At 48.5% G+C, this 273,525-nt stretch overlaps 12 protein-coding genes across 22 annotated transcripts; 5 read left to right on the top strand and 7 right to left on the bottom strand.

Moving 5' to 3' along the window:
• Positions 1–3,668: 3,668 nt before the first annotated feature.
• DOK2 (docking protein 2) lies at positions 3,669–20,280 on the bottom strand. The gene is made up of 5 exons (XM_060276485.1): positions 20,034–20,280; positions 13,669–14,037; positions 10,399–10,513; positions 7,637–7,815; positions 3,669–6,438 (listed from the first exon to the last, which is right to left on the bottom strand). Exons 1-5 carry the CDS (start codon positions 20,094–20,096, stop codon positions 5,617–5,619), a joined length of 1,548 nt encoding a protein of 515 aa, XP_060132468.1. The 5' UTR covers positions 20,097–20,280; the 3' UTR covers positions 3,669–5,616.
• An 8,483-nt stretch (positions 20,281–28,763) lies between these two features.
• On the top strand, positions 28,764–77,516 carry XPO7 (exportin 7). Of its 2 annotated transcripts, XM_035117782.2 has the most exons (28): positions 28,764–29,001; positions 42,807–42,953; positions 44,106–44,199; positions 48,551–48,717; positions 49,112–49,177; positions 50,048–50,152; positions 51,720–51,885; positions 53,825–53,898; positions 54,165–54,284; positions 56,401–56,547; positions 57,597–57,769; positions 58,687–58,880; positions 59,654–59,759; positions 60,967–61,102; positions 61,802–61,875; positions 62,681–62,761; positions 63,775–63,838; positions 66,007–66,115; positions 66,409–66,515; positions 68,662–68,750; positions 69,643–69,750; positions 70,872–70,954; positions 71,620–71,834; positions 72,741–72,879; positions 73,368–73,528; positions 74,361–74,459; positions 74,602–74,729; positions 76,057–77,516. In XM_035117782.2, the coding sequence occupies exons 1-28, from the start codon at positions 28,984–28,986 to the stop codon at positions 76,148–76,150; spliced, it is 3,264 nt and encodes a 1,087-aa protein (XP_034973673.1). In that variant the 5' UTR covers positions 28,764–28,983; the 3' UTR covers positions 76,151–77,516. The 2 variants fall into 2 exon arrangements, with proteins under 2 accessions (XP_034973673.1, XP_034973674.1); XM_035117783.2 differs by lacking the exons at positions 28,764–29,001; positions 42,807–42,953; positions 44,106–44,199 and having other exon boundaries at positions 48,580–48,707.
• A 1,146-nt stretch (positions 77,517–78,662) lies between these two features.
• PBDC1 (polysaccharide biosynthesis domain containing 1) lies at positions 78,663–81,495 on the bottom strand. Its single transcript, XM_035117784.2, has 6 exons — positions 81,437–81,495; positions 81,265–81,330; positions 81,104–81,163; positions 79,555–79,695; positions 79,359–79,470; positions 78,663–79,030 (listed from the first exon to the last, which is right to left on the bottom strand). Exons 1-6 carry the CDS (start codon positions 81,470–81,472, stop codon positions 78,912–78,914), a joined length of 534 nt encoding a protein of 177 aa, XP_034973675.2. The 5' UTR covers positions 81,473–81,495; the 3' UTR covers positions 78,663–78,911.
• Positions 81,496–85,573: 4,078 nt separating this feature from the next.
• Positions 85,574–147,643, top strand: DMTN (dematin actin binding protein). 5 transcript variants are annotated; one of them, XR_009557824.1, is made up of 16 exons: positions 85,574–85,708; positions 109,170–109,221; positions 111,438–111,494; positions 129,531–129,605; positions 131,455–131,604; positions 132,587–132,631; positions 133,285–133,399; positions 136,110–136,166; positions 136,265–136,420; positions 138,160–138,266; positions 138,377–138,488; positions 139,107–139,171; positions 141,815–141,863; positions 142,587–142,886; positions 143,022–143,102; positions 144,415–144,459. XR_009557824.1 is itself a non-coding variant. In XM_060276388.1 (16 exons), the coding sequence occupies exons 3-16, from the start codon at positions 111,477–111,479 to the stop codon at positions 144,526–144,528; spliced, it is 1,221 nt and encodes a 406-aa protein (XP_060132371.1). In that variant the 5' UTR covers positions 85,578–85,708; positions 109,170–109,221; positions 111,438–111,476; the 3' UTR covers positions 144,529–147,643. The 5 variants fall into 5 exon arrangements, 4 of the variants coding, with proteins under 4 accessions (XP_060132370.1, XP_060132368.1, XP_060132369.1 ...); XM_060276388.1 differs by having other exon boundaries at positions 85,578–85,708; positions 141,815–141,880; positions 142,827–142,886; positions 144,415–147,643; XM_060276387.1 differs by lacking the exons at positions 143,022–143,102; positions 144,415–144,459 and having other exon boundaries at positions 142,587–142,933.
• Positions 147,644–149,241: 1,598 nt separating this feature from the next.
• Positions 149,242–163,872, bottom strand: NDUFA10 (NADH:ubiquinone oxidoreductase subunit A10). The gene is made up of 10 exons (XM_035118029.2): positions 163,710–163,872; positions 161,728–161,896; positions 159,276–159,491; positions 158,190–158,276; positions 156,672–156,793; positions 155,539–155,618; positions 153,986–154,040; positions 152,357–152,442; positions 151,550–151,658; positions 149,242–149,591 (listed from the first exon to the last, which is right to left on the bottom strand). Exons 1-10 carry the CDS (start codon positions 163,770–163,772, stop codon positions 149,523–149,525), a joined length of 1,056 nt encoding a protein of 351 aa, XP_034973920.1. The 5' UTR covers positions 163,773–163,872; the 3' UTR covers positions 149,242–149,522.
• Positions 163,873–163,979: 107 nt separating this feature from the next.
• On the top strand, positions 163,980–180,570 carry FHIP2B (FHF complex subunit HOOK interacting protein 2B). 2 transcript variants are annotated; one of them, XM_035119854.2, is made up of 17 exons: positions 163,980–164,137; positions 165,407–165,485; positions 167,083–167,252; positions 168,356–168,460; positions 169,063–169,185; positions 169,955–170,167; positions 170,281–170,477; positions 172,065–172,173; positions 172,366–172,442; positions 172,574–172,775; positions 173,890–174,059; positions 174,149–174,277; positions 175,261–175,351; positions 175,718–175,861; positions 177,231–177,371; positions 177,560–177,666; positions 179,095–180,570. In XM_035119854.2, exons 1-17 carry the CDS (start codon positions 164,087–164,089, stop codon positions 179,198–179,200), a joined length of 2,214 nt encoding a protein of 737 aa, XP_034975745.2. In that variant the 5' UTR covers positions 163,980–164,086; the 3' UTR covers positions 179,201–180,570. The 2 variants fall into 2 exon arrangements, with proteins under 2 accessions (XP_034975745.2, XP_034975746.2); XM_035119855.2 differs by lacking the exons at positions 163,980–164,137; positions 165,407–165,485 and having other exon boundaries at positions 167,114–167,252; positions 168,259–168,460.
• On the bottom strand, positions 180,562–184,988 carry NUDT18 (nudix hydrolase 18). Its single transcript, XM_060276379.1, has 3 exons — positions 183,542–184,988; positions 183,036–183,249; positions 180,562–181,647 (listed from the first exon to the last, which is right to left on the bottom strand). Exons 1-3 carry the CDS (start codon positions 183,815–183,817, stop codon positions 181,043–181,045), a joined length of 1,095 nt encoding a protein of 364 aa, XP_060132362.1. The 5' UTR covers positions 183,818–184,988; the 3' UTR covers positions 180,562–181,042.
• Positions 184,989–189,115: 4,127 nt separating this feature from the next.
• REEP4 (receptor accessory protein 4) lies at positions 189,116–196,933 on the bottom strand. 2 transcript variants are annotated; one of them, XM_060276381.1, is made up of 8 exons: positions 196,693–196,933; positions 193,927–193,999; positions 192,608–192,684; positions 192,358–192,478; positions 191,969–192,082; positions 190,673–190,805; positions 190,047–190,216; positions 189,116–189,927 (listed from the first exon to the last, which is right to left on the bottom strand). In XM_060276381.1, exons 1-8 carry the CDS (start codon positions 196,722–196,724, stop codon positions 189,868–189,870), a joined length of 780 nt encoding a protein of 259 aa, XP_060132364.1. In that variant the 5' UTR covers positions 196,725–196,933; the 3' UTR covers positions 189,116–189,867. The 2 variants fall into 2 exon arrangements, with proteins under 2 accessions (XP_060132364.1, XP_060132363.1); XM_060276380.1 differs by lacking the exon at positions 196,693–196,933 and having other exon boundaries at positions 193,927–194,981.
• A 3,070-nt stretch (positions 196,934–200,003) lies between these two features.
• LGI3 (leucine rich repeat LGI family member 3) lies at positions 200,004–228,705 on the bottom strand. The gene is made up of 8 exons (XM_035118359.2): positions 228,179–228,705; positions 215,838–215,909; positions 214,605–214,676; positions 213,645–213,716; positions 210,396–210,467; positions 208,911–209,080; positions 207,046–207,210; positions 200,004–204,697 (listed from the first exon to the last, which is right to left on the bottom strand). Exons 1-8 carry the CDS (start codon positions 228,373–228,375, stop codon positions 203,880–203,882), a joined length of 1,638 nt encoding a protein of 545 aa, XP_034974250.2. The 5' UTR covers positions 228,376–228,705; the 3' UTR covers positions 200,004–203,879.
• A 5,443-nt stretch (positions 228,706–234,148) lies between these two features.
• On the top strand, positions 234,149–240,635 carry SFTPC (surfactant protein C). Of its 2 annotated transcripts, none has more exons than XM_035118367.2 (5): positions 234,149–234,306; positions 235,522–235,662; positions 236,877–237,014; positions 238,053–238,163; positions 239,640–240,635. In XM_035118367.2, exons 1-5 carry the CDS (start codon positions 234,253–234,255, stop codon positions 239,772–239,774), a joined length of 579 nt encoding a protein of 192 aa, XP_034974258.2. In that variant the 5' UTR covers positions 234,149–234,252; the 3' UTR covers positions 239,775–240,635. The 2 variants fall into 2 exon arrangements, with proteins under 2 accessions (XP_034974258.2, XP_034974257.2); XM_035118366.2 differs by having other exon boundaries at positions 234,178–234,348.
• Positions 240,636–251,819: 11,184 nt separating this feature from the next.
• On the top strand, positions 251,820–259,395 carry LOC118087526 (pulmonary surfactant-associated protein C-like). 3 transcript variants are annotated; one of them, XM_035120258.2, is made up of 6 exons: positions 251,820–251,976; positions 252,545–252,889; positions 253,623–253,760; positions 255,156–255,257; positions 256,371–256,482; positions 258,098–259,395. In XM_035120258.2, exons 1-5 carry the CDS (start codon positions 251,914–251,916, stop codon positions 256,476–256,478), a joined length of 756 nt encoding a protein of 251 aa, XP_034976149.1. In that variant the 5' UTR covers positions 251,820–251,913; the 3' UTR covers positions 256,479–256,482; positions 258,098–259,395. The 3 variants fall into 3 exon arrangements, with proteins under 3 accessions (XP_034976149.1, XP_034976148.1, XP_034976150.1); XM_035120257.2 differs by having other exon boundaries at positions 258,126–259,395; XM_035120259.2 differs by having other exon boundaries at positions 252,545–252,874; positions 258,126–259,395.
• A 3,485-nt stretch (positions 259,396–262,880) lies between these two features.
• LOC118087269 (keratin, type I cytoskeletal 10-like) lies at positions 262,881–263,678 on the bottom strand. Its single transcript, XM_035119771.2, has one exon. It carries the CDS (start codon positions 263,676–263,678, stop codon positions 263,211–263,213), a length of 468 nt encoding a protein of 155 aa, XP_034975662.2. The 3' UTR covers positions 262,881–263,210.
• Between the last annotated feature and the right edge of the window lie 9,847 nt (positions 263,679–273,525).

A 273,525-nucleotide genomic window follows, 5' to 3' on the forward strand; every position in this document is an offset into this window, starting at 1 on the left:
ACCAGGCAGAGGGCCTTCTCAGTAGTGGCGCCCACCCTGTGGAACGCCCTCCCATCAGATGTCAAGGAAATAAGCAACTACTATCTTACTTTTAAAAGACATCTGAAGGCAGCCCTTCAGTTTTTAATGTTTAATGCTGCATTGTGTTTTTAATATTCGGTTGGGAGCCGCCCAGAGTGGCTGGGGAAACCCAGCCAGATGGGCAAGGTATAAATATATTATTATTATTATTATTATTATTATTATTATTATTATTATTATTATTATACTTGCCTTATCTCTAAACTAAAAAGTCCCAAATGAGGGGACTCACGCCATCCATAACTTCACACCATCACTCCAAAATTTAACCCTCTCAGGCTCCAGGTATTTTGGTTCTGGGTGTTCATTTGAGACCCCTTCACCAAGCATATTTGGCTACCACCGATCGTGTCCGACCAGTTTTCTTTTTGGTCCTGCCACTTTCCCTGGGAAAGCTCAGTTTACTGCCAAATCTGAACAAACAGCCATTGGGTTTTCTGTGGAGTGCTACTGTTTCTGATTCAGTGGTGAGCAGCGGATATTCCCAGGGAAAGTAGCAGGACACACAGAAAAAAGGAGACCTGGAAAGTGTGGGACTGTGCCTGGAAAGAGTGGGGCAAAGGGTCAGTTTAGGTAAGCCCTAGATGAGCCCCAAAAGCTTTCTGCTTCTCCATGAAATGGTCCAATCCCCTTTTAAGGCGCCATCCAAATTGGTGGCCATCACTACTGCCAGTGGGGGGGGGGGGAATCCCAGAGTTTGTGCACTGTGAGATCACAGTTTGAATGGCAACAGAGAAGACACCCAACAACGCAAGAACATAATTTTAATCGCTCTGGTCTGCCACAAAGATTTTCCCTCGAGTCTGCTTAGTTAACGAACCATGATAATTTCCCCAAGAAATATGTCACTGTATGGGGGGGCAGATGCTTATATATGCTTCCTTTAATTTGCACTGAAATTGCCAAGTACAGTACTAGGACTCCTAGATTTTATCCAACCTACCGGTAGTTTTTTAGTTTTGATTTGGCTGCAATTGTAAATTCTCTGCCACCATCAGCGGGTGTGAGACTAGTTCTCTCCAGGTTTGTGGGACATCTTTGATGAACAAGCTCCCAACTGGGTCCCAGGGCTGGATTTAGGGTTGATGAGGCCCGAAGCTACTGAAGTTACAGGTAGGTAGCCGTGTTGGTCTGACGTAGTCGAAACAAAATAAAAAAATTCCTTCCAGCAGCACCTTAAATACCAACTAAGTTTTTATTTTGGTATGAGCTTTCGTGTGCATGCACACTTCTTAAGATACACTGAAATAGAAGTCCCCAGAGGCTTATATGTAGGGAAAGGGTGGGGAGGGGTATCACTCAGAAGGGTGGTAGAAATGGATGATTGACTGACTGATAGCTGTTGACGACTGTAAAGGTAAAGGGACCCCTGACCATTAAGTCCAGTCGTGACCGACTCTGGGGTTGCGCGCTCATCTCGTATTATTGGCCGAGGGAGCCGGCGTATAGCTTCCAGGTCATGTGGCCAGCATGACAAAGCCGCTTCTGGCAAACCAGAGCAGCACATGGAAACGCCGTTTACCTTCCCGCTGTAGCGGTTCCTATTTATCTACTTGCATTTTGACGTGCTTTCGAACTGCTAGGTTGGCAGGAGCTGGGACCAAGCAACGGGAGCTCACCCCGTCACAGGGATTCGAACCGCCGACCTTCTGATCAGCAAGCCCTAGGCTCAGTGGTTTAGCCCACAGCGCCACCTGGGTCCCTACGTTGACGACTGTAAACGGCTGCAAATGGTCTTGCATGAAAAACCAAGGGGTGAGATGGCTGAAGATCGCTTTATCATGTATAATGAGATAAGAATCCAACGTCTCTGTTCAAACAAGGTCTTTCCATGGTTTTAAGCTTGGTGATAAGTTGCAATGCAGCAACTTCTCTTTCCAGTCTGTTTCTGAAATTTTTCTGTAATAAAACAGCTACTTTGAGATCTTGTACAGAGTGTCCTGGGAGATTGAAGTGTTCTCCTACTGGTTTCTCTGTCTTGTAATTCCTGAAGGTAATGGGGCCCTTTATATATCCAGCTGTCCTTTGTCAACAACAAATTGTGGCTGTTTTTTGTGTTGAATATGTATGCTATTCTTGCCGACAAAGGTCCATATCGTTAAAGCTATGGTTTTCCCAGTAGTGATGTATGGAAGTGAGAGCTGGACCATTAAAAAGGCTGATCGCCGAAGAATTGATGCTTTTGAATTATGGTGCTGGAGGAGACTCTTGAGAGTCCCATGGACTGCAAGAAGATCAAACCTATCCATTCTGAAGGAAATCAGCCCTGAGTGCTCACTGGAAGGACAGATCGTGAAGCTGAGGCTCCAATACTTTGGCCACCTCATGAGAAGAGAAGACTCCCTGGAAAAGACCCTGATGTTGGGAAAGATTGAGGGCACTAGGAGAAGGGGACAACAGAGGACGAGAAGGGGTCCCCAAACTAAGGCCCGGGTGCCGGATGCGGCCCAATCGCCTTCTAAATCCGGCCCACTGACGGTCTGGGAGTCAGCATGTTTTTACATGAGTAGATGTGTCCTTTTATTTAAAATGCATCTCTGGGTTATTTGTGGGGCCTGTCTGGTGTTTTTACATGAGTAGAATGGGTCCTTTTATTTAAAATGCATCTCTGGGTTGTTTGTGGGGCATAGGAAATCGTTCATTTTCCCCCCAAAAATATAGTCCGGCCCCCCACAAGGTCTGAGGGACAGTGGACCAGCCCCCTGCTGAAAAAGTTTGCTGACCCCTGGACGAGATGGTTGGACAGTGTTCTTGAAGCTACGAACATGAGTTTGACCAAACTGCAGGAGGCAGGGCAAGACAGGAGTGCCTGGCGTGCTCTGGTCCATGGGGTCACAAAGAGTCGGACACGACAAAACGACTAAACAACAACAATGCATGCTATATGGTAATGTATGGACCTAAAAGGTATCTCAAGCCATTTGCACATAACAAAATATATATTCTATCAGAGTAATTGTTGAACTGAAATTCAATCAAGAAGAAGTATATTAATAGTGAAATTAGGGGCGGGCAGGCAAGAGAGTGGGGCCCTAAGCGTAATATCCGGCACTGCTGGGTCCGGCACTGCTGGGTCCAATGGTGCTGAATATTTAAGTTGCATTTCCACAAATTGCCAACAAAACATGGGGTGCTCAGTGACACCATCAAGGCTGAGCCATAGGCAGCAGGCAAAGATAAGCCAGGCAGCAGAAGTTGCACCAGGTCAACTTGGTACCCTCAAGGTATAGTAGGTGGAGATCGGCTTCTGTTGGTAATGGAATCGGAGGCCAGGGCCAAGGAGCAGGCAAAGGATACAGGGGTACCCCACAGCTCTGCAAGACCTTTGCATTCCTGGAACAGGAAGTCGTCTTTACCCATTCCTGTCCAGCAGGATCCAGTGGTCAACCGGGGTGGGAGGGGGGAGCAGAGTCACTCCAGGGCCTGAGGCTCCTTCACTGCCTCGGACTCCTGCAGACCTGCAGCTCACCACCAGGGGCACACATATCCCAAGGCTATGGGTTCGAGTCCCACTAGCTCCTGACAGCCACCTGGCCATAATCTTGAAAAGTACTTTCCATGGACAGAACTGGGATTGGAGCCCAAATTTAATATGCAATAGCTAAAGTGCGCAAGGATACAAGATGATATCATGATATATACGAAACAATAAATACAACTTTAATTAACACAATGAGAAACAATATTATGTAGAGAAGATCACACATGGGTGAAGGGAAGCAATGGGGTCGGGGGTCGGGAGGCACAGGGCAATACGTGGAAAATTGTTAAGGGTGCATAGGTGATTTAAGAGGCTAAGAACAAGGAGTTAAAAGAAGAAGAGTAACATTAAAGAGTGGAAAAACAGGGAATTTGAGAAGAATTAGGTACAAATGAAAATATGTGAGTCATGTTTTTCGCTTGTATTCTGGTTTATTTTGGATGTAAAGTCTTCTGTTGAGAGGACTGTACATAAAATAATATAAAATAATAATATTGAAAAGTATTTCCTGAATTGTTATGTTTATGGAAGAGGAAGTGGAAGTGGCAAAGATTGTCAGATGTGAGTTCAAGTTTCCAAAGTGGTTGTTACCTAGGTCAGGAGTCACCAGCATAATACAGAGGCTGGGATGTGCATGCAGAGCCCCTCCCTGGTGCCCTTGGGGCATCATCCCCCTCTTGAAATGTAGCTTTGAAGAACTATTCTACTGCAGATGTTGTGAGTTTGAAATATTAATTTTCTCATTAATCATTTAGTATTTATTGATGTTTTAAACTATGTTTTATGGGTGCTTTTTGCTTATTTGTATATCTATGTATATTGCCTTGATTTTGTTTTTTAACCAAAGTGTGAAATGTGAATGCGTAAATAAATAAACAATGACATCAGGGGATTGGGTGCTTTGAAGACCCAAAGTCGGAACTTCAAAGCACCTCGCAGGCCCTGCTAAAACCTTTGTTTTAGCCTTTGTTTTAGCAACTGTTTAAACTTGTTGAGATCAGGAAGGAGTTCACATTGAATCCTCCCAAACTGAGTAGGATTTAACCCCTGGATGGACAATCACTGAGTGCAGCCAACAAATAAATGAGCCTCACTCATCAGCTGATATCCCTGACCCATCAAAGTGACATCAGCTGACTGACAGCTTTCAGAAAATGGCCTCATGTGCCAAATTTGAGTTCCTTGGCCGATGGATCATAAGTTTCCCACCCCTCACTTCATTAGTTGCTCTCCATATTTGAAGGTCACAATATCTTCTTTAAAGCTCCAGGTGGCTTGAACCAACACAGGGGGCTTTTCTTTGAATTCCACTCTTATAGGATGATTGTTGACACGGGACGGAGCCTTTTTGTGGCAGCCCCTGTTTGTGGAATGCCAACGTGGCTGTCCTTTCCGCAGCAAGTGAAGACATACCTGCTTACTTAAAAGACTTTTTGTAGGTGTTTAATGCTTTTTAGCTTTCTCTGCTCTTTTTAGCAGTCTCTTTCAAGAGTTAGGAACCCCACAGAGATCCCCAGAAACACCACTCCAAAGGGGGAGAAAGAGAAAGAGCTACATGCTAAGCCATCAGAGTGGGAGCAGCTCAGAAGACTGAAAGAGAGACCGAGGCCTCTTGGTGGCTCAAGACGTTTCACCTCAGATCAGCTGAGCCACAAGTGGAAGGCAAGTGCAGCCAAGGAAGGGCCTGCAAAATGAAAAGCCTTATGCTTGTTTGCAGAGCAGCTATACTGTATATTATAGTCTTCACCCTTTAACATATTTCATGTAGGAAAGCCGTACTGGCGCATAATAATGCATCACATGGCACACAGCCTTCAAAATTGCACCAAGCCTGCTCTCTCCCGCTCAGTTTGGATCCACTCCCCCTTGCAATGATGATGGCCAGGATACTTCCTCTATAAACATACTTGAGCTCTGAGAGGAGGGCAGGGAGGGAGGTTGCACCCTGGCTCATCTCCCACAACAAATTAAACAAAGCGATCCTCTCATTTCCCATCCACCCCTTCCTTCATTCATTCATTCATTCATTCATTCACTCCATCCATCCTCTCCTTTCACTGTGCATTTTTCTTGTTCCTGAGGCTCAAGATCACCTGATCATATGCACTTTCTCCAAGCCCGTTTTGATCTTGCACAGGGGCATACGCTGCCGCCATCTTAGGCACGGAGTAGTCGTCCAAGCTTGGGTTGTAGGGGTATTCGTGGCCGACAGGGTCCTCAGGAGTGGCCTGCACCTTCCAGGCGTCCCCTGTGAACTCCTGGGGCTCATCGTACACCAGGTGGACCAGACCCTCTGGGTCATCATAGATGTGGTGCAGCCCCAGAGAGGCAGGTGACAGGCCCAACCCTCTGGTCCTGGCATGCAAGCCCGCTGCCCCCGGTGGCTCCTCGGTGCTAGGCAGGGGGAAACAGCTGCCACCTGAGCTTCCCAAGGACTTGGATATGGCATCAAATGGCTCCGCATACTCAGACATTGATTCCTGCTGGGGTTCTCGCCTGGGATGGGCATCAGACCCCTCCATGTAGGGGCAGTTGGTGCTGGAGAGGGGGCAGCTGGCCGTGGGCTTGACTAACCTGCCCTTCGCTGGCCTTCCTTGCCAGGTGGACTCGAAGGAGAGGGATTTGGTTCCCGCAGCACGGAACGACTGCCCTTCCATCACCACTGTGGCTTTCCCCCCCTGGGCACCTTCGTCAGGCTTGGCTGGACTGGCGGCCCCGGCCAGAAGGGCGGCACCTGAAGACGAACTGGTGGAGTTCCTCTGAGCGTTGATGGCGCCTTCAATGACCTGGATGATCTCGCTGCCCTGCTTGGTGGCAAATTCAAAGCTGCCTTCGCCAGAGGCACATCTCCGCCCAGCTTCAAAGGAGAAGATGGCCTAGGAAACACAAGGTATCCTGGGGTCAGTCTGTAAGGAGGGACAAGGGGACCAGCAGCTCGAAATGCTCCTCTCTGCTGGGCAAAGTCAGGTGAGATTTAGGCCCATCAAGGTGAGCAGAGAGTCAATGGGGCCAGGAGGCTGGGAGCTCCCATAACAATTCTCCATCTTCTAAGAACATAGGAAGAGCCTGCTGGATCAGGCCAGTGACCCATCTAGTCCAACATCCCCTTCTCAAGTTGGTCAACCAGATGCCTCTATTGGGAAACCAGCAAGCAGGATTTGAGCCCAGGACCACTCTCCCCACCCTGTCGCTTCTGGCAACTAGTATTCATCAGCATTGCTGCCTCCAATTGTGGAGGCAGAACAGAGCCACCATGGCTGGTAGCCGTCGATAGCCCTCTCCTCCATGAATTTATCCAATTCCTCTTTAAAAGCTATCCAAGTTTGTGGCCCTCACTGCCTCCCGTGGGACTTAGAATGCTCCTCTCTGCTAGGCAAAGCCACGAGAGCCTTAGGACCGCCAAGGTTGGGTGGCAGATATTAGGTAGGACCAGGAAACTGTCAGATAGGAATTCCCATCACAGCCCTCCATCTTCACATCTGGTTCAGCCCCAAGACATCACCCTAGAGAACTCAAACATAGAATTGCAGAGCTGGAAGGGGTCCAACGGGTTATCTAATCCAAACCCCTGCAATGTAAGACTCACTTCCTTCCCAGGGATTTGGGAAGAGAAGGACTCAGGGCATCCTGCAGGGGGCAGAGTGGAGGGGGGCGGGAAAGCCCCACCCAGCTGACACAAAACCTTCCGCCAAAGACAGGAAATGCAAAATCATGATTCCCCCACTACCACCCATTTCTCAGGCTTGGCTCCCATCTCAGCTGCCTCCTCCGCTTCCCCAGGGGCGTAACATCTCCTACTGCTGCCCGAGGCAGGAGCACACTGTCAGTGGAAAAGCAGGTGAGCAGGACAAACCCCCCCCCCAATCAGCCAGGAAGGAGTGGCAAGGAGGCAGGCAGCGGAAACACATCTGGAAAGGAGGCACATCTGGGAGGCATGTTCAGTGGAAAGGAGGCAGTACCAGGCCACGGGCAACTTCCTATCCACACCACCCGGTCTGCTTAGGAACAGCAGCTCTCTGGCACTGCACACGTGAAATGTGTCGTGCCGGAGACAAACACCGTCACAGCCATTACCTTGTCATGACCGAATCTCCGCAGGAACTTGTACGGCCAGCTGTAGATCACTTCCCCCGCTTGCATGTCACGCAGCTCCAAGGCATCCGCGTTGGCGCACAGAAGGAACATGCCCCAGACCTGACAGCGCTCAGAGGCCTCTGTTGCCCTCACAGCCACGGGAAACTGCCTCTCGGCGGCTGGAAGGAAACATAAGAGCCTAAGAAGATCCTGGCTGCAGTATCAGGCCAATGGCCCATCTAGTCCAGCATCCTGTTCTTACAGTGGCCAACCAGATGCCCTAATGGGACACATGCAAGCAGGAGCTGAGGGCAAGAGCCCTCTCCATCCGCCTGCCCCCCCCCCAGTTTCCAGCAACTGGTATTCAGAAGCACTACTGCCTCGGACAAGGGAGGCAGGCATAGCCTTCGTGGCAAGTGGCCCCCCATTCTTTTCCTGTGGCAGCACCCACACTTTGGAACTCCCTGCCTATTGACATGGGGCGGGTGCCTTCTCTGTGCTCCTTTTGGCGCCTGCTAAAAGACATTTTTGTTTAGAGAAGCCTGCTCAGACATGTAGAATTCTGCTGTATGTGTTAGTTAACTGCTGAGTTTATCTTCTGAATGTTTTAAAGAGGGTTTGTTTGTTTGTTTGTTTGTTTGTTTTTGTTTGTTTGTTCCCTTTGCAAACCTGCTTTGTAAAGTTTTCTCTATCTTTTTTACAATCGAGCAGGGCATAAATTTAATGAAATTCCGTGTCATCACAGGCTTCTGTCCAATGTCCTGCCCCCAGCCCACTTTCTCAGGTGCAGGTTCCCCCCCAAGGACACTGAAGTTGTTGTAAACAAAATCTGCCCTTACTCCCTTATGGGGGTCTTTATTAAAGCTGATGCAACAGGGTGCTCCCCCCACACGCAGGAGAGAGGAGGAGGACCCAGAACAAAGGTGTGCCTGCCCTTATATGGACTTTTGGAATTGCCCACCCTCAAACTCCAGACCACCCCCAGAAACATCATGCATACATCACAGAAGGGGGCGGTCTAAAACAGAATCCTGAGTGTGCTGTTTATCTCCTGTTTGGCAGGTTGTTGTTGCTGTTGTTTAGTCATGTCCGACTCTTCATGACCCCATGGACCTCAGTCTTTCCCAACATCAGGGTCTTTTCCAGGGAGTCTTCTCTTCTCATGAGGTGGCCAAAGTATTGGAGCCTCAGCTTCAGGATCTGTCCTTCCAGGGAGCACTCAGGGCTGATTTCCTTCAGAATGGATAGGTTTGATCTTCTTGCAGTCCATGGGACTCTCAAGAGTCTCCTCCAGCACCATAATTCTGGCAGGTTACCTGCTTGCATTATCTAGGTTTTGGCCACTCTTTTGTTATTATAACTACCGTGTTTCCCCGAAAATAAGACACTGTATTGTATTTATTTTTCCTCAAGAAGACACACTATGGCTTATTTTCACGGAATGTCTTAATTTTTTTATTACGCATCCAGCCTCGCCTCTTCCTTGGCGCCCTCCAGAACTGCGCCTATCACTATGTCTTATTTTCGGGAAAAGAGGGTACCTAATTCCTGAATCCAGGACACAGGTCACAGGCTCACCCTATTCACACCTTAAATGTGCCCTTAAGTCAGGATTTGTGAGCACAGAGACAATGGGGAGGTTTTTTCAGTTCTTCCCTCCTTGCAGAGAAACATTTGGTCAGTTTGGGAGAGTCAAAATGGTTTCAGGACTGTCTTCCTGTACTGTTTCAGACATGTGGTTTATGTATTTATGTACATGTTTGCCTTGTACATTTGATTTACAGTGGTACCTCGGTTTATGAACACAATTGGTTCCGGAAGTCTGTTCATAAACTGAAGCGTTAATAAACTGAAGCGAACTTTCCCATTGAAAGTAATGGAAAGTGAATTAATCCATTCCAGATGGCTCCGCGGCGTTCGTAAACCAAAAATTCGTAAACCGAGGTGTTCACAAACTGAGGTTCCACTGTATATATTTGAGACCTTAAATTCTTATAACAAGGACAAGTGGTGGGAGGGAGGAGGGCAGGAAATGGAGAAGGGGAGATAAGTGCCTGGGGAGCAGCAAGAAGCAGTATCGGTGTGAGCCCTGCACAGCCCGCAAAACCACTGTCAGGAAGAGGACAAGCGAGAGCTACGGCAGAGGCAGATTTTCCATGACGACGACGCCTCGGCCAGAGTGAGCACTTTGCATGCCTGTTCTTGGAAGACAGGCTCCACTGTGGGGCATGCTGTATGCATGCCTAGCCCCCACCTTTGAGCACAGAGCCCCAAGGAGAACAGAACATCGCTTTGGTTCAAATGCTGGAGCTGTAAAAGTAGTGTTGGGCAGCTGGAGATGGAGAGCTGGTCCTTTCGGTCTTTCCCCCGACACAGAAGCATAGAATTGTAGAAGTGGAAAGGACACCCCCCCAAGGGGCATGTAAAGGTAAAGGGACCCCTGACCATTAGGTCCAGTCGTGACCGACTCTGGGGTTGCGCGCTCATCTCGCATTATTGACCGAGGGAGCCGGCGTATAGCTTCTGGGTCATGTGGCCAGCATGACAAAGCTGCTTCTGGCAAACCAGAGGGATTCGAACCGCCGACCTTCTGATCAGCAAGCCCTAGGCTCAGTGGGTTAACCACAGCACCACCTGAAAGGGCCATGTAGTCCAACATGCTCTCAGTTTGGCTGCTTGCAAGCATCATCTCTCGATGGTGGCAGGCCCTTCCTCTTTGCTCCCTGCCCAACTCGGGTGTCTCCTGTTCTCTCCTCTCCTACCTTTGCAGGTGGTGCTGTACAGGGAATTCTCTGCCATGGAGAAAGCAGGGGGAGATGTGGCCTTGCCCTTCAGGAACTCCTTCTCCAGCATCACTTTCCAGTCTTCAGTGCTTCTCTAAAACCCAAAGAGAACATATTGTTACCAGAAAACAGCGGGGGTGTGGCTTCTACAGCCCAGCTCCCCATTAAGGGACTCAAGAGTCCCCCAAGTTCCTTATCGGTCAGAGAAGCATCAGCTGAGGCAGGATCCTGTGAAAGCAAGGCAGATCTTTATTTTCCTCTTGCAACAAAAGTCTCCTGCCCACCTCAGGTAGGAGGCGAGGACCCTGAACAAAGGTGTGAAAGAACTTTTAAAGGCATCAGAAATTCCCCAGCCCCTTAGCCAAGGACCACCCAAAAGCGTCATACACAGGTCACAGAAAGAGGCAGTCTACCACAGAAATTTAAGAGACTGGCTTATCTCCTATCTGTCAAGACATCTGATGATGTTTTTTTGCTGATGGCCCAATCTTGATCAGTCTGGACCATCCTTTTGAAATGGTAAATATCCCGAATCCTTTCACAAATTCACACCTATTGATACAAAGGAGATGCTCTAGCTGGCAACTAGTCTGCTCAGCTTAACAGATACTTGCCATGCCAGTTTTGCAGGGGGGCAAGCCCCTTCATTCCAAACCCTTTGTTTATTTACATGATTTACAAGTGAAAATTGAATTATGGTGCTGGAGGAGACTCTTGAGAGTCCCATGGACTGCTAGAAGATCAAACCTATCCATTCTTAAGGAAATCAGCCCTGAGTGCTCCCTGGAAGGACAGATCCTGAAGCTGAGGCTACAATACTTTGGCCACCTCATGAGAAGAGAAGAATCCTTGGAAAAGACCCTGATGTTGGGAAAGATTGAGGGCACTAGGAGAAGGGGACGACAGAGGACAAGATGGTTGGACAGTGTTCTCGAAGCTACGAACATGAGTTTGACCAAACTGTGGGAGGCAGTGCAAGACAGGAGGGCTTGGCATGCTCTGGTCCATGGGGTCACGAAGAGTCGGACACGACTAAACGACTAAACAACAACAACAAGTGAAAAACAACTACCCAGTATCTGGAAAGGCATTTCCCCCAAGATACTTCCTGCAGGGACCCAGGTGGCAGGGACCAGGTGGCACTGTGGGTTAAACCACTGAGCCTAGGGCTTGCTGATCAGAAGGTCGGTGGTTCAAATCCCTGTGACGGGGTGAGCTCCCGTTGCTTGGCCCCAGCTCCTGCCAACCTAGCAGTTCGAAAGCATGTCAAAATGCAAGTAGATAAATAGGAACCGCTACAGCGGGAAGGTAAACGACGTTTCCATGTGCTGCTCTGGTTTTCCAGAAACGGCTTTGTCATGCTGGCCACATGACCTGGAAGCTATACGCCGGCTCCCTCGGCCAATAATGCGAGATGAGCACGGAACCCCAGAGTCGGTCACGACTGGACCTTATTATAAGAATTCTAACGTCTCAAATATAAAACAAATATTCTTAAATGCACACATATCTAAATATATGAACTATGTGTCTGAAATAATATGGGAGAGCAATCCTGAAGCCATTTTGATCCTCCCAATGACCTCAAATATTCCTCTGCGGTAAGGGAGGCAAATGGGGAAAGCCTTCCCATTATCTTTTTGCTTGCAAATCCTGTCTTTAGGGCGTATTTGTGTATGAATAGGGTGAGCCTGTAACCTGGACTCAGGAACTAAAGTATTCACCATCACAAAAGAATGCCCAGGCTGCCCATGTAAAGCAATCAGTGACCATTTTCAGGTATCCTGCCAGACAGGATTTCAGCCGTAGACCGCCTCCTTCTGTGATGTATGTCTGATGTTTGGGGGGGAGTGGTCTTGGGCTTCAGGATGGGCAATTTCAAAAGTCTATGCAGTGGTACCTCGGGTTAAGAACTTAATCCGTTCTGGAGGTCCGTTCTTAACCTGAAACTGTTCTTAACCTGAGGTACCACTTTAGCTAATGGGGCCTCCTGCTGCTGCTGTGCCACCGCCGCACGATTTCAGTTCTCACCCTGAAGCAAAGTTCTTAACCCGAGTCACTATTTCTGGGTTAGCGGAGTCTGTAACCTGAAGCATCTGTAACCTGAGGTACCACTGTATAAGGGCTTGGGCACCATTGTTCAGGGTTCTCCTCCCTCCTGCGTGTGATGAGTGGGGACCCTGTTGCAACAGTTTCATAAAGAACAAGCCGCTTTGCTTCTCAATATACTCTGGTTGGCCTCTGTTATTTTCTCCTACCAATAGGGCTCTATGGATAGGGCTCTTGGATACCCCATAAGGGAAATGGAGCAGTTTTTTTTTTCTTTTAACAATAGCCTCCTCCGTAAATTTGTCTAATCCTCTGTTAAAGCCATATCTGTTTGGGGGTCATCATCCCTGCCTCCTGCGAAGGCGAGTTCCACAGTTTAACTACCGTGTTTCTCCTAAAATAAGACACCGTCTTATATTTATTTTACTCAAGAAAACAAGCCTATGGCTTATTTGGGGGGGGTGTCTTTTTATATTATTATTACCGGTAAGTACTGTATGGTTCTGGGTGCCTGCCTCCTCCTGCCGCGGCCGGCGTTGCTGCTGTTGTGTCCCACTGGCTCGGGGCGTGTGGCGCTGCCGGGCACTGACTCGGCAGGCCTCCTCCTCCTGCCAGCTCCCGGAGGCTCGGGGTGCTCCAGCAGGCATCCTTCTCCTGCTGCGTAGAGCCCCAAGCCAGCGGGACCCAGCTGAAGCACCGACAAAGCGCACAGCAGCGCCGCACAGAGCGCCCCGAGCTGCAGCAGCAGGAGGATTCAAAGTGCTACAGAGCACTGCTGGGTCCTGCTGGCTCGGGGCACTCCGCATGGCGCTGCTGGGCGCTTTGTCGGCGCTTCAGCGGGGTGCACTGCTGGGTCCCGCTGGCTCGGGGCTCCACGCAGCGCGCGCTGCGGCTCTTACTGGGTCCCGCCGGGTCGGGGCGCGGTGCGCACTGCTGGGCGTTTTGGAGGGGCAGCAGCATCCGGTTCCGGGCGCTGACAGGCATCTTCCTCTTCCATGGCACCAACCAGACCTGCTCCCACAACTACGGCTTATTTTGGGGGTATGTCTTATATTTTGTCAACGCATGAAAATCCTGCCATGGCCTATTTTATAGGTACGTCTTATTTTATGAGAAACACGGTATATGTGAAGGATTTTCATTTAATCAGTCTTCTGACAGACCATGGGCCAGTGAAAGGCAGTTTCTAAACTGCTACACACACTGGATGAGGAGGTGCAGCTTTCCACACCTCTCTCTGCATGAGACATGACCACTGTCTGTACTACTGGGTGCCATTTTCCTCACGGTGAAAGCATGCTTGCACAGCTCCAGGATCCAGGCCTCCGCCTCCGCCCTCTCGGCAGCCAGCAGGTAGCATTTCTCGGTGGTCTCCAGGAAGAAAGGCACTGTCTCCTTGGGGCTGCCGGTCTCTCCGCCTGCCTCAGCCACCTGCACACAGTCCTCCAGCTTGATGAGGCGTCTGCTGCTCTCCCCTTTCTTGGCTTTCTCCGCCGACTCCAGGAGCTCAAGGCGGGCTGGGGCACAGGCGCTTTCCCTGTACAGGACAGCCCAGAACTTCCGCCATTTCTGAGGGGGAGAAAAAACACAAGCGAAGGTTTGTTTCTTTAGTCATTAAAAAAAAACAACCTTTGTATACTGCTATATCATAAAAGTGTGTCAGAGCAGTTTGCAGCAATTAAGAGCGTTTGTTTGTTTGTTTGTTTGTTTGAATTGAATTTATATACCGTCCTATACCCAGAGGTCTCAGGGTATAATCTCACAGAATAATCTCAAGGCAGTTCACAGAATAAATATAAAGACCTCAGAATTCAGTGACATGTTTAATAACAACACTTATCATTAATAGTAAAGTTTAAAAAATTCATTTTATAATGTATATCAGGCATGCCCAACATGTCAATCGCAATCGACTGGTCGATCGCTGGTGTGTCTTTGGTCAATCGCGGTATCACCTTTGTCAAACACCACCCCCACCCCCCGTAAAGTCTCCCCTAAAAAAAAGCTCAACAACTCTGGTCAATCCAAATCACAGCTGGTTTTTTTATACTGTGAGTAGATTGCAGTTTATTGGGAGTTGAACGTGCCTCGTGTATATAAAACACAGAAAAACAAGGTGAAAAGCAAAACAGTAAAATAGAATGACTACAATCCACGACTATCAAGCGTATCCAATTGTCAAGCCACGTTTGCCAGGCTTTGACGAGAGTCGTCTTGAAAACGATGGTTCTGCTGTATATGACATAGACAGAAGAATGCCTGAAGCATATACCAGCACTTCTAATTGAGCCTTGAAACAAATATTGTAGATAGCCATTGCCATTAGCACGAGGTCAGGGCCAGCCCAAGCTCTTTTGCTGCCTGAGGCAAAGGACAAGATGGCAGTGCCTCATTTCAGGTAATGGACCTGCCTCTACTGAGAGGGAATGGTCAGGGGACAGGTGCCACCCCCCAGCATCTGCCAGCAGAAGAAGCATCTGCCTCACTTTGCCTAATGGTAGGGCCGGCCCTGCATAAGATCCATGCGATGAGCTGCTCTCACTGTGCACCAGTCACCATCCTGCATTTTCTGAGCCGTCTTCTAAAAGCAGCCCCAGGGGAATGCAATCATCCACCCAGGTAGGCCCTGGGAAGTTGCAGACATGCCTTAATACCCAGTCCGTTTCTTAGTGAAACAAGAATATTGAGGGGTCCCTTCAAGGGGTTCAGCTTCTTAAGGAAGATTGGACCTTCGGAGAGAGTGTACCTTTTAAAGCTCAAACTGGTTGGGAAATGAACAGAGACCAGACCAGGATGTACAAAAGCAAAGCCGCTATAAGCCTGATCTTTATTAACTGTTGCAACAGGATGCTCACTGCCACACGCAGAAGGCAGGAAGGACCCAGGACAAAGGTGTACAAGCCCTGGAGCCCACCCTGGAGCCCAAGACCACCCCTCCATACATCATACATACATCAGAGAAGGGGCAGACTACAACAGAAATCTGAGTGCATTGTTTTTATCCTGTCTGCCAGGTTACCTGATTGGATTACCTGGGCATCCTGGCCACTCTTTTGTTATGATAACTATCCAGGTCACAGGCCACAGGCTCACCCTATTCATATCTTAAGTGTGTCCTTGAGACAGGATTTGTGAGCAAAGAGACAATGGGGAGGCTCCCCATTTCCTTCGACCTTGCAGAGAAATATTTGAGGTCATTTGGGGAGAGAGAAAATGGTTTCAGGACTTTTTTCTGTGGGGCTTCAGACACATGGTTTATACATTTTGTTTTATATACAGTGGTACCTCTACTTACGAATGTTTCTACTTATGAATGGAGCTCCGTCCGCCATCTTGGATGCAGTTTAGATAGGATTTTTTCTACTTACGAATTTTTAGATAGGGTTGCTTCGACTTACGAATTTTTTCTCCCAATGCATTCCTATGGGATTCGACTTACAATTTTTTTCGACTTACAAATGTGTGTTCGGAACACACATCGTAAGTAGAGGTACCACTGTATATATATGACTTTAAATTCTTATAACAATAGCAAGGGTGAAAAAGAGCAAATGTGAAAGTTCATGGGGAGGAGGAAACTGGGGTGTCTCTGTGTGCATGTTTTTCAGCCCTGTGTTCAGCTCCTGCCTATGGAAAAGCTGGGCTCTATCCAGCCTGATCCTTCAAAAACTCAGGGTGCAGGGTGCACATTGAAGAAATTTGCCTGCTTTCTTTCTCTTCATTAAGAGTATTTTTTATCTGCCCTTTATCAAGAAATTCCCTGGGTGAGTTACAAAAATTTATACGTTCGGAGGCAAACTGAGGCCAAATTTCAGAGGGAGCTCAGCAATTTTTAAAGGGTTTTAAAAGGATGGGAGAGGCAAGAGGTCTGGAGCCTGGTAGAAGTGATCCCTGAGCTTCTAGCCCATGGGTAGGCAAACTAAGGCCCAGGGGCCGGATCCAGCCCAATCGCCTTCTAAATCTGGCCCGCGGACGGTCCGGGAATCAGCATGTTTTTACATGAGTAGAATGTGTGCTTTTATTTAAAATGCATCTCTGGGTTATTTGTGGGGCATAGGAATTCGTTCATTCCCCCCCAAAAAAATATATATTCCGGCCCCCCATAAAGTCTGAGGGACAGTGGACCGGCCCCCTGCTGAAAAAGTTTGCTGACCCCTGCCTAAAGCAAAAGGAGGCTCGAGGCTGGAGAAGGACTAGCCAGTCTTTTTTCTTTTTCTTTTTTGCTAAATTATATTAATTTATTAACAACAAGAAGAAGTGCAAGCATAAGAAAAACAAAAAAAGAAATCAGATATGTAAACCATAAAGCGTCACAGCCTGTAAGGACAAAAATACACAGATCCAGCAGAGCACCAAAGGAATAATAAAATATTAACTCATACAAAGGTCCCATTTACAAATCATAAATATGTATAAATATAAAAGCATTCCCCACTTGCGACTTCCATCCTTATTGAGAAGAAAGGTTCTAGTCTTAAATGTCTGAGCCATACATTTGCATAGACTGGTGGCAGTGCCGGAGTTACGTATACTGTACTGGTAAGCTAAAAAAGCTATAGCCCCCTGTCAGGGGGACTCCCTACAGGGAGCGGTAGCAGCGGGTCAGGGGGGGGAGGAATGAGGAGGGAAGCGGAATGGAGGGAAGGCTCAGTGAGGTATCAGAGCCCCTGCACCACCCTAGCCCACAGCTGGAGGAGGGAGCGCCGCCGCTTCCGGTGCCCGAATTGAGACACGCACCTAAACGCAGGGTGAGAGGGCGGCATTTCGGGGTGCCCGAGCTATTATGCTGGCCCCAGAGCAGAGGGGCGCCATTGCCGGATTCTGCGAGTGACTAGGAGGTCATGTTTTCTGCTATCTGCACTGTAAATAATATGCACAATAAAACCTTAAAAGACAGAACGGACTGGAGCGTCTTTACTCGGGAGTAGCCACAACAATCCTCTGACACACACACCCCCAAAAAAGGGGAAAAAACTTGGATGTACATTTCCAAAATATAAGATAAAAAACAAAATAAAACCAATATATAGCAACAGTTAGCGTAGTGTGGCTGCTGACCTTGAGCCAGACATCTTGGAGAGTGAAGTCAAATGGGCCTTAGAAAGCACTGCTAATAACAAGGCCAGTGGAAGTGATGATATTCCAGCTGAACTATTTAAAACTTTAAAAGATGATGCTGTTAAGGTGCTACACCCAATATGCCAGCAAGTATGGAAAACTCAGCAATGGCCAGAGGATTGGAGAAGATCAGTCTACATCCCAATTCCAAAGAAGGGCAGTGCCAAAGAATGCTCCAACTACCGCACAATTGCGCTCATTTCACACGCTAGCAAGGTTATGCTTAAAATTCTACAAGGCAGGCTTAGGCAGTATGTGGACCGAGAACTCCCAGAAGTGCAAGCTGGATTTCGAAAGGGCAGAGGAACCAGAGACCAAATAGCAAACATGCGCTGGATTATGGAGAAAGCTAGAGAGTTCCAGAAAAACGTCTACTTCTGCTTCATTGACTATGCAAAAGCCTTTGACTGTGTCGACCACAGCAAACTATGGCAAGTTCTTAAAGAAATGGGAGTGCCTGATCACCTCATCTGTCTCCTGAGAAATCTCTATGTGGGACAAGAAGCTACAGTTAGAACTGGATATGGAACAACTGATTGGTTCAAAATTGGGAAAGGAGTACGACAAGGTTGTATATTGTCTCCCTGCTTATTTAACTTATATGCAGAATTCATCATGCGAAAGGCTGGACTAGATGAATCCCAAGCCGGAATTAAGATTGCCGGAAGAAATATCAACAACCTCAGATATGCAGATGACACAACCTTGATGGCAGAAAGCGAGGAGGAATTAAAGAACCTTTTAATGAGGGTGAAAGAGGAGAGCGCAAAATATGGTCTGAAGCTCAACATCAAAAAAACCAAGATCATGGCCACTGGTCCCATCACCTCCTGGCAAATGGAAGGGGAAGAAATGGAGGCAGTGAGAGATTTTACTTTCTTGGGCTCCTTGATCACTGCAGATGGTGACAGCAGTCACGAAATTAAAAGACGCCTGCTTCTTGGGAGAAAAGCAATGACAAACCTAGACAGCATCTTAAAAAGCAGAGACATCACCTTGCCGACAAAGGTCTGTATAGTTAAAGCTATGGTTTTCCCAGTAGTGATGTATGGAAGTGAGAGCTGGACCATAAAGAAGGCTGATCGCCGAAGAATTGATGCTTTTGAATTATGGTGCTGGAGGAGACTCTTGAGAGTCTCATGGACTGCAAGAAGATCAAACCTATCCATTCTTAAGGAAATCAGCCCTGAGTGCTCCCTGGAAGGACAGATCGTGAAGCTGAGGCTCCAATACTTTGGCCACCTCATGAGAAGAGAAGAATCCTTGGAAAAGACCCTGATGTTGGGAAAGATTGAGGGCACTAGGAGAAGGGGACGACAGAGGACGAGATGGTTGGACAGTGTTCTCGAAGCTACGAACATGAGTTTGACCAAACTGCGGGAGGCAGTGCAAGACAGGAGTGCCTGGCGTGCTATGGTCCATGGGGTCACGAAGAGTCGGACACGACTAAACGACTAAACAACAACAACATAGCAACAGTGTTTTGTGTTGCGTAGGCTCCTATGATGTAAGTAATGGGCCCTGTCTGCTAGCCTGCTCCCTAAAATATCACTGGTTTGCTCATTTCTATATCAATTACTTTGATAAAATACATATTTTGTTATATGCAAATGGCTTTAGATACCTATTAGGTCCATAAATTACCATATAGCATATATTCAACACACAAAAACGGTGACAATTCGGTGTTGACAAAGGACAGCTGGACATATAAAAGGCCCCATTACCGGCCCTGACTGGTGGCAATGAGTGACCACAACTCTAAGAATTGGCATAAGAAATGAAATAATGCTGTGTGTGTGTGTGTGAAACTCGGAAAATTAGAATACAGTATCGTCGAAAAGTGCATTTATTTCAGTATTGCAACTTTTTATTTTTTATTTTTACAAATGCTTTCTTTTGGAAATTCCACAGTAATAAAACAAATAGTTACACTAATACAAAGATAAACATCGCTATTACATTTCATTCATGACATTCCATTTATAATTGACCCGCCTAACGACAAATAATTGCAATTACAACAAATAAAGGCTTTGCATGTCATACATCTATCTCATATATTGGTTTCACCTTTTAAGTTGCGTTACTGAAATAAATGCACTTTTCAACGCTATTCTAATTTTCCAAGTTTCACCTGTATATTCACACTCTGCCCTTTAGATACTTTTAGTTTAGGACATATCTGTTCAAGAAGGGCAATTTGCCAAACCCTTGAACACCACCAATCCAAATTCTTAAGATGAAAGGCCTTATAGAGTTTGGCAATTCAGCCCTGAGTTAGGAGAGATGAGAAATCAACTCTTTGCTTTTCAAATCCTGTTCGGTTTCCATAGACAGGTGCAAAAGAGCCAGGTGCAAAGATGGAACAATAATTTGCTTGGGTATCAAAGAGATCTTAGCGAACACCTTGTTCTAACATTCAGTGAGGAGTAAGCCAGTGTTACCTTCCCAAAGGTCTGGTGCTGGAGCAGGTAGAGCAAGCCTTTCTTCACCACTGTCTCTTCCATGGTCAAGGAGGAGCAGCGGCGGCAGCAGCAGGTGGGGACACACAACTTCTCTTTGGCCCCACTCCTGGCCTCTCTGTGGGTGCGCTGCACACTCAGCACTGCTCAGCAAGGCTCCGTTTTCCTTCCTCTACCACCCTTTTTCTCTCTCTTTCTCAAAAGCGTTTTCACATGTCAGCTTCCTGTGGTTGCGGTCTCACTAAGAAGGGCAGACGCTGAAGACACAGATCACTGTGCCATATGCACACAGAGAAAAGTATTTCTCCCTCTTGCTCAGCAGTAGAACTCCTGGACATCCAATGAAGCTGAAGGATGGAAAATGGAAGGTAGTACAGTGGTACCTCGGTTTACAAACACAATTGGTTCCGGAAGTCTGTACTTAACCTGAAGCGTACTTAACCTGAAGTGAACTTTCCCATTGAAAGTAATGGAAAGTGGATTAATCCGTTCCAGACAGGTCCGCGGAGTACTTAAACTGAAAATACTCAAACCAAGGCTTACTTAAACCGAGGTATGATTGCACGTCTTCATGCAGTGCATAAACTATGGCGCTTACACCCACAGGAGGCAGTGGTGGCTTCCAACTTGAACAGCTTTGAAAGAGGATGAGGCAGATTCATGGAGGAGAGACCTATGGACTAGCCATGACAACTGTGCTCTGTGTCTACAGTTGGAGGCAACTATGCTTTTGAAGGCCAGTTGCTGCAAACCACAGGAAGGGAGATAGTTCTCGTGCTCGAATCCTGCTTGCTGGTTTTCCACAGGCACCTAGTTGTTCACTGCGAGAACAGGATGCTGGACAAGATGGGCCATTAGCCTGATCCAGCTGGCTCTTCTGATGTCCTTACGGTAGCCCTCTAAGAGACAGGAGGCTAGGTTGGAGGACCCATGGGATCTCCCTTCCAGCTGTACAATTCGACAATTCTATGACACACATACTCACGGCTCCTCCTCTCTCTACAGCGCCAAGGGATTCTGGCCGACTCCACAGCCAACACTGATCTCAGTACCCAGAAAAAATTCACACAGGAGTATTTCAGTTGACACACAAGAGCCCTGCAGCTGCATCAGATCCAAGATTTCCTTTTTCCCACAATGGGAATCCCACCAGTGGGTCCTAAGCACAAGATTCCTCTCTGGCAGTTGCTCCAAAGCGACTGGTATGCAGGGGCAGATTGTCCCAAGCAGGCATCCCCAAACTTCGGCCCTCCAGATGTTTTGGACTACAGTTCCCATCTCCCCTGACCACTGGTCCTGTTAGCTAGGGATCATGGGAGTTGTAGGCCAAAACATCTGGAGGGCCGCAGTTTGGGGATGCCTGATCTAGATGCTATACTCCTATTGATGCAGCCCAGAATTGCATTGGCTTTTTTAGCTGCTACATCACACTGTTGACTCATGTCAAGTTTGTGGTCTACCAAGACTCCTAGATCCTTTTCCTAGATCCATTGATGGCATGCAGACACGTATTTGTTTACCTGTCCAGGTGGACACATTTTGCCCCAGAACTTACTTTTTCAGAGGGCTAGAGACTTTTTAAAAAAATGAAAGCTCTGAGTCTGGAGCTCATGTTCACAGGAAGCAGTAAAAGCCTTGATGGGTGCCATACAATGATGGGAAGCAGTAAAAGCCTTGATGGGGATGCCTGCAATGAAGACATAATGTAGCCATTGTGGCTGGTAGAATTTGTCTCCCTGAATTTGTCTAATTTCATTTTAAAGCCATCCCCACTAATAATAATAATAATAATAATAATAATAATAATAATAATAATATAATAGTAATATACCCCACAACTTAGTGATCAGGAAGGTTGTACACTTTTAAAAAATAATAATAATACCAGTCCCTGCCCCCCAGCTCAGGATCTAAAAGACACAACACAAATAGAAACGGGAGTGGGATGGAAAGCAAGTGAAATCAGCCCCCCCCCCAAGTTAACGAGATGGAGTTCTTCTCCTAACATAAACAAAGGAGGGGGGGAAATGGGATCTGCTGGCCTATACGTAGAGCCCTGCTGCTCTCAAACCTCTCCCTCTGCTGCACAGTCATTACTGTCCCTCACTCTAAATAGTTTTATTTGAATTCATGACGCCTGTCTGACTACTACCGTACACTCAGTGCTGTCAAATTCCCCAAATATTTTTCTGCAGGCTTTTATATATCCGTGGACTGCTGCCTTGCCTTGGTAATGGACTGAATGAGAGCCAACAAACTGAAGCTCAATCCAGATAAGACGGAGGTACTGCTACCGGGCGGTTCCCTAGACTGGGTGGATGGGAGGTTGCCTTGATATGGTTACACTGCCTTTGAAGCCGGAATGGGTACGCAGCTTGTGAGAACTTCTGGATCCTTTGCTGTCACTTTGAGTTCCCGCGGCAAAAAAAGAGTGACCAATAAAAGTTTAATAAATAATAAGAATAATGCATGCACAAGCTATAAGGCAAATTGCAGCAGGCATTGTTCCCTGTGTAGTACAGCTGACAAGGGGGCTCTGCATAATTTCCTGAGCTTCACAAAGAGAATATCTGAATATATATATATTTAGACATAAAATCTTAGCAAACTGCTTCTGATGTTAACTGGGGGAGACGGGAGGCTTAGAGAATGATGTGCATACTTGGTTTTCTTCACCAGCTGAACGGAAAACATGTGAAAGGGGTCATAGAATCGTAGAACTGTAGAGGTGGAAGAGACCCAAAAAATTGTCTAGTCCAGCTCCTGCAATGCAGGAATCGAAGCAGGAATCCAGAAACTACAAAGCTTACCGTGTTTCCCCCTTTTTAATACGTAGTCATTAAGTAAGCCATGGCAGGGTTTTTAAGCATCTGAGAAATATAAGGCATCCCCCGAAAATAAGCCATACTTCCACACCGCGGAAACCAACCCCCACAGGCACCTCCACTCATAGAGTCACTCCTTGCAGCCGGCACTGCAGGAGCGCGCTCAGTTGTGAAGCCAGGCTCCAATCAGCTGTTCTGCTGCGCTCCGACGCAGCGGAGGCGGGAAGCACGGGGAAGAAAATGGCATTTAAAAACGCCATTTAAGAGGACCCTGTTTCTTGTCTCCCTGAGGGCAGCGGGCCCGGCGGCGGGCAGCCCCTCTGCCGAATGAAGACACTGTAAAGTCTCCCTGGAAGAAGCAGTGAGCCCAGCTCCTCGATCCAGCGCCGCTGCATCTCCAGCAGTTTCTGCTGGTTCTCGATAATGTTGTTGAGCTCCAGCAGCTACTCCACAGCCCGGTTGGGGCTCTCCGAGCCGGGCACCCTGGGGCCGCCCCCCGCTCTCCCATCCATGGAGAGCGAGAGTAAGAGGGGTGCGCGGACACTTGGTGCGATGTCCGGCGCTTCCGGCTCCTGATCGCGGCAAAGGACACCACCCCGCACCAGCTACAGACCCGCCCCGCAGCCCGCTGAGGGCTGCTGGGCTATGGCCATTATTCTACCTGCGGGAGCTGGGAAAGAGCGCAAGGAAGAGCCGCTGTTGCCGCTGCCGCCACCGCAGCAGAGGCACTGCGAGCGTGCTGCCCGGCGAGCCCAGGGCGAGCTCCAGCCCCGCGGGAGGGGCCAGGCGCAGAGCGAAGGGGCGACGCCGGAGGGCGGCCTCAACAAGTCTCGGCCTGGCGGGGCCAGCTCCCGGCGGACCCAAGCACAGGTGCCCGGCGAGAGTCCTCAAGGCCGAAGCGCCAAGGAAGGGCTTGCGCTTCCCCTTTTCCCTTCCTACCCCCGGCACGCGCCCGCGCCCCTGGGGAAGGGGAAGGGGTCAGGGGTGCTCAGAAAGGGGGCGGGGGGAAGGTTGCATGGAGTTTGGTTGGGGCGCTCCCTGGGCAACCAAGTTTCCCGAGGCCCCTTCCGCCCCAGCGAACTCCCCACGCTGCGTGCGGTGCCTTCAGCTGGGAGCCAAGCGCAGGGCCTGGATGAGAAAGCAGCTCAGGGATATTGTTATTTGCAACTGTGCTCGTTGCATTATTAGACGATCGGGTGGAGCACCTGAACCAGCGGCCTCGCCTGGCCCAGCCGAGGAGGCCTGCCGCCCCACCACCCGGAACCGGCTGCTGCTGCAGCGCCAAGCACCCAGCAGTGCCCTGAGTCAGCGGTCTGGCCCGGCCGAGGAGGCCGTAAGGGGTAATACCGTAAAAACCATACCGGTAGTAAAAAAATAAGACATCCCACCGAAAGTAAGCCACCTTGTGTTTTTTGAGAAAAAATTGTTGTAAGACGGTGTCTTAAAAAGGGGGAAACACGGTAGAGGTGGCATTGCCATACCAGAACACCCTCGCTGCTCCCTGCCTCCCGCCCCCCCAATCTTTATCCTAGAGGTGGCCAGCATGGTGCAAGTGCCCAATGTTGTTGCACTACAACTCCCAGAATCTGATGGCCAGACTGCCTGGGACGGATGGGAGTTGTAGTCCAAGGGGATCTGGAGAGCACCAGGCTGGCAAAGGCTTTAGGATCTCCTAGAACACACACAAGATGCTGGCATTTCTCTGCCCAGAAACAGCCTCTTATTTATACCCGCAAAGTGGATAGGACAGAAAGTGTTACACGTCTCCCAGGAAGAATATTTAATAGCTGGTTGTTTTCATTCCCTGCTTGCTCATAAAGCAAATGCAGCCCACACTTCGCTGGAAAGGCAAGCCTTTCTCCTCCACCCTTCTTTGCTCTCCCCCCACCCTTCCTGCTCTTGCACCTTCACAACCAAGAGAGGTGCCCTGCCAGGAGGGCCCAGAGGGCCAATCCACTTCTGTCAGGCTCAAGCCTCAAAAGAAGGGTGGGGCATCCCTAAAGGGAGTGGGTGGCAATGTGGTCTAAACCACAGAGCCTCTTGGTCTTGCCAATCGGAAAGTCAGCAGTTCGAATCCACGTGATGGGGTGAGCTCCCACTGCTCTGTCCCAGCTTCTGCCAACCTAGCAGTTTGAAAGCATACCAGTGCGAGTAGTGCATAAATAGATACTGCTGTGGCGGAAAGGTAAACAGTGTTTCCAACACGGTGTCCCATCGCGCCAGAAGCGGTTCAGTCATGCTGGCCACATGAAAGCTGTCTGTGGACAAACACCGGCTCCCTCGGCCTGAAGTGAGATGAGCACCGCACCCCATAGTTGCCTTTGACTGGACTTAACCGTCCAGGGGTCTTTTACCTTTTCTAGAGCATGCCTCCTCTGTCCCATAGCCAATAGGTGCTTTATAGCTATAGTTTGAAGCAGGGGTCGGCAAGGTTTACCTTGCCTGGGCCGGTTCACTCCAGCGGAGATCACTCCATGGGTCGGATTGTGCACATGCGTGAGCGCGTGCACCTGCGATTTCCGGCGTCTGTGTCTGCGTAGACATGATTTCCGGCGCAGACACAGACATGATTTCTGGTGCCGCAGAAGCAATTCCCTGCGCCGTGCTGCACCAGTTTAGCGCATCAGGCAGGGACTTGCTGAGCAGGCAACTCGGTTTGGGGTGGCTCGTGGGCCAGTTAAACGACCCCCGCGGGCCCCTTGTGGCCCATGGGCCTTAGGTTGCCAACCCCTGGTTTGGAAGGTAGTAAACCCCCATATATAATCCAGATTTGTAACATGATAGTCCAGACCAAAATGAGAGGGGGGTGGCCTCTGACACTTATTTTACACTGGGACAAATTTCTGAAATTGTGTCTGGCATGGAGAAAGTGGATAGAGAAAAGTTCCCACCCACCCTCTCTCACAGCAATAGAACTTGTGGGTGTTTAATGAAGCTGGAGGATTCAGGACAGATAAAATTAAGTACAAGAGTAGTGTCTTGTTGTCTGGGCAGCCCAAGACCTTCCTAAACACTGCCCAGGCTTGCGCCCTAGGGGGGTCGCTTTGTTGCTGCTAATGCAGCAGTTGGATTTCACTTCTGGAGGCGCAGTCCATTGTCTTTTGAGACAGATGGATGTCAGCCAGCACATAGTGAAACTTAACTCGCTCTGCAGGAGGCAGTGATGGGCACCAACCTAGATAGCTTTAAAAGGGGATTAGACAAATTCATAGGGAGGGCTCTCAATGGCTACTCATGGTGGCAATGCTCTGCCTCCACAGTTGAAGCCAGCAAAGTTTCCAAAGTTTCCAAAGACCAGTTGCTGGAAAAAACTAGAGGGGAGAGTGTTTGCGTGCTTGAATACTGCTTGCAGGTTTCCCATTGGGGCAGCTGGTTAGCTACTAGAGAAAGCTTGGCCTATCACTCAACGTCCAAAAAACCAAAGTGCTGCACCAACAAGTACAAAATAACCCCTCTGCAGCACCACAAATCCAACTCAGTCGTGTAACGTTGGAAAATGTTGATCACTTATCCTATCTAGGCAGTTACCTTTCCACAAGGGCCAACATTGATGCCGAAATCCAGCGTCGCCTGAGCTCTGCGAGTGCGGCTTTCTCCCGATTGAAGTGCTGAGTGTTTGAGGACCGGGACATTCACAGGGAAACCAAAATGCTTGTTTACAAAGCTATTATACTACCAACCTTACTATATGCTTGTGAAACATGGGTGATGGACCACTTATAAACACCATCTCCAACTCCTTGAAAGATTCCGTCAACTGTGTCTCCAAAAATTTTTACCCATCACTTGGGAAGACAGGCGAACTAATATCAGTGTACTGGAAGAAGCAAAGATCACCAGTGTTGAAGCAATGATTCTTCAACATCAACTTCGTTGGACTGGTCATGTTGTGCGGATGCCTGATGATCGTCTTCCAAAGCAACTACTCTATTCCGAACTTAAAAATGGAAATGCTGGTGGTCAACAAAAGAGGTTTAAAGACTGTCTCAAGGCAAATCTTTAAAAATGTAGTATAAACACTGACAACTGGGAAACACTGGCCTGCGAGCGCTCCAGTCGGAGAACAGCCTTTACCAAAGGTGTCATGGGCTTTGAAGAAACTCGATCTCAGGACGCAAGTGAGAAACATGCTAAGAGGAAGGCACGCTTGGCAAATCCACACTGTGACCAACTCCCGCCTGGAAACCAATGTCCCCACTGTGGAAGGACATGTGGATCCAGAATTGGCCTCCACAGTCACTTACGGACCCATTGTTAAAACTCTTCTTAAGTGAACCTGTTTTCAGTTTATAACTACAGGTTGTGCTACGATTGCTCCTAAATCTTTTTACTGCACTTGGCGGGGGAAAAAATACATGCTAGGGTAGCAATGCCATTTTGTTAGGAGGACCCCTGCTGGTGCAAGCGGGAGAGGAAGGGAGGGGTTGTGAGGTGGGGAGCTGACCCTGGTTGCTCAGTGCTCATTCCTGCCACCTCAACTGCCTCCCGTTCAATCTCCTCCACCCCACAGCCAGTCAAGGCCCACCACATAGAGAATGTAAGACCTAGCCAGGAAGCTTTGATCCTATATACTGTACTACTGTACACATCTCCTGTGCCCATGGACTTACCCACACACTTACCTTTTGCCCTGTTGTTTCCAGGCAGAAGTCCATGATTTTATGCTCCATGTGCAAGCTTTTTTTGTCTTGTTCCAGAGCTTTCCCCACGAGAACTCACTCTTTAAAGCTGAAGCAAATGTCAATTTGGGTTTTCCACACATTTGCTCTGATTGAGCTTTAAAGAGTGGGGTTCTGCAGGAAAAGTTCCAGAGAAGGAAAAAAAGGGTGCTTGGACACAGAGGTTTTAAATTGCAGATCGTGCCTGGGAAGAGTGGAGAAAAGGTACCAGTAAGTGTGGATAAGCCCCATGTCTACAGAGCTTTAGAGAGAAGGAGCAAGAGCCAGTGGGGTGTAGTGGTTAAAGTGTCCCAGACTAGGATCTGGGAGATATCCTGTTTCAAATCCCCATTCAGCCATGAAGCTAATTGTGTGAACTTGGAAGGACAGTCACTACCTCTCAGCCTCAACTACCTCACAAGGGGAACCACATATGCAGGGGCAGATGTTTCAAGTATGGCCCCCCAAATGGATCTTCTCAATTATGGATCTTCTCAATTTTGTACCCCTTCAGTTCAGTGCACCCTGTGCACAGGAACCACCCACACCGCCCTAAATCTGGGGCTGATGTACCCCACTTTGAACTCCTTAGGGTGTGGTATAAATGCAATAAATAAATACGACTTGGGGTTACTGTGGAAAATGCCCTTCCCACAAACAAGAACAAGCCAAGGGTAAAGGGTAAAATGAGAAGTGATGCTTCTGAATTCCGGCTGCGGGCAACCACAGGAGGGGAGAGTTCTCTTGGGATCAGATCCTGCTTGTGGGTTTCCAACAAGAGGCATCTATCTGGTCGGCCCCTGCGAAAAGAGGCTGCCTGGTCTGACCCGCTTATGGACTACAACTCCCATCAACCCCTGCCAGCGCGGCCGCACGACGCTGAGTGTGATGGGAGACGTAGTCCAAAGTTACGGTGAAGGGCGCCCGGTTGGAGAAGGCTCCCTCAGACGCCTCCTTCCTGTCCTCACACTGCCTGCCCCTCAGAGGCCGGCTGTTTCAGACTAGCTTCCCACCCCCCACCCCCGCCCTCCATGGAGGAGCCCTGCCCCGCGCAACGGCGCGCGGCCCCTTTAAGAAGCCATGTAAACAAAGTCCGATTCCACCCCGCACATTCCCCAGCCCCATTCCGTCCCCGCGCGCGCGCGCGCAACAGTTCCCCCCTCCTGCGCGGTGACGTCACTGCGGCGCGACCGGCGGATCCCTCCTCTACGCCGCCGCAGAGCAAGCCGAGCCATTCCGAAAGCCCGCGCGGCGGCCGCAGCGGCAGCGGCGTCCCTGGTTCGTTCGCAGCCCTAGAGGTCCCGCTTTACGCCGAGTGCGTGAGGAGGGCCGGCGCCAGTGCGCAGGCGCGGCAGCCCTGGCTGGGTCGCCTGCGGTGGGAGGGGGCGAGAAGCGGCGGCGGCAGCGGCAGCGAGAGCGGCGGCGGGAGCGGAACATGAATGGAGCAAAATGGCGGATCATGTGCAGGTGAGGGGATGCGCGAGGGAGCGGGGGTCCCGCCTCGCCTGGCCCTGAGCGGGGCTTGGGGGACAGGCCGCGCCGCCGGGCCAGAGACCTGAGGGGCTCTCAGGGCCTAGCTTGGCGGGGGCCTACCGGGAGCCCTGAGAGAGAGAGAGAGCGGGCCGAGCTCGGCGGGCGCCTCCTGGGCCTGCGCCGGAATGGAGGAGGAGGGGCGCCCGGGAGAAGTTCGCGGCCGGCCCTTCAGGTCCCGCTTCTGCTGGCCGGTGGGAGGGTGGCCACGGGGCCGGCTGCGGTTCGAGGCATGTGGCTCCCCGGTCACGGCCAGAACCCTGGGTCCGTGTAGCTCAGGACCGCCTGCACTGGCTGGCAGGCAGCGGCTCTCCAGGGTTTCCAGGAGGGCTTCCCACCTGGAGATGCCGGCGGGGGCTCAGCCTGGGAGCTTTCCACATGCGAGGCAGGTGCCCCGCCGAAGGGCGCTATGGCCCGTGGCCAGGCGGAGGAAGAGGCGCGGGCGGGAGAAGCGGGGTCGGATCCGGCCCGGAGGTACTTCAGCGGGGTTTGATGCTGAGGAGTCGCAAAAGGCTCCGGCTCCCTCTGATCCAGCTTTCTGGGTTTGGGAAGGGGGCCAAAAGAGCTAGGAAGCCCAAAACCCAACAACTAGCCTCGGCCCGCTTCTTAGTCACTTGCCTTGGCTGCACTCGCTTCCATGGAAGGGATAGCAAAAACAACCTTCTGCTCGCTCTCTCTTCTCCCAAGTAGCATGGCGTTATGCCGGGACTTTTATTCCTCTCAGTTGCTCTCTGTTTTGGTCAGTCCAGCCTCCTTGGTGGCCTTTTTGCCAGGACTGTGCTGTGGTTTAGGAAGAATGGAGAACTTGCAGGAGTTGTGCAGAGGGGGGATGTGGGCCTTGGGCTCCTCCAGGGCAGTGGCTGTGGGCATGACATTCCCCCAGCCTGCTCCTTCTTGCTTTGGTACCTCCAAGTGCCACAAGGGTGAGCTGTTCATTTGCTCGTAACTTGGCTGTGCAAGTTCTTGGAGATGAAATGCTTTGGAGTCACTTCCCACATTGCAAAGAAAAATGGCTCCCCGCTCCTCCACCACTCATCATAGGTTGACATTTCCTTTTTGAAAGGCATTTGTGTAACTCCTTATAATTATGCCCCCAGGAACAGCAGCAGTCTGAGCCTCCTCTGGGGAGGTATGTGTGTACCATCTACCCTCAGATTTACAAGTGGGTATGGTTGACACTGAGTGGGAATGCGAGGACCTGTCTGTTGGAATGCATGAAGTGCCCCAAGTGTTTTCCAGATAGATTTCTTTTTCTTTTTTCATTTTCCTTAGTTTTGCCATTAATGAGGATTAGTAATGTTCTGATTAAATGTGAACTTTGGCTGTAGATCATTCTTTCTAGCAGAATAGTTAAGCTATAGAACTCACTCCCACAGGAGACTATGATGGCCACCAACCTGGATGGCTGTAAAAGAAGATAAGATGAGACAGCTATTGATGACCACTGGCTATGAGGTCTATACTGTGCCTTCACAGTTGGCACAACAATGCTTCAGAATACACTACAGGAGGCAAGAGTGCTCCCTGTGCTTGGGTCCTGCTTGCAGGCTTTCGTTTGGAGCATCTGATTGTCCACTGTGAGAACAGGACACAATGGACAATTGGCCTGATCCAGCAGGCTCTCTATATGTTCTTATGTTAATCTTTGGATATATTCACTAGAGTCATCTGTTTTAATATTCCATATGCGCAAATGTAAAATAAGTTTCTCAAGTTTCATAATGGCAAAACATCCGGTTTTCTGTTAAGATTGTTCAGGCTGCCTTTATACCAGGCGAGCTTTCTTGTCCATTGAGCCCAGGATTGTCTACTCTAGCTTGCTGCAGCTCTCCAGTCTTCAGTGAATGTGTTTTCCACCACCTGATTCCCTAACTAGAGATTGGACTTTGCTCTACTACCAAAAATTTCAAGTTACTATTAACTGGGATGATAATTTAAATTCATTCCAATGAATGTATTTATTTATTGCATATATATATCATTTTTTTCAAAGGAGCTCAAGGTGATGTACATGTTTATCCCCTTCCTCATTTAATCCCCAAAACAACCCTGTGAGGTAGGTTAGGCTGAATGGCAGCGACTGGCTCAAGGTCATCTACTGAGCTTTGTGTCCAAGTGGAGATTTGAATCCTGGTCTTCTAGGTTCTAGTCGAGCCCTCTAACCACTACACCACTACATTTCAGGGTGGGAAGGGACCACAATAGTAATCTAGCCCAACCCTCTGCAATGCAGGGATCTTTTGCCCAATGTGGGGCTTGAACCAACAACCCTAAAATTAAGGAGTATCTTGAATGCCCTTCTCTAGTGAAGTCTGGTGTATACCAAATGTGAAAAAGCCCACTGCTTCACTGAGAAACTGCAGGTTCTGGTTGGCTTCCAAGCAGCTTGGATCTAACACATCTTGATCAATTCAGAACTTTATTGCTTGGATCATACTGACTATATGTGGTGATCTTGTGAACAAATGAAGATGAGTTACCAGCTTTTAAAAGAAAAAAATACTAGCCCTGCTTGTATAAAGATATTATTGGTCATTTGTCCTGAAAGAGAAGAGCCAGCTCTTACTATTTTCAAAAGCTTCCATATTCATCAAAACGTTTTTGGCTACATGTGACCTGGCAAGCAGTTATTTACAGGTCTAGTGTATGATCCCCACACCAATGCTTGGGTGGATATATTTCATTGCAGGATGTATGGGGGTACAAATGCAGAAAGTTAATCTGGATTCACTGATAGATTTCTGGATTGTTTGCAGCAAACTGGCAAGGAGTTCTGTCTCCTAGTTTAAGAGTAGCAGCAACAAAATTAGCCTCCTCCCAACACACACACACACACATAACTAACCTAATTTGTGCTTCTAAAAGGAAGAAAGCTTGGGGTAACTAGGAGTGCCTTTTGTGGAAAAATTGTGAGCTCTGGAATGCAAAGCACATAGTTCTTCAGTTTTAAATGTATGGTTTTTGCACCAGCTCTTATTGATAGATCTTGGGGTTCTAGTAAAAATTGTAAGTAAATCCAGCAAGCAATAAGCCTGTCCACACCTCTCCTCAGGTCAACCTTCGGTCAGATAATATGGTAGGAAGTTCCAGTTCAATAGAGAGAGATCTGTGTTTGCCAGTTTGTCAGTTTAATTTTGAAAAAGGCGTGATTATGTACGTGAGAATGGAAGTTACCTAGCAGGTATGATCCTGCTGGATCATTCCAATGGCACATCCAGTCCAGCATCCTGTTCTCACAGTGGCCAACCAGATGCCTATGGGAAACCAGCAAGCACAACCTGAACATAACTATTTTTCACTCCTGCAGTTTCCAGCAACTGGTTGTTGTTGTTGTTTAGTCGTGTCCGACTCTTCGTGACCACATGGACCATAGCACACCAGGCACTCCTGTCTTCCACTGCCTCCCGCAGTTTGGTCAAACTCATGTTCGTAGCTTCAAGAACACTGTCCAACCATCTCGTCCAGGGGTCAGCAAACTTTTTCAGCAGGGGGCCGGTCCACTGTCCCTCAGACCTTGTGGGGGGCCGGACTATATTTTGGGGAAAAAAATTTGAACGATTTCCTATGCCCCACAAACAACCCAGAGATGCATTTTAAATAAAAGGACACATTCTACTCATGTAAAAACACCAGACAGGCCCCACAAATAACCCAGAGATGCATTTTAAATAAAAGGACACATCTACTCATGTAAAAACATGCTGATTCCCAGACCGTCAGTGGGCCGGATTTAGAAGGCGATTGGGCCGCATCCGTCCCCCGGGCCTTAGTTTGGGGACCCTGATCTCGTCCTCTGTCATCCCCTTCTCCTAGTGCCCTCAATCTTTCCCAACATCAGGGTCTTTTCCAAGGAGTCTTCTCTTCTCATGAGGTGGCCAAAGTATTGGAGCCTCAGCTTCACGATCTGTCCTTCCAGTGAGCACTCACAGCTGATTTCCTTCAGAATTGATAGGTTTGATCTTCTTGCAGTCCATGGGACTCTCAAAAGTCTCCTCCAGCACCCAAGATGAACAGGTCATAGTGGAGAGTTTTGACTAAACGTGATCCACCTGGAGAAGGAACTGGCAAGCCACTCCGGTATCCCTGCCAAGAAAACTGGTATTCAGAAGCATTTCTGCCCTCCTGGCAAATAGCCATTGATAGCCCTCTCTTCCACGGATGTGTAATCTTTCATCACATTCTAAAACCCAAGAAGGTATCTGTAAATTGAAAAAATAAATAAAATCCCCTCCCGCTTTTTGTTTTGTTTGGGCAACCCTTCAAAATACTGCCACAGGTGCAGAGAGTTGCAGTTTTCTTCCTGCAGATAGGTTAGCCATTTTCTCTTGTTTTTTAGTCTATAGGCCCATGTTGCTTTCAGTCCAGTTGCCCTCTGAATGTAGCACATAGTAGATGCTTCTGAACTCAGCTGTGTATCAGGAGCAGTAGCTGCTTGAACCACCTTCTCCCTGACTGTTTCTCTCAGCTGTCCTGCTCTTTGTCGTCCTTCCTGGGATTTAATGGTGAAACTGGTTGTGTGGTTTTAGAAATTGTTCTAGGAGAGATTTTTTTTACTGTCACAGCAGGATGTTGTTGGCTGGTGTGGATTGCATTTGAATAGAACTTTTCTGGAAGCAGGCCTTGTTGGGTATCACATTTGGGCTTTTGAAATAATCCTTCCTAGGTAAGATTGGATAGTTACCTTGGATGGTTTTTGCCTCACTCTGTAGCACATGACATGTTGTCTAGAGCTGTTGTTCTGCACTTGACTGACAGCCCTGTACTTGCTCTCAGTATGTGGTACACTGCTGTCATCTGGATTTGGTAGGTAGTCAGATCAGAGTGGAGGTGGTGAATGGCATGAGATTGGACAAGATGCCATGGCTCTTTTAGTTCTGACCTTATGTACAGTGGTTCCTTGACTTACAAATTTAATCTGTTCCGAATCCGTTCCGACATTCATAGGTCGAAAAGTTTGTAAGTCGGAAAAAGCGGTTTCCCATAGGAATGCATTGGAAACGAAAAAATTCGTAAGTCAAGTAAACCGCATCTAAAGTTCGTAAGTCAAGAAAACCCCATCTAAACTGCAACGGTTTTCCTTTCGGATGTCGAAAAAACGTAAGCGTGCGGCCATTTTTTTTATTCGTAACTCGAAATTTCGTAAGTCGAGTACTTCATAAGTCAAGGGACCACTGTAAATGTTCTCTCTCCCCCCACCCCCATGCACTCCTGGGCAACTTGTAAGTCATCGAGGCAAGCACAGTCCAATACAGATTATGGCCTGCTGGGGTCTTGATCAGTCCACTGTTTTGCAATCCCTGGGAATTGGCAAAAAGTGGTCTATTTAGGCCGTGGAGGTCCACAAGTTAGAATCATAGAATTGAAGAGTTGGAAGGGATCCAGAGGGTTGTCTAGTCCAACCCCCTGCAGTGCAGGAATAATTGGTGCAGTTTTATGGAAGCCTTCCCCAGCCTAGTTTCATCTTTCCATATGCTTCAGACTGCAGCTCCTTTCAGCCCCAACCAGCTTGGCCATATGATGCTGAGGCTGAGGGGAGTTGACTCTAAAACATCTGGAGGACACTGGGTTGGGGATGGCTGGGTTGGATGCAGTAGCTATTCTCTAGCCCTGTAACGGCTTGAAAAACAAGGCTGCCACTGTTAATTGAGGGAGAAAGTTGGTGTGTTTTTGCTCATGACTTTTGCTTTGGACTTGAAGGGCTGTTACCGTGCGCATCCATTGCAGAAGATGCTCAGAGTGGCTTGAAGCTGCCATTCTTGGAAATTATGGTAAAGCCATCATCTGCTCCAGTCCCATTTGAAAGTTTCTCCAAACAGCAGGTTCTGCGATAGTCAAAAAAGTACCGCAAAGGTGGGCTTTCCCTCACCCTACTCCTGCCCCACTTGTGCTACTTTTGAGTTTTCTTCTCTTCAGTATTGCTGCCTGTTGAATGTGTATCTGTGTGTTGCTGTTGTGGGACTGCTTGTGATGTCAGCCCCAACACCACACATCATGATGGTTAACATTGGCTACCATAAAACAACTGACTTGGTGTACTGTATATTTCTTTCAGTGAGTCATTTGAGCTTTGGGAAGAGAATCTGCATACTGTAACACAAAGTAGCACTTTTTCAGTCCTTTCTGTAGCATTCCCCCTACCCCTGCCCCCAGAGTATAAAGTGGCTTTAATAATAATAATAATAATAATAATAATAATAATAATAATAATAAACAACTCCATTAAAACAAAAGATGCCTAGATCATCAGTTGTGGCAACCGTTACCGAGGTTTAAGGTGTCATTTGGTGATTAGGTTATACACCTAAGTTTCTAACACTGCTTGTTGATAACTGATTTGTACTCTAGCAGTACTGACATCTGTTATACTCTTCACTACACTGCCTGACATTTTATGAGTACCAATGCCCACTTAACTGTTCAGCATACTACCAGTACCTGCCATCTTTTTAAATCAGTCATCTGACCAATATGGTGTTTCCCATTTGGTTCTGACTTCAACTTCTGGAATGGCTTTAGACTCCACCCTGGCCTCAGTTAAGGTTACTAAGGGACTTTTGGGAACCCTTTGGTCCTCGGGAACTTGCCATCAAAAGTTTCGCTGTCAGCACTCCCATCACTAGCAGGTGGGCTGTTCCTGATGTTTCACATCTCCCAAGAAGTGCAGTGCTCTCTCCAGTCCACTTCCTGACATCCAGTTGCTGCAAGACACCTGAAGCATTTAAGCATCAGCTTTGATTTCACATATGCCCCTGTTCCACTAGCATTTTACATTTGGGTGCCAAACTCCACTGTTCCATTCATACTTGGTGTGTGAGCCCTGTGGGTTGTTGGTTGCCATCAGGCTTCAAAATTAAGCAGGGCACCGGGCACATTTCAAACTTTTCAAACAAAGATTCTCCATTTGCGAGCACCTCAAAAAGCCTGCGTTCCATTTTCTGCGCCTGGCTGATACTTGAGGATTACCGAAATGTATATACCAGGGGTGGCCAACTCCCAAGAGACTGCGATCTACTCACAGAATATAAAACTGGCAGTGATCTACCCCCTTTTGGGGGGTTTAGGTCAAAGTTAGTTGTTGAGCTTTTTTTTAGGAAGGAGGCAGGCCCATTTTGGGGGGGTTCGGGTCAAAGTTGTTGAGTTTTTTCAGGGAGAAGATCAAATGGGGAGCCACAGTTGTTCAGCTTCTTTGGGGGGAGCCAATGATCTACTAGTGATCTACTGCAGACGTCCAGTGATCTACCGGTAGATCACAATCTACCTGTTGGACAGGCCTGGTATATACAGTATTTTGAAGCCTCAAAATATATGTTAAGGATAGACAATATGCTGAGGAATCTAACAAGAAAGAGTAGAGTGTTTTGAAAACTGAACCAATATTTTTATTGTAAACACCAAATTAAATATGTATTAACAATTTCTCTTAAAAATATGATATTAACGGTGTTTCACTTTTGTGAATTGTGTATTAGTTCATGCTTATCAAAATAATAAACAAAAAGTGTTGCCAACCCCTTCCCCCAAATGGCGACTAGACATTCTGTTTTAGCGCCCACAACCCAGGTTCCAGGAGCCATTTGGCTCCTAGCTTTTCTATCCCAGTTTCTAACACTGGTTGCTGTACTGGGTATGCAGTAGAGTTTGTCTCACTTCCCATGGCACCATCAGTTAAACCCTCCATCTCCTCCTTTTAAAAGAGGTGATCAAAGCCCTGCTTTGAAAGGCTGCAGTGGGATCTACCGGCTTCATGGGTTCTGTTCAAAGTCTTTCACCATTGCCAGAAAGATGGAGACTTCTTGCCCATATTAGACAATAAGGATAGGGGTTTAAAAAACCACACATTTATTTAACTTTATGAAGTAATCAAAATACTTTACAACAAAGCAAAGAGTCAGGTGGTGAGTTGCTGTTATAAATCCATAGTGCATGGTTGGATAGGACATTGGGACAAGAAGAGGTTCAATCCAAAGTCAGACTAGAAAATAAGATCATTGTTCTCACAGGAACAGAGAGAGCTAATAGTGGATATCGGTATGTTGTCAGTACCAGATAAAAAATTGATGGGAACCTACCAGGCATGAGATTGTTTCTCAATCATCATCAAAAACATTCACCATGGGGTGGTGTAGTCCATTGGCTTGGTGCCTTGAGAAGCATGCATCAAATGGGTCAACTTTTCTAAAATTACAATATATATATAGGGCCTTCTGAAACCAAAGGTGAGTGAGAGGTGACATGTTAGAAGTTCAGAAAATGGCTCTGCTCTGCCTCCACAGTTGGAGAAAGCAAGGCTCCTGAATACCAGTTGCTGGAAACCATAGAAGTAGAGATTGCTCTGGTGCTCGAATTCTGCTTGCAGGTTTCCCACAGGCATCTAGTTAGCCACTGTGTGAACAGGTCAAGATGCTGGACTAGATGGGCGCCCTTTAGCCTGATCCAGCAGATTCTTTTAGTGTTCTTATGTAAGAGGAGGTGGAGTGCTTGCTACATTTTGTTTTGAGATTTACTTTGGAAAAAACTCTGGCTAGTGTTTCTAAAGTGCTCTCCTGCTCGCTGTCTCATGCTTCCATCCTTATCTAGTGTGCACAGGGCTCCTTCACTGCATCGCTGCTTTGCTCAATACTACTTTATCTAGGTTCAAAGGCCTGATATTGTCCGGCCATAGTAAGGAATAATCCCCACCCTTGGGTTGGCCAAACACATGCCTTCATTGACTGGCAGCTGGGAAATGAGCATTTGGCAAGTCTGAACAGGATGATGTGCAGTCTTCTGTAGCTGGAGGGGCAGGGCACCAAGGGGTTGAAATGTTCTGCACTCTTGTCATTTGGAAGGGAAAATAGCCATCCCTAAGAATCTCCAAAAGCCATCTTAGAGTGTGTTTGAATAAATCAGTCTTTTAAGTGGCCACATACTGAGTTTTTCTGTGGCTCTCAACATTGCAGTTTGTTCTATATGGTTTCATTGGGTTTTTTATAGTGTGATCTGGCCATCTAGTATTAAGTAGTTTACTTTAGAACTTTTTGTGTCGATGTACGTAAGCCGCATTGTGGTGGTTATACCTAAAAGGCAATCTAAGAATTCCTCACTTAATTATAAAAAATAGAGTTCCATATCCTCTTCCCTCATTCTTCAAATAATGAATGCAGGAAGATGGAGAGGGGTTTTGCAACTGAGAGATTTATTCAACTTAGGAAATACAAAATAAATAAAAAAATCCTTCCAGTAGCACCTTAGAGATCATCTAAGTTTGTCATTGGTATGAGCTTTCGTGTGCATGCACACTTCTTCTGAAGCACACGGAAGCTCATACCAATGACAAACTTAGTTGGTCTCTAAGGTGCTACTGGAAGGAATTTTTTATTTTGTTTCGACTACGTCAGACCAACACGGCTACCTACTTGTAGTTAGGAAATACACTACAAGAAGCTAGGCTGCATTAGCACAACCTGTGCTTTACCTACACTGCTGTCAAGCCTTCCAAGTTTGAGATTGCACTTTCCAGAGAGGAAGGTGAAATAGCAGAGGTGTTATTTGTTGCTACTCACTCTATTGTCTGCTGGCTTCCTAGACCAGGATGAGGTTGCATCACTCCCTGTCCTTTTGGCCTCCAGCTCAGTCCATGTTGGCTGCGGCCACTGCACTCAGGCACCAGTTATTCAATCCCCTTTTAAGAGCATACGAAGAGCCCCGCCAAATAAGGCCCACCTAGTCCAGCGCCCTGTTCTCACAGTGTCCAACCAGATGCCCCAATGGCAAATTTGCAAGCAGGACCTGACCACAAGAGCACCCTCTTGCTGTTGCAGTTTCCAGCAGCTGGTGTGCAGAAGTATAGGCGCCTCCAACTATTGTTCTGGATCACAGGCCCCAAGGAATGGTTTGATGCAGGGACACCAAAGAAGGATGTCAAAAACACCAGGATGGCCAGTTCTAGTTCTTTATTAACGAAATTTGTAAACTTACAAGACAGTGTGCAAAGGCTCACAGTGAGAGTTCGTCATGACTTCTTTGCACCCAAACAAACATGTATGCGTACATCTTTTATTCACAAAGCAGCTTACATCAGTTTGCCCTGAACCTCCCATCACACCTGGTCCATGAGGCCATAGGTGGCAGCTATCCAAAGCTTCTACCCTGTCTGGGCCTAGAGCCCAGCATCCCAAGTCCTACAGATAAGTACAGCATCAAAGTAAGCCAATTAGCATATATCAAAGCAAGTGAATATAAACATATACGAGCTCATTCTTGTAACAACTACCAATTAGTTTGGGGTTGTCTTGACTACCAAGATGGCGCTTGCAGGCCTCCTGGAACATTTCACCTTTGGTTCAACACGGCTGTGAAGGCAAAACATAGCCATTATAGACCAGTACCTATGGATAGCTCTCTTCTCCAGTATGAGTCTCTGCCCATTCCTTGTTCCTACACCCCAGTTTGATCCTTCTCTTGCTCTCCATTCTCTTCTTCTGACCTTTAGAAAAGAGGAGAGCCCGCTAGATCAGCCCAATGGCTCATCTTGTCCAGGATTCTGTTCTCATAGTGGCTGGCCAGACGCCCGTGGGAAGCCACAAGCAGGATTCTCACACGAGAGCACTCTCCCCTCCTGTGGTTGCCAGCAACTGGTATTCGGAAGCATTGCTGCCTCCAGCTGTTGAACATCTGGAGGCAGCAATGCTTCTGAATACCAGTGGCATGCCATCTGAAGCCATTTCCTAACTTATTAATTGGCTCCTGGCAGTGTCTGCATGGTCCCTCTCCCACTATTTTCCTTCCATGTCTTGCTCTGCCTCTAGACCTGGCTTCTAGCTGCCTATCTCAGCTCGCAACTGGTGGAATACCAGAGTTCATTTTGCTGCCTGTGTGGATTCCACATTCCAACGCATATGCAGTCTTGAAGGCTTCTCCAGCCTTCCTTCCCAGTATGAGGCATTGACCTTTTTCTGTGCTGTTAATTCCTCAAAATCCTCCTGAGACAACCTCCACTTGTCTCAAAATGTGACAGACCTGCTGAGTCTGCCATGTTTTGGGATGTCAGTGCAAAATAAATAGTGGATAAGGCACAGGGGAGTCTTCTAGCCCTTCTTGTTGATGCCATGGAACAAAAACTGGTTGACATCTGCATAAAACCCCAGCCAATACAAGGCACTTGGTGTTTCATCCCCTGGCTTTCAGAACCAGCATTTCAGAAATAAATGTATGCTTTGCAGCTTCAAGAATTGAGCACTTTTTGAAAAAATGTCTAGGCTTTTAAAGTGTCAGGCTCCTGGGAATTAGCTTTGAGGATTGCTGTTACTAATGAAATGTAAGCACATAATGAGGATGGGTGTTAGAGAGTGAAATAGACCCAAATGCTGGTGCATATATAGAAACAACACACACCCTTTTTCTCTGTAGCAGACAACCCTGTATAATGTACCAATCATTCTTGGCACTCTTGATGTTTAATGTACAGAACCAACGTGTGTTGGAAATTCTCATGTGTTGCTATCAACTGATGTTAGAATTCCTCAGTCATAGTAAATCTTGGTATTTTTGAAGTACTTTTGCATTCCAGGCTGGTGATTTTCAGATATCTTAGATCCGTGGTGTCCAAACTTTTTTCAAAGAGGGCCAGATTTGATGAAGTGAAGGGCCGCGAGGGCTGACCAAAGGGCCAGCTGAAGTTGTTAACCATTTTTTAGGACGGAAGTTGTTGAGCTTTTTTATGATTTTACCCCAGAGTTGTTGAGGTTTTTTTAGGATTTTACCCCAGGAAATAAACTGCCGCAGGGCCCAGATTAAACCAATCGGCAGGCTGGATTAGGCCCCCGAAGCGGACTTTGGACATGCCTGTCTTAGATTATTTATTTCCTCATGGGCAGAAAGCTTATAGATAGTATTGTGCAACATAATGTGAATTAGATTTTGGGAAGTGTACATACAGACTTTCACTAAGGAAAATGTGTTCTACAACACACATGGAGAAGAGAACCACGTTGATTCTATTTCCAATCATTTCCTTAAAGGTAGAAAATTTGTCTCTCTTATACACTCTTTGTTGTTTTCTCCCTTCTCTTCTTTTAAACCTGTTTGGGAGACGGATCAAGGGTTCTTTACATATAACTAGTGTCAGTTCCCCCGTGTGTTGGAGGAGATGTAACAAAAGTAGACCCTGTTCACACATGTGGCAGTCTTACAGGTGTGTGCACAGCTTTTGGGTAGAGGTCATGAAGGGCATTTCTGAAATAATAGGTGTACTGGCGCCTTTCGACCCCAAACTGTATCTTCTATCAATTTCTTATAAATCAAATGTGGAGTTAATATATAAAACACTTTTTTTTGTTCGTAACTGCTTGTTTGACCATATTGCAGGGCTGGAAGGAGTCCTGGTTTTTCTTTAATCATTTGATTCAACAAAGTAATGTTTATTCTCATTTCTGAGTAATGGAGTTATAAATTGAGGGTATCTTGGGGTTCAACTAAGCCTATGGATTTTGCCTCCGTTTTGGTGGCTATTTGTTCCTTATATGACAGGTCAATCATGGTGGTGGCAAGTCTTGATGAAATGTTGGTTTGCTTGGTATTCATACCATTTGTCTTGGACTCTCTGTATCAGGTTGGCTTTTGGTGTAACATCTAAATCAATGTGTACTTGAGAATATACCTTATTTTATGAGGTAATGGCTGTGAACCCTGGATGTATGGGGAGGTTGGTACTCCCCCCCCTTTATTTAATTTCATGTTTTCTACTGGATTGTTACTTCACTATCATGATAAAGGTCCAGTCGTGACCGACTCTGCGGTTGCGCGCTCATCTCGCATTATTGGCCGAGGGAGCCGGCGTATACCTTCCAGGTCATGTGGCTAGCATGACAAAGCCACTTCTGGCGAACCAGAGCAGCACACGGAAACGCCGTTTACCTTCCCGCTGTAGCGGTTCCTATTTATCTACTTGCATTTTGACGTGCTTTCGAACTGCTAGGTTGGCAGGAGCTGGGACCAAGCAACGGGAGCTCACCCCGTCACAGGGATTCGAACCGCTGACCTTCTGATCAGCAAGCCCTAGGCTCAGTGGTTTAACCCACAGCGCCACCTGGGTCCCTTGAAGCCTCACAATTCTCCATTTTTTTAAACAACTTGCACAAATTAAATATTTGACTTGTTCAGGTTCAGATTGTGTGTCCAGGCCTACCAACATGGTTGGCAGAACTACCTAAAGGAGCCCCCTGAACTGGAGGCCTTGGAATTCCTGATCCCAGGACGGAGCTGGTATTTAATGTGGTGGTGGTATTTAGAAGAGCCTCTGGGCTATGTGAGTTTGGAAACAGTGGTACCTCCGGTTGTGGACGGGATCTGTTCCGGAGCTCTGGTTGGATCCTGAGATTTCCACAACTGGAGGGACCGATTCTGCGTATGCGTGTATGGCAGTAGAGTGCTTTTGCTCATGCGTGCGCAGCGAAACCCGGAAAAACACTTCCGGGTTTGCCACAAACGTATCCCGAAGGATACGTAACCGGAGGTGAACGTAAGTAGAGGTACCACTGTACTTTCAAAGGGCTGGAATAGGAGAATGAAAATCTGGTGTTTGCTTCTTATAAGGTTTCTTTTAGTGTAGGAGTGTGGTTTTCACCCCGAAGCAAAATGTCAGGGTTTCAGGATTTGTGTTTAGCTTCCCCATGGCTGCATTTCCTCCAGCAGTTGCCCTTAAAGGAAGTCCCACCAAAAATATAAAATAAAATAATCATGCTCTCCTCTTTGTTTTGTTACAGAGTCTAGCCCAGCTAGAGAACCTGTGCAAGCAGCTGTATGAGACAACCGACACCACAACACGGCTCCAGGCAGAGAAAGCCTTGGTTGAGTTTACCAACAGTCCGGACTGCTTGAACAAGTGCCAGCTTCTCCTTGAAAGAGGGAGTGTACGTAGGCAGAGAAACCCACCACCCTGCTTTCAAACCACCTAAAGTGTTCTCTGGGTATTTGCCTGTGCTCATGGCTTGGCACAGAAAAGCACTGCAGGGGTCCTGCTGGTGTATTCTCTCCTCTGCTCTGCTTGCAGCCATGAACTTGAGAACTGATCACTATTGGGTCTCCTTCTGCTTTCTTTTGGAGTAGTTTACACAGAACATCTTGGCCCTTTCTCAAGGCTTTCTATTTAAAATACTGCTAAAGCACTATAAAGGAAGTTGAGTGGAACTATTTCAGAAATAATGTGGTCCACTCTTGGATCTGCTTGAATAATAGCTGGTAAGATTTATTGCAAACCAGCATGAGAATTCAGACACCTCCAGCAGACTTCCACAGTTCCTAGCCTCGAACACCTCCTGTGATAAATCCTTGTGCTCTTCTTACACACTCTTTCCTCCAGTATACACTACAGTCTTTCCTGTGAATACATCTGAGAATCAGACCCTCCTGTCTGTCATGGATTGGCTGAATGCAGAGGAATGGTGGAAGGCACCTGCTGGGGGTACCAAGGAAAGAGTGGGCTCAGAGACGGGATTGGTGGTGGGATGACATGGAATTGTCAGAGGGAGAAGAGGGAGCAGACTAGGAGGAGGAGGTGTCGCAAGCTGAAGAGGTAACGGTTTAGTGAACAGGAAGAAGCTGTGGCAGAGAGCAGTCCAGAAGCGGAGGCTGGAGAGGAGGGGGACTAAGACGCGCAGATGAGGCAGGGAGTCTTCCACCCTCGTCTCCTAGACCTCACAGAGGTATGAATAGGGTGGAGCAAAGACAGACAAGGCAAGGAAGTCTCAAGTTGCTTGAGAAGGACATGGGGGGATTTAGAGAGTGGTGGGACCTGCAGTCCTCACTCCTGCCTCATCGGGACAAGGCCTACTGGGAAGAGTTGCTGTGTTCACTAGGCCTGAGCTGCTTTCATTTCTTTGAATACAGTGTTTACTTCACTGACATATTGTAAGTTATTGCTGACCAGCTCCCCGTTCATGCCTTAACCCTGCCTCACCAGTGTAAACATACATCCTTTACCTTTGACAATCACTTGGAAAGCTTTGTCCTTTCCTGCTTTTTGCCTACAATTTAACCATTTGCTTTCTGTTTGTGTTTTACAGTCGTCTTACTCCCAGTTATTGGCGGCTACATGCCTTACGAAACTGGTGTCACGCACAAACAACCCTTTGCCCTTGGAACAGCGAATAGATATACGTAAGTAGAAGGAAAGAGCCAGCCTGCCCAAGATCGAAATCAGTTACATGAGGAGTTTACAAGATGCCCATGGTATTAAAAGAGGATGCCAAAATCTACAGTTGGGCAAATATCAAAAAAGTGCAGCAAGCTTTTGAGTTCTCCCGAGCTTTTCATTAAACAAGATGTTACACAGGGAGGAAAGTGAGGAGAAAAAAGGTACAAGCACAAGGCTGATGTAGTATCATTAAGATCAGCTTGTAGGCCCAGGCCCAAGATAGTGGTGACTAGCTGAATAAGTCTCTCCCGGGTGTTGCACACCTAGGATTCTGGGATAAAGAAACAATGGCTGCTCCTCTTCACTGAGAAACTGAAGTGTAATCCAAACCAGTGGTGATAAACCCGTGGCCCTCCAAACGTTCTTGTCGTACAGTTCCCATCGGCTCCATTGATCCCAATGGTCAGGGATGATGGGGTTTGTTGTAGTATAGCAGCATCTGGAAGGCTGCAGTTTCCCCCTCCCAAATCTTAAATGAAGCATGCAGGTTCCTGAGCCGAACATCTAAACTTCAATTTATCTGAGAGAACGGTCAGCCAGGGTTACATCATCCCCAACTCTGAAGTGTGTAACCTGCTAAGTGTAGCACTTGGGAGGGACTTATTCAGCCTTAATTTCTGCCTTAGGGCTGAGAAAGCAAGCTGACATTGGTGTCTCAGCATAATCCTAATAACAGTATTGCCAATCTGGATTTTGGAGTTTTTCTTATAGACCAGTGGCTCCCAACAGGTGGTCTGGGGACCCCCAGGGGTCCGCGAGCTATGCCAGAGGGGTCCGCAAGATGCTATTAGAATAAATATATATATAAAAATATATTAAATATAATTCGTATGATAACAGATTTTTTGTTTTGGCCGCTTCCTGCATGAGCAGAGTCTAGCGCAAAACTAGAATTAGATAGAGGCAGTAGTTCTGCTGTATGCCGTTAGGTGGCGCTTTACAAACACTACTGTTTTGCAAAGAGGCAGCACACACATTCCAAACGCTCACCTCCCCAAGATGCTTTGCGCGCGTCGGCTTCATTTGTGCGCTACTGCGCAGGTACCCTGTCTCCTCCATTCCCCTCCCTCCTCCCTGGCGCGCACTCACTTTTTGATTTAAGGATTAGGAATTAATGGGGGTCCTTGTCACGATAGCGGCTCGATGAGGGGTCCTCAAGAAAATTTTGTTGGGAACCCCTGTTATAGACCAATGCAGCTACCTTTCACTTCTTAAACTTTTGAGAAGGCTCTGTACCTCTGTGCTAGCCTTCAGTAATTGTAACAACTATTCAGTCATTTAGTGGCATGGTGCTTAGTCACCATGTTGCTAGTATGTGACTTTTTTGGCAAAGTTTTTTTTTAATTTCATTTTATAATGTATATTAAACAGAAAGAACAATTAAAACAACAGATAAAAATTAAAAGATGAAATACAAAGCTATAAAATAGGCACACGGGTTAAAATAACAAAGTAAGTAAAGACTATCAGCTTTCTCAAGATTATCAAGTATAGCTCCAGATGTGTTAGGCTTGTGACAAGCATTGTCCTGAAAATGACATTTCCCCTGTATATGTCATAAAAGAATGCCAAATTATGTAATAAGTGCCTGGAGGTTCTAGTCCTTATCAAAATCTCAAAATATGCATAATTTTATCTTACAGCTATATTCCAGAGTGAGTGGTACCAGGTGTTCACTGGAAAAAATTGGGCTGTTTCCCATTGAGTTGCAATTACCATTTGTGCTGCCAATATCATATATAAGGCCAATTCTTTTAAATCTTCCATTCTTCAGGACACATTTTGTCAAAACTACAATCGAATGTGGCATGTTTTTTTTCCAGGGGAGTTATGGGTTGGCCTTGTCTTATTACATAATTATTTTAAACAGGTTTGCCTTTCCTTAAGAAACCCAATGCAACCTGCTAATGTAAACTGAAACAATCGCTTGTCAAACTTATTAAAACGGCTAACTATTACAGTGGTACCTCTGGTCATGAACTTAATTTGTTCTGGAGGTCCGTTCTTAACTAGAGGTGTGCTTTCGCTAATGGGGCTGCTGCACTGCCGCCGCCACACGATTTCTGTTCTCATCCTGAGGTAAAGTTCTTAACCCGAGATACTACTTCCAGGTTAGCGGAGCTTGTAACCTGAGGTACCATTGTATTAAGTCCAATAAGCTGCCCATAAAGTGTTAAAGCAGCCTAGAAACACAAGCAGCCATTCAAAAATAATTTAACCACAACAATTACGGACAGTACAATTGCATCTTACGTGAAGGCTCAATTCCTAGGGATCCACATATACTCAAAAATTGTAAATACCCAAGCCCTTGGAACCCTTGCCCCCACAAGCACAAAGTGACCCAAGTGGACCTGGCACAAAAAATAACTTTTAAACTCTCTTCCTTGCTTGGAGGGCAAGGCCTACTTAGGGCACTAACTCCAGCAGACTAAAGATGCTTGCACAAAATTTCGTAGGAACTCTTGATGTCCCCATGAGATCTCGCAAGAGCATCCCAGAACCAATGTGCCAAGAGGGCCTTACCCACACCCTTGGCCAGCCCCAATCTCTCTCACCCCCAAAAGAACACAAGCGAATAAAGGAGAACCTACACAAACAAATATTAAGCAAAACAGAAACATCGTCACCTAATCCCATCCCCATCTACCATCCCACCCCCTATCTACCTCGTTTTCCCTCTTTCTTCTTAGTGTCTTAACAAACGAAACTGATTTGCAAAAATGACACATGTAAAAATATGAGAGACACTGCACACACCTTTGTAATTCAAGAAATCTTTAATAAAAAATACTTTTTTTAAAAAAGAGGGCCTTACCCCACAAGCAAGGGGGAGAGCGTAAAATCTGTGCTGGGAAACCCCAAGTGGACCCGGCACTAAAAAGTGCTTTAAAGCTCTCTGCCCTTGCTTGCATTTAACTCTCTTAAGTTTCAACCAGGCAACCTTCAACTACGTGAGGTTGAAATCACACAAATTAAATGTGCACAAATACAGTCATATCTTGGTTTTTAAACAGCTTAGTTCTCGAACGTTTTGGCTCCCGAACACTGCAAACCCTGAAGTGACTGTTCCGGTTTGCGAACTATTTTTGGAAGGTGACGGGTCTTCTGAGCTTCCTGCAGCCAATCAGAAGCCGTGCTTTGGTTTCCAAACGTTTTGGAAGTCGAACAGACTTCCAGAATGGATTCTGTTCCGACTTCCAGGGTACAACTGTACTTCAAAAAGAGACCGACCCTTCATAGCCCAAAAGCCTTCCTGAAAAGGAAGATTATGCTCATCCCATGGAAGACCACTAGAGGGGGCAAGATGAGTGTCCCTTGTGGAGGAATTGCAGAGCCACTCATGGAGAAGTAAACAGGAAGAAGCCTCACTCTCCTTGCTCCGAACTAAACATATCTCTGGGGTGGTTGATACTCACACCAGGGCCTCTGACACTCATCAGCAGGTGGGCAGGTCCACACAGGAAAAGGTGATTCTGGTCCCAAATCATAAAAGGCTTTCAAAGTCATCGCCAGCACTTTGAATTAGGCCCAGAAGCAACTTGGGAAGCCAGCTTGGCTGTCTCAGTAGGGCGGCAGCACGCTTTGTCTAGGCAGCCCCTCTTCAGCAGCCTGGCCAAAGCATTGTGGAGCAATTGTAGCCTCTGAGCCCTTTTCAAAGGCAACCGTACGTAGGGAACTCTTTGTAGTAATCTAAACATAAATGCGTGGTATTCAACTAAGTTTTGCTCACATGTATAGATCCACTGAAAATAGTGATTAAGTGAGGTCCATGAATGTCGGTGGGCCGGAGGTTAGTTGAATACTAACCAATGTATTAATGCGTCACCCTGAGCAAGCCTTTCCTCAATAAACTTGCTCTGAGGTTACTGTAGGTAGATAGAGTAACTTCTGGCTAATGACAGAGAAGTGGACGTTCGATCTCAGAAGGGTTCTGATCTTTCCAGAGCCACATGTTTCCCCCATCACCATTTCCTTTCCCAACACATTCCATATGTGGTGTGGGGTCCTAAGCATATAGCATGTGCATGCCTGTGTAGGAATTACAATAAACGTTCCATTTACTCCTGAATTTGATATTGGGTAATCGCAAGGGACACCCAACAGGCACAACTATAGAAGCATAGAATTGCAGAGTGGGGGTGGACATCAAGGGCCATCTAGTCCAAGCCTCTTTGGTGGCTTTTCTGTGTTGCTGCAGCGGGGGGTGGGGGCGTTGTTTCAGAAGTTCAGCTTCAGGAGATGCTTTATTTATCCGTTTTCGGCTCTTGTCTTTGCCATTCTTCTTCATCTGGATGTTTCCTTGTCTTTCAGGGAACTACGTGCTCAACTACCTTGCCACCAGACCCAAGCTGGCAACTTTTGTTACGCAGGCACTAATTCAGCTCTACGCCAGGATCACAAAGCTGGGCTGGTTTGACTGTCAGAAAGATGAATATGTTTTCAGAAACGTCATCACTGATGTCACAAGGTTTTTACAGGTTGGCCGTTTCCTCCACCCCACCCGTCCCACTTGGCATATGTAGTGGTTTCACCAAGAGGCTTCTCGAGATGCCATCAGACAGTCGTCACCAACCTAATACAGTACTCTCTAGCTGTTTTGGACTGTAACTCCCAACCAGCAAGACCATTTGGCGCTGGGGCTGATGGAAAACCCTTCAAGGTGGTTTGCAACAATAAATTAAAATAATGGAACACAGTAATAGAGAGTACCCAAAATATTAAAACCAAAAACCATCAATCCACAGTATAGAATCACTTCTGCCCAAGGGATCTTAATTTTGTGTGTGTGTGTGTGCGCGCGCAGTAACATTTGTCATCTTGCTGCTTGACCTCCTTTGTCATTCAGTCTGACTCTGCCTGTTCCTTCTCCAGGACAGTGTAGAACACTGCATCATAGGAGTGACAATCCTGTCTCAGCTAACAAATGAAATTAATCAAGTAAGTGTCTCAGCCTTTGCCAGTAAACTCAGTGTCAACTCTTTTCCTTTGGATTGCTGCTGTATGTAATGCACCGATTTCATGTCCTTTGGTGGTAAGAAATTGAGCACTCCCTCCAGAGATTAGTCTCTGCCATCTCAGGCTCCGCTTACACCTCTTCCCTATTAAGAGACTCAGAAGGGCACTGCTTTCTATGAAAAGCATTAACTGATGGTGACCCGGAGTTCTTTCTCAGCCAAAAGTCCTCATTTCTTCAGTAAGAATAGGAAAGCCACTCATTGCAAAATTGCAAATAATCACACTCTTCCTCCAGCTTCTCCTTTCCAGGCATTTACTGTAGGTGGCTCAGCCTGTACCTCATGCAAAAGAGAAAGTCAACCTCAGTCGGGAAACTTGGGCATTGCCTGAATGCTGCCAGGCTGTCACAGTTTTGTTCTGCAGAACTGTAAATTATTGAACAGACTTCGAAATTCTTAGCTGGGATTCCTGCATTGCAGGCTGTTAGACTAGATCAGGCATCCCCAAACTTGGCCCTCCAAATGTTTTTGGACTACAATTCCCATCATCCCTGACCACTGGCCCTGTTGGCTAGGGATGATGGGAGTTGTAGTCCCAAAACATCTGGAGGGCCAAGTTAGGGGTGCCTGGACTAGATGGCCTTTGGGTTCCCTTCAAACCCTAGAGTTCTATGAAATTGTGCTCTAGGTGGTTAGCATGCTTTATTTACTGGCAGAGGGCGGTCTATGGGGTGTTCTGCTGTTTCGAGTTTTTCCTTTATTGGGATGGTTACTTTGACTCTGCACTCTTTAACTTGAGTTGTAATGATCTCTCTCTCTTTATCTCTTTTTCCCTGCTCCCCACCCCACTCAGGCAGACACTACACACCCACTGACCAAGCACAGGAAAATAGCCTCTTCATTCCGAGATTCATCTTTGTTTGATATTTTCACTCTCTCGTGCAATTTACTAAAACAGGTGATTTTGAGAACAACTTCTTTTTTTGGGGGGGTGGAACTTTGGACAGTGTTTTCTTCTAGCTGTGGGTTTAGGACCCTGAAATTGCTTCTGTGAAGAATGCTCTTTCAAGCAAACACCTGTGTGGTTTTAAATTAGCTGAGCTGTATTGACAAGAAATTTAGCTGTCCTAAAAAGGGAACTACAGAATGATGATGATGATACCTTTATTGTCAATGTACAACCTGTGCACAGTGAAATTAACCAATCCTCCCTCCCCCTCAAACACTCAACCTCATTGCAGTCTGTGTGCTTGTCGCACAGTTGCACTATATTATTTTCCGTTCAGCAGCCTAACAGCCCATGGATAGAAACTGTTTTTTAGCCTGTTGGTATGACTGATTATACTTCTATATCTCCTGCCCAAGGGTAGAAGATTAAAGAGGGGCTGGCCAGGGTGTGAATCGCCCCTGAGAATTTTTCTCGCTCTCCTATAGCAACGATCCCTAGCGGGCTCAGGGGACAGCCCATGATATCATGGGCTGTGTTCACCACCCTCTGTAAAGACTTTCTGTCCGTGGCTGTCAAACCAACGTACCACACTGTGATACAATATGAGAGGACAAGAAGCAGTGTTGGGTTCGAATCCCCACTTGGTAGGGTTGCCAGACTCAATAGAGGACAGGACATCTGTGCCTTTAATTGCCCTCCTCTCTTTTGAGTCTGGAAACCTTAAAGAGAAACCAGCAGACCCTTTGCTTGGAAATTAAACAAAGGGTCTGCTGGTTTCTCTTTAAGGTTTCCAGACTCAAAAGAGAGCAGGGCAATTAAAGGCACAGAAGTCCTGTCCTCTGTTGACTCTGGCAACCCTACCACTCGGCCATAAAGCTCACTGGGTGACTTGGGTCCAGTCACTCACTCTCAGCCTCACCTACCTCACTGGCTTGTTGTGGGGGTTAAATGAGGAAGGGGAGAATCTTGTACACCACCTTGAGCTCCTTGGAGAAAAATGTGGTGTGTGAATGCAATAAATAACAGAAATAAAGCAGCAGAAAATTGAGGGGAGGGAGACACTGATTAAAAGCCATGTCCTTTTACATGGTTTTGTATGTTTAGTAGTATTTTATGCACTGAGACTTGCCGTTATTTTTATTTATTATAGATTAGTAATTCTTTATTGTAATTGGTAAGTGTAAACCGTCTATTATTTGCTGATGTTTAATTTTACTGTTTACTATTAAATTCTAAAAGTTATTGTGACTTTTTATATTGGATCAGATTGTTATTATTAGTGTTCAATGTTTTATTATGTTTTTATGTGTTGGATATAAAACCCGACCAGATGGGCAGGGTATAAATAAATGAAAACATTATTATTATTTATTAAAACTGAGCTCCACAGGAAAGCAGCTCCACTTTTTCTTTTTCTTTTACTGTAAGATTGGGACATTCCAGTGTTTCTAGTAGGGGAGCCCTGAGATGAAACCATTTTGCCTTCCCACTCCAGGATTCCCTTTGCCTTTAGGCTTGCCTGCTGTCTGTCCATTAACAGATGTGGTTTTCCATTCTATTTTTCTTCTTTTGGTAGGCTTCAGGGAAAAACCTGAACCTGAACGATGAAAGCCAGCACGGCCTCCTCATGCAGCTTCTCAAACTCACACACAACTGCCTAAACTTCGACTTCATTGGTACATCCACAGATGAGTCCTCAGATGACCTCTGCACCGTGCAGATCCCCACCAGCTGGAGATCAGGTAAAGCGCCTTTCTTCCCTCCTCTGGCCCAGCCATGAGAGGCCTTGGGAAGTGAGCTGTGTGAGGGGAACTTGATCAGTAGCAGCTGTGACTTTGCAAGCTGTGCGCAGTCTTCCCATCCTCTCTGAGTGACCAGCGTGCTGACAGATCCCCAATTCGAGTATTCCTGTGCTGGGGTTGTTGAGAGTTGTTGTCCAAAACATCCAGAGGGCACCAGGTTGGCACAAGTGAAGTGCTTTGAATGCTCCACGCTGTAGCTTGTGTGGATAAAGTTGAGTATGAAATTGTAAACTGTTTAGAAAATGGTGCCCGAGTTTTGATTTTTTTTAATACTTACTTTCCTCTTCCCTCCCTGTCCCTTGCATGTGGTGAATGGATGGATGGATGTTTAGTGCAACCTTTACCATCCTGGTGCCTCCTCTAGCTTTTGGACTGAAACTTGCATTGACCGCAACTGGCTAGCAGTGTGGTGGGTGTTAGGATTCTTGCTCCGTGTTTGCAGTTATGGGATTGTCATCTATCACATGATGGTGTATGTTTTCGTTCCACATAGAGGGAAGTGACAGAGACAGGATGTTTTGTGCTACTGTGTTCCAGAATGTAGGACTATTGTCCTTTGTTTCCTTCTCTCTTTGCTGTCTGATGAGAAAGAGGAAGGAGCTAAGGCAGAATGCTCCAAGTGTATTATATGTAAATAAAATAGATTAGCCAAAATGCTGACCTATTGAGTCTGTTACGCGAACCGCCAATACTCTGCAGGTTCCTAAGTGTGCTGATACTTCTTGGTATCAGTCGCTGTGATGTTCGGGCTGAAGAAAGGTTTTGAAGCTCCTAAACAATCGAACAGGAGGGAGAGAACATGCCAGTTGAGCATGTGTCCCTGCCATGGTCCTCCATGCAAGTAGAATGATCCTGGGGGCAGTGTTGGGAGCACAGCCACGCATGCTGGGGTTGATGGGAGTTCTAGTCCAAAACTTACTGAGTGCACCAGGTTGAAGAGGGCTGCTTTAGTAGAAGCTTCGAAAACAAGAAGCATAAGTCGGCACTTTTAAACAATGATATACTTGATAGTTGCTGCTCTGCACCTCCCTCAATGGGAAACCAGCGTGGGGTGGGGTGGGGAATCTTTCAGCAGAAACATTCTGCAAATAGCATTGGTTTTCTTTTTGTTGTTGTCTTAGAAAGAAAACAGTTTGCTTCTGCATGCTAGGTTCATTCAGCAGCAGCTGCTGAATATTAGAGAATTTTCTTAATGTTGTATTGAAGTCTGAAAGCTCTGTGTTTCCAGTCTCAACTCTGTGTGGGTGGTGATGTTTAAAATTTCTATACTGTCTTTATTCGAGGATCACAGGGTGGTCTACAATAGAAAAACACAGTTTAAAAGACCATGGTTTGTTTAATTAGGCAAAGGTCTGGGAGAAGAGGAATGTTTTTGCCTGGCGCCTAAAGATATATAACAATGGTGGAAGGCGAGCTTCCCTAGGGAAAGCATTCCACATGCAGGGAACCACTTTTTATATAAGGATAACTCTGCTTTGCTTCCTTGTGACACATCAGCTTTAAGTCAAAGCCTCATTTCACACTGAATTTAAGCCTAGCTATATCTGACATGAGAAGAACCATTCAGGGATCTCCTGATGTCTTTCAGCATCTTTAAAAGCAGTTGAGAGTGGGGAATAGGGCCGTGGTGCTACAGATCGGCCTCCAGTTTTAGAATCGTAGAGTTGGAAGGGACCATGAGGGCCATCTAGTCCAACGCCCTGTAATGTAGGAATCTTATAATGATCATAATGATTATGAAAGACCCGTCAGTGCCAAGGGCGTTGGTAGGGATGCTGCGCTGAGCAAAGCTGAAGGCCTGAGATAGTCACGAGTGCTGGGTTGAACCACTTTGCCAGAGTTCGGGTATCCACAGTGATGTGTTGTTTGTTTCTTCCAGCCTTTCTAGATTCCTCAACTTTACAGCTGTTTTTTGACCTGTACCATTCCATCCCTCCTACGTTTTCACCTCTGGTGAGTGTGGCATTCCTGACTTAATGGGCAGGGGCATATGTCCCAGGGGCATACATCCCCTTGAGAAGATTCACAGGATGGATTTGATCACCCTGTTGGGAGATCAGGAGGAAGTTTTTCTCTCCCTCCCCCCCCTCCACAAAATGGTTACCTGCTTGTTTGCATTGTCTTTCTACAACCTATATGTCAATGCAAGTGTGTATTTGGTTTATATTTTATTCCGGACAACTTACGGTTCTCCCTTTTTTTCACCCTCCTACCTTTAGGTCTTATCATGTCTAGTGCAAATTGCCTCTGTACGTAGGTCCCTTTTTAACAATGCAGAAAGAGCGAAGTTCCTGTCTCATCTCGTTGATGGTGTCAAGCGAATACTGGAAAACCCTCAGGTGAGTCTGTCAGAACTGTGGATGGGAGTCAACTGTGGGGTGTGCGTGGGTGAGGCCCATGGAACTGAGCAACAGGTGGTAAACTAGCTGGCAACCAGGGCAAAGCTTAAGAGGGTGAATAAACACAAAGCTTCGTCGTACACGTATGTGAATGGTTCATACTGAAACCAGCAACATTATGTGCCAAGAGATATTTTTGGCAAGTCTCTGTGCTGAGCTCTGCAACCTATAGTGTGTGTGTGTGTGTGTGTGTGTGTGTGTGTGTGTGTGTGTGTGTGTGTGTATGTGTATTGCTGTGTGCACTGTTCAGTTTTTTTGGTCACTCCTTCAACATCTACTGACCGTGCTCTGTTCTCATTGGACTGTTATTCCAGCTGTTTTAAAACCACTGGAGAAGAGAATGCTTTTGCACAGGTTTCCGATTGGAACATCTGGTTGGCCATTGTGAAAAGAGGATGCTGGACTGGATGGGCCTTTGGCCCAATCCAGCAGTCTCTTCTTATGTTTCCTCCCCTCCCCTTGTGCCCCCCTTACTTCTGCAAACCTTTCCCCCCAAGTTGCTGATTCCTTCTTGTATGTGGACGGTGCCTTTTGTGGTAGGTAAAGGCAGGAACTTGAAACAAGTTCTCTCTTTGTATATCTGTTTATTCTGCTAGAAAATAAGAAACTACAAAAAGATGCAGGTCACAAGAACCTCAGCCTCCTCCAGGCTTCATAAATTTCACCCGGCCATTACCTGCCATTCTTGGTGCACAACAGGTTTGAGCGACATTGCTGTGCCCCATCTGAAGACAAGGGCAGCTCTTGACTCCACAGAGTGTGCTAGGCTGGCTCACAGTGGTAGGACTCCCACCACCATTGCAGAGCAATTCAGAGGTCTTGGGTGCTCCGTTCTGAAGTGCCTGAACAAATTAGTGTTTTGGAAACTGTACTTGGTGGCAGCCCCAACCACCGTCAGTGTTGGGCTGCGGTCTCCTGGACTTTCAGGTAGACCCATTCATTGCATGCCACAATGATGAGCCTTCACTCCACAGCTGCGAGGGTTATAGTAGCTACACATTGGAAAAGCAGATATGTACTCACCAGGTTTGATTGGATACAAAAACTAACAGAGTATGCGGAGGTAGACTACTTATCAGAAAGAATCAAAGATAAATCCAAACAGGAATTTGTCTCACATCGGAATTGTTTTAAGGAAGACTTGAAGAGTAATTGCTGCAATCTGAAAATGGTAACGGCCTTTGAATAGTTTCTGTAGATAACAAATTTTAAAGGAGAATTGATAGATAAGAAAATATTATAAATACCAGTAAAAAAAGACAGTGGACAAGTATAGGCAGTAAGTTTATTAGTACAAAATGGAAGAGACGGAAGCCTTCATTTATGAGGAATATTATGATTTTAAAATTACATCTTTTTTCTTTTTTGTGTACAGTAATACTTGTCGATCTATGATAATAACAATTACGAACATTCTCTGAAAACAAGAATATGTATAATTGTAAGATGTAAAGTCATGATGTAAAGATATACTTGTAAGTAATAAAGGAAAAACTAAAAGAAAAAAAAGATAAGCCTTCACTAGTCCCCAACCATGGGAGCAGAAGCTTTTTGTGCTGTGCCACACTTTTATGTTGTGAACCGGCCTGTGATCTTCGGATGAAGGCCGGGATAAAGGGTAAAGGGACCCCTGACCGTTAGGTCCAGTCGCGGACGACTCGGGTTGCTGCGCTCATCTCGCTTTATTGGTCGAGGGACCCGGCGTACAGCTTCCGGGTCATGTGGCCAGCATGACTAAGCCGCTTCTGGCGAACCAGAGCAGCGCACGGAAACGCTGTTTACCTTCCCGCCAGAGCAGTACCTATTTATCTACTTGCACTTTTGACGTGCTTTCAAGCTGCTAGGTTGGCAGGAGCTGGGACCGAGCAACAGGAGCTCACCCCGTCACTGGGATTTGAACCACCGACCTTCTGATTGGCAAGCCCTAGACTCTGTGGTTTAGACCACAGCGCCACCCGCATCCCGGAGGGCGGGATACAAATTAAATAAATAACGAATCAATCCAGTTTACTGACTCCGGTGCCATGACCCTTTTCGAAATTTGTTCCTTTCCCAGAGCTTGTCAGACCCAAACAACTACCATGAGTTCTGTCGACTTCTGGCCCGCCTGAAAAGCAATTACCAGCTCGGGGAGCTGGTGAAAGTAGAAAACTACCCTGAGGTCATCCGCCTCATTGCCAACTTCACAGTGACCAGCTTGCAGGTGAGAAGCTGCATGGTTTTGGTTTGGCACCGTGTGCAGGTGTGTGTTGCGGAGGGAGCGTTTTCAGCAGGGGGAGAGCACACAAAAATCACACTGCAACCTTTGACCTCGTTAGGTTGAAACTGAGAGGGAAGTGGCGGGCTTCCCTCTCAGAGTCGCCTGCTCTGGGTGTATAAGGTGCATAAGGTACACAATAGTAATATTGTGTTCTCTGTCACTACATGAATCACGCAGAATTGCCTTGGTTTGTTCCTCGCTGCACAGCATTTTAGCTCATTAAGAGCAGAAAACACTTCCAACCATGCAGACCACAGCAAGGCAAATTGGACTTTCTGTCAGGGCCACCAGTCTTCAAAACATCTCCCCTCCCTACGTGGTATATTTGGGAAACGTACTGATGTTAGGTAGCCTACACGTGCGGGAATTTAGAAAGTGTGTGAAGGGATATTGTTAGGAGAATCTGGTTACTGTATGTTTCTGTAATGTTTGGGGGGGGGATCTCAGCCTTGGGCCAGTTTGATAGAAAGTAGACACTGAATTCTTCTTGCTTAACCAGGCATCCAGCTCTGATAATGCAGGCATGCTTTTCCTCTGAGAATGTGACTTAATTTCTGCGCATGTGTAAAGCTAAGGTGAGGGGAGTGCCTCTGTATAAGCTACTCTTGTTCTGACCAAATAAAAGCTATCGTAAACATTGCAGCTGGAGTGGTGAATTGAAGAAAATCCACTACCTTGGCCAGTGTGGCAGAATCTTGTTTAATTTTATAAATATGGAGGAGCTTCCTTTGTTGTACGTATTCAGGTGCTGAGATGCATGAAACACACACACACACCCAAAATAAGGATGTTCAAGGTCCCAAGTACAGACTTTAAGTTCCCCTTTAGGTGTCCAAACAGATCTGCACTGTGCTGCTTACTCTCCTTACAAAGGTTGACAGCTGTTTGTTTGAATGGCTCCCATGTCCTTAAGTGCAAAGGCTGGGGGTCGGGGTGGAGGGTGCTGGCCAGTCTGCAAGTGGCATTCCATTTCCTTCCCTTTGTTCCTACAGCACTGGGAATTTGCTCCGAACAGCGTTCACTATCTCCTGAGCCTGTGGCAGCGCCTGGCAGCGTCTGTTCCTTACGTCAAAGCCACAGAGCCGCACATGCTGGAGACTTACACGCCTGAAGTCACCAAAGCTTACATCACCTCCAGGCTGGAGTCTGTGCACATCATACTGAGGTAAAGAGGCCAAGAGAAAAGTGGTACTCAAGGAGTGGAGGGAGAACAGCCTGCACAAGCCCTTGTTGGTACCTAAACAGTTCAGGACCCAGTTATCTGAAGGGACTCCTGAACCCATACGAACCTACCCAAACTATAAGCTTAGCCCTGAGGCTGCTGTCCAATGCACTGGTAAAAACTGTTAGGTTGGTGAGTACCAGCAGCAGCATCTTTTCTGTGGTGGCCCCCTAACCCTGCAACATCCTTCCCAGGGAAATACACATGACTCCCCTCCCCCTCTCATAGGCCTTTCTTCATTCTGGTCTGTGTTGGGGTGATTTTAGGGTTACTGTGTTTTAAGAACTTGGTTTTATCTGCTGCATCTGTTTGTTTGTTTTTTAAATGCTTTACAACTTGGGGATTTTAATACTGATCTGTCGTCGTGGGAGTTATCAGCCACACAAAAATATGATGTGGTTATTTATTTACTTATCAGTCTTATTTGTAGCCCCCTCTTATTTGAATGTTCTCAGTCCCAGAGTGGGGAGCAAAGTAAAAAAAATTTTAAAAAAACACCATAGAAAAATGATATAGAAAAGTTACAAAATCATATAAACAGGACCAATAAACATCTAAACAATTATGTCATAAGGTAAACAGGTAAAATTGCATCAGCATAAATGAATGAATGAATGAATGAATATTTCCAGTTTAACAAAATGTGGGTCTCAGGCTCAGCAGAGCTGCCAGGTAGTGATTTACAGGTGGATTTGCTGGCCTCCCCCAGAGAGTTGCCACAAAACAACAGCGTAGTGGGCCTTGCCTTACAGCCTAGAGGTGAGAACTGAGCTGCGTTCTTTGGGAAACAAGCTTGATTCACCTTCTGGGAGCAGCATTTCACTCTCTCTTCCTGCCCTTGCTGCTTGCTCCCCATGCAGAGACGGCTTGGAAGATCCACTGGACGACACGGGCCTTGTGCAGCAGCAGCTAGACCAGCTATCCACTATCGGGCGCTGCGAATATGAGAAGACGTGCGCTCTCCTCGTGCAGCTGTTTGACCAGTCAGCTCAGTCCTACCAGGAGCTGTTGCAGAGTGCGACGGCCATCCCTGTGGATGTGGCTGTGCAGGAAGGTGAGGGCCCAGAGATAAGCTGCATCACTCCTGTCCATCACAGCACAGAGGATTTTGGGGGAAGGGGTTGTATAGGGTGCTGCTGCTCCTTTAGCCAACCCAGTGTACTTTAAGATTGTGACCCTTTGCATATTTTAATTCATTTGTCATGGGTATTTGCTGTGAATTTTTCAGGTTGTAAACGACTTTGAACAGATCTTGGAAAAGGGGGACATAAATTGCTTTCCTCCAGAGATTTTGTCAGCAAAGCAGATATGGCATGCAGCAGGAAGGGACTCTGTTTTGGTTGCTGCCCTATCTTGCATCATTTGCTGCAAATTATAGTATGTGTTGGAGTAATGGAGCAATGGAAATAGCAAAGGACTTTGGACAGTAAGAGAGTAGGTGGCAAGTTTCAGCTTAAGAGAAGAATATCAGAGGAAAGGGGCATTAGAACGTATTAGGTGCTGGTTGTAACTGCTGAGGTTAAAGAAAAATGAATAGCAGTTATTCAAAGGTTACCTGTGGTTAGGATGAAGAAGAAATTAAAGTGCTGACATAATCTGCTATTTAAAGGCACTGCTTCCAACTATAAGAACAGATCAGCAGTGGAACAGATTGTCAGGAAAACAGTAGAAACTCACTCCCCCCTCCTTTTTTTTCCAGAAGGAGAGTGGTTGAGATATTTTTAGTATGGACTGTAGATGCAAGGGAATCCCACCTTCCCCAGTTGTTGGACCTTGATCTTAGGGAAACACTTCTGTGGATCAGGACTCTTGCTCTTCTGGTTTCAGGACGCCTGACATGGCTCGTCTATATCATTGGGGCTGTGATTGGTGGCCGAGTGTCATTTGCCAGCACAGATGAGCAGGACGCAATGGACGGCGAGCTGGTTTGTCGGTAGGAGCCGTTGGATTCCTTAGCAGCCATGGTTTCTTCATGCTGAAAACACTAGAATATGGAACGGGCCATAATGAAGAGCTGTTATCTGGGATTGGTGGCTGGCTGGGTGGGAGAATTAGTGGCACAGCTCTGGGATTGCTCTTACCTTCAGGGTTATCACGAGGGCTGTGTACTGCACAAGTTTGAACTCCGAGGAACGTCCATTTCAGAATTAGTGGAAGCAGAATAGATTATACAAATCTCCAATCTTATTCTGCAGAGACTGCTTGCACATAGAGAGGTTCCTCTTGCCAAATAGAAATTGTGCATTCCGGGGTAAAACATAATTAGGAAAGTGTATAAAACGCTTCTAAAACAGCAGAAAATGTTGGGTGAGAAGCATTTTGAACTTGACTGAATACTTAAAATTCCACACAGGTCAGGGATCCCTGAGAGTCTTTTAAGCCCTTGTAGTGGATTTTCTTCAATTAATCCACACCAGTTGCGGCATCCATCCCTGATCATGCACACATGCTTTTCCTCTGAGATTGTGACTTAGTTTTTCTGCTTGTGTAAAGGAATGCCACTAAATATGCCTGCGTTTACTTACAAGCCTGTGTACGCTGCTTTTGCGAGTTCCCAATGGTTGCTGTTGTTCCGACCAAGTAAAGGCTGTTTTAAACATCACAACTGGAGTGGTCAATCGAAGAAAAACCATTACACCCTCTTTGGCTCAATCCTACCTAAAATTTTGGGCAGTGCATTGAGTATTTTCAGCCTGCAGAGAGCACAGAAGCCTGACTGAATATTCCCTTTGCCCATTGATACAACTCGTTCTTGCATGCTGCTAACTGTTGGTTGGACACCAGTGAACTGGAGCACATCCTGCATCTCAAAGGCACCTTCCAGTGGTGACTATCATGGCCACAGGCTGCCTAACTGCCCGGTGTTTTGCTCTGCTCACCGGTCGGTCTATATGGTGGCTGCATCTTTAGCCTGGTGTCCAGTGATGCAAGTGTCTGCCCTACAGTTAGCCCCCCTCTCCTTGTGTCGAGAGTGTGTGTAGAGTTCTGCAGCTCAAGCTCTTAATGCCTGCGTTCATCTAACATTGGGGTAACAGAGGCACCCTTTCCACATGGCAACTTCAAACTTGCTGGCTAAGTACTGAGTCCCTGTAATGTTGCTTGACCTTCAATTCCCACCCCCTCACTTGTTGCCTCTCTAGGGTTCTTCAGCTCATGAACCTAACCGATTCGCGCCTGGCTCAGGCTGGCAATGAGAAGCTCGAGCTTGCCATGCTGAGCTTCTTTGAGCAGTTCCGGAAGATCTACATCGGAGACCAGGTGCAGAAGTCTTCCAAGGTAATTGCCTCCTCGTGGCTTTTATGTTTTCGGGCCTACATACTCTCATGCCATAACGAAAGGCTCCACCCGTGACTGCTTTTTTGTGAGTTGCTGGCTGTTGGAAGTTGGTCACAGTTAAGGCTAGCGGCCAAAGCAGAAGTCAAATGTTTTCATCTTGCAGCTTCTCCGTACCCAAATCGAGAGGTGCAGGGTGCTTGGAGGAGTTCCAGGTGAATGCAGCTGCCTCCAAATGGGGAATACTGGGGTGGGGTCTGGGCTAGACAGAGGGCAGCATGGCTGTGAAGCCTGAAAGAGCCTCCCCACAAGCCGCAAGAAAGAAAGACTGAGCTCTATATAGCTATTGATGACTGCTGGCCGCAATAACTATGCTCTGCCTCCACGGTTAGGCCAAAACACTTCTGAATACCAGTTGCTGGAAAGCACTGGAGGGGAGTGTAGCTCTTGTGCTCAAATCCTGCATAACCACAGTGAGAACAGGATGCTGGACTAGATGGGCTACTGGCCTGTTGCAGAAGCCTCTTCTTGTATTCTTAAATGATTCTAGGAGGCGGGTGCCATACTAAACAGCCATTGCATGTTGTGTTTTCTTTTTCCTCCCCCACTAGGCTTCTGTTTCCTCCAGGCACCTGTGGTCTTAAAGGGAAAATTACAATTTCTACTGAAGCCTCTAAACTTGACTTTGTTTTCCACTTCTAGCTATATCGGCGGCTCTCGGAGGTCCTTGGGCTGAATGACGAGACCATGGTCCTGAGTGTCTTCATAGGGAAAATGTAAGTGTTCTGACTCCTTGCCAGTTGCGCTTGTCCATCATACATCTCTGGAGCCCTTGGGCCTCTGCTGGGATGCTCAGAGAGTAGAGCAGGAACACCTCCTGGCTACAGCCTGAACCTTGGGCCTGACAGGCTGCTCCAGAGATGCACCTGTCCTCCTCCTCTACACCTTCCCCCACACGAGATTTCTCCTCCCAGCAGCAGTTTTACCTGGAGAGGAGCTCAGCATGCCAGACACCTTCCAAGGCAGGACTGTTCTGCCCCCGCCCACCCACCCCCCAGTAGCATTGCTTAGTTTTAAACGGTTGAAGGTTCCCTTCATGGAAGTGTGGCCTGGGGTGAGCCATTCGAGCTCCTGAGGGGCCAAGGGGGTCAAGCACTTCCCACCCCAGCCCCCAGGCCGAATAAGCCCTTGGCTGCCCACCTTGAGGCCTGTGGCTGCTGGGTGAGACTCTTCACAAGGGCTTCTGGAATTCTGCAGCCGGTGGTGGAAGGGGCAGGTTGCCTCACGGCAGAGGGGCATGTTGTCACTGCCGCAGGATTCTCTTGCCCTTGCTGCAGAAATCGGCCCAACAGTGCCACAGCATTCCACGGGCCCTGAGTTTGGGCCAGTGTAGCTTTGGGATCCAAGTAGTGAAGATTATCTGAAGGATAATTTTCTAGTCAACCAAATGTAAGTACTGTGACTTTACGCTGGTATTTTCTGGCTTGTGTCGTTGTCTGTGGCTTTAGGGGAGGATGGAGATGGGTGAGAGAAAGGAGGGACAGTCTTGAATCTGAGTGCATTTTTCCCCTCCCCTTCTAGCATCACCAACCTGAAGTACTGGGGGCGGTGTGAGCCAATCACCTCCAAGACACTACAGCTTCTCAACGACCTCTCCATTGGATATCCTTTTTAGCAGACCTCTTCCTTGGGTTTGGGCACCAAACGGGCACTCCCACGTTGTCACAGTTGCAGGCAGTTGTCAGGCAAAGCCAGGCTTCCTTGCTTTGATGTTCTTCAGGGCTCACTGTCCCATTTCCAGCCTGGCAATTGATAACTTTGGTCTGCCTCAAAATCATCACGCCGTTTCTCATTTTGCCCAGAAAAAAATGGCCCCTACCCTCTAGCTAAGTACTAGAGTTTTGCACTAGAACAGGTTAAGTTCATTTTCTTAACTCACTTTGTATTTGTAAAGTGCAGATAAATTGGTGAAGAAGCTTAGCCTAATTGGGTAGGTGCAACTAGGATTTTATAAAGCAAACTATTACTCAATAATTATGGGCTTGGAAGAGGACCCAAAAGTTGCCTTTTCAACTCCCAGCCCAATGCAGATTAATCTCTGCAGTCCTGACCATAACTAGGGAGCAGATCTGCCACATGAATGTACTTGCAGAGCAGGTAACTTGCACACAGCAGAAGGAAGGTGAAAATCCCATGGTGGCTATGTTCTGCCCCCACAGTTGGAGGCGGCAGTGTTTCTGAGAATTCATTACTAGAAACCACAGGAGGGGAGAGGGCTCTTGTGCTCAGATCCTGCTTGCCAGTTTCCCACAGGCATCTGGTTGGCCACTGTGAGAGCAGGATGCTGGACTGGATGGACCATTGGCCTGTTCTTAGGGTCACTAGCCAACCTGACCTATGGGTCAGGGACTGAGTGTGTGAATGCATGAGTACACGCAACTGCAGATATTGCAATAGGCATCTTTGACATTAAGGGACTAACTCGAATCAGTCACGCTGGCTGGGGCTGATGGAAGTTGTAGTCAGAATAATCTGGAGAGTACCAGGTGGAGGAACCCATCTTCCCGGGTTTGCATGAAGCTACCTTGTTCGCAGTCCTAGGAATCATCCCTTCATCCTCCCAGGGCTTTCTAACCAGTTTTTGACCGATGCTGTTTCCTTAACATTGCTTCTACCTACAGCAGCGTTAGGAAACTGGTGAAACTCAGCGCTGTGCAGTTCATGCTGAACAATCACACGGTAAGCTTTCAACCATCTCTGGAGCTTCACTAAGGTTGAGCGAATTTGCACGGTGAAAGGTGTCCCTGATTGTTCCTTAGGATAAAGTCTTCCTGGCCCAGGTAGCTTCTGTTCCCAAGGTCTCTGCTGAATACTTGGCAGCTCTCTTGTCTTCTCTCAAGGGTTGTTGCTTGTGCTTTGCTGCCCCCTATGGTGGCTTTTCATGCCATGCTTCTAGATCAGGCATCCCCAAACTCGGCCCTCCAGATGTTTTGGGACTACAACTCCCATCATCCCTAGCTAACAGGGCCCAGGGGTCTGTTCTAAATGGCAAAATTCTCCTACATCCATGCCTGAATCATCATGGGAGGCCTCTGTGCTGACAACCTGGGAGACAGACGGAGATGGAGAGAGGCTGTAACTTGAGGAATCGAGGGCAGCAGCAGTACTAGCAGCATCTGTGCACACAGAGTGGGAGAAGACTTTGATAGGGCCTGGCAGCCCCCTCTGATTCGCATGATACACCCCCAGCATTCTAGGCTCAGTTTTTCAGTAGTCTTTGTAGATATGCCACAAATGAGTTATTCTAGATCAGTGGTTCCCAAATTTTGGAGGGGGGCACCCCTTTGGTTCCATAAGCTCATCTGCAGTGCCCCCACCCTATAAAAACATACAGTAGTTTGCACAGCCCAGTAAGGAAGATAATAGCACAGTAAAATTCAAAAAAGTAACCATTAATTGTACATTTATCCAAAATAAAATAAAAACTATTTAGTTAAATTAATTAAACCAAATTGATGAATTTGATCCAGTGATGCCAGGTTTTCAAATCCTATCACTTATTTACACCTCCAGTGCCCCTCTGCTGCCCTCCTGCCTCGTAGCACCCCCCCCAGGTCATCCCCCACACTCCAGAAGGGGCCGTACCACCCACTTTGGGAACCACAGATCTAGAGGCTGGGCTACGTGTTTGAAACGGCTGCCCTTCAGGATTGCCAGAAGCCTGCTGTTTTGTTCTTGGGCAGAACCCATTGTCCTTCCTACAAAGGTTTGTCCCCAAATCCACATGGCAAGCTCTGGGATGTCTGTTGCGGCTGTTTTGGACCCTCAAATCCCACCAAATTCACTAATGCTGCTGGCCTGCAGACACCTGCCCTTCTGTTAGTCCCTTGTAGGACAATGACAACCAGAAAAAGAGAGAGAACCCTTTCAGTTTGTAAAAGCCTTGTCTTCCTGCTTGCCTGGAAGTGATTATTGCATTCCCAGGTAAACTAGGCAGGCCCCTTAGCCCCTTCCCCATGAGTTTCTAATCTGTCTGTCATCTCCTTTGCACACACCTCCGCAACCCTGAATCTGAGCTATCAAAGCATCCAAAATAGGAGAAGGAAGAGAGAGACCAGTTCCTCTTGCTGTGTAGAGAGTATGCAAAATGTTTTTTTCTGGAGTGTATGAGAGTTGCTTTGAGCCTGGGATTAAAATATTTTAAATAAACACATGCCCCCAGCCCTTGTGAAGAGAAGCTTGTCAGGATCCTTGCCTCTTTCTTTCCTATTAGAGTGGATGGATAATGACCTCTGGAAGGTGCTAAAGAGGTCTGTTTTCTAGGCTTTTCTAGTCCTTTTGGTCAGGGTTTGCATAGCTTTTTGCAGTTGTTAATTTCCAGGATACAAAGTTGCCTCGCCTGTTACCTTTACAATGCTTGGGCATTTGACTTGAGTCATCCACATTTGTCCGCTGTGCCCCACAGTCTCATGGCAGCTCTGCCTTGTATGCACAGGTCCAGGCGTTTCTATGGCTGCCTAGCATTGATGATAGCATTTCAAATGCTAGCTAAAGTGCTACAAATTGCACAAGTAAATACTAAAAAGAGGATGTTTTGCTATGGTTTCCTGTTATTCACACTTTTGTTGACCATTCAAAATGTTAAAGAGAATTTCAAAACCACGCCTAAAACATGACACTTGAATATGAAGATAAGTGAAAAATCCTGTGCATTGTAAGTCATCTAGTGGAGCTGCAGGCACTTGACAACTGGGATTGATTACCAAATTCTAGGCAAGCTGCCTCAACTGCCGAAAGCAGGGTGAGGAAGACAGTGTGCTCATGACTGGCCAGTGTGGACACAAGCCAGGCACAAAGCCTGCCCCTTCCAGCTGCTCCTCAATAACCTAATTTTTGTTCTTCAACAGAGTGAGCACTTTTCGTTCTTGGGTATTAACAATCAGTCCAACCTGAGTGATATGAGATGCCGGACAACTTTCTACACTGCACTTGGGCGCCTCCTCATGGTGGACCTAGGTATTGCACTCTGTTCTTACAGGCCCAGAAACAGGCCGCTAGACTCTTCTAGTCTTAACTAATTTAATGATTGGTGGGGGCAGTTAATAAGTTAACTTCCTGTAAAGCAAACAAAATCTGCTAGGCTGGGGGGTCCTGAATGTTGATCTTAATCTTGTACACATTAGCACCCCAAAGTTCACTAGACGGGCCAATTGAGAGAATTAGTTCTGCTGACACGACCCCAGATTTGTGGTGTGGGTTGCTGTGCACAGGGCTGTAGAAGATGACAGTCCTTCATGCCTCTCTTCCAGGGGAGGACGAGGATCAATATGAACAGTTTATGCTGCCCCTCACAGCTGCCTTTGAGACGGTGGCGCAGATGTTCAGCACCAACACCTTCAATGAGCAGGAGGCAAAGGTAAGGAAGGTCCAGCTCTTGCTCCCCCAAGTCTTCAGCCACCTCCTCGCACAAGCCTTCAAGCCACGGAGAGCTTCTTTTGCCTGCTTGGCAAAACATTCTGGACCTCAGCTTAAATCTATCGGCCAATGGCCCTGCTCACTGGGACTGATGCAAACGGTAGCCCAAAACTTCTAGTGCGCGCCTGGTTGCCAAAATCTGGCTTAGAGGCTCTCTCTCAACTTGTGTGCACAACCTCAAGGGCTCTTCCACATACAGTCTCTAGTGATGCCCAGCCTCCTTCAGAATATGAAGCAGGGATTACCTGTCAATGAAGGATGGTATCCTACTTGGGCTCAAGGCAGGTCTTTTACAAATTTAGCATACTGCATCAGGCCATTAGGAGGAAGCTCTCCCTCAACACACACCCCCCTCAAATTCTTGGTCCTGCCTGCTGTTGAGGCTAGACCAAGAGTCAGCAACCTTTTTCAGCCGTGGGCCGGTCCACCGTCCCTCAGACCATGTGGGGGGGGCAGACTATTGGGGGGGGTGAACGGATTCCTATGCCCCACAAATAACCCAGAGATGCATTTTAAATAAAAGGACACATTCTAGTCATGTAAAAACACGCTGATTCCCAGACCATCCGCGGGCTGGATTGAGAAGGCTGCATCCGGTCCACAGGCCTTAGGTTGCCTACCCCTGCTCCAGAGAAAGCAGGCCGTTCCTCATCTCTAGCCAGCAGAGAGAAGCCTGCCCCACCCCCACGGAATCACCGAGAACCCACCTAGGCTTAACATCCAGGAGAGTTGGAGCTATATTAGTTCCTGGCTGTCTTGCTGCTGCTGGCATAAGCCAGTTGTGGCTCTTAGGGCTTCTATAACTTGGATAATCTCTGCTATTGTATCCCTGAGCTGTTCCTTCTTAGAGGCTGTTGTATCCCTCTCCTTCCTTCCCCAATCTTGAGGGATTTAGTTTAATGCCAGTTATTCAGACTCTCTGGTTGGTCTCAGTGGCGCTGTGCCAAGCTTCTTTCTGATGGATGCTTCAGTTTGCTTGCCATTTTGGCACAAGCCCTGCCTTGAGAGTGAGCGAGAGGGCAAGAAGAATTCCCTCCAGATACCCTCCGTCCATCACAAGGAACATTCATAATAAATCCCACTGTTCTTCTTTGAGTGGTATCAAATGAGACAATGGGCCTGTAGATGTAGGTGTCTGGGGACTCAAGGGTGTTCTTTCCACCAGTGAGATGCACGCAATGTGCTCCCTGTCTTCCCACTAAGGGGGCAGAAGATGAGCACTGAGCTGAACTGTGTTCCGATGCTGTTGCTCAGGGAGTACAGTACAATCTCATTTTACGTGAAATTGACTCACAATTTCAACCTTGCATGGTTGAAAATGGGCTGGTTGAAATTGCACAGTTTAAATGCACACTAGACAGGGAGTTTAAAAGCTCTTTTTGCAGCGAGTATTCCTGGCATGGAAGGAACTTGCTTATATTGGGCATCTCTAACATGCCACAGAGTGCGCGCAGAGTAGACCACATAGATGGAATCACTGAAGAGACGCAAAGAGATCTTTGCAAGGTTTAATAACAAAAACTCTTCAAAACATACATCTTACATAGTGGTTATAATCACCACCCATCCATCCACCAGGGGGCAGAGTAAGGTACATACAGCACTTTATATACCATTCACAATTGCTGACCCAGCTTATTACAGTGACTTATCAGCACCTGCTACACAGCTGCAAAAACTAGGTCAGGATATGCACCCTTAAAGTGGCACACAACCTGTGAAACAACAATGAACCCTACCTTTAAACAAACTATTCAACAGAAAGTCCTGCTCAGCATGTGGGCTCTGGGATGCTCTCATGGGAACTCGGATGACCTCCAGGAGCATCCCAGAGCCCTTGCCTGTTTAAAAGCTTTCCACCTTGCTTTGGGGGCAAGGCCTGTTTACCGCACCGGGTCTGGAAGGCAATGATACTTGTGCAGGGGTGGTTCCAAGGAGTGGTTTTAGTGCACATGGTTTTGCATGTACACACCATCCTCAGAACTTAAGCCAAGCACAAGGTGTGATCATACTGTATCCATTTCTGCAGTTGCTTTTGGGTAGACTCTTGCATCTTTCCCCTAACCCACACCTCTCCCTTCACACAGAGGACATTGGTTGGCCTGGTGAGAGATTTAAGGGGGATTGCCTTTGCCTTCAATGCCAAGACCAGCTTTATGATGCTCTTCGAGTGGATGTATCCTTAATCCTTATGTATGTCCCTTTGCTTCTTCCTGCCACTGCTGAAAACTGCCTTGTGTTGCCTTCCACCTTTCTGATGATACTGCAGCTCAGGTGATGGGCTCTCAGCTGCTTCATTGAGAATTGAGTCCCCTGCCAGACCTTGGGCTTAATCTGTTCTTTTCCATGGAGTAGCAAAACTGCCTGATCTTCCCCGATCAACAGCAGGGCATGTAAGCCATGGAGTGCCACCTGTAGAATTCCTCCTGTCTTGACATCTGGGGAGGCTGCATGACTGGCCAGGGAAGAGAACCCACAAATAAGGTGCAGACATAGTGGTGGCAGTAGGATCTCAGCCGAGGGGATCCATTAAAGTACTCGTCCACTTTTCAGGCTTATTATCTGCACCCTAATCTGGCAACATCGGGTGTCTTGTGAGTGCCCATGCCCTCCTAAAGGTAAAGGGACCCCTGACCATTAGGTTCAGTCGTGACCGACTCGGGGTTGCAGCACTCATCTCGCATTATTGGCCGAGGGAGCCGGCGAACAGCTTCCAGGTCATGTGGCCAGCATGACAAAGCCGCTTCTGGCGAACCAGAGCAGCACACGGAAACACCGTTTACTTTCCCGCTGTAGCGGTCCCTATTTATCTACTTGCACTTTGACATGCTTTCGAACTGCTAGGTTGGCAGGAGCATGGACTGAGCAACAGGAGCTCACCCCATCGTGGGGATTCGAACCGCTGACCTTCTGATCGGCAAGCCCTAGGCTCTGTGGTTTAACCCACAGTGCCACCCGCCTCCACCCGCCCCTCCTGCCTTTAGCCAAATAATGCCCTGAGTTTTAAGAACCTGAATGTTTAAAGTCATCCTGGAAGCAGTGTTGCCTCCTTAACTTCTGCCTCACAGCTACCCATCCTACATGCCAATCCTGCAGCGGGCAGTTGAGCTCTGGTACCACGACCCAGCCTGCACCACACCTGTGCTCAAGTTGATGGCGGAGCTGGTGCACAACAGGTAGGTGAGGGGAGGAGGGTTGGAACTGCCAGGACTGACTTGCCTAGGAATGCAAGGGGGCCATTCTTATATCTGCAGGGGCCTTGATGGAATAAGGGGAAGAGAGGGGTTGAGGAGTGGTTTTAACAATACAATATTGGCAAGAGAGTTAAACGGGTTGTTATTTTTGTGTCAAAGTGCTGTTAAACAATTAATAAACACTGCCGTTCAGTTAATAATTTCCAGGGTACCACCATCAACTTATCTACGAGATCACCTTGCTTCATATACGCCCACTGGGCTGCTTCAGTCGGCGGAACTGGCACTACTGCAGGTGCTACGTAATACCTATTCCACATTTGTAAGGACTCGGTATTTTAGTGTGGTGGCACCTACACTTTGGAAATCCCTGTCTTTTGACACCAGGCAGGAGCCTTCATTATGCTCTTTTTTTGGTCCTGCTAAAAAAAAAAACATTTTTGTTTAGACAAGCCTTCACAGATGTTTAGAAAGCTGATGTGAGTTTTAATCTGTTTTTTGGTTTATTGTTGTTTGAACTTTTTGAAAATCTTAAATTACTGTTGTCATTTTTTCTTACTATTAATAATAATAATATTGTTTTACCTTTTATGTAAACCGCTTGCTCTCTTTTTTTACAAACAGTGTATAAATTTTATGAAATAAATCTGAATAAGCAGCCTTGACAGTAACAAAGAGCAATGCAAGAAACAATCACAGGAGAACATTAAACATTTGTTGATTTTATTTATTTATTTGGATACCACCCTTCACCCAAAGATCACAGGGCAGTTCACAACCTAAAACTCACCAGAAGCTTAAGTGTAACCACAGGAACCAGGTCAGTTCTCCCTGGAAACAGCATAGAAGACCCTCTGCCCTCTGGTTGCCTCTGTTGGCAGGGGCCTCTGAAGATCTGGACAAAGCAGAAGTAATCCTTTGAGCAGTGCATACTTGTGTGTGGAATTCCACAAGAGACCGTAATGGCTTTTTATTTTTGGTGGCTTTTTTAAAAGGATAGTTAAAGTAATGGAGGATGGGCCTATCATTGGCCATTATATGAGCTCCAGCTCTTTTTCTCCCCATACTTCAGCCAACTCACAACTTTTGTTCCTTCCTTCCAGATCCCAGAGGCTGCAGTTTGATGTCTCCTCACCCAATGGCATCCTGCTCTTCCGGGAGACGAGTAAAATGATAACTACCTATGGTGGGTCTCTCGAGGGAACGGGCATCCCTTTTCTCCCCTGATGGGCTGGACTAGGTAGAGTGGATGGCCAAGGGATGCCCCACTCCTTGACTGGCCTTAAACAGGGGGGGGGGGAGGCAGCCTGCAACATTCTCCAGTCACAGACCACCTCTAAAGGAGCATATCTGCTCTCTGAAGTCCTGGAGCAGGAGGAAAAAGAAACCTCCTTGCCAAAGGACAATCAGCCAGGCCATGGCTCTTCCCCCAGAACTTCCTTGCCCTCTAGCACTTTTCCAAGGTCGCTGCTGAGTCTCACTTTTTCTTCTCTAATTACATTCTGTGCTAGGTTGTTCACATGAATTTTTTGATTATTTTAGAGTAGAACCAAAGGTCATTGCGAGCAGCAACAGAGGGCAAACTATGCTGTGTTATAAAATAACATTTAAAAACAGGAGCACATTAAAAAGCACCTTTCTTTTATCAATATAAAGATTGGTATCGGCCTCACCCCCTTGTGAAGGCCACATGTTGAGAGTGAAATAATGGTCTCCTGCACATTCAGGGTGGCTTTTTGACTTCCACTTCTCTGTTGACTTCCTGAGAGTAATATACTTTGGGCTGAGGTTAAAGGGTAAATGTACTGAGCAGAATTGAGATAACTAGCCTTTTTAAAAATGCTTTTGCAGGAAATCGCATCCTAACCTTGGGGGAGGTTCCAAAGGATCAAGTGTATGCCTTGAAGCTCAAAGGGATTTCCATCTGCTTCTCCATGTTAAAAGCTGCACTGAGTGGCAGCTACGTCAATTTCGGTGTCTTCCGTCTGTATGGAGACGATGCACTTGATAACGCCTTGCAAACCTTCATCAAACTCCTGCTCTCCATCCCCCACAGCGACCTTCTGGTGAGCTTGTCCGCCTTACACCAGGCCCTCAAACCTTCCCCCACTTTGGGGCACCTTGGGCAGCATTCCACAAACTCATCCCATAAGCGCAAGGATTATCACTAGCACAACAATACTTCTCCCCGCACAATCCTCAAACCTGCTTGAGTGTTGGAGGAGCACAGATTTGCAGGCATGCAGGGGAAGAAGTTCTGCCGCACTAGTGAAATTCCTTGCACTGATCCTGGCTCAGCGCTGCTTTGCATATAGCCCCTTGTTTTACTGCGCTGCCTGTGCACAAATGTCACAGTTGGTTTGTAGTTACTCTGCGCCGCAGATGGGCAACCTGCTATCAATATTTTCCTTCTTGGAGCTTTTACAGTTAAGATTCCACCTTTTTCATGCCTTTATGTATTTCCCCCTATGTAGTTTTTGACAACCTGTGCTACAAGGCCTGCACTGAATCCTGCATGTTGCTACTAACAGGTGATTTGGGCAGGAAGGCCAATGCCCCTTGCTAGACAAAACCATGGGATGGGAGGCAGCACCCTTAACATGGCGTTGTGGGACGCAAATGGGAAGTTGGTCGGTAGATGCTGAAGAACGAGAAAGTGCGCTGTGGAGAATAAAACCACAAACTCCTCCTCTTACTTGTCACCTCTCTTTGCAAACACACACCTTGAAATTCTGGTGTTGAGGGTTCACAGTACATGGGCTAGTGCCTTCCACAAGCTCAACAATCAAGAAGCTGTATTTCCCCTGTTATGGGAGAGATGCTTTGAAACATACTGCTTCTGACAGCAGGGTTGCAGTGGGGTAGTATAAGCACTGTGCTGTTGCTCCCTGTAGCAGTTTTAGGGGGCGCGTCAGAATATGACTCTTCGCATCTCTCATACCCACATTCTCCCTTCCTTCCTTTGTTTGCAGGACTACCCCAAACTCAGCCAGTCCTATTATTCATTACTGGAAGTACTCACCCAGGACCACATGAATTTTATAGCTAGCCTGGAGCCGCACGTAATCATGTATATTCTTTCTTCCATTTCGGAAGGTCTCACAGCACTAGGTGAGTGTATCCATGTTCTCTGTGTGTCTCCTTGGATGTGTCAGCGATGGGCGGGAGCCTGAGGAGTCGGGGGGGTATATGGGCAGAGGAAGCAGGTGGGGACGAAGATCCAAGGGGCCAGTGACCTGTGGGGTGGGGTGCCTCCCTGTGAGGCAGCTGCCAGTGGTGGTGGAACAGGGGTCAGGAGGAGGAGACTGGGCAATTGAGACACACCACAAGCCTGCAGCCATAGGCACCTAGACAGATGATTCAAGATACAGAATGATGGCGCCGGGCGAGCCTCCTTGGGGAGAGCGTTCCACTAACGGGGAGCTACTGTTGAAAAGGCCCGTTCTCATGTTGCCACCCTCTGGACTTCCTCCGGAGGAGGCACACGAAGAAGGGCCTCAGTTGACGATCACAGTCAGGGTCGGTTCATATGGGGAGAGGTGGGTCCTTGAGGTATTATAGAGTCACCCCACTCTGCCCCTTCTTTCCTGTCTTTGTAGACACCATGGTTTGCACTGGCTGCTGCTCCTGTCTGGACCACATTGTCACCTATCTCTTCAAGCAGCTCTCCCGCAGCACCAAGAAGAGGGCTGCCCCCCTGACGCAGGAGAGCGACCGGTTCCTGCACATCATGCAGCAGCACCCAGAGATGATCCAGCAGGTAAGGGAGGTGCAGGTAGTTGTGCCTCCTTGGCTTATCCTATGACACTCATGGAGCTGAATTGTTGAGGCCCAACATTGATTTATTTAGTGCATTTGTATCCCATTCTTCAGGCAAAATTACTCCCAGAGGGGCTCGCATATAATCCAGACAAGACAGTCCCTACCCACAGGTTTACAATCTTATTTTAAAAAAAAAAAACTTCAGGAGCAGGAGGTGCCTGGTGGAGCTGGGCACCCAGCAAAGCAGATGGAACAAGCCCAGCTCCCTGTGTCTCCCACTGAGGCCATCTGATGGAGAACGGCTGCACCAACAGTTGAGGGGAGAGGAGACCTGATGGGGCTGGCAGCCTGTCACATCAGAGCTGATGATGCGTCTCAGCTCTCCTGAGCGAGGCCAGTCTGGAAGCACCTGCAGCAAGATGCTAATTTGCAGCCTCCCTACTCCTTCCTTTCAGTGCAAGCTTGAGAATTCTTGTGTGGCTTTTCTTGTGTGCACCTGCCAAGGCTCAGTTAAGGCTACTGGATGGGGCAGGAGAGAGCCTGTGCCCCAGCCCAGCAAGGGTAGTTACTTAGCTGATGCCCATCGTTACCTGTCATGCTCATCCAGGTCACACTGAACAGACTGGATGAGTCTTCTGGTGGGCTTAGGGGGGTGCACATTACCATCACCCAGAGTTAAGTTTCCTTGACTGACTGCCTACAAGCAGAGATGCAGCAGACCATTCCCCCTTTAAATGGTTCCATTCAGTCATACGTCTATTTCAATAAAAAATAACCCTGTGATCTCTGAAGAGTGTAACAGCTAGCTTGATTTTGCTCATTCCTTCTAGATGCTATCAACAGTGTTGAATATCATCATCTTTGAGGACTGCAGGAATCAGTGGTCCATGTCCCGGCCTCTGCTTGGTTTGATACTGCTCAATGAAAAGGTAAGGCTCTACTTCTTACTTCTTCTTAGAGAGTTGTTCAAGGCCGGGACTCCTTAAAAGGAGTGCTCAGGAGATGCTGACTCCTGAGAGCACAGTTCCTCGGATAGCTAACCATGATCTCCTCTTTTCTCCCCCCTTCCAGTATTTCTCAGACCTACGGAACAGTATAGTGAACAGCCAGCCTCCAGAGAAGCAGCAAGCTATGCACCTTTGCTTCGAAAATCTCATGGAAGGCATAGAGCGTAATTTGCTCACCAAGAATCGCGATAGGTCAGTATCTCTCCTGTGCTGCAGAGAGCAGACTGCATAACAGCTGGGGATGGAAATCTCCCCTGAGGCTGCCAGCAACTCACGGCCCTCCAGGAGCCACCGCAGGCATCAGGGGAGACTCTTTGCCTCCAGAGCTTCTCTCTGTAACGCTGCTCCACTGGAAAACATATGAGGTCATGAGCTCCTTAAGAGCTGCTTGGAATTTGCTGGGCAACACTAGTGGCTCAGACACAGGGCGGATGCTAGGAATGGGGAATGTTCACAGCAACTCTTACTTGAGGGCAGAAGCAAGTACCCTGTACTTGCAAGTATTTAAAGCAGTCTTCCCCCATATGCCCTTTGCATTAAGTCCTGGCATTTCCCAATTAGCAAAGCCCTGAGCAGGAGAATATAATACTTTGCAAAGCCTGTTCTGCAGGCTAAAAGCGAGGGTACTTAACAGTCCTAAATGGATTTTTTTAGGGAGGTGGGAGTGGGAAGTAGGAAATGTCAACAGCTTTCGGATGTCAGAAGGAAATTGGTGGGGGAACGGTTCTTGACCAAAAGTAAGGGAGCAGACTTGGCTTCGGCCATTCCACCCCAACCGTTAGGAATGTCTACCCAACTTGAAGAGCAGTTCAGGGATAGGACAGCCTATGGCTGTGGAAACCCATTCAAAGAATATTTTGCAGGTACCAATTGGCCCTGCTTCAGGGAATGTGTGCACACAGCTGCTATCAGCCTAAATTCCCAGCTGATTATTACAGAATTATTGTTCAAAACAGATTTTCAGAGAACGGGGATGCTAAAGCACATTTAAGGGAAAGATCAGAGAGGGGTAGAATTTAATGGGAAGAGTCAGGGAAGAGTCCTGCTACAGGAGGGTCTAAAGAACTTCACAAGAAAGCAGGACACAAATTATGACCCCTGCAAGTCTTTACCAAACGCCAACTTGCTGTGCCTCCAGAAAGGGCTATACACTTCACTTTCAGTTGCATTTCTTAAAAGTACCTTAAATGAAGTTACAAATTCACATCCCTGCAGCAAAATCGAGAACTGTCCTTATACTTCACTGAGCAGTGATTCTGAGTTCAGTTGTCAGTACAGATGTTGACCATCTCATGCGGGGTTCCTTTCCCGACCCCCTTGCGTATTGGCAGAGCGTGTTTAAGTGCGCCTCACCCAATTCTGCCTTATTCCAAGCCCAAAAAGGCCCACACGTTGGCAATCGCATGTCAATTGGGCATGCCTAAAATGGTTGTCGCCTGTATTTAATAGGTTGCCTAACATCTTGTGATGGTGGATTTTGCCCGCTTTCTAACCCCGCTTTGCCTTGCCTCCTTGGCAGGTTTACACAGAACCTGTCTGCATTCCGGCGGGAGGTAAATGACTCTATGAAGAACTCCGCCTATGGGGTAAACAGCAACGACATGATGAGCTGACATCTCGCAAGGAACCTCTCTCTGGCCTGGGCCGGGGAGGTTAACTTTTCCGATGGAAAGACAAAAGGGCATTTCTGATCCCTGCTGGTCCCTGGGGCTAGGCTGCAGGAGGAAGGGGTGTTTAAAAAAGAAAGTTCACCAGGGCAGAGAGGGCTCGTTTCCTTGGGGGCGGAGCAAGGGGGAGACCAGCGTATTTCCCTGGCTGAATGTTGGAGAGGAACCCCAGCGTCCTGCCGCAGCCTGCCTTGTATAAACATGTACATTTTTTCATAACATTTTGAACAAGGTTTATATTGACTCAAGTTTAAAAAAAAAAGTGTGACTGAAATTTTTACAGAGTTTAGTGCACCAATGCTGAAGTGAGGGTTGTATGTGAGTGAGGAAGCTGTGTCTCCTGGCCGCCTGCCGTGTTCCTGGGCAAGGGGGTGTGAAAGTGCAGAGTTATATTTAGTAACCAGTGTAGAGAGAGAGAGAGAGAGAGGCACAAGAAGTGTAAAATTCCAAATGTATATTTTTCTTATACATCCCTTTTAACTTGCACCATCCTGCCCCAATCTTCCTTCTCCCCTCCCCACCCCTTCTTGTTAGGAACTCAAAGCCATGCCATGCTCCATGCTGTTCCGTGAGTTTCCATCCCCTCTGCCCCATCAAACTGACACAGCTCTCTTCCTGCCTGGTCCCAGCTGGCCAGCCCAAGGAAGCCTGAGCTGCTCTGTCTATCCCCCCCCCCCAACATTGCACCATGCTTTTTCCCTCCCTACGTGTGTGGACCTTCCTGTTTCTCAGCTGCTGGAAAATGCATAGAGAATCTGCTTCAGGGCCTGAGCTAGTTTCTCTCCTCCCCAAAAGGCAGCCTCTGTGAACTGCCTTGCCTTGTAGAGCCTGGCCATGGGCTTCCTGAGGCCATCTCTGCTGCTTGTCTACACCTGCCTACAGTGGGGACTGTGGGGAGTGGGCACAGGCTTGCTACCAAGGCAGGCCCAGCATGACATGTAACAAATCCCCTTGAGAAAAGTCCATCTCTTCCCCCCCCCAAAAAAAATGCTGCACCAACATCAATGTATTTCAATATTTAAATTTACTTAAGAGGAAATAATGGGGGGGGATAACCTGTTTGCCTTGTACTTCCCCGTTTTTCTTGCTGCTAGTTCTGTGCACCCCCCCCCCCCAGCCCAGCCCTAACCTGCCCTGGTTGCTCTTCCCAGATAGCACCTCCTCGGTTTTTATTCCTTTTTGTTCTTTCTCCTCTGGCGACTGTGTGTTGGGTCCTTTTTGCGTGAGCAGATTGCTGGATGACTTGTAAGGGTGTTTGCTGCATACAGTGTAAGCATTGTGGCTGCAAATAAACTTCAGTGGTTTCTACTGAGCTGTGTGGAACCAGGCCAGAGTGTTACTCTTGTGTGACGTTAAATGACGGTGGGGTGTGATGACCACGAGCCAACAGGCGGGTGTGTCTGGGAACAAGAGTGTAACTTCTTGCCGGCAGTAGGCGACCCTCTTAGCACCTGCTTGCTTCCTCATCCCTGCTGGAAAAATATAGCGGAGGGGAGAGAGTGGGGACGGGAGGAGAGGTGACGGTGCCATAACCATCTCCAAAAGTAGCCAGGTTAAAAGGATCTCACACGCAGCATTTGCAAAGAGAGTATGGTCGCATCTTACATGCATTCAATTTGTGCAATTTCGACGATATGCAGTTGAAGGCAACTGATTGAAATCCTGCAACTTCAGATGCAAGCGAGGCAGAAAGCTTAAAAATTCTTTTTGGCTGTGAAAACCCAGTGGTGTGTGCATCAGTTCTGGAAGCCCTGAGCATGGGTGGCTTTGAAGGGCTTGAGTGTACACATTTCTGCATATACACAGAACCCTTGGAACCAAACCCCCACATAAGATGCAATTGTACGGTACAGGCTTGTTGGGGGGGGGGCAGGACTGGACTGCTTCTCCAAACTCCGTTTTTATGCCACAGATTTCCATACTCTGATGAGCTGCTAGAGGAATATGGTAGTAAACTTGGTTTGCAGCTCTCCCCTGAACCCATCTTTTATCTCCACAGCCAACCCTTCACATTCGGGGCTAGAGCAGACACACAATACGAAAGCTGCTATTCAAGTTTATTTACATGCTGCTTTTAAGCCCCAGCTGTCAATACCCACCCACATTGAGGAAGCAGTTTGCCTCAGGCACGTGCAAGAGAAGGGCGGGTGCCTTAGGTACATGACAGGCACACTCATACTAGACAGAGGCATAGAACTGCATACTAGCACCCTACAAGATTTTTCTGAGATCATTGGTCCAAACTAGCTTTTTTGGAAACATGACAGTATCCTACATAGTGTGGGTGAATATCCCACACTATGTGGGAGTGTGTGACTTGTAACTTGGTAACCATATTTAACATGGTCGTTTGTGTTGATTACCTGTGATCATCCCACAGCTTTTAAGTTTGTTGTATTCTGTGAATCAGTGAGAGGGTACAAAAACCAGGGACTAACTAGGACTCGCCTGCTGCTGATTTTCATTTTAGCTTTTAATGTTGAGTTCATTTCCATAGTATTTGGACTCTTGACATTATCAGTCTGTTGCGTCACCGTTATCCATTATTTAGATCATTTTGGCACCTTAACATTCCAGCAGCAGCTGTGGCTTTTACACCTCTGCCTTGAAACGGGAACAGTCTGCAGCTCAGCTAGAGTTGATGCTGGTGCAAAGCCATGATCCCTGTCCATTCTGAATGTGTTGCCCTTTCTGAGAGCAAAACGTCTCACCCGGAGCTAATCTCTTCTGTGGCTGAGCTGGCTTTCTTGGCATTGTTGTAGACCACACTGTTGTAGCCTTCTCGGTTACGGGCTATTTCAATGGCGAAGAATTGGATCCTGGTTGCTAGGAAGAGAACTTTCTTTAGGATGGGCATGACACTTAGGGATGTCACTCCGCTTTCCAACTAATACACCACACTTCCCCGCAAACACATGCAGAACAAAGGACTGGGAGGGAGGGTGAATGTGCAGTGGGATGGCTTGTTGGAAGGGGCCCTATTTTCCTTCATCAAGGATGCTCTTGGACTGACCAGCAAAGCCATTCTAGGCATCAGCCTTGACCTCATGCAGGGGCTTGGACTAAGATGGTTCATGGGATCCCTTCCAACTCCACAGTGATATATGACCTGGCCAGAGGAAGCACAACTGAAAGCAGAAGAAAGTTGCCTTACCAAATACTGTGTTCTCTTCTGTGTAACCTTTACTGCAATCCAGACGTAGAAGTGTGCCATAATTAAAGTCCTCAACTACTCCATCAAACTGCAAGCAGAATGGACGCCATTTCTGTGGAGGAAAAGCATTCAGTTACTTCCTGCCCAGCAAGAGTCTCAAGAGCAACCAGCCTCAAGCCTCACACCCAGCACAAACCTCTTTAGCAGGTTCGGATTTAAGATCCTCAGAGTCGAGCACATCAATCTTAAGATGGTTAAAGTCCTTCCTGAATTCAGTGTAGATCTGGTCGTCGGCTTTGGTAAGTTTCAGGAATTTGGGATCAACTGAAGAAATGAGCTACACATGGGGAAAGTAGGCAAGGTTAAGTGGGAAGAACAGAAAACAGGATTGCTACCACCACTCTTTCATCCAGGCCAATAAGTGACTGAAGCAAGCCATCTGCACATCAGTTGTGTGATGTAGGGCTCACACTCGGAGCACCTACAAAACATGAGAGGAAAACCTGGTGACAAGACTTCAGACTCGCAAGGGGTTTGACAATTATGTGGCCAATCCGGCCAACTGTATTTGACACCAAAGTCGTCAAATGCTGAAGCTGTGGGGGGGTGGTTGGCAGCTTTATGCCCAAGGTGTCAAGAGCACGAAGGCTAAACCAGAAAAAAATTCCCTTTCCTGTGGAAACGGCCATTCTTGGCCCCACCTACTTGCTCCACATCTTTCTGTGGCCAGAGGAAGCTTATACTGTATAGCAGTTCCTCAGCCATGGGACACTGACATCCTTTGCTGAGCATCCATTAAGCCCTCAGGGAAGAGAGGAGATATTTTGCAATTGGATTCTATCTAACCCAGTGGGAGGGAAACTGGTGATCAGAATTAGTGGCTGGGCTCCCAAGGCCAGCCAAAAACTAGCCCTCAATTTATACAATGAACCAGTCACTGCTGAGGATATTACCTAATGCTAGCTGAAAAACCAGCAGAAACACCTGCTCCTGAACTACTTTGAGAGCACCGCTGTCATACAAACATCAATTACCTGGATGTGGGGATGCCCTCAAGCGTGTACACTACCAAGTGAGCCAAGCAAAGTGCTTTGCCGCAGGACTGGGACCTGGGAGACCAGGGTTCAAATCCCTGCTAGTCATGAAGCTCACTGGGAAAGCTTGGGGGTGGGCCATCACTGCCTCTCAACCTAACCTATGTGGGGCTTAAACAAAAAGGGACGAAAGAACCATGTACACCACCTTGAGTTTCTCGGAGAAAAAAAGGTGGTTATAAACACAGGCACGGTGTAGGCAGAAGCGCAGCTCACACACACCCCCTGTGCCTTAAAAACCTGCTCTAGGCAAGCATGGGACATTTTTGCCACATTCCTGCTCCTTCCATTCCTCCACCTGGGAGCTTCCATGTCATCCTCCAGGGCTTGGAGGGTCCACCTCTTTGCCTTGTCTTTTGACACTCGAGGCTTATGTTTCTTTGGACTCACCTTGTTTTTATACTTGGAAGTTGCTTTTATATTGTGTTGGAACCCACCCTGGGACCTTAGGGCAAAGGGTGGTTAACAAATAAGACGAATTAATACCGAGCCGGGGGCGTCCGGATTTAGGGGAATGCAGTGTCGGGTTCCTTGTCACAAAGGCAGGGGGGGCTCCCCTCCTCCTGTGGCCGAGCAAGGCGACAGAGGGTCCCCCCCAGCGGGGAGCCCACCCCCGTTGTCCCCCTCTCTCTCCCCCACGGCAGGACTCACGTTGAAGTAGACCTCGGCGTGCTGGTGGGCCTTCATGGCCCAGATCATCTCCACGGTGGGCTGCAAAGAGATAGAGAGAGGAGGAGGAGGTGCCAGGCTGCTCCCTGTGTCCCCGTGGGGGTCCGGCCCGCCACCCGCTCCCCACCCGGCCCCTCGCTCACGTCGTTCCCGTAGGCCTCGGCGGGCAGCGAGAGGGCAGCGGCTGCGGCGGCGGCTTCATGGGCGCCCTGCAAGGTGGGATAGAGAGAGAGAAAGATACCCAGTGAGAAGGGGGGGCCGCGACGTCGCCGCCGTGGCAACCCGGCCGCCCCTTCCCCTCTTCCGCACGCTCACCAGCGCGCCCAGGCCGCCTCCTGCGAGCGTCGCCATCTTGGTCGCGGGGCGGGGCTGTGCGCAGGCGCCACCGGAAGGGGCGGGGCCCTGGAGGCGGGGCGGGGCTTTGCCCCTGGCAGCTGCGCGGGGCAGGGAACTGAGAGCGTCCCGAGCAGCCGGCTGGATCGGGCGCGCGGCCCATCTCGGGGGGCGAGGAGAGGGGCAAGCGGGGTTTGCACGCAGCCGCGCCGCCCTCTCCGCTTTCGGGACGCTTGGTCCCTCTTGGCACCCGAGGAATCAATCGCCCGCCCGGCCTCGCCTTTCGTTGCAAGGGCGCCCCCCGCTTCAGGCGGTCCAGGCGCGTCTCTGGATTCGCGGCCGAACATGGGCGCACCCCTCCGTCCCTCGCACGCAGTGGTCAGGCTCGCTTCCAATGGGAGTTCAATGGCTGCTGCTTTTGTCCAGTTTTATTCAGCATCCGCGCTCTGCTCTCTGGGAAGGGTTCCTGCATTTCAGGGGGTGGACTAGATGGCCCTTGGGATTCCTCCTAGCTTGCAATTCTACGATTCTTCGCTCCGTGCAACAGGCAGCGCAACTCCCGGGCAGTCAGAACTTTCTCTGAACGTATCGTGCAAGCAGCGTGCTCCTTATATTGTGTTTTTCCTGTATTACAACCGTTATTCTAAAGTATTCAAACTATAAGAAATAAAATTAAAAGCAAAAATTAAGAAGCACACCGCAGCTTGCACAGTGGTCCTAAGACCCTGCGCAATTTTCAAGCGGTCCATGGGGGTAATTTGGGAACCACTGATTTATTGCAAGTGCAGGCGTGTGAGCTTTGTGGCTGCAGAGCTCGAGCAGAACTAGGGTGGCCTCCTGGCTCCGCGAGTCACTTGAGAGAGACCCGCCCTTGTTGGCTGGGCCTGAAGGGAATTGCGCCCCAGTAACGAGGGTGAGGTACAGAGATGATGCTGCCGCAGCCCCTCTAACCCCAGAGCAAAGGGCCACGGCCACAAGCCTTCTGCTATACAGGGAAGAGCTTCTAGTTGTGGGCTACTACCTCCCTTTTCTTGTTACACGTGTAGGTATAGTTGAGATCAGGGGGCAGTTGAATGCCTCCAGGAAGCCCACCAGCAGGGCAGAAGTCTTCTGCAGCGTCTGTTCTCTAGCAGCTGGTATTCAGTGATACCAAACCCCTTTGATAGCCATCTAAGCCGCTAGCCACCACCCCGTCTTGTGGCAGTGAGTTCCAAAAGTTCAGCTGCACTGGCAAAGAAAAAGCGCATTACATGCGTTGCTTAATGCATTCTAACACTGTGACACCAGATGGCGCTGTGGAGTTTCGTTTTTGCTAACCCGATTTCTCATACAAAGTTTAAAACGCGTTTAACTGAAACATTTATTTGATGTGTCTAGATCCTGAATCTCCCTGATCCTGAACGAGAGGGGAAAACTTGCTTCTCTCTCTACTACCTCTGCACTGCACATGCCTTTATCGTATCTTCTGTCACGAGTTCCTTGGAGAAAACTGTGGCAGTATACAAATACTGTAGTACGGTAATAATAATGCACCTGAAATAAAAGTAATCGGCTGCCCTACCATCCGTAGGCCCCAGAGGGCACCAGAGCACCGCAGTACTGCCCGCTGCGTGCTGATGACGGCTGCTGCTGCTGTGTTATGCCGGTTTGCGCAGCAGGCTCTTTTCAAGGAGGGGGTGCGTGGAGGGGGTGCATCTTGGCCAGGGATGAAAGCGGCCCACCGCTTCTGCCAGAACCTCCCGTCGCGTTATAACGGTACGCTAATGAGCCTCATGAGGCAATGTGGGGGTCAAACCACCCCAAAACATCTAGGCGCTTGAGGCTGAAACTCCGAACTGTACGGAGACAATCGGGCTAATTCAAAGGACGCAAAATTCCCCGGAGAGGCGCTGCCAGCCAGCCTCCTTCGGATGAGCAGGCGCTGGCAGCCCCCCTGCGCTGCCCCCTGACTCTTCCAGGGGGGGTTGCGCCCAGTGGTGGGTGCGATCAGCCTGTCCCCCACGCGCCAGGCCCGTCCATCATGCCATGCAGGGCCGCTCCAGCGGCAGGCAACCAGCTCTGGACGTCCTCGGTGCGGGTGGCTGCGGGTGCGCTGGAACTGCCCCGCCAGATGGGCTGCCCGGGTAGCGAGTCCTGCCTGGGATGCCAAGAAGCCCCTGAGCAAAAGGAGGGAGACGCTTTCACCGCCCCCTTTCCCTCGTCCTCGCTGGAGGGCAGGACAGTCGAGCTCAATGCAATGGCGAGTTAATCCTCCAGCTCACGGAGCGTGCGAACCTGCCCTCCCCGGTCTAAATATCATCCGAAGGGGACATGGAGGAGGACGAGACGGGGCTATGCTTGGCGGGGGCGGGGGTGCAGGTGTGCCTCCAGGCAGTCCGCCCTCTCCCCTCTGTGATATGGCCAGGCGACCTGGGCAGATCGCCATCTCCAATCCTGCCCGGGGTCTGGGCGCCCAGGGCTGCCATCACCCAGCTCCAAGATGCCGGGCGCGCACGCAGGCTCCGGGGCCGGGCTCAAGGGATGGTCTCGCTGGGGAGGCGCCTTTGGTGGAGGCTGGGCGCTGTCCGTCCGGCCCCGCGGCCCCCCAGGACGTCTGCCCGGCGAGAGGAGGGGGGGCCGCTAGCTCGCTCGCCTCTTCCCCCGACTTGCGCAGCAGCGGCTGCTCCTCCTCCCCACGCGGGTTGCTGCGGGAGGCGGCCGGGCGGTCGCGCTGGCAACGCGCAGCGCCAGGCGAGAGATGCGGGAGGCGGCAGCAGCAGCAACAGCAACAGCAACGAGGATGGCGCCGCTGCCGGGAAGGACCAGCGCCCCGCCCGCCGCCGGGCCCGCGGCGCGCCTCTGAAGGTAGGCGAACGGCTCCAAGGGCGGGCAGAGGCCGGCGGGCCAGGCACGGCGCAGGTGGGGTGGCCGGCTGGGCCCAAGCTCTTCCCGGCTCGAGAGGACGCCTATTGCTGCCTTGCAGGGCGAGGCTGCGCCACCGCCCCGGCCAAGGGCATCCAAGCGCCTGACACCGTGGCGAGGCGCTAGGGCGCGCGAGAAGGCACTCTCGGTCGCGGGAGGTATCGCCCTGGCCCCTGGCCCTTAGCTCACGGTACCCGGAGCTCCCTGCAGGAGCAGTTCCACGTCCAAGGAACGCCGAGGCTGCCCGCCGGCCCTGCTGCTGCTTTGCCGAGGGGGTGTATGGGACCCCCCCAGAACGTGGAATCAGTCTATGGAAATGGAATCAATCCGAGCTGGGTCGCCGACTGCTTAGGGGCGCTCGGAAAAGCCCTTCCCGGGAGGGTCCGTCCAGCTTGGACTGAAGTCCCCTCCCCCGCCTTGGCTTGGGCCTTTTAAATGGGGCTCTCCGATGGTCCGTCCCGTCCCCCGTCCCCCAGCTGCCCGCCCTCCACCTGGCCTGGTGGTCCAGCCCTGCTCTCTTTGTGGATGGAGAATCCCCTCGGGCATGGAGAGACCCGGCAGAGGCAACCGCCCGGGACTGAGCCTGAGCGAGGAAGCGATTGCTGCGTTGGATCCCTCGGCCTTCCCAGCGGGGAGGGTTCCGGCGCAGGGTCCGTTGGGGGCGCCCCTGAGCCATTTGGGGAAGGGGCAGAGCGCGAGCAGGGTGTAGCTGCGAAAGCAGTTGAATGGAGTAGGATGCGGGCAGGGTGAGCTTTCTTCAAACTACCTGGGGAGGCTCACAAGTGGCAGGGGAGCGCAGGAGTGCGCAGGCAGGGCTGGCCTCGAAGGCGGGGGCTCCAAATCTCAGCACCTCTTGTAGGGGGGATTGAAGCACCTTTGGGCGCGGGGTCAGGAAGGTGTCACAATGACTGCCAGCTCGTGGGGATGCGGTAAGTCATGGCCTGGAGGGCGTCAACCTCCGAAACAGGTGCAGCGCTGCACCTGTTGGGCGCCCGTCAAAGACTGGGGCGGTATGTGTGGGGCTGAGGCGAGGGTCCAAACCCAGCGCGGGCTGGCAGCTCTAGAGCCTCTCCGGCTAGGCGAGGCAAGTGCAGGGCCTGATCCTCAGGCCCAGAGGCGGCCCGGCCCCTGGCGGCCCCGTCTCTACCCGCAGGCCTCCTCCTCCAGCCGGGGCGCGGCCCGCTCGTGCTTCGTCACGACGCTCCGCTTGCTGGCTGGCTGCTTCCCCGGCGGCGGCGGGCGGAGGCTCCCAGGCACACAACGCGCGCGCCCTCGGAGCGGCAGCATTCGGCGTCGGGTGCTCGGCGCTGCCCGCGCAGTCCCCACAAGCAGCAGCCTCGCTCGCCCGGCCTGGTAAGTGCCAACTTTCTGCGGAGCCAGGAGACAGTTGGGGGTACACCTGTTGGGTTTTTGTCTGTCGTAGACTTCTAAAAGACAGGGCGGGGGGGGGGGAAATAAGCCAGTCCGGCCTGAGCCCCCTTTCCTCCCCAAGCTAGCTGGGAATCGCTCCTTCCTTCCGCTTCGCCTCCTGCGTATTTGGACTAATTTTGGCGGCCGTCGAGCGGGAGGCGGCTTGGGAAGCGTCGGCCGGGCCGAGCTGAGCTTCTCCTTTCCGAGGTGAGTTCCAATAAGGCACCCCCGGCGGACTCTGCCTTGTTGTTCCTCACAGCCAGGGAAGGGCGAGGCCAAGAGCGCCAGTCTACACGTCTAACCAACCAGATTAAGCAGGGTTGCCAACTTTTTTCCGGCGCGGCTCCTGTGCCACATGTCGAGCTCGAAAACTGCGCGCAGGAACACAGATGGCGGGATGGCGGTCTGGAGTCCGGGGGATAGGAAGCGCTGCTTGACGGCGTGAATCGGGCCCCGTCGGGTCTGGCTGTTGTTAAAGGCACGGGACTCCGGCCAAGAAACGTTGGCCGCTGAGTTTCCGAGGGAGGGTCGTCTGCTGGGGTTCTCCAAGGTACAAAGTTGACTGCGACGACCTTTTCCAAGTTCCAGCCCGAGTCTCCTCGAGAGGCGGCGCCAGGACTGGCCTCGCTCTCGTCTTGTCCCCTCCGTGAGGTGTTTCGGGGTTGGGCCTCCTCCCTGCTCCCTGGTAAAGGCTAAGGGGGGGATCGGGAGCAGCCAAGCCAACGGCTGGCAGGCTGACAGGTCGGCCTCTCCCGGACTGGACGTGCCCGGGGGTCCCCCGAGTGTTGACGAGCGCTCCGACGGGCGTGGCAGCCTCCGACGTCTAAAGTTTGAAACGGAGCTTATTGGCGCAGGAGCCGCTGAGCGCGTAATTCGCCTTGCAAAGCCTCCCTCGACGGCTGCGGCGCTTTCGGCCGCCCCTGCCAGCGATGCCCTCCGCGGTTTGCAAGTGGCGATCCCAGGCGGCGATTCCGGAGCGGGGCCACAGCCCCCCCCCCCCAAGCTGCACACACATCCAGCGCAAACCGCGTGACGGCTGCTTCGCTGGACTGGGACGCGGGGCCGTTAATACCGGAGCACGTATGTAAATATCTGTCCCACTCGTCGTTCTTCCTTTATTTTAAGGGGAGAAGCGGTGCCAAAGGCCCCCGTTAGTCCCCAACATGAGATCCCTACCCACCTGCAACCTTGGCGAGCTATTGCTGCCAGTAAGTGTGGGCAATGTGTGTTTAGGTGGGCCATTGGTCTGACTGCCCAAGGCAACTTCCGATGCGCGCCTGTGTCTATAACCCCCCCCCCCCCCAAGCTCAGGAGCTCTTTTGTCAGACCCACAAACAGTGCAAGGAAGAAAACGAGGGACGCCAAGGAGGCGGGAAGGGAGCCCAGAATGTTTTGAAGCCAGGAGGGTGTGGCAGGTGAAGCAAACGGCCTGGGAGGGGGCACCATTGTAGAGCAGCAGCAGAGGTCTCTCGGTCCTTTTTCATGCTCCAGACTGAATATCCCACCTGTTCTTTGGTGCGGGAAATTGTCAAGGGGGACAAAGCGGAGGGGGCTGGACTAAATGACCCATATGGTTCCTTCCAACTCCACAGTTCCATGAATCTATGATTCTATGCCATTGGCTGTTATTAAAAGAGAGGGGGGGCAGGCAAGACCCCACTCACAGTCCCATAAGGGGCATCCTGACGACGCTTGGGAAGCAATTTTATGAGGGGGGGGGAGATTCCTCCTCCTCCATCAAGGGCACTTAGATGGAAGCCTCCCTCAAAAAAACAGATTTCCATGACATGAGATCCCCTTTATCCTCAGAAGTACCGAAGAAGAGTCCTGCCCAGTGGGACAGGAAGGTGTGGGTGTCCATAGCCCCCTCCCCCACACCTACTGGAGGTAGAGCATAGCCATCATGCCTAGTGGTCATCCACAGCCTTCTCCTCCATGAATCTGCCTAAATTCCCTTTAAGGTCAGCCAAGCTGGAAGCCATCATGGCATCACTGGTTGTGGGAGCAAATTCCTTAGTTGGTGCTGAGTGGGAAAAGTCCTGAACCTTGCAACATTCTGCTTCCTTGGGTCCCCCCCCCCCATTTCTAAGCATTTCTTGTGCCGCTGCCAAGTGACTCTGCCCCTTCTCTCTCACAGCCACACAAGACCGCTCCTCTTCTTTCCAACTTTCCCCTTCACCCTCATCACCTAATCGCCCTCATCACCGCACGGCAAGGGGGCTGCAAGTGGGGGAAGTCTCACAGTCTTCATGGGGTGCCAATGGAAGACCTTGGGTGCCATTTTACGCGTCTGTTTTGATGGCCATCCTTATCCACATGCTTACTGATAAGGAGAAACTCCTCTGGGAGGCAAGGAGTATTGGAGGCAGCAGGAGTGCCAGCTTGACCTCGTGTCCATGGGTGCCTGAGGCAGTGGGTGCCCTGGCACAAAAAATTGTGGGTGCCCAGCCGCTTCATGGGAAATTTTGTGGGTGCTCGGGCACCCAGGGCCCCAGGGAGTTGGCACCTAAGGGAGGCAGCAGTGCTGCTGTTTACCAGTTGCTGGAAACCACAGGAGAGGAGAGGGATCTTCTCCCTGGGTCCTGCTGCTTGTGGGCTTCCCAGAAGGGCCATCTCTTTGCCTATTGTGAAAACGGGATGCTGGCCTAGGTGGGCCATTGACCCGATCCAGTAGGTTCTTCTTATGTTCTTGTGTTACATTTGGGGCTTTAGTGAAGTCCTGTGGGAAGGTCCTGTGTGAGTGCCTGGAGGCGGTTGGAGGATGGATGGCGGTTAATGGATTGAGGTTGAACAGTACTGAGGTTGAAGTACTGTTCTTGGGGGACAGGAGGTGGGCAAGTGTGGAGGATTCCCTGGTCCTGAATGGGGTAACTGTGCCCCTGAAGGACCAGGTGCGCAGCCTGGGAGTCATTTTGGACTCACAGCTGTCCATGGAGGCGCAGGTCAACTCTGTATCCAGGGCAGCTGTCTACCAGCTCCATCTGGTACGTAGGCTGAGACCCTACCTGCCTGCAGACTGTCTCGTAGAGTGGTGCATGCTCTAGTTATCTCCCGCTTGGACTACTGCAATGCGCTCTATGTGGTAGCCACCTTTGAAGGTGACCCGGAAACTTCAATTAATCCAGAATGCGGCAGCCAGACTGGGGACGGCCGCCAAGACCATGTAACACCGGTCCTGAAAGACCTACATTGGCTCCCAGTACGTTTCCGAGCACAATTCAAAGTGTTGGTGTTGACCTTTAAAGCCCTAAACGGCCTCGGTCCAGTATGCCTGAAGGAGCGTCTCCACCCCCATCGTTCTGCCCGGACTCAGGTCCAGCGCCGAGGGCCTTCTGGCGGTTCCCTCACTGCAAGAAGCAAAGCTACAGTGATCCAGGTACAGGGCCTTCTCGGTAGTGGCACCCACCCTGTGGAACACCCTCTCATCAGATGTCAAAGAGATAAATAACTACCTGACATTTAGGAAACGTCTGAAGGCGGCCCTGTTTAGGGTAGTTTTTAATGTGTGATATTTTAAATGCATTTTAATCTGTTGGAAGCCACCCAGAGTGGCTGGGGAGAACCAGCTGGATGGGCGGGGTACTAATAATAATAATAATAATAATAATAATAATAATAATAATATGTTGTTGTTGTTGTTGTTGTTGTTGTTGTTGTTGTTGTTGTTGGAAGGTGACTAACATATGATGCAGATAATTCATCCAGCCTCTCTGCAATTTCCTTTTCATCCTTTAGCACACCTCCCCCCCCCATCTAATGGCCCAACTGCCTCCCTAGTCGGTCCCCTGGTCATGGGCGTAGGCAGGGGGGCAGTTGTCCCCCCCTAGAAGCAAAGGGCTGAGGGGCGCAGCGTGGCGGCCCCAGGCTTACGCTCCCCACGCGCCTCCGAAGCTTCGCGCGGGGAGCGAGAGCCTGGGGCTGCCTCCTCAGAACATCTGAAAGGCGCAGGCCATGTAGCCCCACCCACATTCCCACTGTGGCCCCTCCCCTCCCGCCCCTTGGCCCCTCCCCTTGCCCCCCTAATTTTGATCCTGGGTACGCCCCTGCCCCTGGTACTAATGCGCCTGGCAGTTTGTTTTCATGTTGGTCTTGGTGTTTGTTTACTTTGGTGAGAGATGCTTCTCTTTCCAAACGCCTTGAGCTTTCCAGCTCCTTGTTCCTGGAGCCCATGCTCAGTGAGAGCTGGGAGGTTTCCTGTGTTTCTCCTCCTGGCAAAGGAAAGGGATGTTTTACAAGCCACCTGCACTTCGGAGAGCAGCTCCCTCCTGCGGCTCAGGATAAGGTCCAAATGCCCATCTGGCACCGGTGAGAGGGGAAATAATAGAAGGAGATGCTTCATACTGAATTGGACGAAGAGGCTGAGAGGCAGAAGGGAGCAGGGGAATGTCCCCAAATATGTCTGTCCCAGCTGTTGAAGAATCCTAAAAATGTAGAGTTGGAAGGGACCCCAAAGGTCATCATGTCCAACCCCCTGCAATGCAAGAAACAGTATGTGGGATTCACCAAAATAATACATGATGAAACGGTGGGACTTTCGGAGGGGGGATTAAGATGGACATGAGAGTTGCTTGGGGGTCTCCAGGAAAAATGGGCTGGGGTGGGGGGGGGGAGAGGAGGAAGAGAGAATCAGGTAGGAGGCAGAGAGAGCTGAAGGGAATCATGTCCCCCTTTGGGATATCAGCCACGTGGTCATTTTGGTATGCAGTTCACGAGTTGCAAGAACGTTTGCCACACATTTTGAATGAAGCGAAAGCAAATTCCTGTTGACATAGGCAATCCTGTTAACTTAAAATCAGCTTAGCTGTGAGACGAACTGCGAGATCTAGACCTCCAGATTGTTGCAATGGACAGGGGCGCTTTTGTGTGTGTGTTGCCCCTCTGGTGATGAGGCAGCTGTGACCCTTTTCCATGTCTGAACAAGCGGCAGCTGTCCATCTCCATGGTGCAGGTTAGGCTACTGCGGTGCGAGGAGCTGCCCTTGAAGGCTGATCAGAGGCTTCCGCTATTGTGTGTTGTTACAGCCTGTCTCCTGATAGCATTGGGTTGTGGGGTTCTGTTACCCTTGTGCTCCAGTGTCCTGGCTGGCTCACACTTCAGATGTTCAGTGTTAACTGATAAAGAACAACCACTTGGGGACCAAGACTATAAAAACTGGCTCCTGCCCTTCTATCCTATTTCTCCAGTCTGCTGAGAGCCCCCTTCTGTTCATTTTGTCCCATCCACATAGTGAACCCATCAGACGTTCTGGCAATTTTGTAACTCCTCTGTCAAAGCATTTGTAGGATGAAGCAACATAAGACCTGGTGTTTTGATGCCCAGTGTCCGGCTGGAATGGGTCTGATCCTAATTGGAGATTGTATGGATTTGACATTTGTGCTTTATTCTGTTCTTTTAAAAATGAATTTTGTGGCCTAACCCCAATTTTCAGGGTGTCATTTATTTATTTATCTCATGAAATGTGTAGACCAGGCACCCCCAAACAGCGGCCCTCCAGATGTTTTGGCCTACAACTCCCATGATCCCTAGCTAACAGGACCAGTGGTCAGCGATGATGGGAATTGTAGTCCAAAACATCTGGAGGGCCGAAGTTTGGGGATGCCTGGTGTAGACTGCTTGGTTGTAAAAACACCCCCCCCACACACACACACACTTAAGTGTATACAAAAAGATAAAACAATAAATATTTCAATAATAATAATTAACAACAAAATTTTAAAACTTTCAGAAAGTTAAATTAAATATAGACTAAATACAGATTATAGTTAAAGCTTTGGTTTTCCCAGTAGTGATGTATGGAAGTGAGAGCTGGACCATAAAAAAGGCTGATCGCCGAATAATTGATGCTTTTGAATTATGGTGCTGGAGGAGACTCTTGAGAGTCCCATGGACTGCAAGAAGATCAAACCTATCCATTCTGAAGGAAATCAGCCCTAAGTGCTCACTGGAAGGACAGATCCTGAAGCTGAGGCTCCAATACTTTGGCCACCTCATGAGAAGAGAAGACTCCCTGGAAAAGACCCTGATGTTGGGAAAGATGGAGGGCACAAGGAGTAGGGGACGACAGAGGACGAGATGGTTGGACAGTGTTCTCGAAGCTACTAACATGAGTTTAACCAAACTGCGGGAGGCAGTGGAAGACAGGAGTGCCTGGTGTGCTATTGTCCATGGGGTCACGAAGAGTCGTACACGACTAAACGACTAAACAACAACAACCACGGATTAAAACTCGCATCAACTTGCTAAACATCTGGACAGCCTTGTCTAAAGAAAAATGTTTTCAGCAGGTGCCAAAAAGAGGGCAGGGAACGTTCCAGCTTTATGTCAATAGGCAGGGAGTTCTGACGTGTAGGTGCTGCCACACTGAAAGACCAGGTTCTTACAAATGCAGAAAAGGTTTGATGTGGCACGTACGCCAGTTCTGCTTATCAAAGCGTTACATTCAGGATGTCACTGAATGTTGCTCCTCTGCGGAGACCTGTGGAGCATCCACACCATCATAGAGGCAGTCTACCTTCAAGTTCTACTTAGCTGTGACAGGTGGCCATTGGCCTCAAGCCCTGGCTCTGAGTTTCTCAGGTGTATCCAGCTGGCCACTCTTGGCAACACAGATCACTGGACTGAAGGTGCTCTTGTGGACCTTTAGGAGGTGGGTCTAGTCCAGTTTGGTCGATTATGTTCTTATATTTATATCTTCCATCATGGAACCCAAGGAGGCATGCATGAGGGGCTCCCAGGTGGTCCCATCCAGGCACTGGCCAGACCTGCCTACTTTCAGCAAAGTAGTGCCCACATATACCTACAGACCAAACACCTGGGAATTAGGGAGGGCTAGTGAGGTCGGATCCAGCAGGACAATGCTTAGGTTTTGTTCTGAGGACTGGGAAAACCAGTCCCTGCTCAATGTGATTGGAGAGTCTCAGAGAAGTGCCAAGAGGTATCCTTAGCATGTTGGCTTCCCAAATGCTGACTTCATAAACAGATAAACCAACCAACACAGTCCTGCCTACTCTCTGGAAAATGTTTGAATGTTGTGGGTAGCAGGAGAGGATATATTGGTTAGCTATTATCTTTCTTAACTCACGTTCATGAGTTTATTCACACAGCAGAGCACATTCCCCTCTTTACACAGCAGGAAGCTAGTTGCAGATTCGTTAGAATCTCTTAAGTTAAGCAATCCAATCTGGCATGCCCAGGTTGGAGTATATTCCTGATCTGATTCCCTCCTAAAAGAATAAAGACACAACAGTCTTCTTTTAAAAGTAATAAGAAGTTTACTCACATTCAGTTCACAGTTGGATCCCTGAAGGCAGACTTTAGCTTTAGCTTAGTTACAGGAGAGGGTTTTAGTTCATCCCATGTAGGAACTCATCCCACATGCTGCTAGCTGAGAGCCAGCAGTGCAGTCCAAGAGAAGGAAAGGCATTAAAAGAGGAAAGTGGCTGTGTGACTGGACCTTTTGTGGGGTCTGGAAGGGTCACGCCCACCTACCAGGTCATATGCAAAGGAAGGATGCTCCTGACCAGGTGTAACAGGAAGTTCAACTGTCTGGACCGACATTCCTCTGAATGTCCACTCTAGGCAAACAGGAAATGTTGTACAGTGTTACCTTGGTTTGCATAAGTCTTGGTTTGCATACGTTTTGGATTACAAACTCGTCAAACCCGGAAGTGCGTGTCCCGGTTTGCAACCTTTTTTTGGACTACAACCCATTTTGGGGGGATTATGAACAATTTTTTTTGAGGCCCCATTGGTGAAAGCACACCTTGGGTTACAACCTGTTTTGGTTTACAAACGGACCTCTGGAACGGATTATGGTCGTAAACCAACGTACCACTGGATTTGACTGCTTATGTTACATCCCACAGAAAAGCCTCCCCCCCCCATCACCCGATATGCTTCTAGGGGGATATAGGAGCTTGCCTTGTGCCAAGCCTAGCCACTGGTCCACCTAGCTCAGGAACCTGGGTTGTCTACACCAGCAATGGGAAGCCTCTTAACCCTCCACCCCACCCTCAAGATGTTGCTGGATCACGACTCCTTTCACCCCCTGCCCATGGTCCATGTTGCTGGCTGAAGGTGAGGGTTACGGGGAGCCCAGCAGCGCCTGAAGATGCCACCGGTTGAACAAGGCTGTTTTCCAGACGTGGGATGGAACTGGGCACCTTTCTGGGTGCAAAACATTTACTCTTCCAGAGAGCAAAGACCCCTTGCCCCTCCCCCGCCCTGGTATGATGCTCCATCTGGGCACCTGGCCTAGTGGTTCATTGTCTGGCTGGGCTGAGCCAGTGTGGGGGGTGGGGGCAAGAAGGCATTGGGCAAGACTGCAGTGGATCCTGCCTGCAACAGATCCTGCCCTGGTTGGCTCTCAGCTTAGGAACACTTCTCTATCCCGAGTAGAGCGTTGGCGTGGAGGACAGGTGACTCCCTTAGTTAAGCAGACAGTCAGGATGGCACAGTTTTTTGGGGGGGAGTCTCCAGCTGATGGGGAAGGGGTGCCCTTCCAGCTGCCAGATTTATACAAGTGCCCTGATCTCCTCCCCCCTCCCCCCTCCCCCATTGCTTCACCACAAAGGAACTTAGGAAATGTCACTCGGCTGCTCTCTGCTCTTCCGTGTTCCGGACATTCAGATCCAGAGTTTTGGGAGTGCTGCAGCAGTGCCCGGGTTGGGCTGCCAGGAAGCTGCCAGGGAAGGCTGAAAAGGTCTGTCTTTTCCCACCAAGCAGCCCTCCCTCATGCACTTGTGGACATCCAGACACACAGTGGATTCCTGGGCAGGCCTTAGATGGCTGATAAGGTTTGTGCCAGAAAGACTCTTGAGAGAAGGCACTGAGGGGCTGGGGATGGGGAGGAGATTGTCAGCCAGTAAGTTCGAGTTTCTTTTTTTATGTTTGAAGGGACCTGATTGCTGCTTCCGCTGCCTACTATATTGCTCCTCTCATTTCTGAGAAGGGGAGGGTGGTGCCATTTCTGTGCCTTAAAAACTCACCACTTTGTACAGTTCTGGTCGCCTCACCTCTCAAAGGATATTGTAATGCTGGAAAAGGTTAGGAAAAGGGCAGCCAAAATGATCAAAGGGTTGTTGCGACACCCCCCCCAAAAGGTTGCAGAGTTTGGGACTTTTCAATTTAGAACAGAGGTTAAAGGTAAAGGGGCCCCTGACCATCAGGTCCAGTTGTGTCCGGCTCTTGGGCTGTCCCGAGAATCCACTGGATAACATTGGGGGAAGACCATTGCCTCAGGAGAGTGAGGAAAATTCTTAGGGATGATTCACACCCTGGCTGGCACTTTCTTGATCTCCTGCCCTCGGGCAGAAGATATAGAGGCATGATTAGTCGCACCAACAGGGTAAAGAACCAAGCTTCTATCCATGGGCTGTTAGGCTGCTAAATGAAAAGATAACAGGGCAACTGACTTTCAGGTTTGGTAGGTGTGCGTCAGTAAATTAGGGGAATTAAGACTAAGAGAGCTGAGTGGGGTGCTCATGTAACCTCACTGTATACAAGTTGTACAAGTGACAATAAAGTATTTCAATTTCGATTAGAGAAATGTTTTTTTTTGGGGGGGGGAGGCTACTAGCCATAATGGCTGTGCTCTGCCTCCACGGTCAGTCAGAGGCAACAATGCTTCTGAATGTCAGTTTCTGGAAGCCACAGGAGGGGAGAGGGCTCTTGTGCTTGGGGGCTTCAGTTTGGGGCATTTGTTTGTCCTCTGTGAGAACAGGAGGCTGGACTAGATGGGCCATTGGCCTGATCCAGCAGCCTCTTATGTTCTTACAAGGCAAAAATGCTGCTATTTGTTCCTTTGTGATGAGTCCCGACTCTTCCATCTTCCTGCATTTGTCCGCCTCCCCAACCCCCGAGGACATTGAGCTTCTGGGTCTCAGGCAGAGAAAGCTCTTTCCTGCTTCCTGATCCTGTTAACTTGAGATGCTGCTGGGGGATTGAACCTGCAGAGTGTCTGTTCTGCTACAGAGCTTTGCAGGGAATTCCAAAGGAGGCAAATCCCTCCTCAGCCAGTGGAAGTTTCCTTGGGTGAGGAAAGAGCACAGTCCTTTTGCTCACAGTGTGGCCTGCCAGCTCTGGAGACTGACTGGACAAGTTCCAACATGGGGGAAGAGGGGATCTCACCACCCAGATTTGAGAGGAGGCGCTGAATAGGGAAAGTCAGTTTGGCGACATCAGTTGAATGATGGCTCTTTCAGGGCAAATATAAAAATCAATCAAGAAGCAATTGCAAGGGTTTTTATGTATGTGGGCAAGAACTGCCAATCTCCTGGGTGTCCTGTGGGTAGCAGAATAGGCCATTAGGGCAGGCTGTGATGATGTTATTCGTCCATAAGAACATATGTAGAGTCTGCATCCTGTTCTCACAGTGGCCAACCAGATGCCCACAAGCAGGATTTGAGCACAAGAGCATTCTCCCCTCCTGTGGTTTCCAGCAACTGGTATTCAGAAGCATTAACGCCCCCAACTGTAATGGCAGAGCATAGCCAACATGACTAGTAGCCAGTCTTTGTGGTCTTGCCCAAGCGAATAACTCTGGATCCCCATGAAAAGCTTTGCAGAGTCCCTGGCCTCAAAACATCCAGTAACTTTTCTGCTGGGCAAGTTTCCTCTCTCCCCACCAGTCCTGGGTGGGTTTCAGATTCCCTGGAGGTCTTTATTGCCAAACTGCGTGCTGTAAGAGAGCCATTTAGTACTGTAGGTTTGTTGCATTTTATAGAATCATCGAATTGTAGAGCTGGAAGGAACCCCGAGCGTCATCTAATCCAACCCCTCTGCAATGCAGGAATTTATATCCCAGCCTTTCCTCCAAGGAGCCCAAGGTGGCGTAGATGGTTCTTCCCTCTCCTCATTTAATCCCCATAACAACCTTGTGAGGTAGGCGAGGCTAAGAGGCAGCAGCTGGCCCAAATTCACCCAGCGACCTTCATGACTGAATAATGACTCGAACCCTGGCCTCACAGGTCCAACGCTCTCTTGTAGCTGGTGAGGAATAAATAACCTCTGAGCCCCAAAGCACCATCTGCACTGAGGCCAATGGGACCTGGCCTCTTACCCATTCCACAAGCACCCACCTTCAGGGCCGCCTTAAGCATATCCAGCGCTGTGGTGCAAAGCTCCCTCCGGTGCCCCCACCCCATTTCACAGAGTTGACAACCTTTTTTTTAGGGAGGAGGTGGGGGGGGGGCTGGAGGTGGGGGGCAGTGGCTGGAGGGTGGCTCCTCTGGCAGGGAAAAGACTGAGGCTGGACACAGCACCTCCCGGCTCAGCTGGCCGCTTCATGCCACAGTGGCCACAGCAGATGGAGGCTCCTGGCGTGGCGCTGCTTCTGCGCGGCATGGCAGTGGCAGGTGAGGGTGGCGAGCTTGTGGGAATGATAGGGATGTGGATTAGGATATATTATTAGATAGATCCTATCCAAGCTTGTGTTAGCAAGCTTCCAATATCAGCAGAGTGACATTCCCCTTTTGTGCGCAGCAAAGCATATTACACTTCCTGGCAAAGGTCCCCTTTGTCCCTCTTAAAAGAAATACACAACACAGTGTTTATAAAATAAGATAGAGTTTACTTACAGTTTCATCCTGAGTTAACAGCATAATCTCAGAAAGGCAGGCTTGCTTAGATAAGTTACAAGTATATACATGTGGAGACTACTTAGTAAAGTAAGGCTCCATCTGGTCTCACTCTTGGCAGCAGGCCAAGAGGGAGAACCATCCTAACTGGAGATTCTCTGGAGATGTGTTCCCATCGAAGGATAGAAGGCTAAGAGAGAGAGTGGCTGCTGGTTAGAGGTTTTTGTCAGCAGGTCCATCTCATTTGCATGTCTTTATGTACAGGAACTTAATCAGGTGTCCCTCCAGGTAAGTTCCTGTTAGTGGACACTCTAGGAACTGTTGTGACTTGTCTGCCCCAGTGTTCCATCCCACAGAGCTGATGCCGAGAGGCGCTGCGTCCAGCCTCCACCTCTACCCTGGCACCCTCCAGAGCTCGGTGCCCTGGCGCCCCATGCCACTAGCCTCTATGGGTAAGATGCCCCTCCCAATCTTTCTCCAGCCTTCCTCTGCTGAGAACACGTCATTCTGCTCTGAGGTTCCTGTTTGGTTCCCAGCCCTCCCCCTCCTCTGCAGCCCCGAGAGGCAGCCTCTCTCTCTCCCACGTGCACACCAGAACACGATGAGTATAATCGCGGATTATGCATCTCATGAGCCCCTCCCTGTCTATCAGAACAAGGCAGTGCGGCTTCCCCTTCACAAAGGGCCTGAGTTCCAGGGCTGCCCCAATATATTTGGGTGCCTAATGCAAAATCCCCCCCTTCGCTCCCTCCCCATTACACACAGAGAAATGGACATGGGACCCAGTCCATTGGGGATTTCTCTCCATTGCAGTGAGCAAGCATGCTCTTGTTTCATGTCCCCTTGGCTTCAGGGGACCTCACACAGGAAAAGATACAGGTGGCTTGTTATATTATGTTGCTGTTTATTTATATGCCACCTTTCAGGCAGAAAGGCAGCTCCCAAGGATAAACAAGTATAAACAAATACAGTAATGCAAAGGACAAAATATTGCAGTGCAGCAAACATACCAGCATGCCAATACAATACTATACGCGTCTAAATTAAGCGTCTGACGTTGCAAAAGTATTAAAACCCATTCATTTTCCTGCCCAAAAGGCAGCCGACTATTCCCCACAAAAACATTGAGAGAGCAAGTATGTGGAAATGTAAAGAGAAGGGTGGTGAATTTTATCATATGTGGTGGACATGCGAAAAAGTTAAAAGATTTTGGGAAATGATATGCAATGAATTGAAAAAGATTCTTAAATATACTTTTCCCAAAAAACCGGAGGCTTTTTTATTGGGACTTATAGGACAGGAGATTGTAAAAGGAGATCAAGTACTATTTTTGTATGCGACAACCGCGGCTATGACTTTGTTAGCCCAAAAATGGAAAACCCAGGAGTTACCGACGATTGAAGAGTGGCAGACGAAAATGATGGACTATGCGGAACTAGCAAGACTGACTAGCAGGATCCGAAACCAGGGAGAGTCAAAGTTCCAAAAGGACTGGAGTAAATTTGTGGACTATATGGAGAAGAACTGTAGAAGTTTGAAGACACTCGCAGGACTGAAATAAAGCCTACGAATTGACTCTAGATAGAAGGAATAAAGAAACTGCAAACAGGAATCGACAAAAAAACCGACTGGGGGGAGGAAGGGAAGTCAAAGCTCGGCAGAGCAAAGAAAACTGTAATAATTGATAAGATGGTTAGAAGAAAAATTCTGTGTTTGTTATGTTTATGTTATGTTTGTTGTTGTTAGCTTTGTTATTGTTAAATGTGTTTAATTGGAAAATTTAGTAAAATGTCTTTAAAAAGAGAGAGAGAGCAAATATGAGAATTTCAGCAGCAGTTCCTCCTTGTAAGGGTCCCAGGCTGCCTTCTCCTTGCAGGAGTTGAGAGGCAGCTCAGCTCAGTAGCAATTGGCACAAGCACTGGAGAGGTCAAGAAGCAGGTTTGCACAGCAGGAGCTGCCCTGGAATGCTGAGCCCTGTTTGGGGGTGGCTGAGATCCAAGGCAAGGCTGGGATGCAACACGCCCAGCTGTGTAGCTTGCAACAGCAGAGGAAATGTGGACTTCATTTTTCCACCTCGTTCTGTTCAGCAGGAAACATCAGCCCAGCTGCCGACGCTTTGTCCCACCAGCTTGAAACACTCTCGCCTGCATCTGAAGCTTCTAACAAACTAGACAGTCAGTGTCTCGCCTCTGGTTGCTTGCTTGCAGGAAGCAGGTCTGGTCCATTATATAGTGCTGCCTGAGGTGGAGGGCGAAACGGGGAGCATTCATAAGCTGGCTGACTGGAGGCCATAGACTTCTCTTCTAGGGCATCTTCTAGGGCACCTGCTCTGCCTCCTGCACCTGTGGCTCAGATGCCAGCTTTGGAAATGGAAGATTCTGAGTGGGGCTGGGGGGGGGCATACCCTTTCTGGGCAACTGGCCTAGAAGGAAAAATAGCAGCAGTCAGGCCAGTTTTGGGGGTGATGGTGGGAGAAGCCCTTGTGCTCGCTTCTTGCTCTCTTCCTCGCAGAATGCCAATGCCAGGAAGGGGCTGCTGTTGTCTGCCTTGTGAAAAGGGCATATATATCTAGGCCAGGCTGACATCCTGTATAGAAAAAGGGTGTGGGGCTGTGTGTGTGTTTGTGTGTGTTGCTCTTTCCCTAAGCCTGACTGCGCTCAGCTCTCTCCTTATGGCAGTTTCCGTGCCATTAACTTGGTGGCTCCTACATTAAGATTTCATTGTCTCTAATGGACTCTGCTGAAAAGGGAGAGGGAGGAGGGGCACTTCCTTGAGCCCCCACCCCCACCCCGGCTGCCCTCAGAAATCCATGGGAAACTTGTGGCTTTGAGCTGCCAGTCACTTGTGATTCAATGAAGGCTCTTCAGATGGAACGGGAGAAGTGTACACACACCTCCGTTTACTCCAATGCGCTCCCGCTACTGCTTTGAGGAGTGTGGGGTCTGCACATTAGCCGCACTCCATTTCTCTCTCCTGTGAGATGCTCTGCTTGGCGCAGTTTTCCCCAAAACCAGCTTCAGTCTGAATTGATAGAAGGGGAAAGAACAGCCTAACTGCGTTTTAAGGGGGTAGTGTGGTTACAGCCACGGCTACTAGCCAGGATGGGGCTGCTCTGCCTCCCCAGGGGAGGCAGCAATGCTTCTGAGTATCGGTTGTTGGAAACCACAAGAGGAGAGAATTGCTTTAGTGCAGGGGTGGCCAATTCCCAAGAGTCTGCAATCTACTCACAGAGTTTAAAAAAACTGGCAATGATCTACCCCCTTTTTTGGGGTTCGGGTCAAAGTTGTTGGGCTTTTTTTAGGAAGAAGGAAGGTCCATTTGGGGGAGGGTTGGGTCAAAGTTGTTGAGTTTTTCAGGGAGGAGGTAAAATGTTGAGCTTTTTTTTAGGGGAGCCACAGTTGTTCAGCTTCTTTGGGGGGAGCCAATGATCTACTAGTGATCTAATGCAGGCATCCAGTGATCTACCAGTAGATCACTATCTACCTGTTGGACATGCCTGCTTTAGTGCATGGGTAGGCAACCTAAGGCCTGGGGGCCCAATCACCTTCTAAATCCAGCCCGCAGACAGTCCAGGAATCAGTGTGTTTTTACATGAGTAGAATGTGCCCCTTTATTTAAAATGCATCTCTGGGTTATTTGTGGGGCACAGGAATTCCTTCATTCCCCCCCCCAAAAAAATAAGGTCCAGCCCCCCACAAGGTCTGAGGGACAGTGGACCGGCCCCCTGCTGAAAAAGTTTGCTGACCCCTGCTTTAGTGCTTGGGTCCCACTTGCAGGTTTCCCAATACAGTAGAGGCATCTGGCCAGCCACTGTGAGAACAGGATGCTGGACTAGATGGGCCACTGGCCTCATCCAGTAGGCTCTTCTGACGTTCTTGTGTTTCTGTGCTGTTTCTCTTTTCAGGGAATGGCTTTAAACAGTCTTTAAATGTATTGGATTCAAGTTCAGTCACTTTTGCAATTGCTGCAGAAGATCCCGGCCGTCACGGGCGTAACAGTATGTTTCTGAGCACAATTCAAAGTTTGGTGCTGACCTTTAAAGCCCTAAATGGCCTCGGTCCAGTATACCTGAAGGAGTGTCTCCACCTCCATCATTCTGCCCGGACACTGAGGTCCAGCACCGAGGGCCTTCTGGCGGTTCCCTCGTTGCAAGAAGCCAAGTTGCAGGGAACTAGGCAGAGGGCCTTCTCGGTGGTGGCGCCTGCCCTGTGGAACGCCCTCCCAACAGATGTCAAAGAGGAAAACAACTACCAGACTTTTAGAAGACATCTGAAGGCAGCCCTGTTCAGGGAGGCTTTTAATGTTTAATAGATTATTGTGTTTTATTCTTCTGTTGAAAGCCGCCCAGAGTGGCTGGGGAGACCCGGCCAGATGGGCGGGGTATAAATATATTATTATTATTATTATTACTATTATTATTATTATTATTATTAGTGCTCCTGTGTCAAGGTTGTTGTGGCACAACTTCGCATTTCTTCCTCTGCCTTGTTGTGTGAAGTGTTTGGTCCTCTGTGGAACTGCACTTTGGCTCAGAAGAGCATGGTTAGAACACCTCCTGCATTTCTGGCTTTCATAGAATAACAGAATTGCAGAGTTGGAAGGGACTCCCAAGGGTCATCTAGTTCGACCCCCTGCTATGCAGGAATCACAGCTAAAGATGGGAGGAAAGCTACTTTATGTCCCAGCCAGACCCACAAGCCTTTTTGTTCCTGCCCATGCGTGCACCGGAGGCTTCCTGCCAATGCCACTGTAATCCCCATAACAACCTTGTTATGGGGATTACATGAGGTGCGGGGGGGGGGGAGAACCATGTAAATGCCACTTTGATCTCCTTGGAGAAACAGGTAGGATAAAAATACAAAACATTGACCAGGAACAATGAAACATATGTTGCAGATATTTCCCCCCCCCCACACACACATTTATTCTGCTATTTTTTGTGATATACATGAGAAAACTTGGTCTACTTATTTGTAAAACATTCTTGTTTGTAAAACCCAATAAAAAAACAAACAAATCAAGAAGCCTTGGCCAGGTCGTGGGGGTGGGGGGCGTTCCTGGTGCAAGGTGAGGTGAGCTGGGGCTGGGGCAGCCCCGGAGCCTCCCCGATCCCCTGGCCCGACGGGCGCCTCCGCTCCCTCCCTGCTTTGCGGGCCCCTCCGGCTGCTTCTGGAACTTGTGACCCGGCCGAGCGCGCTTCTGGCACCGTCAGCGGCTTTTCCATCGCCGCGGCCTCCTGACCCCGCGAGCTCGTGCAGCCGGGAGAGGAAGGGAGCGAGGCGGGGAAGGCCCGGGCCGCCTGCCTCTCTCTCTCTCTCTCTCTCTCCTCTGCTGTCGGAAGCGCCCTCCCCGCGGCTGCCGGTCCCCGCTCGTGGGAACTCTGGACGCGCTCAGAGGCACCCTTGGGCCTGGCCGGGCGCCCGCGGCTCCTCCTTATCAGCTCGCAGCCGGCGGGCCGGGCGGGGCGCTGCGAGGTTGGAGGGGGCGCAAGCAGGGCGGGCCCCTGCCTGGGCGCGCCAGATAAGCACCACCGACCACCCCGCCGCTTCCCTCGCTGTGCCGCGCGCCGCCGCCGGCGGCCTCATTCAGAGGGCGCTCAGCACCAGCTGAAAGACAGCCAAAGCGCCATTGCGCGCCTCTGCCCCGCCGGGCGCTCCTGGCTCGCTCTGAGTTATTTCCTATGTAGGTCCTCCGGGGCAGAGATCTCGACTGCTGCCCTGGGAGACCTCTGCGCCACGAGGACGTTAACAGAAACACGGCTTGGCTGGAGCAAAACCCGTTCACACGGCGGACCTCCGGCAACCTTCCTCCGCGGGTTTTGGACTACGATTCACATCAGCGCCCCTGGCGCTGCTGGCTGGGGCCGATGCATCCCAAAATATCTGGAAGGGGTCTTTGAGTGTGGCAAAGACCAGCGGGGCCCCCATGCCTTTGTGCCAGGGGGCACTTTGTCCGAGTCACTGCGGGAGATGGTCTGCTTAGCCTTTAGAGGGGAAAACTTCTTGAATGAGGCGTTGCTGCCACTGTGCTGGTCCTTTTAGTCCACCTGGGCAAAGATGCAGAGTGAAGCCAACCTGGTGTCTTCCAGGTGTTTTGGACTACAGCTCCCATCAGCCCCAGTGACATGTGGCTGTGCCTTATACAGGGCTGATGGGAGTAGTAGTCCAGAACACCTGGAAGGCACCAGGCTGGTGCAGAGTCACCCTTTCTAGTTTATTGACAGCTTGGGTCCTATACCAGCCCCTTGTGAAAACCACTAGCTGGGCTGGCGCCTTGTTAAGCTATGGAACTCTCTTTCATAGGAGGCAGTGATGGCCACCAGCTTGGTCAGCTTTAAAAGAGGGCTAGCCTTATATTCCTCTCTGAATTTTTCCACCCATTGCTACCGACCACAATGGCTATGCTCTGCCTCCATCCCCCCCCCAATGGTCAGAGGCAGTGGTGCTTCTGAATACCGATTGCTGGAAACCGCAAGAGGAGAGGCTGTTCTTGTGCTCAGGTCCTGCTTGTGAGCTTCCCGTTATGGGTGTCTGGTTGGCCACTGTGGGAACAGGATGCTGGACTAGATGGGCCATTAGAAGATTCAGGACAGGTAAAATAAACCCCTTCTTCACACAGCAGATGGTTAGCCGGTGGAACTCCCTCCCAGAGGAAGCAGTGACAGCCAGCGACTTGAATGGGTTTAAAAGAGGATTGGACACATTCGTGGAGGAGGAAGAGAGGGCTGTCAATGGCTACCAGTCGTTGGAATGGAAACCTCTGAAGGGGAAAGGGCCCTTGTGTTCAGATCCTGCTTGCTGGTGTTCCCCCAGCATCCAACCGGCCACTGTGGAGAGCAGGATGCTGCACTAGATTAAGGTTACCAGACGTTCCCATTTCCCGGGGACAGTCCCCGGATTTACAAATCAGTCCCCATACAAAACCCATTGAAGTTGAAAAGTGTCCCCAGATTCATTGAAAAAAAAATCTGGTAACCTTACCATTGGCCTGACCCAGCAGGCTCTGCTTCTGTTTTTACGTTTTGTGAGGAAGGGAAGCGGTGCTGGCTGAAGTTGAATGGCTCCCTTTTGCCAGTGACTTCCCAGAAGCCTTACCTGAGGAGCCAACTGGGTGATGCGGCTCAGAGCACCTCAGCAGCTGGCTCATGCAGAAGTCCCGCCCGCCCCACTGAGAGCCGCCTCAGTCATAAGCCCTCTTGAGAACAAAGGGACGTGTCTTCCTCACCCAGTCCTCTTTTCCCTCCTCTTGACTTTCTGAGCTTATGGAAAATGCCTATGGAAAATCTGAGTGGCCGGCCTCTCTGGCACACACAATGTGCCCTTCATGCTCCCTGCCTGCTAACGCTGCCGCCACACACAGACCAGGCTTTCAGGCCAGATGAATGGGACACGCCTGGGCCCAGCATCTTCCACGGGGGATTCCAGGCGGCAGCGGATGCCTCCACGATCCCCTGCCGTCCAGGAAAGAGCTCTTCTGTTTACCGGTAGCTGCAAGGAATGTGAGGAAACTAAGGCACAGAGAGAAGGGCGGCAGGAAGAGACACGCTGGCCTTCCCGATTTCACCCAGCTTTTTCTAGAGCAGGGGTTCCGAACAAAATTTTCTCGAGGACCACTCATCGAGCCGCTATTGTGACAAGGACCCCCATTAATTCCTAATCCTAAAATTAAAAAGTGAGAGCCAAATTAAGAGTCTTTTTATATTTTATATTTATACGTTTTTTACAGTTACAACAGAGTACTCCTTCAGTATACAGTTAGTTTTAATTTTCAGTTCTTAATGAGATGAGTTAAATCTGTCCTTTGAGTCCATTATTTCTGAAATATTAGGTTTGTTTACAAACACTACTGTTTTGCAAAGAGGCAGTGAGCGCCAGGGAGGAGGGAGGGGAATGGAGAAGACCGGGTACCTGCGCAGTAGCGCACAAATGAAGCCGACGCACGCAAAGCATCTTGGGGAGGTGAGCGATAGTAGAATGCGCGCGCTGCCTCTTTGCAAAACAGTAGTGTTTGTAAAGCGCCACCTAGCGGCATACAGCAGAACTACTGCCTCTATCTAATTCTAGTTTTGCGCTAGACTCTGCTCATGCAGGAAGCGGCCAAAACAAAAAATCTGTTATCATACGAAATATATTTAATATATTTTTTATTCTAATAGCATCTTGCGGACCCCTCTGGCATAGCTCGCGGACCCCTGGGGGTCTGCGGACCACCTGTTGGGAACCACTGTTCTAGAGGCTCATTCCTTCTGCAATCATTGCAAGACAAATTCCGGAGGCAACAGCACCTTAAAAACTTGACAGGTTTATTGTGGTTGGGATTGGGTGGCCCTTGTGGTCTCTTCCAACTCTATGATTCTATGACTTCTATCACCACAGTTCAAGAAGGATACTGACAAGCTGGAACGTGTCCAGAAGAGGGCAACCAAAATGGTCAAAGGCCTGGAAATGATGCCTTATGAGGAACGGCTCAGGGAGCTGGGTATTTTTAGCCTGGAGAAGAGAAGGTTAAGGGGTGATATGATAGCCATGTTCAAATATATGAAAGGATGTCATATGGAGGAGGGAGAAAGATTGTTTTCTGCTGCTCCAGGGAAGCGGACACAGAGCAATGGATTCAAACTTCCCTTTGTTTCATCTGTGGCTAATGGCTGCATTCTGTTCCTTTATGTAAATATAAAGGTAAAGGGACCCCTGACCGTTAGTTCCAGTTGCGGACAACTCTGGGGTTGTGGTGCTCATCTCACTTTACTAGACGAGGGAGCCAGCGTACAGCTTCCAGGTCATGTGGCCAGCATGACTAAGCCGCTTCTGGCGAACCAGAGCAGCACACGGAAACACCGTTTACCTTCCCGTTTACCTTCCTATTTATCTACTTGCACTTTGACGTGCTTTTGAACTGCTAGGTTGGCAGGAGCTGGGACCGAAAAACGGGAGCTCACCCCGTCGCGGGGATTCGAACCGCCGACCTTCCGATCAGCAAGCCCTAGGCTCAGTGGTTTAACCCACAGCACCATTATGGATATGTCACTATTGGCTGTTATGAGAGAAGGGGCAAAACCAAATTCCACTTCCTCTGGGCCTGGGACTCTCTGTGGGCTCCGCCCTGTGGATCTGAACCATCATGGAGTTTCCTTTGCACAGGTGCACCTTGAGAAAGGCTCTGTGTCGTTGATTCCTAAATGTTCCTTCTGTTTTTCCTGTGAGATGATCTTCCTCACGGGTCTTTCCAAGTGTCTGCTCTTTGCTCTTCTTCCTCCCTTTCTCTTTGAAGCAAAAAGTTAGGGGCCTAGGAGGCTGCCTTAAAAAGGTAAAGGACCCCTGACAGTTAAGTCCAGTCACAAACAACTCTGCAGTTGTGGCGCTCATCTCGCTTTACAGGCCGAGGGAGCCGGCGTTTTGTCTGCAGACAGTTTTCCCGGGTCATGTGGCCAGCTTGACTAAGCCGCTTCTGGCGAAACCAGAGCAGTGAATGCCTTCCCGCCAGAGCGGTACCTATTTATCTACTTGCACTTTGACGTGCTTTCGAACTGCTAGGTTGGCTGGAGCAGGGACCGAAAAACGGGAGCTCACCCCGTCGCGGGGATTCGAACCGCCGACCTTCCGATCAGCAAGCCCTAGGCTCTGTGGTTTACACCACAGCGCCAAGCAAACCCTTGGCCTAGCTGGCTTGGTATTGGCTCCCCGGAATTCCAAACACGGAATCTTTCCCAGCCCGACATGGAAGTTCCAGCCGGGATGGAACCAGGGAAGGCATGCAAGGCTGATGCTCTGCCCCTGAGCTTTGGCCCTTCCTTCCCCAGGGTTAATGATGCCTGCTAAGGACAAGCAAGCACCAGGGTGAGCAAGAACCATCCTCCCACCTCAGCTCTGCTGCCTCCTCCCTCCTCCTCCCAGAAAGCAGCGGCTGCTCATTAGGGCTGGCTCTGCTTGTCAGCCGAGCGCCTCCGCCCGCATGGCTGTTGCCAGGGCCTTCCTCTGGAGCCTTCCCTGGGGGCCGCTGCTTGCAACAAAAGGGCTCATTACCTCTTCCTTGGCTGGCAAATGCCAGGCGGGCGCGAGAAGCAGGCATGGATCAGTTGCTGGTCACCAGCCCAGAGACAGGCCTCTTTGGCAGACCCAGACCCAGCGGAGCCGGTTCCCCTCCACTGAGCTAAGGGAGAGACCCTCACACGTCCTCAGGCACAGGGCCCCTGCTCAGCAGCCCTTTCTGACATTTTGGGTTGCTGTGATTTTACTGAGTTGCATTCATGGCTCGATAAATTAATGGTTCTGGTTTGCTTTATTTATTGCGTTTGATATTCCAGTGTTTACAGCATTTGTTTTCCCTCCCCTCGTGCTATTGTGATTGTGGTGAGCCGCTTTGAGCTCAGTGTTTGTCGTTGGGGAGGTGGAATAAAAACATTAAAATGGAATAAAAATCAAATGACACCCATGAAAATGGGGGTTGTGGGGAAGAGACTGTTAGTTGAACACAGCTGGGGAGAAGGGACTCAGTTTGTAAATAGTTGTTTGTGGTGCTGCTGGTGCTGCTGGTTTGATCTCAGATGCTGCCCCTGCTTTGGTTTCCTTCTGGAACAGCTAGAATAATAGAATCATAGAGTTAGAAGAGACCACAAGGGCCATCCAGTCCAACCCCCTGCCAAGTAGGCAACACCATCAAAGCATTCCTGACAGATGGCTGTCAAGCCTCTGCTTAAAAACCTCCAAAGAAAGAGACTCCACCACACTCCTTGGTAGCAAATTCCACTGCCAAACAGCTCTTACTGTCAGGAAGTTCTTCCTAATGTTTAGGTGGAATCTTCTTTTTTTGTAGTTTGAATCCATTGCTCCGTGTCCGCTTCTCTGGAGCAGCAGAAAACAACCTTTCTCCCTCCTCTATATGACATCCTTTTATATATTTGAACATGGCTATCATATCACCCCTTAACCTTCTCTTCTCCAGCTCTGGGTCTTCTGATTCGTGCTCAGTTTAGGAAGAACTTTCTGACAGTGAGAGCTATTCAACAGTGGAACGGACTCTCTTGGGAAGTGGTGGACTCTCCTTCCTTGGAGGTTTTTAAATAGAGCTTGGCTGGCCACCTGCCAGGGATTATTTTGCTTTATTCCTGCATTGCAGGGGGGTTGGTCTAGATGACCCTCGGGGGTACCTTCCACCTTTACAATTCTATGATTCTGTCTCCATGGATGGATTTGTGAAGATGGCGTCTGTCAGGGCTGTTAAGACTACTCCTGAGTAACGACCTTCCACATACCTGTCTTTCAAATGTCTTTATTGGTGCACATTATTTACAGTGTAGTGAGCTGTCGGTTTCATGTCTTCTCATTCCGTATCAGAATCCGGCACTGCCCCTTTTCGCGACTTTGACCAACATAAAAGCCTTGGGACAGTGAATCTCCTGCCCTTTCTCCTCCTCCTCAATACCGGTGTGGGGGGGGGAGGGTCTACGGTCTGCCTTCTGCCTGTCCCCCCTTCCCGCCTCTCTCTCTTCCTGCCTGTGGAGCAGGGGCTCTCCCATGCTGCCAGAGCCCTGGCACTCCTTCTCCGTCTCCTGACTCACCCCTTCAGACCCCGCGCTTTCATGACTGCTTGGAGACGGGCTGCTCCTGATGAGAGGGGGGGTTCTCTATAATCCCTCCCCCTTACAGCGTCCCACCAGGCATTCCCTTCTCAGCAGGTGAATGAATCAAGCGCCTGGCCTGCCCCAAATTTCCTCTGCTCTGTGTGCTTCGGGCTCTGAGCCTGAAGGCACTTCTGGGACCTGTCCACCCCCAGCTTACAAGCTGGGCAGCTTGGGGGGGCTGCTCACCAATTGTTATCTCTCATTGCAGAAAGAGGCGCTGATCCAAGTCCCAGCCAGCCAGGAGGGATGGGAACAGCCAGGTGAGCAGGTGGGTGGCCCCACCCACCCATCCATCCCCCCATCTCCAGCAGAGACTGCCTCTTTGGGGCCTCCCTCCATATGAATCTCTTAGCTTCACCTCTGCCATCCTGAGATCATGCTGGCCTGAACCCTCCCCACCCCCAACCCCACCATCCAAGCAGTTCCCCAGCCCCCTGCCACAGAGCCATGAATCTTTCATGTGCCTGTCATCTGCCCCTCATGTTCCATTAGCTTCAGTCCCCCTCCCTCTGCTATCCCGCCCCGCCCCCCTCACCTGCCACCCCCAGTCCACGCTTGGCAACCTCAGCCCCCTAATAGGGTAGGAAGGCAAAGCCCATAGAGACCTGGATATAGCAGAACTGTGGAGGTGGAAAAGTCCTTTGGGGAGTTGCCTTCACCCTTTCTGGTTCCTTCCTTGGCCTTCCTGACTCTTCCCTCATCTGTACGCCTCTTTTCTGTAGTCAAATCATCTTTCACTTTGAACGCTGCCTCCAACTGTGTAGGCAGAGCATAGCCATCCTGGCTAGTAGCCATCGATAATCTTTTCCCCACTGCCTCCAGTGGGAGGGAGTTCCATAGTATAACTCGGTGCTGTCACTGCTGTGTGAAGAAATGCTTCGTTTTTTTATCTGTCCTGAATCTTCCAGCCTTCAGCTTCCTTGGACGTCCACCAGTTCTAGCATTCTGAGAGAGGGAAGAAAGCTCTGCTCTACCCACTTTCTCTGTGCCGTGAATTGTTGCCAATTTGTCAAGGAGTCAAAGGGCCTGGAAAGATGAAGCCCATTTAGGGATGGGGGTAGGGAGGGCGGAGGGAGGGAGGGAGGGAACACGGCAATGAGAAAAGTGGATGCAGCCAGAGTATCCAGCCAGCTTTGCTTTTTGCCTCATTGTCAAATGATCTGGAGCCTTCAGCCAGACAGTGTCCCTTTAAATCCTCATGATGGTCAGTAATACAAAATGTGCTATATGGCGATCCCTTTTTAGGATGCTTTAACAGAGAGAGAGAGAGAGAGAGAGAGAGAGAGAGAGAGAGAGAGAGAGAGAGGAGGTACTGCATGTCATTCATTAGCTTTTGCATCCCCTTAAATCAGGGGTCAGCAGACTTTTTCAGCAGGGGGCCGGTCCACTGTCCCTCAGACCTTGTGGGGGGGCCGGACTATATTTTGAAAAAAAAATGAACAAATTCCTAGGCCCCACAAATAACCCAGATATGCATTTTAAATAAAAGGACACATTCTACTCATGTAAAAACACCAGGCAGGCCCCACAAATAACCTAGAGATGCATTTGAAATAAAAGGACACATTCTACTCATGTAAAAACATGCTGATTCCCGGACCGTCCATGGGCCGGATTGAAAAGGCGATTGGGCCGCATCCGGCCCCCGGGCCTTAGTTTGGGGACCCCTGCCTTAAATCAACATGGATAGGGACCCAGGTGGTGCTGTGGGTTAAACCACTGAGCCTAGGGCTTGCTGATCAGAAGGTCGGCGGTTCGAATCCCTGTGACGGGGTGAGCTCCCGTTGCTCGGTCCCAGCTCCTGCCAACCTAGCAGTTCGAAAGCTATACACTGGCTCCCTTGGCCAATAATGCGAGATGAGCGCCGCAACCCCAGAGTCGGTCACGACTGGACCTAATGGTCAGGGGTCCCTTTACCTTTACCTTTAAATCAACATGGAGCCTTATATTAATTTGTTATTTATTTATTCCATTTCTATCCCGCCTTTTTTGTCCACAAGCTCAAAGTGGTGTACGTGGTTCTCTGTTCATTTTCTCAGTCTAATTCTGAATAACTCGGGAAAGTCACTGCCCTTCCATTTTACAGATGGTAAAATGAGGATGAGAGATTGTAGCTGCTGCCTGCTTGGCTGTGATTTCCCAGGATGTGACCTGTCAGTCGGGGGTGGGGTGGGGTGGGGTGGGGTGGGGTGGGGTGGGGTGGGGTGGAAGCAGACTGCTCCCCTTGGTTGTTTTCCAAAGTGATGACAAGAGGAAACTTATAGGCCAGACTGTTTTGGACTTCAACTCGCAACAGCCCTGCAGGATGCTGTGGGGCTGATAGCATCAAGGCCCTGCTGTCTGGGGCAGATAAGAGTTGGTTCAAAACATCTAGAAGGCACCCAGTTGGGGAAGGGTGTTCCAGGCACTCCTGGAGAAACTGGCCCTGGGGGAATCTGCTCTTTCTAATGTAACCTGCCTCCTTCTCCTTGGACAGGACTTGGTGAATGAGTTGGACCCTCAAGCAGGAGACTAAATGGAGAAACTACAGAAGGTAACAACCGAGATGGTTTGGTCTGTGCCTGCCCTGGGAAACGGGTTCCATGGGTTCTGTGGGGCTCTCGTTATGGGGTGCGGAGGGGATCTCCAGGAAACCAGGTTGTGGGCAGCAGCAGGCAAAACAACTTTGGTGCAGAAATTGTGATGGCTCCCGAGTGCATCGCATGGCAAGTCCTGGCAAACTGGGTCCCACTGCAGAGTTTGTGGGCAGGCACTCTTTGCTTTTCCAAGGGCTCAGGCCAAAAGTTAGATTCAGCAGAATTAAAATGCATTTTCTTGAATTTGCGTGATTTTCACGCAAGTTTCCCTACACCCCGCCCCTCCTTCATATTAATTTACTATATTGATTCATTTTTTAAATAAATAAATGGATTGTTATTTAAATTTCCCTCAGGACAAACAAAAAATACCTAATAACAAACACAAGATGCGTAGCAAAACTTGACTGTGAGCTTAGTCCCGGTGCTGCTTTCTAGACGCATGGGAGGGTGTTGGCGGAATTGAAGTACATAACCAAATGACACAAAAATAGATAATATGTAGAAACGGCACAGGATGTAGGATTGCCAAAAGAGGTAATTCATCCGTTTTTAACCTAAAGGCCCAAAGTGTTTAGGAATAATACCAGTCCACAACAGATGATAAAGATCTGTGGGGGAGGCCTGCCCCCTGTGGTCTCCAAAACAAATTTGACAAACGGAAACTAATAGGGAAGTTTAAGCTTCAGGGCCCGTAATGCCAGAGCAGCCCCAGAAGTGACTCTAGTCCACATTGCTTTAAAATTTTGGGTTTAGTAGACCCAGTTTAAGTGACATGACCCCCAGGGACGTGGCGCGCATTTTGGGGGCGGGACGTGCTGCGCGCAGGGGTGTGGTGCGCGTTTGGGGGGCGGGATGTGCTGTGCGCAGGGGTGTGGTGCGCGTTTGGGGGGCGGGATGTGCTGTGCGCAGGGGTGTGGTGCGCGTTTGGGGGGCGGGATGTGCTGTGCGCAGGGGCGTGGTGCATGTTTTGGGGGTGGGACATGCTGCGTGCAGGGGTGTGGGGCACGTTTTCGGGGCGGGGTGTGCTGTGTGCAGGGGCGTGGTGCGTGTTTTGGGGGCGGGACGTGGTGCGTGTTTTGGGGGCGTTTGGGGGGCGGGATGTGCTGTGCGCAGGGGCGTGGTGCGTGTTTTGGGGGCGGGACGTGCTGTGCGCAGGGGTGTGGCGCGCATTTTGGGGGTGGGATGTGCTGTGTGCAGGGGCGTGGCGCGCATTTTGGGGGTGGGACATGCTGTGCGCAGGGGCGTGGTGCGTGTTTTGGGGGCGGAACGTGCTGTGCGCAGGGGTGTGGCGCGTGTTTTGGGGGTGGGACATGCTGCGTGCAGGGCTGTAGGGCACATTTTGGGGCGGGATGCACAATCTGTGGGGGCAGGGCAGCCACGATAGCGCCCCAGGGATCGCGCTGCCCAGGGTGGCACGCCCTCACCACCCCCACCTTCCTACACTACTGGGTCCACCACTGTCTGGGTGTCAATGTTTTGAGTTTGGCAGGGGGTCCCTAGACCACCGCCTCAGAAGTCTCCTAACAGTGACCTGTTTCATCCAGACACCATGCAAGAACATCACTGTGCCGCTGTGAATAAACAGGAGAGGATGGTCTGTGAAGTGGGGTGATGCAACATTAACATTAATTAAAAAGTAATGCAACATTAACAAGCCTGTGTTTGGATTCTCAAGCAAGCCTAAGACAAGATTCTGCAAGCAATTTTTTATTTAGTTTAAAATCTATGGCTAATCCAAGGAGAGGCCCCTTCACTCTTCTTCTTGACATTAGGATGGCCATGCATTTTGAGGCCTCCAGACAGAGGAAGGACTGTCTTAGCCGATCTGCAAAGGCAGCAACAGCTTTTGCCTTTGTGAGGGAAACATGTGGTCCCAAGGTTGACTGAGGGGAAAGGGGTTACTTGCTCTGTATTAATCTTCTCTTTAACTTCACTGAATGTAATAATCAGTCCAGCCATCAGATTCTTTCAGTACCTGCAAATGAGAAGCTGAGTTACAGCACTACAGGGAGGGCTGTGATGTGACCAGAGATCTAATTACAGTGGTACCTCTACTTACGAATTTAATGTGTTCCGAACACACATTTGTAAGTCGAAAAAATTTGTAAGTTGAATCCCATAGGAATGCATTGGGAGAAAAAATTCGTAAGTCGAAGCAACCCTATCTAAAAATTCGTAAGTAGAAAAAATCCTATCTAAACCGCATCCAAGATGGCGGACGGAACTCCATTTGTATGTAGAAAAATTTGTAAGTAGAGTTATTTGTAAGTAGAGGTACCACTGTAAACGGAGCTATTCTCCTCCGTTTTCCTGCGTTGAGCAAGGTGCTTGAATGGGGTGGCCTTGCAAGGTCCCTTTGGACTCTGTGAAATTTTAAAACCCTGTTGACAGGATTCATGTCCTTCAAAAGGTTGCTGTAGAATTATTTGCAGAGTGATCAGTGGGTTTCTGTTCTGTTCAGCAGAAATATGCAAAATGGGGGAGCAGTTCTAGTAAAACAGATTCCAACACCCATTTGGAAATATTTTTGGAAGAAAAAGCCAACTCCCTCTGTTGACATTTTATTAAGTCGGTGAAGGGGATTTTTTTTTTTAAGTGGCATGTTAGTGACATCCCAGAAGTCTGTGATTCTACTTGGTGAACTGAATTTGATGAATGTTCAGTGGCTCCAATGTCTCTGCTGGGATTACATTCACTCCAGAATCCACACCCAGGGGGGAGATGGCTGAAGCACGGAGCTTCCCAGTCTCCAGCTACCCAACACCCCTTGAGGTTTAGCTCGCTCCATCCTTCCCCAACCTGGTGCCCTCCAGATATTCTAAATGGCAACTCCCATCAGCCCCAGCCAACACAACTGGCAAAGACTGCCGTGTGCTCTCTCGGTTGCTTGGCTAAAAAGATGAAAACGTGATGAAAAGGTCAGAAAAAATACCCCCAGATCAGGTTTCTGTCATCAAGAAGATAGGCTTATTATTGACAAACACAAAAGGCTGTAGAATTGCAGTGAAGTCAGTGAAAAGAGAAAAATAAAGTTCTACCTTGAAATGTTTGCCATGGCTGAGATAATCAGCAAGTAAGTGGCAGAAAACAAAGCGTGGAGTCAGGCTGGCTACAAACTCCAGTTTGGGCTGTATATTCATAGGAAGTGAAATATACTCGGAGTCGAGAGTGAATTTCATGCTCTTTATTCAGCTCATAGTCATCAAGGAGGAGAAGAGAAGACGAATACTCTTTTCCCAAAACCATCTGCTTATATACATTATTTACACAATGGGCCTTGCGTGATTGGCTACTTCAGGGCTACACCTGTGGGCCAATTATATTGTGGATTGACTTCTGCCTGCAGCCTGATTGGCTGCTCCTACAGGCCAATCAGGTAGCAGATTCACTTCTGCCAGCCGCCTGATTGGCTGCTCCAGCAGGCCAATCCGGTTGCGGATTCACTTCCACCTGGAGTTGGATTGGGTAGCTCCCGCTGATTCTGAATCCTATTGTTCTAGGATTCAGCTCAGTACATAACACCCCTCCCCTCTAAGTTCCAGTCCTGCCCGGGAAGTTGCATTCGTAGTCCCCAAGGTCTGCTGGCCGCCTCCGTGTGCGTTGTGGCCTGGGGTGTTCCTTGGTCAGGGGTTCTGGTTCTGGCTCGTGTTCCGAGGCTGCTGGCTGTGCCGGGGCTGTCTGGTCTGGCGCCACTGAACCACTAGGTTGTAGCTCTGGTTCCGGTGTCCTTCCAGCCTCGGGGCGCCCCTCTGTGCCTACTGCTTCTGCTTCCCCTGCCCACCCCTCTCGCTCTACAGGCCTCACTGCCCTGCTGTCCCCTTGGGACCCCTCTGTCCCGCTCTCCTCCCGGGTTCCTCCTGGGAATCGTCGCCGTAGCTGGTCGCAGTGGCGGCGCCAACATTGCCCCCCTTCCGTTAGTACCTCGTACGACACGGGACCGGTCACCTTGGTGACTGTGGCGGGTAACCATGCTGGGCCTGCCCCAAAATTCTTTGCATACACTGGGTCCTGGGCCACAAATGTCCGGGGGTTCCTGCCTTTCCCCACCACTACCTCATCCTGAGCTCTGTCGGGGTGAAGTCGGTCCAGTCTAGTTGCAAGGCGCCGGCCCATTAGTAATTCAGCTGGGCTCCGGCCCGTCGTTGTGCTTGGGGTGCTGTGCTGTGCTAGAAGAAATGCAGCAAGGCGGTATTCCCAGTCCCCTTGTGTCATGCGGCGGAGGCTGTCCTTGGTGGTCCGCACCATGCGCTCCGCTTGGCCATTGGTGGCAGGGTGGAATGGTGCTGAGCGGATGTGGCGGATGGCGTTCTGCGCTGTGAAGGTCTGGAACTCCTCTGACGTGAATGCGGTTCCATTGTCCGAGACGAGGGTGTCAGGGAGCCCGTGGGTCGCAAACAGCTTACGTAGTACCCGGATGGCTGCCGCCGTAGAAGTGGATGGTACCAGTGCGACCTCCAGCCATTTGGTGTAGGAATCCACCACTATGAAGAATGTTTTTCCCTGGAAGGGGCCAGCGAAGTCCAATTGTTGCTTTCGCCCTCGATATTGCACCCTGAAGGTCCCCACCCCCATAGTAGGGACCTTACGTTTCTGGAAGTCCCGGAGGGTGAATGGGGCCGGCCTTAGTTTGGGACCCCCATTAGGGCACAGTTCCCTTAATGTTCGGGCCGAGATTATGGATAGAGTTGAACCCGTGTCCAGCTCCATGCGGCATGGGGCTCCCTCTATCTGTACCTCTATATAAATTTTCTCTGTGCTGGGATGGGGCAACTGGAATACCTGGTAGTCCGTGATCTCCGTTGAGTTGCCTTGGTGCATGGTGCCGTGTGACCTGGGGCTTCTGGGTCGGTCATCTGATGCTTGTCGACGGGTGAGTCGAGCCCGACACACCCGGGCGATGTGTCCCAATTTTCTGCACTGCCTGCACTCTGCGTTGCGGAAACGACAGGTCCTCCTCTCGTGGTTCTCCCCGCAGCTTGCACAGTTCCCTCCTTCTCGTCGAGGCTGCTGTGGTGTGTGTGCTGCTTGAGTGCGCCGCTGTACTCGGTGTACTTCCTCCCTGTCAGATTCGGATTCGTCGGTGAGGTCTTCGTGGTAGACCCTCGGTTGGGATGGCGGGGCCGGTCGTGCCTCTTGCGTTGACCTCTCGGCGGCTTCGGTTGCCAGGGCTTCCTCCAGAGCAATCTGGAACGTGAGGTCTTTTTTGGCGTAGAGGCGTCGTTGCAACATCTCGTCCCTCAGGCCACCGACGAGGCGGTCACGAAGCATGTTCTCCAATTCTGAGAAGTTGCATAACCGGGCGGCTTGGCGGAGGGAGGTCACAAACCCAGTTATGGTTTCCCCCGGGGCTTGCCGCTTTGCGTAGAAGGCATTTCGGCAAGCTACCACTGAGGGCTGTGGTGAGAAGTGCTCCTTCAGCCGTTCCATTATTGTTTTGTAAGAGACGGTAGCGACATCTCTAGGTGCAAGGAGAGCCCGGGCGATTTCAAACGTCTCCTCTCCACAGACGCTGAAGAATGTCGCCCTCTTCATGGCATCGTTGGTGACTTCTTTCGCTTGCAGGAGGAAGTTGAAACGGGCGGCGTACCCTTCCCAGTCTCCTGATGCTGGTTTGAATGGCGAGAAGCTGCTGTTGGTTGCCATTCTGGGTTCCTTGGGTCCTGGAGCTGAAGCCTGGATGCACGGTGCGATGCAGCGGTGCAGCAGGTGGCGGTGCTGCGGTGCAGTGCGTGGTGGCGGTCAGCTCAGCAGGATCCCACCTTCGTCGCCAGTGAAATATACTCGGAGTCGAGAGTGAATTTCATGCTCTTTATTCAGCTCATAGTCATCAAGGAGGAGAAGAGAAGACGAATACTCTTTTCCCAAAACCATCTGCTTATATACATTATTTACACAATGGGCCTTGCGTGATTGGCTACTTCAGGGCTACACCTGTGGGCCAATTATATTGTGGATTGACTTCTGCCTGCAGCCTGATTGGCTGCTCCTACAGGCCAATCAGGTAGCAGATTCACTTCTGCCAGCCGCCTGATTGGCTGCTCCAGCAGGCCAATCCGGTTGCGGATTCACTTCCACCTGGAGTTGGATTGGGTAGCTCCCGCTGATTCTGAATCCTATTGTTCTAGGATTCAGCTCAGTACATAACAGGAAGCTTGGCCAGTGGGGGCAGCGGTTCACAATTTAAAGCAGTACAGAGCCAGCACCGAAACACATTCCATGTTTGGTGTGAAGCAAATGCGACTCTGTCCCCTTAGAAATGGGGGCAGGTTGGTTCATTCAGGCGCAGACCGACAGGATTACAATAGATGTCACTTCATTCCTGCATCGCAGGGGGTTGGACTAGATCACTTTTTGGATCCCTTCCAGTTCCACCTTTTTATGATTCTGTGGACACTGAAAAGCGCAGTCTAGCAGGGACACTTGCCAAGCCTTCTCCCCACTTCTCTGTGACAAACCAGGAAAAAATTCTTCAGAATCTTGGAGATGTCAAAGAGGTTGCTATCACTGCAGATGTATTTTTTATAAATAAGCCAGACGTTGCAACAACAACAAAAAACCCCTCTATACTCCATGATTTTGTAGTGGTCCAGCAGGGGGGTCTGCTACGTTACATTGAGGATGCTGTCAGGAGAAAGTGCACAGATCTCGGAGGAAGTTTGATAACTGCCGCAAGATTAATACTTGCAATGATGATAATAATCACAAACCCCCGGAGTAATAAAGGAACACCTGCTTTAGCGGTGGGAGGTGTGGCTTATATTGTTAGGGAACAGGCTCCAGCATCTGTGGGGACATGCAATTGTGCCACAAGCTCTCTTAGGGGAAGAAAAGGCAATTATCTGTTTGTCATATTGGAATAAAATCTGACTGCAGAATGATGTGAGGCAGCAATACAGGGGCTGTGTTTGAAGGACTGTCAGGTAAAAGATCAGCTAAGGATGACTCAAAAAAGGGAAAGAAGCTGTATGTGTTTGTGGAGGGGGGGCCAGCAGCATGAAGTCCCTCATGCGCAGTAGGCAGCACTTGGACGGTAGATGGAATTATAAAATGACCCAAGGGTCATTTATTCCAACTTTCTGCAATTCAGAAATCACCACCAGGGCCGGATTTAGGTTTGGTGAGGCCGTAAGCTACTGAAGGTAATGGGGCCCTTTAAATGTCCAGCTGTCCTTTGCCTACAACAAATTGTCACAGTTTTTTGTGTTGAATATATTCTTAATGGTAATTTATTGACTTAATAGGTATCTAAAGCCATTTTGAGGAAGCAGGCTAGCAGGGCTAACTATTACAGTGGTACCTCAGTTTATGAACACAATTGGTTCCGGAAGTCTGTTCATAAACTGAAGCGCTCATAAACTGAAGCGAACTTTCCCATTGAAAGTAATGGAAAGTGGATTAATCCATTCCAGACGGGTCCGTGGAGTACTCAATCTGAAGCGTACTTAACCCGAAGCACGGGTGTAATTGGTTCCGGAAGTCTGTTCATAAACTGAAGCGTTCATAAACTGAAGTGAACTTTCCCATTGAAAGTAATGGAAAGTGAATTAATCCGTTCCAGACGGGTCCGCGGCGTTCGTAAACCGAAAATTTGTAAACTGAGGTGTTCATAAACCGAGGTTCCACTGTACTTACATCAAAGGAGCCTACACAACACAAACACTGTTGCTGTATGTAGGTTTTATTTTCTTTGTAATTTATCTTATATTCTGGAGATGTACATCCAGTTGTTGTTTTCCCTTAAATTTTTTGCCCCCCCCCCCAAGAGAGTGGGGCCCTAAGCTATAGCTTGTTTAGCTTATACGTAAATCCGGCACTGACCACCACTAAAAAATCTGTGACGGATGCCCTCCCCTCCCAACCTCTGTTTAAAAACCTCCAACAAAGGAGAGTCCAGCACCTTTCGAGGGAGTCCGTTCCACTGTCAAAGGGCTCTTACAGTCAAAAAGTTATTCCTGATGTTTAGTTATTCCTGATGTCACAGCTTTTTCCACTACAGTGAGGCAATGCCCCTGCAGTTTTCTCTCAGCCATAGTAATTATTTATAGTTTTGCACTTACACGTACAAATTAGCCTACATAAATGGGTGTCCTCTTTTGGGGGGCGATGCATAGAATAGTTGTAGAGTTGGAAGGGACCCCGAGGGACATCCAGCCCAACCCCCTGCCACCGTGGGCAGTGTGCCTTGGCCTTGCTGCCGAAGGAGGGAAATAAACAATCGAAGCCGCATTGAAATGGAAGTCATTGATCAAATGTCAGGTGTGGAGGATTTATTCTGTTTTGTAATTTGACTGCTACGAAGCATCGCCAGATATCTTGGATCCAAAGAAGGCAATCTCTTCCGCAATTCTTTTTGTAGGATTATATTGTAATATATGTGTTATGTATTAGTGTATATAGTTTTCCCTCAGCTCCTCAGGTCCTTGACAGTTGTTTTAGGAGGGAACTTTAGGAGGGAACTTTGAATTATGTTTGATACATTGTTTGAGCCAGCCTCTATAAAAGCAGGCCGGCTCGGCAATGCAGTTCAGTTCTGTTCTGGCTCCCGAATAAAGAGCTTTTTGAAGAACTGCTGTGTTGTCTACCCACTATTTAATACTGGCGACGAGGATGGGATGGAAGGACAGCAGAGCACAGCCAGAATCGGACATGCAATGAGCTGATCACTGAGCGAAATCACTGAGCGAAATCACATTCAGAGCTGACCGTTCTGGCTAGAGCACTGTGTGCCCTCCATCGCCATCCATGTAGGCATCGGAACCATGGCTTCATTCGTGCCTCTACCGCTGTTCGCACCAGCCTCTGAATCATGGGATACGTACCTTGCTCGGTTCGCTTGCTTCCTCCAAGCAAATGCGCTGAAAGCGGTGCCTGATAAGCGGAAGCAGGGTCTCTTCCTCAGTCTGTGTGGCCCCAAGGTATTCAAGACAGCCCGGGCCTTGGTTGCACCCCTAGCTGTCAAGGCAGCGCCATGGGACACGCTCCAAGAGAAGCTCCGTACCCACTACGCGCCCAAGCCGTATAAAATTGCTGCCCGCCACGCCTTCTACCACAGGAACCAGGCCAAAGGGGAGTCCATGAGCAATTACATCGCTGCTCTCAGGAAGGCTGCCCTACATTGTGAGTTCCAGGACCTTGATGACGCCCTGATGGATCGAGTCGTCTGCGGAATCCGGAACATCCGTCTGCAGCGGCGCCTCCTCGCCAAGTCAGACCTCACGCTACAGAAGGCCATGGAGGAGGCCGCAGCCGCAGAAGCTGCTGAACTCTCCGCCCAGGAGATTCGCAAGGCCAGCAGCCCACACTCCACTAAGAAGCCAATTCAGGTGCACCACGAGGAGGTTAGCAGCCACAAGACTTCTTCTTCAGATGAAGACGACTACGTGCACCAAACCAAGCGAGAGCGCAGAAAATTTAAATCAAAGCCCAGAGACCAATCAGCTTGTGCCGGTTGTGGAGGCCGCCAGGACCACGCTAAGTGCCAATTCAGGGACGCCATCTGTCGGCGGTGTTCAAAAAAAGGACACATCGAGAAGGTATGCCGGTCAGCTCCGTCTGACACGCCCCCTTCACCATTTTGCAAGGCCAAGTCTTCACTCCGGTCCACCAACGAAAGCTGTTTCGCACTAACCAACTGCCACTGCGCATCAGGAACCGCGATTGGACAAGCCAACTCGCTGACACAACGCAAGCTACACATCACGGTGCTCATCGAAGGAGCTCCATGTGATATGGAGATCGACACCGGGTCTGCCATGTCCATCGTGTCCTGGAACACACTCAAAAAACTTCTGCCCAGGCTGTCGAAAAGGCAACTTGACCAGCACCGTGTACATCTCAGAGACTACCAGGGAAATGACATTCCCGTAGTAGGCGTCGGCAGGTTCCGGATTGCCTTCAAGGAATTATCGGGCCTGCTCCGACTGGTGGTGGTTGAAGGTCCACGTCCTAGCCTCCTAGGGCTAGAATGGTTTGATGCCCTCGGCATGGAAGTCACCGGCATCAACAGCATCTCCAACGCTGAAACAGAGGCCCTCATCAAAGACTTTGCCGAGGTTTTTGATGGCACCCTGGGCCAATACACGGGCACGCCCATATCTTTCAGCTTGGATCCACAAGTCACCCCCATCAGACTTAAGCCACGTCGGGTTCCGTTCGCCCTCAAAGCTAAGGTGGATGAACAGCTGGACAAGTTGATCGCCCAGGGCGTCTTGGAGCCAGTGGATCATGCCAAGTGGGAGACTCCCATTGTTACACCAGTCAAGCCAGACGGGTCGGTGAGAATATGCGCTGATTACAAGTGCACAATCAACAAGGCGCTTCAGCAGCACGCTTATCCGGTTCCCGTCGTCCAGCACCTGCTGCACTCCCTGGGTGAAGGCAACGTATTTGCAAAACTGGACCTTGCCCAAGCCTATCAGCAACTGCCAGTCGATGACGCCACCGCGGAAACCCAAACGGTCGTCACCCACCGAGGGGCGTTCCGGTGTCGCCGGTTGCAGTTTGGGGTGAGTGTGGCTCCTGGCATCTTCCAAAGCCTTATGGAGCGTCTCCTGCAGGGGCTTCCGGGCGTGGTGCTGTACTTTGATGACGTATTGGTGCCAGCAGAGTCTACCCAACAGCTGTTCGAGCGCCTCCGCACTGTGTTGACCAGATTCCAGGAGGCTGGATTCAAGGTAAAGAGAGAGAAGTGCAAGATTGCTGTTCCGGAGGCGGAGTTCCTGGGCTATCGTGTCAACGCCTCCGGTCTCCACCCGACGGAATCCAAGATCCGGGCCATCCAGCAGGCCCCCACACCAAAGAACAAAACTGAGTTGCAGGCATTCCTGGGACTGCTGAACTTTTATAACATGTTCCTGCCCCACAAAGCGACTGTAGCCGAGCCTCTCCACCGACTCTTCAGCACGAAGACACCTTGGTCCTGGGGTCATCGGGAGACGACGGCCTTCAATGCGGTCAAGGCTCTCCTTTCATCGGACAGTGTGCTGGTACAGTACAGTGAAGCCAGGCCGCTGGTCCTTGCCTGTGATGCCTCACCTTTTGGCATCGGCGCCGTCCTCAGTCACCGTTTTCCAGGACGTTATCTCCAACCGAACGGAATTACAGCCAGCTTGACAAGGAGGCACTGGCACTTGTGGCTGGAGTGAAGAGGTTCCATGAATACCTCTATGGCAGGATTTTCTACCTCATCACCGACCACAAGCCGCTCCTGGGCCTCCTCGCGGGTGATAGACCAACACCACCGGTCCTCTCGCCTCGCCTGTTGCGATGGACTGTCTTTCTGGCAGCTTACCACTACCAACTCATCCACCGCCCGGGAAAGTCGCTGGGCCACGCTGACGCTCTGAGCCGGTGCCCTCTTCCAACGCTGGTGGAAGACCCAGCTCCAGCGTCATCGATCCTCTTGATTGAAGACCTTCCAGCAGCTCCGGTGTCGGCTACTGATGTGGCCTCCGCATCTGCCCAGGACTGGACTATCAGCCGTGTGCTCAACTGGGTGTGGAGGGGATGGCCACAAGGTCCCTTCGCCTCAGATCTCCAGCCGTTTGCAACCAGACAACACGAGCTCTCGGCTCATCGTGGCTGCCTATTGTGGGGGGACCGAGTCGTGATTCCTCAAAAGCTCCGCCAACGCGTCCTCGAGGCTCTGCACGTCGGACACCCGGGAATCGTCAAAATGAAGGCGTTGGCTCGGTGTTACGTCTGGTGGCCGAACATGGACGATGCCATCACTGCATGGGTTGCCGCCTGTCAAAAGTGCCCAGAGTCGAGACCTGCATCACCAGCAGCTAAAGGACACACTTGGGAGACGCCCAAGGCACCCTGGTCAAGGGTACACATTGATCTCACCGGCCCTTTCCACGGACGGACCTTTATGGTGGTGGTCGACGCCTACTCCAAGTGGCTGGAGGTGGCCCTGATGACATCCACCACTTCCGAGGCCATCATCCGGGTGCTGCGAGGCCTGTTTGCAATCCATGGGTGTCCTGATGTTCTCGTCTCCGACAACGGACCACAGTTCACCTCTGGTACATTTGAACGGTACCTCCTGGGACTGGGCATCCGACATGCGCTGACAGCACCATTTCACCCCGCCAGCAATGGGCAGGCAGAAAGAATGGTGAGATCGGCAAGAGGCGCTTGCGCGCCTGAACCAGGGGGACTGGCATGAGCGGGTCACTGAGTACTTGCTCGTGCAGCACATCACCCCTCATGCGGCCACAGGGTGGAGTGTGGCCGAACTGCTGATGGGCCACCGCCTTCGATCTCCACTTGATCGACTACACCCGGACTTTGGTGTGGCCGAACCCCCAGGCTGTGCCAACGCACCACGGTCTTTCATTCCGGGGGATCGGGTTTTTGCCCGGAACTTTGTGGGAGACATTCCTTGGGTGCCGGCCACGGTAGTAGGAGTCACTGGACCCCGCTCATACCAGGTGGCACTTGAAGACGGACGCTTATGGCGCCGACACATTGACCAGCTGAGGCGCAGGGTTGGGAATTTGGACACAGCCACAGTGCCCCCAACTGCACCCCCAGCTCCAGAGCAAGCTCTAACAGAAGGCAAGGCTCAATCTACACCTCCCTCACAAGCTGCGGACGTGGATCCTAGCCAAGACACGTCAGAGGTTCAGCAGGGCCCCCCAGAGACTAGAGCCACTGCTGTGCCTGACCATCCACCGAGTCCGCACATGGCGGTTCCTTCGGCAGTCACAGAGACAGGGAACTTGGACTAACCACCAACATCGGTGGCGCCACAGGCTCAGCAAGAATCGGCCAACCCCCTGAACACTGGTACTGGCCCTCGGCATTCCACCAGGGTCACCAAGCGGCCATCCTACTTACGGGACTATGTCAGTTACTGCACTTGAAACGTTGCATTGTAAATAGAAGCTATGTACCTTGAAACTGTTATGCTCTTGTACCTAATTTAAACCATTACGAATTTAACTAATACCTTTTCTCGGTGGGGAGGGGTGTTATGTATTAGTGTATATAGTTTTCCCTCAGGTCCTCAGGTCCTTGACAGTTGTTTTAGGAGGGAACTTTAGGAGGGAACTTTGAATTATGTTTGATACATTGTTTGAGCCAGCCTCTATAAAAGCAGGCCGGCTCGGCAATGCAGTTCAGTTCTCTTCTGGCTTCCGAATAAAGAGCTTCTTGAAGAACCGCTGTGTTGTCTACCCACTATTTAATAATATGTAGGCTGAAGGAGGTATTCATTTGAAACCTTTAAAAAAGACTGCCCCATTTCGCAGACTGGCTTTCCAGTGTGCCCCTCCCCACCCTGCTTTTTAACAGCCAGGCAGTGAAACTTGGCAGCCAGCTCGCTCCTGGCTTTGTGATGTGTAGCCGGTTCTAAGAAAGGTTTTCTGTTTCTGTCCCTGCCTGGATAGCCAAGAATCTTATCAGTCAGTCTCCAGTCCCCTTTTGGTGGCACATTTGCAAGGGGGCTGGAATTCCACAGCACAACAGTCGGCAGCTCTGCCCAGAAAACAGCACTTTGGGGACACACAGCAACCCATCTGATTGGCAGGAGGGAATACAAATGTATATTTGTGGCAAAGCCAGAGTTTACTGTGCCTGCTGGAAGGAAATCCTTGCTGGAAACGGCTCTTCAATACGCTGCCTACATGGCCAATACAAATTTCTGTTTGGCCCCGTTGAGTGGCACTGACTTTCTTTTTTTAAATAATTTTTATTGAATTTTACCCAGAGAAAAATACAAAAAAGAAGATAATACAACAATCTTATTTCTTCAATATTATATGAAGAACAGCAATAATAATAATAATAATAATAATAATAATAATAATAATAATAGAGAGAAAAAATAGAAAATACAAAAAAGAAAAAGAGAAAATATGAGAAAAAGAGAAACATCAAAAAATATTATCATACTTCTCAACTTCAGTTCTAAACATTTCAGACTTCCTCGTACCCCCTCCTTGAGTTCTCATAAATTCACTAATTATTGCAGTTTCCAATTCTTCACCCTTTCTTTCTTTCCAAATAAAATTCTTTTTAACTATTAACCCTTTATACTTCACATTGCCTTTTTTACCCAATATTCTCTACCCTTTTACCCAGAAATATTTCAACTTAGTCCAATTCTTTTACCCCCTTTTAGTTCCCACTTAGCAAACTAGATCTACCCCCTTTCCTTGGAATCGGTGTCTCCAGAAGTTACAGCCCGCTCCTAATACAATCCAAAGTCAGACCATTTTTTAATCAGTCCATAAAAAATTCATACAATTCTCATTCACCCCACTCCTGCTCTGTCCCAGTCTAACTTTTGCTGAACCCTTCCCCCCCCTGCTGTATTCCCATCACTTTATTTCCATTTACCTTCTCTTTCAGCCCCCTCCCTGTTTCCTTCTCCCCCTCTCTCACCAGGGTAGCCGCCTTTTTGTTTTCCCTTTTGGGGGGGGGCATTATCACCACCCTTCCCTGTGGCACTGACTTTCTTTCCTGCAGCAGCAGCAGCTGCTGTACATGTATGGAAGACGGAAGTGGATTTTTAATATAATAATAATAATAATAATAATAATAATAATAATAATAATAATGCACTCATATGCAAGCCTTTAATCCATTGGTAGCCATGCAGGAAGGTGGAGTTGCAATTGCATTCAATCTTCTGCCATGTAACTTAAGAACATACGAAGAGCCTGCTGGATCAGGCCAAGTTTAGTCCAGCATCCTGTTCTCATACTGGCTGACCAGATCCCCTTGGGAAACCTTGCAAGCAGGATGCAAGCAAAAGAGTGTTGGCTTCTCTTGTAGTTTCAAGCCACTGGTATTCAGAAGCAATGCTGCCTCCAACTGTGGAGGGCAGAGCAGAGCCATCCTGGCTAGTAGCCATCAATAGCACTCCATGAATTTGCCTAATCCTCTTTTAAATAATAATAATAATTTATTATTTGTACCCTGCCCATCTGGCTGGGCTTCCCCAGCCACTCTGGGCAGCTTCCAACAAAGATTTAAAATGCATTAAAGTCATCTAGACTGGTGGCCATCACTACCTCCAGTGGGAGGAAGTTCCACAGTTTAACCATGCCCAGAATGAAGGGCTTCCTTTTGTGTCACTGAACAGAAACGTTTTATCAGAAGTTCCCTTTTAGCCTGACACCCGGCATTTTTTCCATAGAGTTCTGCACATTTGGCATGAATTTATACACACACACACAATTTTTAAAAAAACTTTTCCTCCCCTTGCAAAATTCTCCTTTTGGCCTCTGGTAACAGACACCCCTTCCCTTTTTCCTCCTCTTTCCTCCTCATTATATATACATCACAGGAATTTCCTTTGCTGCCCCCACCCTGGTCTCTGTTGTTGGAAGTTGGAGGGAAGCCGAGCAGATTTCGCTTGGCCTGTTTCTTTGTGTGTTGTGATGTCCCCCTGTGTTGGTGCTTCTGCGGCCGAACTGACCTATTTTTAACACCCCATCAGTGGAATTAGCCCCCCACCCCGCCCCCCACCTTGGAAGTTTCATGGGAGTCCAAAGTGTGGAACGGCAAAGAAAATGATCTCCGTTGAATATTTCAACCCCACAGCCCAATGAAATGAAATGAAATAACAATAAAAATATGCAGGAAAACAATATACAACCATAGATTGATCAGTAGATTAACAGTTCCATCAAAAACGGAACAAAACTCAACAGCAGTGAGGACAAAAATTAGAATTTCCGTGCAGCTTATGGGGAAGTCAATACCTTCTGCCATTGCCCGGGGAGGGAACCTGAATCGCTGCCCACAAGCCTCCACAATAGAAAATTCCCACCCTGCTTTTCCATAAATGCAGGTAGAAAAGAGAAAGAAGGCAACCCCTTCATAGAGCCCCCAAAGTAAAGAGTCCCCTCCCTTTTGGCATTGGGGCAGCAGCAGCCTTTGATCAACAATATCTGGGCTAAATTTAAGGCACCCCATGAGCCACAACTGGGTTTCCCTTATCCTCTTCCTCCTCCCAGGCCTCAAGGTTGGTGATAGGGGCCGCTAGGAAAAAGGCAGGCAGGCAGGTGGATTTTCTAGTAGCCACAATTGCAATGGATTGCAATGGGATTTCAGTGGAGACAAATAATGGCCAAAGGTGTTGTTCTCATGCACTAGCTCTCTCTCTCTCTCTCTCCATAACTGCCAAGTTTTCCCTTTTCTCGCGAGGAAGCCTATTCAGCATAAGGGAAAATCCCTTTAAAAAAGGGATAACTTGGCAGCTATGTCTCTCTCTCTCTCTCTCTCTCTCTCTCTCTCTCTCTCTCTCTCTCTCTCTCTCTCTCTCTCTCTCTCTCTGTGTGTGTGTGTGTGTGTGTGTGGTGACATTAAAGGGGAGGAAGAAGCTTCTCGAATGGCCATAAAGCTCTTGCAAATGCAGCGGTTCTAATTTTTGACCACACGTTCTGGCCTATAGGGAAGCAGCGCCACCTGGTGGCTGTTGACTGGCGGCTGCTGCCCTGGAGAAGGTGACTGCCATCAATCTCCACCTGCCCGCCCGCACCCACTGCCCCTTCCTTAAAATGGCATCATTTTTAGAGCGTTTCGGAGCACCTTGAAAGGTAATTTAGACTGTGCACCAAGGGCTCCACAAAGCAAAGAGGCAGGACGCCTGATCCTTTTTTCCATCCCTCAACATAAAACACTTCCGCCCCCCACCCCACCATCTCCTGCAGGCCATCAGGTTGATAATGCCTGCTTTATTATTACCTCCTTAGTGGAAGAGCCACTTCCCCATCTGAGTCAGTTCCCTGATTTTTTTAAAAAAATATTGATTTGTTAGCCAAGAAAACAACAACCCTACAAACATAACAAAGAGAAATCTTATGAGTTACCGAGAGGTAAATTGGAAGTCAAATCTGATTTTTTTTTCCTTTTTCCTTTTTTTCCCTTTTTCCTCTTATCTTATACTTTTTTCTTCTTTTCCTCCTTTCTTTTTTTCTGCGCCCATCTGATATGAGGTATATGTTTTTGTTTGTTTGTATTCTTTAATTGTGATTGTGTTTTTTCCCCTCTTTGGATTCATTTGAGATAGATATTTGTCATGATTTTTGCTTTTGTAATGTTGTTGTTTACTGTGATCTTTTAAATGGAAACTAATAAAATTTATTTTTAAAAAAAGAGAAAGAAAAAACAAAGAATCAAATGTTTAAACCGTAAAGCATCACAGTCTGGAACAGGAATCCCCAAACTTTGGCCCTCCAGATGTTTTGGACTACAATTCCCATCTTCCCCGACCACTGGTCCTGTTAGCTAGGGATCATGGGAGTTGTAGGCCAAAACATCTGGAGGGCCGCAGTTTGGGGGTGCCTGGTCTGGAAGAACAGCTCCAAAGGGATAATAAAGTATTAACTCATACAAAGGTTCCCTTTAGAAATAACAAAGATTTGTTAAAAATACAAGCTTTCTACACCTGTGAGTTCCACCATTCCTTAGAACAAAGGTCCTTTTTAGTCTTAAGTGAGCCAGACATTTGCATGTACTGATGGCGCTATATAAGAAATAACATCATGTCATATATAGACTGTATATTTTTAAAGGTTATTTGAGCTCGGCACTTTAGGTACGTTTAGTTTAGATCAGGCATGTCCAAAGTTCTCTTCGGGGGCCTAATCCGGCCCCTGTGGCAGTTTATTTCCTGGGGTAAAATCCTCAACAACATCAATCCTAAAAAAAACCAAGACCTTCAACCCTTAAAAAAGCTAAGCAACTTCAATCCTAAAAAAAAAAGGTCAACAACTTTGGTCGGCCCTCACGGCCCTTCACTTCATCAAATCTGGCCTTCTTTGAAAAAAGTTTGGGCACCACTGGTTTAGGGGATATCTTTTCAAGAAGGGTGGTTTGACAAACCCTTGAACACCGGCAATCCAAATTATTAAGTTCAAAGGCCTTTCCAGGGATTTGGCAATACAACCCTGGGCTGCTGCTGTTAAGAGATGAGAAAGGAGTTCTTTGCTTTTCACATCCCATCTGACTTGTGTCTTTTCCCCTCTCTCCAGCACCAGCTGACGTCCCCAGGGAGCCTGTGCTCTTCCCGGGGCTCCAGCGTCCCTGGGTCACCCTCCAGCATTGTGGTGAGTACCATGCAGATGGACTGTTTGCTTTTAAATGATACCTCACCTCCATGCATGGATCTCCCAGTTGATTAGAGTGTGGTGCTGATAATGCCAAGGTTGCAGGTTCGATCCCCGTATGGGACAGCTACATATTCCTGCATTGCAGGGGGCTGGACTAGATGATCCTCAGGGTCCTCCCAACTCTTCTCCAGCAAGCATCTTTCTGGGGCTTCATTCAAAACACACACACAAAAAAAGCTTAGCACCATAGCAGGAATGCAAGACTACAGCAGGAGCAGAACCAGAAAAGATCAAAACCATCTCATTGGCAGCAGATAAGGCAGGTACACCCTACCTGGCCGAAGCTGAGACCCACACTGGGGCTGGAAACTATTGTTTATTAATATCCTTCCTAACTTACGCTAGCAAGTTCCTTCACTTAGCAGAGTTTACATTCCCCTTTTACATGCACAGCAGATAGCTGGTTGCAGGCTTGTGTAAGCCTCTCACTATTATACAATTCAGTCTGTGTTAGATTGAATTGATACGTTCCTGGTAAGTTCCCTTGAATCCCTCTTAAAAGAATAAAGATGCCACAATCTTATTCAAAGTCAATAAAATGAGTTTACTCACATCAGTTCACAGTTGGATCCCTGAAGGCAGACTTAGTTACAAATATGTACATGTGGATCTACCCCATATGGGGGAATGATCCCAGTGCTGCTAACTAGCAGAGCAGTCCTAGCTAAAAGCTGGTCAAATGACAAAGGAAGTGAAAAAGAGAGAGGTTGCTGCATGACTCGTCCTTTTGTTACCTGGACAGGTTAGGTCACGCCCATCTTTAGCCACATGCAAAGGAAGGATGCTCCAGCCAGGAGGAAACAGGAAGTTTCGACTGGCTGGACTAAACATTCCCTCGCATGTCTTCTCTAGTATTACAAGGAATGTTGTACTTGACTGCCTCTCATGGATCACACCTCACAGAAACTTGTGGGGTGGCTGGAGCGGGGAAAGCGGTGTGGCTGCATAAGGAGGTTAAAGATGAGCTGAGATTTAAGAAGGGCATGAATAAGAAATGGGAGAAAGGGGAAATTATGAAGGGAGGAAGAGTATACATGAGTAGCCAACAGCTGCAGGGGGAAAGGTCAGGCGGGCCAAAGCTCAGGATGAACCAGCAAGTATTAGGTCCTCTGCGTGGAGAAGATAGAGATCACCCAATAGCATTTCTCCATCACCCAACAGTGTGATGCAGCAGCAAGCAAAGCTAATGCTATTCAGCCGAAGTCTAGTGTCTCCAGATCAAGGGACGTAATAGTTCTGTTTTATTTTGCTTGGGTCAGACCACACCTGGAATACTGTGTCCAGTTCTGGGTACCACAGTTTAAGAAGGATATTGAGAAGCTGGAAGGTGTGCAGTGGGAGTCCATTTCACTGTCAAACAGCTCTTTAACTGTCAGAAAGTCCTTCCTGATGTTTAGTCGGAATCTCCTTTCTTGTAATTTAAAGCCATTGGTTCGAGTCTTACCCTCCAGAGCAGGAGAAAACAAGCTTGCTCCCATCTTCCGTGTGACAGCCATTGAGATGTTTGAAGATGGCTATCATATCATGATTTCAACCAATTTGTTATAAAAAAGAGATTGTTTGCTTTGGTCTAGCTGTGTTTCTACCCCCATGGTATTTTATGTAGCCCATCTTCTATCAAATCAGGTTCAAAAGTTTGTAGCTTTTAAGTCGGCTCGAATATCCAAATCCATTGACAAATTTATATGTTGTGCAATGTAATATAGCTTTAGGTTTGGTTCTGAAAGTATTTGAATGCCTCCTGAATCAAGACCTGGAACGCAAATGCTTCTGTCTTCCTTCCCAGGCAAAAATGGACAATGAAGTCTACAAAGACTTAGCAGCAATCCCCAAAGACAAGGCGATCCTGGACATAGAGCGGCCCGACTTGATGATCTACGAGCCCCACTTTACCTACTCCCTCCTGGACCACGTGGAGAGGGCAAGGAGCCGAGAGGTGGGCAAGCCCAACCCCCCTTTTGGACCTGGGTGGGGTGGGCCCTTTGCCTTGCCCAGAGCACCATAGCAAAGGCTATTTTGAGGTTATGATTCTGTAGCAGTTGTTAGGAAACAGTAAGGCCAGTTCTGTAATGGCTGGCTGGCGGCTGGCTAATTAATACCGTTAGGTTTTTATGTTGTTCTCTGAACTTCCACAAGCCCCATTGTGGCTTGCAGTATAGACATAGAATCATAGGAAACTAGGGTGTAAGGGACCCTAAGGCTCTTCTAGTCCAACCCCCTGCAATGCTGGAATCTAAACTAGATCATACATGACAGGTGGCCATTCAACCTCCCCAATGGGGGGGAGCCGTAGCCGCCACCTTCCAAGGGAGTCCCTTCCATTGTCGAATGGCTCTTACCCTCTTACCGTCAGAAGTTCTTCCGATGGTTTAGCCGGAATCTCCTTTCCTGGAATTTGAATGAATCTATCAGTTCATGGGACCCAGGTGGCGCTGTGGTTAAACCACTGAACCTAGGGCTTGCTGATCAGAAGGTCGGCGGTTCGAATCCCTGTGACGGGGTGAGCTCCCATTGCTTGGTCCCAGCTCCTGCCAACCTAGCAGTTCGAAAGCACATCAAAATGCAAGTAGATAAATAGGAATCGCTACAGCAGGAAGGTAAACGGCATTTCCATGTGCTGCTCTGGTTCGCCAGAAGCGGCTTTGTCATGCTGGCCACATGACCTGGAAGCCATACGCCGGCTCCCTCGGCCAAAAATGCGAGATGAGCGCGCAACCCCAGAGTCGGTCACGACTGGACCTAATGGTCAGGGGTCCCTTTACCTTTACCTATCAGTTCAGGTCCTCCTCTCCGGAGAGGCAGAAAGCAAGCTTGCCCCATCTTCTGTAAGAAAGCCTTTTAGACATAATAAATGACTCAGATGTGAGCTTTATCAAGCGAAGTTCTCTTTCTCTCTCTCTCTTGACTCTCTTCTGCAGCGCTCCCTCTCGCCCAAATCCCTCTCTCCTCCTCCTTCTCCAGAAGTAAGTGTTTCTCAAGGTTGCCTTGGAGATGGGTTTCCAAGTTGGGTTACCAAGAGCAGAGAAGAGGCCAGTGGGAGGGAGGGAGGGAGTGGGGGAGAGATGTGCAAGGCTGTCAATGCGACAGGGTGGCGGGGGGGGGGGGAGAGAGAGATGTGTGCGTGCATCTGCACGGGCAGCATTTCAGCTCCTCCTCTGCCGGGAGCGCCTCAGGGCCTGTGAGCTCCAGAAGCCCTCTGGCCAAGAGGGAAGCTGGTTTGTAGGACGTCTTGCCAGCACAGCTCCTCGGCTGCTGACCGTCTCTCGTGGGTGGCGGGGTGCAGGCTGGTCTTCTGCAACGGGAGGGAAAGGGCTGTGTGGCAATTCGGGCAGGGGCCGGCCCACCCATTACTGCCGATGAGGCAGCTGCCTCAGGCTGCAGGCTGGAGACAGCTGGGGGGGGAGCTGCAGATCTGGGGACCCCAGGAACCTGCCGTCCGCCACCCCCTGTGCTTGTAGCTTGCAGCTGCCACCAGAGAAGAGCAGAGCCACTGTTTCCACTGCTCCTCTCCAGCCCCTCCTATTTTCTCCCGTTTTGCCTCAAGCAGCAAAATGTGTCGGGCCGGCCCTGAAACCAGACTGCTGGCCTCCTCTGACCTCCTTTGCTCTTCCCACAGGTCACCCGCGACTGGATGGAGGAGAGCAAGTCTCCAGGGAATGCCTCCCAGTCAGGCAGCCGCCGAGCCAGCAGCACCAGCCGCAGCAGCGGAGTCCACCATTTCCACCGCCCTGGTAGGGCCCCCCCTCTTGCCAAAGGCGCCTCGAGGCTTTCCCTGACACCCCAAACCACGCCTTAGACTGCTCCCCCAGACCCTTCCCCCCCTCCATGAGCTGCAGCCTCTCCAGGGGGTCTCTCAGTCATAGAATTGTAGAGAGTTGGAGGGGATCCCCAGGGGTCATCTAGTCCAGCCCCCTGCAATGCAGCAATCACACGCTACGTGGGGCTGCCTTTGAAAAGAAATGACAGCTGGCTCAAAGAGCTTCAGCCAGACTGAATATTGACCCCCTTATTAGAACAGCTCCACTAGCTGCCAATCTGTTCCTGAGCTCAATTGAAAGTGCTGGTCGTGACCTATAAAGCCCTATATGACTTAGGCCCAGGCTCTCTGAAGGACCATATTCCCTTCTAAGAACCTGCCCGGTCCGCCAGTGGCTGGCCTGGTCCCCTCCTTGCGGTCCTTCTGCCAGCAGGAGGAGACCTTCTTATTCCAACAGGCCTTTGGGAACAGACTGTTATTTTTTAAGGAAAGGGCTTTTAATAGTGCTGTTTTATTATTTGTATTTTAAGAGACTTGGGGTTTTCTTTATTTTAAAAAATTGCTTTAATTCTATTAGAGTTTAATTACTTTTTATATGTTTCTTAACTTATTTAATTGGTGGTGTTTTAATTTGTGTAAGCTGCCTTGAGCCTGGGGAAAAGGCAGGATATAAATGATGATGATGATGATGATGATGATACTACAGTGGTACCTTGGTTTAAGAACAGCTTAGTTTATGAACAACTTGAATTAAGAACGCTGCAAACCCAGAAGTAGCTGTTTTGGTTTGTGAACTATGCCTTGGAATAAGAACATGTTCCACTTCCTGTTGAGTGTGTTCCATTTGTAAATTGAGTCCCCTGCTGCTATGGGAAAGCACACCTTGGTTTAAGAATGCTTTGGTTTAAGAACGGACTTCCGGAATGGATTAAGTTCGTAAACCAAGGTACCACGGTAATAATAATAATAAACAACTCTCATCATACCCAGCAAAGGCTGCCCCAACGTAGAAAAGTTATAATACCAAAGAGGGGATTTATAAGAAGCTGCTTTAGAGAAGTCCTGAAGGGCACAGGTTAAATATTCCCTGCCTGGAACCCTGAAGAGCAGCTGCCAGTCACTGTACAGTGAGCCAATGGCCTGACTCAGTACATTTAAATCAGGCATCCCCAAACTTCGGCCCTCCAGATGTTTTGGACTACAATTCCCATCTTCCCTGACCACTGGTCCTGCTAGCTAGGGATCATGGGAGTTGTAGGCCAAAACACCTGGAGGGCCGCAGTTTGGGGATGCCTGATTTAAAGTAATCTTTGAAAGTCTCTGAAAGTCTTTGAATGAAGCATGATGCCAGACTTTATCCAGTGGAAAACAAGCTGTGACGCTTTGTGTAATAGCAAATATGATGTCCAACACTGAACAGTGATTCCGGATAACGACTACTGTTTCGTAGAATTCTTCATCAGCGCAGTAGAAGGATATAGAATTGCTTCGTAAACTGAAAATAAAATTTTTAAACGATGACCTGCACATGCATAACAACTTGCAATAGCAAAAATTATAAACTGTGAATATGAAAAAAGAGTACATACCCCATCATTTTTTTGAATAGATATACAGTGGTGCCTCGCTAGACGAATTTAATTCATTCCACGGGTCTTTTCTTATAACGGAAAATTCGTCTAGCGAATCCCATAGGAATGCATTGATTTTTTTTTTGAATTTCTTTTGCCCATAGGAACGCATTAATTGAATTTCAATGCATTCCTATGGGAAACTGCAATTCGCTAGACGAATTTTTCATAAAACGAATTTGTCTAGCGAGGCAACCTCTGCTCAAAAAATCCTTTCGTTAAGTGGAAATTTCGTTAAGCAGGGCATTCGTTAAGCGAGGCACTGTATATGATAATGTCAATTGCTATGGAACTGTGCTCATGTAATTATGTAGTCACTGCTACTGACAACATTTTTTGAAAGATATATAAAGCCGACTCCAGGTGGTGCTAATAATACTTTTGATGTTTTGAAAAAATTCCATAAAGATTTTCACATTGGTCATTGTGTTGCCTTTGATATTGTTGACGTACTTTTTGCAACACAGGGGTTTGTTTGTTTGGTTAAAAGGTAAAGGGACCCCTGACCATTAGGTCCAGTTGTGACCGACTCTGGGGTTGCGCGCTCATCTCGCATTATTAGCCGAGGGAGCCGGTGTATAGCTTCCAGGTCATGTGGCCAGCATGACAAAGCCACTTCTGGCGAACCAGAGCAGCACATGGAAACGCCGTTTACCTTCCCGCTGTAGCGGTTCCTATTTATCTACTTGCACTTTGACGTGCTTTCGAACTGCTAGGTTGGCAGGAGCTGGGACCAAGCAACGGGAGCTCACCCCGTCACAGGGATTCGAACCGCCGACCTTCTGATCAGCAAGCCCTAGGCTCAGTGGTTTAACCCACAGCGCCACCTGGGTCCCTTGTTTGGTTACTCAGTACATTTAAGGCAGCTTGCTACGCTCCAGTGTTGAAGGGCCTGGCCCAGGGGAGTTCAAGGTAGGGGGGAGCAGGCTAGCAGAGCAGATCTTGGGCCATGTAAGAGGAGAAATACGGGCAGCAGAAGGCTGGAAGACCCCCTGAGAAGTGGCCCCCAACTAGTTGCTGCGTCCCCTAAGCGCCTCCTTGCTCCTTCCCCAGATACCAACACGGCAGAGATGAACATCTACAAGAAGCCCCCCATCTACAAGCAGAAGGGTAGGTGGTGCTCCCCAATGACCTCTGGGGTGGGCGAAGGTGGGGCTACACACAGCAGAGGCTCAGAGTCACCTCCCTCCCCCTTTTGTACCTTGCAGAGCAGTCGATGACGCCAACTCCGCAGAGCAAACACATGATTGAGGACCTGATCATCGAATCCTCCAAGTTCCCGGCTGCCCAGCCGCCCGACCCCAACCAGCCGGCCAAGATTGAGACGGACTACTGGCCCTGCCCACCCTCCTTGGCAGTTGTGGGTAGGTGGTCCTTGTTGTCTTTTTCTGCCAGCCAGTGGGGGTAGTGGATGGGGGAATACATAGCTGTGGGGCTCTTTCCAGAGCTGGAGCAATGATGCCATCGGCCAAGGTGCCAGGCAGATTGGTCTCCTTTTTCTGGCAGACGAATGAGGTGATAACAAGGCTTTCTAGTTTGCTTGTGAGAGATTAGAGAGGGTAGAAGATTTAATGGGTATGAAAGAGAGAATGAATGTAAGAATTCGTTTAAAAAAATATGATTTAATTTAAGATTACGTTTATGTTCTTTATGAATTTATGACTATGATTATGTTTATTATTATTATTATTTCTATTTGTTTTGTAAATGTGTGATTTTGTTTGTCTTTTTGTTTTTGTTCTTTTTAAAAGTTTGGTTATTGGTTGTTATGATTTGGACATTTTCGTTTATTTTTTTGGTGTGATTGTGAATGTATTTTTAATGTGTAATTCAATAAAGTTTAAATTTATTTTAAAAAAGCATAGAGGAAGTTGGACAATGAGGAAAAGAATCGAGCAGAGGCTGGGTACTGCTTTCCTTTTCTGCGATGGCGTTGCTGCTTCGTACTAGCAGTTTTAAATGGTAGCGATTCCTGGCGAGATCCTTTGCATTTCCAAAACAGCTATTTACAACATTCAAAATAAATAAATAAATAAAAGCAGGTTAAAATATGCATCACCATTCTACGTGTCTGGGCAGGCTTGTCTAAACAAGAAAGTTTTCAACAGCCACCCAAAAGAATACCTACACTGAAGGCGCCCACCTGATCTCAGTAGGCAGGGCGTTCCAAAGTGCAGGTACTGCCACACTAAATGACCAGTTTCTTACAAATGAAGAACAGGTATTACCGTATACGGCCCTGTAATAATGCCAGCTACACAGATTGTGGCGGCTGACCAGACGTATATGGGGCGAGGCGATCTCGCAGGCAAATTGGTCCCATGTTGTTAAGTAAGGGTGGTTGATATAAGAATAGCAACCCCTTGAACTTGGCCCAGTAGCAAAGCAGCCACCAGGGCAGATTTATCAGCGCAGGTGTTCTGTGCTGCCAAGGCCTCCCTACTGTCAGCAACCATGTTGCAGCATTCTGCACTCATTGCTGTGGGATGGAACACTGGGGCAGACAAGTCACAACAGTTCCTAGAGTGACCACTAACAGGAACTCCCCTGGGGGAACACCTAAGTTCAGTTCCTGTTCCTCCAGATATGCAGATGAGATGGATTAGCTGGCAGACAAAAGCCCCTAGCCAGCAGCCATTCTCTCTCTTAGCCTTTTCTCCTTCAACGGGAACATATCTCCAGAGAATCTCCAGTTAGGGTGGTTCTCCCTCTTGGCCTGCTGCTCACGCTTTGCTGCGCACAAAAGGGGAATGTCACTCTGCTGATATTGGAAGCTTGTGCTACCACAAGCTTGGATAGGATCTATCTAATAATATATCCTAATCCACATCCCTAACATTCCCACAATTGCAACCTCCAGATCCAGGTGCAAGGCAAGCCCCACAAAAAGTGCATAGCAGTAATCTAGCAGTGAAGTAATTCATGTGAATGCTCAGGTAAACTGGCCCCACATGATAATGGGCTTTATAGAGTCCTAGCTTCACTCCTCTGAAATCGGGGTGGTGTCATTTTTGAAGGTGAGGAGACCCTCCGCCCAAGAAGCTGCCCGTTTCTTTGTGCGGCTGCCGCGTGTGAGACACCCTCCTGCCTTGTCTTTCCGCAGAGACAGAGTGGCGGCGGCGGATGGCCTCCAGAAGAGGCGAGGGCGAGGACGAGGAAACCACGGAGGACGGGAGCCTGCGAGAGCTGCAGAAGCAAGAGCTGAGCAAGGTGGGCAGGGGGCTTGGGGGCAGGCGAAGCCGGAGGGGGGGCTCCTGGGTGTCAGTGGATCCATGTGTGGCTGAGCTCCCCCCCCCCCCGCTGCTCTCTCTCCCCGCCAGGTGGCCTCCAACCTTGGCAAGCTCATCCTCAAGGAGGAGATGGAGATGGAGAAGTCGCTCCCCATCCGGAGGAAAACCCGTTCCCTTCCAGACCGGACACCCTTCCACTCCTGTGAGTAAGCCACCTCTCACCCCACCCCCTGCTAAAACCAGGGGGTGATTTCCCATGCTTCTCATTCTTTTTGTCTTAAAACAGGAAGGCAGTGGGTACATGAATTTGTCTAATCCTCTTTTAAAGCCATTTAGTGGCTCTCATTGCATCCTGTGGCAGAGAGTTCCACAGTTCAACTGTGTGCTGTGTGAAGAAGCAGGCTTGGCCAGGAGACACAGAGGTGGCTGCCCTCCTGCAAGTGTGCCTGAGCATTTGGCCCCATGAGAGCTGTGCCTGGTGCCCTTCGTGGCCTACAACTCCCATCAATCCTTGCCAGCCTGGCCACGCTCCCATCAGCCCCTGCACCCAGGAGCTGTGCTGCCTGGGGCTGATGGGAGCTGTAGTCCAAAACAGCTGGAGGGCACCTGGTTGGGGAAGGCTGGTCTAGAGCAGCAGGTGTGCCCCTTGGCCAGAGCTGCTTGTCATGCGGCCGCCCTGAGCAGCAGCCCACGGCTTGCCCCCTTTCCAAGCTCCCTTCCAGGACTGCCATGTGCCCGTGTTCTTGAACTGCTGCTCAACCCAGATTAAGAGGAGTCCTTTCCTCAGCCATATTAATCGCTGGTCTTCCTCTTTTTCCAGCTCTTCACGGTGGAAGCTTGAAATCTTCCTCCCTTCCTGCCTCCGGGAGAAGCACCCTCGCCAGGGTAAGGTGCCAGTTAGGATCCTCTGCCCTGAACATTCCAACCTTCAGCTTCTATGAGTTCTTTTCTTTTTCTTTGAATATATTTTTTTATTAAGTTTTACATAACAAATTTAAATTCAAACACACCATCCACCTCCTCATTCAGGATTATCTGAATCCCTTGACTTCCCTCCGCCATTCCATGGTTACCATTATCAATCTTTTTTTTTATCTGCTTATTTTCTCTAATTTGTTAAAAGAATAACAACCCATTTTCCCATAGTTTTTCATACATTGCAAGCCTTACTCAAATCCTGCCAAAGTTTTTTAAAATTGTTTGCAGTGTTCTCTTGAGCACATTATAAAATTCTCCCATTCCTTCTTAAAATTCTTCTCTTCCTGCCTTCTGATTTTCCCAGTCAGTTTTGCCATTTCGGCGTAGTCCATAATAGTCCTTCAGCTTCTCTGAGTTCTAGTGTTGTGACAGAGAAAGACTTTTCTCTTTCCCCTTTCTTTTCTTGGGACTCTCCCCAACCCACGACCTTATGCTGCACTCACTGCAAGCACTTTCATGGGGTGGATTGGGCCCATGAAATGCTATACTGTAATGCCCCTTGCCGGCCTGCCTGGAGATGGTGTTTGTGTGTAACTTTTTTGCTGCTGTAATGTATGTAGCCTGCTATGAAATGAGAGCAATGCATTTGCTGCTTTGACCTGTTTTGCCGCTCGCCCTGAGCTCCATTGCATGCAGACCCTAGAAGATTATCCACAACGGGGTGCAGGTCTTGAGTTGAAACACACTGCCCATCTCTGCTCTATCCCTTGGAGGGAAGTAGAAAAAGTGAAGGTGTTTGGAGGGAATGTGCAATATTCCACACATCTCGAAGTCCTCCGGTTTCCTTTAGATGAAAGCAGTATTGCCATTGCTGGTGCAGAGAGGACTCGAGAACAGTCCAATCTGAGGAGGTGGAAATAATCTCAATGATCAGAAGAAGGGCCGCCTTTCCATATTGTGCCTGTCCCTCTGGTGCCTGCTTCCATTCTGAAATCATAGAATGATGTAAAGTGATTTACATGAAAGGGAGAAATGTAAAGTATTACACTTGGGCAAAAAAAAATGAAAGGCACAAATACAGGATGGGTGACACCTGGCTTGAGAGCAGTACATGTGAAAAGGATCTAGGAGTCTTGGTAGACCACAAACTTGACATGAGTCAGCAGTGTGATGCAGCAGCTAAAAAAGCTAATGCAATCCTGGGCTGCATCAATAGGAGTATAGCGTCTAGATCAAGGGAAGTAATAGTACCACTGTATTCTGCTCTGGTCAGACCTCACCTGGAATACTGTGTCCAGTTCTGGGCACCACAGTTCAAGAAGGATACTGACAAGCTGGAACGTGTCCAGAGGAGGGCAACCAAAATGGTCAAAGGCCTGGAAACAATGCCTTATGAGGAATGGCTTAGGGAACTGGGTATCTTTAGCCTGGAGAAGAGAAGGTTAAGGGGTGATATGATAGCCATGTTCAAATATATAAAAGGATGTCATATAGAGGAGGGTGAAAGGTTGTTTCCTGCTGCTCCAGAGAAGCGGACACGGAGCAATGGATTCAAGCTACAAGAAAGAAGATTCCACCTAAACATTAGGAAGAACTTCCTGACAGTAAGAGCTGTTCGACAGTGGAATTTACTGCCAAGGAGTGTGGTGGAGTCTCCTTCTCTGGAGGTCTTTAAGCGGAGGCTTGACAGCCATCTGTCAGGAATGCTTTGATGGTGTTTCCTGCTTGGCAGGGGGTTGGACTGGATGGCCCTTGTGGTCTCTTCCAACTCTATGATTCTATAAAATTGTAGAGTTGGGAAGGAACAGCAGCGAGTTGGGTCATGTAGTCCAACTCCCTGCAATGCAGGGAACCACAGTTGAAGAATTCCTGACAGATGGCCATCCAAGGAAGGAGGGCCCGGCACCGTCTTCTGAGGGAGTCCGTTCCACTGTCAAACTGTTCTTACTGTCAGAAAGTTCTTCCTAATACAGTTGTACCTTGGATCCTGAACACCCTGGAACCTGGACATTTTGGCTCCCGGATGCCGCAAACCCGGAAGTGATTGTTCCAGTTTGCAAACGTTCTTTTGGAAGCTGAACGTCCGGTGGGGCTTCTGGAAATCAGAAGCTGCGATTTGGTTTCCAAACGTTTTGGAAGTCAAACAGACTTCTGGAACGGATTCCCTTCGACTTCCAAGGTACGACTGTATTTAGTTGGAATCTCCTCTCTTGCCATTTGAATCCCTTGCTTTGGGTCCTCCCCTCTGGAGCAGCTAGGAAACAAGCTTGTTCAGTCTACCATGGGGCAACTCTTCAGGTATTTGAAGATGGCTGTCAAATTCTGACCAAACCCATCTTTGACCAAGAATCCCACAGCTGGCATTGGCCCTGCAGAGACCTGCTGGTGGCGCTGAGGTCCCACAAGTAGCCCACATCTCTTGCCATTATTGGGAGGGGGGGGGCGAGAATCCTTCTGCCACAAGCAGAAAACCTGAGTAATAAAGGTCGCCTTTCTCCCACAAAGCTGCAGTTCCCAGGAATCTTTGGGGAAAGCGATGTGTGCTTTAGATGTGTGGTTGAAAGACCGAAGTGCCCCTGACTCTTCTGTTTTGTTTTTCGCCTTCTACAGCTGCAGTCCACAGAGTTCAGTCCTGCCGGCAGCGAAAAAGGGAGCCCAGGTAAGCCAAGCTACGGGGTTGGGGCGGGGCAAAGGCAGGCCTCTCGACGTCAGCCACCTGCCCTAGCTTGGACCCCCCTTCTGCTACTTCTGAGCCACTTCTGACCTCCCTCCTGGTCACGGAATTGTAGAGTGGGAAGGGACCCCAAGGGCAGTGTTAGAAACTGGGATAGAAAAGCTAGGAGCCAAATGGCTCCTGGGACCTGGGTTGCAGGCGCCAAAACAGAATGTCTAGTCGCCATTTGGGGGAAGGGGGCGGCAACGCTTTTTATTATTTTGATAGGCATGAATTAATACGCAATTCACATAAGTGGCACATTGTCAATATCACGTTTTAAGCAGAGATTGCTAATACACGTTTGATTTGGTGTTTGCAATAAAAATATTGGTACCGTACTTCAGTTTTCAAAACACTCTACTTTTTATTAACATCTTGCCTATCCTTAACATATACTTTGATGCTTCGAAGCACATACATTTCAGTAATCCTTGAGTGTCAGCCAGGGGCAAAAATAAAGCACCCAGACTTTTTGAGGTGCTCACAAATGGAGAATCTTTAGGTGCGAAATGCCTGGTGCCCTGCTAATTTCGAACCCTGCCAGAGGGTCATCTACTGCAAACCCCCCCCCCCCAATGCAGGAATCACACTAAGTGGTCTCAACTGAAGAAGATGGCAGGGGACTGTTCTCTTGTCACCTTCAGCCCCTTTCCTTCTGTCTTGCAGGTCTACAGGTGAGCACACGTGCCCAGCCACAGGTGGTCTCCCCGAGAGGTGATGTATCAGGCCACTTCCCCCAAGGATACCTGGGAGAGTGACCCCAGAGGAAGGCTGAGGAGGGTTTGGGGGGGGCAGGAGGGAATAAGGTGGTGCAACTGGCTGGCTCCTGTGGGTCCTGAGCCACGGCAAGCACTATTTCCATGGGGAAAGGTCCTGCAACTGTGTGGGTTTATTTTCCCTCCGCAGAATGGCCAGAGAGGGCGGATGGACAGGGGGAACTCCCTCCCTAGTATGCTGGAGCAAAAGGTGAGAACCACCCTTGGGGCCATGGAGGAATACCCACCGTCCTTTCTCATGTGCAGGGGGGGTGTCCTGATGCACCCACAAAGAAATGCAACCAAGTGGCCCCTTCGTTAACGTTCCTTTTCTTCCTCCCTGAAGATTTACCCTTATGAGATGCTGATGGTGACGAATCGGGGAAGAGTGAAACTGCCTCCAGGAGTAGACAGGACAAGGCTAGAGGTACAAAGGCATAGCACTGGTGCAGATCTACCTTTCTCAGCCCTGGCACCCTGCAAATCACTTCCTTGCTATTATCCTTAATCATTATTATTATTATTATTATTATTACAGTCGTACCTTGGATCCTGAATGCCTTGCGACTTGAACATTTTGGCTCCCAAACGCCACAAACCCGGAAGCGAGTGTTCCGGTTTGCGAATGTTCTTTGGAACCCAAATGTCCGACGTGGCTTCCGCGGCTTCCAATTGCGTGCAGGAAGCTCCTGCAGCCAATCGGAACCCGCGCTTGGGTTGTCGAATGCTTACGGAAGTCGAACGGACTTCTAGAATGGATTCTGTTAGACGACCATGGTATGACCATGGTATGACTGTGTTGTTATTCTTTTAGAAAATGTATAAGGCACTCGATTGTCAGAAAAACTCAAAAGGGCTTACAGAAAAGATAAAGCAATTAAATTGGCAGTAAGAAGAAATAACAAGACATTGGAAAAGTTAAGATAACCAGAGACTAAAAAACATATTAAGACTCGCATCAACTTTCTAAACATCTGGACAGGCTTATTTAAAGAAAAATGTTTTTAGCAGGTGCTGAAAAGAGTGAAGGTGCCTGTCTGGTGTCAATAGGCATGGAGTTCCAAAGTTTGGGTGCTGCTGCACTAAAATATCGAGTTCTTACAAATGTGGAACAGGTATTATGTGGCACTTGTAACTGCGCCTGTCCTGCAGATTGAAGCAGCAGAGGGGCCACATGTGGGGCAAGAAGGTCCAGATTATGCTTGGGCTTCAACTCCGAGCAGCCTTAACAGCCTGCATGGCCAGTGGGCAGGGACGATGGGAGCTGTAGTCCAATTTCTGCAAGGCACCAGTTGGTGTACATATTGAGCTAGACGAACCACTTGGCTCAAGATAAGGCAGCTTCCCATGTTCTTTGAATCTGACATGAGATACAGCCCCTTTCAAGACAAGCACTTTGCCTTATCCCCTACGTGCCCACTCAACCACTTTGATCGGCAGAACCGGCCTTGTTATAGGTTCCACATTTGTAAGAGCTCTCTTAGCTTTCAGCCTGGCAGCACCTACCCTTTGGAACTCCCTGCCGATTGATAGACAAGCAGGCACATTCACTGTACCCTTTTGCAGCGCCTACCCAAATGTTTTAGAAAGTTGGTTCAGGTTTTCATTTGCTTCTAAAAAGTCATTTTAACTTTTCGTGCTCCTTGACCGTGTAAACCATTCAAGTGGTTTCATAAATCGTATGAAATGAATGAACGAACGAGCAAGCCCCCACCTCCTTCCTTCTCTCCCCATTCCAGCGCCACCTGTCAGCCGAGGATTTCCTGCGTGCATTCGAGATGTCGCCAGAAGAATTTGGCAAGCTGGCCCTGTGGAAGCGGAACGAGCTGAAGAAGAAAGCCTTCCTCTTCTGATCCCGGCCCCCGCTCAGAGCTGACATGCCCGGCGTGACGCTCCGTGCGTGTGTGTCGACCCGTCTTTCATCACAGACGCTTTAGGGCTACTCTTGAGCTCGTTCGAAGAGACGTTGCTCCTTTCTCCCCACCACCACCCACCCGCCCTCACTGCAGAGGTGGCTGCCATGCCTTGACTCTTGGGGCAGAGAAAAGTGGGTCAGGAATCTGGTGGGAATGAGTGGTGAGCACCCTGTGCTGGATGTGGGGGGTGCCAAGTCCCTTCCCCACTCCCACCCTGGTGAAAATCAGAGCAGCCATGTGTGGGGTGGGAAGAGGTCAGGGTGGAGATAAGGTGTTCTGTGCTGCCACCCTTAAACTCATTCTGTTGCTGGCTTCACTCCCAGACCATGCATCCTTTGGCACACAGGCCCATCAGGTTTTCTAAACTTGGGCAAGAATGAGCCCCCGACTTGGATCCGAGCATCATGGCACCAGGCAGACTCCCACCCTGCAGCAGGACCAGATTGAAGAGGGTCTCTCTGCCTCAGCATCCTCTTCTCACAGGGGGCAGCATTGCCACACTCTCCCACTGATTTCCGCCCCCTTGTGATTGGTACTCAGTGCCTGCTGGATGTGCCTAGCCTCCGCTGGAGTGAACGTGACCTGGGGCTGCTGCTGCTCTAAATGGCTACCAAGCAGCAGGGTGATGGCTCCCTCCCCAGCAAAAAAGCTTCCTTTGCTAGCTCCTGCCCCTCTGCACAAAGGGAAGTATTTTGTGCCCACTCTCTAACATGTGCTGTCTACAGGAGGAATGCAGCCACTACCACGGTGCCCACAGGCATGGTGAAGGGCATAAAGGTGGGCTTCATTTGGAATCGAGGCATGTGTCCAGGCCTCAGTTCTGCAGAGGGTTGGACTAGATGAGCCTTGGGGTCGCTTCCAACTCTATGGTTCTAGTTTCTTCCCCCGCTGCCAAAAGCTCCCTTTCCAGGCCAGCTTCCTCTACCCCTTTCCTCCCCAGCGTTCCCAACTCTTCCTGCAAGCTGGTCCTGGGCCAGCTACATGTGGCACCTGTTTTCTGCTCTCCCTCTGCCCTGCCATCCCACCATCTAGGCTGTAACATTATTCTGTGCTGCACCTGCTGCCTGCCCCCACCCCACCCCAAATTCTGGGGGCTCCTGCCACCTACCCTGCAAGCTCTATTCAGCGAGACTTTGAGGATGTGTCTGAAGACAGGAATGCATTTACCTGCTGCCTGTGGTTCAGGCCTGCCTCTTCAGCCTATGTGCCTCCCCCTCCACATATCCTGCACTCGTATGTACACAGATCTACCTGCCCTGTCTCCACAGCTTCATGCTAGTCCTGTGGAAAGGACTGCAGAAAAGGTGGCTTGATGCAAAGCCTGGGTATGGCCCTGCTCCTGCACATCCCTAAAAGCCAGAGGAGAGCTCTTTTCTGCTTCAGCCACCGCAAGGCCCACAACTCTCTGCCATAACCCCAGGTCTCTCAGAAGCTACTACAGTCAGTTTAAGACATGCAGGGCAACTGCATTTGCACCAAGGGACAGGACCCTCCTAGCCAGCCCCTTCTGTCTTGCACATAGAGGCCAGGCTCTGCAAAGGATCACCTTGGGAGTGCAGTCACTTCACGGGCAAGATCCAGGCTGCTCTGTCGCTTTCTTTCTTTTTGAGCCAAACAACTGTCACGTCTCAACCCAGACTGAGCGGCGAGAGCCAGGACAGAAGATTAGGCTGTCTCTACACTGCCACACATTTCTGCTCACCAAGAGCTGAGAAGCACCTGCCCAGCCCCCATCTCCTCCTCCTGGAGACCCAAGGCTCCTTTTTGCCCATCACTATCACAGTCCCCCTGCCCCAGGGAGCACACAAGTGGCTGTGTGCAATACACAGGCACCCATGCCTGTTGAAACTACCAGGGCCTATAAGTCAGCACAGTTGGACTAGATGATCCTTTGGGTCCCTTCCAGATTGTATGATTCTAGGAACACAAACCAATGTTGCACAGGCTGCTAGACATCAGCAGGGAGTTGCCAAAATGGGTTGGCTTCTGCTGGGGCAGAAAAGATTCTCTCTCTCTCTCTCTCTCTCTCTCTCTCTCTCTCTCTCTCTCTCACACACACACACACACACACACACACAAACACACACCTAAAGCAGGGTTGGGGGGGCACTGTCCCAATGAGCACCTTCCTCCACAAAATCTACCAGCCCTTAAGTGGTGGCTTCTGACTGGTAAAAGTACTGAAGTCTAGAGGTCCTTTTCATCAGGCTATTTAAAGAGGGGGAAGTTTGCCAAGGAGGTGAGGGGTGCTTCAAGCCACACTCCCAAGGAACATTCCCCAATCCAGACCAGCGTCAGGCCTACCTGTCTCACTTAAGGGGTCCTGCACTGCACCAGCAAAAACCTCCCACCCACAATGCTGTCCTGGCACTTTTCAGTCTAGTAAGGGTGCCGCCATTTGCATAGTGGGAGGGAGAAGAGCAGAGCCTGGAAGGGTTTGCTGCCCTTGGTGGGGTGAATCAAAGCAGCAGCAGCAGCAGTCTAGGCCCAAGTAAGTCTATCTTTTGAGTCAGGAAGATGACAAGGGAGGTGCTTTCCCTCCACCTGGCGCTTTCCAATTGCTTTTGATGGCAGCTCCCACCAACCCCAGCACAATTCCAGCGTGCTGGCTGGAGCTCAAGGGAGCTGCAGCCCCAAACATCTGGAAAGCAGTAGGATAGATAGCACCCTGGCCCTGAAATCCAGCCACCGAGACTGCCCAATGAGCCATTCCCCAGAGCTGTGGGAGAAACTGCCTTTCCTGACTCAGGAGCCCCGTGTTCAGCTCACCCCTTTTCCCTCCACACAGCCCCTGCCATGCTGCCCCCCTTACATTTCCTCCTTCCTGGCCACTCCACTTTGTGCAAATGTAAAGAATGTAATTTATTAGAAGTCACCGGCCTCTACTTGCTTTTCACTGCTATTCTGTGAGCATATCTATAAATGAGGACCTCCTAGTGCGAAGAGCGGCCTACCCCTTTTCCACTACCCACTTCGGCTGTCAGAATCTGTGTGAAAATGATTTCCTCCCTAACCCCCACCCCCTTTTAATTAAATGTGAAGTGGCTTTATTCAAAAAGGTCTTGTCCTTGCTTTGTTATTTGTTTGTCAGGACTGGTGTATGAGCTGCACCACACTGTTAAATCCTTTCTAGCCTCTCCTCTGTTTATTATTTCATAAAATCTATGCACCGTTTGATCATTAAGAAAAAACAAAACCTCAAAGCGGTTTACAAACAGAATGAAACAATAAAATTACCAGTAAAAACCCTAAAGCAAAACAATAAACTGAAAACAGATTAAAACATACAGCAATATTCTACATGTCTGGGTAAAAGGTAAAGGTAAAGGGACCCCTGACCATTAGGTCCAGTCGTGACCGACTCTGGGGTTGCGTGCTCATCTCGCATTATTGGCCGAGGGAGCCGGCGTATAGCTTCCAGGTCATGTGGCCAGCATGACAAAGCCGCTTCTGGCAAACCAGAGCAGCACATGGAAACGCCGTTTACCTTCCCGCTGTAGCGGTTCCTATTTATCTACTTGCATTTTGACGTGCTTTCGAACTGCTAGGTTGGCAGGAGCTGGGACCAAGCAACGGGAGCTCACCCCGTCACAGGGATTCGAACCGCTGACCTTCTGATCAGCAAGCCCTAGGCTCAGTGGTTTAACCCACAGAGCCACCTGGGTCCCATACATGTCTGGGTAGCCTTGTCTAAACAAAAATCATCTGGTCACAGAACCAGAAAGAGTACAGTGGAAGTGGCTGCCTGCTATCAAAAGGCAGGGAATCCCAGAGTGTAGCTGCTGCCACAAGAAAAATCATTTTCTTACAAATACGAAATGAGTATTGTATGGAACCTGTAACAGTGCCAGTTCTGCCAATCGAAGCAATTGAGTGGGTGTCTACCTGGTAAGGTGATCTTGCAAGTACTGCAAATCTCTGAGCAAAGGTGTTCTATGCTGACAAGGCCTCACTCAGTCAGCAGTCATGCTGCAACATTCAATTACAGCTTCCAGATCAAGCACAAGGGAAGCCCCACACAGAGGGCATTGCAGCGTTCCAGTCTTGAAGTAGCCAATGCATGAACTACTGCAGGAGAAAGAGCTCTGGACTTTGCTTTCACGTTTGGATGAGGATACAGGGAACTGGTAATTTTTCAAGCCCTCCCTGGCACCTTCCTCCTTAAAAAAGACACTGCCCAGCCACTTCTAAGACAACAGACCACAGGCACTAGAAGAGAAAACTAGCAACCTACTCTGAGACCGCACATTATTCTTCCTCTAAGCCAGACTGGGCCTTCAGGTAACTGCACATATAACCTACTGAAAGACGACAGAAGAAGCTGCTGGATCGGGCCAAGGACCCATCTAGTCCAGCACCCTGTTCTCACGGTGGCCAACCAGATGCCTCTTCTGGGAAACTTGCAAGCAGGATTCAAACACAATCACATTTTCCCCTCCCGTGGTTTCTACCAGCTGGAATTCAGACGCGTTGCTGCCTCCGACTGTGGAGGCAGAGCATAGCCATTGTGGCTGGCTGCCATCGATAGCCCTCTCCTCCATGAATGTGTCTAATTCTCTTTTAAAGCCTTCCAAGTTGGCAGCCAACACAGCTTCCTGTGGGAGCGAGTTCCATAGTTTATGTGCTGTGTGAAGAAAAATGCCCACTAAGAAAATAGCACGAGTGAAGGGTTTTATTTAATCCAAATCCAGCCAAGCTCCTGGACCAGCCACCATTGTGATGATAAGACCACATTCCCAGGGCCATGCCTACCTGCGATGCCAAGCACTTATCAGTCTTCCTAATGGGATTCAGTTGAGAATTACTTTGCATGGAAGGCGATTTAGACTTTCGTTCTTTTCAAGGTCATTCTATAATGACCTGGTCGTGTCAGTCCAGCTTCAGGCATCACCCACAAAAGGCAGGTGGATAACAGCAGCTCCACCATCCCATTATTTCAGCCAGATCCATTTGTCGCCAACCTCGGCATTGTAGCCTTTGTCATATTTACGTCCAGGAATCTGCAGTAGAAAGCACAGAAGATCCATGAGGATCAGGGCGCAGCTTCATTCTCGTCATCAGTCCCCAAACACCTGAAAATGTAGGAGCAGGCCTGCTGGATCAGGCCAAAGCATCCTGTTCCCACTGTGGCTAGCCTGATGGCTATGGGAAGGCAGACCTGAGTGCCACAGCAGCTTTCTCCCCTACTTTGATTCTCGGCAAGTGGCATTCAGAGGCATACTGACTCCAGTAAAACAGGCAGAAGAATATTGTCGCCGTGGCTCATAGCCATAAACAATTCCCTTTTCAAAGGTGGTAGCTGCCACTACATCTTATGGGAGCCAATTCCACGGCAGCACAGCATGAAAAAGTCCTTCCTTCAGCTTCTCCAACGTTTAGTCTTGCCGCATGACCCCATTAGGTTCTAATATTATATGAGAGGCAGAGAAAGCTTCTCTCATTCCACTTTCTCTACACTATGCATGGTTTTAGACACCTCCTAGCGTGTTGCTATAATAAAACGTTCCTTTCTGCTTGGAAGAAGCCTGACCACGTGGGCATGAGGTGGTAACCATCCTTCATAGGGAGCTGTTCCAGTTTCATGATATTTTGGTTGCCCTTTCTAAGCCCTTTGTGGGATGGCAACCAGAACTGAACACAGTTTTTCAACATGGTTTTTTCAAGCAGGCTGTGGAAAACACTGACCCCGTAAACTTATAATGGACTGATAGCCATTCTTTCTCCTCCCTGGTTCTTTGAAGGTGACCTGGAAACTACAATTAATCCAGAATGCGGCTGCTAGACTGGTGACTGGGAGCGGCCGCCAAGACCACGTAACACCAGTCTTGAAAGACCTACATTGGCTCCGTCCAGTATACCTGAAGGAGTGTCTCCACCCACATCGTTCTGCCCGGACTCTGAGGTCCGGTGCCAAGAGCCTTCTGGTGGTTCCTGCACTGCAGGAAGCAAAGTTACAAGGAACCAGGCAGAGGGCCTTCTCGGTAGTGGCACCTGCCCTATGGAACGCCCTCTCACCAGATGTCAAAGAGAAAAACAACTACCAGACTTTTAGAAGACATCTGAAGGCAGCCCTGTTTAGGGAAGCTTTTAATGTTTAATAGATTGTTGTATTTTAATATTCTGTTGGAAGCTGCCCAGAGTGGCTGGGGAAACCCAGCCAGATGGGTGGGGTATAAATATATATTTATTATTATTAATTATTATTATTATCTCATAAGAACATTAGAAGAGCCTGGATACTGGATCAGGCTAATGGCCCATCTAGTCCAGCTTCCTGTTTTCACAGTGGCCAGCCAGATGCCCCTATGGAAAGCCTGCAAGCAGGATCTGAGAATGAAAGCCCTCTGTCCTCCTGTGGTTTCCAGCAACTGGCATTCAGAAGCATTGTTGTCTCCAACTGTGGAGGCAGAGCATAGCTAGTAAGCCATCAACAGCCCTCTCCTTCATGAAATTCTCCAATCCTCTTTTAAAGATATCTAAGTTGGTGGCCATCACTGCCTCCTGTGGGAGTGAGTTCCATAGTTTAAGTGCTGTATGAAGAACTGCAGCTGCAGATCTCCAGAGAATTCTTTTAAAGAAAACTGCAAATTTCAGAATTCTTTTTTTTGGGGGGGGGGGATTGGGCAGAAGTTATTTTTTTTATAACTGTACATTTTTGTGTGTGCAAAATACCACCTCTCTCAGGCTACAGATCTAAAAGGCGAGCTGTTTTCAGGATCAAATAACCTCATTTTAAAAACTGCTAAATTTAAAAAGATGGGTGGTATGTACGAGGCACCTGATGTATCCGAGCATAAAACCAAAAGAACATTGACAAGACGAAGGTTCACAGCCCATCACCATGAACAAGTACCAGCATGCTTAACCTTAAATATGCAGAATGCCTCTTGGGAGTTCATCTTCTGCTTCCTTCCAAAATTACATTTTACTGTACCACCACTGAATGTTCCCCTCTTACCTCCTTGTATTCGGTATATGCTTTATCAAAATCGAGGCCTCCCACTGTGATTTCAGGTATGTAGAAAGGGAGAGTCGTAGGAAGGATCACACTGTACTTGTCCTGTGCCCTAACATGCAAAAAATAGTAACAGCAACTTGGTTATGCTTGCTGAAAAGGCAGCAGCTTTTGTGATTCATACTGGGGTGGGGGGTGGGGAGGAGAAAAATGACAGGGGTTTTTTTTGGGGGGGGGGGTAAGGAGAGATGCTCCTTTCAATCTATCAACATCAGAATTTACTACCCACCCAAAAGCAGGCCAGAGTTCCACAGAGGGGGATAGACAAGCAGCTTCTCTTTTTCCTCGGCTTGGGCTTGAATTAAGTACCAGCTTCAAAGGGTACTTGCTGCCTCTCTGCATGAGTCACTACTCTGTTTTGCCTCTGCCCAGGGTGGGCATCTCTACCTAGCAAATGAATGGCCCATTAACTCGGGCACAGAGATGTAGCTGCACTATCCATAGGAGCTGCCCACTGCTCCCTCTTGGCTGCTAATCAGAAGGCATTAAAAAAAGAGGGTTAGCATCCCCCATGAGGGGAAGGCAATCCCCACTGTGAAGCACCTCCAACTTCAATCCTAGATAAAAAAAATAAAAGGATATCAAGAGTATGCCTTGATAATCCAATATGTAGGAAACACTGCTGTATGTATTCAATTCTGGAAGAAACATTAAAGCTGTGCCACGCTCCGCAGCAGGAGGAGGCTCTGAAATGCTTCTGTAGCAAGAGATGCAACATGAAAAGAAACTAGTTAGAAAGTCCATCCTTACAGAACCCTCAAGTGATGAAAAGTGACATCATCCTGTTCGACCCAAGGTGCCTTGTTGAACTTCAGGAACTCAATATCTTCTATTACCTGCCAAGAGAAAAGGATTAGCATCAATGCAACCGGCCATCTCTCCACAAGGACATCAGAGCTTCTTTGCTACCACAAGGCTGCAAGGCCAAGATGACCAAGGGGTATGCTGCTGCACCACAGACGTTAAAGTACAGAGTTTAGATGGGTTTTTAAAAATCAGCTTAACCTGGAGAATGAACTGGAGTGAAATGTGGTGGAGAGTCTACAACAGGAATGCCCAAGCTGCAGCCCTCCAGATGTTTTGGCCTACAACTCCCATGATCCCTAGATAACAGGACCAGTAGTCAGGGATGATGGGAATTGTAGTCCAAAACATCTGGAGGGCCGAAGGTTGGAGATGCCTGGTCTAAAATTTGCGACAAGGAACTCCATTAAGTGCAGAGTTCAGACAAGGGGATTAGAAAGGAAATGAGGGACTGAGCGATTCCTGTTCCCAGCAAGCCAATAACCTGTAACCCCACCCCCCCCACACCCCATTTTTTTGGTTTACGGTACAATCAAATCTCTACCTTACTTGGAAGGTAAGGATGGTCTGTATAGGGGGAAATTCCAAGGGAGTGGTTCAGATATACACATTTTTGCATCTATGTGCCCCCACCACAAGACACGATCATACTGTGATTTGCCTACCTTCCCAGTGGGAACACAGAGTGGCTAACAGTTCAGGCTCACATACACAGAAAAATAATAAAGCACAACATTAACAACTTCATAGCATAGACACCACTGCAGTATCACCAAGGAGGCCATCTGAGAACTTCTGCATGCAAAAGCGGTGTTCTTCCATTCAGCCCTGAGCCCTCCCTTCGATCACTTGCAGGGGAAAGGACACTCTCCTCTGATCCCTCTCTGGAAGTTAAAGGGACAAATTCTTGCCACCTCCTTCCTACAGCCCCCCCCCCCCAATACTTCAGGGGAAGAGGTGAAGGTGCATGTGTGATAAAACACACCAAGAATTCAAGGCCTTTTGTAAGCTTAATGCAACTTTTGCCCCGAGGACAGCCACATTTCTTTTCTTAAAATCATAGAACTGTAGAGCTGGAAGGAACCCCAAGGGTCATCTAATCCAACCCCCTGTAATGCAGGAATCACAGATAAAGAATCCCTGACAGATCGATAAAACAAACACATCTCAAAACCAATTCTGATACAGGTGCTGGGAAATTCCCTACTTGAAAGGCTTGGTGCACTAAGACCTGTCAGCTTCCAGCTGATGCAGTTAGTTCACTCCCACTTCCATAGAGGGAGGAAATACAATGGAATAAAGGGAGAAATATCACACACACACACACACACACACACACACACCTGCCCCGGCTAGAACGAGCAGGCAGGGGGTGTTGGAAACGGCTTGTTCTGCTAGTCTAGTTGCTCTTCTCTGAACATGCCCACTTTATTTCATCCTTCCTGAACCTGACTAAGCAAAGCTGGAAAGATGGACAGTAAACACACAAGCAGCCTCCACCACCACTATCAGAGCAATGGAAGGGATTCTGCAAAGGAGGCCACACAAAGAGAGAGACAGCTCATAGCAACTTACTTTTTCCACGTGTTCAGCCTCGCTTGTGGTATACTGCAAGACCTCAGAAGTCTCACTAGAAGGAAACAAGGTAACATTGAATCACTTTATTTGATATGGGGGGAAACTAGAGAGGCAACCCCCAAATCACGTATGTCCTGCATGTATGTCACAGAGTCGCTACAGAATGTGCCACATCCCAGAACTGCAGGAGAGATGAGAATGGATTCTGGAGGAGCAGGACATTTCTGGGGTAACACAACAACCTTTCAACAACAACATGCTTGGGAGAAGGTGGGTGGAGGGCGGCAGCAGCAGAGATACACAGCTGTTATTGCAGATTTTGGTGAGGCTTGTTTGACAACAAGCAGAGCCTTTAGTGTCATTGGCCCAGTCCTGTGGAGCACCCTTCCACTAGAGATTCAGCAAGCACCTTCTGTGCCAACTTCTAAATGCCTGTTGAAAACTTTTCTATTCCGCCAGGCCTGTGCAGGCTATTCAGAAGACATCCCTCCACAATGGTTAACTGACGCCTGTTTGTAACTTGTTTATGACTTTTATCATATGGCTTTATGTTTAACTGCTGTGATAAATTTTTTTATGACGTAGTGGTACATACTGTATATTCCTGCGTATAAGACTACTTTTTAACCCAGGAAAATCTTCTCAAAAGTTGGGGGTCGTCTTATACAGTAAACATTTTTATAAGTAATAAATAAACATGGAAGGGGAAAGCCAAAAAATCATAGAATTGTAGAGTTGGAAGGGACCCAGGGGCATCTAGTCCAACCCCCTGCAATGCAGGAATCAAGAAGAATTAAATATGCATTGAATGTTTTCAATAGCACAGAAAGGCGAGATATACATTGTTTCATTAAATAAATTCCAACTTGCAGAACTATCGCCTAAAAACATACAAGAAACAAAATATTAGTTAAAAGTAAGAAATCCCTTATTGAAATGGATTAAGTTAAGCAAGTACAGGAGTTAAGAACCTGGGAAGGTGGAAGAACCAGAGCAGAAACAGAGAGGTGCAGCAAAACAGAATTTTTAAAAAAGAAATAATTAAGTTAATCTCTTCAAAGGTAATTTATATAAACTGGAAGTTTCTGAAATAATGTGGCAGAAAATAATGAGTTGTTTGGAAAGGAAAATTAACGAAGATGTAGTTTTGGACAGGACAAGAAGGGGGCAAAAACAAATGCAGTGTGAAGATGAAGAACCAACTAGGACAGGCCACACCTGAAGATGTGGGAGTAGAAGTCCAGAAGCAAATGGAAATGGGGCAAAAAGGGTGCAGCCACATGTGAACCTGGAACGGGTAACACAAGGCAGAGAAAAAAGAGCAAAGAGAGTTAAGACAGATCAGCCTATGAATGGAAACACCCAAGAGGGAAGCACAATCCAATTCTTTTCTTTCAGTTCTTTGACAAGAGAGCAAAGCCGAGATTTGCACTGTAATTTCTAAGGCCCATCGTACATTAAACACCAGAATACAAACAGTATGACACAAAGCTGCTGATGTACAAGCAGTTTCACTAAACGGTGCTTGTTTCGTGTTAACGCATACTAACCTTATCTGAGGCAGGAAAGATTTCTTGTAGCCATCTTCAATGCTCTGAAGATACGCAGGTGATACTTTCTTTTCATACGGCTTTAAAATAATAAAATAAAATCACACATTCAAACTCAATGTGACTGAAGTTACTGCTGCTTTATTCATTTGACCAGCTAAAGTCGTTTAACTAACTATCACCTTTATTATAACATCATTCTATAATTTCCAGAGAGGTTTCAGAATTATAAAGTTGAGTATTTGTACCACTGCAGTGCTGGTCAAAGTCAGAAGATGCACTTGTCCAGGCAGGACTTTCCCTCTTGCCCTTTAGTAATACCAGTAGGGGAGGGATGAAAAGTCACACCACAAGATGCTTTTGTAACATTTTTTTAAAAAATTGCTTTCCTACCCCCGTTTCCTCCAAGGCACTCAAGGTGGCATACATAGTTCTCCCCACTCTGCTGGAGCAGAAGGAGATGGAAGTGGAGCCACTCATTCCCTCCACTCAGTTGAGATCAGATCCTCTCCCCCACCCTGAAATGTTCCCATTCCACCTGGCCATTGTAAGAAACCATGCAACTTTAACAACCAGTGTCTGGGTTTGCTTGTTTTCCTCTTCCCTCCTCGTACCCCTTTCCTTTTGCCTTGTATGTTTTAATTATAAGCCCCTGGGGCATGGACTGCCTTTTTTATCGTCTTCTGTAAACCACACTACAAGCCTTTTCAGCTCAAGAGGTTGGCAAAAATGCTTTATATAAATAAGGAAGCAGGCCGACTTGCAGAGTTAAAACATAATATATTCCTATGAGGACATTCTTCCACACCCTAAAGTGATTTGCCAGTAGAAAATAATCCCGGCGCTACAAGTTCTACACTTCTGGAGGAGAAGCACTCTTTAGACGTGGGGGTTACAACCCTGGGATCACACCTAAAGCCAAAATCGCATGTAGTCAAAACACACAGGGTTCAATGGTTCAATGGTTGGTGGGATTGCTAAAGTCTCCCTCTACCCCCGTACACTCTCTTTCTTTCCAACTCCTTTATTTGTTATTTTGACAAGGTGATAAAGCTGAATGTGCACAAGTTACATGTGTGTAAGTTGTGGGCTTATTGAACACAATATTATTCCCCTGCCCAAACCAAGCATACCTTGCCTCTCTCTTCAATCCTTTTCATTACTTCTGAGACAGGTACATCAATATAAATGATCAGGTGAGGGGGCAAGAAATCAGAAAGACTAAGATCCTTCATTCTATCGTAGTGCTCCACACCTAGAAAGAAAGCCAGCAAGAGAATGCTTTCATCAGCTAAAGGCATACCTTGTTCCAGGCAGAGAAGTTTTACAGCAGCTATTCAAACCATTCTGTAGCAGATGCATACTGAAATGTACCAATGTATCACATTGTGCCTGTGAGACCACCTTTAAAAATCACTTGCTGATAGTAATAATAATAATAATAATAATAATAATAATAATAATAATAATAATAATAATTTATTTATACCCAGCCACTCTGGGCGGCTTACAACAGAAAAATGAAATAAAATAATCTATTAAACATTAAAAGCCTTCAGATGTCTTCTAAAAATCTGGTAGCTGTTTTTTTCCTTTGACATCTGATGGGAGGGCGTTCCACAGGGCGGGCGCCACTACCGAGAAGGCCCTCTGCCTGGTTCCCTGCAACTTGGCTTCTCGCAACGAGGGAACAGCCAGAAGGCCCTCGGTACTGGACCTCAGCGTCCGGGCAGAACGATGGGGGTGGAGACGCTCCTTCAGGTATACTGGACCGAGGTCATTTAGGGCTTTAAAGGTCAGCACCAACACTTTGAACTGTGCTCGGAAACGTACTGGGAGCCAATGTAGATATTTCAAGACCGGTGTTGTGTGGTCATGGCGGCCACTCCCAGTCACCAGTCTAGCTGCCGCATTCTGGATTAGTTGTAGTTTCCAGGTCACCTTCAAAGGTAGCCCCACATAGAGCGAATTGCTGTAGTCCAAGCAGGAGATAACCCACTTGCGGGGTCCCCTTCCTCCTGCTACAACTCTCTCTGCTCCCTCATTCTTCTACCCAAGAGCCAGGAAGCTCTGTGGTTAGATCAGCACACACCAAGACACACAGCAACTCTTTGTACAAGGACAAGCCAAGGAGCTCCCTCATTGCCTAGCTCAGAGGTCATAGAGCAGGCATCCCCAAACTTTGGCCCACCAGGTTTTTTGGACTACAATACCCATCTTCCCTGACCACTGGTCCTGTTAGCTAGAGATCATGGGAGTTATAGGCCAAAACATCTGGAGGGCCGAAGTTTGGGGATGCCTTGCAAGTAAAAAGTCCCAGATCAATTCCCTGCATCTCCAGGGAGGATTGGGAGAGACTCCTACCCAACAGTAAATTCCTTCTGCTTACATGATGATGCTATATCACAACCCACCCCCCAAACACACACACAAATACCACAGTGGTCATGGGCAGAGTAGAGAGAGGTAGGTTTTGGGTATGGGGGAGAAGTAGAGAGAGAGACCTTAGAGTTGGGCTCCCCTGTTCCAGTCCTACCTTCTTCCAACAGGATTCGGGCCTTGTTTGTTCACACCCCCTAATCCAAAGCAGTACCGATGATGGCTGGGTTATAAATCTTTTAAATAAATAAAAAATTCAAATGATGACTTACACCTCTTGTGGATGTAGCCCTGCTTATACATCGCCTCCAAGAACACAAAGTCACTGTAGGGGGAGCGCTCCAGAACCACTCCTTGCCCTGAAGTTAAACAGGGACCACAATTTCAATATGAGAAACACCATCACATATTATTCATACAAGTTATGGGGTTTGGGCTTAGAACAAGGCTGTTTTTATTTAGGCAACCTTTATTTAAAGCTTGTGCTCCCCAACGCTGCTTCTTATGATTTTCTCCCAGTTTGCAAAGCAGCATTATGCATGCAATACTGCAATTAATTTCTTGACACCATATCCTAAAGCCCACTTGTTCAAGGTCTGCTAACCACAGGAAGAACCTGCAATTGTATCTTAAAGTTGGCAGGTAGTGCAGTGCTCTGCTTTGGCAAACCACTCAACCCTCCAGATCATATTTGTTCAAAATACCTTTGAAGAAGTACAGTACAATCAGATCTTATACAGCAGGGAATTATGTTCTGGGGGTGGCACATATACACAAAAATGTGCATACTCAAACCACCCTATTTACTCTTCTGGAACCGTGTACCAAACAGGCCTTGCCCACCAAGCAAGGCAGAGAACTTTTAAGCAGGCAAGGCCAGCTCAATGTGTTAGCTCTGGGGTGCTCCTGGAGGGCTATCTGAGCTCTCAAGATATCTCACAGGGCTGTCCCTGGGCTTCTAAAGCCAGCACACTGAGAGAGCCTGGCCCAGCAAGGAAGGTAGATAGTTTAAAAGCTCTTTTTCACCCCTGAAAAAACGTATGCATTTAATTTGCTAAATTTCAACCAGCCTGTCTTCAATCATGCAAGTTGCAATTGCACAAGTACCGCTTCCCAAAACATTCTAGTCTTCATCAACCTGGTATCTGCAATGTCCAGGAAGCCTGCAGCCAATGAGACTTGTAATCCAAAACATCTGGAGGGCACCAGGTTGAAGAAGACTGAAGAACCAACTATGGCTGGCTGCTGCTCTGTGCATTCCCAGTTATGTTTTTATTTTGCCAACATTTTCTCTAAACAGAATCCACATTTCAATAAGTAAGTTTATTTCAGGAACAAAAGGAACTACGGTACATTACCTGTGGTCAGCAGGTGTTCCAGGGCATCAGCATACTGTAGGAGGCGGTTACTGAATAACCAGGTTTGAAGCCGATATGAGTGTCCATCTGGGTGTTTAGGACTGCTGTAAAATTTCTCCAGGCTACAGTTACCGCTTAATTTTGAATCCAATATTGTTCCATCTCCTGTGACCCTGTCCAAATAATGAATATCTGCTTCTGGAAAGTATCGCAAACCTGGAAAGAGCAATCAAAGATTTGAAAGGGAAAGCTAGATATTGATGTTCATCTTAAGCCACTCCAGAATACAAGCTCAGTTGTGTCTCTATACACATGCAAGGACTTTCTTTACATTATCTACACCAGTGTTTCTCAACCAGTGTGCCTCCAGATGTTTTGGGACTACAACTCCCATCATCCCTAGCTAGCAAGACCAGTGGTCAGGAATGATGGGAGTTGTAGTCCCAAAACATCTGGAGGCACACTGGTTGAGAAACACTGATCTACACAGCACTCTTCAACGATGTTCCACTCCAAACCCACTTTTCAGAAGCGAACCAATGCAAGACAACTGGAAGTCTCTGTCTTTAAAATAGCCTTCTCAAATCCCATCTTCTCTGGATGGCCACTGCTGTATATTTATTCATTTATTTTATAAATAAATGAGGGATCAGGATGGATCAAAGTGTAATATAACACTATAACACTGAAAACCTATTATCTAGGCCAGTGTTTCTCAACCAGTGTGCCTCCAGATGTTTTGGGACTACAACTCCCATCATTCCTGACCACTGTTCTTGCTAGCTAGGGATGATGGGAGTTGTAGTCCCAAAACATCTGGAGGCACACTGGTTGAGAAACACTGATCTAGGCTATTAGAAGTTGATTAAAAAGTGTTTCTTATTAACAACAGATTCTTCAAGTTATTAATTATGCTTAAAATAAGCAACCAAAAATCTACAGGGCTGACAGATGCTCTCATACAAGGCATTTCTCCTCCTCCATCACATATTAGGGAACATCTCTTCTGAGACAGCAGTTGCCAAAACATAGACACACATTTATAAACAAAATGGTTTGCTGTTTACAAAGACAGGCAGTGTCACACAATGGTTAGAGTATCAGACTAGGGCCTGGAAGAACAGGAGTCAAATACCTACTTGGCCATGAAGCTCACTAGGTGACCCAGGTCAGGTACTGCCTCACCTACCTCACAGGGTTGTTGTGGGAGTTAAATGAAGAGAGAAAGAACTATGCACCTTAAGCCCCTTGGAGAAAACAATGGAATATAAATACAATGATGCAATAGTTCCATTTCATCTCCAAACGTATGTAGATTTGACTCACAAAATATAACTTGTAACTAGCTTGCTATGCTTTTGTTAATTATGCAATAGGCCTATATGAAATGAACCCTCCAACCAAGGGCCAGCCATCAAAAGTCAACCAGAATGAAGAGGGCTGTCATTGATACACACCGTATTTTTTGCTCCATAAGACGCACCTTTTTCCTCCTAAAATGTAAGAGGAGTTTCTGTGCGTCTTATGGAGCGAATGCATGGTCCCTGGAGCCGGATTGCCCAGGGGCGAAAAGCAGGGCGTGCTTTTCTTTTTTAGGAAGAGCTAAAGGCTAACAAGAGAAAGAGAGAGTTGAAAGGAACCTGCTCAGCAGCTGATTGCAAGAGATTGGGGAGGGAGATAAGGGACGCTAGCTCCCTTCCAGACCCCGCCCCCTTGCCCAGGTCCCCATTGTTGAATGTTCTGCAAAGGAGGCTGCAGGGACATGTGACTGGCTGATTAGATTATCTGTCTGGAAACTGTAGAAATGGCTCCCTTTCCTAAAGAAAATGCAGAACTGTGAGTTGAACCCCATAAAAACAGGATTTTTTTCCCTTTGCAAGGTAACCTCAGCAACTTTGAGCTGATCCTCAAAAATGGAGCTTTCCCCCTTTGCAAAAAAGCTGCAGAACTGTGAGCTAATCCACCCAAAAATGGGACTTTCCCCATTTGCAAAAGAAGCTGCACAACTGTGAGCTGACCCCCCCCCCAAAAGTGGGTCTTTTCCCATTTGCAAAATAAGCTGCAAGAAGCTGCACAACTCTTAGCTGATCCCCCCAAAAAACAGGGCTTTCCCCTTTTCCTCCTCTAAAAATTAGGTGTGTCTTTCGGTCAGGTGCGTCTTATGGAGTGAAAAATACAGTAGATATTCTATGCTGCTTCCCAAAGAAGCAGCAACAGAAACTCACACCCAAAGTTCTGATACAAAAATTAAATAAAAACAGGGTGGGTGGGCAAAAAAAAAACCCCACCTCCGCTTGAATAGCCAAAGACCTAGTTTAAGAGGAATGCTTTTGTCTGCTACCTAAAGATATGTAACAATGGTACTAGGTGAGCCTCCCCCAAGGAGGGCATTGCACTACCCAAAAGGTTACAAATTATATGTGGGTTCCAACAGCAATACAGAAGTACATGCCTAGCTTCTCTGCTACTTGCTGTGCAAGCTTGCCCTTGCCGCTTCGTAGATTGCCATCCACCGTGAAGACTTTGCTGTATTCATTCAACCTTGGAGTAGTTCTCTCTCCCAAAATATATGCCAGCCAGCTATACCGTATGTTGCACCGGGAACTCACATGAAGCCTTGCCTAGAAGGGAAAAATCAGCATCAGATTGAATTAACTATATTTAAGATTTAATGTTCTGCCATATTAACATTACATGCAACAAAACCATACAGGTTTTTTTGGGTGGGGGGTGGGAGAACCACAGGATTGACCTAACTCTGGCAAAAACTTTTTCAAAAAGAAACATTAGACGTCATTAGATAGCTTTATACTGGTTTCACCAGAAATGCAACAGAACACTAGTATTTATTTAATGTTTATTAATTGCATTTACACCCCAACTTTCCCCCTCAAGGAGCTCAAGGTGGCATACATGGCGCTGCTGCTTCTCATTTAATTCGTAAAACAACCCTATGGAGTAGGTTGGGCCCAGGGTCACACCCACTGAGCTTTGAGGCTGAGTGGGGATTTAATCTCTGGCCTCCCAGGTCCTAGTCCAACACTCTTACTACTATATCACACTGGCTCCCTATAGTGAACAGAACCCTCCCCAACTTTAACTGAGCTTTCTTTCATTGGACTCAGCTATACAGCTGCAAACAAAATGTTTTAAATGTGTTTTAAGTGTGATATACAATGTGACACAAGATGGCAATGGTGAGCCTTATGGAAAATTCAATGTATTTCAAAAACGCTTTTTAAAAAGCATTTTCAAAACGGTTTATATGTGTAGATTCCACCATTAATACCAGCATGTCACCAATTGTCACATTCACAAATTAAGATGGATTCAAACAATCATACTATGACTGAAATACTGCCAGCAACAACTTAATAGGATTTTTTTATATACAGTATACATTCTGGACACCTTAAGGGCCACCTTCTCCCCTATCTACTGTCTTATCTGTCTTCTTCAATAGCTGAAGTTCTGATACGTGTGCTCCCAACTACCGGTAGCTGAAGTTCAACAGGAGCGAAATAGGATCACGGCCCTCTCAGCAGGAGCACCAAAGTCTGACAAGGAAGCCTGCAGAGGCCCCAAACTATCTTTAGACAACAGCAAGAGAAAGCAGGACATAAATATTTCCAACAAATACCATTGGTACCAACTAGAAATCTCAAGTTTCTGTCATACAAGAGATCAGTGTCACATTTCACATCAGTTACAAAGCAGACAGCTCCATGTCATACAAAAAAAAAAGGACAATTATTAAAGAGCAAAGGTTTCTTGCAATATTAGCAACCTTATCTGAGGCATCTTAATGACTATTCTATGTAAACCTACAACTCCATGGTGTGTGTGTGTGTGTGTGCAGCTGTTTAACTGTGAGTCTTCAGTGATTCTCTAAATCTGCATTTAGCTAAAAGTACTACTTCCCTGAAACGAAAAACATAATCCCCTCAACACCGAAACCCCCTCAGAAAATGCCTCTTGGATGACAATGTTTGCCATCTACAGTACTGTAATTTACCAAATGGATGCTTACGTTTGGCAATGACCTTTACGCAAACCGCTTTGCGGCGGTATATAAATACAGTAAACAAAACAAGCAATAAGAAATCTGCAAAACGCTGTTTAAAAAAGGTAAGAAAACTGAACATTAGGAGCGGGGCTGCGGCAGCTTTCAGTCAATTAATTCCTATAGTGGTTGCTGTCGACCAAAGCGATGCGGCCCCAATTCCAACCCGAGGTGGGCCTGCTCGCCATCCTTCCTCCCCGTCCACCTCGCAGGGTCGCAGCCTTGGGGGCCAGACGCCGCCTCTCAGCCCAGCCTACCTCGCAGGGTTGTTGTGGGAGAGGGAGAACCAAGGGCGGGCGCCACCTTGAGCTCCTCGGAGGAAAAAAGGTGGGTCCACAAGGGAAGCCTCCCCCCCCCCACTTCCTACTCACCACCCTGAGCGAGCTGAGTCCCGCGCGAGCCCTGCCAGCCCGCAGCACCGGCGCCAAGGACATGGCGGCCCTCAAGGGTAGCAGAGGCCGCTCGGCAGCCGCGCGAGAAAGACAAGCAGAGCTCCCGGAGAGCTCCCTCCCTCCCGCGCCGCCAAATCCGTCGCGCCCCGATGACGTCCCGCGGAGACGGCGCAGGCCGCGCCCCTTTCCGCCCACCGCCCCGCCCCCGGAAACGCTCAGATGGACCAATCAGGGCGCACTTCGCGGCCTCCTGCCCTCCCTCAACAGGCTTGGGCAGGAACGGCTGGGGGCGGGCGGAGGAGCGAAGGGGCGCCCTGGGCGGGGAGGCTCCTCTTCTCTCCTCCCGCGGAGAAGCCATGGCTCTCCTGGGCCGCCTGGGAGCCTTCCTGCAACGGGCCGTGGAGACGGTGAGCGGCGGGGCGAGGGAGTGGAGCTGGGCGAGCTGCTTGGCTCCCTGACTAACTGGCTGGCTGGCTGGCTGGTCAATCAACTGATCAGGGAGCTGGCTGGCTACCTGATTGGTTATCTGGCTGGCAGACTAGCTGGCTGGCCACCTGGCAAACGAATTGATTGGTTGGTTGGTTGGCTGGCTAGAAAGCTGGCTGTTAGGCTACCTGGCTGGCTACCTGGCTACCTAATTGGTTGGCATGGGCGTAGCCACCCCCATCAATACAGATCTGAGGTTCTGCCCCCCCCCCACAAAAATCCTGGCTATGCCCATGTTTGTCGGCTCACTGGCTACTTGGCTGGTGGGCGACCCATGCAGATGGGATCAGGGACAGATCTCATTCCTTAGAAAACCGCTCCCCTCTTTGTTCCCACCTGCCTGTCCTTTTAGGGTGGCCTGAGGAGTAGGACCGGATTTAGGTTTGATGAGGCCCTAAGCTACTGAAGGTGATGGGGCCCTTTGTATGTCCAGCTGTCGTTTGTCAACAACAAATTGTCACTGTTTTGAATACAGTGGTCCCTCCAGCTGCGGACGGGATTCATTCTGGAGCTCTAGTCGGATCCTGAGGTTTCCGACACAGGAGGTGCCGCTTCTGCACATGCGTGCGGTGTGCTAGAGCACTTCTGCGCATGCGCGAGTGGCGAAACCCGGAAATATACTTCCAGGTTTGACGCTTTCGCAACCCGAGGTTCTACTGTATATGCTATATGGTAATACCGTGTTTCTCATATTATAAGACATGTCTTATATTTATTTTTTCCTCAAAAAAACACACTATGGCTTATTTTCAGGGGATGTCTTATATTTTTCCTCCTCCTCCTGCCATGGCCGGTATTGCTGCTGTGCCTATCACTATGTCTTATTTTCGGGGTATGGCTTATATTCCTTGAATGCTTAAAAATCCTGCTATGGCTTATTTTATGGGTATGTCTTAAAATATGAGAAACAGGGTATATGGACCTAACAGGTATCTAAAGCCATTTGCACATAACAAAATATGTATTTTATCAAAGTAGTTGTTGAACTGAAATACAATAAAGAAGTATATTAATAGTGAAATACAATGAAGAAGAAGTATTGGGGGGGGCAAGGGAGTGGGGCCCTAATCTATAGCTTGTTTAGTTTATATGTAAATCCAGCATGGCTGAGGAGGCATACGAGCAAGGCAGCAGCGTGGGCCCTTCCCTTCACAGCAGCTTTCTTCTCCTCTCCCCCCCCCCCCTCACAGGAGGAGCCGCGCCTGGACCTCCCGGCCGCCTTCACGGACCACTGGAAGGGCATCACCCACTATTACCTGGAGACCACCGGTAGGAACCCCTGTGCCCACGAATGCCAGACTCGCTCCCTTTTGTGTGCAGCCACATCTCACTTTTCTTCTTGTTGAGCCATTGCTACTTTAGATAATAATAATAATAATAATAATAATAATAATAATAATAATAATTAATTTGTTATTTATACCCCTCCCATCTGGCTGGGTTTCACCAGCCACTCTGGGGAAGCCACTTTGCGTGGCTTCCAACAGAAATATTAAAATAGATAGATCATCTTTATTGTCATTGTTCCATGCAGAACAACGAAGTTGAAAAAAACTCTACATCAGACATTCAAAACCAACAAGTCTGCTATCCCATCCTGATTTGCCCCCCCCCCAGACTCTGGTACCCCATAATTAAATACAATCTACTCCCATAAAGACTACCTTACACTGCATTTAAAACCAAACTAGCATTTGGATAGAAACTGTTTCTCAGGCGGCTAGTTGTTCTTACTGTTGATTTATGGAAACGCAAAGCTTATTATACACAGTTATTTTGTGGAGGTGGATAAAGTTTCTTAGATTAAGTTAGCTGTGATTCCTGCACTGCAGGGGGTTGGGCCAGATGAAGCTTTGGGTCCCTTCCAACTCCACAATTCTATGATTCTGTGAATGTTCTTTTCCGAAGGAAGGCAGGTGACATGCAGGCTGAAAGGGAAAATACTGTAATATCTTTGTGGCCCAAGTTGTCCTGACCTGTTAGACCAGTGTGGCACACATTGAAATGAGACTATATATGGAGTTGAGATGCTTATCTCCCACCTTCCTGCCTAAAAAGTACCCTGGAGACACTCATATCAAATTGATAATAAATTTTTCCCTAAAAACAAAACAAAAACAAACCATGAAATCAAGGTGAGGAAAGGGGAATCTACAGGGACAGAATGGGCTAGCTTTGTTTTCTGCCATTTCCCCCTTTTAAGGATACATGACAGCTTTTGGATCCAGCTGACATTTCAGAAGAACTTTGAAAGGCAGGAGTATATGATGATAGTATGAGAAAATGCCATAGAGTGGGCTAGAACCACCCTGCTGTTTTGCGAAAGGGCAAGTAGAAATACTTGTACAAATAAAATCATGGATAAATGCCAGTTAACACTGGCAAAAAAAACCCAAATCCTCGCCCATAAACCAGCCTCCACCTATGTGGTGTCCTCCAGATGTTAATGACCTGCTACAATCTCATCATCCCTGACCTCTGGTCTTGCTGTCTTGGAATCTGGAGGGCACCAGGTTGGGGAAAACTGCTACAGTGCTTCTGGAATCAGAGTCTGGTTGAGAAGCAGCACAGATCCTTTAGGATTCAGAATTTGCCATGCAGTTACAGAGAGGTCTGCAGCTGCATTCTGCAGGTATTAGTTCTGGATATTTATTTTTATTAAATTAATATAGGACCCTTCCTCCCAAAGGAGCCCAGAGGAGCAAACAACAAGGAATAAAGCAAAAACATATTCAAATGTTTTTAAATGATGCTGTTCAACCATCTATTCAATGCTTGGGTAAAGAAATGAATGAGATCCCTGTGTTTGATGAAAAAAAACGGGTGAGTGGGTATGCTTGTGACAAGCTGATGGTCTTTTCTCAAGATGAAAACAAGCCAGCAAAAGAGACGGACATCCCCTGGCGCTTGAAACAGATGCTAGATATCCTAGCGTACGAGGAGAAGCAGCAGCCATCGGGGGAGACAGGACCCTGTTTGGAGTACTTGCTTCAACACAAAATCCTGGAGACCCTCGGCACTCTGGCAAAAGCAGAGGTACCACAGCTCCCTTTCTGAGGCAATCTTGTGCTTTCTGCTGTCCCTAACACCCAAGCAGTGTCTGCTTTGCTGACATGCAATAGGAGCAGGGCCTTTCTGGCGGTGGTGCCACTGGCTACAGGCATGATTCTCACTTTGCATGGAGGAGTCAGACAGTGGAAGAGAATTGCATGCCCAGTTTAAGGGGTTCCACAGAGGATGTCTGGTCCAAGAGCCCTCCAAAATCCTGTTGCTGGGTTTACCTTTTAAACCAAGGATGGGGAACCTGTGCCACTGCAGGTGCTGTTGGATTGTCCTCCACCCCAGCCAACATGGCCAATGAGCCTCCCATGTACTGTTTGTGAGGCAGAAACAGAAGCAAGCTTGAAACACCTCCTAAAGATCCATCTCTTTAAGCAGGCACTCCCGGCCTCTAAAGATTCACCACGCGATCCTACCTGATTATTTATTGATGTTTAACTGAATGTTTTATTGATGGCTTCTCTGTTTTTACTGATGTATTTCTTTTAAATTTTGGTTTAAAATGTTGCATAGATATTTTTCTTCTTTAAATCATCTTTCCGTGTTTTACGTTAACCGCTTAAAGATTTTACATACTAAGTGGTATATAAACATTGATGAGGATGATCATGGAACTCTCCTGCAGAATAAATTCAACACACATGCACCTTTTCTTTTTCTTTTCTATTCAAGTAGGTGTTTGGAGGAAGCAGCTAGGCCAGGCATCCCCAAACTGCGGCCCTCCAGATGTTTTGGCCTACAACTCCCATGATCCCTAGCTAACAGGACCAGTGATTGGGGAAGATGGGAATTGTAGTCCAAAACATCTGGAGGGCCGAAGTTTGGGGATGCCTGAGCTAGGCATAACTCGAAGGGCTGTTGCTGGGCTATTTTATGCTTTCTGGTTTGGTTTTTTTTTTTGCGATTTTAGGCTGCTTAACTGAACTCCTAATTTTTGGTGTTGTGTTTCATTTTGCTGTTCTCATTGACTTGTCTGAGTCAGGCTCAAGGCTCCTTGAGGCCTGGTGCCAGGAGGGACAGGGCAAGATCGTCCGAAGGACCCTCTGTAGCAGTACTCTTGTCTCTCTTCTGATCCCCAGTATCCCACGGGGATGAGGTCTCACGTGCTCCTCTTCTTCAGCCGCTTGCTGGGACAAATGCAGTGCCCTCTGCTGCATTACCTGAACGTGTACAGGCCTGTTCAGGTGAGTGCCTTTCTGCTGAGCCAGCCAGGGTTCGTCTGAGTTGCTCATGCCAAAGAAGGCAATTTCTGACACTCCCCTCTTCGTCAAATCTGGTGAAAGTTCCAATTAGCATGGTACTCTGTGCTGACCAAAAAAAAAAAAAACCTATTCTGTGCCAAGGCAGCTCAAGTTCTGTGACAAGAGCAGGATTCCATTTTTTAAAACAAAGCAGACTTGCATGTTTTCTCTTGGTTCGCATGATTCTGAGCCCTGGGCTCAATACTCTTTTGGTTACAGTATGATTGCATCTTTTTCCCCCTTTTTAAAAAAAGATTTTTATTGAAGTACGAGAATTTTTACATACATTATATTCTCTCCTTCCAATTTTTAATTGCATCTTATGTGTGGGTTTTCCCTGCGCAAAAAAAAAGGTTATGAATCCCTCCAACTTGCTTGCATTTAACTTGCAGGATTTCAGCCAGCAGCCTTCAACCACGTATGGTTGAAACTGAGCACCTTAAATGTGCGTAAGATGCGATTGTACCGTATTCCTAAAGCATCTTTCTACCCATTTGCTCCTTGGGGACACTGCTACCCTCACCCCACCCACTGTCCTTCTACAGAAACTCCTCCACCTTGGGAACGATGCGCTAGGCTCTGAGCCTGAGAAGGAAATGATGCAGTTTGTTGCTGCCCTGTGTACCAAGATCAAACAGGATCCAGCCCTGCTGCCCTACGTTCTAGAGGTGAGAGACTCTTGGATCTGCTTGCCTACAGGTGCCAGTACCTCTTTTAACAGTCTGGGACAGACTGCAGAGTGCTCTGTTTTCGCAAGGTCTCTATGTGCATGGATGGCAGTAATACACATGCCTGATCTTTTATTGCTTTATTTTTCAAAAGTTATATAGCATTTACTCAACAGAAATTATCTTAAGTTAGTGGTTCCCAAACTCTTCTCTCCTGGCCGCACCACTTAAAAATAACTGAGAGTCTTCTTTTTCTGCCTGTTGCCACAGTTGTTCTGTGTATGTGAGAGAGAGAATGAATCCCCAGGGGAGGAAGTAAGTTGGCGGAGTATCGACATCCTCCCTTCTGACCTCCGTACTTTACTGATCTGTTTTTAAGGTTTTTTTTACTGTTTTATATCGTGTTTATATTTTATTTTTGCTTTATTCGTATAAGAATGAATCCCCAGTGCTCCCAAAGCTTGCACACCGAGCAGGCCTTTCATGCTGGGTCTGCAAATCAAGCAGTGTATGGATTGTATGAAATAGCTAACTCATTTTGTTGTAGGAATCAAGCGGTTTACTTATTATTTGAAGGTGCTCAGGGGGTGTTGCTTTCTGCAGTGGGTGCTCAGCTGCAAAGCTCAGGTTCGTTCCAAGAGTGTTGATTCTGGAGGAGCCACCTGTGGGTTGGGCCCCTCTGGTGCATTGTGGCTTTGCTTGATTTCCCATCTTAAACCCAGCATGCCAAACAGGGATGATGTAACCAGATTCTCCCCCCGTTTTCAAGGGCAAGGATGTGGCAAGTGGGCAGAAAGTGGACCAGGCCTTCCAACCTCAGGGAGCAGAGCCTGCCTTGGACCTTTCCCAGACCCTTCCCGCCCCTGTAGAGCAGGACAGAAGACTGTGCCCAGAGGAAGCTTCCTGCGAGGTGCGGCTTGTGGAACCAGCCTCCTCTGCCCCAAACCTGGTGACCTCCCTCATCGGCTTGTGCAAGAGCAAGGTAAAGGGCCGTGGGTGGGGTGTGCGTTGCCTCTTGCTAGGGCAGGTGGGGAAGGTGAGACTCCATATCAAGGAGGGGCTTCAAGGAGGAGCGTTGTTTTCTCTCCCTTGCAGAGGAGGAAGGTTGCCCTCAAAGCTCAGGAGAACCTTCTGCTGCTCACCAGCATCGACCACCCAGCAGCTGCCCTGGCTCTGGCGAGAGGCAGCAGGCTTTGCCCCCTGGTGGCTGACCACCTCTGCATGCTGTGCAATGCCATCCCAGCCACCGTCAACCCTGCCGATGTCACTACGCTTCAGCCGGTCAGCTGGAGGTAAAGATACCCCCCAGAGTTTGGGGGCCACAAGGAGGCCTAGACCTTGGTCCTCCACCAGCAAGTAAAGTGGGCTAGCTGGTTTTGCATGGCTTGTTCCCTGGGAACCAAGGAGCCCTCATTGGGGCTGTTGAGGAGGAGGTATTGCTTCTGAAGACCAGTTGCTAGTAACCCCAGGAGGGGAGGGTGCCCTTGTGCATTTCCCCATTGGGAATCTGGTTGGCCACTGTGAGAAGAGGATGCTGGACTAGATGGGCCCAGGAGCCTGATCCAGCCGGGTTCTTCTGAATGCAATGCTGCCCATTAATAATTACATTGAACTTACGACAACATGTTAAACAACATTTAATTGAGAGCACAGAATATTTGGCACCATTAAGACTCCAGGTTATATTGAATCGGTACTAGATTCCCTATCAAGACTTGGGCAGGGAGAGAGACTGCCGGAGTCATTCTAGATGGTGCCAGGCCCCGGGGGTGTTTTGTTTCATTCTTCCCTCCCTCCAAACAATGCCTGGCACTGCTACTGAGTGGGAATAACAGCCCGCCCACCCCACCCCCACTATAGGTCTTGGGGGTCCCAGTGCCCTCCTTTCAGCATTAACTGTGCCTGCGTGATATCTGGCACTGTGGGGGAGCATTCCTCCTTTTACATATATATTTCCATAACTTTTTATTAATTTTTTTTGTTGCAAAAGTAATACAGAGGCTTACACATGTACAAGGGAGATAACAGTACAATAGGATAGCATCTTGTGCACAATAAACTTGCACAATTTCAACCTTGTGTGGTTTAAAGCTGGCTGGTTGAAATTGTGTAGATTAAAGTCAGACACGACTAAACAAAACAAATGCAGGCAAAGTGGAGAGCTTAAAATTTGTTTTCTGGCGCCGGGTTCTCGCGGCGTTGAAAGAGCTTTCAAGCGCTCTGTCTTGCTTACCGGAATCTTGCAAGATCTGCCTTGCTTGGGGAGTAAGTCCTGTTCAGTGCACCAGCTCCGGAAGATAAGGATGCTCATGTGGGGGCAGGTTTCAAGGGGTTAGTTCAGGTATACAGGTTTTGGCATATATCTGTGATCCCTGGAACGTAACCCCCACACAAAATGCAACCGTAGTTTAAAGCTGAAGAGCGTATGATTGACAAACTGGTATACGTAGAGATATAGTGGTACCTTGGATCTTGAACTTAATCCATTCCAGGAGTCCATTTGAAATGGTTTGAAAACCAAGGTGCAGCTTCCGATTGGCTGCAGGAGCTTCCTGCACTCAACCGGAAGCCGCATAAGCCACATCGGACGTTTGGCTTCCGAAAAACGTTCACGAACCGGAACACTCACTTCTGGGTTCGCGGTGTTTGGGAGCCAAGCCGTTCGGGAACCAAGGTACTACTGTAAAACTGTGACTTTCATATAATGTCAGGCAAAGTACACAACTCCCTCCCCATTCTGTGTCTGTATAACCCAAACCAGTCTGTGTTGAAGCTGTCAGACTTAGTTTTGCCTCTCACCCTCAGTCTGTGCCTGGTGGGATGTTCAGACAGAGCAGTGCGCCATACATTGCTGAACTGTGTGCCTCTCGCCCTTCCAGGCTTCAGGGCAGCTGCGTTGAGGAGAACGCCTTCCCAGGCCAGGCCAGCCTGGAGGCTTTCTTTGCCTGGCTCGATCTCTGTGATTGCCTAGCGAAAGAGGCCCACCCGGTAAGAGACCTCCTGCTGAAATCTCCACCCACAACCACGTGGTTAAGTCTTTGGAAGCTGCCTCAGGCTCTTCCCTCCAGGTTGCAGGGGAGCTTTCTGCGTTGTCACTTGGGCTGCTAGCTGACTTGGGTTTCTGAATGAGGAGGAGCTGCGGAGATCCTGATGACTCATTGTGGTGTTTCACCCCACCAGGTTGTGGCAGCTGCTGTAAGTGAGATGGTGGCTCAGAGGTTCTTCCAGGGAGTCCTGCAGTCCCAGCTCCTGCAAATGTGAGTCCAAGCTTAACATGGAAAGAGGGGTGAGCACCAAGCCTTGTCTTGCTCGGGGGAACTCAGAGACATGCCTAATAAGCCCATGGCCAAAGTCAGCTCCCCTCGTTCATCCCTGTCTCCCTTGGCAGGTCAGAACGCGGCATCCTTCTCTCGACAGCTGTCCTGACTGCCTTGGTAAGACACATCCGCTCTCCTGCGCTCCTCCAGGAATTGGTTGGGTTTGTGCTGGGAACCAAGGAAGAACCTGCAGTGCCCAAGGATGCAGGCCACCAGCCGCAACACCTCCTCTGCTCCCAACTGATTGAGCGCTGCAACCACCTGTCTGACGAGGTGAGCTGAAATCCTGCTGGAAAAGGTCCACCTGAGCAGGATTCCTGCAAGCGCCAGTGGGGAGAAAGCTGCAGCAGTGGCTCAGTGCTTGGATCAGACTGCCCTTAGGGGGCAGCAACTTGCTGGACCTCAGGCTGTTCAGGACTCCATCTTGATGAGATCTTCAAGCCTTTGAATGCCAAGCATCAGCTCTTCCTTGTGAGAAGCAATCAAAAGCCTCAGAGCATGTGCAGAGGACTTTTTTCTGAGTCATGAAAACTGCCAGGCTCCCAGGAGTTTCAGAGCAGGGTTTGGGATTGTGGGTTTTGTTGGGCTTGAGGTCTTCTCCCCACTTGTTGGGAACTTAGCCCTGGGGCAATAGGGATGACAGAAGACCCACAGCAGGCCAAGGAGATCCCAACATGGGGAACACTTTTCCAGCCCCCACCTCACCCACCTCACCCCCCGAACCTTCCCTTGCAAAATGGAAACTCCCATAGTGCCTTTGAGGCCTAGTGAACCCAAGGGAAGGAATCAGGCTCAGCTCTTTAGGAGGAAATGTAGCCTTCAGCAGCAGCCAAGGCTTTCCCCAGGATAGCAGTGAGCACTCTGGTTGAGTCTGCCAGGCCCCTTAGTTCAGAAAAGGGCCACCAAAACGATTAGGGGGAAGGAGCAACTCCCTTATGTAGAGAGTTGCTCTTCTTCTTGGATCCTGCTTGCAGGGTTCCCTTTGGGGCATCTGGTTGGTCACTGTGAGAACAAGATGCTGGACTACCGTAGATGGGCCATTGGCCTGATCCGGCAGGCTCTTATGGCCATGGCTTGATCAAGATGGGAAATGACAGTCTGCAACCCCAAAATCCAGCAACTCGGTGCCCTTGTCCGTCAATAGTTGCTCTTCCTTGTCTGCTACCAACTGGCATTGCCTGCCGGCTGCCTGGAATTTCTGTGGGTCTCCAAGGGTTGGCTCCAGGCTGCCTGAAGTGAGAGCTTCTCTTCCAGAAGGGAGGGTTCCCATGGCTAACCCCTGGCTTCCATCTCCCTACACCTTTTCCCAGGTGGCAGGAGGTGCTAGGAGCAGGGCCTCTTTGTGGGCTTTCCTGACTCCTTGCCCTTCATCCTTCCTCCCCTCTAGATCAGTATGGCCACCTTGAGGCTGTTTGAAGAGCTGCTGTGGCTTCCGGATCGCCGCGTCATGCAGCACCTGGTCCTGGACCACCTGGAGGATCGCAGCTACCTCCTGAGAAGCCCACCTGGGCAGGAGGAGCCCCTTGCTCGTGAGCAAGAGCCCTGCGAGGATGGGTTGTAAGTGAGAGCGGGAGAGGAAAGTTGGGGGGACGGGGCCCTCGTCCAGGCCAGCCACTCAATGCTTCTGTTTTTCTCTGTCCCTGTAGAGAACTGGAGGAGGATCCCTACTTCATTGACGGGTTCCCAGGCGCCAGCTTCCAGGTCTCTACCAAGCCGGGCGTCCCTGCCCCAAAGCAGCAAGCCCAGCCTGAGGACGTGAAGGAGGTGGTCAGCAGGTACGAAGGGGGGGGCAGGGAGACCAGCTCACAACAGCTTAACTGAACTCACAAGGCAGGCCTTCGCCAGCCTCCTCCACCCCACCCCACCCCGCCAGGCCCAAGCATTTCAGACGGGCTAGATAACACTGTGGGTCCCTCCCCCCCCAACTCTACAGTTCTATGATTCTAACTTCCATGAGGGCCAGCCACATGTGGCTGTCCTGACCACTGCTGATGGGAGTTGTAGTCCAAAACATCTGGAAGGCACAAGGTGGACAGGGGGTGTCATCAAGGGAGCTGTGTGGCTTGGCTGAGCATTTCGGTTGGAGCTTGTATTATATATTAGGCAAACAACAACTTTGCTTTCTGCATATACCTGAAGGAGCGTCTCCACCCCCCGTCGTTCTGCCCGGACACTGAGGTCCAGCGCTGAGGGCCTTCTGGCGGTTCCCTCGCTGCGAGAAGCCAAGTTACAGGGAACCAGGGCCTTCTCAGTAGTGGCACCCGCCCTGTGGAACGCCCTCCCACCAGATGTCAAAGAGGAAAACAACTACCAGACTTTTAGAAGACATCTGAAGGCAGCCCTGTTTAGAGAAGCTTTTAATGTTTAATAGATTATTGTATTTTAATATTCTGTTGGAAGCTGCCCAGAGTAGCTGGGGAACCCCAGCCAGATGGGCGGGGTATAAATAATTCCTGCCCGGATTATACCTCCGATAGATAGATTAGATGGATGTATGGGTCATCTGGTCCAAACCCCTGCAGGAATGACAGCTAAAGAATCCCTGACAGGTGGCCACCCAACCTCTGCTGAAAATCCCCAAGAGAAGGAGAGGCCACTGCCTTCCGAGGGAGTCCATCCCACTGTCAAAACACCTGCTGCCCTGTTAAGGTTCTTCCTAATGCTGACCTCTTCCTAATGCTGACCATCACACCTGTGTCCTGGGCCTCAGAGGCTTCTTTGCCCTCTGTCATTGCCATCCTTCTTCCTTCTTTATCAGCTTCCTCTGCCTGGTTCCCAGTGAAGCAAAGACCTCTGCCTACCTGGAAGAGGCCGGATATGACACCTATGTCCACGATGCCAGTGTGCTGGTGAGTCACTTGTCTCCCTGCCTCCCTGATCTCTGCTTATGTCTGATGCCTGGCATTGTTCTCTGCTCCTGTGATTCACAGCATTTAAGTTCATTCTCCTTTATTGTCTCAGCTGGGCCCTGCAAGAGCCTCTCCTTAGCCCCTCCTTCCCCTGCCCACCTGCGATCCATCCCCTCCAGGGGCAGAGGAACGGGGGGGGGCACCGGTCCCCGCCCCCAGAACGCGGTCCCCGCCCCTGCAGGCGGCGCACCAGGCCCCCAGAACGTGCACCACACCCCTTTAGGCAGCGCGCCCCGCCCCCGTCTGCTCTCCGCCCCCGGTGCCGGAGCATGAAGCTCCGCCACTGATCCCCTCCCCTTCTGTCAGTTCCAGGAATGTTGTACCAAGGCGTCTCGCTGGCATTGGCCAAAGGCCCCTCGGCCCCCGGAGACCTGCTCTGCCAGCACCAGCTTCTACGAGGGCCGTTTCTTGGAAGTGCTGTTTGACCGGCTGATGCGCATCCTGGACCAGGTAAGGATGGGAAACGGGTCCTTGCTGGGAGTGGCCGGCATCGCTAAGACCCTGGAGCCTGGTGTTTCTGTGGCCTGGAAGCGGCAGGGAGAGACAAGTTTCAGGGGCTGCTTCCTACTCTAGGGTGGAGCGCTAAGATTCTCTACCGGACTGCCTCAGCGGGGGGAGCTGGAAAGCAGGGCTCTGCTGTGAGAGGCCCGCTCCATCAACCGCCTCCTCTCCCCTCACCTGTCACGTAGGGGCAGCCATTCCATCAGGCGGTCTCAGTGGAAGAGAAAGGGGGAGCAGCAGGGCTCATTGCATCAGCTGTGCTAGAGGCCCAGCTCCATCAGCCGCCTCCTGCCCCTGAACTGGGCCACCTGGTCAACTATTTAGAAAATCTCTGCCTGAGTTTTTGTTTTCCTCCTCCCTCCCTTTCCCTTTTCCCTTGTGTTGTGTCTTGTCTTGTATGTATGTAAGCCACTCCGGGAGCCTCTATGGCTGATGAGGAGGGTACCCAAATGCTCTAAATAAATACATAAGAGGGAAGGGGAAGGCCCTTGATGTTGGATTTTGTTTTGAATAGTCATTACTTTAGTGCCGGTCTAATGTAAACACTGTCTGTTTAAGAGAAACAGGTGCAAACGTTTCTCTTAATTGCTCACAGGCGTGGGCTCTGGTTTTTTGTATATAAGGCTCTGCTAGAAAGCCTTCATCATCTCTTGCTAGATCTTGCAGTTTGATACATCTCGTTATGGATCACTCTCTGTTCTTAGTTTAAGAGATCCCCTTTAGTTAAACCTTAGTATAATTACTTTGTTTGCTGATAGTTCTCGGGTAGTTTAATGAGGGTTTTTGTGGGAGGTTTTGTGGGAGGTTTTGGATGTGGGAGAAAGTATTTATATTCAGTTTAAAGCCTTTAGAGTCAGTTTGTTTTTTACGTTGAAGAAACCCAACAGTTAGTTTTTCATCTGTATGCTTTGACAAGCATACAGCTAGTAAGGGGTTTCACACAAGGCAGATTATACCTACACTCTTGGTGGTGTTTTGCTTAGCTAACTGCGCATACTCTGCGTGAAGCATACTTTAAGGGGCCACTGGTAACTGGGTGATTTGTGTTTAGTACCCAGCCATTCCCAATATTATTTTTACTTTATATATTACATTCCAATACTTGAAATGCCACCTTGCAGCTGGCGCCCATTGCATAATGTAACGAAAGGGTCTTGGTTGCAGAGAGCAAGTGCAGAATGTAGTGGGGGGGAGATCGCTTCTCTCCTGCTCTCTTCTCTCCCCCTCCGGTGACCCTCTATGCCTGGCTGTTTGTGCAGGCTGTGAATGACGCCCCACAGTTGAGCCCTCTGCCCTTCTTCTTATTCCTCCCTTGCAGCCCTACGCAGTGAACCTGCAGGTGACGTCGGTGCTGTCCCGCCTGGCTCTCTTCCCCCACCCTCACCTCCACGAGTACCTCCTGGATCCCTACTTGCCTCTGGCCCCCGGCTGCAGGACCCTCTTTTCCGTCCTGATCAGGGTAATGTCTAGTCTTGGCAAGGTGGGTGGGTGGGGAGAAATGGGGAATTCTGCCTAGGGAAGAAGGTGCCTTTTGGGGCCTCTAAGCTAAGGGGAGCCCTGTCGTCCCTCCCCCCCCCCAGCTCCTCCTCTCCACCTGACTTGGAGGCCTGACTCACAAGCAGCTCCGCTGGTCTCTCCTCCTTCCAGGTGATTGGAGACCTAATGCAAAGGATCCATCGGATACCAAACTTTCCCACCAACTTGCTGCTGGTCCGGAGGTGGCTGATGGGGCTGGTCCCTGCTGAAGAACAACAGTGAGTGTTGGGGGAACATGGCATACAGCAGGCATCCCCAAACTGCGGCCCTCCAGATGTTTTGGCCTACAACTCCCATGATCCCTAGCTAACAGGACCAGTGGTTGGGGAAGATGGGAATTGTAGTCCAAAACATCTGGAGGGCCGAAGTTTGGGGATGCCTGGCATACAGGTTGAAAGTGCTGGTGCCAACCTCCAGTTTGGAGAAAAGGAAAGGTAAAGAAGAGGCTGCATGAGAGAACCCTAAAATGATAGACAGCATGCAGCAAGTGAATAGAGAAAAATGAAGCTGAATGATGGAAGATTCAGGACAGATAAAATAAAGGACTTCTTCCCGCAGCACAGAGTTAAACTATGGAACTCCCTTTCACAGGAGGCAGTGGTAGCCACCAACTTGGATGGATTTAGAAGAGGATAAGACAAAGTCAAGAAGGAGGAGAGGGCTGTTGATGGCTACAAGCCAGGATGGCTCTTTTCTGCCTCCACAGTCTGACGCAGCAATGCTTCAGAATACCAGTTGCTGGAAACCACAGGAGGGGAGAGGGCTCTCGTGCTTGAATCTTGCGGGTTTCCCACAATGGGCATCTGGTTGGCCACTGTAAGAAAAGGATGCTGAACTAGATCAGCCCCCTTTGGTCTGATCCAGCAGGACCATATTATATTCAGGCACATCCCAAACTCTCGGGCATGGTGTGGGGACGACGACTGAACCTGTCATTTTCATATTCATCTATTCCTTTCACAGTCTAATAATAATAATAATAATTAATAAATAAATAAATAAATAAAATAATAAAATTTATTTATACCCCACCCACCAAAATATTAAAATACAGTAGTCCCTCAAACATTAAAAGCTTCCCTAAACAGGGCTGCGTTCAGATGTCTTCTAAAAGTCTGGTAGTTGTTTTTCTCTTTGACATCTGGTGGGAGGGCGTTCCACAGGGTGGGTACCACTACTGGGAAGGCCCTCTGCCTGGCTTCTCACATTGAGGGAACCGCCAGAAGGCCCTCGGCGCTGGATCAGACAGAGCTGCACAGACCATATAGAATCATAGGCTTGTAGATTTGGAAGGGACCCCAAGAGTCATCGAGTCCTTCCCCTGGGGATGCAGGAATCACAGCTAAAGACTCCCTGACAAATGACTATCTGCATGGAGGAAAAGAGGCTGACCTGTAAAGGAGGCAGCCTTTGGTTTAAGTCCCCCCTCGGAGACTTAAGCGATAGGTTGTCATGTGCAAGCTCCTGTCCTCCTGGGCATGACGCTGGCCTCCTTTGCTAGGGTTGCAAAGGACTCTGTGCGTATATGACGAAGGTGTTTTGCAAGTGTATAGTGCTGTCATTCTTGAGAAGCAGAAGTGGGGAGGTGAGCAATAGGAAAGGAGGGCAAGGCCACTTCCTCAGCCTCACATTCTGCTTCCTTACAGGATCGGCCATCGTACCCTCCTGGAGGGGGTGGTTGTCCTCGAAGAATTCTGCAAGGAGCTGGCCGCCATCGTCTTTGTCAAGTCCGTGCGCGAGGTCTCCGCCTGACGTTCCAAGGGGCGCGCTGCATCTTTTGGATCCTACACTTCTCCAGGAACAGCTGGGGTCTGGCAAGGGCACTTATGGCAACTCTAGAGGCACTTTGCAGGCTCCTAAGACCTGGGTTGCAGCAGTCGCTGGTTGCCTTCATGAGGGGAGAGCAGAGGCAGGCCCCCTGTGCTTGAAGGGCTGCCCTGGATCCCCACGCCAAGCCCCCACAGCAAAAGTCTCAGAAGTCAGGCTGTGACAAGGCGAGACCTAGCTCTTCCTGAGACCTGCTCCAGTTGTGATTTCAGAGCAGCCATGGCTCCCTTTCTCCCTGCAGGAGCCTAGAGCCCCTTCATGTAGCACCTTGGGGCAGTCTGGTACGGAAGATACTAAAGGCTCCTCCTGGACTTTCTGGGTTTTTAATCTCTGGCTTGTTTTATTTAATGATGTTTGCCCAATGGGAAAGGGGGGCAGGCAGGGTGACCGAAAGCTGCTTTGTGAAAGGAAGAATCTTCCTACTACCCATGGCTGGGCGTTTGGTGCTCTGAGGTGGTGGGGCCTCCTGCCTCAGTTCTGACCCTCTCTGCAGGCTGGTAAGGCCAGGCCAAGAGGGGGAGACACAGATATTTTCTTCTTCTGCCCCTCTTGCCTGATTGATCTGTCCTGTCGCAACTCCTCAGGAAAAGAGCCCTTTCCCTTTCATTTTTACTTTCTATTCTAACAGAGTGTCTGCTAACCTTCCTCTCGTCAGCTGCAACTTAACCCCTTCCCAAAGAGCCTTTCTCAACGTTGGTCCCCCGGATGGTGTTGGACTACAGCTCTCCTCATCCTTAGCTTGCAGGACCAGTTGTCAGGGATTGTGGGAGTTGTAGTCCAATAGCATCTGGAGACCCAAGGTTGAGAGAGGCTGGGTCATAGGGTGGGATAGGACCTGGGAGACCAGGGTTTGAATCCCCACTCAGCCATCAATGAAGCTCACTGGGTGTGATCTTAGGCCAGTCACTGCCTCTCAGCCTCTCACGGTTGTTGTTGTTGTGGTTGGGATTAAATGAGGGAGAGAAGGACCACGTGTACCGCCTTGAGCTCCTTGGAGGAAAAGGTGAGCTATTCGTTTCAATATGTAAATAAATAAATGCCACCTGTTGACCCAAGAGCAGCCCTGGCTGGGGAAGGCTCCACCCCCCCATGGCCAGGCATAGCATCCAGGCCGTTGTGGGTCTAAAGACTCTTTTTAAGTGCAATACATGTGAGGAGGGAATCTGCCCCCCCCCCGTAAGCTGGGAAGCTTTGCTCACGCTCATGTTTAGGACCTGTGGGAAGTTGCTGAGCCCCCTTTTCTCATTTACGAACAAGAAGGACACACAGAAACAAACAGTAGAACATGAAGGAAAACTGGCCTTTTTGTTTTATTTTTACCAAGCCTGGCTGGATTCTACAAGGCCGCAAATCATCCAGAAGGCAGAGATAAGGGTGGCAAGAGCTCTAAGCTCCTCCTGTCAAGGTCCTTTCTCTTGCAGCGGTGGGGAGAACCCAGAAGCTGGGCATGGGGGGCGGGGACATGCACAGGCATTGCCAAAGTCCTGGTGTGGAAAGGTGGAAGAATCACAGCTGTGAGCTGGCACTCTGGAGCAAGAAAAGGTTAATACTCCTGGCCGGTTCCAGAGTTCTGGCGCCATCAAGCCCTCAGCTGTTGTGTCCTTTCCTGCAAAGGTGGCACTACAGACTCCCAACGTCCCTTGTTCCAGCAAACAGCTCAGGATCAAGGAGCATTTTTGGCCCAGCTGGGGCTCCTCCAGGGATTCTCGCCTGGCCCAAGTCACCCAAGCACAAAGCCGGGCCATCCTGTATCTCAACAGGGGGACCTTAGCTGTGAATAGGGACAAAGGACTCCTCATCAAGCCTCTGCAGGATCCGGCTCCGCAGGGCCTCATCCTCCACCTTCCGCCAGAGGAAGGCTCCACTCTGCAACTCCGGGGGCGTTTCATTCGGCCACCGCCCCTTGTCGCCTACAGCCGCCATGATGTTGAAGCAGATACCATCGCTCTGCCCGGGCTCCTTCCCGAGATGCTGGACCCCAAGCAGGCCTTTGATGCGGACGGGCACCTGGGGGTGTGGCAGGGAGTCCTGGAGTAGGTGGCGGATAGCCACCAGGAGCCTGTGGCCCAGCTGCGAGGGAGCCAGGCCACTTGTGGCCAGAGGAAGGCACGGAGCCCCCGTTGTCCCCTGAAGCACCCACAAGTCACCACTGCTGCCAACGCAGACAAGCAGCAGGCGCTGGCAGATGAAGGTGGAAGGCAGCTGCACGGGCAGCAGCCGTGGGTGGGCCGGGCTGGCTTGGTACCGTAGAGCCAGCTCTATTAAGGGCAAGATGTCCCGGGAACGCAGAGGCAGGAAGGGCGTCTCCCTGTTCCACCACTGGGCCTGCAGGGATTCTGCATCGGCTTCTTGAAGGGTCTTCAAGGCACCACCTGGAAGGAAGAGAGAGGATGGCTGGTGTTAGGTGGGAGTCCAGACAATTGTGCCATGTGTGTGCACGCACAGGGATTGATTTTCTCGGCTATATACCAACCCGATCCAGGGTTCACTTTCCTTGGAATGCTCAGTGGAGACTGATGTTTTTAGGATACACGTGAAGGCCATTATCTTGCAGAGAAAATTATTCCGCAACCTCCTCTAATTAGATTGTAGCCCTCACTGGGTTCAGGACCCCAAGAATCAGAAAGGACTCATCCAGTTTGAGCCCCACCCCAAATACACTCCAGATGTTCAGAAGTGGCCTTGGAAAACATCCACACCGGGACACCTTACTTCTTGCCCAGTTTAATGCTTTGTCCTTCACTGGGGAAAGGAAAAACACGGAGCCCCAGCTTGGAGAAGGGATTCATGCTTTGCAAAGGCATTGTTAGGGCCTAGCACTTTTGCCCTGGGTCCCAGATCTCTTGCCCCTCTCATGGGTCCCTTCTTAATAAGACCTAAAGGGCTGGTGAAAATGCTGAAAGGCCCAAAGCCAGTAAGAACTCAGGCCATTGGTTCCCAAAGTGGGTGGTACCGCCCCTTGCAGGGAGGCGGCAGGACTACCTGGGAGGTAATGGGGGGGTGAGGGGGGACGTGGGCCCCTCTGAGGGCATTGACGGCTTATTTTGGATTGACCAGGACTGGCACCTCAAGTGGAACACCTTCCTTACTTCGTATTTACTGCTTTTATTGCTTTCAAAGCTATTTTGTTTGGTCACATTTATTTGTCTTTATGATTGTAAATTATCACAAGATAGCCAATTATTGCTAACAGTTATTGATTTTCTTATAAATTAGTTACGGTACATCTGGGAAGCTTTGTGTATGTTTGGGAAGTACATAAATGCAGACATTTCATGCTATAAATTCCCTTCAATTGTACGTTTTTGTTAGTAAGAATGTATAAAAATACTTTTCATGCAAAATTCTTTGTTGTATATATTTTTAAGCTGCAAGATTGGATCAGAGCATGTGTTTATTTTTTTGAATAAATGTGCAACTAATTCTTACTGTTTTGAATTTTTTTGTGCTATTATCTTACTTAGTTGCTGTTCTGGATGCTTTCTATGGGATAGGGCAGAAGGGCACTGAAGACGTTTTGGAAGCACTGTGCCCCAGATGGGCATTTTTGCATGCAAATCAACTTTTGCAAATGCCTGCCCTGGGCCTGGGGAGGCCCAGCAGGCTTCCTACATCCCTCTGCTGTTGTTGCACCCCTCAGCTGGCTCTGCCCACGTGCATCGCCCTTGCATGCACCGAAGCAGGGCACCTCTTGCAAATAACCCCGACCTCCCAACCCGCGCAGGCTCCAAGCCCCCCTGAGATGCGCCAGGACCAGCACCGGTGGGTCGGGCGAGGAAGACGAAGCGGATCCAGGCGGGGCCCCTCTCCTCCACGGCCAGCAGGGTGAGGGGCTGGCACTGCAAGCCCGTCTCCTCTTGGACCTCCCTCCGCATGGCCTCCACGATGGTCTCCCGGGGCTCCATCCGCCCCGCCGGCAGGTACCACCGCCCGTGGCACTGCGGCTTGGCCTCCTGCATCATCAGTACTTCTTTCTGTTGGGGAAGGAGGCAAGGAAAGGTATACACACACATATATATTTTGGCGGGGGGGGGGGTGCAAAGCAGCTGGCTGCGGGGAAGGATGCTTTGCAACGTTGCTTTGCCTGGCGCGCCGTCGAGGGGTCACAGGGGCGGGCGCAAAGACCAGCCAGCCGCGTCCAGCCTGGGGTCCTGGGCAAGCGAAGGGCGAGCGGGGCGGGCAGCGCTGGGCAAAGAGAGGGGAGCGCCTCCCCCCACCGGAGAAAAAGCCGCAGCGTCAGTTTCTCCTTCCATCCCGTAGCCGCACCTCCTCGTTGAGCAGGACGGCCAGGACGATGTAGCAGGTGTTCCTCCGCAGGCGCGCCGGCTCCAGCTCGCGGCCCTGCGGCGCCACCACCGGCCAGCCCCCGCCGCCCAGCACCGCCGCCACTTCCTCGTCCTCCGCCGCCACCCCAACCCCAGACTCCAGCGAGGACATCCTCGCCAGGGGCGCGGAAGACGCGGCGAAAGCGGGGGAGGGGAGGGCGTGCGGAACTCTGCACGCGCTCAGGGACTCGCTCGCTCGCGCCTGCTCCCGGGGCATGGGAGGCGGAGTGGAAGGAATGCAGGAAGGAAGGAGAGCGGCTGCTCGGGCCGTTGAGGGGCGAGGCGATGGGGAGGGAGCCGCCTCTCCCGCACCAGCTGGCTGCTGCGCTCGCTTCCTGTTGGACAGGGGCAGCGTCAATCGCCTGATGGCATTATGACGTGCCTGGTTGTCAGACGTTCAAAAACAACAACACCGCTTCGCTCAGCTGGTCATCTCGTAGGAATCGAACATCAGGGGAGCCTGCAGGATCAGTCCAGCACCCTGTTCTCACAGTGGCCAAACCTGCAAGCAGGAATGGAGCGCAAGAGCCCTCTTCCCTCCTGCGGTTTCCAGCAATTGACTTTCAGAAGCATTTGCTGCCCATGACCGCGGAGGCAGAGGATAGCCATCATGGCTAGCAGCCCTCGATAGCCCTCTCTTCCTCAAGGAATTTGTCTAATCTGCTGCACTTCACTTTACCTGTCGTGAATCTTCCAACATTCAACTTCACTGGATGCCCGGGAGTTCTTAGTTTTCCTCCTTTATGAGAAAGGGAGAAAACATTTTCTCTACCAACTTTCTCCATGTCAATGCATTATTTTACTTTCTCTGTCACATCTCACTTGCCTTTTTTTCTAAACGCTCAAGTCCCAAGTGCCATTACCATTATGCATAGGGGAGTCTCTCAAGCCCCTGGATCATTTTGGTTGCCCTTTTCTGAACCTTTCCCAACTCTGGTGTCCTCTTTGAGGTGACGCAACCAGAGGTGTACATGTTATTGCAAGTAGAGTCACACCTTAGATTTATTCAACAGCATTATGATATCAGCAGCTTTGTTTTAATTTCCTTCACTGATGATCACTAGCACAGAACTTGCATCTTTTTTTAAAGCTGCTGCACCAACATCTGACTCATGCTGTCTACTATGACCCAAAGGTCTTGAGGAGATACAAACAGTAATTTCATTTCTCTTTGCCTTTGACGCTTCTCTTTAGCTTATAAATAATCTGATTCCATTTATAATTCTTATTTTTAAAATCTGATAAGTCCAATTTCATTTGAAAAATTGTTGTGTGAGTGGTAATCTAAATTTTATTTTGTTTTATTTTTGTATCTTTTTTTTGTATTTCTACTTTTTCTTTCTGTGCATACAAATGTAGCATCTAACTCATTCTTTCCTGTAAATAATAATAATAATAATAATAATAATAATAATAATAATAATAATAATAATAATAATATTAATCCCTTTCAAACAAGATACGTGAACCTCAAAGAGAATTCAGAACCACATAAGGAAAATGTTAATAACTTATCGATTGTGTCCTAATTAACAAAATTTTTGTCCTTTGTTTCCTCCACAGCCAAACTAGGTGAAGTAAATTAAACTGACTGAGTAGACAATAACAGCAGTAATTAAATATGAATGATAATAGTAATATTTAAATGAATAAAATGCTTAACTATGATCTTATATTCTTTGCAGCTTCCCAAGAAGAAATTTCTAGAATATTCTCCCCTTTCTTGACTATTTATCATTATTATACTATTTATCATTATTATTTTTTAACTAATTATATCTTCAGGCCCCAACCCCCTGCAGGCCTATTTTCAAAAGGATGTTTTACAGGAAACCAAATTGACATTTTATCTCTTTGATCACAACCTAAGAAGGAGGACCTAGAAAGCTATAACGTTTCAGCAAGGTTTAGAAGTGCTGTTATAGAAGTACTGTTAACTTCCTCCCAGGGACTCGAAGGCAGACAAGAAAACCCCCTTGTTGGAGATACATGCAAAAGCAGCAAGAATTATCTCAAGTTCACCTGATTGCCTCAAGATATACAAATGGCGTATAATTAATAATTTGAAGGTTTTGTGCATTATGTGTTATATAGGAATACTGAAATGTGTCAAATGACTTTGGGACAAAGGGGGAAAGTGAATTGCAAGGACATTCTCTCTCCTTGACCTCAAGACTCTGTGCCCTAGGATTTAAAAGCAGCCGGAATTGTCTCAAGATCATGATGGCCTCAAGACATACAACTGATATATAATTATTAGGTTTTATGTTGCGTGATATTCGACAGAAACATTGAACTATGTCTGACAGTATGTTATTTCCACAAGGAGGGGGAGGTGAACCAATTTTGTGTTTAATTGTTGGGTTTTTTTAAAATAAAAAAATGTATAGTGTCCCAATGTTTTTTTTTTGTATTATTGCCATGCATTGTATGCCTTTTAAAGGATCAGGATATTGCATAGTCCAGTATTTAGATTAGATCAACTTATGACCACGTTTTCTTGTCCCACCTGGCACTCTGCAGTGTGCCAGCCTTCTTACACAATTTTAGATTGTTTTAAATCATTTTACCAAGAATAAGCCCCAAGATCCATGAAACACCAGATAAATGAAGGTATTTATGTCTTGATTTAACAGGAATGATCCCTTTTAGAGTTAAATTTGACTAATTTGGACATGTTTCATGGGGCTGTATAAATTTTAATTTGGCTTCAGTTCTAATTGGGCAAGTGTATCCAAGGTGCAAGTAGCTTTCTTCCTTTAAGAGCAACTGGGCAACTCCCTACAGTGCAAGGCCAGAGCCTATAATAAAGGCCCATAGAAAGCCCAAGGCAAAGGCATCTCTCTCATGACATGTCCAAACCTGTGGCAGCTATGGTGAGTGCCAGGCGACATGGTCAATATGAAAGCCCTAAGGGGATTCACCAGGGATTGTTGCTGTTGTACCACGATGGAGGTGTGCAACCAGAGGAGAGCTAGCTTTTGACACCTGAGAACACACAAAAGGGTAAACAAGCAAACTGCACTTTCCAGTCAATATTGGTGGACCATCCTGTTAAATGTAATACATAGACCATTTTTGAGAAATGCTTCTCCCAAAGTACTAAAACAACACATCTGGTTATTCTTTTGTGGGGCAACAATTTTTAAGAAAAATTATAGCCCCAAATGGGGGATTGTTATAAGAATTTTGAGGTCATATATATATATATATATATATATATATATATATATATATATATATATATATAAAATAATTGTTCATAAAACATGTACATGAATGTACAGTACAGGCACATGTCTGAAGCAGCACAGGAAGACAGGCCTTTCTGACACCATTTTGACTCTCTCAGACCTGGCGTTCCTCTGCAAGGAAGAAGGGGGGGAACCTTCTCATTGTCTCAGGAATTAAAGTGATAATCCCTGGCATCCTGATACCTGAGTGCCAGACAAAAGGGTGTGATTAACTTGGCTGGGAAACAGGGAAATGTAAATATCTCTCAATTTTGTTGACTAGGTTTTGGGGGCAGGGGGCAGGGTCCAGACTGCTCAGATTGCTGCCACCAAACCTCCCCGTTCATGATGTACCTATGATGAATCTAGGGAGGGGGGGTCTTGGGCTACACCCCTTCTGTGACATATGGATGATGCTTCTGGGGGGTGGGCTGAAACCAATTTCAAATTTCTTTTTAAGGGCAAGACATCTTTGTTTGGGGTCCTTCCTTGTTCTCCTGCGTGAGAGGAAGGACCCTGTTGCAACAGCGAAAATAAAAGTGCCTTGCTTCGTACGTCCTGGTTTGGTCTCTGTTATTTGGTGGGCAGGAGACGCTTAAATTTCTCTGCTTGCCTGGATCCTTGGGCTCTCCCTGGGTCAGGATCCATTTCTCTGGGTTCATAGGAACCAGCTTAAATTTTACTACAGTCTCATTCCTCATCAGTCACCACCAGTTCAGATCCCATGGTATATATGTAAAAATCAGATTTTTGGCCCCAACATGCATCACTTTACACTTATTTGCATTACACTGCTTTTGCCAATGTAGCAACCCATTATGTTGGGCAAGGTCTTTTTGAAGCTCTTCATAATCTCTTTTAATGACCCTGAATGACTTATTATCACCAGCAAACTTGCCCACCACACTGCTCATTCCTAACAGTAGATCATTTATGAATATGTTAAAAAGCAGTTCCCAATACCGACCCTTGGGGGACTCTGCTTCGTGCATCTCTTCATTTATTCCTTCTTTGCTTCCTGCAAGCTAACCAATTCCTGAACCACAAGAGGTCCTCCCCTCTTACCCCATGACTGCTAAACTTACTCTGGAGTATTTAGTAAGGGACTTTGTCCAAGTACAGTATCTCAACCATCTAGACCAGCCATCCCCAAACTTCAGCCCTCCGGATGTTTTGGACTACAATTCCCATCTTCCCTGACCCCTGGTCCTGTTAGCTAGGGATCATGGGAGTTGTAGGCCAAAACATCTGGAGGGCTGCAGTTTGGGGATGCCTGATCTAGACCTCTACCTAGATGGCCTGTTGACACTAAGAGCTCTAATAGGTTTGTGAAACCGGACTTGGCCCTGCAGAAGCCATGCTGCTTCTACTTCTGTAGGGCTTGTTCTTCTATATGCTTGGTTATATTATGCTTAACCACCAGTTTTCACAAGGACAGATGCTAAGCTAATTGACCTTTAATTTGCAGGATGGTCCCTGGATCCCTTTTAAAAAATTAACGTTACATTGGCTACTTTCCAATCCTCAGATCTGATGGTCAAGTTACAAATTTCTGTTAGATCAGTAATTCCACAACTGACTTCTTTGAGAACTCCCTGGGGCTTCAGCTACCAGGTGTGAAGGAAAAACTCCAGCTACACCAAAACACAGCCAGTTCAAAGGAAAGAAGGGCTGCTGGGGGTCTTTTGTGGGAAATGTCACCTTGGGAGGCTTGATAGTGCCTAAATTCAGGACCTTGCTGTGCTTGGACATTAACCCTTTCTCCCACAAAGGGCTAGCTCACAGCAATAGCAATTCCTCAGTCCAATTCCTCATACCCTAGACACTAAAAGTGCCTTCCTTAGATTTCTGAGTTTATGGAATGGCCACCCCAACCCACTGTATACTGTTATATTTTAGGCTCTATAAAATGGCAGCTGATAGGTCTAGGCAGCGGGGATAAAACAGTTAAGAGGAGAACGTGGAAGGTGAGTAGCATTAGACAGCCATTAAATGGCTCTTAGAAACTGCATGGGAACTGAGCAGGGCCTGACAACTCCATTTGGCGAACTCACCACCACAGGAGCCAGCAATGTGAGCACATCCCTCCCTTCAATACCCCCCCTACTCCTACTCCATCAAGATGGGCAGGTAGGGAGCTGAACTAGCACATTAGCAGCCTCCCCACCCCCACCCCTACTTAAAAGGTCAATACTGGCCTGGAACGTGTCTTTCATTAGCTCTTAAGCTAATGTCCCTCTTAATGTCCACACATTCTGCTTTTTAAGATGAGCAATATGAGGTCTCATAAAAATGCATTTATTTCAGAATATACAAAACTTACAAATGCACTTAGGTCAAGGACCTAGCTAGTGATAGTGTTCAAGTAGACATGTCAGTGTTTTCACTGGTGGTGGAGAGGGGGAACTTCAGCGGAAGAAGAAACCTGAGATGTAAGCAACTACAAGGAAAGTGGGGGAAGTGCTATCATGAGATAGGCTGCTTCCTTCTTTGGTATCTGACCACTGCACCCCAATCAGAAGTGTGAGTGCTGTAGAAGTGCACTAAGCTCACTTTGGGGCAACCATCTTCAAAGCAGCCACGCGTCCGGACAAGAAAAATGGTACCCAGATTCTTGAGTCTAATACTCCCCAAACAAACAGCTCTTCCACCCCTGGCATTTAAAAAGGCAAGTCTGCTTATGACACAGTGTTCTTGTGCCAAAAAAGGCATGTGTAGTGAAAGGGAAAGAGAGAGATACCTCCCCTTCCTGTAGGCACATCTTGTGGGCAGGATATTTGGCAGGCAAGTACAGAGAGGAAGGTGGCCACCAGTCAGAATCAAGGCACCACTTTGAGACAAGGAGGGGAGGGTGCCCTGAGAACTGGCTTGCAGTGTGGGTGGTAGCTGTAGGGTACACAAAGCTTCTCATTGCCAGGACATGGTATGTTTCAAATCCATCTCCCTCCACAACCAAGCTGTGAAGCACCACAGTCATCGCTGTCCCAAGTGCCTAGTGCCAGCATTTGCAACCAAGGCTTCCCTACAGACAAGCCTAACAGATAGGATCGGCCACCTTCTTCCTGGGGCGACCTCGTGGAACCCGTGCTGAGCCCTGCAGAGGAGCACAAAGTGTGAGTGTTCAGGCATGCAGACCCCAGCCTCACACCCTCTCCCTTTGCCAGCACAAGCCAGGGCAATTCCCAGGCTGTGCCCACCACCCAAGGGTCTCACCTCTTTGATAGGCGACTTCTTCACCATGCGGAGGCTCTGGGTCCTGGCCAGTGGCTTGGAAAGCAAAGGCTTCTTGCTGTGGCCCCTTACGCCAGTAGAGAGCTCAGAGTCTGACCAGCAGTCCTCTTCGTTGCTGTCAGAGCCCAGCTGTTGAGGAGACGCCCTGTGTCCTATGAAACAACCAAGAGTGGCAGGCAAGGAAGGCTGGAGTTTTTCTCATGCCTGTTTTAACACCCTGTAGATACAGCTGCAACAGGAGCCCAGGAAGTTAGAGGGGGGGGTGTCTTCTTTCCTCCTTGCAATTGCTGATGATGCAGAGGGAGGGAAAGGAGCAAACTGGCACGCCAGCTATTGTTGGATTGTCATCTGCCCCAGTCAACACAGCCAATGGTCAAACACCCTTCCCCACGTGTTGTTCATGAGACAGAAACAGTGGCAAGCTCTCTGTCCACTCCCTCCCTGCCATGCATAATTCTACGAATGTCTTCCACGTCACTTCTTGTATGCCTTATCGCTAAACTAAAAAGTCACAAACATGGCAAGCTTTCCTTAGAGGGGAGTTGCTCCTCCACCCCCTTGATCATTGTGGATGCCAGCAGTTCCAAGCGTTTTCTGGGCTCGCTCACCTATTGGCCTCCGGCGGAGCTCCTGTTCCTCCAGGTACAGGGGATCAGAGTAATGCACAGGAGCCGTGTCTGGGATGGAACGCAGGTCCTGCATGCTGAAGCTACGCAAATGCCCGGCCAGGGCCCCCTGACTCTGAACAAGGGGAGACAAAGGGAGGAATGAAGCAGAGATCTGTATGCAAACAAAAGTCCACCTTCAAGGGCCGCTCATTCCCCAAAGGCAAAAAAAAGCTTTGCTTCCAAAAATATTTCCTGGAGGTAATTTTTTCCCCACCATGGAGAAGTAACCAGCATGATATGGATACTGCTCCTCACCCCAATTGTGTTTGGGGAAGATGAAAGGAATACATAGGGTTAAACAGAGCTGGCAGAACAGGACTGAGCAGAGAGAACTGCCACTTTTAACTGACATCACATGAGACAAGCTAACCCAGATATTTAGAATGCTGGCATGTTTCTTGCTGGTTTTAATTTTTGAATGTTTTAATTGCTTTTACTGTTTTATTCTTTTTGTAAACCGCTTTGAGGTTTTCTGAAATTAAGCAGTATATGCATTTTATGAAATACATTTAATAAATAAGGAGAAATGAGACAAAGAGGGGTGTCCTCTGCCAAAGGAGGGGGACACAACTGATAAATGACTCCCAAAAGCAGAATTCCCACAAATCCCCTCTGGTAGGACCTTCTTAAAGAGTGTGCAGAATGCGAGGCAATCCAGAGCTTCAGCCATACAGGGATATATCTAAACATCACCACCTCCACAAGTAGAGGTCTATTTCAGAGGCATCCAGAGAAGGAACCAGCCCAAGCTGGGAAGCGTAATCCTGCTCAAAGGCCTAAGCATCTGCCTTGGTGCCACACTCCCAGTAAGAGCTGGGAGTAAGCCCAATTTTGTTCTATGTTCGTGCACAGATGTGGATTGTTAAAATGAGGTCACCCTACCAGCTCCTTCCCACAGGTGGCAAAGCTTACTGCAGGCAGCATCTGGTCAATTGGGAAATGCAACTGAGTCCAGAAAACTACCCAGATTCTGGCAGGTTACATCTCAGTCAGCTGGGGTGAGAGGTTGCTTAGCATGCTTCAACCACCCTCCATGGCCTGGCAATGCTGAGCTGGGAACTGGCAAGGCCACAGGGGGCTTTAGTGCAACAGACAAGGCTACTACATTACACGCTTAGGAATGTGACAGCAGCACATCTCTTCCTTCCCCAAAGCCTCCAGGGCTGTTGCTTGTTGCCCAAGCTAGCCTGCCACCCCATCCCCTTCCTAGCCAATATGCAGAGGAAACGTGGTTACTTTTGCCGCAGCTTGGACAGCAGCTGTGGCTGCGACATTGAGGCTCCTCTTCCCAAAGCTCAGGAGTGTCTCGTAGCCACGCTCCTGGGCCTGAAGGATGAGCTGATCAATTTCCTGCAGGGAAAGAGGAAGAGAGAGAGGGAGAGATTGTATGAAATGCACGTGCCTCTGGCAGAGCTAAATAAGCAATAGGCAAAGCACATTGAAGGCTGGAACATTTGGTGACCAAAACCTCCATGCATGTAGTAACTCCCACACAGAAGCTTCCAGAAATCCTTTGCTCATCCAGAACTGGATGGAAAACTGAAGGAGTGGCTCACCTGGTGCCAGAACCCTGAATGCCTCCCCCCTTCCCGGAAGCGGATGGTCTGTTCCAGGATTACTCTCACCTTTTCTTTGTGGGATAATGTGGGATGTACAAATTTGCGGTACAGCCAGCCAGCCCCCCTGGTGTATGGAGACAACAGCCAAATGACAAATCCCATTTTGATCTCATAGTAGAAGGGGAACCTGTTCAGCAGAAAACACAGTTGTGAGACCAGGGGCTTTGGGATCTTTTCTGTTCAACAGCTTACATGTCTATGTAGCTCATTGAAACAAGGGGGTGGGGAGAGAGGGAGAGGGAGAACAGCAACTCACCAGTAAATGAAAGTATCTGCGAGGGTCTCTGTGATCATGAAGAGGGCAAACACAATCCAGTACATCATCCAGCGGACCTGCCAAGTCACCAGGAAGTGTTAGGTCCCTCCTAGTCAATGAGATGCGAATGCCTGGGGAAACCCTGCCCTGCTACGTACGGAGAAACTGGTCTCAGGTGGCACCCAAATCTTCAGCTCTTGATGTGGAATTGCACCATGGAGACACAGTAGGTCAACAAAGGTAAAGAGACACCAGTCACAATATGACTGTCCCCCATCTAACTTTGGTTTATTAATCATCATGCCAAGTGTGTCCTCCAAGCCGCAAGTGTCTTTAATTTGCAACACACCCTGGAAATAGAGAGCCACAATCCTGGTCCCCGGGATGAGAAGAACATAAGAGCATATAAGAAGAGCCTGCTGGATAAGGCCAATGGCCCATCTAGTCCAGTAGCTGACCAGATGTCCCAGTGGAAAACCTCCAAGCAGGATTCGAGTGCAAGAGCCCTTTCCCCTCCTGCAGTTTCCAGCAACTGGTATTCAGAAGCACTGTGGCCTCCAACTGCTGAGGCAGAGCGTAGCCGTCATGGCTAGTAGCTATTAATAGCCCACTTCTTGATGAATTTGTCTAATCCAGTTTTGAAGACATCAAGGTTGGTGGCTATCATTGCCTCCTGTGGGAGGGAGTTCCATAGTCTAACTTTGTGCTTGCATTAAGAAGTCCTCCCTTTTGTCTGTCCTGAATCTTTCAATGTTCAGCTTCATTGGATGTCCACCAGTTCTAGAAGGTCCTGCCCCAGTCACCCACTGCACCTCAGGCAAGAAGAGGGACAGACAGCAGGACCCCTGAGGAGGAGCATCATGTGGGAGAAGACAACCCAAAGGGAAGCCATTCAGGACCCCGGAGGAGGAGCATCATGTGGGAGAAGACAACCCAAAGGGAAGCCATTCAGTGCCACTTGTAGTCCCCAAGGCAGCCCCACAAAAAGTGCATGGTGCTCAATGCCACAGCTGAGCACGGATGCCCCTGGCTCTGGAAAGCAGAGCACCTGGCTGTTTTAGCCAAGCACTGTGGGAAATAAATTTGTTTTATTTCTACAGTAGCCCTGGGCACTGTGGCCACAGAAGAATCTGCCCACTCTTGAAGCCACTCATGAACACTTACAGTCCTGAGATGGCATCAACCCACAGCTTGACTCAACTACATTTTCAGGTTAAGTACGGACCCCCCGAACGAATTTAATTCGTATCCGGAGGGTCCACTGTACTGTATTCAGAATCTGGGGGTTACTTCATTCTCCCCCCCCCCCAATCACTTACATATTCCCGGATATTTTTCGTTTTCACAGCCTTGTAGGAAGCATAGGCAGGGTAGAGCATCCCAAGCACCAGCCTGTAACGGAAAGGGGGCGTCAAGCAGGCAGGCCAGCACCGGTACAATCCAGCTAGGATCCACAGGCACCACTGCTTCGCATAGCGCTGCACCTTGGCCTTCACAGCCTCCATGGCTGTCCCAGAGAATATACTTTTCTGACCTTGGGGTTTGGCAGGAAGGGTGCAAGAGGCCTTCAAGCACCAGGCAGGCTGCCAACTGCACTGAGCAGCTCAGGCACTCTCAAGGAACATTTCTGGGGCCTTCTTCCCTCCTACACACATGCCTTGGGTTGCTCAATGAGAAGTGGGACCGGCTCAACAAGCTCCTCGGCCAGGCCTTCCTTGGCTGCTGGGTGTAAACAAAAGGGCAGCTTCTGTTTACACCCAGCATCAGAGACCATCATCAGAGACATAAGCATCAAGCCCTTCCAGGAGCCTCCAAGACAGGAAGCCCACCTCAGTCCCCCATGAAATCTAAGAATCTCCCCAGCCCCCGACTCAAAACTGCAGGGATGTTGTGTAGAGCATTCCACCATCTTGTTGGCACCATAACATATATGGAAACGGGATATTTGATCAGGGTTACCATAGCTCAGTGGAAGAGTACCTGGTTGTACACAGAAGGGCCTAGGTTCATTCTCCAGCATTTGCAGGGAGGTCTGGGAAAGATCTTTCTCTAAGATGCTGAAGATCCCCTGCCAGACAATTCTGAACTAGATGGACCAATGGTCCAACTCAGTATAAGGCAACAGCATTTCTGAGGAAGGAGCTCTACACAACCAAACAACCATTGTAGGGGGTTGGGCTAGGTGACCCTGGCAGTCCCTTCCAACTCTACAATTCTATGATTCTGAATCCACGGGATGCTTCTAGAACAGGCATCCCCAAACTGCGACCCTCCAGATGTTTTGGCCTACAACTCCCATGATCCCTAGCTAACAGGACCTGTGGTCAGGGATGATGGGAATTGTAGTCCAAAACATCTGGAGGGCTGAGGTTTGGGGATGCCTGTTCTAGAACTATTGATGGCATGCCTGAAAAGATTCAGTTCCCCAGTCTGGTGCCCTTGAAATGTTCTGGATCACAGCTCTCATTGGCTCCCCCTGCAGTGCTCCCACTCTATGGGCCACGCTGGCTGAATCTGATGAAAATCATACTCCAAGACACCTGGAAGGCACCAGGTTCAAAGCAAAGACTGAAATAAACTGAGGGCCATTAGTCTGCAGGTAAGCAAAATTGAGGCAGGTTATATTTAAGAAAAATAGCGGCAGGGAGGCTGAACAATTGTTTACTGAGAAAGATGAGCAAGCAATACAGTATCTTGAAACTACAAGGGTGAAGATTTAGAACTTTATAAAAAAATAAAAATAAAAATTGTCCAGTAGCACCTCAGAGACCAACTAAGTTTGTTCTTGGTATGATCATGCACACGAAAGCTCATACCAAGAACAAACTTAGTTGGTGGTCTCTAAGGTGCTACTGGAAAATTATATATCTACTGCGTCAGACCAACACAGCTACCTACCTGGATTTAGAACTTGCAAGATTTAAGCTTTAGTGTTTATGGTGCATCAGAGTTTCTCTGCATCAGAGAAGCCCAGCATTATGTGGCTCCTTCCACACTAGCATGACTCCTCTCTCAAGGATGCCAAGCTGGGGATCATAGACATATAGGAATTGGGTCATCAAATCCAGCCAATAGTCATCTAATTGTGAGGCACCAGAAGAAAACCCGACTACCACAGGAGTCAAGTGCAAAACACTCCTCAGCATTTTGCCAGTTGTGCAAACAGAGAGGAGAGGGCATGTCTTGTCATGTCTTGCATTCAGGACTCGAAGAGCATAATATGGCTTGTCGTGTCTTGCATTCAGGACTCGAAGAGCATAATATAACCTTTGGCTCCTTTGAGCAAAGACCAAGTTTATTGGTGGAGCTGAAGGAACATTGCAAGTTTCAAGAAACCAGCATCAAGATTTAGGTGCCCTGAGGGCCCCCAACCACCCTGTCAAACCTGAGGATTATAAAGGAAATGAAAAATTAAAGGGAAAAAGGTCTCTATTACTAAGGAAAGGGAAAATGCTCTATTGTCTCTGTTCTTTCCACAGATCCGCAACTGAATGGCATCCATGCCCCTGGCACAGCACCCGACTCCCACCCCGCCTACAGCCCTGAGTCAATTCCATGAGAGTTATTCATGCCAAGCCTCCAGAACACACTTTCTCAATGGGCACCCTTGTTACACATACACTTGGCCTGGCGTTAAAGGCATCCCACAAGCATCCAAGTTACACTCCATCATGGAACCAGAGTGCATCTAAAACAGCAGCGTTCCACAAGTGCGTGTGGAAGTGCCAGAACTTTCCTTACTTTTTATTAATCTTATTTATTTATTTTTGCAATGCGTTTTAATGTATTTTACAGCGTTGTTACCTGCCCTGGGACCTTAGGAGAAAGGGCAGGCAGTAAACTGAAATAATAATAATAATAATAATAATAATAATAATAATAATAATAATAATAATAAGTGTGTGTTTTGGGGGTGCTCCCTGGCGTATGGGAGCCAGGGTGCCACTCAAAGGGCTGAACCCTCGCAGCTTCGCCTCACGGAACGCCGCGGGGTCCGCATCAGGCTGAGCCCTGGGAGCGACGCGGGGTTCCCCAGAGGCCATCCAGTCGTCCCACCACCAGATCCCGAATGCAGCCCAACTCACACCAAGACGCGGTACAGGATCCAGGAGATCATGGCCGGGGCCTCCGGGGCCCCGGAGGCGTCTCTGCTTCCTCCGCCTGGGCCGCTTCAGCCAAAGACGCTCCGCTGGCGATGTCCCGACCCCGGCGGCGGCGAAAACAGGTGCGGCAACCTCCCCTCGCCAACCGTTTGAATGTTGGTGCCGGTGCGCACGCGCGGCCCCCTCGCGCACCAACGGCTCTGCCTGCCTCCCGATAGGCTGCCCTGGGCCCTGCCTCTTGCGGGTGGGCGAATTAGGAGGCAGAGAGAGGCCGACGGTTGCTGCCCCTTGGTTGTGCTGGCGGCTGCTACCCTTCCGCCCTCTCTGACTGGCTTGAGGAGATCTAAGTAGCCTCTTCCGCCAGCTTGGTGCCTTCTCGAGGCGTTTTGGGACTACCACTCCCATCAGCCCCTGGAGGGGGATAGTTCCGGCCCGGGTGTGGCCTAACCGCGGAAGAGGCTGATGGGAGTGGTAGTCCAAAACATCCCTGCTTCTTTTAATTTTTTTTTGTAATTTTTTGTGCTACAGTGTGCGCTACAATTTGAATTCTAAGAATTCATATATAAGAACACACACCAAAAATGCAGCATCTAGCAAAGCACATTACAATTGCTACAAAACACAGAAAAATTGATCAGCCAGGACCACCAGCAATTTTCAAGTGGTCCGTGTTCAGCAGGGACTGCCAACTTGAATAAAATATTGGGGGGGGGAGTAAGCCCTGCCCTGCATAATCGATCACATGGGACGGTGCACAGACACCATTCGAATGGCAATGCTAACCAACTTTTGGCGGGGACAACTCCTCAAATATGTTATGGGGGTGGCAAATTCATAGCTGTCAAGTTTTCCCTTTTCTTGCGAGGAAGCCTATTCAGCATAAGGGAATTTCCCTTTTAAAAAAAAAGAGAGAGAACTTGACAGCTATGGTGGCAAAGACCCTTAGCCCCTAGGAGTTGCTTCCTATGGTGTTGAGGGAGGGAAATTTGGGAATCCGTGTTCTAGTTCAAGGCTGTCATCTCTCAGATAGGGGATCTCGAACTCTGAGAGTTCAAGAGGAGGGTTTATGTTTCCGTAGTTCCATCTCTCTCATTTGGCAGCAGATAGGATTAGAATGTCAATAAGTCATAGAGTTGTAGAGTTGGAAGGGATCTCGTGGGTCATCTAGTCCAACCCCCATGTTACAGAAAATAGGGCTCCACCCTACATAATCTCTAAGACAGGCATAGGCAACCTTGGCTCTCCAGATGTTTTGGAACTACAACTCGCATGGTCCCTAGCTAACGGGGCCAGTGGTCAGGGATCATGGGAGTTGTAGTTCCAAAACATCTGGAAAGCCAAGGTTGCCTATGCCTGCTCTAAGACTTTATTCCTCATTTAAAAGGGTCACATTTCCCCTTTAAACCAGAACTTTACAATCAGTGTTTTCACATGCACAACAGTCCCCCCTGCTGGAGTGTTTTGCTGCCTGGGAAAAAAATCAATTCATAACTCTCATCTTTGTAAATAAGATATTTTATGAATGAATAATAGGTTTTATGAATGATACTCCCGCCAAAACATTGTTGGCATCCATCTGTTTCGAGAGATAATAGAGTGCACCTCCAGGGGTGAAGTCAAACCGCTGCATTAGTGGCACCAAAGTGACCTGCCTGAGGCACAAGCCTGGGGAGTGTGTATGGAGGTCCTGGGCCAGCCAGACGACAACACACCCAACAACACACCGCCTCCTCTCACTGCTCGCAGCCTCACTGATGTGGTCCAAAGGAAAGCAGAGAAATAGGTTTGGCACTAGCTGAGCTGCCTGCAGGAATTGCCAAAAGGGGTACATCTTGGAGACTAACCATCTTGGAGACTCCACTCCAGATTTGTGAAGGGTTTACTCCTTAGCCTTTTCTTCTCCTGGAGATATTCCACAAGGCAGCAGATATTTAGGATCAGACTTCTCCTTCTCCTAGATGGGCTACCTTCCCAGGTTGAAAAGTCCCATCTTCCCTTCACTTCCCTGTACAGCATGTGCAGAAACCGCCTTCTTGTCTTGTCTGCTCAATCTGCCGGAGCCTGTCTTTGCATGCAGGGGAAGTCTCTAAATCATTGAGGGTTTGAGACCTATCGGCTACCCCCACCTGGTTTAGCTGGCCAATCAGCCAAAACATGACAGTGAGCATAAAAGGGGAAGAGGGGGAACATGTTTGGTTCACATCTGACCTTGGCAGTCACCTCTGCCGGCAGTAGTCAGGAACTCCTAAACAGGCTGCAGATAGGTCATTAATTGGTAGGTTGGGTTCTTGTCAACAAAATAGTGAGTGAGACCTGTCAAACAGAGGTCTTTTGTGTATCAGTGGTTAAACCACTGAGCCTAGGGCTTGCTGATCAGAAGGTTGGCGGTTCAAATCCCTGTGACGGGGTGAGCTCCCGTTGCTTGGTCCCAGCTCCTGCCAACCTAGCAGTTCGAAAGAACGTCAAAATGCAAGTAGATAAATAGGAACCGCTACAGCGGGAAGGTAAACGGCGTTTCCATGTGCTGCTCTGGTTTGCCAGAAGCGGCTTTGTCATGCTGGCCACATGACCCGGAAGCTATACGCCGGCTCGCTCGGCCAATAATGCGAGATGAGCGCGCAACCCCAGAGTCGGTCACAACTGGACCTAATGGTCAGGGGTCCCTTTACCTTTACCTTTAGGAGTGCGAGAAAAACAAACCCAGATAAATACAATATCTAAAGAAGTGGATACAATATGTCAGAAAGATGAATGGCAGACCTGGATGGGCTATTTACAACGTATCATGATGGACAAGTTGGAAAAACATGTAACCTATGCATGCTCCGGTTTTTGCTGGAACTTTATAAAGTTTTAAAAGTTGTTCCCCACTTTGGGGCTCTTCTTTTTCCTTTTGTTGGAGAAGGGAGAGAGACTGCTGCAAGAGATCAGTAAAGACCAGGTTTAAAGAGCCTGCCTTGCTTTCTTTTACTTGATTGTCATCTCTGTTTTGTTTCTCTGACCAAGAGTGGACCTTGGGAGATCCTAAATCCCTCAAGAGGGGGCTAGGTTGTAAAAGCAAACCCCAACTTCCACAACACCCTGCAATGCAGGAATCACAGCAAAATAATATCTAATGGAAAGGCCTCCCAAATGGCCTAATGCTAACCCCCAAAAGAAGGCAGGGGGAGGGGGAGAGGTGCTTTGTTTTCCATGCGGACACAACATTACTTGACGTGACAGTTCAAGGCAAAATCAATACCAGCTTCCAGACAGTTAATGAAGAAAGCATGAAGAAATAGGGAATAAATAACTTTATTACAACGAATTAAATTTCCCAAGTCAAATTAAAAGGTGTAGAGGTGCCACTATTTTTCACAGTGCACATTCCCAAGTGCATTTCGTATGTGCTTAAGCAGAAGTGTCTGTCGTGAGAAGTGTCTGTCCTGTTCTTGCTCCTTTCCATATGGGTCTCCCCCACCTGCTTAATATCATGCCTTCCCTAGGAAAGGTCCGAGCGTCCTGATGGAAGCTTCACTTCACCCTTTAAATTATTTAATGGATAGCACTGGGCAGGTGAGGCGAAGGAAAAGTCAACAGCCTCCCCCTGGAAATTACACCCCCCCCCCCGATATTTTTCCTCGGGTTCCTCCCAGCACAGATGCCGAAGCTCATCCTCCTTGAGAATTCAAAATGCTGTTGGTATTTCCTAATTTTGAGCAGCCTCCACACCTACCTGCCAAGGCTATCTTGGCTGAAGACAAGAGAAACCCAAGTTCCGGAATGGTGAGACGCAGATTCTCTGTGTAGGCCCAGAGGCACTCTGCTATCCATCCAAAAGGAAGAAAGGCTGCAATCCTCACCATAACCACTCAGAGGTAAGCCCCTTTTAATTCAATAGGGCTTACTTCAAAGTCGGGGGGTTAGGATTGCAACATAACTCCCACCACAGGGACGAGGCCATCACACTTGTGTTCTTCATGTGCATGGGCCTTACATGTCTGAATCCAGACAGGGTGGTGTGTGTGTCTGCACACTACATTTCACACCAAAAGCAATGCAGAGCCGAGGGGAGTTGAACTGTCCCTTTTCCCACCCTGCTATTGCTGTTGCTGTGCATGGCTATTCTCCGTGGCTTCAGATGCTTTTCTCCATCGCCTTGGGGAAAGGTGGCCGTGGGGAGCGAGGGCGAGGTCTAGTGAGGACAGAAGAAGAGCCTGTTGGAGCAGGGCAATGGCCCATCTAGTCCAGCATCCTGTTCCCACAATGACCAACCAGGTGCCCCAATGGGGAAGCCCACAAGGAGGACCACTAATCTAAGAGCATAAGAAGAGTCCTGCTTGATCAGGCCAATGGCCCATCAAGTTTGGCATCCAGTGGCCAACCAGATGCATGTAGGAAACCCACAAGCAGGGCGTGGGTTCCTACATGACGTGATGAAGGAAAACTGGACAGAAGGCAGGGAGAGTCAGCTGAGTTTCAACCTGGAGTCTTTCCCAGCCCTACCAAGGGATACTATGGGTTGGGTGTAGGACCCTCTGCATGCCATTCTAAGAAGAAGAGTTTGGATTTGATATCCCGCTTTATCACTACCCGAAGGAGTCTCAAAGTGGCTAACATTCTCCTTTCCCTTCCTCACCCACAACAAACACTCTGTGAGGTGAGTGGGGCTGAGAGACTTCAAAGAAGTGTGAGTAGCCCAAGGTCACCCAGCAGCTGCATGTGGAGGAGCGGGGAAGCGAACCCAGTTCCCCAGATTACGAGTCCACCTCTCTTAACCACTACACCACACTGGAACAAGGGAGGCGTTCATGGTGAGTTCCAGCACCTCTTTTTCTAGAAAAATAGCATTGACTATACTCTGCCTTTAGAAGTGTTAGGTGTAAAAGGTCTCCATTGCACCAAAGGCTTTAATAAATACAGTACTGCAAATTAAAAGGGGAGACCACTTTTGGGTGCCCTGCTCCTTCCACTAAAGGAAGGCAGTGCATGGATTTCCATCTATGCCCATAGTTGGAAGGGACCCAAAGGGCCATGTAGTAGTCCAACCCCCTGCAATGCAGGAATCACATGACCCTCTTGAACCCAGGTATCCGTGGTGGTCCAAACATGCACCACTTTCTGTTTTATATAACCCTTTGCACCACATTCTTCAGCCTGAGCCGTAGATTACCAGCCTCCTCCCTATCCTGGCTCCTGTTCTTACCCCGAGTTTAGCCTGTTTTGCTGTTCTCCTTCTGTTTGCACACTTGGATGTTCTGCTTGCCCTATGGATTCCATAGCCTCCTTCTACCACCCTTTCCAGAAAGCCCTCTTGCTGTTGGGGCCTGTCCTTTCCAAGGCCAAGAGTCTGATTGTGGTTTCTCCAAGCTTCAAATGGTTCAGGGAAAGCTGGCCCATTGAATGATGCTAGCAGGGGTTATCTCCAGTAGGTCAAAATCCCATTCACTTTATTCTGGGACTGGGAAACAGCAAGTCCCGCCTTCTGCTGCTCCTCCATCTCTCCTGAGCCAGTCCCAAGAGGCTCAAAGCCAGCCTTGATTTGGAGGAGGGAGCTATGTCAAGCTGCAGCCACCCTGAGCTGGCAAAGCGAACTACATGCAATGCCGACCCACCCAATTGGGCAAGAGTTTGCCCCATGCACCACCTTGAGTCACAGAGACCCATCTGCCACCTCTGGCCCACACTGAAAGCAGGCTCTGCTCTTTTCTTAATACACTTTTTGCCTAACGAGAAGCAATAAGCAGGACTGAGTACTCTTTGGGGAATATGTAAAAATATAGAGAGACGTCTGCTGCCAAAGTCACATATTTTAGTTGCATAATAAATTAGCTGCATATAGTAACTGTCTTCATATAATCATAAACTGTATGCCTCAGTTGCATTATCCATATGGATGTCTGGTCTCGATCCTGTGATATCTTCCAGCATATTCCTCTTACTATGTGGAATAATGTTTTATGGACCCTCAGAAATCTGCAAACGAGCTTAGAAATCATGGTAGGGGTTGCATATTTGATATTTATGTCTCTTTACTTGCTACCTGATTCCCAATCCATTCACCGTTATGTTTTCTAGCTCTCTGTCCCCAACACATAGCTGCCAAGTTATCCCTTTTTTTAAGGGAAATTCCATTATGCTGAATAGGCTTCCTCGCGAGAAAAGGGAAAACTTGGCAGCTATGCCCCAACAGCTAGAAAGTGGCTTTCTTAGGATGAGAGTTGCTGTAGGTTTAGAGGTTAGTAAGAGCTGATGGACCAGTCAGGAAAAAATTGGGATGTTAGAGGCACAGCTGGAAGTCAGCTGGGAGCTGCTGGTGCAGAGCTATAAAAAGTGTGTGTGTGTGTGTGTGTGTGTGTGTGTGTGTGTGTGTGTGTGTGTGCAGAATCAGGGTTTATTTGTTGCAAGGCAGGAAGTATGGAGCAAAGGATGTTTGGTTTGTGTTGAGCTCCCTGTTAATGGATTGGGGTGGATTGGCAGGGGCCAGCTGGGTCTATGGGGCCCTCCAGACATCATTTCTACTGCACTTTCATCATGGTTTGCACTCAGGATGCTATTCCATTCCTTAAAAAACAAAACAAAACAAAGCTTTTGGGAGATCTCAAAAGAAATGGAAGAAACCAGGGTCGGGGAAGGCAGGAGAACAGCGATTTGAGGACGACGGTGTCGTGTGTGTGCACTTTAAAAAACCAAAAGTGGCAACCCCAGAGGAAATCCCAAGTGTGGAAACGTAACATTTCAACTCTTACACGCTCAAGGGATCACCTCAAAAGGTCATTTCCAAGTGTGGTCATTATTCCGGTGAGCTTCATGTGTTTGGGGTGTGTGTGTGGGTGTGGGTGGAGAGTTACTTCGGTGCTGAAATTTGGCAACAAGATTTGCATTTCAACCGGGACGCTTGGTCAGCGTTGCATGGAGTTAATGACGTGAGGTCTAGGGGTGTGTTATTATTATTGCATATACATCCAGGTCGATATAGGAGTATGTGAGTGTATGTTAGGTCCCTTTTGTGGTCTGGAGGAGCCTCTGCATCGAGGAGGGCCTGAGCTTATATCCTTGCCATGGAGAGAAGGGCGGGGAATGAGTAAGCAGCCTTTATCCAAGTGACTACAGTGCTCAGGTACCCACCTCCAGTTGAAGAAAGTGTGTGCGTGTGCGTGCAGGCCGGGGACAGCAGTGACCTACCTGCCCTACAAGCTGAGGTCTACCACGATATGCTTGTAAACCAGTGTGTTCCCCTTGAAGCTGGGCGCCAGCAGGATATCTATGTCCTCCAAAGGGATGGGGCGGAAGGCGCGGGGGGCCTGCACAGAGAGTTCCTGGAACTTTGCAAACTTCTGCTTCTCTTCATCCCACAGGTAGATGTGGGTGAAGGAGAAGTCACTCCCCAGGGCCATATATTGATGCTGGGACACGCGGAACGGCTCCATCACCATGGAGCCTCGGGAGGGCAAGGTCTGCAGCTCCGTGAACCGCAGGCCCTCCCACTTGACCACCTTGGAGTCGCCAATGTAGCGGCTCAGGCACAGGAAGTTGTCCCTCTTGACCCGGAAGTGCTTGACCATCTGGACGTCCATCACTTCTGCCACATCGCCCAGGTGGAGGAACTGCTTCTGTGAGCGGTTCCACTGGTAGATGATGGGGGCCTGGGAGCTGCTGGAGATGATCAGCCGGGGCTTGCCGTCAACCTCCAGGTACTCCACGTCCGTGTCACGGTGCCACGAGTGCAGGTCCTGGTGGGAGTAGAAGCCATTCTGGTTCCAGCGGTAGAGGCTGGTGGAGCCAGCTTTGGAGCTGTCGGCAATGACGAAGAACCACTCGCCCTCGATTTGGAAGGCCTCGATGTCGTTGGGCTTGCGGATCTTCTGGCTGTCGATGTCCTGGATCTTGATGAACTTGTCGATGTTGGTGTCCCAGCGGTAGATGTAGGAGCCGCCAAAGAGCTGGGCCACCACAACGTATAGTTGCGACTCGGCCACGATGGGCTTGCAGTAAATGGCCGAGTGAGCTGCAGGAGAACAGGATGAGACATCAGCACAGGAAAAGGTCTGTTATAGGAATTCTAAGGTCTTATATATATATATATATTAAATAAATGTTCATAAATGTACAAGGCAAACACACACATAAGTAGTATATAAACCACGTGTCTGAAATAGTACAGGAGAACAATCTTGAAGCCATTTTGTCTCTCCCAAATTGACCTCAATTATTTCTCTGCAAGGAAGAAGGGAATGGGAAAAGCTCTCCAATTGTCTTTGGACTGTAGGGGCTTACACCTCCCTTTTCAAATACAGTCTGGCAAGTCTCTGTTAAGCTGCACACACTATCAATATGTGTAAGAGATTCAGGAACTAAATATTTACCATCTTAAAGGAATGGCCAGACTACTCAGAAAAGGCAATCGGATAAGGCATTCTCAGGTATCCTGGCAGACAGGAGAGAAGCAACACACTCAAATTTCTGCTGGGGACCATCTCTTTCTGTGATGTACTGTATGTATGATGTTTTGGGGGGTGGTTTTGGGCTACAGCGTAAAGGGAAAGGGACCCCTGACCATTAGGTCCAGTCGTGACCGACTCTGGGGTTGCGGCGCTCATCTCGCGTTATTGGCCGAGGGAGCCGGCGTACAGCTTCCAGGTCATGTGGCCAGCATGATAAAGCCGCTTCTGGCGAACCAGAGCAGCACATGGAAACGCCGTTTAGCTTCCCGCTGTAGCGGTACCTATTTATCTACTTGCACTTTGATGTCCTTTCGAACTGCTAGGTTGAGTGGGGGGACCCTGTTGCAACAGTTTAATAAAGTTCAGGCTTACTAGCTGCTTTGCTTCTCAATATTCTCTGGTTGGCCTCTGTTATTTTCTCCTACCAATAGAGAACCTACATAAGGGCTCTATACGGGCTCTTGGAAACCCCGTAAGGGGAAAAGGAGCAGTTTTTTCTTATAACAAGTCTGTCTCTTTGAGCTTGGCAGTACTCCTTCCTCCTGCGCAAATGCACTATAGTACAATTGCATCTTATGCACATTTAATTCTCCTGATTTCAGCAATACAAGGCAGGCTATTTGAAACTTTGCAAGTTAAATCCTGGCAGGTTGGAGAGCTTTAAAGCTCTTTTTGTGCTGGGCCCACTTGGGTTTACTTGGCATGTCAAGAGCTTGTTAGCTCTCTCTGCCTTGTTTGGGAGGGCAAGGCTTATTTAGCCAGCTCTGGGGTGCTTTCGTGAAGCATTGCAGGGCCATCCAAGTTCTGCCAAGGTATTGTATGAACATCTCTAGGCTTCCAGAGCCAGCACGCTGAGCAGCCTTGTCCCCAAAGCAAGGCAGAGAGCTAACAAGCTCTTTCCACACTGGGTCGGTTTGGGTTACCTGGTGCAAAAAGAGCTTTTAAGCCAGGGGTCAGCAACCGTTTTCAGCTGTGGGCCAGTCTACTGTCCCTCAGACCATGTGGTGGGTCGGTCTATTTTTTTTGGGGGGGGGGAATGATCGAATTCCTATGCCCCACAAACAACCCAGAGATGCATTTTAAATAAAAGCACACATTCAACTCATGTAAAAACACGCTGGTTCCTGGACCGTCCGCAGGCCGGATTTAGAAGGCGATTGGGCCGCATCTGGCCCATGGGCCTTAGGTTGCCTGCCCCTGTTTTAAGCTCTCCACCTTGCTTGCTGGATAAGGCCTTCTTGGCACACAGGTTTTCAGAGCAGAGGGAATTCTCTCTCACTCACCACTCACCTGCTAGCTGTGGGGGGCGGCTCCAAGGATTTGGGTATACTGTACATGATTTTCATGTAGTTTATACATGGGACTCTTGGGACCAAACCACTGTGTAATATGCAGTCGTACTGCACCAATATAAATGGATATGGACAATCAATTCTGCTCCTCCCCCTCCTATAAAGCACAGCACTTGTACTTCTGTCGCACACAGAAAGGGAGCCCTGTGTACCTTGGAAGGGCAAGATCCACTCAGGATCCACTCTGGGGCTTCCAGGTCAGAAGGAGAGAGCCCCAAGCAGGGAGCTCCAACTACTAGCATCTCTTTCTTTGCAGCCTTTGCAACATGTCCACCTGGAACTGTCATGCATGTGTGCAACAGGTGCATGTCTTTTGTCATGCATTTAAAAATGCCAGAGAGCAGGGGTGACTAAGGTGCATGCCACATTCCTCATCGCAACCTGTTTGAAGGGGCTGTTGCTGGATTTTCCAGCGCTCTCTCCATGGTGCCTCCCTCTTTGCAGTCTGTTGCCTGCAACATTTAGCTGTGATTCCTGCATTGCAGGGCAGAGATGGAAATAGATGACCCTTTGGGTCTCCTTCCAACTCTGCAAATTCTATGGCACAATCCACTGCTTACCAGGGATGCGGTCAAAGTCCCGCAGCTTCCGTTCGACATAGTCCCACTTGAGGATGCTGCAGCTGCTGGAACTGGGCTGGGCCAGGGCTACGTAGAGGTCGCTGGAGTACAGGAACGGCTCTGCGGACACAGACTGGAAAGGCAGGACCTGGTGCACCACGAAGTCTGGTGGAGGAAAGAAACAAAGAGACCCTGTCTGTATCCCAAACAAGTCCTGCTGATTGCCTTTAAAAAAGGCCCTTAAATGGCTTGGGACCCTGGATACCTGAAGGGCCACATTCTACCACAACAGCCCGCCTGAACTCCATGGGTTCCCATTCTCACATTGTAGCCTTATCAGCTACTAAGGGTCCTTTAAGTTGCGCCCAGGCAAGGACAGAGATAGCCAATAATGACACCGGGGGTTGAATTCAGAGAAAGAGTTTAATTCTTAATTAATTAAGAGACTCTTGGTGGTTAAGCCTCACGACAAGAATCCAGAAACAGAAATTGCAAAGCTTCTTATACACTCCTTGGGCTCCTTTCCCCCTCCTCTGTAAATGTGCGCACGCTAGGGGGTCACAAGTACATATATGGATCTTCCTGTGTCCGGTCCTGTGCATAAACACATGCTGACACATGCTGCCCCGGTAGCATCCTCACTCAGCCTTGAGTAAGACTTCAGTAAGGTTAGTATACGCATCAAGCTAGCAACTTCCAGCGTCAGGCTGGAAGTGCATCGTCGCTGATAATAAACCCCTCTCTGCCTCTCGTTCTGTCCTCCAGACAAGGCCAGCTCTTAGCCTTGATAGCAAGTCTCACTGTTGCATTGCACTTTGACACACAGAGGCATAGAGGCAAAGAGGAAAGCATTTTAAAAGGCATTCTAGGAGGAATATTGGGGGGGGGGCAATGCAAACCATAGGATCAGAATTAACTCAATAATACAATTGGCAATTCTCTCCCTTCAACATGACATTAGACACTGGTCAGGAAAAACCTTCTTGATTATGATGTCCTATTTACAGAGCACCCTCACTTCCTGGACATCAACCCAGTGCCAGGGATACCCTCCCTACCCACCCATGTTTTGCCACATGAAATGTAGGTCGTTTTTAGCCATGGTTTCATCCCTTCTGTTACATTTCATTGTTCTGTAGTGTGAACATAAGAATGTAAGAAGAACCTGTAAGCCAATGGCCCATCTAGTCTAGCACCCTGTTCTCGCAGCAGCCAACAAGAAAGCAGAACCCAAGCACAAGAGGCCTCTCCACTCCTGTGGTCTTCAGCAGCTGGTCTTCAGAAGCAGAGAGCCATCCTGGCTAGTAGCCATCGACAGCCCCCTTCTCCTCCATGAATCTGTCTAATCTTTAAAAGCCATCTAAGTTGGTGACCACCACTGCCTCATGTGGGAGCAAGCATCACAGTTGAACTATGCACTGCATGAACAGGGCCGTCTTGAGGTCATCGGGTGCCCTGGTGCAGGGATCCCTCGGGCGCCCCCCCCACAGAGTGCTGCGTATGGTTGGAGAGAGAGAGACAGAGAGGATTTATTTTGCTTTGCTTTGTATGCAGAAACTCTGCTGCTTTTATTTTTCTTTTAATAAATCCTGTAAATAGTTATTCTGCGTCTATGCGTCTAGCCGACTAGTCATTTCCACCTCAACTAGCTTCTGCGCTGTGCAGGAAAACTCTGCTACGTTTGGGCTAAAGCCACTAGAGCTATGCCTGACACTTCAAAATTCTAAGAGGGCACAAATCTGCAGGAGAAGGGGATGGCAAGGCAGGGTTCCTCCCCAAACCCCCAGCACAATCTGTAGATGAAGCACTACTTCTGGGTACCATTCTATTTCCCAGGAGGCCATGCAAATACCACCTGTTCCTACCTGTGGTGACGCAGTCAAAGTCCTTGAGGGGCAGGTCCCGGATCTTTTGGCCTTGGTACTGAGCGGGGCTCCCACAGAAAACGGCGGGGATGCTTGTGTTTGTGCTCTCCATCCACTCCACTAGCCACTTGATGTTGCAGTCACAGGTCAACGAGTTGCCCCGCAGGTCTCTGTCAGAGAGAGAGAGAGACAAATCAGGAGCTTCCTGACAGTAAGAGCTGTTCGGCAGTGGAATTTGCTACCAAGGAGTGTGGTGGAGTCTCCTTCTTTGGAGGTCTTTAAGCAGAGGCTTGACAGGCATATGTCAAGAATGCTTTGGTGGTGTTTCCTGCTTGGCAGGGGGTTGGACTGGATGGCCCTTGTGGTCTCTTCCAACTCTATGATTCTATGATTCTAGGAGCAATCACCTCCAGCCACAAATTGGCTAATTTAGGAGCAGTGACCCAATACAAAGGTGGGATTGCAAATCTAATGCAGCATTCTCCAATTACTGCTGCCCCCCCCCACTCTCCTTCCTAAATACAGAGATTCCCTATGCTTTGGAAATCTAAATAGGATTTGTGTGCTGTCAATCTTCACCAATGATAATGCTGATCTTATAATTCATTTGCTTGTCAGTGTAGATTTATCCTGCTTAACTAGTTTTTTCTGTGATCTTCTCTAATGCTACTGCATAATAAACAAATAATAAATAAGTATTCCTTTTATTATTGCTGTCTGGAATGGCTCTAAGTGCAGGAAAAGCAAGACACCCCCCCCCCAACTCTAGAATATTTGCTGTATGAAAATTACAGGATTTCAGCTGGAAGTTACAGGTTATGCCCTGATTGGAAATGAAGCAGTGTGACCCCCCCCAAAAAACTTTCTCATGTATTGAAATTAGTGTTGAAAGTAGGATAGCATTTGATCATCCCAACGGCATCATGGACACAAATAATAATAATAAATGCACAGTGAAAAGAATATCTGCTTCTTTTCCAGTCAATGCCCATCCTGAGACTTCCTGCTGAAATTTTATAACCACAAATGTTCTGAGTTTTGTTCCAATTTTACTGCGCTGTGGTCTCTCTGGACAGCAATATTATGGTAGCCCAAATCCGCTACTGATGTACTACTATTGTGTAAAGAACATGTTGGTGCGTTTAAGTCTCACTGATCTTGAAAAGGAGAATTATACATATGCTTAATGCTCTCCTATTCCCCACAAATGAAATCAAATTATTTAACTTGCACCCGTCTTGCTGCTCCAATTTAAATTGGTCCATTCTGATTGGCTCACCCATTTTCAGCAAGCCCTTCCCAGTAATTGCTTGGACTGTGGTTAATTTAATTACAATGGCCGGTCTTTCATATATGGTGAAATTCTTGCACCTTGCCATGAACCTGTGGGCCACAAATATGGGAGGACAGAGCTCGCCAGGGCGTTGCAATTGCAAAAGGTGCAGGGAGCAGAATTACTTGCACCAAAGTGGGAAGGAACCTTACAGGTCGCTCAAGATGTCCAGGGGTTTCAGGAGGCCTCTGGGCAGTGTCTGCAGATTGTTGTAGGCCAAAGATCTGGAAGAAAGGAAGACGTGAATGTTGGGTTGTGCCAGGGGTTCCCCTCTTTGCTGCTCTTGAGGAACATAAGGATGTAAGAAGAGCCTGCAGGATCAGGCCAGGGGCCAATCTAGTCCAGATTCGCATTCTCACAGTGCCCAACCAGATGCCCCAGTGGGGAGCCCACAAGCAGGACCTGAGCATGAGCCCTCTCTGTGGGATGTGAAACACAGAGCACTCAAGTACAACATCCCTAGAGTGGACATAAAAAGGGGGTGTCTGGACCAGCCAGTCAGAACTTCCTGTTTCCTCCTAGGCTGTGACAGACTTCCTCTACATGTGACCAGAGGTGGGCGTGACCTCACCTATGCAGGTAATAAAACACCTCAGCGGAGGCCGCCATCTCTCTCTCTCTCTCTGGCTACATTCATCGAAGAAGCAACATCTGCTTAGCCTAAGATGCCCTCTTGGCTTCCAGCCAATAGTACACAAAGGAGCTGTCTCCTTATGGAATAGTTTCCAGGTATTTAACTTTTGTAACTTAAGTCTGCCTTCTGGGATCCATCTGTGAACAGAATGTGAGTGAGTAAACTCTTTTATACTTTTATAGACGACTGTGCCGCCGTGTCTATTTCTTTTATGAGGGACTAAAGGGGACATTACCAGGTAACTTATTTTAGAGGCAAATGCTATCCGCTGTGCAAGTTTAACGTTGAATCCTGACAAGAAAGAAGTACTGTTTGTGGGGACAGCAGGCAGGCAGGTGTGGAGGATTCCCTGGTTCTGAATGGGGCAACTGTGCCCCTGAAGGACCAGGTGCGCAGCCTGGGAGTCATGTTGGACTCACAGCTGTCCATGGAGGCGCAGGTCAATTCTGTGTCCAGGGTAGCTGTCTATCAGCTCCCTCTGGTACGCAGGCTGTCTCACCAGAGTGGTGCATGCTCTAGTTATCTCTCGCTTGGACTACTGCAATGCGCTCTACGTGGGGCTACCTTTGAAGGTGACCCGGAAACTACAACTAATCCAGAATGCGGCAGCTAGACTGGTGACTGGGAGCGGCCACCGAGACCACATAACACCAGTCTTGAAAGGCCTACATTGGCTCCCAGTACGTTTCTGAGCACAATTCAAAGTGTTGGTGCTGACCTTTAAAGCCCTAAATGGCCTTGGTCCAGAATACCTGAAGGAGCGTCTCCACCCCATCGTTCTGCCCGGACACTGAGGTCCAGTACCGAATGCCTTCTGGCGGTTCCCTCATTGCGAGAAGCCAAGTTGCAGGGAACCAGGCAGAGGGCCTTCTCGGTAGTGGCACCCGCCCTGTGGAACGCCCTCCCATCAGATGTCAAAGAGGAAAACAACTACAGTACCAGACTTTTAGAAGACATCTGAAGGCAGCCCTGTTTAGGGAGGCTTTTAATGTTTAATAGATTATTGTATTTATTTTTCAGTTGGAAGCCGCCCAGAGTGGCTGGGGAAACCCAGCCAGATGGGCAGGGTATAAATAATAAATTATTATTATTATTATTATTATTATTATTATTATTATTATTATTATTGAGAATGTTACTCTGCTAAATTGTAGAACTTGTTAACACAAGTTGGAAAGGATATAATCAAACAATATATCCTCTCCTGTATCCTTGAACATTCCCACACTCTCCCCGCCTGCCGTTTCCTGCAACTGGTATTCAGAAGCATAGCCATTGTGGCTAGGAGCCATTGATTGCCTTTTCTTTCATGAATTTGTCTAATCCGCTTTTAAAACCATCCAGGTTGGTGGCTGCTACTGCTGCTGTGGCAAAGGCAGACCCTCCCAGTGTCCCAATTTTCCAGGGACAGTCCCGGAATGTCAGAAGCCATCCCGGTTTCTGATTTGATCCCAGAAGCTCCTGCTTTTGGATGTCCCTATTTCCACTGGAGAAATGTTGGAGGGGGTATGCAAAGGAAAACTCTGCTGCCCCTACAGACCCCATGTGACCCAGCCAACCCTCATGGGCAAGAATCCTGCAGGAAGGTGTTGCAATATCTCTGTGGGCATAATGCATCCTGCCCTTTGCAATGCAGAAGCTCTCCCCCACCCCCTGGACAGATCTAGTATACCTGAAGGAGCATCTCCACCCCCATCATTCAGCCCGGACAATGAAGTCCAGCTCATAGCTGCCAAGTCTCGCGCTGAAAAATGTGGGATCAGCAGAGGCGCGGCACCATGTCTAGACATGCGTAGAAGCAACTTCCGCTGCCGCGCTGCCCGATTTCCGGTGCCCAGACATGGGCAGAGCGGCACCCGAAATGGAGCCTCCCTGACAGGTAGGAAATCCGGGGGATTTCTGGGATTTTTTTCAATTCGGGAGAACAGGAGACTTGGCAGCTATGGTCCAGCTCCGAGGGCCTTCTGGCATTTCCCTCCCTGCGAGAAGTGAGGTTACAGGGAACCAGGTAGTGGGCCTTCTCGGTAGTGGCGCCCGCCTTGTGGAATGCCCTCCCATCAAATGTCAAGGAAATAAACAACTATCTGACTTTTTGAAGGCATCTGAAGGCAACCCTGTATCAGGAAGTTTTTGGTGTCTAACATTTTACCATTTTTTTATATGCTGTAAGCCACCCAGCGTGGCTGGGGAAACCCAGCAAGATGGGAGGGGTATTAAATAATAAAATTATTATTATTATTATTATTATTATTATTATTATTATTATTTATTATTATTATCCCTGACCATTATGATCCATGTCTTATTGATCATAATCATTCATTTGTATGCTGCCTCCCCATAGTTAAAAACCATGCTCAAGGCACACACAGTGTGAACAGAATTGAGTAATTACAAAAATACAACAGAAGTAGTCATAAGCAACAAATAAAAAAAACATATCAAAACACAAGCAACACAAGCAACACCCCCCAACAAGTCATAATAAGATCCACAAACAGAGATACAAAAAATTAACATCAATAATAATGTGATTCCTGCATTGCAGAGGGTTGGACAAGATGCCTCTAGCTCTACAAGTCTATGATTCTATAACAGCAAAATAAACATCTCTCCAAAATTAAATCTTGACCCCAACAAAAAAACCCAAAACCCTAAGCTTCATTATTATTCTGGCTGGCACGTCCCACACTGCCAGGAGTGCACCAGTTAATCAGCAGCATGCAAGGCCAAGTCTGCAGATGCTTCTGCCCAAGTAGCAACTCACAAGTGTGTCAAGGACTTGAGCCCACGAAAGGCATTTTTCGACAGAGCCTGGATGTCGTTGTTCTCGATGAACCTGAAGGCAAAGAGAAAGACATATTCTCACCCAGGGAGTCCCTGCTATTTGTAGCCCACCGCCCTGCCTTGTTTCCATAAACTCATCCCTAATACCCACTAAGGTAAAAGGTAAAGGGGCCCCTGACCATCAGGTCCAGTCGTGTCCGACTCTGGGGTTGCGGCGCTCATCTCGCTCTATAGGCCGAGGGAGCCGGCGTTTGTCCGCAGACAGCTTCCGGGTCATGTGGCCAGCATGACAAAGCTGCTTCTGGCGAACCAGAGCAGCGCACGGAAACGCCGTTTACCTTCCCGCCGGAGCGGTCCCTATTTATCTACCGGTACTTGCACTTTTTGATGTGCTTTCGAACTGCTAGGTGGGCAGGAGCTGGGACCGAGCAACGGGAGCTCACCCCGTTGCAGGGATTCAAACCGCCGACCTTCTGATCAGCAAGCCCTAGACTCTGTGGTTTAACCCACAGCGCCACCTGGGTCCCTACCCACTACCCTACCCTAAATTCATTCAGAACAGCAGTTTGCCCAACCCACCAAGGAAGATAAAATCTTGAATAAAGTTCAAAACATTAGCAATTCATTGCACATTGATTCAAAGCCCCCCATCAATTGTAGATTTAGTTTAATTAATTCAACAAAATCTATGAGCTTGACTGATGCCAGCATTTGAAAGTCTGGTAGTCATTGATACGCCCTCCCCATCCCCCACCAGCCCTCTACTGGCTGCGTGGAGATGGGCATGGCTGGAACTGGAATAAGTTGTGTGACCTTTTGTTGTGTATTTTGTTGTTCCTAGGGCTTGTAAACATCAGCTCTCCCCTTCCCCCTGTTCCTGGCACTTCTGCCTACTACAAGTGTTGTCCCAGTGTAGAGGTTAGAGAAAAGTGGCCCGTACAAGTACTGCAGGTGAGAGAGTCCAGTGAACGCATTGTCCCCAATCAAGGAAAACTTGTTGGAATTCAATAAGCTGCAAAGAGAAAAGACATGGTGTTAAGGCGGTGAGATGGGACAGAAAACCCTGGGAATGCTTGGCTTAACATTTCATGTCGCGCTGCTGGGGTTGGACTATATGACCCTTGGGTCCCTTCCAACTCTACAATTCTAGGATTTTGCTTTGAGTATCACAAGGAGATGGCTCCAGAAGAGGGAGAGATGGGAGCTCAGCGCCTCTTAGTTGAGAGACCAGCAACTTTAAGCTTTCCTGCTCCTTTATTCCATCCCAGTTGCTCATCACATGAATTCTGCAAATTCATCACATGAATTCTGTGAGTATTTAGAACTCGCTAAAATGACAGAGTTAATAAGAAATCAATCAATAGATAAGGTTAAGGAAGAATGGGAATGTTTCAAAAATTACTTGAACAAACATGGTTCACACAATAACACTTGGCTGTGTTTAGACTAATTTCGCAGACAGAGGTATCCCAAGATGGAGAAAAATAATGAAATACAGATCAAAGATAGGAATGGCTGAACTGAAACCACAGAGTCAACAAACCAACAAATTAAAAAAGGGATTCAAAAAAGGGATTTAAAAAAGGGATATTGCAGAGTACACTTTCTGACCACTGCTGTTTCTAAGCTGCAAAAGTTAATGTGTCAAGGCAGAAAGGATGTCCTCTCTTATCTGCCGCCATGGAAAAATCCTGCCCGTTGCCCAATTACAGTGGTACCTTGGGTTACAAATGCTTCGGGTTACAAACTCCGCTAACCCGGAAGTGGTACCTCAGGTTGAGAACTTTGCCCCAGGATGAGAACAGAAATCGTGCAGCGGTGGGCGGTGGCAGCGGGAGACCACAGTAGCAAAAGTGCGCCTCAGGTTAAGAACTTAACTCAGGTTAAGTTTGTAACCCGAGATACCACTGTACTAGCCTATAGTTACCAGACGTCCCTGTTTCCCGGGGACAGTCCCCCGGATTGACAAATCAGTCCCCACAGAAAATCAATTGAAGTTCAAAAGTGTCCCCGGATTCATTGAAAAAAATCTGGTAACCTTATACTAGCCTCGGCAGTCACTCTAATGGTAAAATTCTCTGGCTGGCTAAGCAACGCTGTGACAACTCAGGGTAACAAGAACCCTCCTCCCCAAAGACAAAACCAGGGGAAACAGACAGGCAGAGAGACATACAGGAACTGCAGGAACGGGAGGTGAGCGAAGGCGGCTTCTTTGATTTCACTGAAGTCTGCATTTATCAGGGTCCTGCAGGAGAGGAGAGGCAAAGAGAGAGAAATGTTAAAATGCCTGCTGAGACAGAAGGAGGCAACTGAATCTCACAAAAGGATCTGTGCAGCAGTAAAAAGGTGGCTTCTCCACGCTTCCACTTATGCTGAGCCTGCAAAGCACAGGAGTGCGTGGCATTTCCCTTGCCCCACTCCTTTCCCAGGAAAAAAAACATACTTTTAACTCTAAATGGGAGTGAAAGTCAATATGGAGAATTGCCCTTTGCTCTGATTGAGCACTAAAGAGCAGTTTCCCCTGGGGAAGCTCCCAAAACACCGGGATAAGAGAAAAGTTTTTCTATATCTCAGCACTAGAACTTTTGGACATCCAATGAAGCTGGATGTTGGAAGATTCAGGACAAAAGGAAGTCCTTCATGCAAAAGGTAAAGGTAAAGGACCCCTGGATGGTTAAGTCCAGTCAAAGGCGACTATGGGGCTGTGGCGCTCATCTTGCTTTCAGGCTGAGGGAGCCGGCGTTTGTCCACAGACAGTTTTCCAGGTCATGTGGCCAGCATGACTAAACCGCTTCTGGTGCAATGGGACACCGTGATGGAAGCCAGAGTGCACAGAAACGCTGTTTACCTTCCTGCCACAGTGGTACCTATTTATTTACTTGCACTGGCATGCTTTTGGACTGCTAGGTTGGCAGGAGCCAGGACAGTTCAACAACGGGAGCTCACCCCGTCACGGGGATTTGAACCGCCGACCTTCTAATAAGCAAGCCCAAGTGGCTTAGTGGTTTGGACCACAGCGCCCCTGCGTCCTTCGTGCAGTGCATAGTGATAGCATGGAACTCCCACAGGAAGCAGTGATGACCAGCAACACTGATAGCTTTAGAGGACCAGATAAAGTCAAGAAGGAGGAGAGGGCTATTGATGGCTACCAGCCATAATGGCTGTGCTTTGCCACAACAGTTGGAAGCAGCCGTGCTTCCAGGGCCGTCTTAAGCGCCCCTGGCACCGTGGAGCGACAGATCCCTTCGGCTCTCCCCCCGCCCCGTTTCCCAGCGCGGTGGGTGGGCGGGTGCCGCACCGCGTGGCTGCCACAGGCGCTGCTGCGCGGCGGGCGGGCAGGCACAGCGGGGTTGGCGTGGGCGCAGCTGCGCGGCGGACCAGCCGGCCAGCGGGTGGGCGCAGCTCGTGGTGCCCTCCGGCGGGCCAGGGCCGTGGTGCCCTGTGCCACCCAGCCTGCCCGTAGGGCCGGCCCTGCTCTGCTTCTGAATACCAGTTGCTGGAAAACACAGGAGGGGAGAGGGCTCTTGTGCTTGGGTATGGACTGCATGCCCTCTGCATGGTGACAGTGGCGAACGGTGCCACTTGGCTGCCCGTGGCGGCACGCCCTGAGGGCGGGGCGTCACTTCGCAGCACGCATGCGTCCTGATGCATGTGTCGTGATGTCACGCTGCACGCCAGGACGGACTGCGCATGTCTGCACATGTGCAGTCCGGGTTGGTGCTGCTGCTCTGCTCGTCCGCCGCGCTCTGAAGCAGAGCACGCTACGGTGTGGGTTTCTGGGCGGCGGCAAACTGCAAGCAAGCCGCAGAGAGGCTTGCTCGCGGTTTGCCGGCGCTGGCCGGCAACCTGCTCCGTAGCGCGCTCTGCTTCTTCCTGCTCGGGCGGCGGAGGCAAGGGACGGGCCAGGGGCCGGGGGTGCTCCCCCCAGAGTGGTAGAGCTAGGGGCGGTCCGCCCCCTTCGCCCCTCCCTTGCTACATGCCTGCATGGCGATGTCTGGTCAGCCACTGTGAGAACAGGAAGCTGACTAGATGGCCCACTGGCCTGATCCAGCAGACTCTTTTTAACTTCTTATGTTCTTATGATACACAGAGTGTGTGTGTACCATCACACTAGAAACATATGTAGATCCCACACCTGTGTAATTGGTCTGTACTTTGATTCCGTGGTTCCAGAGAGTGAACAATCTCAAGACAGGGAATAATTGTGGCGAAACCAGTTTCCAATCTGCAAAGCAGGTGGCTTCTCCATTAGTGGCTCAAAGCACGAGCTACAAATTGGCTGTTTCCAATCACACTCCCAGCCACAAGCTCGCTCACGCCTGCTTCCAGATGTGTGTACGGTTTATCTTTTTATTTGTTGCATTTATGTTCCACCTTTTTCTCCGAGGAGCTCAAGGGGGCTTACATTGTTCTCCTCCTCCCCATTTTATCCTCACAAGAACCCTGTGAGATCAGTCAGGCTGAGAGGCAGGGAGTGGTCCCCAGTTCACACCCAGTGAGCTTTTTTTATTTGAGGTGCCCAGGTGATGTCATTGTCAACAAAATGCCAACCTATCTCCCCCCCGCCCCCCATTTTGTTTCCCCGTACTGGTAACAAACTGTGAAACCCCACCAATGCTTATGATCCTTTCTGGGGCAAATCTAACAAATTATTTTAAAATAAATAAAAACCCGCTGTTGTTAACTGTTGCCTACAACCTACTTGTTTGCTAATTAAGACCCTAAAAAGCACCATAAGAGTCTGTCTGCGCTACTGACTTTATTTGCTTTTGATGCCATCTTCTTACCCTAGGAACCCTGGGAATCATAGATCTGGGGCGGGAGGCCCCTCACCAAGTAGGAATCCTTTGTGGAAAGCTAGGGCAGCAAACGTGAAGATAAAACTGATTTGCTTGCAGCGTGTGGTTGGGCATCTGATGTCCTCCTCCTCACTTACTGTCATGCTGTCCTATTTTTCACAGATTTCACTTCGTCTCACTCACTGGCTACAGGCCAAATGCTAAACTGCACATTTTTCTAGCTGGTAGGCGCCAGCCTCAACAAATGAAACTGATTTGTAAAAATGATACGTGGAAAAAATACGAGAGAGAGAGAGAGATTGCATATACTTTTGTAAATCAAGACATCTTTAATAAAAATACATATACCATATATATCCTATAATGTATAATAAAGTCCCTGTGTCTCTGCGTCCGCGCTACTGCGCATGTGCCCCACGGACACAGGGATTCGACGCAGAGACTTGACGCGCACACACACACGCTCTCCCCACCCCTCTGCCTACCGTTTCCCTCGCAGTCCTCAGAAGAATCGCGGCCTTCTCCTGGGCGCCCGCTGGCCAGCTGGGCTCAGTGGAGTGCCTCAACGAAGCGGCGGCCATGGTAGGGGCCAGCCGGCCCCCCCACGCACTGCCGCTGCAGAAAGAGGCCAAATCGCGGCCTTCTCCTGGGCACCCGCTGGCCAGCTGGGCTCAGCTGAGCGCCCCGATGAAGCGGCGGTCGTGGGAGGGGCCAGCCGGCCCTCCCATGCGCTGCCACCCCTTCTCCTGGGCGCCTGCTGGCCAGCTGGGCTCAGCGGAGCGCCCCGAAGAAGTGGCGGCCGTGGTAGGGGCCAGCTGGCCCCCCCACGCGCCGCTGCCAAAAAAGGCCGAATGTTCTAGCGCCCGTTTAGTAAACGGGCTGAATGACACTAGTATATATATATGTAAAGAATCCTGATGGCAAGTGACCGGACCGTGCAGACTTGTTTATTATTAACATCCTTTACTGTGGTTGTTATCTGCATATTTTGAAAATCTTTGAATAATTTTTTTTTAAAGGTTGTCTCCTGACTTTAGCTCTCAGTAGGCAGAACCCGGGGCCCCAATCTTGCTCCATTCCACACACACCCCTGATGTCAATTTCTTCTCTTTCTGTCCTTCTCCTCCTCTTGCAGTTTCCCTTGCAATCTCTTTTATACTTAAACTGAGCACAGCCAAAGAAAGATAGCCCCTTGGCAGAGAGGATGCATTTAAAGATCTCTCCATTTGCTGTGATTAATGAAGGGTAGTTGGAGAGAGGCTGGAAAAAACACTTAAACAAATCAATGTGGGCATCAGCATTGGCACAAAGACAGAGCCAGACACAGCAGTCTGGGAGAAGAGTGTTAGGAAATGCCAACGTGCGTCCCAGAAATTCCCAGCGGGAATAGGACAGGGTTGCGGGGCTGCTGAATCAACTCGCAGTCCTAAGGCTTGGTTTCCAGACCCTTGGTCATCTTGGTCACCCTTCTCTGCACATGTTCCTTCTGAAACCTTGGTGCCCCAAATAGTTGCACTATTGCTTCCCTTGATCTTGACACTGGACTTCTGTTGATTCAAAACCATCTCTCTCTCTCTCTCTCTCACACACACACACACACAGTTTGAAGTGGAATTCTGCCATCTCAGTTGATCACACCTTGTTCTGCCTGAATTGGAATTATCTCATCTTATTATGCAGTGTATAAAGGTGGTGTTTCTCCTTCGCAGTAACACAATCAGCGTGATATTTACAGTCTTTATTACATATATACAAGAACAGCTACAGTTCAGAATTACGCATCCGAACCCACTGAGTCAGAGTCAGGGAGTGGCTTCCTACGATTCCCGCGCCAACAGAGTAGGTTTCATTTCCCTCCTTGTCTGTGCTGATTTGAAAGCCCCCTCCCTTCCTGAGTCTGAGCTTCCTTCCTGAGCCTCTGGGTGGTTGCAGGGCTCTTCAGCATCCCTGAGCCCCTGCTCAATTAAATGCCCCCTACCTGTCTGCAGTCTGAAGTGGCATAGTCCAGAATAGGGATGCCACCTGAATAAGATATGGGGGGCTGGCACCCTCAAATATTTTATTGAGGGGCTGAAGACCCCTCAGCCCCTAGGAGTTGGCTCCTATGGCTCACTGTGGCTCACCTCACTGTGCTTGATGTGCACCAATGTCTTTGATATTTATATATTTAACTTCACAGCAGTTTACGAAAAAGATAGAACAATTAAGAATTAAGAAAAATTAATAATTATATATTGAAGAATTTAAAAAAAATAGTTTTTAGTTTATACTAGTTTAGTTTAGTTACAGGTAGGTAGCCTTGTTGGTCTGACATAGTCGAAACAAAAATAAAATAAAAATTCCTTCCAGTAGCACCTTAGAGACCAACTAAGTTTGTCATTGGTATGAGCTTTCATGTGCATACACACTTCTTCAGATACCTGAGGTATTTTGTGTGCATGCACACGAAAGCTCATACCAATGACAAACACAGTTGGTCTCTAAGGTGCTAGTGGAAGGAATTTATTTATTTATTTTTTGTTTCAGTTCAGTTTAGTTTAGTTTAGTTAGACTAAAAGCAGATCAGACTTGCTCCAACTTTCTAAACACCTGGATAGTGTTGCTTGCTTAAACACAAATGTTTTTTGCCAAAGCACCAAAAAGAGTACAGTGAAGGCTCCTGCCTGATATCAATAGGCGGGGAGTTCCAAAGTGTAGGTGCTACTACCCTAAAAGGTCAAGTTCTTTAAAAAGTGGAAGGAGTATTAGGAGGCACCTGCAACAGTGTCAATTTTGCTGCCAGAAACAGTTCGAGTGGGGACACAATCTCATAGGTAAACTGGTCCAAAGTTGTTAAGGGCTTTATATACACTTTATATACACTTTATATACACTAATAGTACCTCTTGAGAGTGAAATCTCCTGGCACCTCAGGAGCCCCAAGGGGGAAAGGCAAGACTCTTTTCTTCCCTTCCAGGCTCTAAAATTCTGCAAAGGCAAAATATTTACTGATTTCTCTTAGACCTGCAGATCCCTGGTTTCCCCCCCTCTGGTGTCACACCCTTCCGCATTCACTCCCAGCCAGCTTTCTGACGAATATTGGGTAGCTACAGAGATTTCTCTCTTTAGACTGAAGGGCAGATGACTGACAGGTGACATGAGAGGCATCTTCAAATATCCTAAGAGTTGTCCCATGGAAGATGGAGCCAGCTTGTATCCTGCTGCTCCAGAGGGGAGGACCCCAACCAACAGATCCAAATGACAATAAAAGAGATCCTGGCTCCACATTGGATGGCCACCTGCCAGGGATTCTTTAGCCGTGATTCCTGCCTTGGAGTTGGAGTAGAGCGCCCTATGAGTCCTGGTTCTGTCTCTTATATCAGCCTTCCCTTGCCTGGTGCCTTCCAGATGTTTTGGACTACAGTACACATCAGCCTCAACCAGCACAAGCTGCATGATGCTGGCACCGATAGGAGCCGGCTCCTGCAAACTGGGGCTGATGGGAGTTGTGGTGCAAAACATCTGGTGGGGAACCAGGCTGAGGAAGGCAGTCTTGCACACTCGCACAAACTCCATTCAACCCCACAAGCCGGGTCAAATGCCCCATTTCTCACTGCAAGAAGCAAAGCTACAGGGAACCAGGCAGAGGGCCTTCTCGGTAGTGGCGCCCGCCCTGTGGAACGCCCTTCCATCGGAGGTCAGGGAGATGAACAACTACCTGACATTTAGAAAACACCTAAAGGCAGCCCTGTTTAGGGAAGTTTTTAATCTGTGATATTTTAATGTATTTTGGTATTTGTTGGAGTGGAGTGGCGGGGGAAACCCATCCAGATGGGCGGGGTATAAATAAATAAATAAATAAATAAATAATAATAATAATAATAATAATAAATAATAAATAATAATATTTTTGTACACACATGCATAGATCCACACCACCAGTTTTACACACCTGAGTGTGCTCACCACGTGAAGCAGGCAAGCACGTTGATATCGTGCTTCTGAGGTTTGTTCCAGACAGCTGGCTGTGGCCAGTGTAATAAATTATTGCTCTCCCGTTTCAAGCTGTAAGTGGAATTTCAATTGACTTTCCACACCTTCGGGGATTCTGCACTTCCACACCAGTAGATGTGAGAGGAAGATGCAACTGGGTTAGTAGGGTAGAGGTGGGGAGCTCTAAGTGATCCTCAGATTATAAATAAGTAAATAAAAACCTCTATTATTTATTTAGCACTAAGCATTCTAGCGTGGTTGCCTGTGGCTACCTATGAAATGTCAAAACACAACACAGATTAAAAAGTGTTTAATTAGCACAAAACCAAATCAAACCAGAAAATCACGTCTAAAACAGTGCTGATGGAAGGAGCTGTTCCTTTCATATTTAAAACCAGCGCTATAGTTTTAGAGTGCTATATCAGTGGTACTATAGGCAGAGAAGAATTTTAGCACTAATGAAAAGATTGATTTAAAGCAATTAACGGGCTTTGAAATGGTGTCCAGGAAGGTGTTTTGTCTATGAAGACAACATAGAGTTCCTTTCAAACTCTTTCACCTGGGTGTTAAAAATGTATTGGCGGCTTTTAGCTCATACTGTAAAAAGGAAAGCTGCTCAACACACTATTCCAAGACTAAAATCACGATTTTTTGGAAAACGCAGCCCTCGATATAAATGGAGTTTGGATCATCGTGATTTAGAGCAAACTCGCTCTTTCAGATATCTCAGAGTCCTTTTTAGTGAATCATTGTCTTTGAAGCAGCATATCAAAGAGGTGAAATCCAAAGCACAGAAAACTATAGGGACACCGATAAAGTTTTATTTTACGGAGCATGGACAGTTGTTTCATCCGATATTGAAAATTTTTGGTAGCAAAGTGATATGGAGCTGAAATTTGGGGCGATGATGTGAACTCTGTTAACGGGTTAGAAACAGTTCAAAATCAATTTCTTAGGATATAAATCTCCTTACCCAGTAGAACAACTACACACAGAAGCCAGATGGACAATGATAAGAGCAAGACTGCGTCCAATTCAACTATCTGAAAAGACTTACTTCCTGACCCTGTGAGATTTTCCAGACCTGTGCTGTATGGGGAACAGCTCGGGTGGAAATCAAACATTCAATATACCCTGGATTACTATTGTGTCCATGAATCAAACAAGTTTTTGAATATGGACAAGAGTCCACTAAAGCATTGGCTCTACTGGACAGAATCCGGATGGGAACTACAAGAGATTAAATCTTCCAAATGTTCTCTGTGGTTCCCGCATTTTAGAGCCATTTATTTGTCTAAACTCTTACCTGGTCCATTAAGATCTGCCTTTATTGAGCTGTGTTTCTAAGCAATGCCCTCAACAGGCTGGAAGGGCGTTATAAGATTTCATATTTGTGGGCAACCACATACTTCATTATTTGTTATATTGCACAGAACCTATATACACAGAACCTAGGAGATCTTTTCTAAATCCCCTTTGTTCAAGAAAGCAGTCTCTACCCCTAGTAAATTGGCCAAAATGTAAAATTCGAAATCAGACACATGCCGGAAATGTAAAGAGAAAAAGGGTACATTCCATCATATGTGGTGGTCTTGTAAGATAGTAAAAGACTTCTGGGAAACGATTTTAAATGAATTGAAAAAAAAGGTTGAAGGTAACTTTTACTAAAAAAAACTAGTAGCCTTTTAAGGATAATAGGACATGTTATAGCGAAAGACCAGAAGAATCTATTTATGTATGCAACCACAGCTGCCAGATGCTTTATGTGCAGAAATGGGAGGAAGATATTGTCCCAACCAAGGAAGAATGGCAAGCAAAAGTAATGGAATACTGTACACAGAAATGGCAAAACTGATGGGAAGAATAAGAAACCAAGAAGAAAGTGTCTTTATTAAAGAATGGGGAAGCTATGTAGATTATTTGAAGAATCATTGTAAACAACTAAACACATTAGCAGGACTAATTTAAAATCAAGCAGTTAACAGGTGATCTTGGAGGGGGGCTGCTTAGATAGAACTTTTAAAAAAAGAGAGATTAAGGGGGAGGTGCAGTTCAATTAAATAAATTTATTTTGCAACCAGAGAAGGAGAGGAAGGAAGCCAAAATGAGGAATATAAATGTAAAGGATGACTATTGTTGTTAAACTGAGAACGGAAAATAAAAATCTAGAAAGAAAGAAAGAAAGAAAGAAAGAAAGAAAGAAAGAAAGAAAGAAAGAAAGAAAGAAAGAAAGAAAGAAAGAAAGTCTCTCCTTGGCAGAGAGGGTTCTGTGGCTGTTGTGACTCTAATACTGCAGTGACATAAAGTGGTCTTGTTTGCATTGGCAGCAAGAAAGATTAGGATGAAGGAATTGGACCAAAGAGCAGTTAATTGTATGGGAGATTTGGAGGTCTAAATTGAAACACACTGTGGATAGTTGTAGAGGCTCCTCATTTATAATCTCACTTGCAATACATGGTTCTGCTGCTGAAGGTCTGGAAAACAAGCCTTCTGAGCAACTGTTCAGCCTGTTAATTTGCAACAGTATAGAAATGCCAGGCTGGCTCTACTGTGCCAAGGCAGCACTGATCCCACTGCCACCATGCTCGGCTCCATCCCCATCTAGTTTAGCTGCAGGGGCTCCCATTTTGGTGGCTCCAGATTAAACTACAGGTTTGTAGCAGGTGACGCAACAAAGCCATACTGCGCTGTGCGTCACACAAGACCTGCTTCTCAGGATCCCTACAGATTCTTGTGGTGGGACATTGTTTGGGAGTATTTGTTGGGCTCAAGATTAAATTTTGGAGGTGCTTAATTTTGCTGCTATCGATATTAATCTTTTGTCTCTCCCCCCCCCACTCATTTCCCTTTATTTGATGCATACAAAAAGATACATAACGTAAAATTAGCATTACAAATCCGGGGGGGCGGGGCGGCGCGGGGTGGTAAAGACCAGAAAAGGAAAAACAGTGGATAATTTTTCGGTTCACTATAGTATCAATCATCTTCCATTCTGTTATTCTGCATTTCATATCTTTATACGTGTAAGGGCGCTTGTTGGCTTCAAACTCCGAGTAAGAGGCTTCAAACTCCGTAGCTGGTTTTTACAGAGTTTTATTATATACATATGCGCACGACAGAGCTAAAAAGTCCCTGACTGTCTTAGTCCGAATCAGAATCCGGAAGTGGCAGGCGTCTAGATTGGTGCCAGCACGAAAGGAACCTGGGAGCCCTCAGCTTCCGCCTTTGCTCCCTACGTTTGTCCCCCCTGCGCTCCTGGGGTGGAGGGGTGGGAACGTTGCTTCCCCCCCTCAAGAACTGCTAAACTGTTGGGCAGATTCTCTGGTTTCTGACACTTCTCCCTCTGCAGCGCTCAGGTCCCACACTTCTGATCTTCCCCACTGCTCCTGTTCCACCAATCCCTTGGGGTCCCTGCTGACCCCGATGGTCCCCTGACAATACGTGACTTCCCATCTACACCCAATGTATTTACTGTACCCAATACTGTACATTTACTTTTTTAGAAATCTATTTGTACTAAAATAAATTTCATAATTCAGTTATGTTCATCATAAACCCCAAAGTCTTTTTCACTAAACCTTTTGTCTTATTTTACTTCATACATTTACACAGAAATCATTCAAGCACTGGCAAAGTTGCCACACTATGATTATAATTCTGTATATATTTAAAAACATTATTTATTTTTTGTATCTTATTATGACATTATGACTGCCCACCTAGCAGTTCGAAAGCACATCAAAGTGCAAGTAGATAAGTAGGGACCGCTCCGGCAGAAAGGTAAATGGCGTTTCCGCGCGCTGCTCTGGTTTGCCAGAAGCAGCTTTGTCATGCTGGCCACATGACCTGGAAGCTGTCTGCAGACAAATGCTGGCTCCCTCGGCCTATAGAGCGAGATGAGCGCCGCAACCCCAGAGTCAGACACGACTGGACCTGATGGTCAGGGGCCCCTTTACCCTTTACCTTTATGACATGTGGGGATTGTTTAATTCTGTTGCATACGTTTTAGCATGTTTTCATTTATTGGTTGCGACTACCTAGGTTTTATTTTTGTAATTATGCGAATCTTTTGATGTTGTAAACTGCCTGGAGCAAGGTTTTAACTATGGGAAAGTGGCCTACAAACGAACGGTGATTAAGATGCCCCTCCCATGTCCCCAAACAATCTGGTTTTCCGGATTTTTGCTTTAAAGTACAGAGCAATCCAGTGATGCGCATTAATGTTTGAATTGTCCCTGTGCAACAAAGGAGCGATGCAAGAGCGAGCGCTGCACCAATTCCACCCAGCTGACATTTAATATGGATATTCAGTTGTATTTATGGCATGCAAGCACCCTGCTTGCTCACATCATTGCACCACAGAGTGGCTGTGCACACATCTTTTTTTTCTGAGTTTCCCACTTACACAATTATGTTGGCTGGAAACTTACCTATTTTATTTTAAAAGGGAAAGGAAAATCACGATTTGTGGGATGCTGAATTTGGTTTATTTATGCCAGTGCTTAATAAGCATGCTGCAAGCTCACACGGCTCCAACTTTTCACTGCACATGCATTATGTTATTGCACGCTGGTAAGAAATTAGGAGATGCGGGGAGGGGGAGGGGGAGGGAAGACCCTGTATGTATTTGGTACATACTATAATTTATGGTGGAATTGTAAGCTGGTCTGAGAATTTTTAGAATTTAATTTTGACATAATTGATAAATATTATTTTAAAAACCCTCTTGTTTGCTGTCCAAAATGAATGTTACTGGATATTTTTGACGATACCAGTGTATATATATTGTCAAAAGAATTGGTCTTTTGCCTGATCTTTGCAGCTCAAATAGTAATTGCAACTCGGTGGAAAACAGCCTAAAATCTTACACTTACCACTCACTCCGGAATATGGCTATGATGGAGAAAATTATTCATAATCCCCACTTGATCACTGCAACAAAATGCCTGGTTGAGCTTTTACAGATCTCAACACCACAGAGAGAACTTCTATATCATCTCGAGGTTTATGATATAACCAATTCAGCTTCACGTTATTAAAGGCAGAAGAGCCAAGCAAGTGTCAAGAAGCAACCAAGAGGTTTGGCTCTATAAACCAACGCAGCCACTGCCTTGCATTTGCATGTAGAGCTGCCCTTAAGGATCATGTAGCCCAGCTGGTCTTTTCACCTGAAAGAAGCCGTCTTTAGCCGGTGTGACATGGCAGTTAGAGTGTTGGACTAGGGGACCTGGGAGACCAGGATTCGAATTGCCACTTGGACACGAAGCCCTCGGGCCAGTCACTCCCTCTCGGCCTAGCCTACCTTACAGGGTTGTTGTGAGGATAAAATGAGGAGGATGAGACTTATGTATGCCACCTTCAGCTCCTTTAGCAGAGGTGGGGCATGCATGTAATTAATCATCATCATCTATAGAACCCCCTCTTTCTCGAGGAGCAAACGAGCCATTTCCCAGCTGGGATGCAACATCTGGAAATGGACTTTCACAGGAGACCAGTCTGAAGATGCTCCATGAGAACATGCAGACCTTTGCTCCCAATGCTGTCTGTGCTCACCCAGACAATCTAAGCCCTCACGTCTGATCCCTCATCCCTCCCACCTGTCTCTTGGACACCAACCGGCCCTGTTCCACCTGGGGACACCATCTCCACATGCTCCTGAACACCTACTGCATAGCAGCCACCCACCCACCCACCCACCCACCAAGAGACAGATGTGCCCCCTCCCCAATCTGCATCCACTTACAGCGAAATGACATCCCGAGGCAGGCTCTTGGGGATGGCTTTGGAGTCCACGCAGAAAGCTGTGTCTCTGGTGCAAGAGCAGCTGGGCGGGCAGGGGGGAGGCCTGGGGGCTTTCCGGCAGGTGGTGGGCAGCCAGAGGCAGGCCAGGCCCAGGAGGAAGAGGAGGAGAAGCTGCCCCAGCCTCTGCAGCTCTGCCATGGCCTTTTCCTGGGGGAGAACCAGCTCTCCAAGGCTGGGGAAGCTCTCCCCAGGGAGAAGCGGCGTTTGCTGCAGCAGCAGCTGAGGAAGATGATGCAGGAGCAAGCCCAGAGAGCTCCGCTCGCCTCCTCCTTCCTCCTCGTCTTCCTCTACAGCTTCTGGTTCCTCTTCTCTGTGTTTGCAGGCTGCTGCTGCTGCTGCTGCTGCTGCTGCTGCTGTTGCAGGCTGCTGGGAGCTATCTCATCCCTGCAGAAAGCTGCGCTCCTCCGCCAGGCGTGAAGGAGGGGGGCGCACAGCACGAAAGCACCAAGTTCTGGAGTGATCACCGGTGGGGAGGGTGGGTGAATGAGAGCACCGCTGACTGGATGCAGCCTCAGCCTGGGGGTTGTCGCGGCGGCAGGGCGGGGGGGGGGGGGTCGGGCGGATCATGGAACAAAAGGTCGGCTGCACGTGGCAACAGAGCGCAGCAGCAGCAGCTGAAAGGAGCTGTCCACCTTCCGCGGCCGGGGAAGACTCCTCAATCCAGGAGAGAGGGAGAAGGGCCTTGGGGAAAGAGGCTGAAGAAAGGTGGCGAGCATCTCGGCACGCCTGACCGTGCAAGCTGTCAAACCGGCACTTGGTTGGGGTGCTTTTCGGGGTGAAGCAGAGTGGGGTTGGAGGTGCGGACCTCAGGATCCTCTGGGGTTGCTGAGAGAGAGCTCAAGAGCTTTGTTTTTGTTGATTGCATTTCATAGAATCAATGCTTTTCCCCCAGAAAAAAAAGTTTAGGGGTACTCTCATTTTCCTACTCATATTGAAATGTTGTTGTTGTTTAGTCGTTTAGTTGTGTCGGACTCTTCGTGACCCCATGGACCAGAGCACGCCAGGCCCTCCTGTCTTGCACTGCCTCCCGCAGTTTGGTCAGACTCATGTTGGTGGCTTCGAGAACACTGTCCAACCACCTCGTCCTCTGTCGTCCCCTTCTCCTTGTGCCCTCAATCTTTCCCAACATCAGGGTCGTTTCCATGGAGTCTTCTCTTCTCATGAGGTGGCCAAAGTATTGGAGCCTCAGTTTCAGGGTCTCTCCTTCCAGTAAGCACTCAGGGCTGATTTCCTTCAGAATGGATAGGTTTGATCTTCTTGCAGTCCATGGGACTCTCAAGAGTCTCCTCCAGCACCATAATTCAAAAGCATCAATTCTTCGGCGATCAGCCTTCTTTATGGTCCAGCTCTCACTTCCATGCATCACTACTAGGAAAACCATAGCTTTAACTCTATGGACCTTCGTTGGCAAGGTGATGTCTCTGCTTCTTAAGATGCTGTCTAGGTTTGTCATTGCTTTTCTCCCAAGAAGCAGTCGTCTTTTAATTTCGTGACTGCTGTCACCATCTGCAGTGATCATGGAACCCAAGAAAGTAAAATCTCCCACTGCCTCCACAAAATGTTTAGGGGTATGCGTACTCCTGCATCCCCCCAGAAAAAAGCAATGCATAGAATCATAGAACTGTAGAGTTGGAATGGACCCCAAGGGTCCTCTAGTCCAACCCCCTGCAATGCAGGAATCTCAACTAAAGCATCTCTGGCTGACAGACAGTCATCCAGCCTCTGCTTAAATGCCACCTTGGAGGAGAATCCACAACCTCTAAAGGGAGTCTATTTCACTGTTAAACAGCTCTTTCTGTCAAAGTTCTTCTTGATGTTTATATTTATATCTCCCCTTTTTTCTCCAAGAACTCAAGTGGGTGTGCACGATCCTCCCGTCTTCCTCGTTTAATCCCCACAACAACCATGTCAAGTAGGTTAGGCTGAGAGGCAGTGCCTGACCCCCAAGGTCACCCAATGATCTTCATTGCCAGCTGGGGAGATTTGATCTCTGTTTCCCACATCCTAGTCCAACGTTCTAACCACTATGCCACACTGCCTATAGTTGAGCAGTGGGATTTTTGGTTCCATTGCAAGGAGGGGAGCCTGAGTTACAGCTCTTTGAATTGTGGTTTAGTGCAACCCTGCCAATCATTGATTCTGGATTTGAACTCAAGACAGAAGGCAGTTGCCTGAGTGCTGCTGAGCCACTTTTTCAAAAAATGAGATATTTGGTCTTTCTGGATAGCTCAAATAGAATGCACTCATTGAGCAAGAACTGCATATTCACATAACTTGTTTTCTCACTCTTTGACACTTGATGCCCTGTTTATTCTCTACTTCAGTACACAAAATTCTTGCTATAGAAATCAGCATGTGTTATCATTTCATGATGGGTCACAGGTAGGTTTTTCTATAAAAACAAATTTACTTGTGGGTCAGTAGAACTTACTTCCAAGCTGACATGCATACGATTTCACTTCTACTAAAACTATGTCTAAGAATAAGTTTCTGAGCACAATTCAAAGTGTTGGTGCTGACCTTTAAAGCCCTAAATGGCCTCGGTCCAGTATACCTGAAGGAGCGTCTACACCCCCATTGTTCTGCCTGGACACTGAGGTCCAGAGCCTTCTGGCAGTTCCCTCGCTGCGAGAAGCCAAGTTACAGGGAACCAGACAGGGGGCCTTCCTGGTAGTGGTACCCACCCTGTGGAATGCCCTCCCATCAGATGTCAAGAGATAAATAACTACCTGACATTTAGAAGACATCTGAAGGCAGCCCTGTTCAGGGAAGTTTTAAATGTGTACCGGTATTTTAAATTTTGGTTGGAAGCTGCCCAGAGTGGCTGGGGAAACCCAGCCAGATGGGTGGGCTACAAATATATTATTATTATTATTATTATTATTATTATACCACACTATACACAGGGGGCCTCAGGGTGGTTCACAGACATTGGATATTAATGTTTAGTATATTTACAATGCAATCCTATGCAGGCTAAGTTGCAAGTGCCACATAACACCTGTAATAACACAATCTTTTAGTGTGGCCACTATCAGGCAGACACCTTCACTGCACTCTTTTTGGCACCTGCTAAAAACATTTTTGTTTACACAAGCCTGCCCAGTTATTAAGAAGGTTGATGCGAATTTAAATCTGTTTTTAGTCTATTGCTATTTTAACTGTTCAAAAGTCTTAAATTATTGCTGCCAATTCTTCTTATTGATGATTTTTAAATCTTTTTCTTCTTCTAATTCAGACATAGGGAAACTCAGCCCTCCAGAAGTTCTGGGACTACAACTCCCATCATCCCTGACCACTGGTCCTCTTAGCTAGGTATGATGGGAGTTGTAGTCCCAAAACATCTGGAGGGCCTGGTTTGCCTATGCCTGTTCTAATTGATAATGTTTTATCTTTTCTGTAAACTGCTTTGAGGGTGTATAAATGTTACGACATAAAAAGATATGCAAATTTGTTGCCTGTTCTGTCCTCTCTTTTGGTGATGGCATTTTTACTATTATCATCGAATGACAAATAATAATAATATTAACAACAACTTTCAAAGCATCCTTGTAGCACACATTAAAAATTATGAGAGATTCTCGAGGGATCGGGCTATGTACAAGAAGAGTTGCCTATTAAAAGCCACATTTTATTTAAAAAAATATATTAACAACAACAACAACAACAACAACAACCTTGGCAGGCATCAACACCACAAGGGATATTTATCCGCTCTGCATCTCTCTGAACTGCCCCCCTCCCTCCCCATTGGCAACCCTGATCACTTTCATCCTCATCACTTGCCTCAGCACTTTCATCCCACCCTCCACCCTGCCTGTCATTAAAGTTGCTGTCAGCTCCTTGATGGCACATGAGCTGAGCTGCCCGTGTGCAGCTGGAGGTTCACAAACATCTCTCGTTCCAGGCACAGCTCTGTCCCAGACAACAAAGGGCAAAGTGTGAGAGCAGAAGATGGCCTGATGTTTGTGAGGCCTTCTGAGCAGCTGGGAGCAGGGTCGAGACATCCACGGGTCTCCCCCCCACCCCACCCTGGGGGTGGGCAAGGCCCACACAGAAGAAGAAAAGTGACTGCCTGGAGCATCCTCTTTGGCAGAGAGGCTCAGCACGCATCAGGTCTCAAGTTGGATGGGGCATGGAGTCTGGACATCAGTCTGTCCAGACCAGACAATAGTTTCGCAGTCATCCCCACTGCATGTACAGGCCCTTTGGCCAGAGAGTCTTGCAAGTAGCAAAATCATTCGTGTGGTATATATGTAACAGAGGAGGGGGGCTTTGATGAGTATGTGGGGACGGGGAGGCCTACTATGATCTTCCTACCCAGCAGATGAGAGGAGAGGTGCTCATCCTGCAAACAGGAGTGTCCCCCCCCCAAAAAAAGCTTAGGACATCATATATCAGCTTCTCCTATTTTATCTACAAAGACCCCTGTGGGGTAGGTTAGGCTGAAAGTATTAGTGATACCCAATGATTCTGCTTCATGGCTGAGGGTGGAGGCAGACTTTGCACTGGACCGAGAGTCCGCTTCAGAGCTGAGCCACAGTGAGTCATGTGGAGATGTCACCATCCTTGCTCTAAGACAGCACAGCTAAGCAGGGGCGAAGCATTCCTACGAAGACAGGTGGAAGGAACTGGGTTCATTTCTCCCAGAGAAGAGACCGTTAAAAACACATGCAGCACTGCTTCTTCCAATACAGTCATACTCCGGATCCCAAACGCCTTGGTACTTGGACATTTTGGCTCCCGAAAGCTGCAAACCCGGAAGTGAGTATTCTAGTTTGTTAATGTTCATTGGAACCCGAATGCCCGATGGGGCTTCTGATTGGCTGCGGGAGCGTCCTGCAGCCAAGCCGAAGCTGCGCTTTGGTTTCTGAATGTTTTGGAAGTCGAATGGACTTCTGGAACGGATTCTGTTCAACTTCCAAGGTACATGCATTGTTAAGGCATCAACAACATTAGAGGAGCCTGCTAGATCAAACCAATGGCCCATGAAGTCCAGCGCCCTGTTCTCACAGTGGCCACCCAGATGCCCCAATGGGAAGCCCAGAAGCAGGATTCAAGCACAAGATCCCTCTCCCCTCCTGTGGTTTCCAGTGACTGGCATTCAGAAGCATCGCAGCCTCCAACTGTGGAGGCATAGCACAGCCATCCTGGCTAGCAGCCATCGATAGCCCTCTCCTCCATGAATTTGCTTAATCCTCTTTTAAAGCAATATTGGTTGGTGGGTATCACTGCCTCCTGTGGGGCAAGTTCCACGGTTGAACTACTACATGCTGCATGGATGACTTTCTTATATCTGTCCTGAATAGAGCTGGGTCCCTTCCAACTCTATGATTATAAGAAGACTGAAAAGTTGCAAATGCACCACAACAATGACTTGGAACAGAAGGTAAGGGCAGGAGATGGACGGACAAATGATGTCATAGCACAGGGCACCACTGAAATTTGAAAGCCCCAAGTCCTCCACTGGGAGTCGCTGCCCCCACTCGATCATTTTGGTTGCCCTTTTCTGAACCTTTCCCAGCTCTACAATGCCCTCCCTGAGGTGAGGGGGCCAGAACGGTACACAGTATTGCCAAATTCAGCCGCGCCATCAAAGAAAGAAGGAAGTTCCCGCGTTCTTGCTTTGAAAGTCCCGAGAACCTTCTGAAACAACTGATGGAGAGGCAAAGAGGGTCCTTTAATGAGCCACACTTGGACCCTCCTGGCGTCAGAACAAGCTGACTTTCTGAAGGACAAGAGGCTGCTAAGAGGCCTCTGTGCCTGTGGACAAATCTCCAGAGAGGGTCTCTTGACTGACAAGTGATGCCAAGGGCCACTTAGGTGTACTTTGTTTCTTTTGAAAGAACTTGGTGAGAACAAGTGCCTCCTAGCTGGTAGAGGACGCACAGCAAGTCACCTTCAGTGCTTTGGTGCCAGGAACCCTATATAAATGGAGCCGTCCTCTCTCGTGCCTGGAAACAACCAGGATCAACGGGGACAGCTGAAAGCTAGCCAGGAGACTCATCGCATGAGATGGAGAACAACAGCAAAAGTAGCAAGGATGCCCTGATGATGGAGGCACCCCCGGTGAGTCTTTCTCCACCTGGGACTGAGTTCCTGCTCCTGCAGGTATGGTGTGGAGCCCAGCCTGGGCAAGGAGGGCTGAGCTGGAGAGAGAGGGATGCCCAGGGATGGCCCACAGCATTTGGAACTGGGGGAATTATAGCGGCACACACTGCCATCTCCCCTTCACTTGTTTGGGGCAAGGTGGTCCCCTGGGATGTTCTCCTCCCTGCTCTCCACTCCAAGGGGCTTGTGCTGGAGAACTTCCCACTGGACTCTGTCCTATAGATTCTGCTTTGCAGGGGGCTGGATTCAAAGGCCCTTGGGGTCCTTTCCCAGCTCTACAGTTATGGTATATGATTCAATAGGCCAGACTGAGCTGCCTGCCTCCCACGCTGCTGCTGCCATTCATGGTGCCCAAAATCTGCCTCACGAGACGGCAGGCCTAACACTAAAACCACCCACACACTGGATTATGAATGAATGGATGGATAGATGAATAGGAGTTGTGGTTGCATCAGATGGCTTTGTCCTTCAGTGTGCTTCCCTCTAACTATATAGTATATACATTTTGGTTCCTATTTCCTCAGTGCCTCAGCTCTTACTAAGGTGGCAAACCTGGGTCTGCGTGCCCCACTTTAAGTTGCATGGGGCGGGGTGTCACATGAAGGAACCTTCCTCTATACAGGGACTCCTGCACATAGAAAGCTAGCCTGCAAGGGTCAAAGTCTATCCTTTTCTCTAACAGGCTGGGTTTTTTATGCACAGGGATTTTGTTTGCTGTATGGAGGAATACTCCGTCCTATGAGCCCCTACCGGTAATCTGAAGCGGTGCAGTCCAGAGACAGTGCAGAGTTAATCTATGGAACTCCCTCCCACAGGAGGCAAGGATGGCCACCAACTTGGATGGCTTTGAAAGAGGTTGAGACAAATTCATGGGGGAGGAGAAGGCTGTCGATGGCTACTAGGCAGTCAGAGGAGGCAATGCTTCTGCATACCAGTAGCTGGAAACTACAGGGAGGGAGAGTGCAGGAATCCTGCTTGCTGCTTTCCCACGGGCATCTGGTTGGCCACTGTGAGAAGAGTTTGCTGGACTAGATGGGCCATTGGCCTGATCCAGTCGGCTCTTTTTATGTGCTGACGTTTACTCCTTCCATGAGAACTTGTATATGTGCCTCTGTCCAGTCATTCTGTCTGGGTCAAAATGCACCACAATGAGCATCTTTTCTGGTTCTGCAGGATTACATGGCCTCCCCCCGGCTCCCCGGACTGCCTTGCAAGAAGCTCTTGATCGTGGTTGTGGTGGTGGTGGTGATCGTTTTGGTTGTTCTGGCTTTTGGGCTGATGGGTCTGAGTATCACGGAGAAGCACACGGAGACTGTAAGTACAACATGATGAATCACAGAATTCTGGAGTTGGGTGGGACTTCACGGGGTCATCTAGTCCAACCCCCTGCAATGCAGGGATCACAGCTAAAGCATCCAAGACAGATGGCCATCCAACTTCTGCTTTAAAACGTCAAGCGAATGAGGGTCCACCACCTCCCAAAGTCTGCTGTGGGTTACCTCAAGAAGTGCCACAGCTAGTAATTCCTCAAATGCCTGTTGGGGCTAAAGGTGGGTCCTTCACCTGCAAAGATTGAAGAGAACTGGGATAAAAACCTGTGCACTTAACCTTGTTGAGCACTGAGGTTTCCCTAAGCCTGGGCTGTCCAAACTTTTTTCAAAGAGGGCCAGAGTTGATGAAGTGAAGGGCCGATCAAAGTGTTGGCCTTTTTTTAGTATTGAAGTTGAGCTTTTTAAATTATTTTGGCTTTTCTTAGGATTGAAGTTGTTGAGGTTTCTTTAGGATTTTACCCCAGGAAATAAACACAAGGGGCAGATTAAACTGACCGGCAGGCCAGATTAGGACCCCAAAACGGACTTTGGACATGCCTGCCCTAAGCAGAAGCAAATTCCAAGTGGGAAGACTCTGCTAAACAACGGGCTAACCTTTAGCGCTCCAGATCTTGCTGGACTCCCATTTCCACCACCCTTGGCTATTTGTTCCCAGTCCTGCTGGGTGAGCAGTCCCACCATACCTGGAGGGTCAAAGGTTCCCACTCCTCTGTCTTCTTCCCAAAATGATGGTAGTTGTTTGTTTTCATAGTACTGGCAACTCTCGAGGCCCGTATACATGTCCGCTTGCATTGTGCCTGGAAAGCTTGGGTCTGAGTGGTTTCCACTTGACCCACACTATCTAGGTATGGGTCCAAACTGTCCTCCCCTTGCTCCATTCCTTTCCCAGGGAAAACCCATACTTTAGCTCTAAATTGGTGCAAACGTCAATCCGGGAAAAACCTGAATTGTTGCTTGCTCCGACTGAGTGCTAAGAAGCAGTTCTTGGGACAGCGCATAAAGCCAAAACTGGGTAGGATTGCCCAGTCCCTTTTCCACCTCCTTTATTCATTCATTCATTTATATTTATATCATATTCATTTATACTGTATTTGCAAAGCGTGTAAAGCTAAATGCACCCAAGTTAAATGCTCCAGTTCATACGTCTCGTTCCCTTTACTCTTTGTCACTCAACATGGTCTCCTTTTCAACGTCTAGGTCCTACAAATGACCATCCAAGGCCTGGATGGGGAGGGCTCCCCACAGCATCTTTCCATGAGCAGGAAGGAGAGACTGGCCACCTTCCATGTCAGCAGGGTCAATTCTTCGGCCACCGTGGTGTATGACTACAGCAACGTAAGATTTGCTGAAGCTGGTTCCTAGTTTCCAAAGGAGTCATGCAGCTTTGCCCAAGGCCTGCTTGTCCACCTGGCAGGTTCCTTTTAGAACTCATAACATCCATCCTGACAAGGGAGCAAGTCAGAGGCGAGTCCCAGTGGGGCTGGCTGGATCCGTTGGTTTTCTTAGGCACAAAGGACAGCAAATATTGTGTCAGCTTAAAACTAACTCGAGACTATGAAAGTTTATGTCCTGGACTTTCCCCTGCTTAACTGTGGGGATTTTCATCCTTGAAAAGTCCAAATCAGGGGAAAAACAACAACCTGCATTTAAAGTGGGAAAGGTCTGGGACAACACTGGGATGGGCTAGGAATTTTCTTCTGATTTGGAAGCATCAGGACAGAGAAAAGAAAGCACTGCTCCACACAGCACATAGTTAAACTGCGGAACTCACTGCCACAAGAGGCAGTGAGGGCCACCAAGTTGGATGGGCTTTTAAAAGAGGATTAGACAAATTCACGGAGGAGAGGTGGCTACTAGTCTTGGTGACTCTGTGCTGCATCCTTCTGAATAGCAGCTGCTTGGAGGGGAGAGTGTTCTTGTGTTCAAATCCTGCTTCTGGGTTTCCCATTATGGACATCCGGTCGGCCGCCATGAGAACAGGGTGCTGGACTACATGGGTCGTTGGCCTGGTCCAGCAGCCTCTTCTGATGTTTTTATATCTTTTTATTTATTTGGTGTGGGAAGGGATAATAAAATGTGTTGTCAAAAGGGCCCATTCTGCTCTGAAAACCAAAACCCTTGGCATTTGACTCAGCCGTAGTCTTTGCTTACCTAGTGTGTGTGAACAGGAGATGCAAGAGAGAGGAAGGCACAGGGAGAGAAGCTTTGGGGGGGGGCATGGGGTCTGGGAAATGAGGTAGAGCCCTGAGAAGGTGAGGTTGCCCTTGCACATATACCTTGCTGAGATCCAGAATATGTACAGTATACCCACAATAAAATACCTCCTGCAATACAGGAACCAGAGCTAAATTGACAGCCTTTGCCTTTGAACAGCTCCTGATTGGCTACAGATCTTGGCCAGGACAGTCCTGCTACATCACCAGAATGAAGAAGGAAAACATCCAGAGCCTGGATGCTGCTGTCAAGGTGTTCCAGAACATTCAGGTTAGAATAATTGCCCTAACTCTACATTCAGAGCTTCCAAGGCATGGAAAGAGCAAATCATGTGGGAAGATTGCTTCTGGGCTGTACCACTTCACACCATGTAGCTGACTGAATGTCCCACCATCCTCCAAAACAACCACAAACCCAGTCCTGGGACACATAACACTCTGGCCTGCAGTAATCCAAGGACATTGTGATTTGCTGTTTGGGGTAGTGGTTTTCTTTTGAGAGTGGCTAGATGGGGATCCCTGTCCTTAAGGCTGACTGCTACTGGTTTGCAGGCTGGACATGAAGGCAGAACGACAACAGACCATTGCTTTCTCATGTCCCATGTCCCTCCCCATCCAGGAAAACTGCTCTTTAGTGCTCAGTCGGAGCAAATGACAATTCCATTTTCCCCTAGGTTGCCATTTGTTCCGATTTATCACAGGTTTTCCCTCGGAAAGGGGTGGGGCAACAGGAAAACCACTTGGACCCGTGCTTTCTAGGCACACAGGACAAGTGGATGTGTGAACAAGTCTCAAGAGCTGAAGGGAATCCATCCACACCCACTTGCTGATTGTAGGAACATCTTTAAAGCTGCTAGAACAGTGGTTCCCAACAGGTAGTCCAGGGACCCCCAGGGGTCCGCGAGCTATGCCAGAAGGGTCCACAAGATGCTATTAGAATAAAAAATATATTAAATATATTTCGTATGATAACAGATTTTTTGTTTTGGCCGCTTCCTGCATGAGCAGAGTCTAGCGCAAAACTAGAATTAGATAGAGGCAGTAGTTCTGCTGTATGCCGTTAGGTGGCGCTTTACAAACACTACTGTTTTGCAAAGAGGCAGCGCGCACATTCTACTAACGCTCACCTCCCCAAGATGCTTTGCGCACGTCGGCTTCATTTGTGCGCTACTGCGCAGGTACCCTGTCTTCTCCATTCCCCTCCCTCCTCCCTGGCGCGCGCTGCCTCTTTGCAAAACAGTAGTGTTTGTGAACAAAGCGTTGTTTTTCACAGAAGCTACAGTTCGCGTAGTTAAAAATGGACCGTTGGTTAAAAAGTGGTTCATCTCATTAAGAACTGAAAATTAAAACTAAGTGTATACTGATGGAGTACTCTGTTGTAACTGTAAAAAACGTATAAATATAAAATATAAAAAGACTCTTAATTTGGCTCTCACTTTTTAATTTTAGGATTAGGAATTAATGGGGGTCCTTGTCACAATAGCGGCTCGATGAGGGGTCCTCGAGAAAATTTTGTTGGGAACCCCTGCGCTAGAAAACTACCATATGCAGAGCCTTTCCCATAGGGATTTGGAGGGACTGTGTGAAGCGGTCAGGCTGTGCCAAAGTTTGCAGGGCAATTTTATATTTCAGAGAAACATACAATTGTAGAGTTGGGTGGGGTTCCCCAGGGTCCAACCACCTGCAATGTAGGAATCTCCATGACAGGTAGCCAAGGGTGTACCATTAAAGAGATCTGTTTTTGCAGCCCAGGCCTCCGGCGTCATCCCTCAAAGAGAACGAGGAGGGAACAGAAGGGCTCCCAGTGCCGCTGGCTGACCGTTCTATCCTGGGTACCACCATCAACATCCTCTGTAGCAGCGTCCCCATCTACTGGGCTTAGAGGATGAGAGAAGTGAAGACCAAAGACCCAACAGAACATGCACACCAGCAACGAAAGTCAAACTTCCTGCAACAGGGATGCTCTGCAAGAGAGATCCCTGAAATGACCCTGTGGGAAACCTCAGCCTTTATGTAGAGATCATAGAATTGCAGAATTTGAAGGGACCCAAAGTTTCATGTAGCCCACGCCCACCCCACAATGCAGGAATCACAACAAATAGATAGATACAGTAGATAGATAGATGATAGATAGATAGATAGATCTGGAAACACCCCTTTGCCAATGTCTTGGCATCAGGGGATAAAGTCCATTCTCGGTCAATTGCCACGACTTTATCAGAACAGAGAGCCACATGCAGCAAACACACGGATTGAAGCATTGCTAGACTAAGCCATTTCATGGGAGTGGGAGCCAATTGTTCAAAGGCAGAGCCCATGCTTTGCATGCAGAAAGTCCCAAGTTCAAGCCCTGGTATATCTCCAAGGTGAAAGGCTTATGCCTGAAATCTTGGAGTTGAGGAATCAGATGGTCGAGAACATGCTGAGCTGAGCTAGCTGGACCCATCTGGTCTCAGGCTACAGGCGGAAGCTGGAGTGCATGTTCTCCTACCTGCACACACACTTCTGGCATGGTATTTCCTAATTATTTTATTTCACAAAATTTGTACTCAGCTTGGTCGTAAAAAAAAAGCAACAACCTCAAAGCGGTTTACCAAAATAAAGATAAAACCAAAAAATTACCAATTAGAAACATTAACAACAATAATTTAAGACCTACAAAAGTAGGGTTGCCATATGTCCGAAATTTCGCCGACATACAGGGAATACCGCTGTCGGAAGCAGTCTCTGGGTGGAAATTGGGGGGGGGGAGTCTGCGAAAATCCGGACATATGACAACCATGTTCGCAGTGTCGTTATTGCCGATTTTCCTTTAAAATTGCTCAAAAACATTCTTTTTATTGTGATTTCACACAAAAAAAGCTCAAGAACTTTGGGCAAAAAAACCCCAAAACAAAACAAACCATCTCAACAACATTCCGGGGGGGGGGCAGGGACTCAACAACTTTTGTGTCCATATTTTCACTTTTTGAAATATGGCAACCCCACGAAAAGTTAAAATAACAGCAGGCTAAAAAAGCAGATTAAAACTCATATCAACCTTCTAAATATCTGGGTTAGGCTGGCCTAAAACTTAAATATTTTTAGCAGGTGCTAAAAAGAGTACAGTGAATGTGTGCGCCTGGTATCAATAGGCAGGGAATTCCAAAGTGTAGGCAGAGTTCGTACATAAAAGACAGAGTTCGTACAAATGTGGAACAGGTATTATGTGGCACATGTATCAGTGCCAGTTCTGTCAATCAAAGTGGTCCAGTGGGCAAGGCAATCTTGTGGGTAATAACTCTCTCCATGCCAACTTAGTATGTGCAGGATGTTAGTCCAACATGTACAGAGAGAGTGAGTTTGCTTTCAGATGGGGGGGGGGCATCCAGACATTTAAACCACCAGCTGCGATTTGAGCAAAGGCAGGTACTGTAGCTAACCATGTTATTTGCAACTGCCCATCATATATCCTAGCCCTAAGCAGATGGGAATTCAAGACAAGGGAAGGAAACACATTTTATGTACTAAAACCTTTTTTTTAAAAAAAATCTATTGTTATAAGAATAATTCTGCTTGAACATTTCTAGATGCTGATATCAACCATGCACATCTTTTTATTGTATACTCTGTACTGGTCGTCTGCTGGTTATGCTTCATTTTTTCTTAACGCTGCTTGTCAAATCTATAATCATCAATAAAGTGCAGGAAGGCAAAATCTGAGCTGTTGCGGGGTGGGGATGTCTTAATAATGCCAGAAAAGATCTGGCCTTGAGTTTGCTGTGAGTTTGCCGGAGGATTCAAGACGTATAAAAATAAGTACAGTATTTCTTTATGCAGCACGTAGTTGAACTATGGAACTCATTCAGTGATAGCCACCCATTTGACTGGACAAATTCATGGAGGAAAGATCTATTGATGGCTACTAGCCATCCAAGTTGGTAGCAGCTATCACTGCTTCCTGTGGGAGCGAGTTCCATAGATTAACAATCTTAGTGCAAGGGTCCCTTGCTAACGTGGACAGACTGTGGCCCACAGCCGACAGACTAGCCTTCTCCTCCCCATGATTTAGGAAACTGTTCAGATAAGAGGAAACAGTCAAGACGGCTATTTCCAGTCTTTCAAAGCATCCAAGTTCCACCTACAATTCTGGCCTGAAACAGAACAGCTGCCGTTTGGAAGATCACATGAGATCTTTCCTATGAACACATACCAAACGGTTTAGCAATGCATCTTTCATAACAGCAGAGCTCTGCCAATGCACAGGGAGAGTTCACTTTGTGCTGCAGACAAGGGAAAAAGGTAGGACAAAGGCATTACTGATGATACGGAATGCTTATCCTTCCTTCAGCTCACCCACAGTTAACCTCATACAAAGTGCTGATATCCCACTGTTATAGGAATTCGAAAGGTCTTATATATAGGAATTCTAAGGTCTTATATATATATATATTAAATAAATGTTCATAAATGTACAAGGCAAACACATACATAAGTATATAAGCCATGTGTCTGGAATAGTACAGGAGAGCAATCCTGGAGCCATTTTGTCTCTCCCAAATTGACCTCAAATATTTCTCTGCAAGGAGGAAGGAAATGGGAAAAGCTCTCCAATTGTCTTTGGACTGTAGGGGCTCACACCTCCCTTTTCAAATACAGTCTGGCTAAGATAACTAAGCAAGTGCTAGAAATTACCCCAGAATTAGTTTTACTAAATATCTTTCAAGATAACAACGCTCACTCAGAACACAAAGAACTTATAATCCACCTTTTGTCAGCAACAAGAAACATCATAGGCAGACACTGGAGGGACCTGTCAGGAGTAAGCATGAACCAATGGTACCAGGTAGTATGGGAAACGGCCCTACTAGAAAAACTAACCAGTAAGCTGAAACTGACACGGGGACAAACAGAAGAAGACACCTTCACCCCAGTGTGGTTCCCCTTCATCACTTACACAGCCCAACAAGACAACGACAAAAACTTATCGTCAGCATACAAATCAATATGGCTAACCTAATCTAAACATCCTCCCTCCCCACTCACACAAGAAAAAGATCACCACAGCCAACCACAAATGAGCAATCACATCCTAAGACGAATCCCGACCTCTCTCACCAACAGAGAAGCACGAACAAACAACAGAGAACCTGCAAAAACGACGCTGACGCCAAACCCCTACACATATCAAGAAAAACAGAAACATCGACAATTCACCACACCCAATTCCCCATCCCACCCACCTCTTTCCCCCCTTCCTCATAATGTCTCAATAAGTAAAACTGATGTGTAAAAATGTTACATGGAAGAAGGAAAAAAAATGAGACATTGCACTATCTTTGTAACCCAAGAAAATCCTTAATAAAAATAATTATTAAAAAAATTACAGTCTGGCAAGCATCTGTTAAGCTGAGCACACTATCAATATGCGTAAGAGATTCAGGAACTAAATATTTACCATCTCAAAGGAATGGCCAGGCTACTCAGAAAAGGCAAATCAGATAAGGCATTCTCAGGTATCCTGGCACACAGGAGAGAAGCAACACACTCAAATTTCAGCTGGGGACCATCTCTTTCTGTGATGTATGTATGATTTTTTGGGGGGGTGGTCTTGAGCTACAGGGCGGGCAATTTCAAAAGTCTATATAAGAGCTTATTACACACCAATATTCTGGGTTCCTCTCCTCCCTCCCTGTGTGGGGTGAGCGGGGGACCCTGTTGCAACAGTTTAATAAAGATCAGGCTTACTAGCTGCTTTGCTTCTCAATATTCTCTCTCTGGTTGGCCTCTGTTATTTTCTCCTACCAATAGAGAACCTACATAAGGTCTCTATACGGGCTCTTGGATACGCCATAAGGGGGAAAGGAGCAGTGTTTTCTTTCTTTCTTATAACACCACCCTTCCAGAACGTTGGAGCTGTCAACCCTAATATGTATTGGTCTCCTGGATAAGGTGGCTATTCACCCAGCAGCTCAGGGTAGATTACATGATGCAAACACATTTGGGATCCTGTGTCCTTCATTGACTGCGCAAAAGCCTTTGACTGTGTCGACCACAGCAAACTCTGGCAAGTTCTTAAAGAAATGGGAGTGCCTGATCACCTCATCAGTCTCCTGAGAAATCTCTATGTGGGACAAAAAGCTACAGTTAGAACTGGATATAGAATAACTGATTGGTTCAAAATTGGGAAAGGAGTACGAATTCAACATGCAAAAGGCTGGACTGGATAAATCCCTAGCCGGAATTAAGATTGCTGGAAGAAATATCAACTACCTCAGAAATGCTGATGACACAACCTTGATGGCAGAAAGTGAGGAGGAATTAAAGAACCTTTTAATGAGGGTGAAAGAGGAGAGCGCAAAATATGGTCTGATGCTCAACATCAAAAAAACTAAGATCATGGCCACTGGTCCCGTCACCTCCTGGCAAAAAGAAGGGGAAGAAATGGAGGCAGTGAGAAATTTTACTTTCTTGGGTTCCATGGTGACAGCAGTCACAGAATTAAAAGATGCCTGCACCTTAAAAAGCAGAGACACCACCTTGCCGACAAAGGTACGTATAGTTAAAGCTATGGTTTTCCCAGTAGTGATGTATGGAAGTGAGAGCTTGACCATAAAGAGGGCTGATTGCCAAAGAATTGATGCTTTTGAATTATGGTGCTGGAGGAGACTCTTGAGAGTCCCATGAACTGCAAGAAGATCAAACCTATCCATTCTTAAGGAAATCAGCCCTGAGTGCTCACTGGAAGGACAGATCGTGAAGCTGAGGCTCCAATACTTTGGCCACCTCATGAGAAGAGAAGAATCCTTGGAAAAGACCTTGATGTTGGGAAAGATGGAGGGCATTGGAGAAGGGGACAACAGAGGACAAGATGGTTGGACAGTGTTCTCGAAGCTACCAACATGAGTCTGACCAAACTGAGGGAGGCAGTGAAAGACAGGAGTGCCTGGTCCATGGGGTCACGAAGAGTCGGACCTGACTAAACGACTAAACAACAACAACAACAGTCCATGCACAACAGGGGAAATTTTATGGGTGTCCAGGCCCCCAGAGGCCCCACCCACCCGAGATGGCGCCAATGCTGGGGATTGAATTGTCCCCATTATATCAATGCATCTCTCTGGGCAGAGGGGTCTGCCTTATGTATTCTTTTCTGAAGAAGGCAACCCATACCACTGTCTGTCTGAAAGTTAAGTGAAAATATTGTTATAGCTGGGCCTGCAAGCACCCACATTTGCACCCACAGGGAGCTGGCAAAAAGCAGGTGTGTTGTTGCCATACAGACCCTCCCTTGACCAAATGCCACATCATCCTAGAGGTGGAAAGAAGAACAGCCTTTTGCCATAGTCTGGGGCTGTTAGCTGGGAAGAGACACAGTCTTTTCTTGCTCTGTGCTGCATCCAAAGCCATGGTTTTGGGGACCTCCTAGGAACCTATAATGGGCAAGCAAGATCTGTCGGAATGTTACTGCTGTGAGATATCCTAAGGACCTCACAAGGAGCTTCATTCCAAAGGACCAGCATCCTTTGTATAGCCCAAAGCCTCTCACTGCTCAGAGTTTGGGCTGCATGAAACGATATGGCTCCTTTTGTCAGTGCTACCAATACGACTGCAGGAAGCTGAAACAGGGTGTCTGAAGAAGGAACATTTCAGAACAAGCTTGAGCAAGAGTCCTCAGCACAGACAAACAGACAGAGGAACTGAATAATACATTTCCACAGCAGTTTGGGGACGGGCAGCTGAGCACAAGGCTCCCTTTTAAAGCGGTGGCTCAGAGAAGGCACTCTCTGCTATGAATACGTGAAAACTCCTGTGTCTGAGGGAGGTTGATCAGAGGGGGGTGGGTCATCCAAAGATGTTGGGGGAGTGCATAGTCACTCAATGATACACTGGGCTCATATCAGTCATTATATAGACATGGAAGCATGGGAACGATTGTGGAATACAGATATAAAATTTACAGCATGTTATGGTTTAAGAGAAAATTATATGAAAATGATATATCATTGGTACGGTATCTAACACTGAGTAAACTGGCAAAAAATTATAAATCTAAATCAAACAAGTGTTGGAAATGTAAAGATAGAGAAGGTTCTTTTTATCATATGTGATAACCTCGTAGTAAGGTTAAAGCTTACTGAGAATTGATATATAATGAATTGAAAAGGATGTTCAAAATAACGTTTGTTAAAAAAAAAACCACCAGAAGCTTTTCTTTTGGGAATTATAGGGACAGAACTACCTGAATTTTATAGAAATTTATGTATCATAGAGTTGGAAGAGACCACAAGGGCCATCCAGTCCAACCCCCTGCCAAGCAGGAAACACCATCAAAGCATTCTTGACATATGCCTGTCAAGCCTCTGCTTAAAGACCTCCAAAGAAGGAGACTCCACCACACTCTTTGGCAGCAAATTCCACAGCTCTTACTGTCAGGAAGTTCTTCCTAATGTTTAGGTGGAATCTTCTTTCTTGTAGTTTGAATCCATTGCTCCTTGTCCGCTTCTCTGGAGCAGCAGAAAACAACCTCCCTCCCTCCTCTATATGACATCCTTTAATATATTTGAACATGGCTATCATATCACCCCTTAACCTTCTCTTCTCCAGGCTAAACATTCCCAGCTCCCTAAGCCGTTTCTCATAAGGCATCGTTTCCAGGCCTTTGACCATCCACCTGCCCCCTAAAAGTACTTCTGTCTTGTCAGGATTCAACCTCAATCCATTAGCCACCATCCATCCTCCAACCGCCTCCAGACACTCATACAGGACCTTCACCACCTCCACTGGTTCCGATTTAAAAGAGAGGTAGAGCTGGGTAACATCCGCATACTGATGAACACCCAGCCCAGTGACACAACTATGACGTAGAATGGAAGGTGAGAGGCAAGGGGTGCTGAATTCTGAGACCCTGGATTCCCCCACTGCAAGCTCCAGTGAAGGAGAGTCCACCACTTTCCGAGATGGTTTGTTCCACACTTGAACAGCTCTTGCCATCCCAAAGCTATTCCTAATGTCCAAACAGAATCTCCTTTCTCATGATTTGGATCCATTGGTTCCAGTCCCCTCCTCTGGAGCAGCAGAAAACAGCTCTTCAGAGATCACCTGTCAGCCTTCTCTTCTCCAGGCTAAACATCCCCAACTCCACCACGGTTCCTCATAAGTAAGAGGCAACATGATGAATGTTGATTAAATGATGCCTGGTATGGGGAAAGTGAGGCAGTGAGAGATTTTACTTTCTTGGGCTCCTTGATCACTGCAGATGGTGACAGCAGTCACACAATTAAAAGACGCCTGCTTCTTGGGAGAAAAGCAATGACAAACCTAGACAGCATCTTAAAAAGCAGAGACATCACCTTGCTGACAAAGGTCCATATAGTTAAAGCTATGGTTTTCCCAGTAGTGATGTATGGAAGTGAGAGCTGGACCATCAAGAAGGCTGATCGCCGAAGAATTTATGCTTTTGAATTATGGTGCTGGAGGAGACTCTTGAGAGTCCCATGGACTGCAAGAAGATCAAACCTATCCATTCTGAAGGAAATCAGTCCTGAGTGCTCACTGGAAGGACAGATGCTGAAGCTGAGGCTCCAATACTTTGACCACTTCATGAGAAGAGAAGACTCCCTGGAAAGACCCTGATGTTGGGAAAGATTGAGGGCACAAGGAGAAGGGGACGACAGAGGATGTGATGGTTGGACAGTGTTCTCGAAGCTACCAACATGAGTTTGACCAAACTGCAGGAGGCAGTGCAAAACAGGAGTGCCTGGCATGCTCTGGTCCATGGGGTCACGAAGAGTCGGACACAACTAAACAACAACAATGGGGAAAGTGGAGAGAGAGAGAATTTTGTCCCTCTCTCATAACACTAGAACACCTGGACAGCCAAGGAAGCTGAAGGTTGCAAGACTCAGGACAGACAAAAGAAAGGACTTCTTCATACTGCACAGTTAAACCGTGGAACTCACTGCCACAAGAGGCTGTGACAACCACCGAACTAGATGGCTTCAAAAGGGGATTAGGCAAATACATAGAGGAGATGGCTATGCTCTGCTCTCCACAGTCAGGGGCAGTGACGCCTCTGAAGACCAGTTGCTGGAAATCACAGGCAAGGAGAGGGCTCCTATGCTCTGATCCTGCTTGCAGGTTTCCCAGAGGCACCAGGGACTAGATGGGCCCTTGGCCTGATCCAGCAGGCTTTTCTTCTGTTAAGGCCTTTTTAAAAACACAATATAACAATGCAGCCTATTTCTGGATCGCATTCACAGTGGGGAGCAGGCATCTGGTGATGTTGTAACAGAGCTGGTGGCTGCCCTCTCTGGAGGGCACGCTCCTTGCTGCACCTCACAAGCATCATCCTCTTGGCAGGAACATCAAGGAAATTTAGTGGGCAGTCCATGACAAGATTGGGGAGCACTTAACCCAATAGAGAGGGTGGGCTCAAGGAGGGCACAGGCATGGCTTGGGTTCCTATAAGGGCCCTCATTCCCCTCAAGGATCTCCTTGAGGGATCGTTGAAGCCTTCCGAGAAACTCGGGCCAGGACGTTGTGCTAACAAATACACCTAAGAGGAAGAAAGAACATGGGCATATCCAATTATAAAGTTGGTAGGATTCAGAAATGCAAACACTTTACCTCTTTTCTTTTGTTGTAAAAAAAAATTATTAAGTTTTTCTATTTTGCGTTTTAGAATATTCATTCAAACAACCTTAAAATATAAATGACTTCCCTCCTTCTCTTTCCATGGTTCAGTTTGCTTGCCATAAATCCCTGCATATTTTACACAAACCATTCAGGATTCCATTATTACATCCATCAAAACTTATTTACACCGTTGAATTTATCTTAATGCTGCCAATGTTTTTAAGTGTACACAATTTTCACCCATATATTCAATAAACATTTTCCAATCTTCTTTGAACATAAGTTCTTCTTGTTCTCTTATTCTATAGGTTAAGTCTGCAAGCTATGCATATTCCATCAGTTTAAGTTGCCATTCTTCTTTAGTTGGGACCTCGCTCGTTTTCCATTTTATACTTTACCTCTTTCCAAGCCCCTGAGAAAGGACTTGTGGAAGGGCTCTCTTCAAGCCTCTGGAATCTGCACCTTTGGAAATGCTTAGAGGGGCTGGTTGAGGGGCACGAAGTCAAAGCTGGCAGTGGGAGCAGAAAGAGCAGTGAAGTCAAGAACATAAGAACAGGCTGCTGGATCAGGCTGTTATAAAATCATATTGGGGGGGGGGGTTGCAGGACACCATTATTAATGAACAGAGAGGGGTGACAGAATTTGACAGCTGCAATACCCAGAATCCTGTTCAATGCCATCTTCCCTGTCTCCCCACCCCTCCCGCTAGGACATGACCCTGCCTGAATGAAGGCTTAAGGATCTGCATATGCACAACAGTTAGCATAAACTCACACATTTCCCCTCTCCACCTCCCCTCCGCCCAGAACAAAACAATGTTTCCAGAAGAAGGGGGGGGGAACCGCCCCAAATCCAAAGTGACACTTTTCTACTCAAGTTAATAATACAGCCTATTATATGTTCTCTTACCATGAAATCTCTATCCGCTGCCTCTGTATTAGAATTGCTAGTATCTCTCTGTATTGGAATTGCTGTTTTATATCTTAGAACTGTATATGTCAGGACTGCTACCTTTTAATTAGAAATCCCTGTATTAGGTATGTTTTCCAGGTATATTTTCTGTATGAACCCTGTATGATCCCAACCCACCTGAACCTTGCCCTACTACCACCCTATACCCATTCAAGGACACACGGACAATAGAGGGATTAGCTGGAACAACTTTATTCAAATAAATTGCCATCCTCAACGTAGCCCACCCTTCCATGGCCTGGAGGAAAACACCTGCCGGGCGGACTTCCACCCCACGGAAATCGCCAGGAACTGCCCCACCTCTGCACCCATCTCGACTGATTGCCCTTCCTGCCAAACAACAGGGAGCACCATCAGCGACAGGAGAAGAGCGATTGACATCTCTCCATCTGAAAGGAAAAGTCATCTCCGCACCCAGCTAATCCGATCCCCCACCCGTCGCCCTTGTCTCCCCCTCCCTCCCAGTCCAGAGATTTCCATGCAGGGACAGGAGGGTATATAAGGGGACTTTACCATTTTCCGGGGTTCCTTCCTTCTTTCCAGAGGCAGGGACCCTACAGCTGTAGCTTTGCATTCTGCAATAAAGGGATCAGTTTGTTTTTCCTGACAGCATCGTGTGGTCTCTGTCATTTTCCCGGCGGAGCTGAACTTAGTGCAAATTTTGGAGCTTCCGACCCGCGTCTGTCCTTCTTAAAAGGCAACGCATTTTGGGGTACATTTTTTCATAACAAGGCCAATGGCTCATCTAGTCCAGCAACCTGTTCTCACAGTGGCCAAGCAGATGTCCTAACAGGAAACCCACAAACAGGATTTGATCACCAGAGCACTTTCCCCTCCTATGGCTTCCAGCAACTGGTAAAGGTAAAGGTAAAGGGACCCCTGACCATTAGGTCCAGTCGTGACCGACTCTGGGGTTGCGCGCTCATCTCGCATTATTGGCCGAGGGAGCCGGCGTATAGCTTCCAGGTCATGTGGCCAGCATGACAAAGCCGCTTCTTGCAAACCAGAGCAGCACATGGAAATGCCGTTTACCTTCCCGCTGTAGCTGTTCCTATTTATCTACTTGCATTTTGACGTGCTTTCGAACTGCTAGGTTGGCAGGAGCTGGGACCAAGCAACGGGAGCTCACCCCGTCACAGGGATTTGAACCGCTGACCTTCTGATCAGCAAGCCCTAGACTCTGTGGTTTAACCACAGCGCCACCTGGGTCCAGCAACTGGTATTCAGAAGCATTTACTGAGGTAGAGCATAGCCGTCATGCTTAGTAGCTGTTGGTAGCCGCTGCCTCTGTGAATTGGTCCAGTTTTTTCGAATTGTAATTTTAAAAAATCATTTTAATGTTGACTTTTGAATTGTTGTAACCTGCCCTGGGACCTTAGGGTGAAGGTGGCAAATAAATTAAGATAACATCATCATCAACAACAACTTCAGGGTTGCACCCCTCTGTTACCTGGAACAAATTGAGAACCTGATCTCTGCTAAACAATATGGAACCCTCCCTGGGAATAATGAAGATATGTCGAAAGAATCATGCTGGACAAGAGGCATCAACATGGAGACTTCCAGGTGTTGCTAGATTTCCAACTCCCATTTCCCTTCCTCATTGACTGTGCTGATGGAGGATGATGGGAGTTGGAGTCCAACCAAGAGCAAGTGAAGTAATCCATGTGACCTGCTCCTGAGACTGGAGGCTCCCTAGCCCAAAGGCTCATGGGAGGAGGCTGGCTTATTCATTTACTTATATTGCATTTCTATCCCATCTTTTTCTCCAAGAGCTCAAGGTGATGTCCATAGCACTCCCTGCCATTTAATCCCCACAGCAACCCTGTGAGGTAGGTTAGGCTGAGAGGCCGTCAAGGTCACCCAGTGAGTTTCATGGCCAAGGGGAGATTTGAACCCTGGTCTCTCCCCCAGGTCCAAGTCCAGCACTCTAACGGCCACACCACCACGGTTTCTCAAACGATTTCGAAATGATCGCTTTGAACATTTCAATCCCTTCAGGAAAGAGCTAGTCAAGGAGGTGAAAAGAGCGCACCTTAACCATGAGTAGATATGTTCGTCATGAGGACAGGATGGCCCCCTCATAAGGACCTCACTTGAGTCCTCAGGAGACCAATGTTTGCAGTTCTCTAAACCACAAGGACCCTGTTCCTGGGGACAAGGGTCCTCTGAGGCGGCTTAACAGCAAGGACCTCCCTGGCCACTTCCGTGGAACTTGGCTTTGAAGTATGAAGGGCTAGTGGTGGACAACTAGGTTCTCACACCCCAAAAGCCAAGGGGGGGGGCTGGCTCTCAGCCAGGCCAGCAGCCTGGAGGACTCACAGTCCACCTGGGTCACTGCTCCTCTAGGCTGCCAATATCTCTCTATATATATCTGACATGCTCCCTTCAGAGAGCAGGCTGGAAGCAGGGATTGCAGACACAGCCAGGCTATGGAGATCAAGGAGACGATGGAAATTGTCACGCAAGAAGCTCTACTCCGAGCACCAGCAGTGGTGAGTCCCTCCCTGCATTGAAATGGGAGTCCTCTTTCTTTCTTTCTTTCTTTCTTTCTTTCTTTCTTTCTTTCTTTCTTTCTTTCTTTCTTTCTTTCTTTCTTTCTTTCTTTCTTTCTTTTCTGTTCTTTTCTTTCTCACGTATGTTCTGAAAATAAATATTCTGATTTTTAGCACTCTGTAGCCTGTGAAGGTGGCGGCCTCCTGCACACTGTAGGGCAGTGGCAGGCGCAGGCTGTAGGTGGCGGAGTGCCACTGCAGCTCCCGCCCGCGGACCTCGAGCTGAGCCTGGGCAGCCGAGCTGAGGCAGGGCAGCTCCACCAGCACCACCAGATCACGAGCCGGTGTGCAGTGAAAGGGGAGGCCGCTGGCAAAGCACTCGCTGGGGTGCATTTGAGAGGTGGACCAGCCCCCTGCTGAAAAAGTTTGCTGACCCCTGATCTAGACTGACACACACTCCAACCCAAGTTGGCATTTATTTGGGATTTGTGAAGCACCTGAAAACAACTCTCTGCATGTATCACACCCACTTCTCTCTCTCTCTCCCCCCCGCCTCTCCCCCTGCAAGGACTACCATGCCCTGGATCCGGAGTTTGTGGGCTGCCCCTGCTGTGGCTGCTGTGATTGCTGTGGCTGCGACTGCTGCTCCTTGCCCGACTGCTGCCGCTCCTGCCCCACCTGCTGCGGCTGCTGCCCCAACTGTTGCCCCAGCTGCTGCCCCCCCAGCTGCGCCTGCTGCTGCCGCTGGTGCTGCTGCCTGCCCAGGCTCCTCCTCCACCTGCCCAAGATGCCCAGCTGCCCCGTGCACATCAAGAGGCTCCTGATCATCGTGGTGATCGTCGTCCTCATCGTGGTGATCATCGTGGGGGCTCTCCTGATGGGCCTGTACATCACCCAGGTGCACACGGAGGCGGTGAGCAGAGTGAGGGTGCCATGGGACATTTAGGGCAGGTGTTGTGGGACACCAAGCAGCATGGCCAACGTTCAGGGATGGCGAAGGTTTACAGGGGGTTGAACTAGGTGACCCTTCCGACTCAACAATTCTGTGATTCTAGGCCAGGCATAGGCAAACTCAGCCCTCCAGATGTTTTGGGACTACAACTCCCAAAACCGCTAACTAGCAGGACCAGTGGTCAGGGATGATGGGAATTGTAGTCCCAAAACACCTGGAGGGCCTATGCCTGTTCTAGGCTGTACTACCAACAAGATTGGGACAGGGCACAGGGTAGCCACCCCTGGATTAGGAAAGGTGTGAAATGAGCGGAGCCCAGGACAAAATGTGTTCCTGTTCGAGGCTCCAGCCAGCCATGACCTTTCCCAGGATATTCCATTACATACCCTCTTCTAGTTTTCTGCCTGTCCTCCAACCAGCAGTGAAAATTTGGTGTCCGCTGAGCATGCTTAGTTCCTACCTGCCAGGGAGGGGGTTATACCTCCGCCAACTGTGGGGTTCTCCAAGTTTGATGATAATCCCAGCTTTTTGGCACAGATCGTAATCTTGTAACTACGGAAGTCTAGGCCCTTGGTCAGTGAGTTTGCTAAGGACTGGGGTAGGGGATGCTACTCCTGGGAGTGGTGGTTGCTGCAGGATGCTGGAAAGAAGGGGGGACAAGGCACCTCCTGTTAACACACTCCATCACTTGCAGGTTTTGCAGATGACCATCGAGGGCCTGGAAGGAGGAGACTCGCAGCTGAACCTCTCTGTCAATATGGAAGAAGCGGCCACTTTCTATGTCAAGGACCAGACGAACGACCTAGCCACAGTCATTTATGACTTCAGCAAGGTGAGGGGCAACGGGCAAGTGAGTTGTGCCACATCTACACTGCACCACTGCACCAGGCTGTTTATACTTTGCTTCTGAATGCTCAAAAGCCGAACCACCATTCTCCACCTCACAGCATGTCCGGGTTACAGGCAGCTGGAGTCCCGACTAGGGTAGAGTTCGGGAAGCAAGAACCAGCAGTCCAGGGGTCAGGAAGCCAAGGGTCCAAGAATCAGGATACCAGGAATCTGGAAGCCGAAGCACAGCTAGATGGATAGCACGTTGCCGTGGCAAAGAGCCAGAGGGAAATGCTGGTCTTAAGTTATATACCCCTCCCAGCCCTTGCCACCAGGTGCTATGAGTCTTCTGTCAAGCCTCACCTGTGCGGCTGTGCCTTGCCCTTCAAGGCCAGACTCAGCAAGGCCCCAGTTCTGCGAGGCCCTACCAGTCACAGGGCCTGGCTCCTGCACACACTCCTGACAGCCATCACCTCACTTTGCCCAGTGATGGGGCCAACCGAGGCTGGTTGGGAGCCAGATTCCCAAATTCATGTAGGAGAATTTTAAGGAGAGTTTTACCTGACAACTTTTAGCTCTAGCAGAGAGGGATTTTACAGTCTGAGCTGACCTAGAAAATGAAGCCACCTTCCTTTCAGACATTGCCTTTTCCTTCCTTCTTTTTGGTGGCAGGACCCATTGGTACAGAATACTGGCACACACACACCCTTTTGTTTTTTTGCTGTCCATGGTAGTCATTTTGGCCTAGCATCCGCAGCATTTTTATCAATGTGTGAGTATAGCCAACACCTCAATTTTTACTAAAAAAAAGAGCACATCCATTTCCATGCCATCTGTAGCCAAACCTGATATACCACTTAGGAAGAACCTAGGAAGGGGCTGCTGGGTCAGGCCAGAGGCCCATCTAGTCCAGTATCACAGTGACCAACCAGATGCCCCAATAGGAAACCCACAAGCAGAATTCGATCACAGGAGCACTTTCCCCTCCTGTGGTTTCCAGCAATTGCATTCGGAAGCACTTACTGCCTCCGATTGTGGAGGCAGAACTTAGCCATCCTGGCTAGTAGCCATTGATGGCCCTCTCCTCCTCCAAGAATTTGTCTGGTCCTCTTTTAAAGCCCCCCAGGTTGGGGGCCATCCATGCCTCCTGTGGGAGGCAGTTCCCATAGTTTAGCTCTGTGCTGAGTTAAGAAGGACTTTCTTTTATCTGTCCTGAAACTTCCATCGGTCAGCTTGATTGGACGTCCACAAATTCTAGTGCTATGAGAGAGGGAGAAAAGCTTTTCTTGTCCACTTTCCCCCTGCCTTGGCATCTGACTGTGTACATACTGCAGAATATCAAAGGTGTTACACTGGGTAATGCAAGATAACTGAAAGCACCTGCTCTTTCTGCTCCCAGTTGCTGATTGGCTACAAACCTTGGCCCGGACAAGCCTGCTATGTCACCAGGATGGACAAAGGGAACATCCAAGGCCTGGACACGATCCTCAAGGGATTCCAGGTGAGGACAGGAACCCTGCTGAAGGCAGAAGGGGTTAGGAGAAGAGCAGCACTGGCCGCTCCATGAGGGCAAGGGGGGCCCTGCCCCACCAAACTAAGCCAGCCCTTACTCGCTTCCCCCTAACTTACAACCAGGCCAGGGGGGTAGACGTGTCTGTCCATTTCCTTTGTCTGAGTGTTGCCCTTTGTAGAACTCAGCAGGGAAGAGGAGGGGGATGTGGACAGAAGTGGGAGGAGGCTGCTTTGCCTGTCGTTGGCTCTAGCCAGGCCCGGCTCTAGGTAGACCCCCGGTGGCGCAGGGCACCATGGCGCCGGCCCGCCAGAAAGGCGCAGCGAGCTGCGCCCGCCCGCTGGCCGGCCGATCCGCCAGTCCACCGCGCAGCTGCGCCCACCCGCCCACCGCGCTGGGAAACAGGGCGGGAGGGCGCCAGAGAGATCGCGCTGTGCCTGCCCGCCCGCCCGCCGCTGCACCCACCCGCCCACCGCGCTGGGAAACGGGGCGGGAGGGCGCCGGAGAGATCCGACGCACCACAGCGGCAGGGGCGTTTAAGACGGCCCTGGCTCTAGCGCCACCTGCTGCTGACCTCCCTGCCTTCCGCCCAATTAGTTCCAAGGAGCACCAGCCACCGCTGGGTTAGGGGCTCTTGGACCTCCTCATCCGAAAGCCTTTGTGGGTTGAGAGTGGCAAATACACTGTAGGTAGATGATGAGCAGACAGTGGTGGAGTCAGAGACGCTCTCACCTCTTCTTCCATGGGACTTTTCTTACGAAGGACGGCAAAGCGGTTGCAGTAGTTCATGTACTGGTGACTTCAAGACTGGGCTACTGCAGTGCGCTCCATGTGGAGCTTCCCTTGTGCTTGATCCAGTGGCTCAGAAAGGGGGGTGCGGTGGGTGCGGACCGCTACGGGTGTCATCAATGAGGGGGGTGACAAAATGGCAAAAATGTGTGTTTTTAAAATAAATAAAAATTGGGCTCACAGCACTTTTTTTTTTGGTGAAAAAATAACTTTCTAAACATCTGGGTGGGTTTGTCTAAACAGGATTTTTTTTAGCAAGCACCAAAAAGAGTACATTTATTCATGAAATACAAATCAACCTCTCCTGTCTCCTAGACTGCTCTGAGGGAGAAGGAGGCATTCCTGACAACTCTGGTTGATCGCTCCATCTTGGGCACAACATTTAACATCCTCTGCAGTCACGTTCCAGTCTTTCAGACTTAGTGAGGTGAGTGATGAAGAAAGGTGTGGATTAGAGATTAGAGATGCTCAGAAACTGAGGAGGAGTTATAACTTCATGCCCTAACAGCTTCCACCTAGACACACTTGTGCTGTGCTGCAAATTTCTCTGACCCTTTCCAGTTCTTAACCATTTCTTTGTTAACAAGAAAGGAAACCGATCCAAGGGGAGAGAAAATGTCATTGAAAATCTTGAGTGAGGGGTGCAGGGTTTGGGGTCAAGCTTCCCTCATTTCTGTGTCAGGCCAGAAACTGTGAGTATCCCACCCATGGCCTGTGCTTTCTCCACCTCCTTGGCTGCCCTCTTGTAGGCCTCGGTTTTGGATCAGGAAATGTACCGTGTTTCTCCGAAAATAAGCCATACCCCGAAAATAAGCCATACCCCGAAAATAAGCCATAGTGATAGGCAGTTTAACCTTGTAGGTTAAACTGTGCCATACTTAATAAATAACATAAGACACCCCCTGAAAATAAGCCACCGTGTTTTTTTTTTAGGAAAAATAAATATAAGACGTGTCTTATTTTTGGAGAAGCGCGGTAGGCACCAGAGACTTCAGTTCGGTAGAGGAAGGAAAACTCTCATACTCCCTGTGACCTGCGAGTATAGGACAGTATACAAAATAATAGTAATAATAATAATAATAATAATAATAATAATAATAATAATACCCCAACCTTGGCAACCTAAGAATCATAGAATTGTAGAGTTAGGTTGCTCCAGCCACGCTGTGCTGCTTTCAGCATATACAAAAACATAATAAGACATTAAACATAAAAAAAACATCCCTATAAAAGTGGTACTTTGGTACTCAAATGGCTTGACTCCTGAACACTCCTGAACACACAAGTGTTCTGGTTTGTGAACGTTTTTCAGAAGCCAAACATCTGACACGGTTTCCGCTTGAGTGCAGGAAGTTCCTGCAGCCAATTGGAAGCTGAGCCTTGGTTTTCGAACGCTTTCAGGAGTCGAGCGGACTCTTGGGAGGGATTAAGTTCGAGATCCAAGGTGCTACTGTACAGGGCTGCCTTCAGATGTCTTCTAAAAGTATGGTAGATGTTTTTCTCTTTGACATCTGGTGGGAGGGCGTTCCACAGGGCGGGTGCCACTACCGAGAAGGGGCTCTGCCTGGTTCCCTGTAACCTCACTTCTCGCAGCGAGGGAACCGCCAGAAGGCCCTCGGCGCTGGACCTCAGTGTCTGGGCTGCACGATGCGGGTGAAGACTCTCCGTCAGGTATACAGGACCGAGGCCATTTAGGGGTTTAAAGGTCAGCAACAACACTGTGAATTGTACTCGGAAACATGCGTGGAAATGGAAGCCTCTTTCGCAGGGGTTGAAAACTTCCTAGAAATTGGAGGACAGATTTTGGCACAGCACAGCAAACATACACGCCCCCCTCCATATGCTCACAAGTCTATGGGCCCACAAGCTAAGTACAGTACATGTACATGAATCAGTTGGGGCCTGTCTGTTGCTGGAAACCATAAGAGGGCAGAGGGCTCTTGTGTTCGAATCCTGCTTGCGGGCTTCCCATAATGGGCATCTGGTTTGCAGCTGTGAGAACAGGAGGCTGGACTAGATGGGCCATTGGCCTGACTCAGCAGGACTGTTTTATTTTCTTATGCTTTGCAGGTGCATGCTGGAAGCGCTTCAGCTCTCCAGAGAATTGCAAGAATGCTGCTTCCCCTGGACTTCCCTTGCACAGAGATCATCCTCAGGTGGCTGTCTGGGTTTTTGCTTCAGGGGGGAATCACACAGCTAATTCTGTAAGAGATTTGACCTATGGTGGTTTTGGACATTATTGAGGCGCACAAAGGCAGGAAAGTGGCTTCTTGGGTTTCTGCTGGGGGTGGGGGAAGAAATCTGGTTGACTCTGCATTTGAATAGGAACCGGCTCAGTTCACACAGAAACCAAAGCAGCCTTTGAAATCTGCACTTCTCTGAAGTTTGCAAGGAAATGCTCCAGCCGAGATGTGCACACAAATATATATACAGTGGTACCTGTACTTACGAATAACTCTACTTACGAATGTTTCTACTTACGAACGGAGCTCCGCCCGCCATCTTGGATGCGGTTTAGATAGGATTTTTTCTAGTTACGAATTTTTAGATAGGGTTGCTTCTACTTACGAATTTTTTCTCCCAATGCATTCCTATGGGATTCGACTTACAATGTTTTTCGACTTACGAATGTGCGTTCGGAACGCATTAAATTTGTAAGTAGAGGTACCACTGTATATATATCTGTGGCTTAGGAGAAAAGGCGCGTTAAAAATGCGTATGTTGGTGCAAATAACATAAAAGATTCCATTATATTAGGAGAAATTGCATGCAATGATGCATGTATTGAGCAAAATTGCATTAAAATTGTGTGTGTGTATGAGGAAATGCCCATTAAAACGGTGATGAGATTTCATGAGGCCCCCTTAAAAAAATTTTTTTTAAGACTGCAAACTGATGTGGAAATGGGGAGAACTGAACTTCAGATTAAATATGGGAAACCAATACTGACAGATTCATCCGTCCGGAGTTCATGCCTATTATTAGCACCTCAAGCTGGGACCACAAAGGCAGTCCTGAGTGGGGGGAAGGGGGCTGAGCCCCCTAGATTGCAGGCTCATTGGTGCAGTTATAAATTTCAGTGGTCATGCCAACATGAGAGAGGTCCCTGCTCTCTCTCTCTCTCTTTCGGGGCCCAGGGCTCCCCTCCCTCTTCTTGCTCTTATCTGCACAGCAGAATGCCCAGCTTGCCAATGCTGCCTGGCATAATTACCGGTAGCATCCAGATTCCAGACCCACTGTCTCACATAGGGGAGGGATGTCTCTGCATGTGGTGGAGGAGAGAGAGAGAGAGAGAGAGAGAGAGAGAGAGAGAGAGAGAGAGAGAAGAATTCAGAAAGAAGCTGGAGATTCCCCCCAAGCTCCTCATCTCCCCAGGTTATTACCACATCTGGTTGGACACAGGCAAAAATGGGAAAGCACTTAAATAAATGATAGGTGCCCAATTTACACTAACCCAAAGTGGCAGCTGTGCAGTTTCAGGAAGTGGTGAATAATAGATTGTTATGGGTTATTGCCTCCTTGCAGGCAGCAGATCTGAGAAGAGGCAAGATCCAGGAGAAAGAGTTAGCTGTCGCTTGGAAGAGGAGGGCAGTTGACGGTGCCTTCCTCCTTCTCATGTCTTGGTTGTCCCAAGACTTCAATCATGGGGAGGTTCGGCCGAGCGCATGTTCCTTTGAACTAGCCTCACTCAAAATCCTGGTGCCCTCGAGGTGCTTTGGGGACCCCCCCCCCAGCATCACATGGCCATGATCCCTGGGGCTGGTGGGAGTTGTAGTCCAAAACATTTGGAGGGGACCAGGTCGGGGAAGGCAGCTCCAGAGGAAAAGGAAAGGTGTGGCTAGAAGCAACCTCTAAGAATACCCCTTCAAATTGCGGCACCTGGGATGCTGTTTTCAGCAGAGCTTACTTTAAAGAGCTCCGTGGGTAGCCACACAGGACCAAACCCCTAAGACGTCTTTCAAGTTTTCCAGTTTGAAGTTTCCACACAGACCCATCGACCCACCAAAGAGAGCTGGCATGGTGCATTGATTTCAGTGTCCGGCGACTGGAATCACCTGGGAGACCAGGGTTCGAATCCCCACTCAAACATGCGGCTCACTTTGGGGGGCCAGTCACTGCCTCTCAGCCTAACCTTCCTCACAGGGTTGTTTTGGGGACTAAATGAGCGAGGGGAGAGGGGAGGGCATTGGACGGAAAAGGTGAGAGATCAATGTACCGGTAATAAATAATAGAAAAACCAGGACTTTCCGGAATATCCCATGGCACATTCTGAACTGTACATTCAGTTCTTGTGGGATATGAGCTGGACACCCCCCCTCTTGCTCAGGGCTCAGATTATGGGAGGAAAGGGTCGGTGGGTCCTCAGGTAAGCACACAGGCTCCACCCTCCCATTCCTGCTTCTCATTCAAGGGCTGTGCTGCCCTTGTGGGGCAGGATGAACCTAAACCAGGCTCCCCCAAACTCAGCCCTCCAGATGTTTTGGGACTACAACTCCCATCATCCCTGACCACTGGTCCTGTTAGCTAGGGATGATGGGAGTTGTAGTCTTAAAACATCTGGAGGGCCGAGTTTGGGGATGCCTGACCTAAACTGCCTTCAGTGATCTTTCCTTGGCCTCATTAATTGGCTGCCAGTTAGCCCTGGCCAGGAGATGGAAAGAAGTAGTCTATCACTGGTGGACAGCAGCTCTGCAGGGTTTCACACAGCGAATCATTCCTGCTGCCTTACCTGGAGAGAGGCTGGGGATTGAACCCTGGAGCCTTCTGCATGCAACACAGATGCTCTGCCCCTGAGCTACAGCCCCTCTTATGTCCTTACGAACATAAGTTCCTTTTCTGTCTAAATCTGCTTGGGGACTTGCTTTGCTCCACCTGCAGAGGGCGCCCTTGTGCATGCGATTCGCTTGCAAAAAACCCCCCTCCATCGCAGATTCTCCTCACCGCTTTCATAACGTTGCTATTTACATGGAAAGTTCGTGACTTTGCTGCTTTGTTTGGATTGAGAGTTACTTTCAATAAAAAGCATTTACACCCGCTGTCCTGAATAAAAGTTGCTTTATTACAATGTGAAGTGGGCAGAGATTAGGGTTGTGTTGTCCCAACACACCAGCATCTTTAAATAAAAATTAGGTTGTTTCTGTGACTGATCCTGTTGAGACTGGCAAGGGGAGCAAACCGAAAAGGGACATATTTATTTGGAGCAAAAGTAGCCTTTCGAATATTAAATCCAACCATTCATTTCCTTAAAAACAAAAATAAAATGAATTACAGGGGTGCAGATATTTGCAAATAGGTCATAATTCTTATATTAAAATTATGCCGCCACAGAAAACCCAGAAGAGAAATATCCCACCCCGAAAATAAGACATAGTGATAGGCGCAGTTCTGGAGGGCGCCAAGGAAGAGGCGAGGCTGGACACGTAATTAAAAAAAAAAAGACATCCCCTGAAAATAAGCCATAGTGTGTCTTCTTGAGGAAAAATAAATATAAGACAGTGTCTTATTTTCAGGGAAACACGGTACAGTGTGAAAGGACACTTTCTATTGGGGACTGGTAGAAAGAGATCATCAATTTTTGTTTGACATTGTTCTTATGCAACTCCCATCACCCCTAGCTAACAGGACCAGTGTTAAGGAATGATGGAATTGTATAGTCATACCTCAGGATACGGCCGCTTCATGTTGCGTCTTTTCAGGTTACGGAAGCGCTCAACCCGGAAGTCCCAGAACGGGTTACGTCCGGGTTTGGCGCGTCCGTGACCTGCGCGCATGCGCAGAAGTGCTAAATCGTGCTTTGCGCATGCGCAGAAGCGCCGCATTGCGTCATGCATGTGCGTAGATGCGGCACTTCATGTTACAGCCTGTTCATGTTGCGAACGGGCCGCCGGAACGGATCCCGTTCGCAACATGAGGTACCACTGTAGTCCCAAAACATCTGCAGGGCCAAGTTTGGCCATACCTGGTTTAGAACATTTGAAAGGAGCAGGGAGGAACCTCTGGCCTGGGGTGACACCACTGTCCCTGGTCCTTAACCTCCTTGGGTGATTTGGCATGTGCCCTGGAACTCTGGCCAGGCCTCTTGATCGGCGGCAGAGAGAGGTGGGCTTTGGAACGTCCCCTAATTTGAAGGGCTGCCTTATCGAAGCCTGGTTTAAAGAAGGGAAGGACAGGAGGTGGAGGCGAGCGGGGCTTGAAGTGGCCCATCAATACTTGACTGAGTGGTCATCCAGGCCACTAGAGTGAGGTGTTCTGCAGAGCTTTGCTGCCCATCCTTCTCTTCCCCAGAAGCCGGGGAGACCAGCAGGAGAGCTGGGTGGCCCCTTGGGGGGTTCTCCTCGAGGTGCCCACTTCACCCAGCCTCGTGGGAGTGTGGGGTTGACGTGTTGCAGTTGCGCAAGGAAAGGGAGCGTGGGCACCCTCCCCTTTGATGCAAGGGATTCTCCATCCCTATTTTTAAGCTTCTACCTTCACCAGGGGTGGTCCCTCCCTTTAGGCCGCCTGAGGCTAAAGAGAAAGGTCTGCTCTCCCTGCCCTGATGAAGCCTCTACTGTGGTGCCTTGCTAGACGTTTTTAATTCGTTCCACGGGTCTTTTCTTATAATGAAAAATTCATCTAGTGAATCCCATAGGAATGCATTGAATTTTTTTTTAATTTCTTTTTGCCCATAGGAACACATTAATTGAATTTCAATGCATTCCTATGGGAAACCGCGATTCGCTAGACGAATTTTTCATAAAACGAATTCGTCTAGCGAAGCAACCTCTGCTCAAAAAATCCTTTCGTTAAGCGGAAATTTCATTAAGCAGGGCATTCGTTAAGCGAGGCACCACTGTATTCCCTGGGCTAATGTGGCGGGGACAGCAAAGCAGGGACAGCAGCACTGGGTTCCGGTTAGAGCTTGTGAGGTTTTGGCGAGATCTCGTGAGATTTCTCATCGGAAGCCGCCACCACTTCTGCACTGGCAGTGGGGCACTGCCTCTTGGGGTTCTGCTTCCTCAGCCCACCTCATGGGCAGGCTGGCTCTGACCTTTGCCACTGCTGAATCTCATGCCAGCCTCTTTCTCACTACAAGCGACAGCAAACGCCATCCTTCACAGCACAGCAAAACAATGCCCTCCTGGGCATGCTCCTCTCTGGGGACGAGAGGGCTCCGCCTCAGCCCTGGAGCAGGAGGCAGGTGACCCCCCACACCACCGGGGAGAAGGTCAAGAGGGTCCCTGCCCGAGGGTCCTTGGGCGCTTGACTGTAGAGCCCGCCTTGCATCATGGGATCCGACCAGTTGGGGTTCTGGAATCCGGGCTGCGTCATCTGCTTGCCGGCCGTGGAAGAGCTGTGCCCTCCTCGGGAGAAGCGAGACCTCCCAAGGGAGCTCAGGCCGTATCCCACTGCTGCCCCCACTGCTGCAGCCCCTGCCAGCTTCGCACCACGGCTGCCGCTGGAGCTTTGCCCGCTGCTGCTGCTCTTTGGCAGAGAGTGGAACCCGCCGCGCGATGACCCTCCGCTTTTGCTGCCCCCGCTGCTGCCGCCTCCTCTCCCTCCTCCCCTGCGGCAAAAGGCAGGCTCACTGATGAGAGCAACCAGGAGCACCACGACCCAGGACCAGGCAGCCCAGCTCTTCCTCATGGTGTTGTACCTGAAACAGAAAGAGAAGGTGGAGGATCCTAGAATTGTACCTAATATATCAGAATGGCAGATAAAGCTTGTGGAGTTTATGAACTTGGATAGAATGACTGCCGCAATAAGGAATGTACCAAAACAAAGACTAATTAAAAAATGGGAATATGTAGATCAGGGGTCAGCAAACTTTTTCAGCAGGGGGCCAGTCCACTGTCCCTCAGACCTTGTGGGGGGCCGGACTATATTTTGAAAAAAGAAAGAACGAATTCCGATGCCCCACAAATAACCCAGAGATGCATTTTAAATAAAAGGACACATTCCACTCATGTAAAAACACCAGGCAGGCCCCACAAATAACCCAGAGATGCATTTTAAAGTGAAACCACACATTCTACTCATGTAAAAACATGCTGAATACCGGACCGTCTGCGGGCCAGATTTAGAAGGCGATTGGGCCGCATCTGGCCCCCGGGCCTTATTTTGGGGACCCCTGATGTAGATGATTATTTTAAGGAAAAAAACGTTAAAACAGAGTTAGTGGTTTGTTTAGCCTAGGGGATCACAGAGAAATGTGATAAGAAAGAAATATATAAAAAGATAGGTTTTAAGATAATTGTAATGCAAGAAATGGGAAAATTTGAGAGCTAAGTGATGTGTGAAAGTTTGGAAGTTGATTTTATTTATATATAAGGTTTTGATTCATGTAATAGGATCTGGGAAGAAAATGTATTGGTTTCTTTTATTGTAATGTTTTTAAAATGAACTAATAAAGCTTATTTTTAAATTTTTAATTTTTTTTAAAAAAATTGTAGAATCGGTGGGGACCTTTACTCATATTTGGTGGTATTGTGAAAAAATAAAACCATTTTGGAAAGAAATATTAGAGGAATTAAAAAAATAAAATAAATATAACATAAAAAAAAACCTGGAGTGTTTTCTACTGGGAATGGTAGAGGAAGATATAAATAAACAAGAGGAAAAGGTTTTCCTTTACGCAGTGGCAGTGGCGAGAATTTTAGTTGCCTTGCCAAAAACTAGAAAAAAGAAGAAATCCCTACTATCAGAGAATGGCAAGAAAAGGTGATCAGTTATATCGAATTGGCCAAATTAACAAATTCAATTAGAGGCGGGAGTATTCAAAAATTCAAAAATAATTGGGGGAAAATTTGAAGACTATCTAATAAAGCTTGGATTTACTTCCAATATTCTGTAAAGATCCCAAGATGAAAAGCAAAAGAAAGCAGTATAATAGTGGGTAAAAAGATTAACCTGGGAGGAAGACAAGTGGAAGTCAATATATGCAAGAATCACTTGTAATTAATAGAAGTTACTACATCGTTTATGGTTATGATAAGATTAATTGTGCTAGGTACTCGATTTTGATTTGTGTTAGTAATTGCTAGCAGTACCGTATATACTAGATAATGAGGCATGAAATGTATAATTTGCTTTGTTTATATATTGTATTGTATTGTTTGTTCTTTGTATGTATTTTAGTTGTATGGTTTTGATCGGAATTTCAATAAAGATTTAATTTAAAATATATATATAGAATTGTAGAATCGGAAGGGACTTTCAAGGGTCATCCAGGCCAGCAGCAAGGCAAGAATTGCAGCTCTCTGGGTCCCCTGCAGGCCCTGCAGGATGTTGGGCCTGAAGTCCAGCCCTCGCTGCACCGTTGTGCTCCATGGGCAGACCGGAGCTGAGGATCCACTTCCCGCATTGCAGCTGGCTATTGGGGCTGCACTGGTCAGTTGGCAACCCTAGCAGGCAGGTGGCTGTGCTGGCTGGGGCTGATGGGGGATGTGGGCCAAAGCACCAGCGGAGGGAAGGCAGACCTGGACTGAGGCTCTAGCTGAAAGCGTTAAGCCCTCCAGATGTTTGGGACTACAATTCCCATCACCCCTGCCCACTGGTCCTGTTAGCTAGGGATGATGGGAATTGTAGTCCCAAACATCTGGAGGGCCAGAGTTTGCCTGTGCCTGAGCTAGAGGGACCCAAGGAAAGGCCTTGGTAGGCTCTGCAGCTGTAGCAGAGCACATGCTAAATCCTGGCCTTTCCCCTACAGCTTGAGTGACTCCCCATGGAAGAGTCCTGGATTCTAACCCTGCCTGCCGCTGAGAGAGTTGCAGCCATTCTGGGATGCCGCAGCTTAGAGGTGGCATCCTGGCAAAGCCTGGCATGGAACGGGTCTCAGGCCCAAAAGGCATTTGCTTTACTGGTTTCCAGGCAGAAGGCTGGTTTAGAATACCGGAACAACAGAAGAGCCTGCTGGATCAGGCCAAAGGAGCCCCATCTAGTCTAGCAGGATCCCAGAACAAAAGCCCTCTCTCCCCTCCTGTGCTTCCCAGCAACTGGTGTTTAGGGGCATTGCTTGGAGGAGGCAGAACGGAGCCGTCCTGGCTAGTAGCCAATGGTTGCTTAATAATCCTCCATGGATTTGCACAATCCTCTTTTAAAGGCATCCAGATTGGCGCCCACCACTGCCTCCTTTGGGAGTAAGCACCATAGTTCAACTTTGCACTGCGTGAGAAACCCTTCCTTCTCTCTGTCCAGCACTCAGCTTCATCGGATGCCCACACGGCCGAGTTTTATGAGAGAGGGAGGAAAACTTTTCTCCAAACACTTTCTCCAAGCCATGCATGATTTCATAAACGTCTATCATGTTGCCTCGCCACTTTCCCTGCGAAAGCCTCCTCTTTCACGGAAAACCCAGAATGTCGTTTGTTCTGATTCAGCATTAAAAGCAGGTTTGTTCTGATTCAGCATTAAAATCAGATTTTCCTGGGGCATGCGGTGGGGCAAAGAAAAGGAAAAAGTGCTTAGACATGAACCAGGAAAGTGCAGCCGCAGGCCTGTGCCTACGGTAGAAAGGGCAGGGCAAAAGTTTAGTGTGGATGAGCCCTTACTGGCCTTTCTTGTAAACTGAAAAGTCCCTGCACTCAACACAACAAGCCAGGCCTAATGACAGGGCAGAACCTTCTGGAAACAGCAGCACAACAAAGAGGGTGAAATTGATGAGCCATTAGCCCTCCAGGGCTTGCCACTCACATGACTCATTTGCACAAAAGCCTGAGTCCCAGGAAAGAAAACACTGCTCCAAAAAACATACACACCCTTCAGCTGCTGTCACCCACAGGCCAACTACTGGCTCAGCAGTTCTCTGCTGTTGCCCCCCTCCCCCCCCAAAAAAAAACTTTTGCAAGAACTCCAAAGGGAAGAAGTTACCTGAGGGGCCACTTGGGGGCAATAAACTATGGAACTCCCTCCTGCAGGAAGCAGCTTAGATGGCTTCTAGGGTTGCCAGACTCAATAGAGGACAGGACATCTGTGCCTTTAATTGCCCTGCTCTCTTTTGAGTCTGGAAACCTTAAAGAGAAACCAGCAGACCCTTTGTTTCAGCAAAGGGTCTGCTGGTTTCTCTTTAAGGTTTCCAGACTCACAAGAGAGCAGGGCAATTAAATGCACAGAAGTCCTGTCCACTATTGAGTCTGGTAACCCTAATGGCTTCAAATGAGGATTAGACAAATTCATGGATGACTGCGCTCTGCCTATACAGTTGGAGGCAGCAAAGCTTCTGAATACCAATGGCTGCAAGCCACAGGAGGGGAGAGTTGCCCTTGTGCTTGAGTCCCGCTTGCAGGTTTGCCAGAGGCATTGGACTAGATGGCCTGATCCTCAGCTTGTCAATAACCAGCTTGTCAATAACATTCATAAACTCTACTCCAGGTCCGACCAAGGCAGAATGGAGTGGTTCTATTACTTCCCTTGATCTAGAATTGCGATAGCCTTTTCTGCTGCTTCATCACATTGTTGACTCATATCCTGCTGTCAAGCCAGCTGCCTCCCCGCCCCCAAATTTCTGCATCGGGTTATCCATGCTAAAGTGTCCCTATTGAAATTTATTTGAGCCTAGTTTGGACCAGTAATGTTCCATTAAAAGGCAGTCTGGCTGCGCAGGGCCTTGATAGCTTAGGCAAAATCAGAGCTTCGTGGTGGGAGCCCCCTAACTTACAGCATAAAGGTTTCCCCCTTGTATAGGTCAGCCATAGCTGCCAAGTTTTTGCTTTTCTCGCGAGAAAGCCTATTCAGCATAAGGGAAAATCCCTGTAAAAAAGGGATAACTTGGCAGCTATGAGGTCTGCTGGGGTTTTGTTTCCAGTGAGAAAAATGTCTTGCAACAAGGGAAATATGAGAGAGCCGATTCCCACTGAGCTCTTGACTTTACACTCCTTGGCTTGAGGGTTAATAATCCATAAAGCATGTGAAATAATGTTTGTGTGCATGCATCACATTTCTTAAGTGCAAATGTGGAGAGAGAGAGAGAGAGAGAGAGAGAGAGAGAGAGAGAGAGAGAGAGAGAGAGAGAGACTTGAAGGCATTGGCTTGTGTCCTACTCTCTGGAGCAGGAAAAGACAAGCTTGCTCCATTTCCCATGTGACAACCCTTAGTGTTTTCTTCCCCAGGCTAAACATACTGGTACCCAACTCCCTCGACTGTTCCTCATAAGGCTTGCCTACCAGACCCTTGTTCATCTTGGCTACCCTCTTCACATATTGCAACTTGTCAATATCCTTCTTAAACAGAGGTGCCCAGAACTGGACACGGGGCTCCAGGTGGGGTCTGACCAAGGCAGAATAGAGGAGGAGTATAACTTTCCTCAATGTGGACACTTGACTTCTGTTGATGCAGTCTCAAATGGCATCAGCTTTTTTTTTTTGCTGCTGCATCCCTTGGCGGAGCTTCATGCTCTGGCACTGGGGGGGGCAGGGGCGGGGCTGTCACACGTTCTGGGTGTGTGGCATGCCTCCCGTATGGGCATGGCGCGCATTCTGGGGGCGGGGTGCCCAGCGCAGGCAGGGGAGGGGCAGCCGCCATGGTGCCCTCGGGATTGTGCCGCCCGGGGCGGAGCGCCCCCATCGCCCCTCCCTTCCTACGCCCCTGGCTGCATCACACTTTTGACTCATGTTAAGTTTGTGGTCTATTAAGACCCCTAGATCCTTTTTGCATGTACTTTTGCAAGCCGGATGTCCCACATCTTATATTTGTGCAGCTGGTTATCTCTGCCTAAGTGCAGAACCTTACATTTGTCCCTATTGAGGCAAGATCTGTCAGGATGCTAATGCTGTGAACCCCTCCATTTTATGCTCAGGTTTTATATATGTTTAATTACAACTATATACCCTAAAGATGGGACCCAGGTGGTGCTGTGGGTTAAACCACTGAGCCTAGGGCTTGCTGATCAGAAGGTCGGCGGTTCGAATCCCTGTGACGGGGTGAGCTCACGTTGCTTGGTCCCAGCTCCTGCCAACCTAGCAGTTCGAAAGCATGTCAAAGTACAAGTAGATAAATAGGAACTGCTACAGCGGGAAGGTAAACGGCGTTTCTGTTCTGGTTCGCCAGAAGCGGCTTTGTCATGCTGGCCACGTGACCCGGAAGCTGTCTGCGGAAAAACGCCGGCTCCCTTGGCCTATAGAGTGAGATGAGCGCGCAACCCCAGAGTCGGACTTGACTGGACCTGATGGTCAGGGGTCCCTTTACCTTTCCTTACCCTAGAGATACACAGTCTCTGCTGATCTTCATTCCAATGAAACCAAAACTAGAACCTTTGGGTTCTCTCGGCACTCCAAGTTTGGGTTGGTGTGCAACAATATAATAGCTGCAATTAGTGATAGGAAAAAAGTGGTAGGTTGGAATAAGCACAAACTCTCAGGAAGCAAATTGTTTGGATTGCAGCTGAAGTGTTTAAAAAAAACCCAAAGGAAGGCAGAAAACTCACAATCTAAACCAGCAGGTAAGAAAGTCCATTGTACTTACCAATACTTTCTCCTAGGAGCAACCACCAGCGGCGGATGAGGACCCCCAGGGGGAAAGGCTCTCTGCCTGTGAAAGGCTGCTGACAGCTTGAATCCTCTGTGAGCTGGCAACAGAGTTGTTGTCAGAGCACATCAGGGCTCCCCAGAATGGAACAAAAGCTTAATGCCTCATTGCCACCTGACTGGTCAATGGAGCAAGCTAGGCTCTTTAGACAGTCACCCTGCAGAACTCGTGACCCACCCCTGGTAACCTGTCGGGATCTCTCTCTCTCTCTCTCTCTCTCTCTCTCTCTCTCTCTCTCACACACACACACACACACACACACACACACACACACACACATGTTCAGGATCCTGGGCAAACAACATATCCAGGAGGCTTATCAAGGCCCTGTAGAGCTGCCACAGGTCAGTGCAACCTGCAAACTGGATTTTCTCGAGCTGTACAGGGCTGGTTCACACGCAGTGGATCTCGTCAGGAGAAGAGGGTTGTGACTGAAAAGTTTGTTTTTGCTGGGCAGGTTTGGTCACCAGGTGTTTTCCTTTTTACCTGCAAGCAAACGGTTAATGAATGGCAGCTTCCAGGGTTCAAGGAGGGGGAGTTGAAAAAGGAGAGGATTTTGAGAGGCAGTTTTTTAGGTTGGAATAGAGGCTGGGAGAATGTTGGGAGATAGGAAGTGAGAGGAGAGAGAGTGTTGGTTCTGGGTAGAAACATCCACTCTGAGGAATATATCATAAGCTAGAGAAAGAAGTCTCTGAGCTTAGTGTGAAGGACAGCGTGTGGTGTCCTGTAAGAGAAGAAGAAGAGTTTGGATTTGATATCCTGCTTTATCACTCCCCGAAGGAGTCTCAAAGCGGCTAACATTCTTCTTTCCCTTCCTCCTCCACAACAAACACTCTGTGAGGCGAGTGAGGCTGAGAGACTTCAGAGAAGTGTGACTAGCCCAAGGTCACCCAGCAGCTGCATGTGGAGGAGCGGAGATGCGAACCCGGTTCACCAGATTACGAGTCCACCGCTCTTAACCACTACACCACACTGGCAATGTACAAACTGGAGAAATAGGCCAGGAATTAACTGGGAGGCTGAGGCTGAGACACGAGAAGTAGAAGCTGGAAAGATACAGTCTACTTAGGTCTCATTCCGGTCAGGAGGGGAGAGACTCTTCTACAAAAAGAGAAGACTCCCAAACCAGTTAAGAGGGGTGTGGTGATCCCTTGGAATACCTCAGTAGTAGGGTTGTCTAAGGGGTGTGTAACTGACAGAAAATACCACCTTGTTTAAGAACCAAAGTATTAAGTGGCAACAGGGTCTGTCCTTCCAGTGAGCACTCAGGGCTGATTTCCTTAAGAATGGATAGGTTTGATCTTCTTGCAGTCCATAGGACTCTCAAAAGTCTCCTCCAGCACCATAATTCAAAAGCATCAATTCTTCGGCAATCAGCCTTCTTTATGGCCCAGCTCTCACTTCCATACATCACTACTGGGAAAACCATAGCTTTAACTATACGGACCTTTGTAGGCAAGGTGATGTCTCTGCTTTTTAAGATGCTGTCTAGGTTTGTCATAGCTTTTCTCCCAAGAAGTAGGCTGTGCCCCCTAACCATGGACAAATTAACTCTTCTTTCTCCCTCTCCAACCCCCCTCTCCTCCCATTCAATTCACCCTCTATTTAAAACCTTTTCTTATGATGCAATAATCAATATTTTTATTTATAGACATATTTATGGACTTCTTTTTAGCCGATTTTGCGCGCGCGCACACACACACACACACACACACACACCTGTGCCCCTGGTGGGGGCCCATCTCACCACCCCCTACCTATGGCTCTGGGTGCAGCACCTGGGTGAGTGCGGACGCACCTCTCTGCTTCCATCCGGTGGTTGGGTTGAAGCCGTTGCAAGCAGATCAGCCCTTCTCTGTTGACCAGGGGGCATGGGGGTCGAAACTTGGGCCATACATTAAACACACCATTGCATTTAACTTGTCTGTTTTGAATAACAGCTGGGAATAGGGGAGGGAGTCGGGGTTGGGACTGCAGGGTCTGGGCAGAGGGCATTTAATGCTTCCCCTGCCCTTCCTCTATTGGGGCCATCAAGGTTGTGTCATCTGCATATCTGAGGTTGTTGATATTTCTTCCGGCCATCTTAATTCCGGCTTGGGATTCCCCCTAATAGTGACAGTCTAGAAGTGCACTGAACCCACCAATATTATTTGCAAGCAGCTTAAAACTTAAAAGCACTAGTGTGACCTCAGCTGAGCATTTCTTGCATAAGCCTGGGCAAAGAGGCGTATCTTAAACAAGGAAAAGTTTATTGAGAAGAACAATGTAGAGTTTCAGGGAGTCGGTCCCTATCCTGCCTACTAAATTAATTCAGCTTCTTCCTCACGTAACCCCAAACCTCCCAGAGCTGTTGGGGGGGGGGGGTCTCAGATCCAAACTGCACCCTGATTTGTGCCCTCATTCCATTGTTCCCAATTTCCTCCCACAGCAATTGAATAAAACCAGAGGACCACTGTTGCGTTTCTATTGACAAAGTGCTTTAATTACAACAAAATAATCTAGTTGCATGTGCTTCATACTAGTATATAAAGTGGTATTCACAAGGTGGTTTTATGAAATCCATGGTCCAAACCTCTCCCCCCCACAGCACAAGCCTTTGAGAGATCCATGGATAAAATAACGGGTTTTTGTTTTTAATCCAGCTAAACATAAATTCTGAAGATAGCGCTGCTGCAGAGGGAAGACTTGGGACACGAGGTATTATTGCATGTGAATGACAGATCAAGATATTGCTAGCTCAGCTCAGCAAAAACAGCTGCTTTCTCACTTGAGGTTGTGGGGGAAATGGCACAAACATGCACCCATACACTCACACATCCCTGGAATGCTTTTTAACTTTGTGCCCTGCAAGCTCAAAGCCTCGGGATACTTCCCTTTTCACCCAATGGAAGCCTCCCAACAGAAGCTTTTCTGGAAAAAGATCCCCTGCAGAGCTGCAGATTCTCCAGTAATGCAGCACACAGCACTGATACAACAAACGGGTACCAATTCTCTTCAGAATGGAGAATGCAATTGATTCTTACCAAGCAACAGAGATCTTGTCTGAAGCAGGTGAAACCCCGTGGATTAAGAGTGGAGAACTTGCAGCAGCCCTCCAAGTGCTGTTGGACTCCAGGTCCCATCAGCTCCACGGCCAACAGCCAGGGATGATGGGAGTCAGAGTCGAGCCTGCATCTGGAGTGCCACAGCTTAAAGCCAACTTGCACATTCTGAAGTCTGGAGTGGTAAAGCGACCAATTGGACAGGACCAATTCAGTTTCAAGGGGGTGTGTGGCCATTGCAAATCTTAGTCCACCTGGTAAACTCACAACACACGTAGCATGGCAGAATGCCACCTACTCATTTGCCCAGTGTGTTATTGGTCCATGTGCAGTGTGTTCCTGATTCAAAGAAGCAACTCCCCTCCAGCCTGAAATGGTACATTCCAGGAAAAGCACCGCCACTGGGTTCTACTTTGGATCTGAACTAGGCCCTAGGAGCAATTTTTTGGCACAACTGGGAGAGGGACTTTTCTTCCTAGCCAATCATTTAATTTGCAAAAACCGCACCAGGAGACATTTTGGACTGGGTGAGAGACTATTAAGGTGACACGAGAGCTACCTTCGAATATTTGGGAGGCTTATCACATAGATGGAGCAAAATTTATTTCCTCCAGAGAGTCAGTCAATGGGTTCAACCTACAATAATTTCAACTATGCATTAGGAAGACTTTCCTGACGAGGCAAGGCTGCCTTGGGTGGTGGCTTCTGAGGTTACCTTCCAAACCTAGGAAGATTCTCTCAACAGTTTTCTGTGCTCTGGGATAGAAGCCACATTGAGGACTTTCATCTGCAAGGGCCTGCTGGCCACTAGGAAAGCAAGGGTTGGAAGCACCAAAAGGCATCTCCTGCCCACCTCCAAGATCAGAGCCAGCTGTATGGGCTCCTTGGAGCAGAGGGACGATGGTCGTAAGCAGCGCCTTGCGACAAAACCC

Source organism: Zootoca vivipara, chromosome 6 (assembly GCF_963506605.1).
Source record: "Zootoca vivipara chromosome 6, rZooViv1.1, whole genome shotgun sequence".
NCBI lineage: Eukaryota > Metazoa > Chordata > Lepidosauria > Squamata > Lacertidae > Zootoca > Zootoca vivipara.

What these genes read in the sequence shown, in the direction of transcription:
- NDUFA10 (XM_035118029.2), bottom strand. Translation starts at nt 163,772, where the DNA reads ATGTCCTTGGCGCCGGTGCTGCGGGCTGGCAGGGCTCGCGCGGGACTC. An exon ending in GGGCTACATCCACAAGAGGT is followed by an intron (nt 156,794 to 158,189) that starts GTAAGTCATCAT and finishes CTTTCTTTCTAG; the next exon opens with GTGTGGAGCACTACGATAGA. An exon ending in AGGCTGAACACGTGGAAAAA is followed by an intron (nt 152,443 to 153,985) that starts GTAAGTTGCTAT and finishes TTCTCTTGGCAG; the next exon opens with GTAATAGAAGATATTGAGTT.
- LOC118087526 (XM_035120258.2), top strand. Translation starts at nt 251,914, where the DNA reads ATGGAGATCAAGGAGACGATGGAAATTGTCACGCAAGAAGCTCTACTC. An exon ending in TACTCCGAGCACCAGCAGTG is followed by an intron (nt 251,977 to 252,544) that starts GTGAGTCCCTCC and finishes TCCCCCTGCAAG; the next exon opens with GACTACCATGCCCTGGATCC. An exon ending in CGATCCTCAAGGGATTCCAG is followed by an intron (nt 255,258 to 256,370) that starts GTGAGGACAGGA and finishes CCTGTCTCCTAG; the next exon opens with ACTGCTCTGAGGGAGAAGGA.
- DOK2 (XM_060276485.1), bottom strand. Translation starts at nt 20,096, where the DNA reads ATGGAAGAGACAGTGGTGAAGAAAGGCTTGCTCTACCTGCTCCAGCAC. An exon ending in AGCACCAGACCTTTGGGAAG is followed by an intron (nt 14,038 to 20,033) that starts GTAACACTGGCT and finishes TCTCCCCCTCAG; the next exon opens with AAATGGCGGAAGTTCTGGGC. An exon ending in GTACAGCACCACCTGCAAAG is followed by an intron (nt 7,816 to 10,398) that starts GTAGGAGAGGAG and finishes GTTTCCTTCCAG; the next exon opens with CCGCCGAGAGGCAGTTTCCC.
- DMTN (XM_060276388.1), top strand. An exon ending in GGTCACCCTCCAGCATTGTG is followed by an intron (nt 129,606 to 131,454) that starts GTGAGTACCATG and finishes CTTCCTTCCCAG; the next exon opens with GCAAAAATGGACAATGAAGT. An exon ending in CTAGTATGCTGGAGCAAAAG is followed by an intron (nt 142,887 to 143,021) that starts GTGAGAACCACC and finishes TCCTCCCTGAAG; the next exon opens with ATTTACCCTTATGAGATGCT.
- XPO7 (XM_035117782.2), top strand. An exon ending in TTCTCCTTGAAAGAGGGAGT is followed by an intron (nt 42,954 to 44,105) that starts GTACGTAGGCAG and finishes TGTGTTTTACAG; the next exon opens with TCGTCTTACTCCCAGTTATT. An exon ending in CTCACCAAGAATCGCGATAG is followed by an intron (nt 74,730 to 76,056) that starts GTCAGTATCTCT and finishes CCTCCTTGGCAG; the next exon opens with GTTTACACAGAACCTGTCTG.
- SFTPC (XM_035118366.2), top strand. Translation starts at nt 234,253, where the DNA reads ATGGAGAACAACAGCAAAAGTAGCAAGGATGCCCTGATGATGGAGGCA. An exon ending in CTGAGTTCCTGCTCCTGCAG is followed by an intron (nt 234,349 to 235,521) that starts GTATGGTGTGGA and finishes CTGGTTCTGCAG; the next exon opens with GATTACATGGCCTCCCCCCG. An exon ending in CGGAGAAGCACACGGAGACT is followed by an intron (nt 235,663 to 236,876) that starts GTAAGTACAACA and finishes TTCAACGTCTAG; the next exon opens with GTCCTACAAATGACCATCCA.
- LOC118087269 (XM_035119771.2), bottom strand. Translation starts at nt 263,678, where the DNA reads ATGAGGAAGAGCTGGGCTGCCTGGTCCTGGGTCGTGGTGCTCCTGGTT.
- REEP4 (XM_060276380.1), bottom strand. Translation starts at nt 194,112, where the DNA reads ATGGAGGCTGTGAAGGCCAAGGTGCAGCGCTATGCGAAGCAGTGGTGC. An exon ending in CATTATCCCACAAAGAAAAG is followed by an intron (nt 192,083 to 192,357) that starts GTGAGAGTAATC and finishes CTTTCCCTGCAG; the next exon opens with GAAATTGATCAGCTCATCCT. An exon ending in GCTCCGCCGGAGGCCAATAG is followed by an intron (nt 190,217 to 190,672) that starts GTGAGCGAGCCC and finishes GTTGTTTCATAG; the next exon opens with GACACAGGGCGTCTCCTCAA.
- LGI3 (XM_035118359.2), bottom strand. Translation starts at nt 228,375, where the DNA reads ATGGCAGAGCTGCAGAGGCTGGGGCAGCTTCTCCTCCTCTTCCTCCTG. An exon ending in CTCTCTCACCTGCAGTACTT is followed by an intron (nt 213,717 to 214,604) that starts GTACGGGCCACT and finishes CTTTGCCTTCAG; the next exon opens with GTTCATCGAGAACAACGACA. An exon ending in CTTTGACTGCGTCACCACAG is followed by an intron (nt 207,211 to 208,910) that starts GTAGGAACAGGT and finishes TTCCTCCACCAG; the next exon opens with ACTTCGTGGTGCACCAGGTC.
- PBDC1 (XM_035117784.2), bottom strand. Translation starts at nt 81,472, where the DNA reads ATGGCGACGCTCGCAGGAGGCGGCCTGGGCGCGCTG. An exon ending in ACGCCGAGGTCTACTTCAAC is followed by an intron (nt 79,696 to 81,103) that starts GTGAGTCCTGCC and finishes CCCCATGTGTAG; the next exon opens with CTCATTTCTTCAGTTGATCC. An exon ending in AATCCGAACCTGCTAAAGAG is followed by an intron (nt 79,471 to 79,554) that starts GTTTGTGCTGGG and finishes TTTCCTCCACAG; the next exon opens with AAATGGCGTCCATTCTGCTT.
- NUDT18 (XM_060276379.1), bottom strand. Translation starts at nt 183,817, where the DNA reads ATGCCCCGGGAGCAGGCGCGAGCGAGCGAGTCCCTGAGCGCGTGCAGA. An exon ending in CCGTCCTGCTCAACGAGGAG is followed by an intron (nt 183,250 to 183,541) that starts GTGCGGCTACGG and finishes CTTCCCCAACAG; the next exon opens with AAAGAAGTACTGATGATGCA. An exon ending in CTTCCTCGCCCGACCCACCG is followed by an intron (nt 181,648 to 183,035) that starts GTGCTGGTCCTG and finishes TCTTCCTTCCAG; the next exon opens with GTGGTGCCTTGAAGACCCTT.
- FHIP2B (XM_035119854.2), top strand. Translation starts at nt 164,087, where the DNA reads ATGGCTCTCCTGGGCCGCCTGGGAGCCTTCCTGCAACGGGCCGTGGAG. An exon ending in TGCAACGGGCCGTGGAGACG is followed by an intron (nt 164,138 to 165,406) that starts GTGAGCGGCGGG and finishes CCCCCCTCACAG; the next exon opens with GAGGAGCCGCGCCTGGACCT. An exon ending in GAGCCCTGCGAGGATGGGTT is followed by an intron (nt 174,060 to 174,148) that starts GTAAGTGAGAGC and finishes CTGTCCCTGTAG; the next exon opens with AGAACTGGAGGAGGATCCCT.